Genomic DNA, 250,585 nt, shown 5'->3' on the forward strand with positions numbered 1-250,585 from the left:
ATAATCTATTGCGTTCCTTCTTCAGATTTAGGCTAATTCGGGACCTCACCATCCTGTGGTCAGTACATCGAACTTTCCCGATTACCTCTACATCCTGCACAATGGCGGGGGTTGAACACATTATGAAGTCGATTTCATTTTTAGTCTCTCCGTTAGGACTTTTCCATGTCCATTTTCGGTTCTTCCGTTTGCTGAAGAAGGTATTCATGATTCGTAAGTTATTGCGCTCTGCAAACTCAACTGTATATAAGAAATGCATGTATATAAGAAATGGGAACCGACAGCTTCTTTCTACATTCCTTGACAAAGGCCGGACCCCGGCTGAAACGTCGGAATAAAGTGTTGTTTTTTCTACCGTGTGTCACCTACTTTAAGTCTACGCCCTACCGGACCCATTCGAGCTTCAACCCCCTCCCTATATATATATATATATGTGTGTGTGTGTGTGTGTGTGTGTGTGTGTGTGTGTGTGTGTGTGTGTGTGTGTGTGTGTGTGTGTGTGTGTGTGTGTGTGTGTGTGTGTGTGTGTGTGTGTGTGTGTGTGTGTGTGTGTGTGTGTGTGTGTGTGTGTGTGTGTGGTTTTAATCTGTGTACCACCCCTGTTTCGTGCATCATGTGTGGCGGCGTCTGGAGCACTTTGAATGCTTTTACCCTTTGTGCTTTCGTCTTCACGCCGCGATGGACCACACCGGTGACGGGCCCGGCGGTGGCGCGGTAGCTCCATTGTCGCTCACAAATAGCGCATAGGTTCTTGCTTCTTTGTAGAATTCTGAACCTTCTCCACCCCCTCCTTTTCCTTTTTATCTTTTCCTTTCCTCCTTTTTGCACTTTTTGTTCTTTTTTAAGGGGAAACTCGCTACGCCGGGCGTTTCCCCTCTCTCCCCCTCTTCTAATGTGCGTGTGTATACTGTTTGTTGTCACCGCGGCAGGTAACATCTCTGCCTCACCCGTTTTCTTCCCCCTTTTCCCCCTCTCTGTGAAGGGTTTTAAGAAGATGCGCGTAACCTCCTGTACTTCATTCTTGACAAAAACCGAACCCCGGTGGAAACGTCGAAATAAATCCACTGTTATGTTTTTAACTCTTGGTGATTCACTTTACATTTACAAAACAGGTGTCATCAACTCTTTCTGATATATATATATCACGCTTTTGAAGTGGCCGCTCCAAAAACCTTCTTATCTCAGCATGCGGCCTTGGGAATTCACACTGTGCCTTGCTGTCAAACCGCTTTTGTGACCTTGCTTTTGGACAGACCTGCATATGAATGGAATGGAGTTAAGATGATGACATCCAAAAGCACTGCACGAGACAACCGCAGTTCAACACGATAGAGTTTCCGTGAGGTGATCAACGTTGGCGGTAATGGCGTAGCAGACTAATGCAGCGTAAGGCGTAAGGATCCGACAGGAGACATCGCCTAGTAAAGTTGGAGCACCTCTATGCTTCAGATATACCTTCTTCGCACCATGCCATCTCTTACGGAAATGCCATGTGGACTTATAAAAACAATGCAGATCAGGTATATTAAGAATTGGGCACATATGGTATATTAGGACAGAGCTGGACCAGATAAGGCATATCTGGTTGTATATGCCTGATCTGCCCAATTCCTGATTTCGAGTACAGGAAAAGGCATATCTGGCTGTATATGTCTGATCTGCCCAATTCCCGATTTCGAGTACCAGATAACGCATATCTGGTTAAAAATGCCTTATCTACCCAATTCCTGATTTAAAGATCTAGCCCGTATGACATGTAGGTTTTGGACTATAGATCTATATATCTGCATATAAACATGACAATTTATTACGCAAACACAAGACAATTTTAGTATTCCAGCTAAACATCCCACGCACTCAATCAAGTTTGCCAAGGGAAACCTGAATTTCCCTCTCATTTCAAACCTTACAGGAAAACAGCTATGAAACCACAAGTTTCCTTTTTTCCCTGCCTATATGGAATCGCTCAAAGACGGGCCTGAATTACGCGGGTACTGAGGGTCAAAGACATGCTCACCCATTAGTAAATATTGAGATCCTACTCATTTATGCGCGATACTATAACAAACTAATGAGGTACCTGAACAGAATAATGGACCTACCTGTCTACACGGGAAGCTAAAGTGAAAGACATTAACCAATTAAATTATATATTACTTTCTTAATCTACTCTTTTACGCACACAGCTTTAACCAGTAAATGCTTTTATTTTGGGCTGGTTTACTTGAGGAGCTAAAGAAAACAAATAGAGAACGGCTATTGAAATCGAACTAGACTATTGAAATCGAATTTAAATGTTTGTCTATACCTGGAAACGGTACCGCTAACCCGTAGGGCGATAAACCACACACTGTTGGGACTGCTGTTAATACCTAAACCTTACAAAGTACATATAGGCTGTCAGGAGTACTGGTGCTACCTTAAGCAGAGACTGTAGTGCATGAGCGAACGTACCTAACTCATGGTTGCTTTTGAAATTAAGAGAGAAACAAAAAAAAACAAGTTCGGTGGCATTTGTCATGACAGCGACAGCTCTGCCCTTAACCAAATCAAGCATAAAGCTACTTAGGTAGTGAAAATAATAATAAACAACAAAGAACCCTATCCACCCACTGAAATTTGTCAAAATTGCTGGAGCGAAAGACAAATTATCAACGAAATGTACGAAAAAAAAACTCTGGCAGTTACTATCCAATTTACTTATTGGAGAACTAATTTTCTATCAAATAATAAAGGGAACAATATGCTGAGGCTGGCAAACGCTAGTTCCCGACAAGAAGTCTCATGCTCACGGTTTTGGTGATCTGTCGTGAAGATGAGGCGACACAATGAGGGTGCGATTCGCTGGCAGTTTCTACACAATGGTGAAGATTTAGCCGCGGCCACCCAGGGCAGAAGCCCCGAAAAGCTCAAGCGACCATCAGGTTCGCTGCCAAGGCTGGAGAGGCAGCTTCCACCCGCAGTAAGGCACAGTCATTTCATCTGTGCCGGCGATCAGACTGAAGCTCGTGTTGGTTTGCTGTCGCATTTTTGTTACATGCACACAGCTAATAGCGAACAAGCGCGGGCACATACACATACACCAGCATACACAACATGCAGCACGCCCGCCAGCCGCACCGAACTGCGATGTCTGCCACCGAAAAGCAACGATCGAGACACCAAAAAGTGCTGTCGCGCACGGAGTTGAAAGGGGGAGGGGAAAGAAGCAAACACACTTAAAACGGAAAGCTCGCGGCCTCCATGGTAGAGCGTGGCAGCTGCGAGGAGAGATGAAATCCAAGCCCGCGGCGCAGCGACCGCCGCTGCCTGAGAGGGAAGAGGGGAACGCCGGAGAGGATGAGTCACTGTCTAGCCAGCGAGGCCCGCGACGCAGCGACCGCCAGCTGTGTTTGAGGATGAGTCACCGGCCAAACAGCGCGGAGGGGGCCGTATACTGAACTGCCATCATTTTCTTGATATTTTGAATCGCTCAAATTAACCGACCATGTTTTGTGCACCGGACAGCCGCCGCATTTTAGATGAAAATGCGAGTTACTAGGCGGAAAGAGGAGCATGTAGCCATAACTCAGCACTCTCCTGGATTAGCGAACGCAAGGTATGATAATTATAGTGCAGCGAAATATGCAGAATACTTGAAATATTAAGAGTCATATAGCTATTTTCTAAATTGGATACAATTATGTCAAAACTAAGCATGCAGGCCATGCTGAGTGTAGAAAAATTGAAGCTCGGTCACATAATGCCAATATTGGATATTTGCAGAAGGGAGACGAAAGCCATATATTGCTAATATACAGTGACTATGGCACCTACATATTTAAGGCCCCGATGAGGCTGTATAAAGACTGTTGATGCCAGGCATATATGACCCTGGTCTGTCTATATAAGGCCATGACGACGCCATATATGTCCTTTATCAGGCCACATAAGGTCGCGAGGATACCATATATGCCCCTGATCAAGCCACATAAGGACCCGTTAGCCGTTCAGATATGGATTATATGTTGCATGATATGGCCAAATCTGAGCCATATAAGGGGAACATTTTGCATATATATGACCTTATCTGTCCTGATTTTCAATTTTATTTGCCCAGATAAGGTCTTATTTGCTGCCTTATATTTGTATCTGGCAGCATATGTTCCATATCTGGAACAGATATGAAATTTCTGTAAGGGATTGGCTGTGGAACCTGAACCGGCCAGCTCGCTATGTTCGTAGTCCCCAGGTTCATACTGGCTCCTCGTGTATGAAAGTAGATCACTTTTTCACGGAAAACCGATCCTCTGAACGTCCCGGTCATGTACAAGGCTCGCTAAGCTTTATTATGGATTTCAGTAATTTCAGTAACCACGCCTGGCAATGGCGCGGTTGCCGCCGCTGCAACCTGCCACTTATGCATCTCCCGCCGAAGCGAACGTTTATGCCTCCGAATACCTTGATGCAAGTAACTGGACTAACCCCCTGAAAAGAGGCAAGTCAAAGATTCCGACGATGCTTTTCGCAACACTGATCGCTGTCGTAATCAGGACACCAAACATGTTCAATATAGCCCAGATGAGACCCTACGAAATTCCTTAGGCCACTGCCGCCGAAGAATACTTGTAAACACATGAACTCCCCCCTCCCTCGACGGGCTCTAACCCTTCAAATCAAGTACCACGAGAATGTTGTTCTTCTTAAGACCACCAATGAGTTCACTGCACGAAGGGTAGCAGCAGCTACCACGTGTTCAAACCCGAACTCATAACATTCAAGCTGAGAGCCCCCATGGTTTCGTGCTGGGGTGCAGATCATAAGACTGAAAAAGGCCTTTCCGAAGCTAAACTCGTAGAACATCTTGAATCGTGACACGCGAATATCCGGTCCGCTCAAACAATGAGGAAGACACAGTCAGTGATAATAACGTTCGTGGGCGCCAGTGTATCCCTACAAGTCCTTTTTCGCCGCGTCTTGAATAGATGCAATCTTGAGAGACTCGAGGACTTCGAGATAAGTAGGTTCCACGAATATGGACTCATCCCTCATCCTCCGAACTATTAGCGCTGCCCACCTGCTCAGCCCAGCTCAAACAGTGAGGTAAACTTGATGGTTGCCGCTACTATTGTTTCTCCTGCGGTGCCACCCACCGTGCATTTCACCGATCATGTTCCTGACAAATATCATCATCGTAATCATCAGCCGCCTGACTATACCCACTGCAGGGCGAAGGCCTCTCCCATATTTCTCCACTTAACCCGGTTCTGTGCTAGCTGCATCCACTTGACCCCTGCGAACTTCTTAATGTCATCCGCCCACCTAACTTTCGCCGCCCCCCTGCTACGCTTTCCTTCCCTTGGAATCCAGTTTGTTACCCTAAGCGACCATCGGTTATCCTCTCTTCGCACTACATGTCCTGCCCATGTCCATTTCTTCTTCTTAATTTCCACTAGAATGTCGGTAACTTGAGTTATTTCTCTGACCCACTCTGCACGCTTCCTATCTCTTAATGTTACCCCTACCATTTTTCGTTCCATAGCCCTCTGGGTTGTCCTCAACTTAACTAGAACTCTCTTGGTTAGCTTCCACGTTTCAGCGCCATAGGTGAGTACAGGTAAGATGCAACTGTTATATACTTTCCTCTTTAGCGATACCGGTAAGCTGTTAGACATAATCTGCGAGTGCTTGCCAAATGCGCTCCATCCCAATCTTATTCTTCTTGTTATTTCTTTTTCATGGTCCGGATCTGCGGTTACTACCTGTCCTAAGTAGACATATTCGCCTACTACTTCCAGTACTTCACTACCTAATGTAAACTGACAAATATATCAGGATCAAAATAGCCGTAAAGCCGTACACGACCGAAGGAAAAGTCACAGGGACCCGCTTAAATCTTCAGGACAAAAACAGAAAAGAGCATCTAATTTCCTGCAGTCCGCTAAAAAGTTGGTATAAACTTCGCTCTAAACGCCATCTGGTCACAACAGCAGGAATCATGTGCAACCCAATTATGTCCCAAGCCGTGATGACTTCCCTCGACTAGCCTCGGCAGAGCAGAGGACTGCAGGATGCCCATGGCATCGAGAATTTCATTATCAGCCAGCTACCCTCTATATGCTTCCCAAGTCATCTACGCTCCCACACCTGTGTTACCCAAGCCCGCCAATTCCCATAGGCCACCTCAAAACGTTCTGTTAAACATTCCCCGACCCCACACCAGTCATTGCATCTGAAGATAATACGCACCACGTTAATGATGATAATGACCTGCTAATGTGGTATCTCGCTGAAGATATTTGTGCTACACGCCAAGTTTTCGACCTCATACATAACATCCTTAGCAAACTCCTACATTATGATGAACGCGTGGAATTTTCAACGTGTTCTCTCAAACCGTCTTTTCCATCTACATTAACCGAAGCCCTGCTACAGCTTGTTTCGCGTGCCACGAAAACCGGGATAATGTAGCTTATAAGGCTAGGAAAAATAATGTTCACATTGTACCATGGAACAGCAGAAACCGGAAACTACCAAACGAGCCCTCTTTATACGATGGCTCCAGACTTCGCCCTCGAAGGCCCACGTCATTCTCAGCCAGTAAGCGCGAGCTCTGAAAGGTATAAAGGTATTCCGGGCTGCAGTGCTCTGCACGCTGTTCACGACACTGATTGTTTTTCCTTAGCCAGCGCATATATTCGTCGGAATCTTCAACTTGAGGCCATCGACGTCCCCTCCCGTCTTGAACGTCACCTCACTCCGTTTTCTCTATAACAAGAACGCTCACCGAGACCTTTTTCTCTTCTCAATTTTTATAACCCTCTACAGAAAAAAAATTTGGCAAGGGCTTAGCTCTGCTATTCCGGGATATACAAAGCGTGAGCTTGGTTTATCTTGGCTTGTCCAGGCTTTTCCTTGGTTTATTAGATTATCTTGAGTTTTCATGGTTTATCTTTGCTGGTCAAGACGCTTAAGCTACGCCGTTAAGAGTGGAACGCGACAGCGTTCTTCCCCTTCTTTCATTCATGCTACAAACGCCGATGTGCGAGCGCCGGTCTGCGAACACTAACGGTTTACGAACGCTGGTCTACAAATGCAGAGCTACGAACGCCGAACTACACTGTCATGGGCGCAGTTGCTCTCCCTTTCCCTTTCTTTCTCTCCCGACACATCTCTTTCACCTATTCCTCCCCCTCCTCCTCCTTAACTATACTGTCATCGGTGTGGTTGCACGGCATTTTCCTCTCTCTCGAACAACACATCCTTTCTCCTTTTCCTCCGCTGGGGTTGCGGCGGCGGCGGCGGCAGCTGTGTCCCTGTGACGTAGCGTCACTCTGGCGCGTGCGCAGTTTGGTCGGCGCAGAGGACGCGAACTCCTTCCAACCGGCGTAGTGTAGATCACGCTACAATGCGCACTTTTCCAGCCACTAATACATTTAGGTTCAAAATCTTTTCGAGACAGATTTTTTAATGGATGGGGACTTTAATGCACCGCAAGTTATTTGGGATTACTGAATGACCTGCTGACCCAGCCGCATACTTAATGACATTAAATAGAGCTTAACTAACTGCTCACAGTAACCCAATGCTATCGCTTGGGAGAGTTACAAACACCAGCCATTCCCCATGCCAGATCGCATGGTGGGCCGCGGACTGCGGGATAACACCTGGTAGGGCGACCGTTACATTATTCAAACCACTGTCTTTAGCTGTATCTGTTCGTGTAAACATGCAATTTCGCGCACCATTCGCGACACGTTGAATACGGCTGGCTGCTTTCAAAGTTGCAAAAAAGTACTCAAAGAGGCACAGAAGCCAGCCGTGCAGGAGGGTTCCACGTTAACTCGGACCATTACCTCGTCCGCATCTGGAAAAGGCGGAAGCCACGCCCGCGCATCCATCGCACTCAGGCCAACAGTTATCGCCTGGCCGAGCGCGCCAAAATGTACCGTATAAACTGGTTCAATACAAGCTGTACGTGCTATTCAAACGAGCCCTGCAGAACTGCAGGATGATCCGCACGCACGAAGCTCTTACCGAGCTACAACCACACACTGTCACACTAAGATGGATTCCTAGTAACGCTGAAATTTAAAGCAATGATGTAGTGCACCCCATCATTCGCGGTGCAATGCCTCATCGGGCGCCTGGGCATCCTTGGCCTTATTCACCTGCATGGAAAGCTACTCTTCAATAGAAAAAAAAAAAATCAATCTTCACAATGGCAACATTAGAGAAATGTTTCGTGTGATTCCTGTTCTAGACAAATACCTGACGATATATACCAAGCAACTACGCACTCTGAGACGCATACATCTAAATACAGTTCTTACTCCTCACCGATTTTTTTTTTCTACCGTACGAGACACTCTCCCGCGTGCCCGAATTGTCCTGACCCTTATGCCAATTTTGAACACTACACTTGCTACTGCTTCGTTGCAATTCAGTCCCTCATTTTCCACAACCTCCTCCCTCAACGTGGCCGGCTTCGCTACCCTCCGACCACCTGCCGGACCAGTTGGCCTTGTTGCCCTTCAGATAATGGCGCGCAAGACAGAACAACCGCCCTATCCCATTCAAGCAATAGAGTAGAAATAGAAATATTCGAGCACTTTGAAATCGAATCTGCATGGGCTGGCAAATGCATCACCAACTGCCGGCTTCGCTGTCAGAAAACAAAGTGGAACTGCTTAGGCGGTCAAGGTGAATTTGTTTTGTAGTGTGGGGCCTCCTTATGTATTTTTTGTATCATGCTACTTCGTCTGTTTTTTTTTCTTTTGCCTTTTTAACTTTATGACACTCTACCCACAGATGGTCCTTATGTTTCTCTAGGTAGAAAGTTATTCCGCCTCCAATAAAAAATCAATACATCCTGTGTGTTATGTCTTCCTTTCCGTTTTTCTCTCGTAATACGTTTAACGCAGCTCTTCAAGGTGTATCGCCAAATAGACTCAATTACCGCACGTTTGGTCAATCTGCAATAATGCCAGAGTGACTTCAGTGCCTCGCGGCCTCATGTGATGCCCATCTAACATTCGCTGGCGTGAGCTTGTGTTCTGCGCATGTGTGAAGGTAAGTGCATGAATTCCTGCACACGCCTCAGCATGGTCTGCAATTTTGGGTAGAAGCAATCACCGATTGAAACCAGAAATTGTTGCATTATACCGTCGCGCTTGCGCAGACCACGATCGTGTGCTGTCAAATGTTATGATGACCTTACTGCTTCATTGACAGTTCACTATCTCTTCCTGCTTTTATTAGGAAAGCACATTAAACACTAAAAAACGCATCGCGTGCTGCAAAATGAGCCTCTCTTTGTTATTAGAGCGTACGCTCTACCACTCCAGGGATAAAAACTCGCAAATCGACTTGCCATTCTTCTCTGACATCCAAGCCGATAAAGGTGAAATCTGTATTATGACTTTTCTTTCTTTTACTATATAAACCAACTGTAGATCCGAAAGTTATTTATAGTAAGGAACTGGAGTAGTATCTGTCATATTTCTCGGCGCACATTTCAACCGTGCCTAAAGGACGGGGCGGGAGTAAAAGAAGGTGGGCCGTAGTGGAAGGCTGTGTATTAATTTTGACCACCTCAGGATCCTTAATGGCACTACCATCGCTCTACACACAGACGCCTTTGGGCCTCGCCTCCCTAGTCGGGTTCGAACCCTGGTATTCCGCAAGACTAGCCGAGCAAATCTAAAAGATATAGTACAGTATATCACCGCATACCTACTGGCGAGAGCAAGGATAATATTGTTACGGAGAAGTGGCTGGCAAAACTAATTTATTTACAGGGTTTCGGGACATCGCGGAACGGTCAGCGAACAGTCAGCTTCTTAGCCGCGAGCCTCCGCTCCTTCATCTAAGTTGATCCCACTGCTTGTGAGGGTGGTGTATCACTTCCCCCGGTTCAGTCAAAGCTGATCCAGATCAATCACATTAGTCAGCAGGCCGACGGCAAGGTTTCAGGCGTGCGACATGGGCGACCTGGGTTTTGCGGCACCGGCGATGACTCAAATAAACTTTAGAGATGAAGTAATTTACACCACTGAGGCACTCTAGAATGCCGAAGGAGCCGCAGTACGTGAAAAGAAATTTCTGGTAATGGCCTGGCCGGCACAGAGGGGTCCAGAGCCAAACGCAGTCACCTGGAGAATACGTGACTGCGATGCAGCCTTTATTGTAGCATGCCTTAGTGTGACCGTGTGTGCGGAGGGTTCTCAGGAAAGCAACTCTGCGTGCTTCTTCTTCACGGTATAGTTCCGAAGCGAATGTATCAAATGTATAGGTAATAGCAAAATCGTGTCGAGAACGCTGCGTGGCGGACGGGCGTAGAGAAAAAATAACGATGAATATCCGGTGGTCTCATGCTGGGCAGTATTGTACGCGTAAGTGATAAAAAGCAGAACAGTGTCCCAGTTCGTAAGGTCAGTGTCAACGTACATCGCCAACATGCTCGTCGAAGTGCGATTTATGTGCTTTGTCAGGCCATTCATCTGTAAACAATAGAGTGCAAAGCGACGGTAATCACAGTGACATAGACAGAGTACCTCTTCCACGACATCGGCAATTAATTGACGACCACGGTCACTAATCATAACTCGAGGGGCGCCGTTTCGAAAAATGGCGGAGTGCAGCAAAAAGGGGGAAACGTCTCCTACTTTGCCAGACATGAGAGCAGCGATCTCTACGTATCGTGTACATTAGTCGACGCATGCAATAATCCAGCGGTGGCCGGTTGCTGATTTGGGAGGAAGAAATGGGACGAGTAAACCAACACACTTTACGTGGACGCAGCACGACCAAACAATGGAGTGACGACTGTAGTAGTCTCAACACTTTCAGGATCAGTAGTGAACTGCGCCTCGATAAAAATATCCAACCCCACTAACGCAGAGGAGACAGTTATTGCATTAGCTCTAGCATCTAACCCCAATGCCGTTGTCCTCAAGGCTTCACAGTATGCCTGTCGCAACTTCAATAACGGGTTGATTCACAGGTTATGGATGCCAATGCTGAAAAAGTATCCAACAAGCCAAGCCCCAGTCATCGGGTTTTCTGGTCACCTGGAAACATCAGGAGGAAGCAATGCCGCCCACAGGCATGCCCGAGCTCTTCTAAGCCGGGCATTTCTCCCAGATGACCATGGAGGGGGCTCTGACCTAGAAGCTTCAGCAGTGGGCTGACAACCTCGCACCATACACAAAAGCCAGGAAATTGTACCCAGCACCACATGAATCTCTTGACAAGTTAGAAGAGAACCACCCTTAGGAGACTAAAAACAAACACACACCCAATGACTGCTAGGTTAAACCAGTGGTACCCTACACTGTTTTAACTCAAATGCTTTTTCGTAATCAATGAATATTATGTATAAGGGCTGGTTATATTCTGAGCATTTTTCTATCATCTGATTGATGGTATGGATATGATCGATAGTAGAGTACCGTTTCCAAAAACCTGCTTGATCCTTTACTTGATTGCCGTCTAAGGCTGTCCTGATTATATTAGCGATTACCTCAGTAAATACCTAATACGGGGCTGAAACGTGTAGGCTAACGAAGAGAGTTCTACTTAAGTTGAGGAGGACAACCCAGAGGGCTACGGAACGAAAAATGGTAGGGGTAACTTTAAGAGATAGGAAGCGTGCAGAGTGGGTCAGAGAAATACTCAAGTTACCGACATTCTAGTGGAAATTAAGAAGAACAAATGGGCATGGGCAGGACATGTAGTGCGAAGAGAGGATAACCGATGGTCGCTTAGGGTAACAAACTGGATTCCAAGGGAAGGAATGCGTAGCAGGGGGCGACAGAAAGTTAGCTGGGCAGATGAGGTTAAGAAGTTCGCAGGGATCAAGTGGATGCAGCTAGCACAGAACCGGGTTAAGTGGAGAGATATGGGAGAGGCCTTCGCCCTGCAGTGGGTATAGTCAGGCTGATGATGATGATGATGATGATGACCCTACACTGTGTAGGGTACCACTGTGTAGCTAATCTCTACCACATGGTATTGGCATGCCAATTCAATCACATAGTAGACTTCATTCCAAACCCATCTGAAGAGCAGCGGGAGGCTATTTTGCTCAGCTACGATCCTGACCGTCAGGACTGACTGGTGGGGAGGGCCAGCGCGGCAGCAATATCCAGCGGACTACAGGACTAAGCGGCCCACCCATATAGTCTATAGAACGGTAAGGATATTTTCAATCCAATTTAAATGGAAACGGGATAAAGCGAGTCGATGCCAATTTTCTCAAATAGGGTATGCGGCTGGCTGCTTGGTTGTAGCAGTCCAAAACGTGGAGTATTGCGATGCTTGAACTGTTCGCACAGGACGCAGCAGGCAATGTACTGGCGTGCTGCCTTATATCATTGGGGCCAATAGAATCGTTGCCGTGTTCGATAGTATGTACGGGCAAAGCCCAAATGGCCGTATGCAATACCGTCATGCATGGCGTGAAGGATAGCGCCACGAAGGCTAGCAGGGACCACCAGAAACAGGCGGGCATCCTCAGCTGAATAGTTCTTAAAAAGCAAGCCATGAATGGCGAACGAATTCCTCTCAGGTGCAGACGTGCGGGCTTGGTCGAAGAATTGTTTAAGAGCAGGGCATCGTCGCTGCTCTTGCTCAATTGTCTAAGTACTAAAACATCCCACGGAGAGGGGAGAGAAACAGTATCGAGATGATCATTATTACTCGCTGCATCCAGTAGAGGAAAGCGTCACAAACAACAGTCCGCGTCAGAGTGGCGGCGTCCGCTTTTATTTGAGACAGTAAAGTCATATCGATGGGGCGCAAGATCCAACGAGCGAGTCGACCGGATGGCCAACAAGCCAACATAAAGAGCGGTGATCAGTAACAATGTTGAAATGGCGCCCATGTAGGTGTTTCATGCCTGATGAGAGTAAAACAGGTTAATTTGATGCGTTCACTGTCCACACGTGTGCTGTTCCTTCCTCTACTGCAGCAAGAGCTCTTGGCACCAGAACATTCTTTTCTGCGGCGTTTTGGAAGTCTGGTTCAACCAGCAAATAGGAAGTTCCCAGAGATTTTTAGAAGACCGAATAGAACAAATATTGCGGCTCTGGTTGGTAACACACTGAAGTCCAGTGTTACACATAATTCTCCATCGCGGTGTTCGGTTGAATTGTCCACAAAGGTAGCAATCATATTGTGGCGAAGGGAAATTACACCAGCACCGCAGTCCATTGTAGCCCCATATTCAAGTAAAACGTCAATACCTAATATGATATTGTAGGTTGCATGGAGTAATGCGTCAGACTTTGTCCGAAACTCTTCATCGGCAATAACGACTGATATGAAACGCATACCAACGGGGTGAAAATTTTCGCCTCCCGCACCAAGAAATCTAGCAGGCTTATTCCTCGTAAATTCAACGTTCCGTCTGAGGTGGTTTTTAAAGGCAAGACTTGACACAGATATAGCGGCACCAGTGTCTACCAACGCGCGAGTATTTATGCCACCAAAACACACAGACACTTTATTTTTTAACATAAGGACAGGAAGATGAATTGGTGAGGACGACCGTACCGCGACCTCACCTCTATCGGCTGCAGCAGTTAACTGTCTGGAAGCGGCGATACAGAGCGGCGGCGTGGCGACACTGACCGGTGTCGCTGGATAGGTGGTGTGGAACTGCGATCGGAAGCGGGGGAGCCATTTTGAAGTGTTTCGTATCGCAGCGGCCGGGAACGAGGTGGGTTGCAGGGCTCGTAGTCATAAAATGCCGCCGAAATTTGACCAGAAGGACTTACGTACAAATGTGGATGTGCCTCGTATTGCTCCCGACGCTGGCTGTACCGAGATATGTGCCCACGACAGTCACAATGGTACCACACCGGAGCCGGACGATGAGTTACTCAGGGGAAGTAATATTTGGCAAGGTATTAGCGGTGAGGGGCAGGAACGGCACAGTCATCTGAAGGGTGGTAGTAGCTTTGCGGCCCTGGTACTTGGTCTTCCACATAGTGACCTGAAAATGAGCCCAGGAGGGGGTCAGCTGCAGGATCGCTGCCAATACTACGTCGCGGATGATTGTAGCTCGGTCTAGCGCAGACGGGCGTTGATTCAATACGCTGTTGCCGGAGCGCACATTCTTGGTAGGTGTGGCCAGTTGGATGCTGGAATTTCTCGACCAGAAACATTCCGCCGGAATAAAGTCTCCGTGTGATTACGGTTACTCTGGACACTGGCAAAGGTGGGAACATTGGAAAGACGACCAAACGTCGGGGTGATACGCGAGTCTTTAACGCCTCAAACGCCTTTAACGCCTCAAGGATGGACGACGTCAGAAGTGGCAAGATTTTTTTTCGTAATGAGGAAATTGGTGGTATCTTCAGCAATTATTTTCAGAAAGTGGCCAACTTTATCTGCTGACAAGGCACGGTTAACAGTGCTGCCGAGCTTTAGCAGTTATATTTACTTACATGTTGCGCGTCTCACCTGGCCGCTGGGCTCGTTGGGCAAGGGTTTGTTCGGCCTTTTTATTGTGTACCAATTAGTTACCAAAGCACTTTCTCAGTTCTTTCGTGAAACTGTCCTAAGTAGTAAGGGAATCTTCGTGGTTTTCGAATCATAGGAGTACAGTGCCCGCCAGAGAGAAAACCACATTTGTCAGCTGCATGGTTGTGCCCCAGCGGTTATACTTGCTCACTCGTCGGTAATGTGAGAGTCACCCTTCCACATCTTCATCAGACCTTCCAGAAAACGTACGCTGCTTGCGCTGATGCGGCCACTAGATTATCTGTTCAGGGCAGTGTTGTTGGTGCCTCCCAGACGTCCCCGGAAGCTGGTCGTTTCCTATTGAGGTATTTATAGTGGGCATGATGACGGCAGCCCGGCCAGACGTCGGCTAGTTCGGGTGGCTGATCGGCCCAAGATCGAAACCGAATACCTCTACCAAATGTTACGAAGTAGCAGTTGGCAAAACTGATTTATTTACAGGAGTTGAGGACGTCGCGGAGCGGTCAGCGAATGCTCAGCTTCTCAGCCCGCGTGCCTCCGCTCTTCGCCCTCTTCACCTTTATCGCACTCCTTTTGAGTGGCAGGTATCAATAAGGTAGTTTCGTTCATTATATTAGCAGCATGATAGAAACTATAACCTTATAATTTTGTTTATATACTAAGTGTCATGATTATTACAATTAACTGAAGTAAAATATGACCATTTCTGTAACATTAATAGCTACTGATGGGCACATTACAGTTAAACCATTGCGTATATTCCACCATATTCCGCAACCAGAAATAAAGAAATGTGGATAGTTCCTACACCTAGAGCATATTATTCAGAACAATCTATCTCTTACACGCTGCCAGTGCAATTAAATGAATAAAACAAGGAAATGCTCTACCCTTTCCAGCATTCAAATACTGTTATTAAGAATTTTTTTTTGAACAAGTTTGTGTGATGTGACGCTGCATCAAATTTGTGTTGGTACTTTTTGCTTGTTTTTCCAAGGTGTGTTATCTTCTTTTGTGCTATAACGTATAGCGCAGAATTTATTGCCGCGTGTCTGATGCAATGCCTACGTGAAAAAAGGAGGCAGGACCTCTGTGGAACTTCCGAGCTTTTTAGTCCTGTCTCCTTCTCTAATATGGAGAAAATAAAAGGCTGAGAGTAATTGCATACTATGCAGTGCAGAGCTAGCGCTCGATAAACTAGGTTTGACCATTCCGACCTCCACCAAATTTTTTTCTGCTCTTGATTCGCGCAGAAAAAGGTTCTCTGTGCAGGCCACATAGCTATATTCATCTGAATCTCCCAACGTACAGCGTAATCTCCTGTTAGCTTATGGGCCTGCTAGCCCTAGATTATTACCGAGGACACTCATCAATACAGTGTCTCAAGTTTCCTTGGTTTTGCAAGATGTATTTTTATTAAAGCCTTCTTAGCCTCGTTAAGGGCGTGAGCAGGACGTGTAGGCAGAATGTGCGTATAGCAAGAAGCAACAAGAATATAACATGACTTTGAATTAAGATTGTCACGCAACCATTTTTTGTGCAGCATTTAAGGTGGTTTCATACCATTCAGCATTCCATTTAGCTCCTATCTGCTAGTCAAGTTTGGTGCTAGCTTGCTGTAGCAATTGGAACTGCCCACATATTGAGCTATTTCGGTGCTACTTTTATGGAGACCATTTCACTGTGGTGAGGGACCATAAGGCCCTGCGTTGGTTCGGCAACGTTTGTGATCCATCTGTTCGCCTGGCACGATGAGCCCTTCATTTGCCCGGAGTAGGGCTACACTGTTTCGTACACGAGTGGCCTTAAACACGCTGATGCAGACTGTTTTTCACAGCGCCTCCTTCCTACGGCCGATCTATCGTCTCCATCGTGCCCGAGTTTCCCGATGCCTCGACTCTGCGGACTGCGCAAGGGACCGACATAAGCCTCGAGCCACTACTTGCGGCGGCGCGGGAATCCATAGTTTCCAGCCCATTTTATCAGTGATAGCCTTCTGTACTAAAATGCTTACTGAAAAAACGGCACGAATTTTCTAGTCGTGGTTCCCTAGATCCACCGCTCAAGTATCCTGCCTTCCATGCATGATGACCCCGGGCTCTGCCCACGACCGGTTTTATTGACCGAATATGCGTCAGACGACTGAGCGATATGTGGCGAGCTGCACTGATTGCCAGCGGCTCAAACGCTCTACGTTGACGCCACAGGGCCTGCTGCATCATGCGACTCCACAACGTGCTGCATTCGAGAATTAGTGAAATGCCTAGTGCATTTAACACGGACAAATACATAAAAGAAGACAGGACGAGCGCTCGTCCTGTCTTATTCTATGTCTATGTCCTGGTTAAATGCGCTACTCTTTTTATTAATGATGTCCCACCAACTAGCCCAGCTTTCTGCCTTGACAGTATTCCAGGAAGTCGCAATCTACCTTATGGGTCTCTTCCCGAATTCTCCCAACGAAAATCGTTGGATCGTGGTTAGTGCCAACTACCTCACCCGCTAATGCGAAAAGGCCGCTCTTCCTTCATCCACCACTCAGTTCAGTTCAGTTCAGTTTATTACCTTAAGGACCCCCGTGGGGTTATTACATAAGGGGTGGATTATACAAAAAAAAATAAGTACAATGGTTGCCATGCGGGTTCAACATACAATATGATCTGTTAGTGCTTTGGAAAAGTTGGATGGGCAGGTGATAGCGGCGATGCTGTGGGAAAGGCCGTTCCAATCTAATGCTGCTCGGGGGAAGAAGGAGGCAGCGAACGTGGTCGTATGGGTCCGAGGCCGGGCAACTTGAAGAATGTGACCAGTGCGATGCGATATGCGAGCTGGTGATGTGATATAGCCTGCGTAACCTTGGGTGCTGTAAAAGAACTTATGAAACAGGTTTAGGCTGGCAATGCGGCGACGAATAACAAGGGTTGATAAGGCGGATTCTGCTTTTAAAGACGACACGCTGACTTGGTATGAATAGGTATTGTGGATGAATCTAATGGCACGGTTCTGGACGGATTCGAGGGCCTGAGGTTACTGGAATGTAATCAGAAAATTCGTTATTAACTATGACTAATTGGGCTCGATTTGTTAAAAATTCCTTAATCCAGTTTAGAATGCTAGGGTGAATGTTTAGGTAAGAGAGCTTAAGTAGTAATCTCTGGTGTGGTACTTTGTCAAAGGCTTTTGCGTAATCTAAAAAAATAGCATCAATCTGTTGGTTGCAGTCAAGGTTGGAATGTAAGTCATGAACAAATGTAGCCAGTTGTGTCTCACAGGAAAGGTTTTTACGGGAGCCTTTTTGTGATGAATGAAAGAAATTGTTGGAATCGAGAAAGTTCGTGCCTTGGGAATAAATTACATGCTCCATGATTTTACAAGGAATGCTTGTTAGGGAAATGGGTCGATAATTTAAGGGCGAGTTTTTGTTACCGGACTTGAAGATTGGGACGACCTTTCCCGCTTTCCAGTCATGCGGTATGTTACCTGAAGAGAGAGACTGAGAGTACAATAGTGATAAGTAGGCCGCGGAAATGTGCTTAGTATTTTTCAGAAATTTCGAGTTAATTTCATCGATCCCGGCTGATGACGTTAGCTTGATGTTTTCGATACGAGATGATATACCATCTGCGAAGAAAGAAACTGGATCCATGGTTGACGCTGTGAAGGAACTTATGAAGGCGTTAGCAGGTAAATCACACTCTTTCGCAAAAACAGTTGAAAAGGCTCTATTGAAAATGTCAGCACATTCACAATCGCTGATGGTTTGACCCATATCGTTAGTAAGAATAATTGTACGTGTATCCTTCGCGTTTACTACATGCCAGAATTTTTTAGGGTTGTGTATTAGCATTGTTGGCAAGTCAGAGTGGAAAAAGGTGTGTTTTGCGTTGCGGATAGCAGCAAGGTAATCAGCTTCGGCAGTGTAGTACTTTTCCCATGATGCTTGGCTTGGGTTCCGCTTTGCTGCCCGATAGTGACGCTTTTTCTTGTTTTCCAGGCGTTTCAGGGCCGTAGTAAACCACGGTTTTTGCTGGTTAGCACGGAAACTAGCTACCGGAATGTACTTGTTTGTTAGTTCGTGAACTTTGTCCCTGAAAATCGTCCAATTTTCGTTAAGAGACTTTGTGTGGAAATCGGTTTCATAAGTTGTAAAAAAAGTAGTTAGTTCTTCAATTATTTCTTGAAAATCACCTCTTTCATAAAGACGAAATGTTTTCCTGGAAACTTGACGAAGCATGGGTGTAAAACTGAAGGTAGCATGAATGACTTTATGATCACTTATTTCCCTTAGGTATGTAATACTTGTTGCGCTATCAGGGCTGTTGGTTAATATCAGATCTAGAGTGTTGGCGGAATTCTCGCAATGCGCGTTGGCTCTAATATTAGCTGGGTAAGGTTGAAGTTAAGACAGACCTCGACAAAATTTTTTGCTTCTGAAGAATTTGTCATGGAGGTGTAGTTACGCCAGTCAATAGTGGGAAAATTGAAATCACCAAAAAGAACAATATCTGCGTTAGGATACGATGATGTCAGTTCACTCAGCACATTGTTTAGTTTGTAGGAAAAGTCCGGATCATTTTGCGGTGGCCTGTAACAGACTCCTACCAGCACAGTTCAGGGGGCAGCGTGGCAGAGCAGCCATAGCAGCTCTAAGTTAGAATCTACATTGATTAGTATGCTGAAAACTGCTGATGTACGGCTATGAGCACGCCACTGCCACGGGCTATTTCCCGGTCTTTACGGTAAACTTTAAAGTTGGGCAGCGCAGCTAAAATTTCGGTATCACTGATATTGTCTGTTAACCACGTTTCTGTAAGAATGAGAAGGGTGCTGTTGGTTGATAAGACAAGACTAGATACGATTTCCCGTTTCGGTAAAAAGCTTCGTATGTTAGTAAATCTGCAGATAAGGTAAGATTAGTTCGGGGGGTGTGCTGTCGGGGAGTTGCTTTAGAGCGAGCAGAGTGTGATTGCTATGGCACTTCTTTTACCGTTTCCGTCAAGTCGTCGAATAGATACTGCTTGGGGCCTATGTACAGTGTTTTAAAGCGCAGTGCGTACTTATCAGATGTTTCTTTCGCGAAACGTAGTAAATGTTTGCGTGCCTTACGGACAGAATGTGAAAAGTCTTCTCCTATGCTGTAGTCGGTGTCTTTTAGTTTCCGGGCGTTTTTTAGGATGGATTCTTTTGTCTTATGGAAAGTGAATTTAACGATAATGGGTCGACATCGTTCACTTGAGTGACGGCCAAGACGATGTGCTCTTTCTATTTCTTTTGGGTCTATGGTGATGTCCAAATTTTCACTGGAAAGGCGGGTGACCAGTTTTTCAGACTCAGAGGACGTTTCCTTTGAGCTAGCATCAGGTAAGCCATAAAATAGCAGGTTGTTACGGCGCGACCGGTTTTCGGCATCGTCTACTCTGGATTCGAGGTTACTGATTTGGCTCGCCGACGTGGCGGCATCAGTCTTAATGGATTCAACTTCTGTTTTAAGTGATGCGAGGTCCTGATAGTGGGTTTCTAATTCGGTAATGCGCTTACTTAATTCGGTGATCGATTTGTCTGTCGCTACTAACCTGCTGCTGAGGTCTTTTACTTCGCTGATTAACGTGCTTTGGCCCGACGTTAGTTTATGTAGTTCTGCAAGTATGGCGGCAGTGTCAGGACCAGGGTTAGTTTCTATGTCACCGGATTGCATAAGCAACGAATGGACAACAGCAAAGCATTCAACGACAATACAAGTACAACACTGCGGGCTCACCACGTGTTCCTGTTATTGCTCCATTCTGACATCCTGCGCCATAGACCTCCGCAAGTGATCATCAGTGATTGAGGTCACCAGTTAATTGCAGATGTGGAAAAGCTTCACCGTTTGCGCACGTCGCATTTTCGACATTCTACACAGTATCACACTCAAACCAATGGCTTGACGGGGCGCAGACACCGCACACTCGTCAACATGCTGTCATGTACATCGCATCAAGCCACAAAACTTGGGATGCCATACTGCCGTTTATAACTTTTGCATTCAACACTGCAACACGTGAGACCACCGGCTACAGCCCGTTCTTTCTTCTATATGACCGTCATCCTCTGTAGTGTCTAGACACCGTTCTCCCTTACTCAGTCCATGACAAACTGTGCATCGCCGAAACTCGTTGCCGGGCCGTAAAAGCTCGCCGTCTCACACGTTTCCGAATTACCGCTTCGCAAGAGCGTCAGCTGGCATCACCATGTATATTACGCCTCTGGCAAATTCGTGTGGCTTTGGCGGCACGAAGTGGTAGCAGTTCCTATCATGCTCGTTTTTTTTTATATCTTAATGATTGTTCTAGATCAGTTAACTATACCATCACTCAATTTATTGAATTTTTGTTTCTACTTTCCTAACATTATGTTACTTTTCTGCTTTTAAGCCACAAATCTTCCAGTCGTTTTTTGCTGGCTTCCACCCCAGATTCATTCACACCGCCACTGATATCTTTAAACTCCACGGTCTCAGGAAGAGTGGCTGCGCCTGCATCGATTTCCGGATGGATACCATCAAACTCGAGTATAAGATGGTTAATTGTTTCTATAGATCTACCACATACAGCACATGCGTCATCTTCATAGTTAAATTTCTTTTTGTAGCTGCGTGTTCTAAGGCCCCTTGATCTAGCTTATAAAGTAGGGCACTGCATCTTGAATTGTGAAAGAAAGCTTTCTTTCTTTTCTGCCTTTTCCACTTTCTGTATAGTTTACACTCTGCTTCTTTTCCACCGAATTTATCCACATTTTCCCTTCTGTATTTTTCACCTGTTGCTTAACGATCCTCATTTCTTCGTCCTTGTGACCAGCATACCTTCTGGTTAGATTCTTAGTTCTTTTCCTCCGTTGTGAGTAAACGCTTTTTAAGTATAGATATTTACATACTTTATCTTCCCACTTGTTACTGTCAAATTTTCTCAGGCGTTCCTCATAAAATACTTTGCTCTGAGCTTCCAGTACTTCGAAAGATGCCCTGCCCATATCTCCCTGTTCCGCCTCATTTGTAATTTTGCCGTGGGCACCCAGGGCCGATTGTCCTACGGCTCTCTGATTTATTTCTAATGTAGACTATACCTCTGCTTTTAGGAACAAAACAGCATTTCCGGAAGTAAGCCCGGGCCCCATAATTCCTTTCCAAATACCCCTCAGCACCTGGTTCCTATTGTATCGCCACAATGTATTATCATTTATTATCCCAGAATTTCTTCACCCTTTTGCCCTAAGTGATTGTTCATGGTTTTCAATATATGCCAATCCTTCGTTTACCCATACCCTGAGATATTTATATTCTGCCGCTCTAGGTATTTCATGGCTTTGTATTTTAAGGCCTTGACATAGTTGAGCAGTTGAACATCATCAGACCCGACTTAACTGCGCTAAACCTGAAGCCTAGAGCGCCCCCTTCGTCTCCGCAAGACTTAACAAGAGTTTGCAGGTCTTCCTAGCTATCTGCTAACAGCACAATATCGTCTGTATACATTAAACCGTGGAGGCGCTGCTAATCTATATGACAGGGTAACACTTAGGTTACGTTCTTGTATCCTCTATTTTATATTTATCATATAAAGCATGAACAGCAGCGGTGATAGATGACAACCATGTGATAATCATTTATACCTCGACAGCTTCCGTACTTCTTATCCCTTCCCATGTAATTCCTACTTTTTCATCCCGGTATATTTCCTGTAAGAACTCTGTTATCTCATGACCGATACCTTCTTCTTTTAGTATGTTCCACAGACGTTCCCTGCTTACGTTGTCGTACGCCCCGTTTACGTCCAGGGAGGCCAAATACAAAGGTCTAGTTTTCACTCTAGATAGTTCGATGCATTTGGTAAGCACGAACTGGCTATCATCTAAGCGCCTACCATTTCTAAAGCCGTTCAGAAGTTCTCCAAGTATTTTACTTTCTACCAATGCTTGCATCTTTAATTTTCCCGCCTGCATGGCCAACCTGTATATAACCGATGTTAAGGTAATCGGCCTGTAGGATTTTATGTGCATCCTATCTCCTTTTTCTTTATAAATCGTATTCATTTTACTCCGCCGCCAGATGTCCGGAATTTGCTAATTCGTTATGGCTCTTTCCAAAGCTTTTAACATCATTTCCTTGCTTCTTGTACCAAATTCATTAATAAGCTTAATCGAAATTTCATCTATTCCTGTAGATATGCTTTTGGGAAAATTTTTCCCGCCTTTTTCCAGGATAGATTGGTCACTTCTAAGCTGCTTTCTATTCGGCTATCTTGTGTTGCTTTCTAATTTGCGGTAATTACCTTATCGTCGCTCTTAAATGACTCCACTACAACTGATGTAATGTAGTTCATAGCATTGTCGCCCTTTAAACAATTTCTCTCATTATCCTGAATCCGGTTCTGCTTTCTTTCATTCTTTTTACCTAGCCAGCTTATATGGTTCCAGAATTTTCTTGATCCTCCTTTAGTGGTATCGTGTATTTCAGCCATCCCGCGATAGGTGGAGTGCTTTATTAAACTTAGACGTGGGCCTGTACAACAAGTTTCTTTTGCCGATACAATTCCCATTTTTGGTCTATTTCTGCCTGAGATACCTGTGTTTCTTTGCCTCTCAGTGTGCCCTTAAAGGTGCCCTTTTTTGTTCAATGGTTTCCCTGATTTCCTTATTCCACCAGCTCCTTTGCTTCATCTTTCCTTCCAGTGGTATCGAGCGAGATTGAGCAGAGTCGCCACCTTGCGGCGCAGCGGCAAACCCTACTCAGTTTGGTTGCTTGTTCGCGTCGCGTGCCTGCCCGCAGTGATTTACAGGCGTGAGTGGGGTGTGTACAAGCGTGTTTTTGTTTGTTTCGCGCTTCCTGTGCGCTTTTCTTTACCTACGTGCCTCTTGCAAAAGATATGTGAACAGGCTATCGTCGCACGCACCATTAAAAAAAATTCGATGGTCTCTTAGATGTCACTTAAGAGTAGAATAGCGAAAGCCACCCATCCTTTCCTTTAATTTGCCTCCCATCATTAGCTTCTTGTCGACATTCGTTGCAGTGCTACATATAATTTTAATTGGTTTACAGGAAGTGAAAGGCGCAGTATCTATCACATTTACTCCCGCAAGTGTGAGTTTGGATGATACACCATCGCTCCTGTCGCGTGGCGTTCCTTGGCGCGCGTTCAAGTGTGGCATTGCAGATGGTAGGGACGCATCCCGCCTCAGCCAATCGGAACGCCGCAAAAGCGGGACACAATTTGTCCACGACAGCTTGAACACCATTGAAGGCTTTCGCCTGAATACTTGTCCATATCAAGTATGTCATGCTGGATAAGAACATCATCAGTCGCGGTCATCGGCGCTTGAAATTCTTTGACGCACGGCGTCTCAAACGAAGTTGTGCTGTCGCTGGACTTCGTCTCAAATCAAAACAGGTCGCTGCCTTCAAACAACTCAAGTGTGGCATTGCAGATGGTAGGGACGCATCCCGCCTCAGCCAATCGGAACGCCGCAAAAGCGGGACACAATTTGTCCACGACAGCTTGAACACCATTGAAGGCTTTCGCCTGAATACTTGTCCATATCAAGTATGTCATGCTGGATAAGAACATCATCAGTCGCGGTCATCGGCGCTTGAAATTCTTTGACGCACGGCGTCTCAAACGAAGTTGTGCTGTCGCTGGACTTCGTCTCAAATCAAAACAGGTCGCTGCCTTCAAACAACTTAATGCAAACGCTCAGAAATCGTATATTCTCTTTTCTGTTTGGAATACCTGTGCCACAGGTGCTGAAGCATGCAACCGCAGGCGTAGACTGCTGCATAACGGAATGCAGTTTGAAAAGGCCACTTTGTGCTTTCTTTATTCACGATCGAGTTTAGTAAGTTCTTATAAGACGAAAGCCTTTCTAGGCTCATGGAACGAAATCTTGTGAGCGAGAATTGTTCGCAAGATCTGTCATCTCCCGCGAGATTCCACGAGATTGGTTCTTGTCTAGCGTTCCTGCCATCTGCAATACCCCACTTGAACGCTCGCGCGCCAAGTTACGCCACGCGACAAGAGCGATGTTGTGCCGTGCAAACACACTTGCCGGAAAAATAAAAGACAGACTGCGCTTTCGCTCTCTTGTCAACCAATTATACTTACATGTACCCCTGCAACGAACGTCTATAAGAGGCAACCGATGAGAGACAAATGATAGGAGAGGATGGAAGGCTTTCGCCATTCTGCTCTTAAGAGACACCTTAGAGACCACAAATATCTTTTTTTTTTTATTGCATAAGCAATACTATGCCAGGTTTCAGCCATCGCGTAAACCCGGCCGTTAGCCACGTTTGACCTTTAGATCGACCGCAGATGGGGCCTCTCTTCAAGCCATCGGGTAAAACCGGTCGGTAGCCATGCCGCGCCGCAGAAGAAGAAGAAGAGGAAGAAGGAGAAAAAGAAGAAGAAAGAAAAGAAAGATAAGCTACGTCAGATTAAGATGGATTTATTGAAAGGAAAAGGCAGAGAGGCTGAACGGAATAATTCAAATCTGGCCTGCTACTGTGCACTGGGGAAGGGAAAGGAGAGAAGAAAGAAGATCATGATGAGTGACGATGTGGGAGAAGGCATATGAAATACATATACAGGCACAGTAGCTTGCTTTACAAGCGCGAATCAAGTCCGCTGGCGCACAAAAAACAGCAACTTTGCTTACGCAACCTACCGGGTTTAACTAAAGCTAAACCCCAGCAAATCTTTTGCGGTTAAATCTCCGTCGCTCTGTCTCAGTGGTAAGCCACTTAGCTGCTGAGTCAGAGAGCGGGGTGTTCAGTCACGGCTCTTTCGCAAGGCGCTCCAATCGCCGACATTAAGTTTTTGTTTTTGCTTTTGAAGGCTTCTGCACATCCGGAACAAGGGCAATGATTTCGAGCTTGAGATTCACTATTCAGAAACATATCTTACCGGCACGTAATTCTTGCGCTAGATATCACATAATATACCTAGATCAATGTACTTCGCTGAAAGCCCATTAGAATCCCTTTTCATCTAAGTTACTTCTTCTGAATGATATTCCCAAGTTTTGTGAAGCGAGTAAAACTTCTCTCACAAGATGAGAATGATTGGCACTGTAAAAAAATTATTAAACTGCTAATACAGCATTTATCAACATCACAAACATCAGAAATTCCTTATACTTTTCTCGCTTTCAGGAAATCTTTTAGAGTCATTGGCGCAGTGCTACACGGCTACACTCTCAGATTCTACGTTGATCGCCAGAAGCACTCGCCTTGTTGCGATCTCGGCAAACTCAGTCCAATCAGCACTCTACACGTGAACAGTCAGCTTTCCTGTGCGACGAGGTTTGTTGTACAGTGTCGGAGTAATCTCATTTTTGGGAAATACTTCTCCCTGGTTGCCTAGCCAAATTTGATGTGCACTCAGTCTACGGAAACCCACCGGATAGTACGCTATCAGTGCTACATTTAACGAGCCTAATTCTCAAGTCAAGCACGGTACAATGAACTGGGTTGTGTTTGGATTCATTCTAAAATAGTGCAGGTCACACCTACGTGGGCTTGCCACTAAATTTGCCTTTCTGACACTCGTATGAAGCACGCACACACTGTTGAATAGGCGATAAGAAAAACAAGGCTATTATTAGGCAAGTGGTGACTTCAAGCCCGAGTATCAGGCCCGTGAGCGCAGAACAACACAAAAACTCCCAAACTGACACAAGTAAACCTAAAGGAGGGCCTTGTTTCTTAACCTGCGCATTTTTTTTACTGATTTGGCGAAATGTTTTCTGCAACATGGAAACATTATAAACAGTAATAAACAGTATATTGCAGAAGGCACCTTTTCGTCAACAAAACCGTCATAAACTCGGAAACAGACTTACACCGCGTGCGTTTCTGCGAGCGCTGCCGGCTGCCGATTCACACTATCGGGGCGACGGTGGCGCCGCGTCTAGGTCGACCTCGATACAAATAGCGCAGAAAATGTTGGCGCATTACACCGACACTCACGTTGTGCTCGATCGCGTCACTAACGTGAACTACCGAATAGCACGTATAACCGCAAATGGTCGTCGCTCATCCAGAACAGAAGCCGCCCATGTCGCCCGGGTGAAGCCGTGTCATTCCCGTAGGAACGACTGCCTACCTCGCCCGGGGGCGCTTCCGCTGTCCAGGAGGAAAATGTAGCAGTCCTGAAGATGATGAAGATGATAGAAGAAGACAAGGACAAAGACGTTGGGGAAATTCAAGAGCCAATAACAACTCTGGTGCCGGTGCGTATTGCCGTTCCCGAAACCTCCACCAAAGGAATTGCCGGCTATGTCACTAAAAAGTACGCAAACTGAAATACATCGCAGTATGCAAACTGAAATGCTGTAATTATGAAATCATTTTCTGGATAGAAATTACTTACTGTAGAGAGCTTAATACCACGACCGGTCGAAGGAAGCTCACTAGGTGTGTCTTGTTGCGTCGCGCCGCCGTCACAGGCAAGCGCGTATTTGGAGAGTTTGCAATTGCACCCGCCATTTCTACTGAAGGCGCCACTGTTCGGTGAGATGTACACAATATGTAGGCTACCTCGGGAGGCGTCGCTGCCGGGGTCGCCGGTTCTGAGCGCGCTGTTTGCTTCCTTTCTGGACGCCTCCTGTCTTCGTGGGCAATGCAAACTTTATTGTGTGCGCGTATCCAAGCAGGTCAACGTCGGGACGCGTTTACGTTTTAAGGCAAAAGCCTTTTTACGCTCATGAAGTGAAAATCTGTGCGCTGATGTGTCAATCGCAGAAAGCGCACGTGTGAGGAGGGAGATCAACAAGCGAAATTATTGATGGGGATAGGGTAATGAATAAACGTTATAAATAGACATCTATAGAGGCAATGACAAATGCTAACGATAAATAATGATGATTAATAATGACTTGTAAGGACCAATATGTCGAACTATTACTTGTTAAGACCGCAAAATATTGTTGCCCTAAACAGTGTCACCTCGGTGGACGGCAGACCTTGGTGCTTAGATTTTTAGTGGATCGGGAAGGTATTCGGCCCGACGCCTAAAAGTTTGCTGCTGTGCGAGACTTTGCAAAAGCTCAAAACGTAAAACTTTTGAGAAGCTTTCTGGGGCTGTGTTCATATTTCCGCCGTTTCATTCAAGGATTCGCCCAAATTGCTCATTCGCTCATTACCCTCCTGCTGCGTTTTTTTGGTGCGCGGCATGCGAGTCACCGTTCCGACAGCTGAAGTTTCTGCTCACATCTCACCTTGCCGGCTTGCACGATAAAGTCCGAGCTTATTCCAGACTTAAACGGTATCTTTAGTAAGACCAGACATCTTTAAGACGACTCGAGTTCCGAACGCTTCGGCTCGGATTCACCAGAGTGGCTTCGCTGAACGGCCTCCACTTAGGGCATTTTACCTCGTGACACAATCTTAAGCCGCAAAAGCAATGACACAGATTTTACGCAGTACAAAACTGACAGAATGTTTACATCTTAAAGCAGGGACAGGGCCTGCGTATCCCCTCATTTGCCTAAATTCTCTATTTAGGTACATGACATCGTTGTGTCTTAACTAAGCGGGCACAAAAGTCGTAATCGTACAAGCGACCTATTCAGGTCAGGACTGAAGCCCGTGCACTCTCGACTCCAGTCTCAAACGGCCCTGCTAGCGGCCTATCCTTTAAACTCAGTTAAGTCTGGACTTAGCTGAGACTGTCTGAGATCGTTTTGTACAAGCGGGCCCTGTTTTACGCCATTTTGATTCACCTGCTACCACCGAGGTTCACACCAATACGAGTGGCGTGGGTGTCGGTGCAATTCTCATCCAGCTCCAGAACAGTGCCCAACATGTCATCGCATACGCAAACCGCACTTTAACGAAAGTAGAACGCCACTACACAGTGACAGCAATAAAATGTCTCGCCGTCATCTTCGCTGTTACTAAGTTCCGCCCATATTTGTACTGCGACACTTCAACGTAGTTACTGACCATCACTCCCTGTGTTGGTTTGTTGGCCTGCGTGACCCCTCCGATCGGTTAGCTCACTGGGCATTATGTCTACAGGAATATCACTTTTCTGTGTCCTTGAAGGGTGGTCGCCGCTACGCCACCGCCGACTGTTTGTCCCGATTTTCTCTTCCATGCACGGCAGTCGGTGAAGATGATCTAGAAGACTGCCTGGCGCTTGTGACCGACACATTACCAGACCATGTAAAGTTCCGGCAAGAGCAATGTCAAGACCATGAACTTACTGCGTTGTTTGATAAGGCGCAAAAGTCAGCACCTACATCTTTTGTTATTCGACATGGTCTACTCCTCAAAAAGATGGTGCCCGTCTGCTGCTTGTTGTCCCGGCTTCTCTTCGCAATGCCGTCCTACATGCTATGAATGACGACATCGCTTCAGGTCATCTTGCTCGAACTCTCGCGAGAATCTGACAAACATTTAATTGACTAGGGCTGTACACGACAAGGAAGCGGCGCTATGTAGCAAGTTGTGTCCCTTGCCAACGTCTGAAGTGAAACACCACGCCACCGGCTGGCCTTCTCAAGTCTGCCAAGCCCCCTAGGTCGCCTTTCGAGAAAATTGGGATTGATCTGATTGGTCTTTTCCCCAAATCGTCGGACGGCCGTCGCTGGATTATCGTAGCTATTGACCATTTGACCCGCTATGTGGATACGTCTGCACTCGTTTCTGCCAAAGCAACCGATGTGTCGAACTTTTTATTACACCAAATCGTCCTTCGCCACGTCGCGCCTCGAGTGTTCATCAGTAATCGTAGTCGACAGTTCACTGCAGATATCGTGGAAGAACGTTTGCTGCTCGATGGCTCCGAATACCGTCCTTCTACTCCCTACCATCCTGAAGGCCTCACCGAGCGTCTGAACCGGACTCTCATCATCAGTTGCTCGGACGCAGAGCTGTTGCTGATGAGACTCCGACATTTACGGGTGAGCCTCAAGCAAACTACTGTATACTGTACCACAGTGTATATATTTCTTTTATTTTTACCTACCCTTTTCTTTCTCCCTATCGCTCACCTATTTGATTTCCTCTACCTATTCCTCGCTATCCGTTTATTTTCGCCGCCCCAGTTCAGGTGCTTCAGATATCAGATAGCAGGTACCGGGGCTGGCAAACATATTTGCCTTCCTTTTGTATATACTATAAATAACCACAACACACACACACTCTCATCAACATGATGCCAATGTACGTAACATCAAATCACAAGAACTGGGATGCCATCTTGTCATTTCTAACTCACGCCTATAACACAGCTATACATGAAGTAACCGGATATTCTCAATTTTTTCCTTCTTTACGCGCGCTCACCATCAACCTTCCTGGACACCATTCTTCCATTCTGCGTGCACGATCACCCATCCGTGTCGGAACATTTCCGTCTTGCTGAAGAAGCGCGTCGTCTTGCTCGTTTGCGAACTATCGCCTCCCAAGACCGCACGAAGGTTCGGTATGATGCGGCTCATGCTGCAGAAACCTGCGAACCCGGAGATGTGGTCTGGCTTCGGACGCCATTGCGACGCCGCGGACTGTACCAAACGTTCTTGTGACAATATGCCGGACCCTTTGTTGTTGTAAGTCGTTTGAGTGAAGTAACTTACGTTATCGTGAAAGTAAATTCGACAAATCGCTGCTTGCGAAAGACTCAGGTGGCTCATGTGGTGCGAATGAAACGCTGCTATTCCAAATCAGGGGCCCTATTTTTGACACACATGGCCACCGTTCGTTGCCATGTTGTTTCTTTGATTGGTTGTCAGAGACGGCACGTGTTTCAAATTTCTGGCGCGACATTGTGGTCTGTAGAAACGGCTTTTTGCGGTTACGTAACGTGAAAGTTAAAATTAGCAGCGCTATTCATGATGTCTGGATGGTATTCATAAGTAATAGAGGCTTTACCAAAGCTAGCGCCATCTAGCGAAAGAACAGTGCACGGCGCCCAGGCTTTGTTCAGTCCGCCGCGACTCCCTCGAGCACGCTGTCAACGTGTGCCTTCCTGGAATCCGTGAATGCATCGCAAGGTGCATTGGAACGCTCACAAGCGATTATTTAAATTTTTAACATCGCAGCAGTCGCTGCTAGCACCAAGCTCTATTCGGAATGATGCCAGTATGTTGCTGCGTGCCCTTATGCGGCCAGCGCACCGTCGTAGACGCGCACGGAAACAAGGTATACGCGTGTATGCGACAGCTCGTTTACAATCCTAATCGGCTTTAGAAGCTCACTTGCATCATGTAAAGCATTACAGCACGCCCCTTTGACTGGTAAGTAGCTCACAGAATGTGCTGTCACCTAAAACAGCAAGGTTGTTTTACGTGCTACGGAGTCTTGTGATCTTGAAAGATAAGCTTATGCTGCGATGGAGGACCCGGGAGAAGGAGCAATGCATGTATAACGAACGCTATAGTGCAAATACGTTCTTTCAAACCTTTTCTACATAGGTTGCATTTACCATTGTGTACTTGATTTAAGACAAGTGTATGATTACCGAAACTACTTTTCACAGTCGTACGAAATGGTATACTGCTTGGTGCAGGGAGCAATACGGTTGTCTAGTGCGCCCGAGGTGCGTGGTTCATGCTGAAAAAAAAAAAAGCTGCCAAACACACGGCGTCTCGTAAAGCAGGAAAAGATGACATACCACCAGTGTGCTGTGACATGCTCACGTCCAGCAGGTGTTGACCTGTCCGCGTCCAGAGCACGCAGCTCAGGTTTGCATACCTGAGCTGAGCATACCATACCTGCCAGTGCGGCCGATAAAATAATGAAGCGTGCGCTTCAATTTTGTGTGTTTTGTCGATCACCCGATGGTTTGCTAATTTACAGCTACCTGAAATTCAGTTGATTTTGTAAATATGCCGATTTCTTGTTTGTTCCCTCTGTCAGATAGTTGACATTGGAAGCCGTAACCTCATAAGAAAGCGCTGACATGGAAAGCTTCGAGGAACTCGGATGAAGAGGAACTCGGCTGAAACGAAAAGAAATTTCAAAAATCAACTCACATTACTGCGAAGTGTTTGTGCCTGGTGCAACTGGCTGTGTTCGTAAAGTCAGATTTATATTATATCGTATCGTTATAAAAAAAACGGAGAACACTTCAGCTCCGTCGTTAAGGGTATGACGCGATAGCGTCTCTCTCTCTCTCTCTGACACACACACACGCACGCACGCACGATGTTTTCTTCATGTTTGATATTTTTAGTTATTTTATTTATATTGAATAAATCTATAATTTCTTTCTATATTTTTATTTTATTGGATGTTTTATATTTTTATACACCAATAATCATGCGTCAGCAAAAATTGGCTTTTCATTCTGAGCAATTTGAGACCTTTGAACACATTCTTCAATTATTCAATCACACATTCTAAATTTTCTACATTAGCATCACCAAGCACTGGTTTTTCATTCAGAGCATTTTGACACCTTTCAACCCTCAATTTCCAAGTTTTGCTTTTCTTTTGTTTTTTATTTCGATTCTTTAATTTCATCAATTGATCCATTATTAGAAAGATTTTATTCACTCGTCATCGCCTATCGTACACCAATCAATCTTCAATCACTGTCACATCACATCTGTGATGTAACTGTACTGTCTTCACCCATCCCTCGCTCAACCACAACCTTTATACCCACCTACCCCTCTCCCCCAGTGCAGGGTAGCAAACCAGTTCCTTCACCGGTTAACCTCCCTGCCTTTCCTCCTCATCTTCCTTCTCCTCCTTCTTCAATCACTGGAAGCACAAATCTGAATGGCACATTTTTTTTTTTTTTTTTTTTCACGCAGCTCCCGACTATTTTCGAGACTCGTGCCAACTACTGCGTCGATGGCATGGACAGGAAAGTGCTAAGCGCTATTCCAACTTACGTCAAATTACGCACGATTCTTTCATCCTAAAATAAAATGCATCTTCACTCATTTCACCACCCACGTATCTACCAGCGGGATGAGCGCCGGTGATTCGCAAACCAGGCAAAAAAAAACTCGCGATCACCTCTCATAGGCATTCAAGTAAACAGCAAAGGAGCACAGACAAAAAAACATTCACCATTACAAAACTCTGGATAATGTACCTGGATAGGGATGATGCTACAGGGATTGACTAGAGGCCTATGCACGGCTCGAACAGCGATATTTATCTACGCTCGGCAGCGCGGCCGATGGGCCCCGCCACGCCTCGGATGAGTCATATGCGTCATACATAGAGGCCATACTTGCACTTTGCCGGCGTATGAGTCCCACCATGCCGGAACCTTAACGAGTGCACCACATCTTGAAAGTAATCAATTTTATGGCTTATAACATCCTAGTTGACCAGAATCCTTCAAATGTTGATTCGATTATTACGACCTGCCAACGCCTCGACCAGGTGCAGTCATCCTGAATGCAGCCCGGCATCGCTACTGGCCCGACCTCTGCTGACCTCCATCTGCGGGCACCGATTCCAACCATCATCCCCGAGAAGCTCAAAGCCCACAAGCCTGTCTGCCAACACGGGTGCGATCATTCATCCGCACTTTCTAATGACGCCGTCCTCCAAAACATCATTAAAGAAGAGTTAGTAACCATAACCCAACCTATGGCATCCGAACCTCCTGCAACCCGCCCAGCGCAGACCTATGCACTCGAAGTTGCATCCCCCCCTCCTTTGGTTCCCCCTCCCCGAACGGCACCAACCTACAATCACGTCAGTGCAATGGAGACGGCTCAACCTGCATCGCATAATTACGCACCTTGACGCCCCTCTCGACCAGTTTGCTATTACTCTGGCATAGAGGACATATATCCGACTTCTGTCGTCGCCGCCTTCAGAACCAGCGCCGTGGTTACGACACCTTCGAGAGTGACATGCCTTTAACTTTATATTATCAACGCCCGTATATTCCAAGCCCACCTCGACGATCCTCCCAAAACCAGAATCCTTATCTGAGCCTCGTGGGAGCCATGTATCCCGACGCCGGCCCCCATTCAAATACCGTAGTTCAGTTTCCCCTCTCCTACACGCAACACTTCTCCCTGTCCGCCATTCGGAAAACTAAATGTTGCAGTTTTCGGAGGTCAAACTGTACTCTGCGAACTCACTAATAGTCCTCTTGATCGCCCGTAGAATGTGATTTCTGTTTTCGCTGAAGGATTACCGATCGAAGCTTTATTTGATACAGGGGCTGCAATTTCTGTCATTCACGCTGATTTGTGCTACGTTTGCGAAACGTGACGACGCCATACGATATGGGCCTGAGCTCCGTGAAGCCAGTGACTTCCCTTTACGCCCTTCAGCGAAGTACACCGTATCAGTTGTTATCAACGCATCAGCCTTCATGTGCAGTTTGCTGTGCTCTCATCTTGTGCGCATCTGATAATGTTTGGATGGTATATTTTGTCAACAGCTTCGGCGTTAATTTCTTGTGGCGACCGTGTTATTCATATGAGAGACATCGATTTTTCATCTGACTTTTCTGAACAACATCATCCCGTCGTTGCCGCCACTGATACTGTTTTGTCTCCTCAATGCGAAAAACTACTTACTGTTGTTTCTTACCACATCACTGATGAGAACGTACTCATCACACCATCTTAGTGTGATCTCACACACGGCATCGCCTTCCCGTTTAGTCTTGTCCGATTACTCAACGGCTCAGCGACAGTAGCGGCCACTAATAATTCACGTGAATTCTCTTGCTTTCAAAAGGAACTTCTCTCCCGTGCATGGTGGATGTTCAACCTTTGGCCTGATGGTGCTCACCGCCCCTCTGCCTCAGCACCGGGTTTCGTCAGACGTCTCTCTGCTCTCACAAAGACTATTAATCCTAAACTCGCGCGAAACCAACGCCAAGAACTGCTGACATTGCTTCGACACCACCAAGCTATTTTTATTGCCACTTCCCCACCACTGGGACGGACTAGTGTTGCGCACCATCGCATCATTATTGATGGTACCTCTATAGTTCGCCGATGGCCTTATCGGGTTTCCCTCTCTGAACGAAAAGTAATTGAACAAACTGTAAATGTCATGCTGCGTCGCAATATTATTCGCCCCTCAACAAGCCCATGGTCCTTCCCAGCGGTGTTATTTAAAAAAAAAGGACATATCGGTACGCTTTCGGGTTGATTACCCCCCCTCAACAAAATTACCCGCACAGATGTAAACCCGATGCCGCGAATTGATGACACCCTTGACTATCTCCAAGGCGCTGAATATTTTTCGATTATCGACGTCCTTTCAGGTTATTGGCAAATACCTATGCACGGGGACGACAAAGAAAAAACCGCTTTCGCAACTCCGGATGGCTTTTACGAATTTAGTGTTATGCCTTTCAGACTTTCTAATGCACCAGCGACATTTGAAATAATGATCGATACCGTACTTAGTGGCCTAAAATGGAGAACCTGTTTATGTTACTTGAACGACATTTTTATCTTTTCGTCAACTTTTAACGACTATCTCACGTGCCTGGCCTCAGTGGGCCTTCAGCTCAACACCAAGAAGTGCCATTTTGCACAGACGAAAATTAAAATATTGGGACATCTGGTCAGCCCTTATGGCATTCGTCCAGACCCTGAAAAAATCATCGCGGTCTTCAACTTTGCTCGTCCACAACACAATGCAGATTTGCGCGGTTTCCTTGGCATGGTGTCTTATTTCCGGTGTTTTATAAGGCATTTTGCAACTATTGCTGCTCCACTTCAAGAACTACTTAAAGCACGCCGCCGTTTTGTGTGACCTGAACAGTGCGAAACAGCTTTTAAAGACCTAATGCACGCTTTCACATCAGATCCTGTTCTTGGCCACTTCAGTGACAGCACTCCAACGATCCTGCACACTGATGCCAGTGGTCACGGTGCAGCGCGATGCAACTTAGCGAGAGAAAGTGATTGCCTTCGCCAGCCGGACTATAACTCCACCTGAAAAAACCTACACCATTACCGAGCAGGAGTGTCTTGCTTTTGTCTGGGCTGTCCAAAAATTTCCCCCTTACCGGCACATGACAGTTGTGACCGACCACCATGCTCTTTGCTGGTTGTCTTCGCTCAAATATTTGGCAGGCCGACTTGGCGGTTGGATGCTACGCCTGCAAGAATACGATTTCGACGTCACTTTTAAATCGGGTTGCCAACACCAAGACGCCGACGCTCTTTCTCGCTGTTCACTTTCGGAATCAGCTTGCTGTTTTACTTCCCAATGCATTTCCACCTTAAACCATAGCCGGCCATCTCTTTCCCCTACGTATATCACAGCAGTTTCTTTTGACGACTCTGACAACAAACACGCTCTCCGCTCACAGCAATTAGTTGATGCCTACAGCCGTCCCATCATCGACCGCCTTATTGGCGCTTCGAACCCACCCAATGGTCGGCTTCGCCGACAGCTTCGCAATTTCAAGCTCGAAGATCGCATCCTACGCCGCTATGTGAATTGCCCTGATGGAACACGCTGGAGCCCAGTAGTGCCGCGTGTGCTTCGCCCACGTATCTGGCGGCTCTCAACGATGACGCCACTGCAGGTCATCTTTCTTTTTACAACACCTATGAGCACGTGAAAAAACTGTTCTTTTGACCAGGCCTATCTTCCTGCGTAACCAAATAAGTCGCATCCTGCCTTCTGTGCCAACGTCGCAAACGGCCAACTTCTTCACCCGGTGGCCTTCTGCAACCTCTTCCCTGTCCCGTCATGCCATTCGGCGTAGTCGGCATCGACTTATCTGGTCCCCTACCGCTCTCCGATGGGGGTAACCATTGCATTATATCAGCTGTCGACCACCTTACACGCTACACTGAGACAGCACCTGTACCGACTGGTTCCGCTCAGGAAGTAGCAAAGTTCTTTTTGCGATCAATTGTATTGCGTCATGGCACTCCTCGGGTGCTCCTAAGTGACCACGGGACTGCCTTCGTATCGACAGTCGTTACCGAAGTTCTCCACGCGTCATCCAACCTTCATACTGTCACATTAGGCGGTGCATACGCATAAGGAAAGAAGAAGACTCTCGTGAGTTGGAGAGAAGACGACGTTCAACAGCGTCGGCTGGTGCCTACAGAGAACGTCTGTTTGAAAGCCTTGTCTTCGGTGTCCGACCTCTGCTACAAGCTGAACTACCCCGTAACAATACGACAACCTCAAGGCAGAGAAAAGGAACGGGGAGCCCAGTCAGAGATTGTACACAAGCCGGTGGCTGTTTCAAAAATAATCAGTGACCTGTATGCCTTAAAGGCGGTTGACTGGCGTGGCTACAGACCAAGCATCTTATCCGCCGCTAAAGGGCGAGGATCGAGGCGGTCCAGCGCACAACGCAGCTCATGCCTTTCACACACAGATGTATGGCATTCAAATAATATATGTTCGACTGTCTTTTCACGGTCAAAATTTACACAGGCAGGGCTATCGGCCGTTCCAATCCTGAAAGCATACCCTTTCGTGAACGCAACATCAAGCCATAAACGGCACAGCAACGTTGCTTCTCGACGAGCAATCTGAGGCGGAAGGCGGAGGCGCAGTTCAGGATTCAGTGCCCTGAGGCGGTGGTTGCAAAACTCCTCCGTGTTCCACGCTGAAATTGGGATCTTCACGGCCACACAGCGAAGGGCAAATGCGGCATCAACCCTCGATATGGGGATTTTAACTGGAATGCCATCACTGTGGGCAGAACGAGCACTCTCGTCCGCCTAGTGGTTTTCTTTGAGGTCGCAGTGTTCTGGCAGCCACTGAAAAATAATATTGCGAAATTTCAGAGCTGCGTCAACGGTACAGTAGGCGGATCTCTCAAACGACCTATTCATGCGAACGGCGGCGTAGTGCTTCTTGCAGGCCTTGAAGGGCTGCTTTAGAATCTGTAAACACTGTCCAGTAATATGGACGTTCTTTGTTAAAGAATTCAACTGCCACGCGTAGGGCAGCTAGTTCAGCACCAGTTGAAGATCTCAGGTATGCTATTTTAACCTTTATCTGAAGTGACTTGGCCGGTATGGCCACAGACCCCGCAGAACTGTGTAGATGGACGCGATTTCGATGTTTGAAGTGCAGATAGTCCAATGTCAATTGTCTAAGAGCAGGTGATGACATTCCGGCTCTCTTCGTAATTCCAGGAATTTTAATTTGTATCCTTAGTTCATGGTCAGAATATCCTAATTATATTCACTTATACACCGACGGATGTGTCAACAGAGGCACCCGCTGCAGCTGCGATCATACCAGTTCATAAAACGAGTCTACATTTCGTTTTGGGACATATTTCTACATCAACCGCTGCTGAACGTGTAGCCATTCGGGAATCTATTCGCTACTAATGTGGGGAACCACCTCAAAAATGGTGTATATTCACGGATTCAAAGACTGCATTGCAAATTTTGGAACATTTCTGACGCCACACTGCCTACCAGTCCCTTGCACTAAACATTATGGAGCTCCTCACATCTTCCCAACTGCAAGGCCACAGGATAATGGCTCAAGGATCTCTGCCCACTGCGGGCTCCATGGAAATGAATATGCCGATGTTGAAGCGAAAAGTACACTCAGCAATGGCCTCCAAACAGATGTTCCTTTTTGAAGAGCGGATACGACGTGCCTTCTTACGAAATGTATGAAGAATGCTACATCAGCTTACTGGGCTCAGCCAGACGCCGCCCGGAACATGTCTAAAAGGGCTCGAGCGAACATTGAAAATTTATTTTCCGCGTGATATTCTGCGTCATCATGCATGCTTGCTACATAGACTTCGTTTAAACATCGCTTTCACGCGCAGGTACTTACATTTAAGGTGGACTCGCCGGAATGCTCAACTTGTGGCATCCCAGAGACTGTGGACCATATATGATTGGCGTGCCCAGTGTATGCGTGCGACAGTAGTGTGCTAGCCACTTTCTTGAAGTGTGCTGGATGGTTGGAGTGCAGTCACTGAAGTGGCCAAAAACAGGATTTAATGTGAGGGCGTCCATTAGGTCGTTCAAAGCAGTTTCGCACGGTTCAGTTCATACAAAGCGGCTGCGTGCATAAGGTAGTTCCTGAAGGGGAGCAGCAATAATTGCAAAATATCTTATAAAACGCCAGAAATAAGATGCCATGCCAAGGAAACCGCGCAAATCTGCCGTCAGTTGTGGACGAGCAAAGTTGAAGACCGCAACGATTTTTTCAGGGTCTGGACTAATTCCGTCATGACTGACCAGATGTCCCAATATTTTAATTTTCTTCTCTGCAAAGTGGCACTTCTTGGTGTTCAGCTGAAGGCCCACTGATGCCAGGCACGTGAGATGGTAATTAAAAGTTGACGAAAAGATAAAAATGTCGTTCAAGTAACATAAACAGGTTCTCCATTTTAGGCCACTAAGTACGGTACCGATCATTCTTTCAAATGTCGCTGGTGCGTTAGAAAGTCTGAAAAGCATAACATTACATTCGTAAAAGCCATCGGGAGTTGCGATGGCGGTTTTTTCTTTGTCGTCCTCGTTCATACGTATTTGCCAATAACCTGAGCGGACGTCCAAAATCGAAAAATATTCGACTCCTTGAAGATAGTCAAGTGCGTCATGAATTCGCGGCATCGGGTATACATCTTTGCGGGTAATTTTGTTGAGGGGGGGTAATCAACCCAAAAGAGTACCTATCTGTCCTTTTTTTTAACTAGCACTACTGAGGAGGATCATGGGCTTCTTGAGGGACGAATAATATTGCGACGAAGCATGACATTTACAGTTTCTTCAATTACATTTCGTTCAGAGAGGGAAACCCGATAAGGCCGTCGGCGAATTATAGAGTTACGGTCAATAATAATGCGATGGTGCGCAACACTAGTCCGTCCCAGTGGTGGGGAAGTGGCATTAAAAATAGCTTGGTGGTGTCGAAGCAATGTCAGCAGTTCTTGGCGTTGGTTTCGCATGAGGTTCGGAATAATAGTCTTTGTGAGAGCAGAGAGACGTCTGACGAAATCCGGTGCTGAGGCAGAGGGGTGGTGAACACCATCAGGAGAAATGTTGAACATCCACCATGCACCGGAGAGAAGTTCCTTTTGAGAGCAAGAGGAATTCACATTAAGTGTTAGGGGCCGCTACTGTCGCTGAGCCGTTGAGGAATAGGACAAAACTAAACGGGAAGGCGATGCCGCGTGTGAGATCACAATAAGATGGTGCGATAAGTACGTCCTCGTCAGGGATGTGGTAAGAAACAGCAGTAAGTAGTTTTTCGCATTGAGGAGACAAAACAGTACAAGCGGCGGCAACGACGCGATGATGGCGTTCAGAAAGGTCAGATGAAAAATCGATGCCTGTCATATGAATAACACGGTCGCCAGATGAAATTAACGCCGAAGCGGTTGACAAAATATCCCATCCAAACATCATCAGATGCTCACAAGATGAGAGCACAGCAAACTGTACATGAAGGCGGATGCGTTGACAACATACGGTGTACTTCGCTGAAGGGCGCAAAGGGACGTCACGGCTGCACGGAGTTCCGACCCATATCGTATGGCGTCGTCACGTTTCGCAAACGTAGCACAAATCAGCGTGAATGACAGAAATTGCAGCCCCTGTATCAATTAAAGCTTCGATCGGTAATCCTTCAGAGAAAACAGAAATCACATTCTACGGGCGATCAGGAGGACTTTTTTGGTGAGTTCGCAAAGTGCAGTTTGACCTCCGGAAACTGCAACACTTAGTTTTCCGAATGGTGGACAGGGAGAGTTGTTGCGGGTCGGAGAGGGGAAACTGAACGGCGGTATTGGAATGGGGACCGGCGTCGGGATACATGGCTCCCACGACGCTCAGATAAGGATTCTGGTTTGGGGAGGATCGTCGAGGTGGGCTTGGAATATACCGGCGTTGATAATATAAAGTTAAAGGCATGTCACTCTCGAAGGTGTCGTAACCACGGCGCTGGTTCTGAAGGCGGCGACGACAGAAGTCGGATATATGTCCTCTATGCCAGAGTAATAGCAAACTGGTCGAGAGGGGCGTCAAGGTGCGTAATTATGCGATGCAGGTTGAGCCGTCTCCATTGCACTGACGTGATTGTAGGTTGGTGCCGTTCGGGGAGGGGGAACCAAAGGAGGGGGGGATGCAACTTCGAGTGCATAGGTCTGCGCTGGGCGGGTTGCAGGAGGTTCGGATGCCATAGGTTGGGTGATGGTTACTAACTCTTCTTTAATGATGTTTTGAAGGATGGCGTCATTAGAAGGTGCGGAAGAATGATCGCACCCGTGTTGACAGACAGGCTAGTGGGCTTTGAGCTCCTCGCGGATGATAGCTCGAATCGGTGCCCGCAGATCGAGGTCAGCAGAGGTCGGGCCAGTAGCGATGCCGGGCTGCAATCGGGAGGACTGCACCTGGTCGAGGCGTTGGCAGGTCGTAATAATGGAATCAGCAGTTGAAGGGATCTGGGCAACTATTGTGTTATAAGCCATAGAATTGATTCCTTACATGACGTGGTGTACTCGTTAAGGTTCCGGCATGGTGGGACTGATACGGCGGCAAATTGCAAGTATGGCTTCCAGGTAAGGCGCATATGACTAATCTCGACCTTGAAGGCGGGAAGCGAGCTTCTTCCTCGCGATCTCAGTCCGAAATACCGGGTCGGTGAAGTATTGGCGGAACAGCTGCTTGAATGTGGTCCAGTTAGTTGTGAGGGGTTCGCGATTAATAAACCAGTTTCTGGAAACCTCAGTGAGGTAGAAAGAAACAGTGTGAAATGTTAGAGCATCGTCCCACCGGTTGTAGGCACTGCAGCGTTCATAGGTGCAGAGGCAGTCATCGACATCTTCATCCCGACGACCAGCGAACAGCGGCGGGTCGCGCTGTCGTATGGGCACAGTCTTAGGGGGTAGTGCAGTCGGGGAAGAGGGTCCGGCCGGTTCGTGGGTACTCGCGGTAGACATAACGATGGTGGCAGTTGCCAAGCGGCGACCGGTACGTAGCTCCAACGAGAGGCAGGGCCCATGCAGCAAGGGGATCGAATTTCACCTCCACCACTTGTGAAAGATGGCTAGGTCGGGACGGCAAGGTCGAGACGGCAGGTCCTGATGACAAGGCCAGCGATGCCTTCTCTAGCGTTTTAAACCGACCACGAACGCAGGCGCGTGCCGGAGCCGGCGCCGCAGGACGATGACGATGGTATGTACAAATGAAAGAAGACCATATCATGTACAAATGAAAGAATATTCATGGAAGGCTCACACAATCTGCCCGGGGTGTCGGAAGCGGCCACCCTGGCCATTCCTAACTAACCGATGCACCGCAGCGCACAAATGGGTTCAAGAGAGAAACATGAACAATTGCTGTTCCACTGTGACGTCGATCGGCTGGGGGGATCGGGGGGGGGGGGGGGGGGGGCGGGTCGCGCTGTCGTATGGGCACAGTCGGAGGGGGTAGTGCAGTCGGAGAAGAGGGTCCGGCCGGTTCATGGGTACTCGCGGTAGACATAACGATGGTGGCAGTTGCCAAGCGGCGACCGGAACGTAGCTCCAACGAGTGGCAGGGCCCATGCAGCAAGGGGATCGAATTTCACCTCCACCACTTGTGAAAGATGGCTAGGTCGGGACGGCAAGGTCGAGACGGCAGGTCCTGACGACAAGGCCAGCGATGCCTTCTCTAGCGTTTTAAACCGACCACGAACCCAGGCGCGTGCCGGAGCCGGCGCCACAGGACGATGACGATGGTATGTACAAATGAAAGAAGATCATATCATGTACAAATGAAAGAATATCCATGGAAGGCTCACACAATCTGCCCGGGGTGTCGGAAGCGGCCACCCTGGCCACTCCTAACTAACCGATGCACCGCAGCGCACAAATGGGTTCAAGAGAGAAACATGAACAATTGCAGTTCCACTGTGACGTCGATCGGCTGGGGGATCAACAGGCGCGACTTTGTAGTTCACTGGGGAGGTTATACTGATGACCTCGTAGGGACCAAGTTAGGGTGGTGCATTTTTTCACTAAGGCCAGGGGTGCGCAGTGGTGTATAGAGCAGTACTTCGTCACCAGGACGAAAAGATACCACGCGATGAATAGAATCGTAGCGACATTTGCGGTCTTCCTGGCACTCCGCTGTGTTGAGGCGGGCAAGATGACGGCATCTGGCCTGACGAGATAAGAACTGGGTAGGTACTGACGTGTACTAGCCCGGCGTAGATAAGAAAGAAGTGTCGAGAATTGTAGTGGGAGGACGGCCATAAACTAGGTAAAATGGAGAGTAACCGGCAGTCAGCTGTACTGCTGTATTATAGGCGAATGTGACGAATGGTAGAATAGTGTCCCAAGTTCGATGATCTGGTGTGATGTAGATTGATATCATATCCGATAAGGTGCGATGAAATGGCTCGATCAGACCGTAGCTTGGTAGCTTGAGGCCTTCTTATGAAAGGTGGATGACGCGTGAATAACTTCGGCAACAACTGTCGATACGAATGCCGTCCCGCGGTTACTTAGGAGCACCAGAGGAGCGCCATGACGCAATACAGTTGATCGCAAAAAGAAATTTGCTACTTCTTGAGCGGAACCAGTCGGTACAGGTGCTGTCTCAGCGTAGCGTGTAAGGTGGTCAACAGCTGTTATACTCCAGTGGTAACCCCCTAAGGAGACAGGTAGGGGACCATATAAGTCTATGCCGACTACGTCGAATGGCGTGGAGGGCGAGGGAAGAGGTTGTAGAAGGCCAGCGGGAGAAGTCAGCCGTTTGCGACGTTGGCACAGCGGGCAGGATGCGACGTATTTGGAAGATAGGCCAGGCCAAAAGAATCGTTTTTTAACGTGGTCGTAGGTGTTGTCAAAACCAAGATGACCTGCAGTGGCGTAATCGTGGAGAGCCGTCAGTATACGTGGACGAAACGCACGCGCCACTACTGGGATCCAGCGAGTTCTATCAGGGCAATACACTTAGCGGCGTAGGATGCCATCTTCGAGCTTGAAATTGCGTAGCTATCGGCGAAGCCGAGCACTGGGTGGCTCTGAAGCGCCGATAAGGCGGTCGATGATGGGACGGCAGTAGGCATCGGCTAATTGCTGTGAGCTGAGAGCGTATTTGTTCTCAGAGTCGTCATAAGAAACTGTTGTGATATACGTAGGGAAAAGAGATGACCGGCTGTGGTCAGAGGTGAAAATGCACTGGGAACAAAAACAGCAAGCTGATTCCGAAAGTGGACAGCGAGAAAGAGCGTCGGCGTCTTGGTGTTGGCAGCCCGATATATAGGTGACATCGAATTGGTATTCTTGCCGGAGTAGAATCCAACGGCCAAGTCGGCCTGTCAAATTTTTGAGCGAGGAGAACCAGCAAAGTGCACGGTGGTCTATCACAACTGTGAAGTACCGACCGTATAGGTAAGGGTGAAATTTTTGGAAAGCCCAGATGACGCAAGGCACTCCTGCTCGATAATGGTGTAGTTTTTCTCAGCTGGAGTTATAGTCCGACTGGCGAAGGCAATTACTTTCTCACGCCAAGTTGCATCGCGCTGAAGAAGTACCGCGCCATGACCGTGACCACAGGCATCAGTGTTCAGGATGGTGGGAGTGCTGTCAATGAAGTGGCCAAGAACAGGATCTGATGTGAGGGCGTGAATTAGGTCGTTAAAAGCAGTTTCTTACTGTTCAATCCATACGAAAGGGCTGCGTGCTTTAAGTAGTTCATGAAGTGGAGCAGCAGTAGTTGCAAAATGCCCTATAAAACGCCGGAAATAAGACTCCAGGCCAAGGAAACTGCGCAAATCTGCAGTCCGTTGTGGACGAGGAAAGTTCAAGACCGCGATGATTTTTCAGGATCTTGACGAATGCCGTCATGGCTGACCAGATGTCCCAATATTTTCATTTCATTCTGTGAAACGTGGCACTTCTTGGTGTTGAACTGAAGGCCCACCGAAGCGAGGCACATGAGGACTTCATTCAGGCAGGTGAGATGGTCGATAAAAGTTGACGAAAAGATAAAAATGTCGTTAAAGTAACATAAACAGGTTTTTCATCTTAGGCCACGAAGTACGGTATCGATCATTTTTTCAAATGTCGCTGGTGCGTTACAAAGTTCAGAAAGGTATAACATTAAATTCGTAAAAGCCATCGGGAGTTGCGATGGCGGTTTTTTCTTTGTCGTCCTCGTTCATACGTATTTGCCAATAACCTGAGCGGACGTCCAAAATCGAAAAATATTCTACGCCTTGAAGATAGTCAAGTGCGTCATGAATTCGCGGCATCGGATATATATCTTTGCAGGTAATTTTGTTGAGTGCGCGGTAATCAACACAAAAGCGTACCGAGCCGTCCTTTTTTACCCTAGCACTACTGGGGAGCGGTGCAGCGGTGGCGTAGCGGTAAAACATCCGCCTCGCATGCAAGAGGACCGGTGTTCAAATCCCGGTGCCGCGCAATTCTCCACCGGATGAAAAAAAAAAAGTCCGCGTGTCGATGGAATTGCATAAACAGGTTTGGGGTGCGACATGATGCCGGTGAACACTTCCGGCAACGCACTCCCTCACTAGAACAGGAGTTGGCCACCCTGGTGCAGTAATTGGCCGCAACCTCCTGTGATAAGCTCCATAAAACCCCGGCCCTCAGTCACCAGCGGCTGCGGAACAACTGACCACGGCGGCGGTGGTCAGACCTGTGACGCAGCAGGGGGTGCTAAGAAAGCCTGGCTCCGCTGGACAGGCCGCCATTGGAAACTGACCCTGGCAACATTTAATGCTAGAATCCTAGCTAGTGATGCTAGTTTAGCAGTGCTGTTAGAGGAACTAGAGGGCATGAAATGGGATGTCATAGGGCTTAGTGAGGTTAGGAGGCCGAATGAGGCATATACTGTACTGAAGGATGGGCATGTACTGTGTTATCGAGGTTTACCAGAGAGGCGACAACTAGGAGTAGGTTTCCTTGTGAATAAGTATATAGCGGGTAATATAGATGAATTCTATAGTATTAATGAGAGGGTTGCAGGCATCGTAATTAGGCTTAATAAGCGGTATAAACTGAAGGTTGTACAGGCCTATGCACCTACATGTAGTTATGATGACCAGGCCGCTGAAAGCTTCTATGAAGATGTAGAATCGGCAATGCGAAAAGTAAAGACGCAGTATTCTGTACTAAGGGGCAACTTCAATGCCAAGGTAGGGAAAAAACAGGCAGGAGACTAGCAGTAGGCGACTATGGCATTGGCTCTAGGAATAGCAGAGGGGAGTTACTAGTTGAGTTTGCAGAGCGCAATCACTTACGAATCATGAATACCTTCTTCAGCAAACGGAAGAACCGGAAATGGACATGGAAAAGTCCTAACGGAGAGACTAAATATGAAATCGACTTCATAATTCGTTCAACCCCCGCCATTATGCAAGATGTAGAGGTAATCGGGAAAGTGCGATGCAGTGACCACAGGATGGTGAGGTCCTGACTTGGCCTAAATCTGAAGAAGGAACGCAACAGATTAGTAAGAAAGAAACCCATCAACGAATTAGCGCTGAGGGGGAGGGCAGAAGAGTTCAGGATCTCGCTACAGAATAGGTATTCAGCTCTAACTGAGGATGGCGACCTTACCCTAGAGGCTAGGAACAATAATTTCACAGATATCATTACTGAGTGCGCGGTAAAAGTAGGCGGTAGGGTAGTTAGAGAGGATACCGCTAAGCTGTCTAAGGAGACGAAAGATTTGATTAAGAAACGCCAGAGTATGCAAGCTTCCAATCCAACACACCAGATCGAATTGGCCGAGATATCATAGCTAATGAATAAGCGCAAGGTGGCCGATATAAGGAAGTATACCATGGAGAAAAGTGAGCATGCTGCAAAGAACGGGGGAAGCCTTAAAGCGGTAAAGAAGAAATTGGGCATAGGCAAAAACCAGATGCTTGCGATAAGGCACAAGGCGGGCAACGTCATCACTAATATGGAAAAAATAGTCAAAGTAGCCGAGGAGTTCTATACAGATCTCTACAGTAGCCAAAGTCAGGACCGTAATGAGATTGGCGGTAGGGAAAAACAGTCAGACGTTCCACCAGTGACGAAGGACGAGGTCAAGAGAGCCCTAGAAACTATGAAAAGGGGAAAATCAGGTGGATAGGATCAGATAACTACAGATTTGCTGAAGGACGGGGGGGGGGGGATATCGTGCTAGAAAAACTGGCCACCCTGTATACGCAGTGCCTGGTGTCATCGACGGCACCGGAACCATGGAAGAATGCAAACATTATCCTCATTCACAAGAGAGGGGACTGTAAGGACCTTAAAAATTACAGACCAATCAGCTTACTGTTTGTTACGTACAAGGTATTTACTAAGGTAATCGCTAATAGAACCAGGACAACCTTAGACTGCAATCAAGCAAAGGATCAAGCAGGATTTCGGAAACGGTACTCTACTATCGATCATATCCATACCATCAATCAGGTGATGGAAAAACGCTTGGAATATAACCAGCCCTTATACATAGCATTCATTGATTACGAAAAAGCATTTGACTCAGTTGAAACCTCGGCGGTGAAGCAGGCATTGCGAAATCAGGGGGTAGACGAGCTGTACGTGAAAGTGCTGGAAGATATATATAGTGGCTGCACAGCAACCATACTTCTGCATAAAGAAAGTAACAAAATTCCCATAAAGAAAGGTGTTAGGCAAGGAGACACAATCTCCCCAGTACTATTCACAGCTTGTTTAGAGGAAGTATTCAGACTTGGAATGGGAGCAGTTAGGGATAAGGGCAGATGGAGAATACCTTAGTAATCTCCGATTTGCTGATGACATTGCCTTGCTAAGCAACTCGGGGGATGAACTGCAAATAGTGATTGATGAACTAGACTGGAAATGTAAAAAGGTAGGCTTGAAAATCAATATGCAGAAGACTAAGTTAATGTTCAACAGCCTCGGGAAGGAACAGCAGTTTACATTAGGTACCAAAATACTGGAAGTATTAGGAGAATATGTCTACTTAGGACAGGTAGTAACCGCAGATCCGGACCATGAAAAGGAAATAACAAGAAGAATAAGAATGGGATGGGGCGCATTTGGCAAGCACTCGCAGATTATGACTAGCAGCTTACCGGTATCGCTCAAAAGGAAAGTATACAACAGTTGCATCTTGCCTGCACTCACCTACGAGGCTGAAACGTGGAGGCTAACCAAGAGAGTTCTACTTAAGTTGAGGACAACCCAGAGGTCTATGGAACGAAAAATGGCAGGGGTAACATTAAGAGATAGAAAGCGTGCAGAGTGGGTCAGAGAAATAACTCAAGTTACTGACATTCTAGTGGAAATTAAGAAGAAGAAATGGGCATGGGCAGGACATGTAGTGCGAAGAAAGGATAACCGATGGTCGCTGAGGGTAACAAACTGTATTCCAAGGGAAGGAAAGCGTAGCAGGGGGCGGTAGAAAGTTAGGTGGGCGGGTGAGATTAAGAAGTTCTCAGGGGTCAAGTGGATGCAGCTATCTAGAAATAACGGCTTGAGGGGATAGTTGGTGCTGCATCGTATTCAGAAATGTGGCGCAACAAACACAATCACAAGAGACGATACACAACACACGCGCTGTTGTGAGCGCGTGTGTTGTCTATCTTCTCTTGTGATTGTGTTTGTTGCGCCACATTTCTGAATTGGGTGCAGCTAGCACAGAACCGGGTTAAGTGGAGAAATATGGGAGAGGCCTTCGCCCTGCAGTGGGTATAATCAGGCTGGTGATGATGATGATGACTACTGGGGAGGCCCATGGGCTTGTTGAGGGGCGAATAATATTGCTGCGCAGGATGTGATTTACATTTTCTTGAATTACTTTTCGTTCAGAGAGGGAAACCCGATAAGGCCGTCGGGAAACGATAGAGTTACCGTCAATAATGATGCGATGGTGTGCAACACTGTTCCGTCCCAGTGGTAAGGAAGTGGCATCGTATATCGCTTGGCGGCGTCGAAGCAATGTCAGCAGTTCTTAGCGTTGGTTGGGAGTGAGGTTGAGATTATTAGTCTTTCTGCGAGCAGGAAGAGAGACGTCAGATGAAACTCGGTGCTGAGGCAGAGGGGCGGTGAGCACCATCAGGAGAAAGGTTGAACATCCACCATGAACGGGAGATAAGTTCTTTTTGGGAGCAAGAGGGGTTCACGCGGACTGCTAGTGGCCGCTACTGTCGCTGAGCCGTTGAGGAATCGGACAACCATAACGGGAAGACGATGACGCGTGTGAGATCACGATAAGATAGTACGATAGTACGTCCCCGTGAGTGATGTGGTAAGAAACAACTGTAAGTAGTTTTTCGCACTGAGGAGGCAAAACAGTATCAGCGGCGGCAACGAGGACATGATGTCCTTCAAAAACGTCAGATGAAAACTCGATGCCTGTCATATGAATAACACGGTCGTCACAAGAAATTAACGCCGAAGCGCTATCATTAGATGCGCACACGTTGAGAGCACAGAAAACTGCACATGACGGCGGATGCCGTCGGTAACAACTCACACGGTGCACTTCGCTGAAGGGCGCAAAGGGACGTCATTGGCTAAAACAGACGCTTGGTCAAGTTGGTAATCCATAAGGGTAAACATCGCAAACAAGACGAGGACGACTTCGTTCGTCCTCGTCTTTTTTGCGCTGTTTACCCTTATGGACGTCATTGGCTCCACGGAGTTTAGCCCCAGCATATGGTGCCGTCACTTTTCGCAAAAAGTAGCACAAATGAGCGTGAATGACATAAATTGCAGCCCCTGTATCAAATAAAGCTTCGACCGGTAATCCTTCAGTGAAAACAGAAATCACATTATACGGGCGATCAGGAGGACTTTGAGTGAGTCCGCGAAGTGCAGTTTGACCTCCGGAAACTGCAACACTTAGTTTTCCGAATGGCGGACAGGGAGAGTTGTTGCGGGTCGGAGAGGGGAAAATGAACGGCGGTATTGGAATGTTGACCGGCGTCGGGATACATGGCTCCCACGAGGCTCAGATAAGGATTCTGGTTTGGGGAGGATCGTCGAGGTGGGCTTGGAATATACCGGCGCTGATAATATAAAGTTGAAGGCATGTCACTCTCGAAGGTGTCGTAACCACTGCGCTGGTTTCGAAGGCGGCGACGGCAGAAGTCGGATATATGTCCTCTATGCCACAGTAATAGCAAACTGGTCGAGAGGGGCGTCAAGGTGCGTAATTATGCGATGCAGGTTGAGCCGTCTCCATTGCACTGACGTGATTATAGGTTGGTGCCGTTCGGGGAGGGGCAACCCAAGGAGGGGTGGATGGAGATACGTGTGCATAGGTCTGCGCTGGGCGGGTTGCAGGAGGTTCGGATGCCATAGGTTGGGTGATGGTTACTAACTCTTCTTTAATGATGTTTTGGAGGACGTCGTCATTAGCAGGTGCGGAAGAATGATCGCACCCGTGTTGACAGACAGGCTAGTGGGCTTTGAGCTCCTCGCGGATGATGGCTCGAATCAGTGCCCGCAGATCGAGGTCAGCAGAGGTCGGGCCAGTAGTGATGCCGGGCTGCTCTCGGGAGGACTGCACCTGGTCGAGGCTTTGGCAGGTCGTAATAATTGAATCAGCATTTGAAGGGATCTGGGCAACTATTGTGTTATAAGCCATAGAATTGATTCCTTACAAGACGTGGTGTACTCGTTAAGGTTCCGGCATGGTGGGACTAATACGGCGGCAAATTACAAGTATGGCTCCTATGTAAGACGCATATGACTAATCGGGACCTTGAAGGCGGGAAGCGAGCTTGTTCTTCGCGATTTCAGTCCGAAATACCGGGTCGGTGAAGTATTGGCGGAACAGCTGCTTGAATGTGGTCCAGTTAGTGGTGAGGGGTTCGCGATTAATAAACCAGTTTCTGGAAACCTCAGTGAGGTAGAAAGAAACACTGAGAAATTTTAAAGCATCGTCCCACCTGTTGTAGGCACTGCAGCGTTCATAGGTGCAGAGCCAGTCATCGACGTCTCCATCGCGACGACCAGCGAACAGCGGCGGGTCGCGCTTTAGTATGGGCACAGACGAAGGGGGTAGTGCAGTCGAGGCAGAGGGTCCGGCTGGTCCGTGGGTACTCTTGGTAGACATAAGGATGGTGGCAGTTGCCAAGCGGCCACCGTAACGTAGCTCCAGCGAGAGGCAGGGCCCATGCAGCAAGGGGCTCGAATTTCACCTCCACCACTTGTGAAAGATGGCTAGGTCGGGACGGCAAGGTCGAGACGGCAGGTCGTGACGACAAGGCCAGCGATGCCTTCTCTAGCGTTTTAATCCGACCACGAGCCCAGGCGCGTGCCGGAGCCGGCGCCGCGGGACGGTGACGATGGTATGTACGAATGAAAGAAGATCCATGGAAGGCTCACAATATTTCATATGTCTTCTCCCACATCGTCACTCATCATTACCCTCTTTCTTCTCCCCTTCCCCTTCGCCAGTGCACAGTGTCAGGCCAGATTTTAATCATTTCGCCAACCTATCTGCATTTCCTGTCAATAAATCCATCTACCTATCTTGGTTCATGTAGACTTGTTATGGGGAGCATGGTCTTAAAGCGGTGAGGCTGGGGGGAACTGCGAAGGAATATAGGCGCGATGGGCTTCCATAACTTTGGCGAATGCAGTGCTCGATCTAGGAATTGGAAGGGTTGCTAGATAATGACTAGGAAAACTGGTTTGGTGCCGAATATGCGTTCTCATTGTGTCAACAGCAGTATGTGTGGTAACAGGATGATCCCGGGCGGCATGAACAGTCGCTTCTGTTGAGACACATTTGCTAAGTCCAAGGCATATATGAAGAGCTTGACCTTGCAGACTTTGAAGGGTTTTGAGGTTCGTTTTTCTACTGGTAATAAATATAGTGAAGCTGTATCGCATGTAGCCCCGAAACATTGACCGGTATAGTTGGAGCATCGAGTGCACTGGTGTGCCCCAGGACTGTCCCCCGAGGAAGGAGAGAACTTGGACAATCGCTAAAAGTTTGCCCCTTATTTCTCTTAGATGAGGACTCCACGAAAGACTTCTGTCAATGTGAACTCCGCGGAATCGGTGGCTTGTTTCCTAGGGAATGAATTTACCATTGATGCATATAGGGTAACGTGACGTTGTCTTGCGAGTGAATGCCACAAGGGAACACTTCTCAGTCGAAATATCTAGGCCTTGCCTCTGGGTTTGGTAATAGACCTTAGGAAAGCATTTGATACTGTGCAACATGACATATTGATAGAAAAGCTAGAAAAGTGTGGGATCCGAGGTGTTGAGCTTGGGCTAAATGAGACATACTTAAAAGGCGGGTCCCAATATGTAATCATTAACAATATTATATAAAAAAAATGGAGATCCAACACGGAGTCCCTTAAGGATCAGTTTTGGGCCCTCTACTATTTTTGTATACATCAAAGACATAACTATGATACCAGAATCCCCTCAGCTAATCATGTATGCAGATGACACTAACATATCTTTTACTAGAGCAACAGAAGAATGTCTAGCAAAATGGTTATTGATTACTTATTAAAACTCCACGTGATTGCAAGCCAATTGTATAGACCTAAATGCAAAAAAAATCTAAATATGTAATCTTCAATCCCGTCAGTAAGCACTCAAGAATAACCTATTGTATATTAGTCTAGGGCACAACAATTGATCCCAAATACAAAAAAAAAATAATTACTTTACAAAAGCAGGTATTGCGTATATGTGAAAATTATCGTGATGAGAAAGAAAAACTAATAACTTACCAACTCTTTCTCAAGTACAGTATACTGAAGGCAGGCAAGGTTTACTACTTTAAGCTGCTCCAATGTAAACATAAGAATCGTTTACACAACACTCCTATAGACAGATTAAGCTTGTACGCAATCAGGAATCCTAAATTACAGATGCGAATAACCAGAACAAATTATATTCGGCAAACGCTATCCTTCCAAGTTAAAAAAATGCTCAATAGAAGAGTATCTACATCAATTGCTATTGTTGCAACTTGCGTTTTTTTTTTTTTGCACCTTCTAAATGTGCACTCTCCCTTTTCGTAAAAGTGTAAAAGTGTTCGCCTGACACTAAACAGGCGCCTTTCAGTAGTTTATAGCCGGCGACAGCTCCTCCCCGGCCACCCTCTGCGGGATGCCATGGGAGAGGGGCCAACGCCGGGACAAGCGGACCGCGGACTCCCTCCGACAGGAGGGGAAAGGAATGCGGGCAGAACGAACGGGGAGCCCCATCGATGAGCATGCCTCTTTCCGAGCTCTTGCTCCCTTTTAAAGAAGTTGTATTTGGTTCATAAATTGTTTCTTGTAAATAAACGAAGTCACTTAAAACGACAACAGCCTAATCGAAGTGAACCAGATACAACTATCAACCCTTTTCTGTATTTAAGAAATAATGTATGAGAGTTCTGTTGTGTAGTGATAATGCATGTTTTCAGTAATATTACTCCGCCCGCGCATGCTTTTGCTGATTTGTTGGTCAGTGTTTGTATGTTTCTTTGTTTGCTTACCAGTGCGTTATTTTACTTAAATTGTTTGTGCGGTAATAATCTGTAATTGATTGTGCTATTTGTTTACATGACCTATTGTTTAAAATGCAAAAGAACTCATCTCTCTGATATATGGTTTTCTACTGTGTAAATTTATTTACTTTTATTATTTTGTGCATGCCTGTTATACCGTAAAATTGTACTTGTTAAGTGTCCTCATCATATTCACATTGTACCTACATATATTTTTGTACACATTGCGCACAAATATCACTATTGTTTTGTTTCCTCCCTTTTATGTCCTGATCCAGGATACTGTTGTGTGCCAGCCTACCGTAATATTTTATTTTCGATTCTTACTGATCATGTAGCAGGAGGCTGAGGCCACGTCCGGCGACCGCGCCTTTAGCCTCAGCCTCCTTTTAGGCAAATGTCTAAGAAACAAATAACGAAGACACATACATACATACATACATACATACATACATACATACATACATACATACATACATACATACATACATACATACATACATACATACATACATACATACATACATACATACGTACATACATACATACATACATACATACATACATACATACATACGTACATACATACATACATCGTACGTACGTACGTACGTACATACATACATCGTACGTACGTACGTACGTACATACATACATACATACATACATACATACATACATACATACATACATACATACATACATACATACATACATACATACATACATACATACATACATACATACATACATACATACATACATACATACATACATACATACATACATACATACATACATACATGTGGTTACGGCGCTCGACTACTGTTCCCAAGGGTGCGGGATCGAATTCCTGCCTCGGCGGCCGCTTTTCGATGGAGGCGAAAAGCAAGGTGCCCGTGTGCTGTGCGATGTCAGTGCACGTTAAAGAACCCCAGGTGGTCGAAATTTCCGGAGTCCTCCACTACGGCGTCTCTCATAGCCTGAGTTGCTTTGGGACGTGTCGTGCACGCTGTGTTGCTCCAAGCACTGCGAGAATGAACGGTCGGCCTTTACGTGTTTGTGTATGCCGTGCGTCCCGCGAAGCGTTGGCGGACTAAACACATTCCCGAAACCAGAGCAGCGAAGCAGTGGTGGGGACTGGAGAACCGGCGCCGGGAGGATGGCAAGGAGGAAACATTTATGGGTTCCCGCAGGGCGCACTGCCCGTGTCATCCGAGCCGGCCGCTGCACGCGGCTGCGAGCGGGTGCCGGCGACGGCCGCCGGCTTCTGGGAAGTGTTCTAACCTCCCAGGAGTTGGAAGCTTGGGACTACGTGAAGACAGCCGTGGACCTGGCGAGGAGGGCTCTCGAAGGGAGACAGGAGTCGGAGGGGACCACGGTGGACGCAGGGACGAGAGACGACGGGTGGACAGGAGAGACTGAACTGGAGTGTCGTGCGGAGCGGCCGCGCTCCGAGTGCTACGTACGAAATGAGCGCAATTTTTAAATAAATTCTTAATAATCAGGAAATGCCAAGTGTGGTCGAGCTTCGTCGGAGAATGCCAGAGGGGCGGAGCAAGGGACCTGCCTGACTGGACGTTAAAGTCAACCAAAGAAATAGACGAATACATACGCACGTACGCACGTATGTACGTATGTACCGTCTTTGCCAAAAGTAACCAGGCTGTGTGTTGAGCTTCTCAGTCAGTTAGAAGAATATCCATACCACTTCTGAAGCTGTACATCTGTGCAACGACGAGCTCCTGTACTCACTTGTTAACAAGTTCTGATCATCTGGTATTCATAGTTCGCTTTAAAATACAAGCGAGAAGCAAACCATGCAGCCTGGTTACTTTTGGCAAGGATGGCACGTACGTATGTACTACACGTAATACAGTTCGTACAGATGCGGCGATAAGTAAACGTAGCACGCTTTTTCGTTGAAATTAAAATCGCGCATTATGCATTGTAAATAAAAAACAATATATGTTAAAGTAAAATTGCACTGGCGCCTTCTACCCGTTCGCACATACCACTACTGCTAATGTTAATTATGCAACACATGAAGAGTTTAGAAGCAAATAGCGTGCTGTGTTTACATTTTCTGCAGGGGTATACGTACGTAGTACGTACTGTAGTCCCTGTATGCGCTATTGTAAGACGAGGGCTGAAAACATCTAAAATGGCAGGGCACGAAACACGGAAATAATTCTAGCATGTTCAGACATATACTGCGCATAAAAAATGATAAAGATCATTAACTAACTAAAGCAACGCATAATGAACCCAACACAAATGATATAGATCATGTGGGCATCAATACCTTATAAAAATCAGTTCATTGCCAGAGACCATGGTGTAGTAAGAATGAGGTTCCAGTACACAACTGTTCAGGAAAAAACATCTGAAATTATTGGCACTAAATTAAGGCTATGATGACTACTGGTTGATCGAGGAATATCGGCGATAAGAATGCATTAGATTTAACGTGGTGAAGCGAACAAAACAATGCACTGCCGGTACTGCAACGACTCCAACTTGTGGGTCACCGACAGAGGTGGAGAGTTACATTCAAAAAGAGAAGGCACACGAAGGTGAAAGATTGCGATTACTCCACGATACAAAAACATGATTACTTTTCGTTGGGTATTCACGAGTTGGGTCTATTTCAATGTTTGTGAGGTTTCCAGACTCGTTTGAATTACCAGACAAATGGAATATTTATACATTAAGAGCTGAGTTTCTTTAAAATGATTAATAGATGTTTTTCACAGCACCTATACATAGCATGAATACATGACATGAATACATATATGAATACATAGCATTCATTGATTACGAAAAAGCATTGGACTCAGTTGAAACCTCGGCGGTCATGCAGGCATTGCGAAATCAGGGGGTAGACGAGCCGTACGTGAAAGTGCTGGAAGATATATATATAGTGGCTGCACAGCAACCATAGTTCTGCATAAAGAAAGTAACAAAATTCCCATAAAGAAAGGTGTTAGGCAAGGAGACACAATCTCCCCAGTACTATTCACAGCTTGCTTAGAGGAAGTATTCAGATACTTGGAATGGGAGCAGTTAAGGATAATGGTAGATGGAGAATACTTCAGTAATCTGCGATTTGCTGATGACATTGCCTTGTTAGGCAACTCGGGGGATGACCTGCAAATAATGATTGATGACCTAGACAGGAAAAGTAGAAAGGTAGGCTTGAAAATCAATATGCAGAAGACTAAGGTAATGTTCAACTGCCTCGGGAAGGAACAGCCGTTTACATTAGGTAGCGAAATACTGGAAGTAGTAGGAGAATATGTCTACTTAGGACAGGTAGTAACCGCAGATCCGGACCATGAAAAGGAAACAAGAAGAATAAGATTAGGATGGAGCGCATTTAGCAAGCACTCGCAGATTATGACTAGCAGCTTACCGGTATCGCTAAAGAGGAAAGCATATAACAGTTGCATCTTACCTGTACTCAGCTATGGCGCTGAAACGTGGAGGCTAACCAAGAGAGTTCTACTTAAGTTGAGGACAACCCAGAGGGCTATGGAGAGAAAAATGGAAAGGGTAACATTAAGAGATAGGAAGCGTGCAGAGTGGGTCTAAGAAATAACTCAAGTTGCTGACATTCTAGTGGACATTAAGAAGAAGAAATGGGCATGGGCAGGACATGTAGTGCGAATCGAAGATATCCGATGGTCGCTTAGGGTAACAAACTGGATTCCGAGGGAAGGAAAGCATAGCAGGGGGCGGCAGAAAGTTAGGTGGGCGGATGAGATGAAGAAGTTCGAAGGGGTCAAGTGGATGCAGCTAGCACAGAACCGGTTTAAGGGGAGAAATATGGGAGAGGCCTTCGCCCTGCAGTGGGCATAGTCAGGCTGATGATGATTTCACAGCACCCCAAGAGGTTTCGGGTTTTAATGCAAATAAAATTAATAAGCGTAGCCGAGGACATGTCAGTGGTAATAATACCGTTGGGATATCTAATTTAGAAATCCTGTGCAATGCGCAATCGTTAGCAGCATACCTAAAAAATGAAGAAAATCTGCTGTCAGCAAAAAACATCGGTACAATCTTAGTAAAATTTATTTTCATTTGCTAGGCGTTGATACGCATGGCGCACAATCTACTAAATGATTGAAATGGGTTAGTTTCAAGAGATTTATGTAGTATTAGTTACATAACTCAATACACAGATTTCTGAATAGGGGATATTTGTTTTGGGATCATCATCATCACCATCAGCCTGACTATACCCACTGCAGGGTGAAGGCCCCCATATTCCTCAAATTAACCCGGTCCTGTGCTAGCTGCATCCACTTCACCCTTGCGAACTTAACCTCATCCGCCCACCATACTTTCTGCCGCCCTCTACTACACTTTCCTTCCCTTGGAATCGAGTTTGTTACCCTAAGAGACCATCGGTCGCTACCGATACCGTACGGTTATAAGAAAGTGGGAGTCAAAGACTAAAAATTACTGACCGCTCAGCCTATTATCCACTTACAAGGTGCCTACTTATGTACTCACTGATATAATCAGGGCAGTTTTAGACTTCAATCGACCAAAGGGGCAAGCAAGCCTTGGTAAAGGCTACTCGGCATTGCCGAGCAGCTTATATAAAAACGCGCAGAATAGAGCCCAGCCCTATACACCGCATACACCTATTACAAGAAAGCATTTGCAAAGCCCTCATGCAGTCATGGCGGTGTCAAGAGGACGAGGAGTCATATGTTAAATAATGGGAAGGTATTAATAATGGCTGCAAAGGAAACTCAGCCCTGAGTAAAAAAAGCAATAATAGTTTCATAAGGGAAGCTGTCAGACAATGAGACATAATCACTCCACTACTACTCACGGCTTTCTTAAAGGAAGTATTCAGAAAATTCACAGATGACATGGCCTTGCTAAATAACTAACAGGATGAAATGCAAACAATAATTAATGACCGAGAGAGGCAATGCATAACGGTCGGCTAATATGTTTAATAATTAATATATAATAATAATATATATATGTAAAAGACTAATCAACAGCCGCGGAAAGGAACAGCAGTTCACGATAAGTAGTAGCGAGGCGCTAAACCTCGTAAGGGATTATATTAACCTGGAACAAGCAGTGGTCGATGATCCGGACGACGAAAGGAAATAACTAGGAAATTCAGATTGGGACGGAGCGCAAATGACAAGTGCTCTCAGACCGTTCATGACGTTTTACCAATGTCCCTCGCGAACAATGTGCACACTGATGCATGTTACCGCTACTCAGTCATGGACTAACGAAACGAACTTCACTTAAACTGACGGTAAAGCAGGGAGCTATTGAAGAAAAACTGTAGGTATAAAGTTAAGATACAGGAAACTTTTACAGCGGGTCAGGGAACAAAACAGAGTTAATGAGATTGTAGTAGAAATGAATAAAAAAAGAAATTAGCATGGTTTGGGCATCTAATGTTAAGGAAGGATTAAGGGAAGGAAAGCCTTTAAGGGGGGCAGCGTGTTGTGCGGATGATATTAGGAAGTTGTCGGGATCTAATGGATGCAGCTGGTACGGGACCCAACTAATTGGAGAGATACGGCTGATGCCTTTGCTGTGCTGTGGGTGTAGTTATGATAATTATGGTCACAGCGACGGTGATGATGATTCCTGGGTGAGCAAGGCCGCCGCTGTCTCTGCGTTCACGCCACAGCTACAAAATATGTAAGCTTCGAATTGCAAAAGAACTGTGAGTTGAGCTAGTTGGTGCATCATTTTTTTTTTAAATACACAGCGCAACAAACATAGGACAAGCGTTCCACCGTTCTTGTCGATTACCTGTCGTGTCACAACCCAGGCTCCTGTAAAGCCTTCAGTATAGACGTTCAAGACCTCTACTATTCGCTTCCGCATGAGCATCTTATGGTTTGTGTTCAAAATGTATAACGGATGACAATGACGAGCAAAACTTCATTCGCAATGTTGGAATTTCTGTGGCATCTTTTCTAGAACTGTTGTCGTTATACCTGCAATCCACCTTTTTTCAGTTTGAGGGCCAATTGTATTTACAGAAAACAGGCGTGTGCATTGGGTCGAGTGTGGCACCAGTTTTAAGTGAAATTTATCTAAGTTATGTTGACAAAGCCATCAATAATAAATTTCCTCCCTTTGTAAAAAAAGTGTTCAGATACGTGGACGATTACCTTCTGTTTGTAGAAGCGCACGGCCTTTCAATGTGCGTCGAAGACATTCTAAAAGTTTTTCAAGACTTCGGTAATGGCCTAAACTTCACATTCGAAACCCCGTCTTGTGATATTCTTCCCTTTCTTGATTTAAGGTTAAATTTAGGGCAAAATCACGTCTGCTGGGCGTTCGCACCAAAATCGAAAAAGCCTTTGCTCAACTATTAATCTGGCCATTCTAAATTAGTAAAGTGTGGTATAGCTGTGTCATGCATAGGGTCATCAATTGTAAAATCCTGCCACCATGCCATCAAGTATAGCTTCAAAGATCAGATAGACAGATTGAGATCAGCAGGCTTCCCCGATGACGTAATCTTGCTTGCTTGCAACAAGGTCCTGAAAAAAAGTAAAGGCCTCTAGAACACGACAGGATCCTGAGACACCCCGTAAAAAGAAAAACATTGCCGTCATGCCATATGTGCATGGAATTTCGCATCGCCTACGGCAAGTTGGACTTAGGTATGGAGTACAGGTCATGTTTTCTGCGCCCATAAAACTTTGCAGCATTTGCGCTAAAGTACACCTAAAAATAAATGACAAAAAACGACGTGCAGGCCGTGGGGGATGCCAGGTAAAACATAATGTAGCTTTTCTTCCGTGCACAGAAGGAGTGGTATACAGAGTGCCTTTTACTTGCGGAAAAGATTACATTGGTCAGTCAGGAAGGTGTCTTAACATAAGGCTAAGAGAACATGAAACCTCCCTAGAAAAAGCCCCGTCATCGAACCTGGCACTACACCACAAGGAATGTAGCCAAAAGCCCCCTTTGCACCCTCATTGCACTCCCCTGTTCAAAGAAACTACAGTGTTGTACAAGCACAGAGAGAAATTAACACAAGAATTAAAAGAGGCCTATCTCATTCACAAGAATTCTGACACATGCGTAAGCGCCCCATCTGTTATCATTCATCCCCGGGAAATCTCATATCTTGACGAAACTGGTTAAAGTGAAATGTTGATTTATCTACGAACATGCGCACTTGGTTGTCAGAGAATTTTTGTATATATTCGTGTTGTTTAAAAAAAAACATGCAGTTTAGAGTCAGCGCTGTTCCCGTCTACTCGCTTGTTCTATGTTTGTTGCGCTGTGTATTTTTAAAAAATGTAAGCTTCCTTTTATACCTCGGAAAAAGAAATAAATGCATCTTCTGTATGCAATGGCACCACCGCCTTCCATTTTAGGCACTGATATCAGTTTGGATTCGAAACTGGGGTGACGATGACGATAATTCAGCGTAATTCTTTCGACCAGCACACGTTTGTATTTTGGCCACTATCCACAGGAGCTCTGAAAAAACAAAAGAACACTAGTCACTGTCGTCGGCTCGTTCAAAGAACCTGCGACCACTGCAGAACAAGCGCATCTCTTATTCCTTAATTAATATTTGTGCACAGCTGTCGAATTACCACATGCTTAGGAATATCTTGCGCCCTACAAACCTCTTTTCAACCCCTGCTGCATCTAGTTTTTTTTTATATTTGCTAGGTTAGCCTAAATACCATCATTATCATGTCATATAATTTATGTTGAAGGTCACCTGAAGGTCAACTTAAGCTCCTATGACAAAGCCCCACATGGCGTACGTTGTTAAATTGAATTTTTTATCGTAAGGGGAGTGCTTGATTTGACCTTGGTCTGGTTTCAAGCTCATCGCTTTGGAGCCAAGTGAGGTTGTACATGCAGTAGTAGAGCTTTCCCCCTCAAATCTTGTTTGGCAAAGAACAAAAAACGAAGTGGCCACACATCGAGGGGGAGTGCGGTCATCAATGCTCCGACAAAAACTTCTCGTCTGCGTATTTCGTTTCAGTGTAACATCCTATTCCCACTTGACTTGAGAAATGAAGCCGAAGATAATCTGAACATAAAAATGTTATTGCGATTTTTTTAACTGCAAAAAAAGAACATAAAGAAACCTAACCTTCTTATTTGTCTCTATGTGAACGAAGATGCGCTTTAATTCGACCGCAATAAATAATGACCTATTTTCCTCCAAAATTTTGATGAAATTGCAAGAAAGTAGAGGCTTCCAGTTACATTTAAATAGCGCTAAAGTGTGCAGTCAGGTACCATGTACCTCTTCTATGAACGCATTAGGATGCAATCAAATTTTGTTTTATCAACACTCGCTGACGGTTGCTACAAGGAAACGTAAAATAAAAGTACAGAAGAAAACTCTACTTTTACTCTCCTTTACGAGATCAATAATCTCAGCGTATAAGTAACATCAGATGCGCATTTCGGTTTGTTAGTCGTTGTCGCAACCGCATTCGCTTCCCTCAGCAAGTTACCCAACATCCTCCGTCACTTTCCGCATACCCTCCTTCTGGTCGCTTTGCTTACGAGCAAGGTAAAAATGTCTCAGTCCTCAAAGGAAACAGCCAGCTTTCTTTCGCAAACGAGTTTTGTTTTAAATTCGAAGCTGAAGTTTAACACGTTTTCTCGAAGCAAAAAAGAAATAACTATTTATATTCAAAAGAGGAAAATGTCCGTTTCACTCACTTCAGCCCTTTAAATCCGCCGGTCTTGCATCACGGTTTATTCGCGCGACGCCGATGCGTGGTATGCACGACGCATGAAAGCCTCATTCTAATTAATAACATCTCCATCCAAGACATGCACTCATTCTTCATGAGGCACAGCAATTCGGCGTGCTACAATGGTGCTTAAGAGCCTTCCATTAGTCCGAAACTAAACTCCGCACGACAAATTCGATTGCCCTAATTGAGTGAGTTCCTTAACTTAACAAGGCCTTCGCGCTTCAGCTGCGCATCGTGAGGCATTTATCGATCATCGCAAACGGAATACGTAATGATGCCGTCTGTTCTCCAGACAGAAAAACGACGCGTTCGTCTAATAGAACACCGTGGAATCGTGCTTGGCCAAGTCTTGTTAATTGCGAACGGGTTTATCACGTTTCGAGCTAAAGTATCTGGCTGGTCACTCAGCTGAGCCCCGTGTTCAAATAGTCTTCTAAATGTATCGTTTTTTTTTCTTACAAGCCTCATTTGATATGCGCGACTAACTTATGCGCATAAATGTCCACACGTAACGGATGCCAGTGGAAATTGTATTGCACGCCATCCGTATGTGGCCTGTTCGTTAATTCGGAAACCTGCAGGACGGCTAAGTGGAGGCATCTGTTCTTGAACTGGAGTAAGTGTCCAGCCGCACACACCCGGATAAGCAGGTGTCGTTAAAAGTAGGCTAGTTTTCCCCTCCTTGATGATCACACATTTAAACGGTCTGTTCTTGTCTATTCGTTTTCTTTTACTACGCGGTCGGAAAGTACTCAATTCTCTTGCCATAGGCAGCTTTATTGCGAGCCTTTCTGGCTCACGAGGTAGCGTCCCGCAGCTGAAAGCGTGTGCTGCCTATCAAACGGGAAACAGGAGGAAAATACCCAGGCCTAGGTTTAACCTGGTGGAATTTTGGGAGAGGGTGTCGATATCATGTAACTGTCTACAGTGGCAGGATATGTGGCCTTTGAAAAGCGTTCCAGACGGCTCTTCAATCTAAAACCAAAAATATAGTATTCAAAACGTAAACGTCACATCCATGGAATCTCTAACACTTTACTGACATGGACAAATTCAGCACCGAGTCGTCGATAGTACAGTGTGATTTAGATGTCCCCCCCCCCCCCCCCCGCCTCAAATGGAAGTCAATGCTAACTTGGCAACGAACTCTCTTACGCAAATATTTGACCTCGCTTAAGAATCAGCGAAGTTACAAACGGCTGCACTGCTGCGAAGCAATATGCTTCACTAAGATCGGCCGTGGACAGGCACTGCACTGCAGGTCTCTGCATGGCCGCATTCTTAGGTTCTAGCCTAACCCAGGCCCGGAGGAACAACACACACTTTGCTACTCGGCAGACAAGAGAGACTGAGGTCACATTTTGCGGCCGGAGTAGCAACAGAGACTGAGTTCTCTCACATTATAAAGCCACTTGCCTGCTCCGTCTGATCACTGTCTAGCCTTATAATTCGGCATGCCGGTCAAGACAATATTGTATCGTACCTTTACAGAGGAAATGCAATCGGGGAGCGACGAACGTCACAGCCGGTCGTAGTTGTTGTGCCGTTGGTTAATGGCATGAACCAACGAGGAAGAACCACCGTTTCACTAATTCGCAGTCTTCCCCATCGCAAGTGTCCTTCTCCGCCGTCTTCTACGACGTGTGTCAATGTTTAAATGGTCATCACGATATTTACCAATATTGGTAATTAGTTTCACTACTTGCATGCATCAGCAATTTGCTACAGCCATCAGCTCTGCGGGGGACTGCTAAGATTGGCACGCTTGCAATTGTTCCAGAAGGCAATACAGAACACCTCGGCAGCAACTGATTATGTTCATGCAACTAATATTGTTAATGCAATTACAGTGCATTGCGCGACGTTGGGCATGTGAAAGAGAAAGGCGAGGTGAATGCGCGAGTATTTTAAATATGCTCAGTTCAATCATCGCTCTTATGTTAGCCCACTGCAGTAATGCACGCACTTGCATTTTATGAAACGTAGCGCAAAGAAGACAAGGACAAAATGAGGGATACACACACGAGCGCTCATGCGTGTATCCCTCATTTTGTCCTTGTGGTTTCCTAAAATGCAAATGCACCAACTAGCCCAATTCAGCATTCTTGTGCAATGCACGCACTCTCTTCATTGTCTTGTACACAGAACAAAGTTGTCACTACAGAAATATTTATGCAAAGTTGTTTTCGTTATGCCACATGGAAGCACCCAAATGGCAGCAGAAATGACCTGACGTGTAACAAATACATACTGATAAGCCTCTTTATTTTTATCGAAAAAGCGATACGACCCACATCATCGCAAAAAGCTCATAAGTATGCGTGTTTCCGAATCCGATCCGATATTTGCAAGCGCCGATGGAATAAAACCGTTTCTGTCGCCTTGTCTTCATTCATTTTTCCACGACTTGATCATGGCTTCAAATTTAAACGCGCAAAGTGTCATTTATCATCTTATGCCAATTCATTCATACATCGCACCATCATTGAATGGAATAACTTGCCATCGCACATCGCTAGAGAAACTAACATACAAAATTGCAAGAGCTACTTCGCTGTGACAGAAATGTGTAGAATATTTTGCTGTTGTTTTTGTTTCCTCTTTTGATGTTATATTTATTGTTTCTTATTGTAATTGTTGTTAATTGCATCGTGTTTTTTACAATTATGTCCCCCCCTTATGTAATACCCACCTTTTGAGGGCCTTTAGGGGTAACCTGAATAAATAAATAAATAAATCCTAATCTTCTCTGACAAAGTTGCACAGAGGGAGGGAGACTTTTGTTTTCAGGGAATGGGTGTCATCATCATCATCATCCTCAGCCTGACTATACCCATGCAGGGCGAAGGCCTCTCCCATAATCATCCAATTTAGCCGGTCCTGTGCCATACATGGCAGTAATTGAATTACAGTAATGGAATTACTGTAATGTAATTACTTTTCTCGGTAATTTGTAATGTAATGAATTCCTTTTTTCGGGTTGGTAATTTAGTAATGTAATGAATTACTTTTTGGCAGTAATTTCGCAGCAAAAGTAATTAATTCCTTTCGAAATTACTTTTACTAAAATGCGCCACTACGGCTTCAATAGACGACGAAGTAGAGTGCCGCGAAAGCAGGAACGGGGTGCGGCAAGCGAAGCCAGCGTAACGGATCGGCAAAGGGGGACAGAGTTATGCAGAACAGTGCGTCTGAGACCTCAACCATTCTCCAATCTGCAGGATACAAGGTGTCAAGGGAATGCTAGAGAGATGATGCAAGAAGGCTGCAGCTGAGAACTAGTTTGGAGCGCGGCGTACCGGCACTCCCTGTTGCGTCGGCTAGGGCACAGTGCATGGTGCCTGATTACACTCAACACCACGGGGTGAAGGAGGATTGGGGTTGGGGGAGATAGGCAGAAGGGTCCATGACGTGAGGCACCGTGGCTTGAGCATTACTGAGCAGTGAGCACAAATGGGCCGACATCTATTCTTGGGACTGCAGAAGCAGTAAATAACCTAGCTTCTCGGGCGCTTCAAATGGCGGAGACAGCTCCGGGCCAGCAAGACGCTGGGTTCGCCGGTCGTTCTGAACCGTTCGACCATGTTTTGTTTTTTTGCGGTAGTCTTGTTTTTGTAATCGTACGTACTGTAGGAGAGAAAGAAGTAGCTCTCTGGGACGGAATTTGGCGGGAGAACAAGTTGTTTTGCTTACTAGCTTTGCTTAGTTTCTGCATGGATGGAAACTATAAAGTAATATAAAAGTAATTTAATTACTCAGTAGAAGTAATTGTAATGTAATTTCATTACTTTTTGGGAGCAGTAATTAGTAATGTAATTTATTATTTTTCTGCGATTTTCATCAAAGTAATTAGTAATGTAATTTAATTCCTTTTGAAGAGTAATTCTGCCATGTATGTCCTGTGCTACCTGTATCCACTTGACCCCTGCGAACTTCTTAACCTCATCCGCCCTCCTAACTCCCTGCCGCCCCCTGTTACACTTTCCTTCCCTTGGAATCCAGTTTGTTACTCTAAGTGACCATCGGTTATCCTTTCTTCGTGCTACATGTCCTGCCCATGCCCATTTCTTCTTCTGGATTTACACTGGAATGTCAGTGACTTGAGTTATTTCTGTGACCCACTGTGCACGTTTCCTATCTCTTAACGTTATTCCTACCATTTTTCTTTCCATAGCCGTCTGCATTGTCCTCAACTTAAGTAGAATCCTCTTTGTTAGCCCCCACGTATCAGCCCCACAGGCAAGTACAGGTAAGATGAATGGGCGAAGTTTTACACTTTTTTTCCAAATGGTGCATAAAGGGGACGACGTGGGAATCTAAGGCATTTAGAGCCTTAGGATCACAAATTTGTTGGACACCAGCGTCGTCCACTCCATCGAGCAGCTTCAGTGCGGGGAGAAGGAAGGCCTGCTCTACATGATATAGACCTGCCCAAACAATGAACCTGAATACGCAAACTCAGTGGTAACTATTGAGAGATTGTAGTCTTCCCTGTCCAGCTCCGTACTCGAGGCCCAAAGGGCCCTTGTTACACGCTCACGGATAGCAAGGCAGCTGCTGGAGTCCTGGACAAGAGCCCCACCCCCACATCCCCCTTCCTTATATTCCAATAAAGTTTTTCTGTTATTGAGTGTTTAACGCACGAGTCTGCGCACCGAACGCCCGGCTATCCTGTAATATTCATGGTTGTATTGGACAAACCCAAGTCATAGCACAACCTACAAGTTAACAGGTTATTCATATGAGTTCTAAAGTTAGCATTCAGTCCAACGCAGGCTCGTTCTGTGTCTGTGACTGAATATTGCAGTGACCGACAAGAAAACAGCAGTGGACAATATAATGGCGGCTGCAGTGGAGTCTACGGATTTTAAGGTCCTGGCTCAGCAGACGAAATTAGTCCTCAACCAGGGCAAGAAGCGCTGCAAAATGTTATTCGGCGCTTTAAACTGAAGGCACCAGTCTAAAAACAAAATCAATATTGAGTGCGTGAAGCCCCTAATATTTATAGAAATAAAGGTTGTAGAAGTTCAACTATCCTTGAATCATGTTTAACAAGCAATTATTCGAGAAGATTTCCTTTTACGCTTTTCCTCCTTTGGCAGGGAGTATTTAAAACTGGCAGCGAAACCCGAAGGGCTGGGGCTTCATACACAGTCTGTAATTTGCTGCCTGGACGCCTATTGCTTCTCAGTGCCATTTTGTTTTGCTTTGATCTTTTATTGTTTGAATTGTTTTGATCATTTTTTCACCCCTTGCTCCCTCCTGCAATATCATCGAGGCTGCTGTACTCGTAAATAGAATGAATGCCAGAATAAAATGCTCTCAGGCAAATGTGTAACACTGTAGAATACGTTTTTGTGTGCATAATAATCTAACTTGTCTAAGCTTCCAACGCGGAGAGAAACATTGCTGATGAAGTTTGTCCCACGCTCACAACAAGTAATTAATGCTTTTAAATAACAAACCTGATGCCCTGCTTTTAATAATGTAAGATGCTTCTTTATTAACATATTAGTAGAGATAGCCTTCGCTTCTGGTGTGTAGCAGAATTTTACTCCTGAAGTTTGTCCTATGCTCCTAGAAAATTTGTCATACTTACATGAAGGATCGATGAAGCGAGTTTTTGAAGAAGAAGCTTGTTTAGAGAACCTTACATAATAATATCAGCGCAACACAGGACACACAAACACGAGGGCACACAAGCGCTTGTGTTCCCGCATGTGCTAGTCGTGCCTTTTGCACTGTTGGGCTGATATTAAGACATAATAGCACAGCAACTGGCCCGTACTCTTACCCTACTACTTAGGAGAGGTTAGCTGACATTATGAATATGATTGTAAATTTAAGAGATATATCAGAAAACTGCTCTCAAAGCTATTTTTTTGAAAATACTCAAATTCCAGCGCATGTGCCATTTGTCCTCAAGTATCTAGAACATCGACACTTAATACTGCGTTTCATTAAAGTTTCCGCTTTTCCCTCTTACTCCACCGTTATCGCATTGCTCTCTTGAGGTACCTTAGCGGTGCCAAAATTTTATATTGCTTTACAACTATGCTTGCCGGCCAGGGAGATACGAACGCTTACTCAACGCATGAAAGAATCCATCACGAAACACATTTTTCGCATTCCAAAAGCTGCAACATTTTCAACTGTTCTCTCGATTGTCATCTCCTGATGTTATTGTTCATTCACAAGCTCCCATCTGCTGTTTTTAGCGTGAATCTCTCCTGCACTCCTTGTTGTTTGCTCCATTCCGAATCAAGCAGTTTTTTTTAGTAAAGCTGTTCCTAATCATGCTACACTAATTACAAGCTGTCTATAGCAAGAAGAATTTGCATACGTTTCTACTATCCGCGTACCGGGTGAAAAGAAGGTAAAAAGGAGGCCGGCTATTGGGAGTATCCATTTCCTATGGCACTTGCCTTTTCTTGCAAGCTTTTTTATGCATCTATTTCAGCTCCCCTCTGCCAGCACGCGGTCATAATAGCGGTCCATGAAGCCCCGCCGCAGGACCCTCCTGCACTTTGCTGCCCTTTCTTCCTTCGTTCTCAATTGCATTGTCTGCTGGCGTTCGCAATAAGGGCCTCAAGTGCACAGACAGGTCGTTAGTTATCCTGACACTAAAGAGGCGTGAGTTCAATTCCCAGTCACATCTACATCTCTCCGTGTCGCGCGAATGTAGGACGGATAAAAATCAGTGGACAAAAAGAAGTCAAAATGCAGCCGTTCGATGCCTTTCAAAACACAAGTGCGACTTTAAACCATTCTGTGGTGGCAGTTCAGCTACCACTACAGGGCTTGCAATTCGCGTCAGGTAGATAGATATGCTTGTTGAACGGAAAGGCACAGATTTCGGCCGGAACGTTCAGCGTCTGGTCTGCTACTCCGCAGGAGGTAGGATGTAAAGGAGAAGAAAGAGAGTGGGGATGAGTGACGACGTGATGAGAAAACGTGTGCATAAATATACAGGCAATGTAATTTGTCTCATAAGCGCGACTCCAGCCGTGTATAGGACCAGAAATAGCAGAGAGTCCGCACTTCCTTTACAGGTTTCCACTTGTCCGGCCAAGCCCTAAGTAGCAAATCCTCCGAAAAAGGCCTGCTGTCCACACGCTTCAAGGAAGTAGCCATCATTATCCTTTCGCGCGTATACACTGGGCACACCACAAATATATGATCCACGGTCGCAGCGAGAAACCAGTTAGCAGCGCAGCGCAGTTAGCAGCAACAAGCCAGAAAAGGGCTTTAAAAGCTCCGCTTTCTACTCGGACAGAAGTAGCAGTAGTATAAGACTTTATTGAAGCGCAACACTTAGGCGCCTAATACATCGATGGCCTGCTGTACGAGCAGGTGTTTTTTCCTCACCTTTAGCACCAAGCCAGTCCACCCAGGTCCAGATAGTATGAGAGGGGTTGGGAGATAAACCCGACTGCAGTGTAGCCGGGCAGGAAAATAGGCTGCGGGAAAGGTTGGCTTAAGGGAAGGGTAGTTGGGTCATAAATGATCGCGGCGGAATTTGCACAGATATAGCCGTGCAGGGGTTATGAGCGTATTCAGCTGTATCTGCCGAAGGACATGAGCATCCCGTACCGAGAGATTGAGATGAGGGTCGGGATAGGGCTTGCGGATGTTGGCTCGAAGAGACGGTCTCGACCCACCCTCCAAGGACATGGGCCAGGTGTGAACGGTGTCCGCTTACGAGCTTCACGGGCGAGCTGGTTAACCAGCTCATTGCCGTCAATCCCCGAGTGTCCAGGAATCCATCGGAGGAAAACGGGGCAGGGCTGCAGCGCAACAAGTGTGGCCTCGAACTTCGTGGACAGCTGAGGTGTGAGGTTTTTCGAGTGAATGGCGTGGATAGCCGCATGGGAGTCAGTGTATAAACTATGCTGAGGCACAGGTGGGAGATAATGTAAACTTTGAATAACATGAACGATGGGGAGGACCTAAAGTGAGATAATATCCGGAAGGTGGAGAAAGGAGGCGCTAGTGTGAGTGACAGGGGTAGATAGACAACGATGAAAGAAATGTCTTCCGGACTCGCAAGGAGCCACATAAGAGGCATCCGTGTAAGCGACTCCATGGGTTTTGATGGGCGGACTTTGATGACTGGCGACATATTGGCTGGAAGAGGAAGCATACGGAGGTTAGTAGCCTCAGGCGAGGAAGGAATTGGCAGAGGGACTGACTATATGGGCGAAATATTAACCTGGTTGAGAAGCCAGCGTCCATGCACTGTGCCGGAAAGGCTAGCTACCTGTCGGTCGCGGTGTAAAGGAGACTGCGAAGAGGATGAAAGAGCCCGATAGCATAAAGCTTGTCGGTGGAAGTGGTTATGAGAAGAGGGAGAGCAGCTTTGTAAAGGCCATATTGAGCTGTTGCAAGTGTGTCTAGCTGGCTCTGGGTGAATTAAAGATATGGTATGAAGTAAAGGAATTTGTTAAGAGCCAGCGTGTGAGCCAGTCAGAGATTCACTCAGGCCTGAGGACCGTCTGTGAACTCGGCGAAGTGAATGGGTGATGACTTACGGGTAGAAATAGCCGCATAGAGAGCCCGGTCATTCTTTGTGGCAAGCAGAGGCATGCCAACAACGCGACATTTAGAAACTTTAGCGGTTGTGGAGCCGCCTAAGTTAAGGGAGATCAGTTGCTCGTTGATATGCAGAGTGAGTCAAAAGTAGGAGTCCTGACTTCTCGGGCGCGGGAGAAAGGCCTGCATGGTCAAGAAAGGAAGAAATGGTGTCCAATCCTTGCTGAAGGGTGTCTTGAGCATGGCCAGGCGATCCGCGCGAGCAGCACGGTGTGATATCGTCGGCGTAAAAAAAGTGATGATGCTCAGGAATAGACGATAGCTGAACCGTGCGAGGAGCCATGACGATATTGAAAATGATGGATGAAAGAACAGCACCCTGCGGGGTACCGCGCCTGAAGCGGTTGGGTGTAGAAGTAATGTCCAGTGCTCTCAAACGGGCCTGTCGATTAGAAAGAAAAGCTCGAACGTAATTATGCGGGAGACAAAGTCGGTGCTGGAAAGGCAGGTAAAAGTATGGTCATGGGAGACGAAATAGAATGCCTTGCAGACATCGAATGTGATTGGGCATGAAGCTGAGAGCTACCACAGGTGAATACAGTATGCGTAAGTGTGAGGAAATGGTCCTGTAAAGACACATAGGGACGAAAACCAATGAGGGTATGAGGAAGCGAGTTCGAAGCCCTCAAATGCCGACTAAGCCTAGTGAGCGCCATTCTTTCCATCGTCTTGCTGACACACGAGGTTAGAGAAATGGGCCGGATATTAGAAAGGGTTGGAGGCTTACCCGGTTTAGGAGGGGAAGAAATAAGGGGGGAAGCCCAGGACGGTAGCAGAGAACCTTCTTCCCAGGCGGTGTTATAGAGGTTGAGAAGGTGCTCTTTTGTGTTATCGTAAAGATTGCGAAGAGCAGAGTAAGTGATTCCATGTTCACCGGGAGCCGACCAAGTGGCCTAAGCAAGAAGTACAGCTTCAAGCTCGCGCAGTGTAAAAGAGGCATCGAGGTTATTGCCTGTGCAGCCTGCATATTTATGGTAAAAAGGGGACAGATGTGGTGGGACATAAAGATCGGGAAGGGTTGCAAACACCTCATCGGAAGACTGTGAATAGGGTTTTAGCGAGAGTCATGGCAGGGGCAGGGGTTGTACGAAGGAGATTTCGAAAAAGCTCCATGTAGATTGGTTTATGGAGCGGCGAGCCAAGATTGTTACATAGGGTATTCTATCGAGAATGATCAAGCGTAGCATAATATGCCACGATATCGTCTCGTCAATTTGAAAGGGAGGTCTACAATTGGAGGTTGCGGGTTAGCAGTCTGACAGTTCTAAGAAACTTTTTGCAACGCTTCCATGGCCTGATGAGACCGGGTCGGTGTTAGAAGTGGGATACGCAGCGGTTTCCGTGCGAGTAGAGGACTAAGTTGTTTGGAGGAAGGCATTAGTTCACTCCTCATAGGACGTGAAGCAGGCAGAGGAGAGAGCGATAGGCATGCCAGTCAATATGACGCAAGCGCTGCTTGCTTGTGGGGATCCGAAGAGGGACGGAGATGGAAATGATGTAGTGGTCACTAACAGGGGTATTGACAGTGACCGACTAGTACGTGAGGTCAGGGGCTGTGTGGCGTAGCGAGTATGTTCCCGCCCTAGTATGTACTCCGGGAGTGTTGATGAGAGTCAGATGAGCTTGCTGGGCCATGGCGTCAAGTAGGCGGCCGGCACGAAAGTGCGCATAACCCCACAGTATGTGTGCGAGGGGGAGGGGGGCTAATTTCTCCGCAGAGTAATACCGCTGTATGCGAGGGCAATGTGTCAAGAAATTAATCTAGGGCCGTGAAATGGTGTGGTGTGAGTGAGGAGGGGGGAGGGCCGGGGTTGTAAAAGAACAGTGCCACAGGTGAATAACAACCTGGACCGTTAATGACCCGCCAAATTACAGATGTGTTCAGTTTCCGCTCGCTCTGCAGGAAATGTTCATGGTCGCTAAATTTTCTCAATGTGTTATCAAAATTCAGTACACCTTCAGCAAACTATGGTAGAAATTACCTGCTGTCTGTGCAGAAGCTTCTTGTTTTTTGGTGAGACAGGAACCTGGTGGGCGCTTCATAGAAGGTGCGTGCGTAGCACTCAGAATTGGATCGGAGGGGTTTTTAAATGACCTGAGGCCGGATCACGCACCGCTCTCAAACAGATCGCTTTCAAAATCGCTCTCAAAGGCCTATGTCCTATTGGTCAGTTCTGAACTGCGGCCATATTGGTTTTCTGCGCCACCGGTGGACGTCATCAGACGTCACGAACACGAAAAAAACCATGACGTTGAGAACCTAAATGTGGCCGCCAATTGAGAGCGTTTTTTTAGAGCGGCCGAAGCAGTCTCAAACGAATCAGAGTGAAAATGGCGGCAGCGTACATTGCGATGCACCGCTGTGAGGATTTGTGTCGGCGATCCACGGCGAAGAATGAGTTTTTCCGGCTCTGTTCAACCCGGGAATAAGCAGAAAGTGGAGTGACTGCGACGATTGCCGCCGAACATCGATGAACGGAGGCTTGCGGACGTGTACGTCGTCACCGCGGCGGCAAGCGCACCGCATTTTTTTGCTACCGGAGGCTTCCAAACACAATTACACCGTGCTTCCAACGCACGTAGGGAATGTAAAATCGTTCGCATCACACAGCGCCGGTAGCGGAAGCCATCGGGCGGAACACTGATTACCGTCATTTCACCGCGGGGAGATACGGAAACAAGCCGCCAGGCAAGGGGTTCTACGTGCGTTTTGAACATCACAATAGTGAGCAGATTTTGTTTTTGACTGCGTGTGTTTGACTAAGAGTTCGGCAGGTCATAGTAAACTTGTATTGTGCCTGTTCTGACTCAGATCTGCGACGCGAACCTGCGCATATCGTGAACCTCGCTGCACCGCCGGACCAACGCCTCCTCCACGACGCGTTCGTCTAGCGGTAGTGTGCACCGAAAGCTGAACGAAGGTCTGCTCAACACCTGCGTCTTTTTCCTGGTTAAGCTCTAAAAAACCCGTTTTCGTCATCGAACGATCTTGATTATATGCATTTATGTGTGCAATCGACCACGTGTAAGTCTGCTTCTCTGCAAGGCTTTTTTTTTTCTACCAAAAGATCTCGTTCCCACTCGTGCATTGTTTGAAGAAACGCACAGAGGCAAGCTCTCTTTTCTTTTCAACAGTTGTCTTCAAGATGACCTAGCGAGAGCTGTCGGAAAGGTTCAATAGCTGTATACCTGCCTTTATATGTAAAGTAGAGGATGAAGGGACTATTGATTGTCCAGCGCGCCTTGCTCTCGGGCCATTTGTCGCGCTGTCTGCCGGCGACACATTCGCGACTTGAAAGTGAATGCGCCGTAAAAACACCTGCTTCTTTTCATTTCAGCAAAGACCGAGAGTGTTTTCTGATAAAAAGACCTTTTTTTTTTTTTTGGAAAAAAAGCTTTGCAGGGAGAGGCTGACTTAGATTTCGGTAAGAGATCCATTTCGTGAATATGTTGAAGCTTCATGAATGAAACGGGCTAGTTATGCCAAATAATGCACGTTGCAGTGAAACCTTGTTGTTATCATGGCAGAATCAACAGGAGACAAATATTTATAGTGTTTAAATTTATCTGCTGCCTAAGAAACCGGGGGGCTTGTGTTATTCAGGTAATCATCACACGTTATTTATATCACTACCAAGTTACAAGGCTGTCCTTACAATGCAGCTTGCCTAAACAGCATTGGCACGCGTTGTCAGCATTCCTGCGAATGTTTACGATTTAATCTTACCAAGATACTTTGTTGGGCGAGTTGGTACTTATTCATTATTAATATAAACAGCGCGAACACGAAGACAAGGGACAAGAAACAAGAAAGCCACAGTACATGCGCATGTACTGTGGCTTTCTTGTTTCTTGTCCCTTGTCTTCGTGTTCGCGCTGTTTATATTAATAATACGATTTAATCTGTGGGCTACTTGGTATCTATCTGCAACTGTATGCTAAAGCATACTCGAAAGCTGTTGAGATTTGCAAAGGGTGGGCCTAAGTAGATGTTATATTTTGTTTATGCAGGAGACGACAACTACACACAGAAGTCATGGCTGATTACACCAGTGCCAAGCCATCCCAGTCGCAGCTGGTTGTCTCTTGTCTGCTACCGTCTTGCAGCCTGGTACAGTTGGCCGTGATCACTAAGTGTGTTGTAAACATGCTTAAACTGAAACGTGCAGTATTACAGCAAGGCAGTAAATGTTCATGATGCTGATTGTAATCAGAAAATACTACCAACAAAGATCTTTTTACTGCCACTTATATTAGGTAGAAACACTTATTTTTTGGCAGCGACATTTCACTTGAGTTTTTTTGCTGCAAAAGAAGCAGCATATAGAGAAGCACATGTATCTTGATGTACATTGACCATACATCAATAACATGTACATTGCAGAATACATTATTTGGCTTAAAGAAGCCATACCCTTTCATATTGAAGCTACCTACACAAATAGGTATTGTATACATGGTGCAGTGTACAAAATGCTTATATATCAGATATAACAAAGCCAGCTTAATGGTAGACTATTAGAAGTCTTGCTCTCTGCTGTAGCAGCTGCTAGGAGAATAATGTACTTTACTAGGCTGCAGTGTCCAGAATGACTGCTGAATGACAAAACTCTTAATGATAATATATTAACTGTAAGCATAACAAATGCATTGCTAGGGTGATATGTGAACAAAGTTTATTTTACACTAATAAAACGTGCAACACTGTCAAGAAGAATGCTAAACAGCTTGAAGACAGTCGAGGAAGCTAAACTATAAGCATCCAAAAAGTGACTACGCCATAGACGTGTGATAGGTACACCTTTACACAGATGCTTTTGTCATTGGCATTTATTTTCTAAGTCTTTTCAACAAATAATAAAAAAAATCGTCTTCGGTTCAAACTGATATTTTAATAGAAAAGGCTTGTACATAATTCACACAATATTGAAAGAGAATTTGTAATGTGTATAAAATGAACATATTTTAAAACGCTACAGAAACTCCTTGATGGATATAAAGGCACTTGACAGTTAGTTGTCATATTGCGATCGCGGAAATTGAGCCGATTTCCAGCTCGCCTGCGGCATCAAATGCATGATACGCTTGCCTTTCCCGCCGACAGAGTGGATACCGTGCAACACGAACAGGTACTATGACACCGTCAGAGAGGCCTTGCAACAATGTGCGACCAACACCATCACTCTTACCACTGCGCGAAATGCAACATACTAGAAATCCCTGTTTAGGCTTACCTTTACGCCTCTAAACTGATGTCTGGTACAACAAACTCGTTCTCGCCTCGGTGACGGTAAAAAAAAAAGTGTTTTCTTTCTCTTGAACAAACCAAATAGAGCATAACATCAGTTTCAGTACCTTACACAGTCTGAACAACATCAGCGACTGAACATGAACGGAATGGAGCAGCAGCAGCATCAATCGCAATATCAATAACCGAGCCCAATGTGCCCGAAGTCAACTGGTTGCGAAGCACAGCAGCTAGTCACCGTGGCTTGCACGAGAAGTCAGCAATGGAGGGTTGTGCGCTTCGGATCTCGTTTCCCGCACTGCAGTCGCGACGTCGTGCATAGCGGCTGCCACCTACTTTACTAGTACTGCCAGCTTCCATCTGTCGGCAAAGTAATAGTGCAGCCTTCATTTTCCTCTTGTATGTTTTGAAAAAACGAAACACTAGATCACATGGCTCCCGCTCGTCGTTCTTGTCATCGCTGGTGAGCACTGATGGAAAGCACTGACTCTCTTCAGCAAGTCGATTTTCGTGGCGAACGCTTCCACCAAGCTGTTCACTGCAGGTTCGTAGTCTTCACTGCTTTCAGTCAGATTTTTCCGGCTACTAACGACATCCGCACAGGACCTCGGTTTTGAACGACGCGTAAAAAGCAACAACTAGACGGGAAATCAGCTGTTCCTTTGCAGGACGCCAAGTTCAGACCTCGCTTTCATCAGCGGACCCTAACGGCGAAAATAGTTACCTAGGAGCACATTTATTTCCAATACAAAAAAATGCTTCTACATTTAGTTGCCATTTTTTTGCTTTAAACAATGTTGCTTAGGTAAAAAGAACATTTATATTTTATTCACTGCATTTTCACGAGAAATGTTTGCACACGGCCCTCTTATCGTGCAAATAAACGTTTCCGGGGCGGGGCTCTGCTATTAAGCACCCTAGCCTTGCTTGTAATTGGCTAAAGCCGCGATGTTGTCACACATCCTTTGTCTGGGCCTCGTCATTTTGACGTCACGCTCTCAAACTTGTGAGCGATTTTGAGAGCGGTGCGTAATCCGGCCCCTGGATATTGTTCCAGTCCTGGAACAATATCCAGGGGCTTTTTTGAAGGTCTGGAATAAAGAGCCCATAAAGAGCGATAATAAGAGCGAAAATAAAGATCCCAGGCCCTACTTCAATCAAGCATTCAGCTCCCAAATCAGTCTGTCCTCGTTTACGTAGAGGAAATGAAAAGCCTTTTCCGCCGCGCTATCCCAACCATGACAGAGGAGCAGAAAGTGAAACGGTTAATGAAAGTGTGAAGGAATTGCTTTTTGCAGGCCTTGCTAAGAATCCACCGACAACAGTGGCCGACTTGGAAAAATAAGCATCGTCAATTGAGAGGCCTATTGAGGCCCGCATGCGCTAAGACAAGTCGATCACTTGAAGCGGTATATGCAAGTTGCTACGACGGATCACCTTCAGGCGCAGACAGCTTGCGAGACCTCATCCGCGAGGTTATTGGGGAAGAGCTGTGCCGGCTGGTTTTATCATTTGAACAACCGCAAGTAGCGACACTTGCAGGTGTCGCCGTGAAGCAGCAGGCGCTTGGGAATCTTACTTTGACGGATATAATGCAGGAACACGAAGCTGTGAACGCGACCCACCAAATCACCCTCGACGCGAGCAAGCTCCACCCGAACAGTGGAATATTTTTGCGGGCGAGATAAAAATGTTTTTTCGCGCAGTTTACATTTTATCCACCGAACCTCGGCCGCCAAGTGAGCCCCAGGAAATGCGATTCAATAGCCGACCACTATGCTTCCATGGGGATGGACATATCTTCCGTCCCTAGAGGCCTGCGTGGTTTCACCATCGATGCCCCACGACATCGTCCTGGAAATCGAAGACTTCCTTTTGAGGGGAGAGCACGCGTCGTCAAGACGTCTGTCACGCTCCTCATTACCGTACAACGCCCGATTTGCGGAGCCGGGCCACGGTTACTTGCGCGGAAGTTCCCCTAGCCCCCGTAGGGGAAGCTAAAAGCAGTTTCCTTGGAGGTGAGGTTGCTCGTTGGCGAAAAACCGAAGATCCGATGAAGATGACGAGTGACGTTACAAGCACGTCCAAGAAGATCACTCGTTTCAAGAATTTTCGCGCTACGTTATAGACAGAGACAGAAGAAAGCAGGAACCACGTACACAGGACAAGCGTGCCGGTTGTCCTGTGTAAGTGGTTCCTGCTTTCTTGTGTGTCTGTGTATAACGTAGCGCTATACAATATTTCAAATGGTAAACCAACTAGCCCCCATTGCTGCTTTGCTTACGATCCCTCGCCCAGACATCAAAGTGACACCGCCAAAGAGCGACATAACAGCAGCGCGTGCTCCAGCTACAACTTCGGCTCACGGCGAAGCCGAGATTGAGCACCAAAACCTACATGCAATACGAGAACAGAAACAAGTGACCTTGAAGTTGCTGTCGACAGTAGTGCGGTTACCGTCTTAGTTGGTGCCGGAGCGGACTATTCTGTCATCAGTGGAGCGTTCGCCCCCCAGCTCAAGGAAGTTACGGCAACATGGGATGGTGTGCTAATCCGCACCGCTAGTGGTCGCCTTATTACGCCGTCAGGTCGATGCAATGCACCACTGACAGTAAATGGACGCACGTACCCTACCAGCTTTGTGGTCCTGCAGCAGTGTTCTCGTGACGTGATTGTGGGCAAAGATTTTCTGAACCAAAATCGGGCTAACATCGGCCTCCGATCCAAGCTCATCAAGCTCTCGACGGACAAAGCCATCTGTTTTACGACGACTTCGACACAACACGTCCCTCTAAGCGTTCTCCTCAAAGAATTGAATGTGTCGCATCAGGTGTCGTAGCCTGCGTGGGTAGCAAAGACATCGAAACCGCCAAAGGCGTCAAGGAAGGAAACGCCCAGTTTCTCTTGGAACGAGGTATCGGTATCGCAACAGACATCGCCCACTTCTGGAGAGGACACGCTCAGGTGCTGGTCACAAACTTCACAGAACACAGGCATCTCAACAAGGTCCCGACGATCACTTTCCTCGATGAGCTAGCGAACAACCGAGATGTCTCCGCCCTCCCCAGCCAACCTGAAGACGGTGCACCCAACCGAGCCAAGCAGCCCACGTTCGACATCAACGCAGCACTCCCTCGAGACAGACAAGACCGGGTTCACACTCTTCTTGAAAGCTACAGCGAGTGCTTTTCTTCAGCGTAGAAGGTGCGGCAAACTCCGTTGGCAAAGCACAGCATCATCACTGACGAACACGCTCGACCGATTCGTCAAAGCCCCTACCGTGTATCGCCGCGATAACACAAGGCCATACGCAATCAAGTTGAGGAAATGCTTCGTGATGACGTGATTCAGCCATCGAAGAACCCCTGAGCGGTACCAGTCGTTTTGGTGAAGAAGACAGCACACTTCGCTTCTGCGTCGATTACTGCCGCTTGAACAACATTACGAAGAAATATGTCCACCCGCTCCCTCGCATCGACGACGCGCTAGACCGTCTTAACAATTCGCTAGGTGTTTCTGATCCATGTATTTGAAGACCGCATACTGGCAAATTGAGGTCAACGAAAAAAATCGTGAGAAGACGGCATTCATAACACCTGACGGCCTCTTCGAATTCAAGGTAATTCCATTTGGCCTATGCTCCGCGCCAGCCACGTTCTAACGAGTAATGGACACTGTCCTGGCTAGCTTAGACTACGTTGTTGTCTTCCCTTCCACTTTTAAAAACCACATGCAAAGGCTTCGGACAGTGCTTGACGCAATGAACTCGTCATCGCTAACGCTGAATGCAGATAAATGCAACTTTGCGTCTGAAGAGCTGTTGTTCCTGATACACATCGTAAGCAAGGATGGTGTTCAGCCAGACCTGAAGAAAACAGCAGCGATCGCACAGTTTCCACAGCCAGAGGACAAGAAAGCTGTGCGCCGATTCCTTCGACTGCGCATATTACCGACGATTCGACAAACACGTTGCGCGCCTCGCCAAACGTTCGCCGCTGCTTACAAAGGCAGACGTGCTATTTGAGTGGAAAGCACCGCAAGTAGAAGCCTTCAAGGAACTCAAACGCCGCTTACAGTCACCACATGTCCTCGGTAGTTTTGACGAAAACATTTAGACTGAAATTCATTCCAACGCAAGCAGCATGAGTATAGACGCCGTCCTCGTTCAGAAGAATGCCGGAGTAGAAAACGTTATCACCTACGCTAGCACGGCCCTCTCAAAAGCTGAAACCATTTACTCGACGAGTATAGAGCTCCTCGCAAGCTTTGACTATCTTGTCTCAAGAGATTCATTACAACATTGTCCGCGTTGTCCCTTAGCACAGACATCTGATTTTTGCCAACGCATAATTTCTTCCGCACAGCCTTGCCCGTTTTTTACAGCATGTTGATTTTTTTTCGTGGTCATCTTCATCATCATTACCATCGTTATCAGCATGACGATACTAACTACAGAGCGGGCCTCTCCCATATTCCTCTAATTAACTCGGTCCTGTGCAAGATGCATCCACTCAACCCATGCGAACTTATTAACCTCATTCACCCACCTAACTTTCTGCTGCCCCATTTTACGTTTTCCTTCCCTTGGAATTCAGTCTGTTACCCTAAGTTTCTCTGAAACACTCTGCACGCTTCCTGTCGCGTATATGTTATAATTTTACATTTATTCATTAGCTTTGATATCTCTGCCAGTTCTACGTGGTCTGTTTGGTTAGAAACTTTTATATTTTAGTGTTTCTTATTCAAATCTTTTGTCTCCATAGATAGCTTACCAGTATCCTGTCTAACTATCCTACCGCCTATTTCTACAGCGCACTCAGTGATGGCACCTCTTAAATTATTGTTCATTGCTTCTGGCCTAATATTATCAACCTCAATTAGAGCTGAATTTCTATTATGTAGCGCGATCCTGAACTTTTCTACAAGGTCAGTTGTTGGGCGAGTTGCTGACGATGTTCCATGTCTACAGCGCGATAAACGGGACAAGATAGAAAACAGCACTGGGTGTTGGTCCGTTTATCGCGCTGAGGATATTGAACTTTTCTGCCCTCCCCTTTGATGGACTTCTTTCTAACTAATCTTTTTCGTTCCCCACTTCAGATTTAGCCAAATTCACACTTCTCAATATTCACCTATTTGTTATTGCATGGGTTAAAGATTTTCACTGTTCCAGGTTTCAGTTTACCACTGTCGATAACCATAAATCGTCCCTCAGCCAAGTTTAATCCAGGGTTCCACAAGGAAGCGTGCTAGGCCCCTTGCTTTTCTTGATATTTATTAATTATTTACCTAACTCAGTCTCTTCTCGAATCAGACTTTTCGCTAACGATTGTGTGATGTATCGCAAAATTTATACTAGCGACGAACGCCTAGTCCTTCAATCAGATCTCGACACAGTAACAGCATGGTGCTCTACTTGGCTTATGCAACTTAAGCTTTCTAAAACAAAATTTGTGTTTTACTAACCCAATGTCCAGACTTCAAACAGCGCATTCTTTAAATAACACTCCAGTTGAGTTGGTAACCACGTATAAATATCTCGGCCTTCACCTTCTTTCAGATCTAACATGGAACCACCATATTAACCTTATTATTGCATCCTCTAATGGGCCTTTAGGTCTCGGTCTCTTAAAACATAACTTAAAGCATGCTTCCTCCCACCTACGATTACGTGCTACCCCACTCTTATTCGACCTAAAATTGGGGACCCTGAGCAAGCATATTTAATAAGTAACATCGAATCATTGCAGAATCGCGCAGTTCGTTTTATCTTCTCTGATTATTCACGTCATACCAGCATCACAGCCTTGAAGAAACGCGCCGATCTTCGGGATCTATGTCTCCGTCGCTAGCTTGCAAGTTTATTCCTTTTTCTTAAACTGTATAATCACTCAACGCTTCATAATGACTTTTTTTCTTCACCTTTTTCCATTTTCCACCGCCGCGACCATCAATTTAAAGTTAAGCGCTTGTCATGTCGTACATATAACTATGCACATTCATTCATACCACGTACGACAACAGTCTGGAACGCTCTGCCTTCACATGTTGCTACAGTCACTGATGCGGATAAATTTAATAGTCTATTGGCGGCCAATACCTCTGCTTAAACTTTTTGTGTTCATTGTTCACTTACCAGTGCATCAGATTTCTGTCTTTATTTCTGTTATTGATAATTCTCGTTTTATTTTCATGCCATTATTTGTGAGACATTGTATAACGTATATCAACGTTACTGCCAGCCGTTCTTTCACGGTTTTTTTTTTCTTTTAAACTTCAATCTTTAATTTTGTGTTTTTTATTTTCGCACATATTCATATGCTTTTATCTGTTTTGTTTTTCTTGTAATTGCAGTTTATTTGTTTAATTTTGATTACATGCCCATATCCCCCCTCCCCCTTTTAATACCTTGGAACTGAGGTCCTTTGGGGTCAGTTCAGTTCATTCAGTCGTGTCCGACTCTTCGTGACCCTATGGACCATGTCACGCCACGCTTTCCGATCTCTCACTATCTTCCTAACTTCACATACCTTCATCTGCAATGCCTCGAGAATGCCATCTAACCATCGCGTTCGCTGCCTACCCCTTCTCCGGCGACCCTCACCCTTTCCCAACATCAAATCTTTCTCCAGCGACTCCTCTCTTCTCATCAGATGACCTTTGCGGTATGTTGTAAAAATAAATAAATTAATTAATTCGAGACATTACCATCCTGAGGTCACTGCATCACACTTTCCCGATTACCTCTACATCCTGCATAATGGCGGGATTAGGTATTGTATTTATTAGTAATCATGCTTGGGTCGTCTTACCAAGGCCATGTAGCTATCTGTGCTTGTGTACTAATTAGTCGTGGTGCTTGATTTCATATGCCTCCCAATACTTTAGCTGCCTGTTATTGCGATGATTGTGCGGCTTACATGACTAACACGTGTTTTGTGCCCTGCTTCTGCCGATAGTACAGCTCAGTTCAAAGTGCACACGATGATTACAAGGAATACGATGGGCTTTCCACAAGATGGCAAGACGTCTTGCGTACCACGCTACAGCGCACGGCATGGCAGAACAAGCGGTGGTGGCCACCTCTCCCCATTTTGACACCTGCAGCCATGGCATTTTGCTCTTCCGCGTACCAAATACTCGGCTTTTATGCGTAGTGTTTGGTACATGGTCTGTAGTAGGCTTATATTGCTAGCTCATTAGTAATATTTCCGCGCTTACATGGGGTACATGGGTCTTCTGTGGCACACGTGAGCAGCAGCAGCATGCATATGAACATCACCACTGCAGGTAAAGAAAGCTACAGAAGAAACAGGCTGGATTCTTTCAGAGATGAAGCTTAAAGCACCAAGAGGGGTACACATGCGCGTTTTCATTCCTTAAGCTGCTGCAGTACTACATGATATTATTCGAGGCACCATCATGTTGTAGCTGCTCGCGGAAGTATTTTTACGTCTGCACATACGTGAGCGCTTTCACAATGCGCCGCGGCATTCATCGCATGCCCTGACGGTGCGGACACCCCGCTCTTGAAAGTCGCGTAATTTTGGCACAAAGCTTTTAGCAGCGAACGTTTGATGGAAAGGACGACGGAAGCTGGAAGCCAAAGGGAAGATCTTCTAGTCTTGATTCTATCAGAGGTGGCTCTCGTGAACGTCGCCCAAAATGTTCTGTAGCGTGCGCAGGCTATCAGCCCTCGTTATTTATTTATTTATTGATTTACACAAGACTGCTGACTTTATTGCAAAGCCTTAAGCAGGAGTGGGTGCAAAATACACTTTGACAAAAAGAAAACCTCCCTGAGGTACACGCAACTCAGCACAAAATACCGAAAGGAACAACATTATACAATATTAGACGACGCCTGGCGTCAAAATGAGCACTGGGAAAAAAAAATGAAAATGTTGAATGCTGCAAAATTGTTACAAATTCCTAAGCGACTCCGTAAATGACTGCACAGTAGAAGCCTCTACAATATTCGCTTTGAGGACATTCCATTCCCGCACAGTACGGGGGAAGAAAGAATTCTTGTATGTTTCAGTGCGGCATGAGTATTCCTTCACTTTTAAAGAATGGTAGGATCGTGTCGAACGACCCGGGACGAGCTCAATGTACTTGCTGCTGTTAATTCCTAATTTGTTGTGAACAATCATGAGGTAAGGCATTATGCAGCATGGCACACCAATCATGGCTTTTGGCAGAAATGCAATTCTATCTGCATTTATTTCCTCCGCTCCGGAAACTGCCTTATCCAAACTTCATGTGATATTGCTTCTATTGGCTCATTGGACTTTAATGCAAATTTAGTCGATGCGAAATTTCCTTTTCACCGCTTTGAGGCTGCCTCCATTCATAAGGACATGACCGTTTATATCCACATTAAGGTTTTTATTTTGCTAAATAAAAGTAAAATAAACATGTTCTTTCTCAAAAACAAACACATAAGAAACATTTCCTTGAGTGCGCACACTTCAGGGCGGACATAGTCTCCGCTATTGAGATAATTGTGCTAAAGAGCACTGTCCCCCGGCAGAGTCAACTGGTTTCCATGGTCACTTAAAGCATGCTGTTTCGTTCTTGAATTAAAGTATCACAAAGGAACTTCTGCTCATAGATTCACAGTCCGCGCGTGCTAGGGATAATAAAGTTAGAAGAAAAAGCTTCATTTCAAGAAATAAAACAGCCGTGTAAAAAACAAAAGCTTCAATCCGGTCATGTTCATTTAAATATGCGCGTGTCGCCTCATTGCTACTTATGTTCAAACCACTAACGCGCTTGGAACCCTTCCAACGCAATCGATAAATATTCAAGCGCAGTAAGAAAGACAACTGCAACATGTCTCCCATGGCAAAAGCACTTGTAGAACAAGGTAAAAGAAGATTGAGGAAGTCGGCCACGAGGTTCTGGAATACGCTGCTCGCTTTCATTATCCTTTCACGACTACAGTAATCATTTTACCTGTAAATGGTGATATATCTGCCACCAGACAAGAAGCTCCATAAAAGCAGGAGGTAACGTGGCGTCGTCTCCGTACGTGAGCTTTCTTTAATCCATCAAAACTCACGTACCCAATACAATACAAACCAACTTGCAAAAAAAAAGCGGCGAGATAGCCGGGTACTATCACATTCTATGTAGCTGCCGAGAGGCGCCGCCGTCGGCGGACCTACTACCACTCCCTTGTCTAGAGAGGTGCGAGGCTACACTGGCCACCTCAGACCCGCTTGACGCAAGTCTCGGCCACTGAGTGGGCTCGCAAGGATGCTGAGAGCCACGGACTCGAAGGCATCTAGTGTAGCACCTACATAGGGTTCAACGCCTAATGTTCTCTCCTGAAAGTTTTCCAATCCAATCTAATGCTCGCTAAGGTCTCTCCAATGTTGCGGCCACATTGGGAATATAATCTTTAATCTTTTGATTTGAGTTCTCGCTGCAGACGAATTCCAACTCGCAATGTCAAGTGGCGTCCCTCAGGGAAGCCTGTCCACTACTGTTTAACATATTTATAAATGCCATTGTAAATATAGACAACAGTGCCACCTTGTAATATATGCCGATGATAGCACTCCTCTTCCCTCCGGTTCGGAAGCGAATGACCTAATCTAAAAATGCAAAATTTAACTGGATATTTTACATAGTTGGTCGAATGAGAATGCGCTGAATATTCATCCACAAAAAACCAAAGCAATGCTTTTCCGAGCCAAAATAAAACTGTCAACCTAGCAAAACAGTTTCGTTACGCTAACCGGTATATTCAGATAGTAAGTCACCATAAAATTCATGGTGTCAAATTTTCTGAGCAAATTAGCTGGGATCAGCATGTCACCGACCTTTGCAACAAATTATCATCTGCAACTGGAGCTTTGACCCGATGCCGCGATTTGTTTCCAATAAAACTTAAGTTACAAATTTACAATGCGCTCTTCCTGTCTCATATAATTTATTGTAGCCTAGTGTGGGCAACTACTACGAAAGGTAACATCACCAAACTACAGAACCTGAAGAAATCAATTGTTAAAACGTGGCGAATATAGATTATTTTTCTTCAACAACTACTGCATCAAAAAAATACAACCTTATTAAACTTGAGTACTGGTATCATTTTCGAATCTTACGCTCATTTTATTTCTCCTCTGACAACTTTAAGTTTATAACAGCTATTGCATGTTTAGTATCAAACCATGCAGGACCGCGCACATACTCGAAGTACCCAGTTATGGTTTATTCCAGGGTTTCGCAATACCTATAACTTTAGACGTTGCAGTACAATTTGCCATATATCCTAAATAAATACCGTATGGCCCAAAATCCCACTCTAAGTTATGTCCGATCACTCTTTCTCAGTATAGAATAGGTTTTGTATTCACTTGGTTTCGTAGCTACGTTTTCGCGGCAATATTCATGAAAATTGTGTTCCAGATAATTTACACCATTTTATATTTGTCTCATGCATTGTAAATACTTTCATCTGCCAAACTGTTCGTTGTTGCGACTTTTTTCTTTTTTCTTTTTTTCTGTATGCACTGGTATGCCATTTCATTTCTGTTTTGCACAGTTGTTTGTACTTATTAACTCGATGATTGCTCCCAAATGCCATATGTTTGCTTCTGCCTTGCTGATGTCTATTATTTATTATTTATTAATAATTTATTATTAATTTATTTATGTATTTATTTATTTATTTATTTTATTTATTCAGGTCACTCCTAAAGCCCCTCCAAATAAGGGTGTTACGTAGGGGGGGAAGGATGATACAATTGTATTAAACACGATACAATTATCAACAACAATTAAAACAAGAAAAATTAACCAAGTATTAGGTATAGCATCAAAAAAGAGAAATAAAAACAACAGCAAAATATTCTACACATTTCTGTAACAGCGAAGTGCTCTTATGTCAGTTTCTGGTGCGATGTGCGATCCATTCAATGATATTTATAGAATTAATGAATTGTCATAAGATGATAAATGACACTTTGCGCGTTTAACTTTGAAGGCATGATAAAGTCGTGGAAATATGACAAGTGCGCCGCAGTGGGTGGTGATAAAGCTTATGAAAAAGCGTTAACCGAGCGTGTTCGAGACGATATGATGTCTTCCAGTTCAGCTCGCAGTTTTATTGTGCTGACGCTTGTGGAAGGGGAGTAGTCTGAAAATATAAAAAGCACAACATGGTCCTGCAAGGATTCGATGTTGGCGATAACATAGGCTTGATTAGGATTCCAAATAGGCACGGCATATTCAATTTTAGGGAATATTAGAGTGATATAAGCAAGTTTTTTAACATGGATAGGAGCGTTTTTGTGACTTCTACAGCATTGTCATTGAGCTTACGGGGAAAGTAAGCGCAAAAAAAGGAGAAAACACAAGAGAGGAGACAGGACAACGCGCTTCCCCGTACGATCATGAACCAACTAGCCCAACAACAAGTTCTACTTCAGTATTGTAATTGACATGTAAGTGATTGAAATTTTTTTTTTGTTTATTTCTCCTTCGGGCAACATACAGGTATTGCCCACGAGGCAAGACAAAAGGAGGTGCTAAACCTCCTGACTAGGTCTTGTCCTCGCCTGGGTACAGCAGCAGGAGCGGTATTGCATTGTACAACAACAAAAGGCTGTCTTTGCCATCGGTTACAAAACAGACGCATCATAAACAGTTCTTGTAAATATATACAGATAATAAAATAATAATACACACTAAATCATATATAAAAATGGTACAGTAATGCAATACATTAGGGTTGTTCGAACCGATACAGCATTCCAACAACCCCACAGACCATCCACCACAGAACACCGCACAATCTGCACGACACACCACCCCATCCGCACGGCATATCATACGAATTGTATGGCATATCATACAGACCGCTCGACATGCCACACAGACCGCACGACATCCTACTATGAACAATCTATGAGGCCACCGCACCACAGAACCCCCCCCCCCCCCCCCCCCCCAGCAGGGTTACATCAAACGGAACCAGAAGTAAGCATTTTGTTAGGACACAACGTTAGACAAAAAGAAAGACGAACAGATGCGTTTAAAACCCCTGGGCGTGGAACTATTTTTAGCTGCATCTATTACAAACGGATGAGAATTACACATCAACATGATCTGATGCTCAATTGATTGTGTTCCGTAGTTAGTACGAGGCCTATTTACCACAACAGAAGTTTGACGCAAGCTGTAACCAGTAGATCTGTTTAGGTACGTGTTAAAAAAATTAATGTAATTTGTTTTTATTTCGTTATAAATAAACACACATATTTTGAGTTCATACATGGTTTTCACAGGGATCATTCGAGACTGTGTATTTGCCGAGCAACTATTTGTGTTGTTTCCTGCAGGTAAAAGTAACCGAGCTGCACGCGACTGGAGGGCTGATATTTTTTCTAAGTCAGTTTTGTTACAAGTACCCCAGATAAGAAGACAATAACTGATGCGAGAATGGATAAGAGAGAAATACAACTGTCTTTTCAGCGAGCAAGGTATAAGATCTCGAAGCCGGGAAAGCATACCAATAGCTCTCGCTATCTTGACACGGGTGTGGTCTATGTGGTCGCTCCAGCCTAGGTTGCGATGGAATTTAACTCCTAGAAAGGAATGGGAGCTGACACGTTCAAGGTAGCAAGAGCCGTAGCGAAGCTTAAAATCGTAATCTATTGGTTTGTTTTTTGCACAGAAAAGCATAAATTTAGTTTTTTTCTCGTTGAGTTCAAGACTATTTAAGTTTAGCCATACACTAAGATTTAATAGCCACGTGTTAGCAGTGTTTTCAAGTTCATTAAGATTTGTTCCAGAGAAGAATACATTCGTATCGTCTGCATATAATACTATGTCATCAGTTTGAGGAATGTTAACTATATCGTTTATATAGATCAAGAAGAGCAAAGGGCCTAATATAGATCCTTGCGGTACACCATATTTTACAGTCCTTGGGTTTGATTTGTAGCCATGTAGGCATACGAACTGAAAACGCGACTCAAGGTAACTGCGCATGAGTTGAAGTGCTATGCCCCTAATTCCACATATTTCCAGTTTTCTTAGCAAAATATGATGTTTGATGGAATCGAAGGCTTTGCGAAAATCTAGAAATATTCCAACGGTGTACAGCTTATCCTCAATATTTTTAATTATTTTATTTTTTATTTGTACGAGAGCCATTTCAGTTGATCTTCCTTTCTGGAACCCGTACTGCTTTGTTGATATGATGTTTTTTGCAACAAAAAATTTGTTGAGGCGTTTGTGTATGACACGTTCAATCACTTTCGAAAAAAGAGGCAAAACTGAAATCGGCCTATAGTTGTTCAGGTCACTGTATTTTCCTCCCTTGTGAATGACGACGACACGAGCTATCTTCATTTTCTCAGGAAAGATTCCCGAAGCGAGTATGCGGTTGCAGATGTAAGCGAGTGGTTTTGAGATTAAGTGGGCAGTTTCTTTTATAGGTGCGGCTTTAATGTCGTCGTGGCCAGCTGCCGATCGGTTATCGAACGAGTTTATTATAAGGTTTATCTCATCCTCAGAAGTGGGCGTTAAAAATGCACTTTCAAGCAGCGCCTGCCCTATATATCTCTCCAGACTGCTGTGAGGCAATGAAAGAGATGAAAAGTTTCCAGCACCTGCGTTAGCTAGATGATCATTGATAAGGTTAACTAAGTTTTGCTCCGAATAAGTGGCTCCATTTATAACTAATTCAAATGGTATACCAGAAACGTGCGTGGCGTTTAGTTCATTGAATTGTTTCCATGTTTTTCGGGGGTTATCTGCGCACTTTTCGAACTTATGTTGATAGAATCTACACTTGGCTTTCTTTAAGTCAGAGCTAAGTTTGTTTCTGAACCGCTTGAATTCTTGCAGCTTTGCAATATCACGCGTCCGCAGAAACTGTTCGAACAGCTTATCCTTGTGTTTTATGCGCTTAAAAAGGTCATTCGTAATCCATTCTTTCCTTGCTTTCCTGTGCCGAACAATTGTTGTGAGGGGGAATGCAGCATCGTAACAAATTTGTAATTCGGACATAAAAATATCGTAGGATACAGATGGATCGGGTTCCTTATATACGTTCGCCCAGTTCAAGTTATCAACAAGTGAATGAAAGGTCTTTTTTCCGCCGTCATTGATGATACGGATAGTATTATTTGTGCATTGTGTACGTGTGGCGATCGGTAATGCTACAAAAATTGGTAGATGATCGCTCAGTCCTGAACAAAGTACACCGGAGCAACTAGCAGACTTAGAAAAATCTGTGAAACATAAGTCGATCAGAGTACTTGTATTCGATGTGACTCTCGTAGGCTGTTCAATGACGTTCTCACAACCATTTTGAAGCATAATTTCAAGAAGTTGAACTTTAGCAGGGTTATTAGAGTTAAGATCGATATTAAAGTCCCCTATGATCACTACATGCCTCTTCCAGGAATTGACAAAATCCATGAGTGATTCAATGTAGTTTAAAAAAATTGACAGCGTGCCCTGGGGCGGTCGGTAGACGCATACGATGGCAATGTTTTTGCACATGATGGCAACAGTTTCAAGGTCGTCACACATGCAGGTAAAGTCGTCTATGGTATCATAGTGAAAACAGTCGCGGATAAATAGGGACACACCTCCACCCCGTTTTTGCACACGATAAACAGAAACGTGACTGTACCCGGAAAAATTCGTAACATCAGTGACACTTGAGAACCATGTTTCTGAAAAAGCCAAGAAATCAAAGGAACACTGTAGTTGTGAGAGGTATGTACTAACGTCATCTTGTTTGTTCCTCAGACTCTGTGTACTTAAATGAAAAAAAGAAAGCCCCTTTTCACGAAAACACTTGTTACTTTTCACCAGATCATTGAACGAAGTAGTCGTGTGGTACGCCATCTTGATTTCTTGAAATCGAAATAGCCGTCGTCACTAACCTAAAGAATTTTGCTCAGGTCATTTTCGGTTGCAATCCTGATAGCACTTGCTTTTGCTTGTTTTCTTACAAACACTTTACCCTCAGAGGTCCACACGAATTTGTAGTCATATTCCTTTGCCCTTATCTTCGCCAGCCACAGCAATCGCCTGTTCATTGCTGTCAAGTTTTCATAGAAGCTGATGTTGGTCAACTTTTCTTGCGCACACTTGCGTGCTTCAAACCATTTGCGCCTGAGGGCTCGGTTGGAAAACCTTACAATCACCACAGGCCTTCTGTCCTTTTTGGGGGGCAAACGATGCACATGTTCAACGTTGCTATCGGATAAATCAGGGAGCTCCAATTTTCGGGCAATCTTGTTAATTTCAGCCATGAGGTCTTCATTTTCACTCAGCTCAAGCCCATGGATTTCAATGTTCTGGTGGCGGCTATACTGTTCGAGCTCATTTAATTCTTGTTTTAGTGTTTGGACAGTACTTTCACCGCTTCCACTCTCAACAGCCTCCACTCGACGCCGCAAGTCGCCTATTTCTTTGTCCTGTCGTTGTAGGTTCACTTTTATGTCATCATAAGTGTCAGACAGAAGCTGTACTGACCTCTCGATGTTCAACACAGTTTCCTGCATGTTCATTAGCTTGTCTAATTTGGTCTCCAGTACGAGCATGCCAGACAATTTTCTGTTTATTTCCGCTAGTTCTGCTTCGAAATTTTCCAAGACATTAGCTGAATCGGTCTGTCCATCTGCTTGCTTGCAAGCTGGGCATTTCAGCGCTTTGCTAGTGGTTTCTTTCATCATCCTAAACGATCGTTCGGTCACGCCGCTGCATTTTCCAATGTGGAAATTACAAGTGCAGTCGACGCACGTCATGAAAGTGTCACCATCGTCAAAATTTGCGTTGCAAGAGGAGCATGCGTCCTTCATGGTAAACAAAAGCAGAAACCAGCATTCAATAGGCAATAGCAGAAAAATGCAAAACAGCTAGATCAGCAGCAGGGGCGGTCGCGAAAAAAGGATGTGCTTAATAAATTGTCTATTACCAACCTGCAAGAATTCGATGACAGGTTTAAGCAGAGAACGTGGAACTGCGCCACCGCCACTGCTGCTGCATCGCTGAATGAAGACGGGGGTCGCTTGTCGCCGCTTTTATAGGAAGGTCCCGGCGCTTGGGTCCCCACGTGACGGCCAGAGTTGATATCAGCAGTGCGCTGATATGATGAACCAGGTTGTAGACGGCACCGTGCGAAAATTTCTGCAAGAATTCGATGACAGGTTTAAGCAGAGAACGTGGAACTGCGCCACCGCCACTGCTGCCGCACCGCTGAATGAAGACGGGGGTCGCTTGTCGCCGCTTTTATAGGAAGGTCCCGGCGCTTGGGTCCCCACGTGACGGCCAGAGTTGATATCAGCAGTGCGCTGATATGATGAACCAGGTTGTAGACGGCGCCGTGCGAAAATTTCAGCAAGAATTCGATGACAGGTTTAAGCAGAGAACGTGGAACTGCGCCACCGCCACTGCTGCTGCATCGCTGAAATGAGAGCTGTACGACGAATGAAAGATATCTGTTTTGTTTTAGAAACGTTTAAAGCCATTAACCAGGATGAACACCATGAGCTTACTGCGTCCAGGTCAGATAGTAGAAATTGGCAGTCACTGTCATTAATAATGTTACGGTAAATTACGCAGTCATATTCGAAAAGAGGAACTCTACGTGTTAAACAGGCAAGCCAATCAATAATATAGATTAGAAAAAGCAAAGGACCAAGAACGCTTTCTTGGGGTGCATCAGATGTCACATAAGTCAAAGAATAGTTAGAATTATTAACTGAGGGGAACTGAGATCTAGAAGAAAGTGCTTAATCCAGGCGAGTACATTAGGGTGGATGTTAAACTGTGCTAGTTATAGTATAAAGTCATTGAATAGGGACCCGATCGAATGCTTTTGAAAAATTCAGAAAAACTGCGTCGACCTGAAAGCCTGCGTTAAGTGATGATTGTAAGTCATTATCAAAGCCAGCTAGTTGAGTGTCAAATGAAAAACCCTTGCGAAAACCGTGCTGATATTTGAAAATGATGTTATGGTCTTCGAGGTAGTTAATGACTTGGCTATGAATGATATACTATAGAAGTTTGCAAAAGATGCTGGTTAACGAGGTGGGTCGATGGTTAAGTAGGGAGAAATGCTCACCTGATTTGAATAAAGGTATTACATTTGCTACACGCCAGTCATTAGGAATTAGTCAGTTCGATAATGACTGCGAGAACAAACAGGACAAGATCGCGGAGATGCTTCGCGGTGTATTTTTTAGTATCTTATCGTTAAAGCCAAGGTAATCAGAGCGACTTGTAATTTTAAGATTGTTTAATAAAGCTGAAATACCTGCTTTGTTAATAACTATGTCAGGCATGAGATGTATTTAAGACAAGAGATGAGTTAATGTCTTCTTTTGGTAAATACTGATGAGAAGGTAACGTTAAGAACCTGGGCACAATCGGATTCATTGGTTATGATGCCGTCACTGTCGGAAAGAAAAATGTCCGGACGAAAGCTAGGATTTATGATGCGCCAAAATTTACGAGGGTTGCTGGTTAACAGAGAGGACAAGTCATGATGGAAAAACTGATGTCGGGTGGACTTTAATAATGACTGGTATTCTTTGTCGCATTTCTTATACTTTTCCCACGTGCCTAAACTACCTTCTTTTTTCTTTGCCTCTCGGTAAAGTCGCTTTTGTTTTTGTTATTCATACGCCGCAGCTTCTTATTAAACCATGGTGTATTGCTGCTACATCTAAGCGAAAAAAAAGCCACAAAGTTAACGATAAGGTTAGTCAGGGTAGATTTGATTAAATTCCAATTTTCCACAACAGTGCGCAAAAAATATTGATTCTTGAACTGGGCAGCGAAATAAGCTAATTTAGTGTTAAATATTACATAATTAGCTCTGTTGTAACATATAACTTATTTAACGGTAGTTTTCTTTTCGCTAAATGAACCGATAATACGTCCTGCTATTACATAGGGATCCGAAATGCCATCGAAATGCAATTATGTCTGAACAAATATAAGAAATAATTTTTAGTAATAAATCAAGAATGTTGGCGGTACGTGCTCGATGTGCAACGTGGGGCATTGGTGATAAGTTCATGTAAAGCTTATTATGGCGCACTTTGAATTTACACTTTTGAGCGATACCAAATTCTACGAGTTTTTTCCGTGCCTGCCGAGTCATGGGAGAATAATCTTCGCTTACCTTAATGTCTTTATCTTTCAGTTTAGAACTTGACGAAAGAATTTTTTGCCTAGTTTTAAAAGATGAGAACTTCACAATAACCGGCCTGCTTTTATCCTCAGAAAAAGTACCAAGTCTATGAGCCCGCTCAATTGATAGTTCCGATGGTGTCAAGTTCAAGGCGGATGAAAGTACATTCAGAAGCTCTACTTCAGTGTCATCCCAGGACTCAGAATCGCTGTCAGAAAGGCCAAAAAACAGAAGATTATCACGGCGCTGCCTATCTTCGAGCTCTGCCTGACTAGCCCTCAGTTTCAAATTTTCGCAAGCTAGGTTATCAGCAAAACTTTGCAGTCGTTGACATTCCTTCTGCAAAGATTCACTAGCGGCAGCCTTGCCTTCAACTACAGTTAGCCTTCTGTCAATATCTGATAGATGATTCTGAATAGCCTCCTGGCTCTTCTTGATTTCATTTACAGTACTGATTAAGTCAACTTGGTCTTTCTCCATTTTGGCGGTTCGAGTATTCATGTCTTGTAGCAATGAAAACAGATCACTTAACTGTTTCTGCTGTGCATCATCATTAGCTGCTGGTTCTTGGGAACGCGTATTGCGTCCCGGTCCTGGGTTTTCTTCCACGTCACCAGACAGCAAAAGCAACTCTTTAACAACCATCACGCACTTGCGTAGCAAAGACAAAAGTATTCCCGGGCGTGGGAACAGCAACAAACAGGCATTGTCCGATTTACTAGCGTATAGACAAGAGTCGTTACTGACCTGGGCAAAAAAACGGACAAAATTGAAGAGCCGCATCACGTAGCTGCTCCCACGCCCACTGAACAGTTCCGGAGCACGGCAGCAGTTCTTATCGACGACGGGTGTTGATGGCATAGTCGATCCGGACGCATTGATCCACGGAGAGCTTATCCAGCAGAGTTGCCAGTGTTGGTCAAAATTTTCATCGTGAAGGCCGACAAAACGCACAGGCGCGTCACTGCAATTCCACGCATCCGAAGTACACTGGGCGCCAAGCTGTAGATAGGAAGTAACCTGGGCAAAAAAACGGACAAAATTGAAGAGCCGCATCACGTAGCTGCTCCCACGCCCACTGAACAGTTCCGGAGCACGCCAGCAGTTCTTATCGACGACGGGTGTTGATGGCATAGTCGATCCGGACTGATTGATCCACGGAGAGGTTATCCAGCAGGGTTGCCAGTGTTGGTCAAAATTTTCATCGTGAAGGCCGACGAAACGCACAGGCGCGTCACTGCAATTCCACGCATCCGAAGTACACTGGGCGCCAAGCTGTAGATAGGAAGTAACCTGGGCAAAAAAATGGACAAAATTGAAGAGCCGCATCACGTAGCTGCTCTCACGCCCACTGAACAGTTCCGGAGCACGCCAGCAGTTCTTATCGACGACGGGTGTTGATGGCATAGTCGATCCGGACTCATTGATCCACGGAGAGGTTATCCAGCAGGGTTGCCAGTGTTGGTCAAAATTTTCATCGTGAAGGCCGACGAAACGCACAGGCGCGTCACTGCAATTCCACGCATCCGAAGTACACTGGGCGCCAAGCTGTAGATAGGAAGTAACCTGGGCAAAAAAGCGGACAAAATTGAAGAGCCGCATCACGTAGCTGCTCCCACGCCCACTGAACAGTTCCGGAGCACGCCAGCAGTTCTTATCGACGACGGGTGTTGATGGCATAGTCGATCCGGACTCATTGATCCACGGAGAGGTTATCCAGCAGGGTTGCCAGTGTTGGTCAAAATTTTCATCGTGAAGGCCGACGAAACGCACAGGCGCGTCACTGCAATTCCACGCATCCGAAGTACACTGGGCGCCAAGCTGTAGATAGGAAGTAACGTGGGCAAAAAAACGGACAAAATTGAAGAGCCGCATCACGTAGCTGCTCCCACGCCCACTGAACAGTTCCGGAGCACGCCAGCACTTCTTATCGACGACGGGTGTTGATGGCATAGTCGATCCGGACTCATTGATCCACGGAGAGGTTATCCAGCAGGGTTGCCAGTGTTGGTCAAAATTTTCATCGTGAAGGCCGACGAAACGCACAGGCGCGTCACTGCAATTCCACGCATCCGAAGTACACTGGGCGCCAAGCTGTAGATAGGAAGTAACCTGGGCAAAAAAACGGACAAAATTGAAGAGCCGCATCACGTAGCTGCTCCCACGCTCACTGAACAGTTCCGGAGCACGCCAGCAGTTCCTATCGACGACGGGTGTTGATGGCATAGTCGATCCGGACTCATTGATCCACGGAGAGGTTATCCAGCAGGGTTGCCAGTGTTGGTCAAAATTTTCATCGTGAAGGCCGACGAAACGCACAGGCGCGTCACTGCAATTCCACGCATCCGAAGTACACTGGGCGCCAAGCTGTAGATAGGAAGTAACCTGGGCAAAAAAACGGACAAAATTGAAGAGCCGCATCACGTAGCTGCTCCCACGCCCACATTGTGAACGAAAGTAAAGAAAGCTTAAAATCCATTTAACTAAATGAGAATAATTTAGTCCAGCATTACATTTAGCTATAAGTTTATAGTGTAACAAGTGTCAAACGCTTTGGAGAAATCAATAAAAATTGCATTGACCTGGTTGTCGATATCAAGGTTAATTTAGATATTATGCGCGAACTGTGTTAATTGTGTGATTGGGCTAAAACCGTGCCTAAAGGCTTGTTGTATATTGGATAGTAAATTATTTGATTCCAAAAAGAGCATGATATGTTTATGAATGACATTTTCAAGCATTTTTTATGACTGGGATGTGAATGAAATTGGCCTATGTTGGACAAGCACTGCTTATCGCCGGATTTATAAAGTGTTAGAACCTTTGCTAACGTCCATGAAGATGGAACAGTAGAAGATGATAATGCGAAGAAGAAGATGGACCGCTTCCCTGGACGCTGATGAGAAAGACGAAGGTGTGGAATTGTCATCACGCAGATCGCGTTAGTCTTGATCGCCCAACTTCCCCGCCGACCTCGACGCCGTCCTGAACGTCCTTCTTCTACATTTGGTAGAGGTGCGGCCTGATATCCTTGTCTCACGCTGGAGCTTCGCACCCGCACGCTCCCGGTAACTCGTATGGCTAACAACACCCCCCCCCCCCCCCAGCCAGCCCGATGACCCCGCCGATTGTCTTCTCTGGCTCCTTACGCCAGCAAGACCCTGCGCTCTTCAGCGGGACTGACGACACTGACTGCGAAGACTGGCCTGCTTCGTAGAGCGAGTGAGTCCGTACAATAAGTGAGACGACGCCACGAAGTTAACAGACGTCATATTTTATTTGACCGGCATTGCCAACTTGTGGTATCGTAATCACGAAGCCGATATCACGATTTGGGACTCATTCAAGGCTAGTCTTACAAGCGTCTTTGGTCGTCCAGCAGTACGAAAGCTCCGCGCCGAACAACGTCTGCAAGATCGAACACAGCGGATCGGCGAGACATTTACAAGTTATATTGAAGATGTACTCTACCTGTACAGTCGCGTAAACGCTCAGATGTCCGAGCCACAGAAGATAAAGCACATCCTGAAGGGCATCGAACATGACGCCTTTCAGATAATAAACTCCCGGGATTTGACTACTGTGGCTCAAGTTATAAACCTCTGCCAGAGTTACGATGAGTTGCGCAAAACAGCGGATCCTCCCTCGTCAACCTTCCGCGCCTGCAGAGTCCCTTTCTGGCCTCTCCTCAACATCTGAGACCTCCTCGCTGCTGCAGCAGCTCAAAGACTTCATCCGCGAGGAAATTGCTCGCAAAATATCTCTGCTACCAACAAACTGCGAGCTGTCCCGCAATTTGGCGCCCCTTCGACAAGTCATCGCCGACCGCGTGGCGGAGGCCCTTCCATCTGCCCCTCCGCGAGCGCCCATGCCTCAGATCGCGCCGGCCGCGGAGCCCCTCGCATACACCGACGTCCCTGTCGCTCCACCATTGACATGCGCCCCCACTCCTGTCGCACCGCTGACGTATAGCTGCTGTCGCTTCACGACCACGGCCATCTAGCTACCCGGTGGTGTACGCTACGCCTCCAGTGCCTTTGCAAGAATTTCTTCAGGCACCACAGCCTTTGGTTCCACCACGTCCGCTGCGCTGCAATCTATGTCGAACCAGTGATAACCGTCCCCTCTGTTATTCCTGCGGATTTTCTGGCCATATTTCCCGCTACTGCCGAAATCGCACTCCCGATGATTTCTACCGCGCCAAATGTCAGCTTCCTGGCAGCCGCCCCAAGGTCAGTACGCCGCCGGCGATCCATCTGCAAGTTCCGTCGTGGATTACCGTACCACCTTTTCTCCTCGCCGATCAGCCTCGCCGCGTCGCCGTTCTCTATCCCTTCCGCGACGGCATTCCAATCTTGCGCAAGAGGAAAACTGAATGCCGCAGTTCCTGAGGAGAGAACTGCGCAACGAGCAAACTGTAAAAGGCCTCACGTATCTCCCGAAAATCTGCTTGAAGTTTCTGTTGACGGCGTTATAGTATTGGCTCTGGTAGACACCGGCGCTGCTGTTTCTGCCATGGCTGCAAGTCTTTGCCGTTCATTGCGCAAAGTGACGACACCAATTTCAGGATTCTCACTATGCACGGCAAATGCCCAGCCTACAGAGCCTATAGCGGTGTTCACAGCATGCGTCGTCACTCAGGAAGTTGTGTACGCAATAGAGTTCGTCGCTTTGACTTTCTGCTCGCATGATCTCATCTTGGGCTGGGATTTTCTATCGCGTCATAATGCGGTGATAAACTGTGCTCGTGCCGAACTGGAGATTTTTGCTCTAGGCGAACCATCGCCGGACGTTCCTTATCCCAAAGTCGTCGTTGCCGAAGATACTGATCTTCCTGCGTGCTCTTTCGTTCTTGTGCCCACCGCTTCTGCTTTTCCCCGCAGTACCGATGTACTTTTCACCCCATCAACTACCTTTCTAAACCGCAAAAGTCTCCCCCTTATGCCGTACTTTCTATATCAGCTGGCCTCACCGCGCTCTGGATTTCTAATCCGTTCTCATTTTCCGTATCCCGGCGTCGCGGTGAATGCCTCGGCACCATCCAGCTCATGGATTCTATTTTCACCGCTGACGAAACACCCTCTTTGCACTCACACCGCCTGTTCTTGCGCTGGACCAGTCTTCTGCCGACGTTTTTCTCCGCACCATCGAAGCCAGTCTTCCTGGCCCTCAACGCTCTGAACTCCTCGCACTGCTTCATCAGTTCCACTCTTCATTCGACTCTCATCAGCCTGCTTTGAGCCGCACATCAACTTTTGCCCACCACATTGACGTCGGTTTCCATGCTCCTCTGCGCCAGCGTCCCTATCGAGTGTCTGCAACCGGGCGCCGAGTTACTGAAGCCCAAGTTCATATTATGCTTGAGAATGGCGTTATTGAGCCGTCTAACACTCCGTGGTCCTCTCGTGCGGTCCTAGTGAGGAAGAAAGACGGTTCTATACGCTTGTGTGTCGACTACCGTCGCCTGAACAAAATCACGAGAAAAGACGCCTACCCTTCCGTGTACAGATGATGGATTGGACTGCTTACAAGGTGCTGAACTCTTTTCTTCGCTCGATTTACGATCAGCTGCTACTGGCAGAAACCCATGGCTGCGGAAGATCATCCTAAAACCGCATTTGTCACCCCGATGGCCTCTTTGAATATACCGTCATGCATTTCGGTCTCTGTAATGCCCCTGCTACATTCGAGCGTATGATGGATACTATACTGCGCGGCCTGAAGTGGAAGACGTGCCTCTGTTACATTGACGAGGTCTTAGTGTTCTCGCCGGACTTTGCGACCCACATCTCTCGCCTGAAGCAGGTCTTGGCATGCATTGCGAACGCCGGCCTGCAGATCAACTTGAAGAAGTGTCATTTCGGTGCTCGTGAGCTGACCATTTTAGGCCACGTTGTGTCCAAGGAGGGTATACGTCCTGATCCCGCCAAACTTCGAGCTGTGACCCAGTTTCCGAAGCCTACTACCATCAAGCAATTAAGAAGTTTTTTGGGCCTGTGCTCATACTTTCGGCGTTTTATACGAAACTTTGCTTCCATTGTCACCCCGCGTGACTCAGCTCCTCGGCTATACCTCAGATATTTCGCTGTGGTCACCACCATGCGAGGACGCCTACAACAGATTGCGCCACCTCCTCACAGCCCCACCCATCCTGCGCCATTTTGACCGTGAGGCGCCCACCGAAGTGCATGCAGACGCCACTGGTGTCGGCATTGGCGCTATGCTTGCTCAGCGCCCCCCCCCCCCCCCCGGCTTCGGTGAATACGTAGTTGCGTATGCCAGCTGTACTCTCACAAAAGCCGAAGCAATCTACTCTGTAACGGAAAAGGAGTGTTTGGCCATCGTGTGGGCCCTCACAAAGTTTCGCCCTTACCTTTACGGCCGTTCTTTTGATGTAGCCACGGACCATCATGCCCTCTACTGACTTTCATGGCTCAAGGATCCTTCCGGCCGCTTGGCACAGTGGGCTCTTCGTCTACAAGAATATCACATCTGTGTTATTTACCAATCTGGTCGCAAGCATACAGACGCCAACGCTTTGTCGCACTCACCGCTGCCAGCCGACCTTGCCAGCCTCTCCGTCTCGGACTCTGCGGTATCTTCCCTCGACATCAGTGACATGCCTGCTGAACAACGAAAGGATCCATGGGTCGCATCCCTTATTGACTACCTTTCCAACAATACAGCGATTACCCCTTCACGCGCACTTCGCCGTCAAGCTTCCCACTATGAGATTCGGGATCACCTCCTTTACCGGCGCAGCTACAACTCGAATAGCAGCTTGAGCATGTTGGTTATGCATGTTGAGGTAACAGCGCGCAACGTGGACGGGAGCACAAGATTACAGGACGACACAACGAGCGCTCGTTGTGTCGTCCTCTAGTCTTGTGCTCCCGTCCACGTTCCGCGCTGTTACCTCAAGATACAACTCGAGTGGACGGAAATGGCTCCTCGTGATTCCGCGCCATCTACGGACTCAAATATGTACAGCTTTTCACGCCGATCCGTAGTGCGGTCACGCCGGAGTTTTCAAGACCTACACTCGAATCCGTCTTCGCTACTATTGGCGCGGTATGTACAACTCGGTACTTAGGTACTTTCGGTCGTGCTTGACTTGCCAACGCCGCAAACCTGCTTCTCACCGTTCGGCTGGTGAGTTACAGCCTCTCACATGCCCGCTTAGACCCTTCAACCGAATTGGAATTGACTTTTATGGCCCTCTTCCGTACACAGCTGATGGCAATCGCTGGGTCATTGTCGCCGTCGACTACCTGACGCGATATGCCGAAACCGCCGCGCTCCCAGCTGCAACAGCCCGAGATGTGGCCGGTTTCTTATTGAAGAACTTCATTCTCCGTCACGGTGCTCCTTGTGAATTACTCAGCGACAGAGGCCGTGCTTTCTTATCTGACGTCATTCAAGCCCTGCAAAATCATTCACCGGACTTACACCGCCTACCACCCGCAAACAAACGGCCTTACTGAACGATTTAATCGCACCCTCGGTGACATGCTCGCGGAGTACGTCGGATCCAACCACACAAACTGGGACATTGTCCTTCCTTACATCACCTACGCGTACAACACTGCTACGCAATCCAGCACGGGTTTCTCTCCGTTCTTTTTGCTTTACGGTCGGCATCCATCTGCTCCCCTTGATACTGTCCTCCCCTACAACCCTGACGCATCAGAATGTACCTCAGTGGCCGAAGCTGCACAGCACGCAGAAGAATGCCGCCAGATTTCCACGGACATTCACAACCGACTCTCAGTGGCGCCAAAAATATCGCCATGAAACCATTCAGAAGAATGCACCACACTTCGAGCCCGGCTCACTCGTGTGGCTATGGGTTCCATCCGGCAGCCCCGGCCTCTCAACAAAACTGATCTCAAAGTATCATGGGCCCTACCGCGTCGTCGAGCGCACTTCACCAGTGAACTATGTTGTTGAGCCGCTTACGCCATCTTCTGATTTGCGAAGCCGTGGCCGTGAAACTGTTCATGTGCAGCGCCTTAAGCCGTTCTACAATCCCATTGTGTCTTCGTCCCCTTAAGTCGTCACGATGGCTCCTTTTTCCCTGGGGGGCATTGTGAAGAAAATGGACCCCTTCGCTGGACGCTGATGAGAAAGAAGAAGGTTTGTGGAATTGTCATCGCGCAGATCGTGTTGGTCTTGATCGCCCCGCTACCCCGTCGACCTCGACGCCGTCCTGAACGTCCTTTTTCTACAGTTTGTTTGTTTTTGCTTCCATAGTGCATGGGTTTTCTGTATTTTCTCTGCGAACCGCATCATTTGCCTAATTTATTGTGTACTAGATGTTTGTTCTTAGTTATGATGTTTCCCCCCTACAATAATGCCCCAGTGATGACGCTGCAGGTACTGTGTATAAATAAATTTCTGTTGTGCGGTGCACTTTTTTAGGTCTGTCACCGGTCCTGTCATACGTGAAGTGATAGTATTGCATGGGTGATGTATATTTGAGCTTCACATAAGCTACAACCAGTACTCTGTTGCAGTCATCTGTTAAATGCTTTGTAATATATTTCAGAATAAGGTATCTTCCATTCAAAAACTGAGTGCTAGTCAATTGGTCTTTATGCAGGCCTCCTGGTACTTGTCCCTGAGGAACAAATTCAAAACCATTCGAAAACGAATGCTTCCTGGCTGTCCAGAAGTGGACGCACAAAACTAGAAAGTCAAATTGAGGAAGCTCGCTGAAGACACTCAGTGTGAGAACTCAGTCCGCCGGGAGGTAATAAGTGCACAACAGCATGTTCAAACTTTTGGATGAATGAGCTGCTTTTTTCGTTCATTACTCTATACTCAAAATTGTTTGTCTGATTTTCAATCTGGCTTACACAGCTATGTATTTCAGGCATAATTTTTGTTGATTAAAACTAATTGTTGGACTAGTTTGTGCATAGTCATAGAAGATAGCGAGGCTTCTATCACCGGCATATCCTGGACACCTACCGGTATACCCGTTACGGAGTCCCTGTTGCAGAATATGAAGGAACACAAATGTATGAAAAAAAGACACCAAAAACGGGAAGATTGGCTTCAGACCTATTGTTGCCCCTTATATGCGTAAGGTGGCACATAATATTGTCACGTACACGGTGACTAAGGATCCCAACGATAGCAGGGGGTAGTCAAGACACAACACAGCAGCACAGACGCAAACGCGCAAGCGACACTTTGTCGTCCTTTTCAACTTCGTCCTCCTTTCACACCTCAGTCATGCGCCACCTGGCAACGCTAGGTGGCATTACCCCCCCCCCCTCTCTCTTCCGAAAAAAACAAATGAAGGCGGCCGGTAAAAACGGTGTGAAAAGCAAGAGAGTGGTCACAGCGGGTGGCCATACGCTATCGGTGGTAGTACGGCTTCAGTCGCACAATGTGCACAATGTCCGAGATGGGCTTTCGACGTTTTGGTTGTGTGGCACCGTCTGGAATAACTTCATAACTGAGGTCACTCACACGACGCAACACTTTGTACGGCCCGAAGTAGCGGGAAAGGAGTTTCTCTGACAAGCCTGGACGGCGAACTGGTGTCCATACCCAGACTTGGTCTCCAGGTTTGTAGTCAACCTGGCGGTGCCGGAGATTGTAACGGTGCGCGTCAGTGGTCTGCTGCCTCCCAATGTGCACACGGGCGAGCTGGCGGGCGTCCTCAGCGCGGATGGCATATTGCTGGGCACCTGAAGAAAGCTGGTCGTCATCTGGGTACGGGAGCATAGAATCGAGCATGCTCTGAACTTCGCCTCCGTAAACAAGTCGAAATGGTGTAAAGCGCGTTGTCTCTTATAAGGCTCCATTATACGCAAATATGACGTATGGCAGCACCTTGTCCCAGGTCTTGTGCTGCACATCGACGTACATTGACAACATATCCGCAATCTTCTTATTCAATCTTTCTGTAAGATCATTGCATTGTGGATGGTACGCTGTGGTCTTGCGATGGGTCGTGCAACTCAGCTCAAATAGGCGGTCGATCAGCTGTGAAGTAAAAGCTGTCTCTCTGTAGGTAATGATGTATGAAGAGGCGCCATGCCGCAAGACTATGTTGTGCATGAAAACTCTGCCACTTCGGAAGCTGTGGCATGAGGGATTGCCTTTGTCCCACCGTAGCGAGTCAGGTAGTCAGTAGCGACAACTATCCATTTGTTTCCCGCCTGCCACAAAGGGAAAGGGCCAAGGAGATCCATTCCAATTTGGTCGAACGGAATGCGGGGGGCTTTAACGGGCTTGAGACATTCGGCAGGCTTCTGGGGCGGTGCTTTACGGTGTTGGCATTCGCGACAGCTTCGTACATAGCGTTTCACAGCTGCGGAGAATCCTGGCCAGTAATACATGTTGCGTACTCGAGCAAGCGTTCGTGAGCAACCCAAATGACCAGACGTCGGTTCATCGTGGCAAGCAAGGAGAATATCCTCACGGAGCTTGCATGGCACTACCAGAAGGTAAGTTCTGTCTTGTCCCTGGGAGTTAATTATACAAGACGCCTTGCCGCATGCAGAAGGAACCAAGGTGCCGAGATAGGTGTCGAGGCTGGGTCATATCACACCCTTCCAGATAATCGGTGAGTGGTAAGATATCTGGATCAGCTCTTTCTCGACTCCTGAGCTCAGATGCGCTGAGGGCTTCTAGAAAACCGCTATCGTCATCGGCTGTAGTATCGCCAGTGTCAACGGCTGCTCGTGACAGAGTGTCAGCGTCTTCGTGTTTGCGGCCGGACTTATAACAATAGTTATGTCAAACTCCTGAAGCTGTAAACTCCAGCGTGCAAGTCGTCCATATCGGTATCGCAGATATGCCAGCCAGCGCAAACATACACAATCATACCCTGGCAACGTTTAGCGCTAGAACCCTAGCTAGTGAAGCTAGTTTAGCAGTGCTGTTAGAGGAACTAGAGTGTATGAAATGGAATATCATAGGGCTTAGTGAGGTTAGGAAGCCGAATGGGGCATATACTGTATTGAAGGATGGGCATGTACTGTTTTATCGAGGTTTACCAGAGAGGCGACAACTAGCAGTAGGTTTCCTTGTCAATAAGTATATAGCGGGGAATATAGATTAATTCTATAATATTAATGAGAGAGTTACAGGCATCGTAATTAGGCTTAATAGGCGGTATAAACTGAAGGTTGTACAGGCCTATGCACCTACATGTAGTTCTGATGACCAGACAGTTGAAAGCTTCTACGGAAATGTAGAATCGGAAATGCGAAAAATAAAGATGCAGTATACTGTACTAATGGGCTTCTTCAATGCTAAGGTAGGGATAAAGCAGGCAGGAGACCAGGCAGTAGGTGACTATGGCATTGGTTCTAGGAATAGCAGGGGGGTGTTACTAGTTGAGTTTGCAGAGCGCAATAACTTAAGAATCATGAATACCTTCTTCAGCAAACGGAAGAACTGGAAATGGACATGGAAACCCCGCCATTATGGGAGATGTAGAGGTAATCGGGAAAGTGAGATGCAGTGACCACAAGAGGGTGAGGTACCCGAATTAGCCTAAATCTGAAGAAGGAACGCAACAAATTAGTAAGAAAGAAACCCATAACGAATTAGCAGTGAGGGGGAGGGCAGAAGAGTTCAGGATCTCGCTACAGAATGGATATTCAGCTCTAAACGAGGATGGCGACATTACCCTAGAAGCAATGAACAATAATTGCAGAGATATCATTACTGAATGTGCGGTAGACGTAGGCGGTAGGATAGTTAGAGAGGATACCGGTAAGCTGTATAAGGAGACGAAAGATTTGATTGAGAAACGCCAGAGTATGAAAGCTTCCAATCCAACAGACCAGATTGAATTGGCCGAGATATCAAAGCTAATCAATAAGCGCAAGGTGGCCGATATAAGGAAGTATAACATGGAGAAATTTGAGCATGCTGTAAAGAACGGGGGAAGCTTTAAAGCGGTAAAGAAGAAATTGGGCATAGGCAAAAACCAGATGTATGCGATAAGGGACAAGGAGGGCGACGTCATCACGAATATGGACAAGATAGTCAAAGTAGCCGAGGAGTTCTATACAGATCTCTACAGTAGCCAAAGTAGTCAGGACCGTAAAGAGATTGGCGGTAGGGAAAAACAGTAAGACGTTCCACCAGTTACGAAGGACGAGGACAAGAAAGCATTAGAAACTATGAAAAGGGGGAAATCAGCTAGAGAGGATCAGATAACTACAGATTTGCTGAAGGACGGGGGGGATATCGTGTTAGAAAAGCTGGCCACCCTGTATACGCAGTGCCTGATGTCATCGACGGTACCGAAACCATGGAAGAATGCAAACATTATCCTCATTCACAAGAAAGGGGATTCTAAGGACCTTAAAAATTACAGACCAATCAGCTGTCTGTTACGTATCAGGTAGTTACTAAGGTAATCGCTAATAGAATCAGGACAATCTTAGACTGCAATCAAGCAAAGGATGAAGCAGGTTTTCAGAAACCGCACACTACTATCGATCATATCCATACCATCAATCAGGTGATAGAAAAATGCTGGGAATATAACCAGCCCTTATTCATAGCATTCATTAATTACGAAAAAGCTTTTGACTCAGTTGAAACCTCGGCGGTGATGCAGGCATTGCGAAATTAGGGGCTAGACGAGCAGTACGTGAAAGTGCTGGAAGATATATATATATATATATATATATATATATATAGTGGCTGCACAGCAACCATAGTTCAGCATAAAGAAAGTAACAAAATTCCCATAAAGAAAGGTGTTAGGCAAGGAGACACAATCTCCCCAGTACTACTCACAGCTTGCTTAGAGGAAGTATTCAGAGACCTGGAATGGGAGAAGTTAGGGATAAGGGTAGATGGAGAATACCTCAGTAATGTGCGATTTGCTGATGACATTGCCTTGCTAAGCAACTCGGGGGAGATGAACTGCAAATAATGATTGGTGACCTAGATAGGTATTGTGACTGGCCATAGGGTTTTCTTGGCAGGAAATACTGGAGTGGGTTGCCATTACCTTCTCCAGTGGACTGCCAGAAGATCAAATCAGTCAATATTGTCGACCATAAACCCTGACTGCTCATTGGAGGGTCAAATTCTAAAGTTAAAGCTCAGCTACTTTGGTCATCTGATGAGAAGAGAGGAGTCGCTGGAAAAAGATTTGATGTTGGGAAAGGTTGAGGGTCGCCGGAGAAGGGGTAGGCAGCGAACGCGATGGTTAGATGGCATCCTCGAGGCACTGCAGATGAAATTATGTGATGTTAGGAAGATAGTGAGAGACCGGAAAGCGTGGCGTGACATGGTCAATAGGGTCACGAAGAGTCGGACACGACTGAACGACTGAACTGAACTGACCTAGATAGGAAAAGTAAAAAGGTAGGCTTGAAAATCAATATGCAGAAGACTAAGGTAATGTTTAACAGCCTCGGAAAGGAACAGCAGTTTACATTAGGTACCGAAGCACTGGAAGTAGTAGGCGAATATGTCTACTTAGGACAGGTAGTAACCGCAGATCCGGACCATGAAAAGGAAATAAGAAGAATAAGATTGGATGGAGCGCATTTGGCAAGCACTCACAGATTATGACTAGCGGCTTACCGATATCGCTAAAGGGGAAAGTATATAACAGTTGCATCTTACCTGTACTCACCTATGGGGCTCAAACGTGGAGGCTAACCAAGGGAGTTCTACTTAAGTGAGGCCAACCCAGAGGGCTATAGAACGAAAAATGGTAGGGGCAACATTAAGAGATAGGAAGCGTGCAGAGTGGGTCAGAGAAATAACTCAGGTTACCGACATTCTAGTGGAAATTAAGAAGAAGAAATGGGTATGGGCAGGACATGTACTGCGAAGAGAGGATAACCTATGGTCGCTTAGGGTAACAAACTGGATTCCAAGAGAAGGAAAGCGTAGCAGGGGGCGGCAGAAAGTTAGGTGGGCGGATGAGGTTAAGAAGTTCGCAGGGGTCAAGTGGATGCAGCTGAACAGAACCGGGTTAAGTGGAGAAATATGGGAGAGGCCTTCACCCTGCAGTTTGTATGGTCACGCTGATGATGGTGATGATGATGACAAACAATGATGGTTCATGACAACTTTAAATGGTCCGCCGTAAAGATAGGAGCGAAACTTCATAGTAGCCCACACGACCGCCAAGTATTCCTCTTCTGAGGTGGAGAATTTCATTTCGGCCCGAGATAGAGTGCGGCTAGCATCGGCTAGCCGCACTCTATCATGGATCACTGCCTTGTCGTGGCGGAGGGGCTTGCGAAACTCAATGAAGTCGTGAGCTCTGCTGTGTAGGGCCACCCAAGATAGACAGGTCACGGCAGAGAGTTCTGACAAAATGTGATTCACTGTAGAAGGTAATGGCAACCCACTCCAGTATTTCCTGCCAAGAAAACCCTATGGCCAGTCACAATACCATTATCGATGTATAACCCGTGCTATGGTCTTTCCAGTTGTGATGTATGGATGCGAGAGTTGGACTGTGAAAAAGGCTGACCGCCGAAGGATTGACGCGTTTGAATTGTGGTGCTGGCGAAGACTCTTAAGAGTTCCTTGGACTGCCAGAAGATCAAATCAGTCGATATTGTCGACCATAAACCCTGACTGCTCATTGGAGGGTCAAATTCTAAAGTTAAAGCTCAGCTACTTTGGTCATCTGATGAGAAGAGAGGAGTCTCTGGAGAAAGATTTGATGTTGGGAAAGGTTGAGGGTCGCCGGAGAAGGGGTAGGCAGCGAACGCGATGGTTAGATGCCATTCTCGAGGCATTGCAGATGAAGCTATGTGATGTTAAGAAGATAGTGAGAGACCGGAAAGCGTGGCGTGACATGGTCCATAGGGTCACGAAGAGTCGGACACGACTGAACGCCTGAACTGAACTGAGTATCGGCTATTACTCGCTCAAACCCGTCTTGATGCTGAACAAGGACCGCGCCAAGACCGATACTACTGGCGTCAGTGTGCACCTCTGTGTCAGCCGCTTCATCGAAGTGCGCCAGAACCGAGGATGTTTGAAGGCGCTCACAAAGCAAAGAGAAGGCCATCTGCTGCTCAGAGTTCCACACAAAGGAGGTGTCCTTCCTTTTAAGGCGCGTCAGAGGTTCTGCGATCCGAGAAAAGTCCGCAGTGAAGCGCCGATAATATGCGCACAGACCGAGGAAGCGCTGAACAGCCCTCTTATTAGCTGGAACGGGAAACCGTGCGACGGCAGCAGTCTTATCGGGATCCGGGCACAACCCATCAGCGCTTACAACATGGCCGACGAACTTGAGTTCTGTATACCCGATATGGCATCTCTGGGGCTTCAGCGTGAGATCAGCAGAACGGAGGGCTTCCAGGACAGCTCGAAGGCGTTCGAGGTGTTGGTCAAATGTTTCGGAAAAAACAACTACGTCGTCCAAGTACACAAGACAGATCTGCTACTTGAGGCCAGTGAGGACGGTGTCCATCATCCTTTCTAATGTAGCTGGGGCAGAGCACAATCCAAATGGGAGTACATTGAATTCATATACGCCATCTGGAGTGACAAATGCGGTTTTTCTCGGTCTCTCTCGTCTACTTCGATTTGCCAATAGCCGCTTTTCAAATCAATAGATGAAAAATACTTAGCACGTCGCAATCTATCCAGTCAGTCATCGATGCGCGGCAACGGGTATACATCTTTATTTGTCCCATTATTCAATATTCGATAGTCGACGCAAAATTGGAGTGTGTCGTCCTTCTTCTTGACCAGGACTACTGGTGAAGACCATGGACTTTGCGAAGGCTGCACAACACCATTCGAAGGTACACACCTGGCCAAGTAGTGAGCACCTTCCTCAAAACAGTCGCCATGCGACCACTCAAAATTGAATAATCGGCACTGGTGTCCACTAATGCATTGACCGTAGTGCGGCCGTCTAAAATAACCAGAATGTCCAGAGAAACGCTTTTTGCTTCCCTAGGTCATGGTACCAGCAGCTCGCGGTCAGATCGAAGCGGCGACGACGGGAGGTCTTCAACGCAGCGACTACCAGCGGCCTCGCCCCCGAAGGTCGCTGTTTTCAGTTTTCCCGATGAGGGCTAGACGAGCGGCCTTGCTCCTCTCGCGAGGAACCACGGGTGAACATCGAGACGCGCCTTGGTGAAGGGGAGCGGGGCTGACGCTGCGAACGAGATGAAGAACGCTGCTCCGCCAGGTACTCCTCAATAACTCGGGGTCGTTGACCAAACCGGGGAGGAGGCGAGTCGATGCGGAAGCCGTGTAGACCGAGGCGTCAATACGGACAATCCCGGTAGAGATGTCCTGCTGCACCGCAGTGGAAGCAAAGCGGACGGCGGTCAGGCTTCCGCCAAATGTCGGCTTTGCGTCGGGGCAGCGGACGATTGTCGAAGTTCTGCACTGGCTGCACCGAGGGCAGCGGAACTATAGGTGGCACGAGAATGGGCGGTGGTGAAGGGGGAGCCTGACTTTGGAGACCTTCCGCATATGTGGGACGGTTGCCGGTCCCCGACAGCAATGGTGGGCTCGTTACTACGAGCGAAAGAGGGCTCTTGAGCGCCTGTCGCGCCTCCTCCCGCACTATAGCAGAAACGGATGCTGGTGATTGCTGCAGAGGGCTCCAGAACTTGCTTAGTTCTTTGCGCACGACGCTGCGAATCAGTTCGCGCAATGCATCGGGATGCCGCTCGGAAGATGCAAATGATTCTGTGATTGTGCCTGTATGAAAAGGTTGGTCATAAGCCACGGCACGTTGTTGTAGCACCCTTTCCATTGTGGTGGCCTCCGCAAGGAATCCGTTTACAGTCGACAGTGGATTTCGCACAAGGCCTGCGAGCAGCTGCTCTTTCAAACCCCGCATCAAGTGCCTGATCTTTTTGACCTCGGACATGGCGGGATCGGCTCGCCTGAAGAGGCGCGTCATGTCCTCGACGTACGCTTGGACACTCTCATTCGGCATTTGGATGCGAGAGTGAATGGCACGTTCTGCATGCTCGCGACGATCCGCGCTAGTGTAAGCCTCGAGCAGTTGACGATGGAATTCCCGCCATGATATTAACACTTGCTCTCGGTACTCGAACCAGACACGGGCGCCGTCCTCAAGGCTGAAGTAGAGTTTCCTTAGTTTGGCAGCATCGTCCCACTGGTTGAAAGCAGCGACACGTTCAAACTGAAAGAACCAGTCCTCCACATCCTCAAAGAGGTCCCCATGGAAAGACTTCAGTATCCGAGGGACCTGTAAGGTGTAGATACAGGTCGGTGCGACGACCGTTACGTGCTGAGCAGGAGAACTGGATGTCATGGCGGCTGCTAATGGCTGAAGCTCCGGAGACAGTCCCTGAAGCCGTCGACTGGCGCGATGCACTGGGGTGTCCAATGGCACAGGGCTTGCGCGACGTTTTGCAGATGGGGACTCTTGCATAGGCGATCGTTTTACCCAGCAGCTCCACCAGAATGTCACGTACACGGTGACTAAGGATACCAATGATAGCAGGGGGTAGCCCAGATACAACAACACAGCAGCACAGACGCAAACGTTGTTGTTGTTGTTGTTGTTGTTGTTGTTGTTGTTGTTGTTGTTGTTGTTGTTGTTGTTGTTGTTGTTGTTCTCCTCTAATGTGCAAGCGACACTTTGTCGTCCTTTTCAACTTCGTCCTCCTTTCACACCTCAGCCATGCGCCACCTGGCAACGCTAGGTGGCAATATGAAGAAGGTCGCCAACAAACACGATGTCAGGATAGTCTTCTCCGCCCTCAAAAAGTTGGCCAGCATGTGCGGACGAGTCATGGGTGATGCCGGTCGAAGACAAGGCACTAAGAAGCATGTCAAGCCCTATGTCAAATGCACCACAGGGGTTATTTACCAAATCCCCTTAACCTGTGGAAAGCTATACATCGGGCAAACTGGGCGATGTGTCAACGATAGGGCTCCAGAGCATGAGCGCTCTGTAAAAACCAATCAGTATTTATGTCTACCTGTTCATTGCAAATCGTGCGATTTCAAGACAAAATGTGACCCGAGTTTCAAAGAAGTTAGGATTTTAGGTAAGAGCAGGGATAATCTTGCCCGTGAGCTGCTAGAAGCCACGAATATAAAAATACTTCATTCAAAATATATTAGTGAATCATCTCTCTCGCTCTATAGTTGTGAAGGTCTGCTGTTAAATGTTGTTAGGTAGGGTAGACCTAAAATGCTATGCATATGTTGCTGACTTTGTGGGAGCATTTGGATGGTGAAGAAGTTTGTATGTAGGGTTCCGAGAAAGAAATTGGAGTCAGCGCCTGTCCTGTGTGTCTATTTGTGCCTATTTGTGAGTTTCTTTTTGTTGCGCTATTAAACTTTCCTTTATGCTTTTTGTTGCATGAAGCATGGGCCTCCACACTCATAGCATTGACTTCCACGCTCTTGTTGCAGCTTGAAGACTTTATTCTGAAATGCAGGAAAATTATTTGCATGCTGCAGAACTAGTGCTGGTCTCAGTATGCACATTTTCACTGGAGTACCTTTCTGTCTTTCGACAGACAATTACGCGACGCGTTGCATAATGATGCTTTTACTTTCAAACAGTGGTAGAACCCACATTTGAAATGAATCCCATTTTTGTGAATGAAACCGTAAACTTCATGAACAAAGAACTTCAGAATACAACGCCTATAATGGAATTGATAAAGGACGCCATGTATAGGACTGCGCCGGCAAAGCGCGGAGCCCTCGGAATTGAGAAAATGAACCTGAGTGACTTCTTGGAAGTGTATCTAGCGTTGAAGGTTGACAAAGAGGTGACGTTTCTAAGCCAGCAGTGCACGAATATTTTCAAGCAAAATGGGCAATTTTATGGCTCCTTTGTTAATTTTATATTTTAGAGCACAGGCTTCTGTATATATTTGTGGTTGATAAATACTACCATACTGTGCATATAGCCCTCCTTTTAAGGACTCCGTGAGCATTTTTGAGAACACTGTGTAGGATGAGGGGACAGTGCAAAAAATTGCAATGTGTTAATGGCATCAATGTGAATTTGAATTACCACGTTCGTATGGAAACACAAAAAATGGAAGTCAGCTGTGCTGAGGTGTCTGTTGCTGTACAGTGCAATGTAGTGAGGCTACACAATGTTTTGGTTTAAAATAAATGTATGCCTGTTAATTCAGCTAATGAGGGGGCTGTGGTAAGGAACCTCTTGCAGATTCAAGTTCTGAGTACAAGCTTTGCATTCAGATTTAGGTAATTTGCTGTGAATGTATTTTGCATAATGGAGAAAATATATTGGTATCATTTACACCTGAATGTCATTCATGAAATACACTGGGCACGTACTTTTTGGATCTGTTGACAGAATATGTCAATATGCAGCTGCTGAGCTGTACGTTTAGCTCTAACAAGAAACAGGATAGGTACAAGTGCATGAAATCACGGTGCAAATTTAAATATGAATAATAAAATTTCTTGTTCCTTAAGTGCGACTCTCATGTAACCAAGTTAGCCAGATCTTATTCAAGAGACTGTTTAATATGAATAAACCCCTGCTGTGTGCCATTGATCTTAACAATATTTTTCCATTTCTTCTAGATCTGCAATGAATGGCTATCGCCTCACGGGCATTTCTGTGTATGTGAAATTGCTGGAAGCACTGAGAGAACACAGTGATGGTATTTTTCATGCGGCAAGATGCAAATAGTCAGCATTCCCTGTATACTGCGACGTGATGTCTGAAGTCAGAAACGCCGAGAGGATTGCCAGGAACTGTAAGTAACAGCCTCATTATGGAACGAAAATGCAAGTAATGTTTTGTCATCGTGTGCAAAAACCGGAATGTCTAGCTTAAAAGTGCCTTTTTTGTATTTTGTATCAACATGCACTGACAAAGTGATACTAAGCGATATGCAGCTTTGAAACTACTGCTGTTATGCTCCAGAGGGTACAAGCGGTTGCAAGGGGGGTGTAAATGCACTTCTTTACAACAGAGTTGCAATTTGGGAGGATGGTGGCTTCAGCGAGAGATGTGAACACTAGTTTGTTCATGATGTAGCTTGTATGTAAAACAGAAAACTCTGCTAGTAAGTGTAACATTCGGACAGAGACAGAAAGGTGTGACAGACAACTAACACTAGCTCAAAACCCTTAAATAATTTTGTTTAAAAATTCAACAAATGCACTGGCTTTGTGATTCAAGCATTGCTCCATTATCTTATGCTTTATGGGTAGAAAATGCATGCACTATTGATGTCGATCTGTTCTTTTAATTTGCACAGCATATAAAGTTTTAAATTTAATTCTTAACTGCCATGTACAGTCATGGACAAAACTGTGCAGGATGCAGATTAGCAAAAAAATTATTTCTGCATTGCCTCGCTAGTCAGTCTGCTGATATTTTTTTTCTCTGACTGGAGCAAGCGTGTCCTTTTGTGATTCAGTTCCTTTTACTGGCCTGCTTCACCCGTCTGCACGGAAAAAAATTTTTATGGGAACCTGCATCGCGCAAAATTTTGGTAATGAGTGTACATGTTTGCAAGAGGACTACAAAGCTCTCCTTTGCCACTTTGCATGTTTAAAAAAAATACTAAACGTTTTGTATCTTTCTTTTCTAGATTAAAGTCTTTCTAGACACATGGGGAAGTTTGTGTTCGCGGAAGTGTCCTTGAGCCGGATGTGTTCGCCGCATGATGACAGATTAAAGAAAGGAAATGGGGATAGTGATTGGTAGAGGTTAATAATAATAACTGCCAACCAAGATCCGTATAACTCGTGCTATGGTTTTTCCAGTTGTGATGTATGGATGCGAGAGTTGGACTGTGAAGAAGGCTGACCGCCGAAGAATTGACGCGTTTGAATTGTGGTGCTCGCGGAGACTCTTTCGAGTTCCTTGGACGGCCAGAAGATCAAATCAGTCGATATTGTCGACCATAAACCCTGACTGCTCATTGGAGGGTCAAATTCTAAAGTTAAAAGTCAGCTACTTTGGTCATCTGATGAGGAGAGAGGAGTCGCTGGAGAAAGATTTGGTGTTGGGAAAGGTTGAGGGTCACCGGAGAAGGGGTAGGCAGCGAACGCGATCGTTAGATGGCATCCTCGAGGCGCTACCAGATGAAGTTATGTGAAGTTAGGAAGATAGTGAGAGACCGGAAAGCGTGGCGTGATATGGTCCATAGGGTCATGAAGAGTCGGACACGACTGAACGACTGAACTGAACTGAACTGAACTCAATAATCATTGATAGAGATTGATAGAGGTTAAGTGATTGATATCATATTGATTTATATTTATTATAATGATGGATGAAGGTTATGGTGATTTATATGTGATGATAGGGATTAATAATGATTGACAATAAAAATAAACTGATAGTGATTGATAAATGTTGATAGTGATAGTCAGTGACTGATAAAGGCTGATGATAGTTAGTGACTGATAAAAGTTTATAGTAATAGACAGTGACTGCTAAAGTTGATTGTGATGGTGGCTGATAGTGATGTATAAAGGTTGACAGTGATAGTGAATGATAGAGGTTGTCAGGGCCTTTAATGTCCAGATTGAAATGAGATGTCGAATGAATACACTGGATAGGCTTCCACTGTTCAGCTCTTAAGACTAGCTACGAACAATCCTGTAATTTTTTGTTTTTGTCACATTGGATTAGATTGGTAACCTTTGTGGCGCTGTGGGTTTCACAGCCAGTCTCTTTTTTTTTTCTTTTCATCTTTCTGCCTTGACCTCTTTTTTTTCTCCCATAGTGCACAGGTATTTCCAGGCCAATAACAATCTGCTTGTTCCTCGATTGCCTGTCTCATGTGCTGCCTTAAGTATAATAATAGGGCATTGAGCTCTGCATTGTTACGAACTTCATTCTCTGTTCTAGCTTTGATGTTCCCAGTTCTATTCCCCTCTGGTAACATGGATGCTTAATCGTTTGTCACCCGTTAATAATTTTAGGGTATTATTAACGATGCGCCCTTAACGGTGCGCACACTCCCAGACACCCTTAGAGTGAGTGGGGGTAGCTGTTCCGGTCGCAAAGGAGATGCCCTCGACCTGCGTGGCAAGCTCAGCCGGAATTCAACTACCTTGTAGTGACAGAAGGGGTGGTCGTTTGGTGCCCAGCTGTCGCCGGTTCAAGCCAGAGTAAGGTTCGGAGTCAGAAGTAACAAACAAAACAAACTTTATGCACAGCAAGAGACGATACAGAGGAACACAAACACTAAAATTGCACAGGCGAGAGGTTCACAGAAAAACAAACGCTAAGCGTGCAACTACAGAGGTATTCAATAACACAGATGCTTTACAACACAGATCAAACACGAGAGAGTCGCATAAACAAACACCATATTGTTCACCGGGCACTGTTGCAGTCCGACGCCTCGAGAGTCACGATCTGGCCGCCATGCAAGACGAGCGCCGCTCCCTCGCAGGTCCGTGGGCTTGACAGCAGCGGGTGATCCCCGGAAGTCCAGCCGAAGCACCAGCGAAAACATCGCACTGACTGAGTGACTGGCTACACAAGTGGCGCGGTCTCTTTAAATAGGGCGCGCCGCGTCTGTCTGTTAACCCGCGCCAAAGCTAGCGCGCACACACACTGAGTTTCGCTGGTTAGAGCGCTCTCTTCTCCTCCCGTCGAGCCGCGCGTTGTCATTGGCCACGACCCGTAGAAAATTCTGGAGTTTTCTGGCATATTCCTGTCTGATGAACCGCCGCCATCCCCGGGCAATGGAAAAGAGGGTGACGGCGACGCGTACAAAGCTACGCGCTCTCTCGCGCGGGGAAGGAGGCTTTTCTCGAGCTTTCCATGCGACGCCGCGCGAGCCTCGCGCCGTGCTGGCTTAATAAAAAAGTGCGCCGATTTTGTGACATCGTTTAACGACTGATTACTTTTTTATTGTCATTATAGTGTAATCATAGGCAAGGGTAGCTACAGCAAGCAACTTTTTAATTGTTTTAATCATGGTATATAAATGCAAGCATATCTTCTTTTTTTTTTTTCATTTGTGACGCCAGAGGAGTTGGTGCCCTCATTTTGCTGCCAGTTTTTTTGGAACGAACGAGAAAACCTATCCTCGACACTGGTAAGATTTACATAGTGTACTGTATCGGTTACCTGTAGACAGCTTACTAAGCCGGAGAATGTTTTCACATAACTTCATGCTATGCATAGTGCTATAAGTTCACGCGACCTCTATAATCTATAACTTCTTTGGTTTAAATATTATTTGTAAGTGCAGAGTTATGTAAAAAAATATCTGAAAATTTTTTTGTTACTTTTATGAAAAGAAAATGTACCTATATTTTTCCTTACACTAATGCCACAATAGGCAAAAATAAATGGAAAACTATATTTGGTGAAATATTGTGTAGGTATTTTGACAATTTGTTTTGCAGCATTTTCTTTCATTTCTTCTTTTTCAGTGTAAATATTCTTAAATAGTTGCACAGTAAATGGTCATGTTTCAGAAATATATCTAGCTGCCATAGGTACCATGACTAAAATGTACCACAAAGCATTTTCAGCTGTTTTGGAAACTAATGTGACAGAGTTAAGGGTTGGAAACTTAAATTGTCAAGTCTATTTACATGATGTGACCAGCAGATAAAGGTCACATTGTAGCTGCAGCATAAAGTATAACATGAGCATGATGTCATTAAATGCTCCTGATCAGATTACTCCTCCCAAGTAGAAATGTTGGCTAGCTATTTTTCAACATATGGTGAAGGCCTCTGGAGAATGCTGACATCAAGAGCAGTTTTTATATTGTAGCAATTTAGGGTGTGTAACGAGCTTACCTGGTGTGCGTGTACTGCATGTTCTGTTCATTCTTTTCACTTAATTTTTGTGCAAGAATGGGTGGCGCAAAAGGCACCAGCTTCACAAATTGATGTCAATGTGCATGAAAAACAATGTTTAACCATCTTTTTCTGCCTGACCCAATGCAATTTCACTGAGACTGTAATATATTTTCATTTGGAAGGTACCTGGCAAGCGGTGCCCGTACCCAACAGTGATATAAAATGGGAGTAGCCCGCTTACATCATAAGCAATGCACGTGGCGTTTGAAGACATTTGCATTGATGTCATTGACCTAACAGAGGGATTTTGTGTGGTTTTCTGTATGCACTGGGCATATAGCATTGAGTACGCGCCAGCATTGAAACACACATTCTGTGTGATAGAGCAACTGCTTGTAATAAAAAAAAAGCAGAGTTGGGTGCAAGAGCCCTTAAACTGCTAACAAAACTTAGAGCCCAAGCTGGCAAAAAGTAACAAGACTGTAATTTTTAGTGTGTTTTGCAGCTTTAATTCAAGTGCATTCATAAGTGCAGTGCGCATTTTAAGGGCCACCGGTTTGTTATTACACTCTCTAAGTGGCATGAATAATCCCAATCACTCCTTTACCTTTGTGAAGGTATTCTGCTTTCATGTGTTTTTTTTTTGTCTTATATGCTGTGTGTTAGACACAGTCAGTATGTATAATCATTTAATAAACCTGTAGTTTTTTACAGCTTTGTCTTTTGCAAAAATGTTCACCTAAGCATACACTGCATTATGCAGGGACTCACGGAACTGCCATACAGTTGAATGGGTGATTCTATTAGAGTGGATTGTAGAACCATTCTTTTAACTTCCTAGGGGCTTAGCAGAAGGCTCCGAATAAGGATTGCCTTTAGCAGTTTCACGTGAGCTATCCGACGCTCAGTGAATGCAATGTGCCTCCATATTGGGAGTCTTCTCACTCTAACAATAAGCGTCCCGCTGAACCTCTGGGAAGCAGCCAGTTGACCACCCTGAAGGAGCCAACAGAGCAACTGTCAAATGAGTCGGCGAATGCAATGTGACTCTCTAGCGAGAGTCTTCTCACTCTAAAAATAAGCGTCCTGCTGATTCTCTAAGAAGCAGCGAGGTGACCACTCTGAAAGAGTCAAGACAACAACTGTCAAAGGAGTCAACGAATGCAACCCGACTCTCAAGTGAGTCTTCTCACTCTAAAATGAGCGTCCTTCTGATCCTCTGAGAAGCAACCAGGTGACTACCCTGAAGGAGGCAACGCAGAAACTGTCAAAGGAGTCGACGACGGCAATGTGACTCCCTAGTGAGAGTCTTCTCACTCTAACAATGAGCGTCCTGCTGTATCCCTGAAAAGTGACCTGGTGACCTCACTAAAGGAGGCAATGCGACAATTTTCTACGGAGTCGCACTTACGCTGTTTCTGCCAGTGGAGGGTCATTGTGTTTTTTTTTTCTCGGAGGGAGTCATCGGTAAACCACAAAAAGGCATCACATATGTTTCAAAGTTTGACTACCCAAAAAAGGAGTCAATAAGAACTCCTTTCATTTTTAGAGTGTATGCCTCTGGTGGGAGGTACAGCTAGCAGGTGACATGGCGAGAAACGGATTGGTTGGAGGACTCTGTGACGTACGCGAAGACACCACATCTCATGGCCGAATTAGAAGAAGCTGCCAACATGGGCACCAATTTTTGACATGGCAGTTGAACTCATCGGCACCCTTGGCACTCTACTCCTAAGCCATTCATTGATGTTCACAGGCCGTGCTTATCGCGTGGGTTTTTTCTCCTTATGTCTGCTGTGGAGCGAATAATTTGCTCTCCTCTGTCCCGCGGAAAAACACTGAAGCTTTAAATTTTCCGATCTTTAATTAAATGAAGCCCAACACACTCGCTGTAATCCCAATTGGCCGCATATTGCCAGGCGGCCCACGCAAAAGATTGCAGCCTGCTCAGGCAAGCGCATGTTGGGGAAGACTTTTTTTTTCTCCTGCCTTTTATCACTGCAGTTGTGTGATCGCATTTCCTGCTCCTTGAGTGCTCGCCGTGATTCTAGGTCGTCATTTTGTCCACTTTCTGAAGGGGCGAACGTGAAGGGCATTCGCAAACTGCCGAAATTCCGCAAGTAAATGATGCTTCCTGCGTGAACGCCGCCCCACGCGTGCTATCATGAGTGATTCCACTACGGCTTGGCAAGGACAATCAGGACGGAACATGCGTGTTTTCCTACCTAGGCTCGACAACACCGACGCGTCTTCGCTTAATGGACCAACCTGTTCCAGTCACGTCGGCCCGCACAGCAACGGAAAGAGAAGCGGCCGACCCGCGACCGCAAACTACGCCGCCGCACGTGAGTGCCATCGACGTCCCCCCGACACTTCCGCGTAGCACCCACGAAGGCTTCTGCCACCGATGGCATCAAACCCATCTATTCAAGAAACACGGGCGCGGATCAGGCGTAAAACAACAGATGATATTTTTGCGCGTAACCGCTGTTTATTTTACAATCTGGTTTCGTCTATTGGTGTTTTTTTATTATGTATTTCAAGTATGCAAGGCCCTGACAAAAATCGGCCAGCTCGTTTGAAGCAAAGGGAACAGTTTAAACTCACTGTAGTTCTCTTTCACGAATGTAAAGCTGCGCAACTACTATTTCACTGCGAACGCAGTCCAGATACATGTCATTAATTCGGACGCAGAATCTAGCCAGCGCAAGAATAGAAAAGGTTAATACGAGTTAAACGCCCCTTCTAGGGAACAGTGCACAATGTATTTGTAAACTCAACATGCAGCAAAGTGTACGAATGACGTTTATTATTGTTGAGAGAACCAGTCTGACGTTTATAACAAAGGAAAAATTGAACAACTAAATATCAGAACCATCTGAGCCGCTTTTGTCGCATAATTTCGTTACAAAAAGGACACTCGCACCTGCAAACACTGCACATGTTCCTCAAAAGTTTTCGAAAGCGCATGAAGGAATGCGCAAGCAATATTTTTTGTAAATACTATCAGCGCCAAATATTAGATAGCAGGCAGTTAAGCCACTCCTTCGGCTAGTATTTGCTTCAATCTTTATTCATGCCAAACATAGTGATGAAAATAGGTGTATTTCCTTATTCCATTTGCGGAATTCGCGGAGTTGCGGGATGTAGAAGGCGCGTGCTTCAAGAATTTGTCACTCGGCCTCGGAGCTCAACCCTCTCCTTTTCAGCGCCGAAGCGAATACGAATTGCACGCCACATAACAAGAACGTTTGCGGGCGCTGACATCCGAACGCTTATCCATTCTATACCCCGCTCTGCAATGTTCGCACAAGCGCATTGATGGAATAACGATAGCTTTAAAGGCTGGTTGCGCACGACTGATACGAAATCAATCCTCGTTGGAATTTGTGTCCGATTATTCAGCCGTGAATTTTCTTGAATGGGAGTCTTAGGGAAATGGTAGCGAAAATTGAACCAGTTTTCGTGCATTTAATCTTCTGCTCGCATAGAACTCGGCCGCAAAGGAGGTCTTCCTCTGGCTACCCTTGATATAGTGCTGGGTTCATAGGCCAGAAATGATGTTCCCTCTTGTATCAGCAGGTATAAAAAGTATATCTACATCAACGTTACCAGAACCAGCATCAAACTCCCCGCCTCCGCTGTACATCGCGCACGGCGCCCAGACGCTATCCGGAGTAGGTGGCGCGGCGGTCGAAACCGACTCCTGACTGACGCCTTGCACTGGAGCGGCACGGAAAGCTGGGCGTTTGCATCGAGGCTCTTTACGGTGCGATGGGAAAAGGGCAGCATTTTCGAAGTAATAATTTGTCTGAAATAATATTGCGACCGTTTTTTGTTTTTGTTTTTTTTCGGTAGCTGCAGCCTTCATAGTCAGAAATCGCTTAGGAACTAATGTTAAAGGGATCATGACAGCTAGCAATTGAGCATAAACTAATTTCACTCCTCACGTGTTAAATTATAAATAGTCGAAATTTGAGCTCATTCCGTGCAGTAGATAGCTTTAAATTAATTTTTATTATTAATGTCGGAATCAGCTCTCTGGTCTGGCAACCATTGTCCGCTGACGTCACAACGTCAACCGCGACGTCTCCATATCGTCTGCTATTCGCGGTGCCGGCTGCACTCTAGCATGCACGTCGTGGATGGTGATCTCTGAATTTTTTTTCTTTAACAAAAATATTTTATTGAGATATTATCTTATCTTTGAGTAGCCTTCACTATGATATGCGACTTTATTGATCCTCGGGCTTGTTTCGGGCTTTGTCCAGAGATTGCTGAAAAGGCCGAAATCGACAGGCTCATGCTGTATGATTTAGGCATGAAATCAGAAGCGTATTATTCCTACGTTATGAGAGCTAGCTTCTTTTAGCAAAAACCGCTCCCTCATATAAAAAGGCACTTGTCCAATGTTTCCTTCGGCCGTGTACATGTGCCGCGAAAGTAGGGAGAGGATATCATTATGTTCCTGATTGCTGAGCTATTGCCGCGGCTCTTTGGGTCCAAAAACTAAGCGTAAATCTCAAACAGGCATAGCTTGACGCGAGAGCGCAACTTGCGACATTAGAGGAGCAGCCAAAACTTTTGAACGAATAGCTATACCTCGTGACATGCTGTTATATGTGCGTGTTAGTCAGACTTAATTATTTTCGGCTGGTAAAGTATTTTGCAAAACTATCTTAAGTCTGGCCACGGCCAGCGAACGAAAGAATGTGCCGCCGCCACTTCAGTCCGTCATCGCAAAACCCAACGCGATTCTATTGTTCACTGCACGCCCGCACCGAACAAGAGCTTCCCAGTCGCCGCCGTCTCCGTCTCGCCTCCCCCGCCGCCGCGCGCGCGATTGCGACGGACTCACGAGCATCACCATCTCCTGAGTGCTTCAACGTAAGCATACACCATTTAGTGTTTAGTTTGTGAGCCCTAAACTCCCAAAGGAATGCGCCGATTCGCTGATTACGACTGCGCCGCCAGCGTGTTTGTTTACATAGCATTTGCAATGACTGGATGTATGTTGCTTGTTCGCAGAGCATAAAGTGCAAGCTGAGCTAGCAATAACAAAGATATCCACTTCTTTTCGCATGAGTTGCAATTTTATTTGTTCACGAACTACAACTGCGCTGCAAGAAGCGCCGTGGATGCTACGTCCACTGCCTTCGCCGGGTATAAACACATGCGGCGCCGACAGCTGCCGGCTGCGCTCGCTAGATAGGGTTGCATATATCGACGCTTCCCGTTAAAAGTGCGCTCGCTTTGTGATGTAAGCAGTAGTCGATTTGGGGTCGCTACTGCCAGAACTACACTGGATGACCACATGCGACCGCTAAAGCTTGTGAATACGCGCTCCGTAATCGCCGAAACTCTACACCCGGACGCGCGTACTGTGAGATAACTTTCGAGCTTGGGTTCGACATTAGACAAAAGTGAAGAGACAACTACGTTTTTAGAGGAAAACAAAACAGATGACTATATTGCACACGAATACATGGCACGTCCGAAAGGGACGGGGTACAAAAAAGCTTCTGGCTTGCGTCGCCGACTTGAAACACTTGGCCGCCGTCTTCCTCCTTTCCCGGTCACTGCCGGCGCTCGCCTCCTCAGCTCCGACAGCCCTGCGCCGGCGCCGCGGTCTCACAATTTATGAGCGCGGCTGTTTACAGAGCGGCGTCGGTGAGTAGAGTAGCCTTCGTAGAAAGCGCTCCCGTTGCTCCCCACGACCGGGAACGCCCCTTTCATGTTCGACGCTTCCTGTCGGCTTCGCTTCTTCTGAGAAGGTCGCTGCTGGCTGGAAAGACGGAGGCCTGCAGCCGTTACATTTGTCTGTTTCACAACACACTCCCCCCCAAATGAGTATACTCATTTTACATTCGTCTCTAGAGGGTAAAGGAGTTGCACCGGTCGCCGTAGCTGCGTTCCCGATGGCATCTTTATGGCGCAAGAACGCACGTGGCCATCTCGACCTTTGAAAAGTTCCACGACGCGAGCGGTATGCCACATGTGCTTTGGTGCATTATCGTCGTGGACAATGACGATGTCACCTACTTGCAGGGTGTTGGCCGGACTTGTTGCTGCTGTGTGAGCCGACCGTAGTTGCAAGAGGTACTCTCTTCGCCATCGCTTCCAAAATGAGTTGACGATAGATTGTCGGTACTTAAAGCGACGACTAATGTCCGAAGCAGTGGCCGACGGAACACGGGCTGAGCGTGTTTCAGGGAGGGAAGTCAGCCTCCTGCCAGTCAACAAATGTGACGGCGTCAGAATAGATGGTTCACCCGGATCATTTGTCGTGTAAGTTAGCGGTCGGGAGTTTATGGTGGCTTCTACATCGGTCAGTACGGTAGCAAGCTCTTCGAAGGAGAGGCTCTGACGACCGAGGATTTTCCGTAGGGCGATTTTTACGGATTTAACCATCCGTTCCCACCAGCCTCCCCACCAGGCTGCTTTTTCAATTATGAATTTCCAGCTGATTTGACGTGAACTGCAGTAGTCCTGCGTTTCTCTACTGCGAGCAATGTTCCACAGTGTCTTGACGTCCTTTGATGCCTTCTTAAATGTCAATGCGTTGTCGCTATAAATGACCGATGGCATTCCTCTCCGAGCAACAAACCATCTCAAGGCCAGCAGAAAACACTCTGTAGTTAAATTGGAGACAAGCTCCAAATGAATGGCCCTCGTTGTAGCGCAGGTAAAAAGGGCAATGTAGCTTTTGGAGCTAACTTTCTTGGTCGTTGTGTATAACGGTCCTGCAAAGTCAATGCCAGTGACATCGAAAGCATGACCACCACTCACTCTATCACTTGGGAGAGGCGCTGTTGGAGCGGTCGCCGGCTTTATTCGGTCTCGGAGGCAAACAGGACGCCTGGCTATTATCTTCTTCGCTACTTGTCGGCAGCTTTGGATCCAAAACTTCTCGCGAAGTTCCGTCATCGTTGTCTGTAGCCCACCGTGGAGGGTCCGCAGGTGAGCTGCTTGTATGACAAGTTTTGTGATCGCATGGTCTCTTGGAAGAAGCACTGGGTGTTTGATATCTTCAGGAAATGGTGAAAACTGAAGTCTTCCAGTTACACGTATCAAACCGTCTGCGTCAAGGAAGGGCTTGAACTGTAGTATCCGCGATGATGTCGGTAGGTTCTCCCCAAGAGACAGAGCATTCATCTCTAACTGGAAACACTCCAGCTGAGCCAGCCTTATCCAATATTTTTCAGCGTCACGTATCTCTGCTGTTGTGAGGTATGCATGAGTGGTTTTGTTTTCAGTGCGGCAGTTTTTCACAAATCTCATCACCCATGCACTGACTTTCAGCAAGCGAGTGTAACTGCTGAAAGTGTCTGCCTGTAACAAAGGTGGCAGATGCGATGCCTCAATCAGGAGCTGGCTCGACTGCTTCTTTCTTTCGTCATCTACTAATACGTTGTCGCACTCGAGCAGACATTTCGATGGCCAGTTACCTGCAGATTTAGCGAGCCAATCAGGACCGTTCCACCAATATCTGCTTGTCAAGAGTGTCTCTGCTTTCATTCCTCGAGTGAGGCAGTCGGCTGGATTGTCCGCACCCGGGCAGTGGGTCCATTGTTCTGGCTGGCTGGCACTTTGTATTTCTTCAACTCGATTCCGCACGAAAGGCTTCCAGTTTTTGGCTGAGCTCTTGATCCAATGTAGACAAATTGTTGAATCAGACCAAAAATACGTTTCCACTTTCTGAGGGACTATATCTTGCAAATACGTTGCCATCCTTGTTCCAATCAAGGCTGCCATTAATTCGAGTCGAGGTAAAGACAGAGCTTTCAGAGGTGCTACTCTTGACTTTGCAAAAAGAAGGCTGACGCTCACCTTCCCATTGTCGTCCTGAATCCTCAAGTAGGCACAGGATCAGTAAGCCTGGGGGCTTGCATCGCAGAAAGTGTGCAACTGCCAAGAAATTCCATTATTGGGCACGATGCAGCGTGGGAAATGTAGTTGCTTGAGCTTCACGAGATCTGAACACTAATGTGTCCACTCAGCTTCCAAATCAAGGGGCAAAGGCTCGTCCCAACTTAACCCCTTTTCCCACATTCTCTGAAATAATATCTTCGCCCGGACGACAAATGGAGACACAAGACCCAATGGGTCAAACACTCTTGATGACGCCTGCAATACCGCACGTTTAGTTTTGTTGCCTGTGCTCACGTTAGTTAGCACGCTTGTGAGCGATATTGTCATGCTGTCATTCGCGGGCACCCAGTGAAGGCCAAGTACCTTATGTGTCTCGTCAGAGGCAGCGCAGTCCTCACTGCTCAGGGCACTTCGTACTGCGGCCGAATTTGAGGTCCACTTTCGCAGGCGCATTCCGGCATTCTTGATTATGTCTGCTGCTTCTGTTGCTATTTTTAGTGCCTCGCCGTCTGATTTCGTTCCCGTTACCAAGTCGTCTACATAGAATGACTCCTTCAGTATGTTTGCTGTTTCCTTCAGAGCGCCCGTTTCCTTCTCGAAGTGATGGAGAAGCGTGGCTGTGAGAAGGTAGGGGCTTGCTGTAGTGCCAAACGGCACTCTACACATTCTCCATTCTTCTACGTTGGGCAATGGTTCTCCGGCAATAGGTGGGCTGCTGTATCAAATGAATCTCAATGCATCTCGGTCTTCAGGTCGGACACTGATTTGCAGAAATGCCTTCTCTATATCGGCAACAAGTGCTACCTCATGCAGGCGGAATCGGACTAATATGCGCACCAAGTCACTGATCAGTTTCGGCCCTTTTTCTAGATGATCGTTCAGTGATTCTTTGCCGGGAGCGTGCGATGAGGCATCGAATACTACGCGCAGTTTGGTAGTGGTCGACTCATTTCTGAAAACTGGTTGGTGTGGCATATAATACACCTGGCCGGTCTTCGTTCCCTGATGAACTCTTTCCGCGTGTCCTGCTTCCATGTAACTTCTAATTGCTGAGTCGTACTTTTCCATCATTTCCTTGTTGCGACTAAGGCGCTTTTTCAAACTGCTTAGTCGATGCACCGCCATAACTTTGTTATCCGCCAGCTCGGCACAGTCTTCTTTCCATGGCAGCGCAACCTCGTAGCGGTCGCCTGTCGGTGCAATATCTAGAACTGACGGTTCACATGTTTGATTTTCAGGCTTGTCATTAATGCCGATTGCATCCAACTCCCAAAATTTCTGTAGTGTAATTTGGTCTGCGGATTCGATTCCAATTTTCAGCACACACACGTTGGTTACCAAAGTGAATGCGCTGGTGACGTTGAAAGGACTTTGGAAAGTCCACCCTAAGGTGGTGTTCACGGCAGTTAATCCTTCGTCCTCTTTGGAACGGCGAAGTTCTCCTGTTACGAATCTCCACAGATGGTCTGATCCGATTAGTATGCCAATGCCAGGCACTGCTGGCATGCCGGTGCATAGAAATTTGTCGGCTATCAATGCCCCATTTTCTCCATCTCTTGTACGAAGTTGTGCTCCACTGGGACCTGCATAACATCGCTGCATATAAATGGTACCTCGACAGCGTCCACCTTCGTTTCTTTTTGGTCATACTGTACCCGTAGGCGAAGCTCGACAACTCTGCATTTTCGGACATCTGTGTTCGCACCGCCAAATGTGTTTAGTTGGAAGTCCTTCTCTCCCAAGACTCTCAGTTTCAGCGTTCGTGAGTTGTCTTCTCGGATAAAGGTGCGCTGACTTCCTCCATCCAACACTGCGCGTACGTAGCCATGCATACTGTCCCCAACAGCCCATGCGCGGAACGTCTGCAGAGCCACTTCTTTATTCTCTTCTTTGCCAATAGCAGCGTGTACGTTGGCTGTGGTATGAGCAGGTGCCATATTTGTCTCTCCTGCTTTCGTTATGCTGCTTCCCGATATCCAATTGGGATTGCAAACTGACGACGCGTGCCGCTTTTTGCAGTCCATGCAACTAATCTGTCGTCGGCAGTCTTTAGCTTGGTGGCCCCACTTTGTACAGCGAAAGCATCGTCTTGCCTTGGCTAGTTTGTTCCTTTTTTCACCGATGGAGAGGGCTGATGGGCAGCCTTCTGTATTGTGCTCTTGAGATGAACAAAAGAAACAGTTTTCGGCCTTGGAAGAATTAGCATGCAGCACCGCGGCACTTGCAGTTGGGGAGAATTTCCGTACGCGGGTTTGGCGGTCGTCTTGGGTACTGCGCTTGGGTTTGTGACTTTCATGCACAACATTGGCATTTCCCATGCATCTCTCTCTGCTTTCTGTTTCCAATAGGAGAAATTCTAACACTTCTTTAAGTCTTTCCTCGCTTTTTTCGCTTGTCGTCACTGAGGAACCAGTGGCCAATTCGAGCTCGGCATTTTTCTTTGTCGCTCGGCTAGCCTGTCGATGAAATTCGACTACTAGCTCTCTCGGCAGAACCGACAGAATGATTTCAGTCAACATTGCCGCGTATGTTGATGGGCTGACTCCTAGTCCTTTTAGTCCGCTAACGTGAGCTTGCACGTGATCATGCAGACGGCGGAGCCCCCGTACATCACTTGATGACAAAACAGCTGGCAATGTTCTTAATCTTGAGAGATGCTCCTGCTCAATCCTGCTGTTGTCGCCGAACCTTCTTGCTAGTATTTCTACAGCATCGCTGTAGCATGCTTCTGTGGCCTGCAGACCCTTGATGGCTGCTAAGGCGGGTCCGGAGAGCAACGTTCTCAAATAGTGCATTTTCTCAGCTTTGGAGAGTCCCTCATTTTCATGCACAGCGCTCCTGTAGCATTCCCAAAATGGTTGCCAATTGGACAGCTCCCCGTTAAATGTCTGCAGTTGCAGCTTTGGAAGCTTGATCCCGGTTTGTGGCGGCGCTGATGTTATCGCTTGTGTCGTGGCCACGTCGCGCGATGAAGCCGTAGTCGTCTCCACTGCAGCTATTCTTCCTTTTAGCTGTCCGATGGCGTGAATCGCTCTGTCGTCGTATTGGATGGTCTCCATGCATTCCGACTCGAACGTCTCTTCTGGGATAGAAGCCTCTAACTCCTCGTTGATTTTTCGCAGTTCATTGTTATTGCATTCTAGTCGGTACAACAGAGTTGTCAGGGTCTCGACGCTGGCATCCCGGCTCTGGACTGCTGTTGCGACCTCCTTGATCAGGACTGTATTTTGTCCCCGCCGCGCTCTCCTCTTCACTTTAAGTTTCTCCATGGTTCTCGGTCACTTCACCGTTGTCTTCGTTGAGGCTTTTCTTAGGGGCAGCCGGTACGATGTCGTCCGCTCACACAGAATGATGAAATGCTCACAAGAAACTTTGATCTAATCCCGGGTTTCGGCACCAATATGTGAGATAACTTTTGAGCTTGGATTCGACATTAGACAAAAGTAAAGAGACAACTACGTTTTTAGAGGAAAACAAAACAGATGACTATATTGCACACGAATACATGGCACGTCCGAAAGGGACGGGGTACAAAAAAGCTTCTGGCTTGCGTCGCCGACTTGAAACACTTGGCCGCCGTCTTCCTCCTTTCCCGGTCACTGCCGGCGCTCGCCTCCTCAGCTCCGACAGCCCTGCGCCGGCGCCGCGGTCTCACAATTTATGAGCGCGGCTGTTTACAGAGCGGCGTTGGTGAGTAGAGTAGCCTTCGTAGAAAGCGCTCCCGTTGCTCCCCACGACCGGGAACGCCCCTTTCATGTTCGACGCTTCCTGTCGGCTTCGCTTCTTCTGAGAAGGTCGCTGCTGGCTGGAAAGACGGAGGCCTGCAGCCGTTACATTTGTCTGTTTCACAACACGTACTCGCTAGACCTACTCGTCGCTGAACGAACCGGCAGTTCGGCGCCGGCTGACATTTTTGGTCAAGGTCATTGCTGATGACAAGGGGGAACATATAAAGTGTAGCTTGTTGTTTTCCTTTTTCTAACTCGGTTGAGCTACAGACAAGCGCAGCTGTTCAGGCTGTTCACTCGAGTATCGGGTGTCAAGTTCTCGCTGGCCTCCAATCCGACCAAAACAGATCGTACGACCGTCCGCAGATCAGTTCCGCCGGCGTCGCGGGACCGAGAACCTCACGATAGCCTCCTTTATAGGAGGCTATGACCTGACACTACGGTGATAGGCGACCGTTGGCCGTGATGGCGTCGTCGCCGGTGTAATGCGAAAGATCATTGCGTCGATAAGCTAAGGAATCGTGCAGCCCACTAACTGTGAGCGTGCCTTATGCTGAAGAAAACATGCCTTACTCTATATCGCATCCGTGCGATAACATCTTCATCAAGCACTACTACATGAGAGACGACCACCGTGTCAATTCTCACAAGAAAAAAAAAGGCATCTCCTTTGATATTGCAGCCTACCTTGCAGACGACGCTCCACCGTGTATACGATGTGACGTCACACGAGCATTTGAATATGGCGGTCGCGCTCAGTGGGAGGAGCTTCCGAATTCCGATTTCTATTGCGTTGTTTTGTAATATGCGCCGCGCGCTAGGCACTAAAATTTTGCGAGTAGAATCACAGACCTGTATATTATTCACAGAAGCATAAAACGGCAATACGTCGAACGACCCTGTCATCGCCCCTTTAAACCTTGGCATGCAGCCATTCTTAAGGTGCAGCGGCCCGCGCACGGGATGTTTCTCTGGATTTCGTCAACAGGGAATCAAACACCACACGCCTGCTTTTGAGAAACTAGCTGTGTGCGCATGATTTAATTAAGACAAGTTGTCTATTTGTCAAAAATGTTCGAGAGGAGGCTTTGCAATTTTTTCCCTGCCGCACTTGACAATTGGAATAGTGAAGTATCAGAAAAACGGCATGAAGAACTGCCGGTCGTGCATTTTGACAGAATCGATAGGGACTGTTGCCATTGGTTGGCTATTGTTTATTAAGTAGTCTGAAATGAATTGAGCGTGCATGCGTATTGATGAATGGGATATTTTAATGCGTAGCTTTACTAATTTCTGCCCGCCGTGTAAGGAATATGTGTACATAATGTGTCCGCAGTGGCTGTGTAGCTTATGTTGATACGATTGCTCTCGACTGATTGTAATATGTCTGTTGCTACCCTTTATTTTAGTTATTCTGACTATATTAAACGCTACAACATTAGGTAATATATTGTTGGATTGCTTTGTAAAGTATACTTTCGCTGGACTAAGTGTAGGACTTATTTAGTTGTCATTAATTAGTTATCCGTGATTAAAATATATGACAAGCTGTCGGGCTAGTTGGTCTTCCATAGTTTTTGCAGCGCGTAGCCGGACAAGGACAAAGACGTTCCTACGACTTTGTCCTTGTCCGGCTACGCGCTGCAAAAACTATAAAATATATTACCAAGATACTTTGTTGGGCGAGTTGGTACACATTCATTATTAATTTAAACAGCTGTTTAAATTAATGATATAAAATATGTCTTCATGCTGCAGCATCAAATCCTACATAGTTAGATAGCTTATGACTTATATAACTGCACTTCTGTATTGATAATAGTAATTAGTGAATTGTGATAATGCGAACGTTACGCTACAGCCTCAAATGATATATTTTTGGACTGCTTGTATCGAGTACGATTCCACTACTGATTGCACAAACATGCTGTCAAGCAAGTTGCTGCATTTTGCTGTGAGCCGAGTGGCGTCACAGCCAAGGCCAGCTGCGCAGCCCCCTCGCCAAGCTCTGCCGGCGTTGCCTAGCAACGCTAAAGAGGTGTGCGACTCCTACTTATTAAAAAAAAAAATTAGTCTCTATCCGAGAACCGAACCCCATCCTTGGAAGCCGCAGCAGAGCTCTTTACCGCTGTGCCACGTCCCGGTTGTTTTTTTTTTTCTTTCTTTATTTATTTTCTGTTAACAATGATATTTACAGTGGGGCAAAGTCAAAGTATAATGCCGCAAAGCGCTCTAGCAAAAGTAAGGGTTCACAAAGTTTCAAAAACGCTTCAGGTTGGCCAGTTCATTCAATACTGGCATCCATTCAGGTTTCTCAATTTGGGTATTATAGATGGCGATCACGGTGTTGATACTCTCAATGAAATACTCCCTCGCTGAGCGAGCATCCACGTCCGCGTGTCGCACAGCCATTCTCGTTTTCCACATACTGTGGAGGCAAAGCAACATGAATAAGTCATATGACACACCCCCCTCATTATGGACCGGCAGGAACCGTATACCATAGGGAGTAATTGGCAAGTCCTTTTTTTTTAATCCTCTGAAAGATATTCCACAGAAAGACTCCATCCCAGCAGTCAAGAAAAATATGGTCTATGGTTTCCGGCTTATGGCAAATCAAGCAGTCCACCGACCACGGAACAAAGACACCTTTTTCCGTCAACCACGGTTTAACAGGTAATAGACGACTGTGTAATAGGAAGAAAAACCTTTTGCTGACGACCGTGCTGGCATCTTTTTAACTCTTTTTAGGACATCCTTACCTTCCCCTCCGCAGTGTAATGATCAATACAACGGCACTGGCATCATTACATCAAGTAGGTTATTATACAGTTGCTTTTGGGTTACAGCGCTTAGGTATTCCATTGAGAATCTCAATTTTAAAATGTTAAAGTAAGCGCCAACCTCTCGCAAAAAAAAATACTCAGTTTTCCGTGTTTGATGTTGCTAGAGGACGCCGAAAATTCGGGTAAGTCTTGGCTCAGTCTAACTTGAAAAACCGTATGCAGAAAAGGGTCGGTTTGTTTCCATGAGGACGTAAACCTGGATACTATTTGTCGTAAAAATAGATGGGCCAAACCAAGTCTTCCATTTTGTACCGAGCGAAACAAATTTGTACGACTTGTTCTCTCCCAAACTGAACCCCAGACGAAAACCGCCACCAATCGGTGAAATTTCTGGATGCTAACCCTTGACATGGACAATGCTTGCAAAACATACCAGACTTTCGCAACAATGAACAAATTGCCTACAAGCATGCAATAGGAGAGGAAAAAGGTACGCGATGAAGAATGAAATAAAAGAGATCCACAACAGCAATGGAGTCACAAGCGATAGGGTGGAGATGCAACAAGCGTTCGTAGAATATTTCCGCTCCTTGCTAGGCCACGCAAGGCGAGTGGAGGAAGGATTTGAAAACGACTTTTTGCCACCGATGCCAAGACTCGATGACACCGTGAAAGCAAGCTTGGAGAAGCCCATCAGCATGCGAGAGATAGAAATTGCTATAGATGACCTGACCGCTCGAAAATCGCCTGGTCCTGATGGATTGGGCGCAGCTTTCTATAAAGCTTTTAAGGGGGAAGTAGCGCAGGCATTGCATCGAGGTTTGAGCGAGGCATATGATAAAGAACAAACGCCACCGTCACTTAGAAGGGCGCACGTGGTGTTGACACCAAAGAGCGATGACCCCGTCAAATTGCTCTCAGTGAAGTCATACCGGCCTATACCACTTGCAATGTGGATTACAAAATCTTCATGAAGGTCCTAGCGAAATGGTTGCAGACCATAATTAAAGATATTGTTGGGCCACATCAAACACGTGGAATAAAAGGGAGAAGCCTATATACAAATCTTCACATAGCTAGAAGTATTTTGGAATGTTGTGACGGGGGGGGGTTGCAGATCAGGTTGCACTAGAAAGCTTTTGACCGGGTTAGTCACGAAATTTTATTTTCAATACTGGATTATGTAAATGTAGGCTCAGTCATATTAGATGGAGTTAAAATGGCATATGCAAATTGTTTCACTAGCATTATTGTAAATAAGGAAGTCACGGAAAGTTTTCAGGTAAGACCGTCCGTAAGACAAGGATGTCCACTTTCTCCTCTGTTAATTGCCATATATATAAAACCGTTTTGCTTAAAGGTTATTAAAAATGAAAGGGTGTGAGTATTTAGACTTATGGAAAGCGATGTAAAGATATAGTCATATGTGCCAAGCAGCGGATCGTGAAACGCTGTTCATAATTCCGCTTGTCTACCGTGATGATAGCTGGATTCCGCGAGTGACAGATACTGCGATTGGCAAAGACTAAAATAGTTAGGTCACTCAGTTAGGGTGACGTCAATGATGTGCCGTCACCCGTCTGCCGTCAGCTATGAGAACCAGGCGGGAACGAATGCGCTCCAACGCCGCCGGGCCGCGCTTCTTGCCTTCCGCGAGTGACAGATGTTGCGTCTTTCCTTTCCTGTAAACGAATTATAGAACGCCGGTGAACTTAGACGCCCTCGACATGGAAGCCAAGGAGAGTTTAGCTGCTGGCGAACGGCGCACAAGACTGGAGAAATTAACTTCTTCTGATCCCGAAGTAGTCACTGCTTTTCGCTACGTATATCCAGGCATATCAGAGCTAAGCCATCTTTCATTTTTTTCTCTTGAAGTTGTCGCGCTAAGTTATTCACACCGCGCACTGCTTGATTTTTTTTTTTTTTTTTCATTATTATGGGAATGTAACGGGCCCGGTCCGCGTGGGCGGTTCTTTGAGCGCGCGCTTTAGTCGTCCATTGACTGACTGTGCATAGTATCACGGAGAGGGACCATCAAGCACGAAAAGGACTCACGGACATCAGTTCAGTTCAGTCGTGTCCGACTCTTCGTGACCCTATGGACCATATCACGCCACGCTTTCCGGTCTCTCACTATGTTCCTAACATCCCAACTTCATCTGCAGCGCCTCGAGGATGCCATCAAACCATCGCGTTCGTTGCCTACCCCTTCTCCGGTGACCCTTAACCTTTTCCAACATCAACCCATTCCAGTATTTCCTGCCAAGAAAACCCTATGGCCAGTCATTCACGGACATACCCACGTTTTAAAAATGAACTTGTAGGCCTAATTAATAAAGTTGTTCGTTTTAGAGCACTACATGGGCTCGAGCCGGCTATGAAAATGGCTTTTTTGCTGGCCCGGCTAGGCTAGGGCTTTACGTTTCAGACCCAGACCAGGCTAGAGCTAGCTGTGTAGTCTTCTTTCGGAAATAAAGGAATCACGGCAACAATATTGTTCAAATGGTTTACGAGTAAACCACTAATGTGCATTCATTAGCGCTGTAAGGCCGCAGTGAAAAGCGGCTCGAGCGTGGAATCGAGCAGGCGGTCGAACCCCCCCCCCCCCCCCCCCGCGCCGAGGCCAAAGAGCCAGCGCTGTTGTTTCTTTTTTTTCTCCTTTTCTCCCCTCTACTTGGGCGCTGGCTGCGCCCCGCGGGGCGCGCGGGAGGCTTGGTTTGTTTCGTCCCTTCGCCCCGAGGCGTCGCGAGGAAGCGAACGGCAGACGCACCCTTAAAGGGTGCGTCTGCCACTGTCTAGGGAAGGCCCTTTTAAGCAAAGGAGCCCAGTGTTTCGATCAGATACCGGAGATAGTCTGTGCAAAATGCTACAGTGACACGCGCGCCGCAAAGCAACGAAAATACAAATCAAACTCTCTCATGCTCTCCTTCGGGAAGCCAGCTTCCCCGTTTCCTGAGCTGGTCCGTCGAGCCACAGTAATGACGTACTTCCCGTGAACGACGTACATTGGTCCGTCTCGCTGTCTACCCCGCCGGGGTGGCGCAGTGGTTACGGCGCTCGACTACTGTTCCCAAGGACGCGGGATCGAATCCCGGCCTCGGCGGCATCTTTTCGATGGAGGCGAAAAGCAAGGCGCCCGTGTGCTGTGCGATGTCAGTGCACGTTAAAGAACCCCAGGTGGTCGAAATTTCCGGAGTCCTCCACTACGGCGTCTCTCATAGCCTGAGTTGCTTTGGGACGTTAAACCCCACAAACCAACCAACCAACCAACCGTCTCGCTGTCTGAGGGTGAAGGATGGGTGTCTACCGCTCGCTGCGCGCTCTTCCCTCGCCACGGCCCGACAGAATCCAGAGGCGCGCGCTCCCTTTCTTTCTTTTCAAAAACATTTTGCGGCCTTGCGTTCTGGGGGCGAAGTCTCACAGTCACCGGGGAAGAAAATATTTTCGACCGGAGGATGGACAGTGGGCCTTTAAAGTGGGTTCAGACGGGAGGACCGGAGCCACAGACCGGAGCGCGGATCATTAGCGCGCGTCATCGCTCCCCGCGCCCCACGTGACGCCCACGTCACTGCTCTGAGCGACGGCGAAAGAGCGGCGTGGCCGTCCGGGCGAAGCGGACTGAATATGCCCAGCGCCTTTTTCAGTCCACGCGGAACGAGATTGTTTTGCTCTTTTTGCTTTATCGCTGCTACCTCCGCGTTGCTACGCCCGCGCTTTTCGTCTCGTATTCAGTTCGAGTGGCGTATTGTTTGTTGTGCATCATCACCGTGTCATGCCACCGTGTCATGCCGTGGTGTAAGAGGGTGTCATGCCGTGGTGTATGGGGAAGAAGAAGAAGGGCGTTCTGGGCGGCTGAGCCTGAAAATGTTGCTTGCTGGAAACAGCGCATCGGCCGTTGGCCGAGGTCTTTCGACTCCTCAGGATACTACCGAAACGTACAAAGTTGTCCTTCCACGCCTGCCCACCGGTAATGTTGTCCTTAATACCGTTTTCCTGCATGCCGACCTTAAGGGTCGCCCGTACCGAGCACCTGACTTTCGAGACGCACTTGCACAGATTTTGGACCTCTGGGAAATTTTGTGCATTGGTCAGTACCAAATGAGCCACGTGTGGATGGTTACCTGCGAGAGTAGTTCTTCAAAGCAGAAGCTAATTAACAAAGCAGAGTTCCCTGTGAAAGGACTTCGGTGCATGGTGTTCGACCCGGATACAAAGAATGTCAAGGTTAAGCTCCTTTGGCTTCCACGCTATATGGAGCACCGGAGGATTGTGGAAGCTTTCGAGCCTTATGGAACGATTCAATCTGTGGAGCGTGAAAAGTGGCGGTGCCCAGGGATGGAGCACATGGAAACGGCGAACCGTGAAATCTCCCTCACGCTCAAGGACGGAGTGTCAGCAACTACAATTCCTCACACTCTTAATGTTTATGGGGTGCAGGCATTAGTGCTTATCCCAGGGAGACCTCCACTGTGTCTTCGATGCAGCCGGGTAGGTCATGTACGGCGTCAGTGCCGAACGCCTCGATGCACCCAGTGCCGGCGCTTTGGCCATACTGTGGAGAACTGTGTATTAAGTTATGCCGGTAGACTGCGTCAAGGCCAGTGGTCACGAGAAGATGACGTCGCATGTGAACATATCATGGATGTGTCAGAGGTTGTTGATGTAACTGGTGAGTTAGGTCGTGAACATCAAATTGATGGGGACCAGAAGCCTTCTGCACTTCACACCAACTCAGAAGAATCTGCAGTGACTGGCCATCAAGAACCAGCGTCTCCAGAGCCAGAACCGCCGGACCCGGGCCCGCCTGTGAGTGCCACTCAGAGTGCTGCGCTTGCTGCCCAAGAACCACCTGTCATTGAAGGACGTCTGGATATGCCTCCTGTGGAATCAATGGGGAAGATACTGCCAGTGGATGCTCGCCTATCCTCCTTCGTCATTGATTCTCCTTCGTCGATGGAGGGTAATAGTGAGCCGTCTGTGGCGCCGATCTCAGGTGCGTCCGGTTCTCTGTCGGCTGTCAGTGTGGCAGCGAGCGATGTGCTCCAATCAGGTTCGTGGGCCGAAGCCTTGAGTGTCTCAGAGGAGGACATGGACAACACAGTGCCTTTGAAGCGTCCCGCAGATGATGAGGTGTGTATCGATGGTGCTGGCCAGGAGGCACACTGTGTAGAGGCCACAGGAAGGGTGACTTTAAAGAGGAGGGCGATGTCTGCCCGAAAGGCCGCCAATTTGCAGGCGGGCCACCCCATTCCAGGGGATGATGTTTAAAAGGACTAGTACCAAAAATGGCTACAGTCGCAGCATATCAAGTCGCTACCCTTAACGTCAGGGGTATGCGTAATCGTCGGAGACAGCAGCAGTTAAGACATCTGTTAAAGAAATGGAGTGTGTCTGTAGCAGCAATTCAGGAAACAAAGTTGTCCTCCGATGAAGAGACGGAAGCTGCTCTTGAGCCGTTTTTGCCGGAATATAACATCATTGTCAGCCACGGTAGAGGCTTGTCCGGAGGGTGTATGCTATTTCTGGCCAAAACACTAGAGATGACAGCCATGTCTTATTGCATAGATGGCGAGGGACGACTTATATGCTGTGACCTCACAATCTCAGGTGTGCAGTGGCGAATTATTTGTGTTTACGCCCCTGTAAAACAGCGAGACAGAAGGCATTTTTTTCTTTCATTAGTTAATCATTTGCGCACAGATCGCAAAATTATGTTGTTGGGAGATTTTAATTGTGTTTGTAGGGATGAGGACCGATCAGCAATATGTAAGAGATATGACCCTAGTGCTGCATTACTTAACGATTTGGCTTGTGAATATAACCTTGTGGATGTGGGGCAGGAAAAAGGCGACAGTATTCATTTCACTCATTTTCAGTTCTCCTCTAATGCCCGCCTTGACAGAATTTATGTTTCTGCAGACATGTTAGCAAATTTGTTTGGTTACTGGGTGCGGCCCATCTTCTTCAGTGACCATTGTATGGTGTCTCTTCAGGTAGGGAGGTACAGTCGGCAGATACTTCACCCTCGGTGGGAACTGTGGAAAATGAATAACTGTCTGCTCTCAGATGAAATCTTTAAGCGTGCTGTACCTACTTGTTTGAAAGACATATGGTCATGCCATGATCTGTCAGTTTTTCAAAAATGGGACTTGTTCAAACAGGAAACCAAAAACTTAGCAATTGAAGCCTCTGCAAGAATCGCGTTCCTAAAGAGACACCACCTTCGTGAGCTTGGGCGCACTCTAACTGAGCTACATGAGCTAGAGAGGGTTAGCCCGGGTGCCTATGTTGAAGAAATTAATAACGTAAAGGCAGAGCTTCAACAAATTGCGACGGAAAGATACAAGGGGGCCCTAATAAGATCTAGGACTCGAAGGTTTCTTGACGAGCAACCTTCACGTCGGGCCCTCAGTGATGAAAGAGAGAATGCTCTTACGAAGGAAATATTGAAAATTCAGTATGGTGGTTGCACATATAATGATGCTCCTAGTATTCTTGCTGCTTTCTATGATTATTATCGAAAGCTGTTCGGCAGTGGTGAAGATCCAAATCAGGGTTCCGATTATAAATTCTTACTTGAGAACTTTCCTCGACTAGACGATGAGAAATGTGCTGTAGTAGAGGGACCCATCACTTTGGAAGAAATTAAATCAGCCATTTCAGACCTTCAGAACCAGAAATCTCCTGGCCCAGATGGTATTACTAGCGAATTTTATAAAACATTTTCGCCCTGCCTAACGCCTGTTTTGATGGAAGTATTCCAAGCATCTTATGATATGGGTTTCCTGCCTCCCACTTTCTATTCAGGCCACACAATATTAATACCCAAAAGCAAAGATATTAATCGGTTGAAAACTGTTGAAGGATATCGTCCAATTTCCCTCTGTAATGTTGATTACAAAATTTTTGCCAAGGTCCTTTGTTCTCGTTTGCAGCTGGTTATCATGGAATTGATAGGTTCGCATCAGGTATGTGGTATCAGAGGGCGCAGTATTCAAACACACATCCATATTGCACGTTCAGTAATCGAGACAGTATCAGATGAGACAGGCCAAGTAGCTCTGATTCAAATTGACCTGGCGAAGGCGTTTGATAAAGTTCGGCACAATTTCTTGTTCGCGGTCTTGGAGAATGCAAACATTGGTGACGTTTTGCTGAAAGGCATAAGGCTGTGCTATATGAACTCGTATACAAGACTAATTGTTAATCAGGAGCTAACGAAACCAATACCACTGGAATCATCTGTTCGTCAAGGATGTCCACTGTCTCCACTGTTGTTTGGCTTATATCTGGAACCCCTCTGTCTCAGTATAATTAACAGTGCAGCCATCCGTGGTTTCTCTCTGGCTCAATGTGAAGTTAAGATTTTAGCTTACGCGGACGATATCGGCCTTTTTTGTTCTGACAAAAAGAGTGTACCTGAGGCTTTACACTTGACTGAACAGTTCTGCGATGTATCAGGCGCGGCCCTTAATTTAGATAAATCCAAAGGGTTTTGGTTGGGACACTGGGGCACTAGACCAAGCCAGTTTGGAGGCATATGCTGGGACTGTAGTCCTCTTCAGTACCTAGGGGTTCCGCTGCACCAAGTTCGTAACAGCGCAGCCTACTGGGATTCACAAATCGTACCTATGCGGCGACAAACGCAGGCTTGGATGGGTAGGGAACTCTCAGTGTTTGCTAGGGCACAGGTCTGTAACATATTTTTGTTTGCAAAGCTTGCGTATGTCCTTCAAGTCCTGCATTGTGCGAGGAGCAAAGTACAAGTTATACACAGAATATTTGCAACATTTGTGTGGCGCTCTCAATGGGAGCCCATGCGGCGTGACAACTTGTTTCTTCCCTTAGAGTCTGGTGGAGTGGGCCTTGTTCACTTGTTTGTGCATCAACTTGTCTCCCGTTTTTTTTTTTTTTTCAAATCGGCAAACCATCCGTTTCTTGTAACTGTGCTCATTAGGCGTCTTAGTCCACATTTGCCTTACTTATTCGCACCAACTGGGCAGACTCGTGAGGGGCGTTTATGGGGATTCCTTAAGGAGGTTGCTGACACTTTCAATTTTCTCACTGTGCGTTTCTCTGTAGATTACCTGTATAGCCTCTCGAGAAAGCAGATGACCCAGGCTCTCACTGAGTCTTTGTTCCCTACACCGTTGTATCGGCAGCCTTATCTGGGGTTTTTGGACACCACTGTTCTAAAGCGTGTTAAGCAAATGTGCATTCAGGCAGCTGCAAAAACGTTCTTTTTCAAATTACATACAGCGACGTTGCCTGTCAAGACATTTCTTCACAATAAGGAGATGTTCGTGCCCTGGTCGGTAAATTGTCGTCTCTGTAACGTGCCTGAGACAATTGATCATTGCTTTATTCTGTGCCGTGATGCTATGTTCTTTTGGGACATACTACAAAGAACTCTTAAAAAGGACATTGAAATTACGCCTTATACAATTAGATTTTTGCCTCCTGACAAAAACTCTGTCGTGCCTTACGATCTATTTGTATTGATGGGACTGTGCAGCCTTTGGAAAAGCCGCATGATCGACAGGCATGCACAGCCACCAAGATCGTCGAAAACCGTGTTTCGGGAGCAGTGTGCTTTGGTGAGAAGTGTATATGCTGCACGTGAAGAACCTCCAAACTGGATGCCGTATCTAGACGCATGTGTATGTCTCCCAGACTTTTGATGTTCTGATGATTGTGCATTGTCGGGCTGAGGATATGACGGGCTCGTATTAAGCAGCCCGGTAACTTTAGACATGGACATGTTTAAGTAAGTGGAGTTGTTCCTTTTTACGGAAGTTTTTCCATGCAATAAAGAAAAAAAAAAGTCATGCCGTGGTGTAGTGGTAAAAGTGCGTGCTTGCTGGCTGAAAAGACGGAAGTTCGAATCACATGTAAAATTCCCTTTTCTATTTTTTTTTTCTTTTCTTTTTTTTCTTTTTCAAATGTAGTGGTGTTATGTATTGTTCAGCCTGTATCAATTAACCAGAAACCGGACGAACGCGTCATTTCTGGAACTGATACCGGGCAGAGTATTCCGCTTCTGAACAGAAGCCGGGCCGATCGACGAAGCTCAACCAGAATGACCATGCCGGACAAGCCAGCGCACTAAATAAGCATGATACCGAACATATTATACTACTGTTCTGTATATAAAGGGCACGCTTCGTTTCCTAAATACCTCGAAAATGCGAAGCCGTCGAAGTGTGCGCGAGCAAGCATATACGCGCGTCGCGTCGCTTTTTCGCGTACAACAGTCGCTGCAGCTCGTACGATCTTGCGGTGCGTCTTCATATCTGCGACTGAAGATCTGCCGCCTACAACACGAAAGTAGAAGCACAAACCTATCGTTTCGCTAGCGATGACAAAAAACTGTTCGAGAAAAAATAAACAAACATCGCTGACCATCGAAAGATGCGCAGATAGCCGCACACCGGGCGACGCGTTCTCGAATGTTTACATATTGAAACCGATCAGTCGGAAGTTTATTCATTGACATCGATGCTCCGCTGGTAGCACGTGAAGCTAAAACGCCCAGTATTACAAGTATTAGTGCACCGGATATCTCTGTATGTAGGAAAACTTACAAGCGTTCGTAGACGATGAAAAACACATCAGCACTAGTAAATTGTGATATCTTGAGTTTTGCCTTCAATAAAGCGACGCATTATGAAGATACGGCACATTTGTGAACCCTCGTGATAGCCTGCAAAGATATCCAGCGTGTTTAAAGGGCGATCGATGAATTACGGCCACAAATTCTGCAGCCAAGGGAAATATACAAAGTACGAAAGAGCAAAAGTGTCTACATATACTGAATAATAACCACTGTAACAATAACCCGCCGTAGAGTAGTCTCCCTCCCGCCTTACCGTGGAGGCCCAGGGCAGAATATTTTAAAACGAGTGAGCAGGATGCCAGTTCGACCGGCTGCCAAAACGTTCTTTTTTAAGTTGCACTCGAACACTCTACCCGTCAAAACCTGGCTTCACGAAAAAGGAATCTATGTCCCTTGGACGATAAACTGCCAGCTTTGCAGAAGCCAGAGACAATCGAACACATATTCTTAGACTGCTGGGATGCAGTATTTCTTTGCGACGTGCTACAAAGAACAATTAAAAAAGAGCTGCCACTAAACCCTTATGGCATCCGGTTTTACCGGTGGAGAACGAAGACGTACCCTATGATTTAATAATGCTTCTAGGCCTCCACAGCTTGTGGAAACCACGAATGCAAGTAAGGCATGAAGATATTAACATTCGCAGTGTACGTGAAAATTTTGTTGAAAGTGCTGTCTATCTACGGGAATGTATCTGCGCGCTCCCTGACCCACCACAGTGGGCAGAAGTTCTGGATGACCTGGTAAAATTGAAGAAATTTTAACCTCACGCGCGTCAGCTCAAGGGCAGCTGAAGTGTTTTATTAAGTATGACCATTTGTTGTTCACGTTTACTTCGGAAATAAACAAAGCAAAAAACCGTAGAGTAGTCGATAAGGTGCCCGTCTCAAAACCATGAGGACCGAGGTTCGATTCTTGCTTGGTAGTAAAACTTTTTTATTTATTATTTTATGAAAATGTAGTCAATTTATTTTATATTGTTCCATGTTTTTTCCGCCCTAGCGACACGTTTCTTTCCGGAAACGAGGGCCATCAACCATACAGGCCATTCCGGTATCAGAGCTCCGCGCGGTTTCATTCGGGACTTTCAAGGGTTAGTACAGGAATTTACTGAAATAGCCCCCAATCCTGTATCGCAGATCCTGTACAGTAAACCTGTATACGATTTCCTTGGCCGGTGCGCTGAAAGTCAGTTTCTTGATGCGCAGAGCACCGCTGGCTCGGTCCGTTGGCCGTAATGCGTGGTGTCTTTCGCTGGTGCGCGGCTCGCACCTTACGCGCACTTTTGGCTCAGTCCGTTGGCCACCATGCTGGGCGTCTTTCGATGCTGCGCCGCTAGCTCCTTAGCTTCAGTTTCGGTCCGTCGATCTGAAGCGATGGCTCGATCCGTCGGCCACAATGTTGCTGTCTTCTCGTGCTGCCATCTTTCGACGGAGACCTCCTCCTCAGGCGCTGTCCATTGGCCCGGAAGTCTTCCTGCTGAACAAGTTGTTTTGTGATCGCCGAAGGCTGACGGGAGACGGTGATCCTGTCGGCTGAGCCTGTAAACTTCTTTTGTATGGTTTCTTGAAATTCCTTTTTTTCTTCTTCTTCTTCTTGTTGACGGTCCAGTCTCCTTGCTTCGCCGAAAGAATTGCAATGGGCCGAATTAAATTAACAAACTGATTTAATTAAAATAATAGGTGGGATGGATGAACAAACACAGCACAGTCGAAAGAAAGAACAAATAAGACACTGAGTTGGGTCGCCCTTCGGCTTAGGACAGTCCGTCGTCCCAAGCGAGCGTACAGGAGAACGTCCGTCTTCTCCCTCGCTCGGGCCGCCACTCCCGGGCTACCCATCGCACCTCGTCGCTTTCGCGCGGTCCCCCGTCTCCTTGAAAACGTCCTTGGGGTCCCCCCTGTTCACACAGATTCGTGGAAAATCGTAGCCGAGGTCCAGTTCGCAGAAGCGTCCCAGCCACGGCCTTTCCACCACTGGCATTCCACTCTCGAGGACGCGCACGAGATTTACGGCTGCCTGTTACACATACCAAAGAAAAAAACAACTCCCAACGGGCGCTCGATGGGGTCCGCCGAGGGCGTTCGGAGCCTCGCGCGCTAACCACCAGGCCAAACACAGAATTGCCGAGCGCCTTTCAATGCGCGAGACCACCCCGCCCCTCAAGAAAGACCTAAAACAGACAACGCGCACACGCAGGGACACTTCCCACTGTAAACAAAAACAAGAAAAAGGTTCCCCCTCACTGGGTACGGGCGCCGCTCCACCCGCGCGCCTCGCGGGCCGGCTCTCCGAAACGGGAGGAAACACACAAACACACACAAAAGGAAAACCCGAGTAAACATGGACTATAGGGAACCCAAGCTCAAGTTTCGCCGCTCGATGGCAGCGCCGTATTCCTGGCATGGTGGCGAAATGTGAAACGATGGGACGTCGCCGGAGCAGACGCTCCGCTAGCTCCCTGTACACGCGCGGCGATCGCGTTGCGCCTGGCGGTTATTTGGCGATACAAAAACGCTTCCGCTGATGCGAAACGGATGTACTAAGTAGCATTGTGTCATGGGCAACCACAATAGTAGGCGAAGCGCCAAAAGACGAGGCTCATATGTGAAACTTTGCAGATTCCTTTGGAAGCGTTTCCACAAGACCTGTTTTCCACCGCGTGACAGCGTTCTAAGAAGTGTCGCGTTCTTTGTGGAAACGAAAAGAGCTAATTTCCTCCTTCTCCATAAACTCAGAAATGTCGACAGTTGACAAAGACGGCTTGGAGAGGCATCGAAAGAGTACAGTGGTTTAACACCATGCATACAAAGCGAAGGGGGTGGAGGAATATCCAGCTCTTCGCTAACCGCGTGTCTTGCTTTGCCGATTTTCTGTGCTCTCTCCCTGCTTTGCGAGTGCTCTGAAAGCAACCAAATCAACAGATATCCAGCGAGCGACGTCCACAATCGACAATGTTGTGTGAATGTACCCTAAGACCAAGAAAATATCTAGGAACGAGACCTTTTTTTTTTTCTTAAAAAAAGGGGGGGGGGGACATGCCTTGCTGAGCTGAGACTCTTTTACAGATTTCCGCAAATTAGCCAATAAATGAACCAACATTAATATTATTCGTAACGAAAATATGTCGGAAGTGCAAAACAAAAGCGATCCTAGTTATGGCTCGATTGACAATACTCGCGCGGAGCACCCTATTCGCGTCACAGGTTTCGTTAATGCAATCCAAATAGAAATGAAGCACCACCATTTAATAAGAACCGAAATAAAACACGATTGTAGTACAAGCTTGGATTTCCTCTGCCTTCCGAGCCAGCGAGCCGGTTATGTCGCGTGCAGCGCGTGGAGCCCACATATGCTTTTGAGACTGCTAGCGTTCGTGCCTTTGAAGAAACACCTCCTTCGGACTATAACTTATTCTTCTACTGCAAAATTTGCGTTAGTAACGTCGTTATAATAAAAACAAAACCGTATACATATCTCATATGCTACAGGCCAAAACGATGATCAACGAGCGAGCCGCTTTATTTTAGAGTACTAATAATACTTTTGCAGTTTTTAAACATATTATATACAATAATATAATTACATAGGAGACTTACCTCGAAATACACTTCCTACGTTTTCGCTAACGTGGGGAACGCATTCACAATCAGTATTTACTCATCGCCGTCTGTCGTCTGCTGTGCAGTACAAACGTGAATAAAAATTTTCTCGCCTATAATTACGCTTCCTCCATGGAAATACGCGGCAGGTTGTCCAATAATCAAGACGGAATGCAGGCGGCATGTCGCGATGCGCCTGCGGGGGTGCGTCAGGGCGCGTGCTCGTGCGAGAGAAAGCGCGCGGCGCTTGCCGCGAAGGCAGCGAGCCAAGCCGGCGGCGCCCCACTGTGTATTTTTCTGCCACAGATGGCGCTGCCTATCAGGAGCCGCAGCGCCGCCCAGCGATGCTTTGGGAGCCTATTGACGACCTTACACTCGGTTAAAGACGCAAACCGAGGTCGCCAAGCTCGGTTCGCGATAACCGCGGTTAGTGGCCTAACCATGGTTTGGTCCGCCGTGTAGCATGGGATAACCACGGGTTCACAGTTACACTAACCGTCGCTGCGCGAACTGGCGAACTCCTCAGGCGTGAGCGAGCGAAATTAGGGGGAGAAATATGGGAGAGGCCTTCGCCCTGCAGTGGGTATAGTCAGGCTGATGATGATGATGATGATGATGATGGTGATGATGACATCATGCAGTCTTTTAGAAATATTTTCTTTTTCGTGCTTGGAATTTTTCTAGCGCGTTATCTGGAATGTTGACTATTTTATGTACTGTTGCATGTAAATGATGACTAAACTATTTATGGTGGAATCAAAAAGCGTTAAGCATTTCGTTTTTCGCAATAACTATACATATTTAAGAAGCCTTTTCAGACTGACTGCTGGGCCTGAGCAAGGCCGAGACTTGATAGAGCGGGCCCGGCTCGTGTCCGCTTCATTTCAGCGTGGGCCATGGCCGAGCCAAGGCGTCGACCAATAAGCACGGGCTGTGCTGGGTCTTCAAACTATTGGCCCGGGTCGGAAAATCAGACCTGCGCTGTGCTCTAGTTTGTTTCCTACCATTCTCGCTACCGTTATTAGGGACAGAGGCAACTTAGCACACCACGCCGCCTACATGAATGAAATCTATTGCTCAACTTAACGAACTATGAAAAAATATTCAAGGAAATAGGAATACTTAATCAACCATATTTCCGGAACCGCTACGCTCCGTAGCATCAAGCCAGCGCTTTGAACTCGCGAGCGCATGTATGAAACGCCTGCAGCGCAGGCAAACACGGCGCAATGAAACTTGGTTCGACTGCAGCGTCACTCGCCGCGTAAGGCAGCGGCGACGCCGCCGGCGCTCAGGAATTCTTAAACGAAAGCTGGTTCTAGTAACGTTGGTCTACATATCATGACTTCGAAGCTAATACTCTAGTTACTTGTTACAGTCTTCTTTTTTTTTTGTCTGAACTGCGTTCACCAGGGTTCCCCACGCTTTTCCTGTATTTGGAATACTTGACGCCATGTTTTCGTAATTTACGCCATTTTCTACCTCCATGACTGGTCATGGACACCTCCACACGTCGTTTGCATTACCTGGAGGAAATCGGGAAGCAAGTTTGAAAATAATTAGCTTGACAGAAAGAGTTGCTGAAGCAATGAAAGTCTTTTCTTTTATTTCCTACTAGCTCTGATTTCTTTTTGTTTCGTGAGTACGGTTCCTATAGATATTTGCTTCATTCTGACTGATGGGACGTTACCTTTAATTACGATGTACATAGCGTACTCGTAGCTTTTTTTTCTCAGACTTCGCTGCCCCGAGCACTTTTTTTCTATTAAGAAGAATATGGAATACTAAGTGTTACAAATAGGGTGCGTTTTAATGCCAGCTACCGAAAGCAGAAAATTATATTTGTCTTTTTTCTTTCGCAGACATATTTTTCCATCAACAGTACGAAGATTATTTTTCTGAAATTCTTACGGCATACCTATCAAGAAAATCGCACGCACCTTAAGACGACACATTTTCAACCTTACAATTTTAGTGTTGCATTTATAAGTATTTTGGCAGCTTGTTGGATATTTGCATATGCGGATAAAAATAGGCCGTCTGTGTTGCGCTACAAAAATAGGCTGCTTACTTAAGGCCTAAATCTTGTGCGGCCCCTTTTGCCGTTTTGAAACCATGCGCGCTTTTTCTTATTTGTGTTGGTGTTTGCTCAGGCAGGGCGAGTGCGCATGAGCGAACTGCCCACTCGAGGGGGCGACATGTTATCTCAGCGGAGGCGAGTGTAGATAAGCGCATCGGAAGCATGGTCGGAATCAAGGCACTCGGCTTTTGCCCGACTGCAGGCCAGCGAGGGGCATCACGGGCCACCGGGATGTACTACACAGAGGACAGAATGAAGACTTGCCAGACGAAGAGAGAAGCACTGCCTGCAGGAATGGCGTAGTATACTTGCGTGAGTTGTTTCCATGCGAGGAGCAATGTTTCTTGCACCGCCATTAGCTCCTATCGCTCGCCCTATTCGAGCCCTGTGTGTTTTGTCTTGCCGCGGACCCCCGTTTTGTTATATTCGTGGTGATTCATCGTCACGCTCCTCGACAGCATGTTTCCAGCGCAGTGACATTCGATGTTCTCTCTTTTTATCGAATGCTTTCTTTACTTTATCCGGAACAAGGCGGTAGTTTTAAGAAAGGTGTGATTTGTCACTCGTCGGGTGAGGTCATGGCTCGCGGACCCGTTTTCTTGAAAGCGAAGACTTCAGTCTACACTTTATAGGGAAGAATATATTGCCGCGAACCATTAAAACATTTACTTGTTCTACCGCCGCCGGTATAAGGCATTATCACTGCTATTTCAGCGCACGAATCGCTTCTGTATTCTTTGTTTTGTTCATTCCTTTTGTCGCGAGAAGTAGCCTTATCATTTTCTTCGTCGCGCCAGATGCGCCGAGATATATCTCGAAGAGACCGGTCATTCGCTGGTTTTTCTAAATGTTCTAGGGTATGCTAGTCGCCGGTTGCCGTTTTATCTCGATCTTTCTTCGTGGCCTTTAATCGAGCGCCGATGCGTGAAACAGGCATTCGTAGAACGACAATCGCCGAGCACGTTTGTTGCTATCACCGCCGCCGATTGCCTAGTTCTTTTTAAGTCAGCCTAATAAAGAGTTGTTTTCAGTGCGATTACGCCTGTCCTCTTTTGGTACCTACAGCCTTGTCACCACCACGTGACAATATTTGTAGGTGAAATTTCACTTCAAAAGATTCCTTCAGAGTCTTGTTTCTGCCTTAGCTTTTTTTTTCTAGCCGAACGAAGCACATAAGAACTATCTTTGACATTCTTCTTCCGTCCTTAAGACACGTCGCATCGAACAGTGCGAAAATCACGGAGACAAAAAGAGAGGACGACTCTGAACTGTATTCGCCATGGTACGCTATACTCGTTGTGTATACGTACAGGCGCCCAAATCTTTAACTGGCGTGCGCGAGCGGCGACTTTTCTGTGCGTCAGCGCCATATGACGGAGCGAAGTTGGAAACAGGATGAGGCTAAGCGCATGCTCACAAAGCACGCTCAGCTGGACGGAACAGCCTGGCAGACGACGCGTCCAGCTGAGCGTGCTTTGTGAGCATGCGCTTAGCCTCATCCTGTTTCCAACTTCGCTCCGTCATATGGCGCTGACGCACAGAAAAGTCGCCGCTCGCGCACGCCAGTTAAAGATTTGGGCTAAGGATGAACGGACGGAACAGCCTGGCAGACGACGCGTCCAGCTGAGCGTGCTTTGTGAGCATGCGCTTAGCCTCATCCTGTTTCCAACTTCGCTCCGTCATAGGGCGCTGACACACAGAAAAGTCGCCGCTCGCGCAGGCCAGTTAAAGATTTGGGCGCCTGTACAACGACAACTCGACATCTCTTCCTGTCGCGCCATCTCTCCAGAGTCAAGTGAGCTAACATGACTTCACCACGGCCGGTCTCGAGGGAGAGCGCGCGCTTTTTCTTACGGCCTTCTCAATCGCCGAGGGAACAATGCATAGAGTTAATACAAAGACTCTACAGGTAAAGCTGTGCAGGGAAACGAGCTTCCCACTGGTTCGTCGCCATCATAAAATTCGTCATTGTGGCCAGCACAGTTTCTGCTCACTGCGTAAAAAATGAATAAATGTTTGAACAAAAGTTTTAAAAACCGCTGCAGGTAACACAACTGTAGAAAATTTCTATACATTGTTTTCAAGTTTCAGGCACATTATATGATCTTTCAGGCACCTTCTTGGTCGTAAAGGAATGATGTAGAACGATTGGAAACCATGTTTGCGAGCAGACGTAGCAGACGCCCTTTGAGATTCGGTTTCAAATTTCAATTTTCGAGCGCCTCGAGGTCAGACACTCGAAACAACGAGAAGTTTATAGTAAACAGGTGCTTGCTCTTTCATGCATCGCGATGGTGCCTTCCTGCGTTGTATGCAAGGCAACAGCTATAAAAGGATCCGGCATATCGCTTCACGTGTGAGTAGACGTGATTTATATTTGGAAATTTCATAATAGGTGTTCATAATAATACCTTCTACTAGGAGAAGTATACGTGAAAGTCGAAAGTATGGTCTGCAAGGCGTGTACGTGAACAAAAACTTTCCTTTCTTTGAACTGTTTCTTAAAGGCAATTAAATGACACTAGGCGAGCTGAACATTTTTATTTGCAGCTTTCTTCACAGGAATAAGGAACAGCTGGACAGGATATACTTACATGATCTCGTTTAATGCTACATGGCTGTGAAATTGCATACTATGAGATGACTAAAATGCCCAGTCCCTAACTTCGGGCTGCAACTCGAATAAAAGGTCTTCAGTGATATGCCTTACCGCTGTGTGCATGTCTTGCCATGAGATGCACAAAAACTATTATGATCCTGTTTACTTTTAAGTATATTCAGCTTCCTTATCGCCATTTCCCCAGCATGCTAGGGGACACATTATGCTAATTTTAAAAGGTGAATGATCGAGTGTTTTCAGTGGCATGTAAATTTGTTTTAGAGCAATGTTTTGTGTCGCTAATGCATGCGGTAGTAAAGACGATATTATTTAGCGCATTTCTGATTTCTCATAACTGCTACTCCGTATACTGAAGAACAAACAGCTGTTAAAATGGCTGGAGATGATGCTGTGGTGAGATACACAAGGCAAATCAACCGTAAACACACGCGAACGCCCTTTGACATTTACTGTATGCAGCACTAGCCACTGACGAATTCCACAGCAACGGCCCTTCTTGGTCTATCTGGGACTCCCGGATAGACCAAGAAGGGCCGTTGCTGTGGAATTCGTCACTTTTTTTTTTTTTAATATACTGTGGTCGCCGTCTTGCGCCAAAGCAAATTTCTGACGTGTTTTCAGGTGATCGGGCACTGAGGAGATGCGTGTGTCCTCGACAGACGAAATGCATGCGAAGTGCGTAACAATGGCAGGGATAGCCCGCCTTACGATAACAACTCAGAAGAGGCAGGACACCTATGCGATGTTACAGTAGGTACGCGACCCAACATACCACCAGAAATGCTCCAGACTCGACGATTCTGCCGTTGTTTACAGCACCTACTCTACAGTAACACAGCAGCCGCCAGCTAACTGCACGCCGCCATCTTCCCACGATCTACGTTGCCAGCTTCAAACCATCTTCATGTGCCCGATTTAGCAAGTAAAAATCATCTGGCAACCATTAAGCAGTGTGATGATGGCGGCAATCACGCGGTCACCACTCGAATGTATTGGCTGAATGGACAGTTTTCCCTCTAGAGTCTTTGTATTAACTCTATGGAACAATGGGAACGTTTCTCCTTAAGTTACGCTCTCCGCCGCCGCAAGGGGCGCGACCTGCTCACTGTTCGCTGGAACGGAGGATACAAGACAGTAACCTAGGTTTTAACCTGTCATATAGATTAGGTGGAAAGGCGGTAGAGCAGCGCCTCCCCGGTTTGATGTATGCAGACGATATTGTGCTGCTAGCTGAGAGTCTGGAAGAATTGCAAACTCTAGTTAAGTATTGCGGAGACGAAGGGGGCGTTCTAGGCTTCAGTTTCAGCGCAGTTAAGTCGGGTCTGATGATTTTCGACGGCTCAACTGATCAGGATCTTAAAATACAAGTCCTTGAAATACCTAGAGTAGCAGAATATAAATATCTGGGGGTATGGGTAAACGAAGGATTGGCATACATTGGAAAGCATGAGCAATCACTTAAGGCCAAAGGGCGAAGGAATGCCGGGATAATGAAGCATAAGGCATTGTGGGGATACAATAGGTATGAGGTTTTGAGGGGTATTTGGAAAGGAATTATGGTGCCCGGACTTACTTTCGGAAATGCGGTTTTGTGCCTAAAATCAGAGCTACAGTCGACATTAGAAACAAATCGGAGATCCATTGGACGATTAGCACTAGGTGCCCACGGCAAAACTACAAATGAGGTGGTACAGGGAGATATGGGCTCGGCATCTTTCGAAGTACGGGAAGCTCAGAGTAAAATATTATATGAGGAACGCCTGAGGAAATTGGACAGTAACAGATGGGCAGCTAAAGTATTTAAATACCTGTACCTAAAAAGCGTTGACTCACAATGGAGGAAAAGAACTAGGAAACTAACTAGTAAGTATGCTAGTAACAACGACGGAGAAATAAAGAGCATTAAGCAACAGGTGAAAAACACAGAAGGTAAAAATTGGATAAATTCGATGGAAAAGAAACGGAGTGTGGAATTATACCGAAAGTGGAAAATGCAGGTCAGGAAGGATTTCTTTGATAACTCAAGAGGCAGTGCCCTACTTTTTGAAGCTAGATCAGGGTGCCTTAGAACACGCAGCTACAAAAAGAAATTTAACAATGGAGATGACGCATGTGCTGTATGTGGAAACTCCAGTGAAACAATTGCCCATATTATACTCGAATGTAATGGTATCCATCCGGAAGTTGGTGCTGGCGCAATCACTGTTCCTGAAGCTCTGGGGTTTAGAGATAACAGTGGCCGGGTGAATAAACCGCCAGTAGAAACTAGCAAAAAACGACTGGAAGATTGGTGGCTTAAAAGCAGAGAAGTGACATAATGTTAGTAATGTAGGAACAAAACTTAATAAATAGAATGCTGGTTTAGTTAATCAATCTAAATCAATAATTAAGATATAGGGAGAAAAATGAGCATGATAGCTATGCTACCACCCCGTTTCAAAGGGGACGCTCCTATATTCCATCCATCCATCCATCGCTCCGCGTCTGCTTCAGCGGCGGCTGGTGGGTTTTGCCTGGTTTCGCGCTGTCGCTCGCGAGTTTCGTGGTGAGTGCAGCCCCGAAATGAAAGAACACAGAAGGTAGATGCTGCAGCGGCATGTCGTCAACGTACTACACACGTGAACGGATATAAAAAACACTGTCGTTCAGCAAACATTCGACAAGCATGACATACATTGCGGCATGGTAGCTACTTTTCTCCATTTTAATCCGAATTTTTCCCAAGCCTATAAAAGAATAGGAACAAAAAAAAGAACTGAATGAGCAGTGATCACATTGAAACTTCTTCAAGGCTAACATGACAGCATCTCGTCTGCTACAGCAAAAGCGTCTTTCAGCGCTAGATGCGAAACCATCCATGTAGCACCGAAGATGAAAATAATTTCATAAAAATGTAATGTAAATTGCAAAATGCTTGCATGGTATAAAGTATTAATATAACAGTCAAAGTAAACGTTGTAGGGTTGAGGTTTAAAGGTTATTCCAATTCATATATTAGCCAATGTGTGGTACTTTTTTGGAAAACTTTGAAAGAGCGCAAACACACACGACCTTAGTGGACGTGTGTGTTTGCGCTCTTTCAAAGTTTTCCAAAAATGAACCAACTCGCCCAAAAAGAAGTGTTAATGAATGTGTGGTACTATAAACATTATTTTAATTTTGCAAATAAACATTGTTTCAATTAAATTTTCACATGATATTAAGCTTATTATTGAAACAATCAAAAATGGTTTCATATTCATGACACCACTTGTGCTCGAAGTGGTAAAAAAGGCATCGATGCAGTGACTTACAAATCAGTTCACCTGCTATATCGAAAGTATGCAAGAAACTTTTGAAGCGTTAAAGAAGGACACTCTCACTGGAGACCAATTTCAAGCCCTATATAGCGACCCATTGAGGCTCTCTTCGGGAAAGAAAGGTTAATGTGCGGAAGGGAACGACATATGCTAGATGCGAGGGCCGTAAGAGCCAGCGGCGCATGACTACGTTGTCAAGACGGACGTTTCATCTGAGAGCAAAATCAAGGCACTGAAGTAAGTGATGGCTTCCTACCATCCCATTTCCCACTGTCAGGTATTCCGGTTTACCCTCCTTGGGTTTACCTTACGTCGCTGGATATATCGTTTAGTTAATCAACTTCGGGTGTGATGCTTGCGCTATGCTTCTTGAAACTAGCGAAAGAAGCAGCCCCATGTAGTACACTCTTCTACGAGGACAATATTCTAGTGGACTGCATTATCCGAAACCAGAGCTTGTTGCCCTATTGGACAAGCTTCTTTTTTTTTCGAAAAAGCTGCCGTGCACCTACTACACAGAAATCTTCTCGAAGTACTTAAGATCCTGATTCAGTCAGCATTTGAGAATCCAACACTGAGTTTCCCGAAAGGAATTGACAACAGCTATGTTATTAGGTCCGCTTCTTTGATGTTTGAAAAATTTCTCAGAATTCTTCTCAATTAATTATACCAGGAAAGTGACAGAGAAGACCAACAGGTCAACTCCTTATGTGCACAAGCCGTGCAGGAAGATTTTGAGACTGAACGCAGGTCGCATTTTGATGAACGGATGAATATGTAGTGCAATGTTTAACTTTGAAGGAGAATTTTTTTTATTGTTTGCCTCTCTTTTCGATTCTGCTTAACTGTTTATGCCCATTTCCTTGAATAAAAGTAGTTGCGAGACTACATATACATCTTCGGTCTTTTAACCGACTGATATGTCTTGAACGAAGCTAGAACAGCCCACCCTACCAGACAAGAGAAATTTTTACTATATGAGTAAATTTTTGTTTTTTACTCTGAATCTGAGACGCGCCATGAATTTTTGCCATTGCCTCTTCTGACCTAAACAAAAACGGTAGCAGTTGACAGAATCTCCATCAAACAGTTCAGCATGCACTCACGTCAGGTCGCGCTACACCTGCTTACAACATTGCAAAGCGCATTGCATAGCCCGGTAAATTTATTTTTGTACAAAACTTCGGGGCAAAAAATGTTGAAGTGTACCCGAAGCTTCGTTCGACCGTGCACGGCCGCACTGACGAAGGCGCGCGCGCGTGAGCGGATTGTTGACTGTATTTTATTCCTCGTACACGATAAATGTTCGATGCTGATTACGGCCTTTGTATAAACCATAAGGGGCGAAATGTCAGGACCTGCCGGTTGCAACTGACGCGGGCGAAGCTAAAAGCGAGCGCGCGTATCTCTTGCGCGTGAACGGCTGTAGCGGAGGAGCAGCACTTAAAATCCCTTGATAATTTGAAAGTAGCGACTTTCTGTGAACTATGCCGCCACGCCGCGAACCCTCGCCGATCCTCCTCTCTCACCTCTACCATCGGACGGTGATTGGCTCCGCGGGCGGTTTTTGGAAAAAGCGCGCGATAAGTTCGCTCTTTTTGTGTTTTCATTTTTCGTCGGCGACATTTTTTGGGCAGCCGCCGCTGCTACGACCGAGCTCCCTGACCTTGCGCGCTTGCATTTCGCGTTATTCGCGCTCCTTTAGTGCAGCACTATGCCCAGTTTCTGCGCATTTCAGTGCACAATCCGGCGTGAAAAAGGCTTTGTTTTTTTCGCGATTCCGAGCGACAAGAAAGACACCTTTAGAAGAAAAAACTGGCCGCACAACATCGGCCGCCAGAACTTTATGCCGACAAAGACTGCCCATCTCTGCGAAGTACTGTGCATTTCTTCCAATCGACTGTGCATACTGAAACTGCATGCTAGCGCATCACTAATCTTACAATCTCACTTAATTCGCTGATCATTTTACGTCGTTATGCGTGTTATTGTTTTCACTTCTTGGTTTCGCTCAACGTGCTATAATAGCGACGGCTGATGCAGGCAATGCGCATACATTCGCATACAATATCCGCTTTAATTTCTGAACCTAGGTCTCGCTTTTCAACGATAGCGCGTGCAATGAGGGAGATTATTAAGCATTAATAGGCTTATGCCGCTGGAAAGCGTGTAGAGAACTCGCCCACAGTACGTGTCCGCAAAACTATATATCCGCACATCAAAAATTTCTCTTTAAACCCTTAAAATTTGACCTTGTCCGAATCTGGCGAAAATTGGTGTCTAACCTAACCTGAATATGGCGAATTCAGTGGTTACGTCCAAATTTCGGCACCTCCCGCAAAGTGCAGCCCCAAGAACCCTCTGAATTTGACCTCATCCGAATGTGGCCCAAATCGGTGTCTAACCTATAATTTGGGTATGGCGAATTCAGTGAAGTCAAATCCAAATTTCGGTGGTCGAGAGGGCCAAATTTTGGGGTGCGGACACTTTCCTTGGATGACGGGAAATCGGTGCGCAGATCTTTAGCTTTCGGTTTCGGCTAGACATCACCTTAAGGTCGCCGACAGCGGGAGCTAAAGGCGTTTCATGCTTAATAGAGAAAAGTTCATATTCGTTTTCAAACCGCCGCGAAAATTCTCAACTACAAAAACGATTAAGCCGTTACATGTGCACTACGTTGTGCCAAACTCAGACTGAGCCTTAATGAAAATTTTCAGGACGCCTATCAAAGCAAATGTCCAGCTTGTTCCCAGCAAACATCGCACTACTAAAACTCCACTCGTGAGCAACTTCATAAACTGTACTTCCGCGAAAATTAGTTCGAGGTGAATCTAAATTTAACTAACAATTGGTATGCTGAAAATAGTCTGCAATGTTCAAATATATTGTAAATATTAAGCTTCATATACTAATCCGTGTTGAGACAGACGGTATTGAAAAGTCAAAAGGAATGTGAGATGCATGCAGCAAGTGGTTTTGTTCGTGCCGCAAGCGTTCTCAATTGGCGCTTTCATTGCGCGTACGAGACTTTAATTTATGTGGCTCGTGGTAGTCAAGCGTGTTCCATGTCTTACTCGTGATTTTATTCAATAACAGAGTGTGGAAAAAGTGCGAACTTAAGAGTGCGCTCATGTGCCAGCCAACTGCCCGGACGGCGAGCGAGCGATGCCCAAAAAAGCGTGCCGTGTGCAGCGCGCGCAGCCGACGGGCGAGGATATTCGAGGAGGAAAACACCGGAGTGGAGGAGAGTGTCGCTACTTTCAAATTATCGAGGGACTTTAGCAGCACTGGGGCAGTGGCGACCCCACCGAGGCGCGGCGGGCGGTGGAAACAGACCCCATTGGTGAGGCCGTAAAAGAAGAGAAGCGCGCTCTCCCTCGAGACCGGCCGTGACTTCACAGCCACCGCCGCCTAAGTACCAGCAATCCAAGCCCAATGCTGAATAAATCTCAGTTCCTTTTCTGTTCTCAACTGGGCTGGTCCCTGTCATCTGTCCGACTACAACCAAACATAACAATACTTATACGCATAAGCGAAATAAATCACAGAAAAATGGTTATAAGCACGCAAAACGTATTCGACGTACATGAAAATTAGACCACCTTTTTTGTCATCGTGTCCCTCGATATGCAACTTCAGTGCCTGTTATTAAATGTTAGGTTTGCTGATGCACGTGTCACAATATTTTGTAATGTGAAAAGATGCAATCACCGCTCCCGTTGCTTTATCGAAGTATCGATAAAATACTCTTGTAGTGCGGAACCATGGTGATCACCCTTTGAGCTTGTGGCAGTAGGCTGCGACACATTATTTTTTGTCTGTTTCTGACAATGTTGCTTTGCACTTGAAGGCGTGCCTACTGTGCCAACTGCACAGGGCACACAGGACGATGTCTCAGCCTTCAAGAGCAAAGACACATTCTTGCGGTGGGTAGGAGGAGTGAGAAAACGCGATAAAACAGAGTGGAGCAAAATAACAGCCACTGTTTTTGTTGATGTAAAATGCAACGTAATCAAATAGAATTCATTACGTAAAATACTACAAGTGATCTTGCAAGATGGAGACCAAGGCAGACACGGTAAAAAATTAACATGTTCGAGATAAATGTCTTCATAAGCCAGATGAAACTGAGGTAGGCGATGCCTGGTTTGAAGAAAACAACACATCTACTTACAACGGAGATAAAGGCCACTGAAATTGTGCGGCATGCTGCTTTGATAACGATACCAATAAATACAAAAAAAATGAATGAGAATGAAATAAATGTTCACAAACGAAAACCACTGTGAGCACGACAGGGAACGATCATGTAATTTTAGAACGATCTCTACCGTAGGCTGCTGAAATATAAAATCCAAAGAAACGACACGAGCCTCGCAGTAAACGTTTATAGAGAAAAAAATAAGACAACCACGGCAAAGGCGTAATACTTGCTGTTCGCTCAGGAGCACAGATAAAAAATTGTAGGCAGCGCAGCCAGTAAACAGTGCGCAATCGAATCCAAGCATAGGGCGAGCATAAAGTTTTCATGTAATAACAAGAGCAGATCTTCTCATCTCAAACCTCATGTAGCTTATCCGAAGTAGCAGACCCAAGGCGCTCTCCCCATTATGGTTGATATGTTCAATATGAGGTAGCCAACTCATTGAAGAATCTTATAAAATGCTCAAATACCTAATAGTAACAATACCTAGGCTCTTAATTGTATGAGAGAGAGGCGCAGTCTGATCGACCGGAAAGGCTAGAAGCTTTTACTGACATTCAGAATAAGCGAAAGTGAATCTGACCAGGAACTCAAGTTCGGTTGGGTACGTCTGCAGGGTAAAATATGAAGAATGGATATTGCTGCAAACCGTTCAAATCTTTATTTGTTCTTTTTTCGATAGCCGCCGGCACACGGCCTTATCACTCATATTCTGGCACGCGGATCAGTTCTGTAATAATGGTTTGTTCATGCTCGATGCCGAAAGGCGCAGCTTTGTCAGTTTCTTTGTCGCGCAAGATGCTCCGAGATGCCGCTCGAAGATACCGACCACTCGCTTATACTTATGTAATATTCTAGGTTGGTCTAGTTAGCGTTTGCGGTTTTATCTCAATCTTTCTTCGCAGCCTTTAAATCGAGCGCTGACGCATAAAACCGGCATTCTTTTTTCGACGATCGACGAGCACATTTGTTCTTTCTGCTGTCGCTATCGAGCTACCGCCTGCCCGTCAGCCAGCTTGCCCTGGGCCCGTGCCATTCGCCGTCGGGTACCGGGAGCGGCCAGCGATGGGCACTCGAGCCCCCCAAACTGCCCCACCGACGCCTCCCAAGGCGCACTGTTTCTTCATAGTGGCTCCGGAAGGAGCTTCGAGTCACGACGTCGTCATTGACGCCGTCGAGGAAGTAACTGGTGCTGACGGTATCTGCAGCACCTCGGCGGCCTCAAGTACCTCGTGTGCGTGCGGTCCTCAGCACACGCCACGAAGTTGCCTGCATCTGGAGCTGTACACCTCGGGAATCAACGTGTGCCGGTAGAACCTGTGGGCTCACAGGTTGTCTTCGTCAGTCTATAGACTGCACCCTTACGTGTCCGACGATGTCCTGATTGCAGCTCTGGCGCCGTACGGAAAACCCCGCGGTGTTCAACACGTGCATTTTCAGGACACTTCAAGCAAGTTCACGGGCACAAGGGTGGTTCGGTTAGAAATGCTCACCCCGGTACCGAACTTCATGACTATCCAAGGCCGCGAAGTTATGCTCGAGTACCGTGGTATGAAGCGGGTTTGCGCGAAATGCAATTTGGCGAGCCACATGGCGGCGGCTTGCAAGACACCGAGATGTGAGCGCTGCACCTTCTTCGGACACATGACTGAGGGCTGCACAGCGCAATGCCAACAATGCGGTGGGCGACATGCTACCGTCGACTGCACCCAGCGCAGGACATATTTAGCGGCGATACAAGAACTACGAGCGGTTCGGGACGAACGCACCATTATAAATGAGCCCAGCAGCGTTTACATAGCTGACGCCACCCGGGCACTACAAAGAGCCGAAGCACCCAGTATTACTTGCTACAACCCACCAGTGGTTCCTGAAATCAACGAACCGGCGGAAGATTCATCCCCGGAAAAGCTGGCGGCGGCATCAGCCCCCGAGCGCGCATCACAAGCCGAAGCAAAAGGGCAGCGACAAGAAAAGTCATTGCAAGTTTTGCCGGCTCGAATGGGCGAGGCACGCACCGATAAAAGCATCGCAACTAACCCCGGCAACGATCCGGTACAGAGTGAAATAACTGATAACGTTTCACGCTCTTCAGATTTCATGGTTGCTTCGCCGGCTGAGTCTGCAGCTGCGGAAAACGGGTCAACGAGTCCTGCGAGCATACCGACTCCGGGAAAGTGGGCGGATCAGGTGGATAGCGAAGACTCTTGTCCAAACTCCCCAAGCAGCGCGTCCTACGACACAGGGTCTCCCGAGACGGACAGTTCATCCTCCTCAGTGTTCACGGACAGCCAGCCTACTTGCAGCCAACGCCAGCGGCCGCACCCCTCATCAGCAAGTGATAATGATGCGTCTAGGACATTTCGGACTCCAAAAAAAGCTCGTGTAAACTCGCCCGAACGGGTCACTGCTGAGGGTGAGTTCTCCGACGAGATGTACTTTTAAATTTCTGGTGTGCAAGATGGCTACGCTCATCCTTCTTAAATTTATGTTCCTTAACACACTCACGCTGAACGTCCAACGTTTTCGGAACCCGGACAAACAGCGTGAGTTTGTTCACTTTGCACGATCCCAGAAAATTGACTTACTTTTCCTACAGGAGTGTAATTTGCGTAACCAACGTGAAGTGCATGAGTATAATGACCGATTTTCTGTTAAGAGTTTCTTTTCATTTAGTTATTCCCAATGTCGTGGTGTGGGGGTGGTCATTTTCAGGCGCAGTGTGCTGCATGGTAGTCATTGTGTCTTCGATACAGAAGGCAGAGTCATCGCGTTTGAATTTTTCTACGGCCAGCGGAAGATTCGTGTCATTAACCTGTACGCGCCTGTGCACCACTCACAATCGAACCACTTCTACGCATCTCTTTCAACTTTTCTTTTGGAGAGTCACCCATTCTTGCTTATCGGAGATTTTAATTGTGTTCTGGACCTGGACAGAGACATACGCTCACTAAGACAAGTCCGACGGACAATAACGCACATTGTAGAGTTGCAGCGCATTTTATCACAGTTTGACTTGCATGACGTGTGGTGTCATTTACATGGAGATTCTTTTGGCTTTACTCGGAAAGGCAGGCTAAGCTGCAGCAGACTTGATCGGGTGTATGTTCCTGGCGAGCTTTTAACTGCAGTGGTTCAACGTCGCGTACTAGACATTCCAGCAGATGCCGGTTACGTTTCAGACCACGGCCCAGATTCTGCGGCGCTTTACCTACCCCGTCGTCCGGGAGAACGTAGCGATATCTGGCGTCTTGATGTTTCAGTTCTGTGAGATCTGGAGGCTTCACATGAGGTTAGAGACGCGATCACGGCGTCGCTGGCAAAACCTGGACTAGGACCGCGTGACTGGGACACGCTCAAGGAGGAATGGCGTGACGCGTGCGTTAGGGCGGGTCGTCACAAACGCGAACGCGAAGCGGTTGTTCTCAAAGACTGTTTAAGGCGCATCCGCATGATTAAGTTAGGCAGCTCTAGGACTCCAGAGGCCCAGACCTACTTGCAGTTCCAGCGTGATCGGTACTCGCGTCTGCTGTACCTACATACACGCACCGCAGAACGCATGGCACTCAAAAGCGACCCATCTCCGATCCTGAAGTATTGCGCCTAGCACGGGACGCGAACGCGAACGCGACCGGAAAGTTGCCGACATACGTTGCTAGCGTATACGTAGAGAATGGCCAAGAGAGCACTCAATGGCGTGACATTGAGCGCATGTTTTGGAATATCTTTTCTGATCTGTTCACTTCCGAGCTACACACTACAAACAACACGCGTTCCAACCAGTTTGGCTCCATCTTTCCGCGACTTAATGAGGAAGAATCGGCCTCTCTCATGCGTCCGACCACTACAGGCGAGGTGCTATCCGTTCTGCAGGGCATGAACACGGGTACATCTCCAGGCACTGATGGCATACCTATTGAATTATACCGCACTTTCTAGGCAGAAATGCTAATCATATGCTAATCAAGACTCTGAACGACGCACTTTCTCGGGACTTCATTCCGCGTTCATTCCGAAAGGGTCAGATCGTGTTACTCCCTAAACCGGACAGGGACGGGCGACAGCCATCCAGCTGGCGCTCCATTACGTTGCTAAATACTGATTACAAAATCCTGACAGCTATCCTTGTTAAGCGCATTAACCCTCTTCTTTCTCAGCTAATTAGCCCCCAGCATCTTGCTTGGTTCCTGGACGTAGTATTTTCACATCATTAACACTTGTTCGGGACATCATTGAGTTTCCTCATTCACGTGAAGCTAGCGGGATTTTAGTTAGCCTCGATCAGGAAAAGGCGTCCCATCATCTAGAACCCTCGTACCTAAATGGGATCATACGCTGTTACAATTTCCCGGAAGCCTTCGCTGAACTCATTCAACTGCTATACAGTAACATGACTTCTGATGTACTTTTGAATGGAGTTGCTACACCGCCCTTTGCTGTAACCCGCGGCGTTAGGCAGGGTTGCCCGCTATCGCCGGTGCTCTTCGTGCTCGCTAGAGACCCTCTGTTGCGACGTGTGGAGAGTTCGGCTTCAGTGCGTGACCTGGCCCTGCCTGGCGTCTCAAGGGTGAAGGTTACGGCATACGCGGATGACGTAACTTTGTTCTTGCATGACTCAGACAGCCTGGGGAGCTTTTCTCGACTGTACACTGAGCACGCCTCTCTCTCTGGTGGAGAGTTCAATGAAAGTAGAAGTCAGGTGCTATGTCTGGGGCGTTCTGCTGATACTGTTCCGGACATGCTAACACGCTCCAAGCATGTCACAATCTTAGGAGTGACATTTTGTGCGAGCGGAGTCTCTCCACGCACGTGGCAGAAGATTGTCACAGCAATACAGAAGCATGTGGCTGCGTCGCCGCTTCCCCCTTGCCCATGAGAGAGAGGGCATATTTTGTGAAAAACGTGTTTTGGAGTAAGCTATGGTTTGTTGCATGCGTCGCGTTTCCTCCTTCTTCCGTAGTGCGCGAACTACACACTTTGTTGTTTGGCTGGTTCTGGGAGGACAAAACTGAACTAATCTCGCGAGCCCAGCTTCGTTTTGCGCGCGACTGCGGTGGGAGGAGCATGCCATACTTGGTAACGTTCTGCAGGGAAATATGGGCTAAATGGGTGAAGAGTCTTGTAGGCGAAGCAGATTATGTAGGAAGGCATTTGCTCCTGTAGTGGCTTGTGAGCCATCGCCGTTCCTTGGTGCCCCGCGCCCTAGGAAACAGTGCGCCATCAGCAGCCACACCTTTGCCATACTATGCAGCGGCAGCGCGCATGTGCACACACCTAGAGGAAGCGTTTGCTGGTGAGGAATGGACTGAAATGGCCACCACGCGATTGTGTGAGACATTGTGTCTTTTTAGGGCTGCCACTGGGTACTGCACCAAGCACAATGCGCGACCCTAAATGGAAGGACGCTCACTGCCCCCACCTACCCGATACCGTAAGTGATTTCCGCTGGCGAGTCGAGTGGAGAGTCTTGCCGACGAAAGAACGGCTTCTCCGGTTTGGGATTATGCCAGACAACAAGTGTGTCAATTGCGCTCACATAGAAAAACAGCCGCATGCATTAAACTACTGCGTATTGGCACGCACATTTCGCCGGTTAGCGACTCGTGCATTTTCTAACCCAGTCTCGCGCACAAGACGACCACGCGGAGCATTTGAGCGACTAGTTGTGAAGTCAATTGACTTCATACTATGAAAAAACCTAAATGCAGCCACCTGATATAGGCGACCGCATCGACAAATGTACCCCATCTTTAAACGACTGACAGTGTTGCTGTGGAACTTTATAGATACTGAGCTTTTCATGCTGGGTGAGCAGGCTTTCCTGCGGGATTGGTCCTCTCGCCACATACATGTATTCAACGGGAGGGTGGTATTTGAAGTTGTATTATCTTAACAACATGCGCCCAGAAGTGCACTTGGACCTTTTCTTGAGCCCTTTCTCACCAACACCCCCTCCTCCTTTTTGTTTCCCCCTCCCCACCCTTGTTTTCTCTTTCCTTCGCACAAGTGACTGCGGTTGTCATTGTTCCTACGGTGTAAAAGGCCAGCGAACCACCTCCCAGCCGACTCTGTTAATGAAGAATAGCTGGAGATCCCTGGGGCGCTACATGGGCTAGCCTAAACACACTTTAAAACAGTATGTGCATATAAGCGTAGCACTGAGCCCTAACAACGCGTTGTGCCACATAGTTTTACAAAGAGAAAAGTGTTGGGAGGAAAATCCATTGCATAGCAATTGACTTGAAGTTGATATTATTTCTGGTTTTTATTATGTGTTGGAGAGCATCCCTGTTTGTGAAGTATGCATTCGAACAGTATGTATTTGACAGGAAAGCTTGTCTCCCTTAATATGTTGTTTGTGTACATTCAGTTTTAAATAAATGTTTCTTTGTTTCTATCGCCGCTGACGCTTGCTTAATTCTTTCGCGGGTGCAAGTCAGCCCAATAAAGAGTTAATTCCAGTGCGATTACGTCTGTCTTCTCATTTGGTATCTACGGCCTTGTCGCCACCACGTGACATCTGGTGGAGGTAATGCCCTTGATCCTTGATGCGAAGACCTCAGCATTGTTCTTGTTGCACTGGGGGATCAGTCTACAGGTGAACCCGAACACAATCTGCTGCCTGACCCCGCTCGACCCCGGAAGGCATCAACTTTGGAAATGACCTAGTCAACAGCACCGGTTGTCTTCATGCAGGCCCGGGGGCCCCCCTCTTCCAAGGACAGCCCACTGAAAATGCTGAAGACTGGATGGACCGTTTCAACCATGTGACAGAATTCAACGGCTGGAACAACGCTGCGAAACTCAGAAAAGTCTACTTTGCTCTTGCAGGACATGCCCGGATTTGGTTCGAGAATCATGAGACTTTGAAAGATCGGGAGACGTTCAAAGCGAAGGTTTTGATGTCCTTTGCAAGCTCCCTCCGAAATGAAAGAGCTCAGGCCTCCATTAATGAAGAATTCAGCTCCCATAAAAGCCTGTTGTTGTACACGTTCAGGAGAGGAAGCGTCTATTCGGCCACGCAGATCCCGGCATGACAGAGAAGACAAAGGTGAACCTGTTGATGCCTGGTGTGAAGGATCAGCTATTTGCAGGTCTAATTCGCCAGCTGCCAAAGACTGTTGTCGAATTCTTCCAGAAAACAAAGAACATCGAAAAGACCTTAGAACCAAGGACGCGACTCTACAACCGACCTCTTGAAACGCTCTCAGCAAGTCACTACGAGCCCGCACCTACAAGCGCAGATAACCTCCATGTGATGATTCGTCAAGTAGTTTGTGAAGAACCGCGCCGACTCCTGCCGTCGGGAGCGCAACCGCAGGTTGCGTCGCTCACCGACGTCATCCGTGAGGAAGTCCACCAAGCATTCGGCATTCCTCAGGCGACGGCTCTAACAGCTCCAACGCCGAACTACCAGACGTGAATTATGCTGCTGTATTACGTCGTCCTGCGCCCCAACGTGACCTTCCAAGCCCTCGCCGCTACTGCCCTATTCCCGAAAGCCACCCCTTTGCCCCCGTCCGCCAAGCCTACCAGCGAACTCCAGGCCGCAGGAAATACGACGCCTGGAGGGCGTCTAATAACCGACCACTGTGCTTCCATTGTGGTGAGGCTGGACACGTCCTCCATCACTACCCATACAGGCGGGTTGGCCTCCGTGGTTTCGTCGTCGACACCCCGCGGCTGCGTCCTAGCGAGCGACCACAGGAAATCGACGAGTTCCTGCGCAGGGAAAAGCATGTGTCACTATGACGCCTCTCACGCGCTCCCCATCGCCATGCAATGACCGATTTGCGTGGCCGGGCCGCGGATATGTGGAAAGAGTGTCCAAGAGAGGAACCTAACGGCGGCAACCTTTGGAGGTGAGGTTGCTAAACGGCAGACTCACGAAGATCCTCCACCGCCGACACAAGTGACTATGCTTCAACCAATATTACGCCGCTACGCACGAGGATATCGGCGACCACGCGAACGCAATTTGAACTAACATCACCGCCCAGTGAAGTGACAACAGTGCTCTCTGGCCGCGACCTGAGTAAACGGCGAAGTACAAACCAAACACCGAAGTCAACATGCAATACGAGGGTTGGAACAAGTGACCTGGCCGTTGCTGTCGACGGTCGCACGGTTATTGCCCTAGTAAACACCGTAGCCGACTATTCTGTCATCAGTAGAGCTTTCGCCGCCCAGCTCAAGAAAGTGACGACTACTTCGAACGGCCCGCTAATCCGCATCTCTGGTGGTAACCTTATTACGCTGTCGGGGCGATGCACCGAAAGGGTGACAGTAAATGGACGTACTTACCCCACCAGCTTCGTCGTCCTACAGCAGTGTTACCGCGACGTGATTCTGGGCATGGAATGTCTGAATGAATATAGACCGATCATCGACCTCCAAGCGAAGCTCATCAAGCTCTCGACGGACAAAGCCATGGAGGAAGAAAAAAACTAGGAGGGAGCGCCGCGGCGGAAAAGTGAAGCCTAGTCATAAAAAATATAACGGAAAGAATCATGGGAAATTAGCCGTCACGTGATACGGCAAGCGGTAGCCAGTAGCTGGTTTCGGCTGCGGTTTCGCACACTTCGCTCTGAAGGAAAGCCTTCACGTGGCCTTCGCTACGCGACGCCTGCACTAGAAACCTGAGGCGCGCGCTGCGAGCAGGTGGTGGATAGAACTTTGGACTTTTAGACAGGCTGATCCCGTTGGGGCTGCCGCCGCCGCGCAGTGCACCCGTGTATTTCACGAAGTATGGCTGTGTCCCCTAAGCTGCGCCATATGAAATGCTTGCGGGGCTCGTCGCACAAAGACGAAGCACGCGAGAACAAGAAGGACGAGGCGCTGATCATCGCTTCCTCCTGTCGTCCGTTGTGTTCTTGTGCTCTGTCTTCGTGCGCTGAGTCCCGCAAGCATGGACTCAAACCAACTAGCCCAACAAAAAGTACTGCCATATGAAATGCTGCGTGCCGGGATGCAAGAACTACACGGATATACCTCTCGGGGCTGTAGCTTCAACTGTGAGTATCCTGTTATGCGCACTCCACGAGAAACGAGACGTTTGTTTGTCAGGGCATGTGCATGCATTGTTCGAGATGAAAATCGTTGGATTCCTTTAGGAAAGGCAGACCTCAAATACACGTTGTTACGCTGAAGCCAGTTCCCCAGGCATGCAATGTTATCTCGAATTCGTAGTCTCCCTGACGAAACTAAAGATGAAAAGGCCACCTGCAGTTCTCACTAGTGTGGCTAAAAACACGGAGTACAATGCAACAATTGTAAACAAAGTACTTATGTGTTACGACGAGACGCGCAACTTTCGGCAAACCACTCCGGTAGGCTTTCCGCGGGGACATCCAAAGTCACTAAAAAATACCATGTACCCTGCTGCTTTTGAGTCTGGTAACTATGGTGGCTAAATTCCCAAGAATCATTGCGCACAAGAGAGAGAACGGAGCGGCGTCAGAGGAGGTTGGCTTGCGGAGGCTGCGCGCGCTCCCTCCTAGTTTTTTTCTTCCTCCAGGGACAAAGCCATACCCTCTACGACGACTTCACGCAATAAGTCGCTGTGAACGTCCTCGACAGAGAATTGACCATGCCGCCCCGATCATGCATCGTATTCTGCGTGGATAGCGCAGACATCTAAACCGCCGAATGAAACACCCGGTTGTTACTGGACAGAAGACTTGGCATCGCAAGACGCATCATCCATTTCCGTCATGGACAAGTTCAGGCACTGGTCACAAACCTCACTAAAGGATACCGGCACCTGAACAAGGGCATGACGATAGCTTCTCTCGGCGAATTATTGAACATCCGAGATGCATTCGCCCTCCTCGACCTACCCCTGGAAGACGCACCTGACAAATTTCATCAGACTGCGTTTGACATCAACCCGGAATTACCCCACAACAGAACAGACCAGATTCGCAGTCTTCTTCGAACCTACAGTAAGTGCTTCTCGTCATCATCTGAGGTGCAACAAACACCACTTGCCAAGCACCACATTATAACGGACGAGCACGCCCGACATCTGCGCCAAAGCCCCTACCGCGTATCACCGGGAGAACGCCAAGCCATCCGCGAGTAGGTCGACGAAATGCTTCGTGACGACGTTATCTAGCGATCAAAGAGCACATGGGCGGCGCCAGTCATTATGGGGAAGAATACACACGGGACACTTAGTTTCTGCGTCGATTACAGCCGCCCAAACAACATAACGAAGAAAGGTGTTTACCCTCTTCCTCGCATCTACGACACGCTCGATTGGCTATGCAATGCAAGATACTTCTTATCGATGGACCTGAAGAGCGGCTATTGGCAAATTGAGGTCGACGAAAGATATCGCGAGAAGACCGCGTTCATCACACCGGACGGCCTTTTCGAGTTCAAGGCGTGCCATTTTGCTTCGGCACCGTACCAGTGACGTTTCAACGAGTAGCGGAAACTGTGCTGGTAGGCTTGAAGTGGCAGATTTGTCTGGTATACTTAGATGATGCTGTTGTCTTCTCCTCGAGCTTTGAAGACCACCTGAAAAGGCTTCAGACTGTGCTAGAAGCTATCTAGTCATCAGGGCTAACTTTGAAAGCAGAGAAGTACTACTTTTCCTACGAAGAACTGCGGCTCCAAGGCACCATAGTTAGCACGGATGGTGTTCGCCCAGACCCAGAGAAAACAGCTGCGATCGCAATTTCCACCGCCCGATAGCAAAAAAAACGTGCGCAGGTTCCTAGGGCTGTGCGCTTACTATCGTCATTTGTGAGCTTTTCGCACATCGCCGACCCATTGAAGCAGCTTACAATGGCTGACGTAGCTTTGCGATGAGAACCGCAGCAAAAAGTCTTCGGTGAAATTAAGAGCCGCCTACAGTCCCCTCCTGTCCTAGGCCACTTTGATGAAAACACCGAGAGAGAAATTCACAGCGACGCAAGCAGTTTGGGCCTAGACGCTGTTCTCGTTCAGAAGAATGCCGGACAGCAGAAAGTTATCGCCTACGCTAACCGTTCCCTTTCAACAGCTGCAGCCAATTATTCGACGACGGAGAAAGAATGTCTTGCTATCATTTGGGGCACATCAAAATTTCACCCCTATTTCTACGGACGACCATTCAGGGTTGTAAGCGATCACTATACTCTGTGCTGGCTCGCCAACTTAAAAGATCCCTCCGGATGCCTTGCGCGATGGAGCCTGCGTCTTCAAGTATTCGGCATCACAGTCGTCTATAAGTCTGGCCGCAAGCACTCCGATGTAAACTGCTTTCACGAGCCTCCGTTGATGCACCGCCGGAAGAAGACGACGAAGACGCCTCTTAGCGACTGGAAAGGCCAGCAGCTTCGCAAAGCAGCAGCGCTTAGACCCTAAGTTGAAAGACCTGGCTGATTATCTCGAAGGAAAGATCGCTTCCCCTCCCGCTATGTTCCGGCGTCATTTATCGTCATTTGCCTTGAACAATTACGTCGTCGTGATAAAGAACTTCGCAGCCGACAGAAACGCACAGCTTCTTGTTGTGCCCAAAATCTCAGACACGAGGTTTCGCAGGCGCTGCGCGATGAGCACACAGCAGGGCATCTACGGTTTGCCCGCACGTTGCACAGGACACAAGATAACTATTACTGGTCACGGTTGCCCACCGAAATTGCTCCTTATGTAAGAACATTCCGTGAGTGCCAACGATGCAAGACACCCCCGACGAGACCTGCTGGTCTGCTGAGCCCAATACTGCCGCCAATCAAGCCTTTTCAACAAATTGGGATGGGCCTCCTCGGTCCATTCCCAACTTCATCACCGGGGAACAAATGGATCATCGTGGCAACCGGTTACATGGCACGCTACGCCGAAGCCAAAGTCCTGCCCTAACTCTCCTGCGACACGGCTATCCTGAAGTGCTCATCACGAAGAGAACTGCATTTACGGCCGAGCTCACGCTGGCCATCTAGCTCTGCAGTCAAAAGAGCTCCGTAGGACAACTGCCTACTATCCTCAGACCAACGGACTTACGAAGCATCTCCGCAAAACAATCGCAGACATGATCGCCATGTACGTGCACGCCGACACAAGACCTAGGACGCCATCCTGCCGTACATGATCTTCGCGTATAACATGGCCGTCCAAGAGACAATCAGGGCGACCCCGTTCAAGCTTGTGTACGACAGGGAGCCCACGACAACTCTCGACGCAATGCTGCTGCACGTGACCAACGAGGAAACCTGGACGTCGCCGCCTACCTTCAGCGGGCAGAGGAAGCCCGACGGCTTGCCCAGCTGCGCATAAAGAACCAGCAACACAATGATGCCCGGCGATATAACGCGACTAGGCGACGCAGAGTACTGACCAAAGTCCTTCGATGCATCGGACAGCTCGACTACGAGGTTGTCCCCGACGGCCCGACCACATGCCAAAGGCGTCGGGCTCTCATGTTGTGCGCCTCGAGCCTTATTACGCGCGCTAAAGCTAATATCTCGCGTTTTGTTTTTCTTTCTGTGTTTATTTTGTAAGCATCGGGTCAACGCCGTTTCAGGGGGAGTAATTCCTGCAAACCATTCAAATCAATATTTGTTCTATTTTTGATGGCCGCCGGCATACGGCCTTATCACTCTGATTCCGGCACACGGATCAGTTCTGTATTTTTTGTTCATGGTAGTGGTCGCGAGGTGCAGCTTTATGAGTTTCTTTGTCGCGCAAGATGCGCCAAGATGTTTCTCGAAGATTGCGTATATTTCTGCAATGTTCTAGGTTGGTCTAGTTACCGCTTGCGGTTTTATCTCCATCTTTCTTTGCAGCCCTTAAATAAAGTGCTGATGTGTGAAGGAGGAGAAAAAATTTAATTAAGATGATATGATTTGGAACGGGAAGTGCATTTTGTCGTGGAGCTGAATGGCAGACCCTATTCCGGGACGCCATTGGCCAGCGCCGCTACCCGAGCTCTCTGGACCAAGACATACTGGGCCTCCAGGTCCGAGCTGGACAGGGCCGCCTCCCAGCCCTCCCTAGTTGGCTGTTCTATAGCTTTTATTTTTGTATTTTGCTGGCAGGCCCACACCATGTGGTATAGGTCAGCATACTGCCCGCAGAATTTGCACCTACCCGTGAATGTCGGGTCCATGTGTTTTAGTACGGCGAGATTTACAAAACGCCCGGTTTGGAGCCGCCTAAGGTGGCACTCCTCAGATCTGTCGAGACCTTTGGCGGGTCCCCGGAGTGCCCTCCTGCAGAGGCGTAATAATTTGTAATGTCCGCATAACTTATGAGCGGGATTGGTACGGTTGCCTCGGTAGAACCGGAGGATTGAGCGGAACCCCGGAGGAGGAACGCACGGGCAGCCGCGTGAGCGGTCTCTTTCCCCCCAACCCCCTGGGGCCTGGGAACCCATATAACCTGTTTTTTACTAGTAGCCAGCATTCTTTGTTTGACCACCGCTGTGCACGTTTGTTGCTATCGCCGCTGCCGATTGCTTAGTTCTTTTGCGGGCGCAAGCCAGACCAATAAAGAGTTATTTCCAGTGCGATTACGCCTGTCTTCTTTTTTGGCGTTTACGGCCTTATCACCACCACGTAACAACAACGGTGAACAAACATTGTCTGCGTAGACGTAGAGGTGAACCCGGTCTCTCAGTGGTATTCAAGAAAAAAACATTGAATAAAAGAGGCTACCACAGGACTGAACTTAGAGGAACTCCTCTAGATTTCGTATACCTCCGCAATGAAGGACCGCCCTGATAACAGTAAAACGATATTCCTGACAGAAATTCTTGCATCCAAGAAATTGTGTAGTCTGGAATTTGGCAGTTTATCAAACTAGAGATAAGAAGCTTGGTCAAGAGTGGCATATCTTTTGAAGTATCTAAGGTAAGTGGAGCGTAAATTTCATCGCCAAACAAATTCGGCTTTAGAATTTGCAATTTGGTTTTCTGACCCAACTGAAGTAAATTTGAGCTGACTGTTCAGTCTCCCATAAAAGAAAAAACAGTCGCTGCCCTCATTTTTTTTTCTATACAGACAATAGTAAAAACGATTCATTTGTCTTTTTTTTCTGTCTCGACCTCTTTACATTCTATACGCCTAAGTTTGACTTTTTCTTATGAAAGATGTGATGATCAAGAAGTAAACCTATGTAAAAATAAAAACAGCTCCCATTTCGCATGGTTCAATCTGTGCTTCTTTAGCTTTCGCCACTGTCTGCATTGCGCTTGACCAGAAACAAATGAAGCGTGAACAGAGATGAAGACGAAAGCATAAAGACGCTAGCTTCTTAGTGCAACGTGCAAGCGAAGTTGATTACCCCTTCTGGAGGACAGTCTTCGCACCTTCGAAGTGAGGCCACCCTAATGAGCTTTTTTTCCGCCAAGGTCTTAATTCTTTATCAGTTGTGTTGCTCACGTTTCAGTTGTTGCTAATTAAACCAACCAGCCGAGACGTCGATCTTATCAAGTGTGTTGAGCGTTCTAAAAGTTCGAGGCGAAATAAGTTGCTACAATTATCACGACGGCACTTGCTGATGAACCTGCTTGGCGCATTGTGCCGGGAATTTTGGTGGTGGAGCTCGCCGTGCAGCGAGAGTTGCATGCGTTAAAGAAAATGACCGAAGAGCAGCCGTCTAGGAAGTTCTAACACAGGACAGGGACGCCCTTATTAACATACATAATCATCATTTCGGTTTCCTATACAAGGTCTGCGTTAATGGGGCAAGCATCGCGGGTCATGAAATCAAGAGAGGTCGGTAGTCATCAAATGGCTGCTTCTGCAACTGCTTCTGAAATTAGTCGGCTACCAATTTAGAGTATTTCCGCTGGTGCAGTTTTTCCTTAAATAAGAGAAAATTAGGTGTTTCCACATTCGCATGTTCGGGGTGAAAATATCGAGTAAAATGCGGTTTTAACCGAAAACGAACAAGCCTATCCATGTGCCGCAAAATAATTTTACGCTTCAAGTAATGGCATTTGAACTGACTGAATTGGTCAACGCCTCTTGTTGGCAGTAGGCCGTTGCACTTGAACCGAAAGACGTTCACATGTAAAAGATGCAAAAAGGGAAAACATTTGTTGTGCTCTAATCTGAACTTATTCACTCTCTGCAGACAAAGCAGCGACGTGTAGACGCATTCTAGCCCGCTTTTTTTTATTAAAGCTGTATTCTTCCTAAAAGGAAAGCGTTTGATCAACTGCGTAATAATTACACCTCAGACAATTTTCAGCAGCTGCTCGAATTGAGCCGTGCTTACACCGTTTATCAGGAGAGCGCTGGAAGTAAGTTTTGTCCAGCAGGGAACGACGCAATCCTTGCGATGATGAAAATTGTTATTGTTACTAGTTATATACGGTAATACAAGGACCTGCATCAACTGACAGGAAGGAAAAAGAATGCGAGCTTTCTTCCTAGTATATTTAACAAGGAAAGGAAACGAAAATATCTACATTCCTCGGTGGTAGCGCAAACTATGTACAAGCTAACAGAATATGGCAGCGTCAGAATCTAGGGAAACGATCTATTTCTTTAAGTGAGCAAGTAACGACTACATTACACCTTCTCCTCTCGGAACAATGCAAACTACGTTACATCCATCCCTTCCATTATATATGTTGCTATGAACGGTGAACTAACATGTCCGTTTTGTCGAAAATGGGCTCATTCCTTGCTTGTTCGACAGTTATCACAGGGAGCAACGCCAACATGCATGCTAAATTGCAAACTACAGTTTCTGCGCTCTCACACAGGTACGAATTCCGCACAAGATCTCCTTCCAGTTAGGGACATAGCACACTGGTGAAGAAGGATGCTGCTGGACCATTCCCATCCGGGAGCTTGAAACCAAATCGGTCAACTTTATATATTTTAGTGGCTAATTGTTTCATCACTTCTACCGTAAGCTGTAAATAGGAAACAACGCGCCCAATGCATGCTCCGTAGTTTTTCAAAGGCTTCCAGACTCCTTCTATTGATTTACTTTCAGCGTGGCATTTTTTTCTGGTATCCCACTGCGGAACAACGGATCATCCCTATGCGGTCACCATTCCGACTGCATCGACGTGCATCAGCCACACTGCACTCAACTGCAGGCGACCATATTGCGAGTATCGAGTGCCTTCGACGCGAGAACGAAGGTCGGCTCATTAAGTCCGCAGTCACGTCCGCTGACACCGGATTGTTCCGGCGCTGTCGGATTGCACAGACTCCGTCTCCTTAATCGAGTCATCCCAGCTTGAGTACCAACTCCCGACACTTCTTGCGCCGCTTTATCGGACATGAGTTGGTTTGGCACTTCTTCTCTGAACTGAGTGCACTTCGCGGAACACAGGCGAAATATAGTCGTAACCAAGGCCAATTATCCGATACAAACAAGTCAGGCCTCGTGCCAGCCGCAGAAATAAGTGGTTGTTCGGCCTCAGCCAGCCTATACCGAGAGTATTTCCTCGTTTACTTCGGGGCGCTTCCCTGGCAACCCCCTCTCCCTCAGCACTTTCGCAGAAGCCTGGCAAGTCATCGGTTTTAATTCGGCGTAACAATAAGACTGCCACTAGCCATTTTATTACACAAGACCGGTTTCGAGATGTACGAGATATTCTGGACGCCTAAACGCCGACTTGCTGTGGCTTCGGTGCATTACTGTGTCGGGCTCCGCAGCCCCTTTTAATGTTTCAAACCGCGCGCGCTATTTCCTATTGGCATTAGTGGTTGCGCGGGCAGCGATGAGCGAGCTGCCAATCTTGGGGGTGGAATTTGCAAAGGTTTGCCCTTTGGCATTTGCAAGCCACACTATCACATCACCAGAGCGAAACTACGCGGTAAAAGAAAAAGAGTGCTTGGAAATTGTATTTGCACTCAAAAACTTTGATATGTATTTGGATGGCGCTGAGTTTACAATTCAGACGACCATCATGCGCTGTCGTGGTTGTCCAAGCTGCAAAACCCTGTTGGCCGTCTAGCCCGCTGGGCGCTTGCTCTTCAGAAGTATAATTACAGAGTGGAATATAAGAAAAATGGAGAATACTTCAGTACTCTGCGATTTGCTGATGACATTGCCTGGCTAAGTAACTCGGGGGGTGAACTTCCAATAATGTGATCAACCCAGAGGGCTATGGAACGAAAAATGGTAGGGGTAACATTAAGAGATAGGAAGCGGGCAGAGTGGGTCAGAGAAATAACTCAGGCTACCGACATTCTAGTGGAAATTAAGAAGAAGAAATGGGCATGGGCAGGACATGTAGTCCGAAGAAAGGATAACCGATGGTCGCTTAGGGTATCAAACTGGATTCCAAGGGAAGGAAAGCGTAGCAGGGGGCGGCAGAAAGTTAGGTGGGTGGATGAGATTAAGAAGATCGCAGGGGTCAAGTGGACGCAGCTAGCACAGAACCGAGTTAATTGGAGAAACATGGGAGATACCTTCGCCCTGTAGTAGGTATAGTCAGGCTGATGATGGTGATGATGATGATGATGATGATTATACATGAAAGGCACATTTAACAAGGCGGCCGACATCCTGTCCCGAGCCCTGCTATCTGCTGATGACGAGCACGCGCCACAAGTCATGGTTGTGTCAGACGCCGCAGATGCCTGGGGCACATTGGTCTCGCGTCAACAGCTGCTCGACGCTCAGAAGCGATCACCAGTGTATCCAGATGAGGAAAAGTCTGGACTGCACTAACCTTGCAGGAAGCACAGCGCCTACCGGCCGCTACAACGGACGGCGGTGAGTCTCTATTTCGTATTATACCGAAGAGCCTTCGCAAGCACTTTTTAGAGTACTTTCACAACACAAGCCCCGCAGGGTTTTACATGCCAGACAACGAAGCCGAGAGGAGGGAAACCATCGGGCTTCTTGTAACCCATGGAGAGGTGTTACCCGTGGGAAATTGTTGCCTGTGACGTAATGGGCCCTTATCCTAGATCAGTTAAAGGAAACCGCTACTTGCTAGTAGTCACTGACCACTTCTCTAAATGGGTGGGATTATATCCGCTGCATAAACTGGACTCGAAGGTAGACTAGGATAAGCTCCAGATGGATTCACCCGGTTTGGCCTCCCGGCGCAGCCGATTACTGACAATGCGACGTATTTTACAGGCACGATATTTGCTGACACCAGCAAAGCTCGTGGCGAGCACACAAAGACTACGCCCTACCATCCTCAGGCCACCATCACAGAACGGACCAACAGAAACCTGAAAAACATGCTCGTGGCTTTCAAGACTGGGATTCGGATGTGCAGATGGCCTTCAACACAAGGACTGCGGTAAACTGGTGAACGGGCTTGACACCGGCGGCTGTTCTCCTCGGGCGTGAGCTGCGTTTTCCTATTGAGCATGAATTTGCACATGCCTCTGAATTACAGGCTCCCAGTTATTTCAGGTTCACTTAGGATCTCTCCAATCGTCTCGCTAGAACCCTCAAAGAGGCCAGGGAAAACTTGGACCTCGCCCGCCTGGAGCACTGCGGCCAGTGCAACAAGGGCAAGCGTCCTTTGCAGTTCGAGGTTAGGGATAAAGTAATCCGCCGCTCGCACATGTCGCAAATGGGTTTGCCGCCTCTCTCGCTCCTCGGTGGACTGGCCCTTTCGTAGTAATAAAGCGTCTTTCGCGGCTCGCCTACATGCTTAGTCATGTGCAGGGTGGTTGGGAGACCGGACCATTCAACGTCGCCATCCTCAGAAAGTACTACGAGCAGGCAGAAAGTACGTAGAAGCACTCGGTCTACCAGATGTGGGCCACCTGGACCATCGTCTGATGAATGTCTTCAATCCAACGGATGGGGCCTTCAAGCGGACACCTCGTCAACAGCAGCATTGTTTTTGCACTTCTCCCCGTCGCCTTCGTTTTGTTGTTTGACGTCTCGGGAGGTGTCCAATCTTGAGAGAGGGGTAGTGTGGGGCTCCGCAGACCCTTTTAGGGTTTCAAACCGCGCGCACGTTTTCGTATTTGTATTGGTGTTTGCGCGGGCAGCGCGATTCCGCATGAGCGAGCTACAAATCTTGGGGGCGGCACGTTAGCGGAAAAAATACGATGGTAAATAAGCTTGTTGGAAGCAAGGCTCGGAGTCTTTTTTACCCAGTGGGAGGCTAGCGGGGCTGGACAGGGCGATCGGGGTGATGAGAAGTCTTCCGTTCTTGACAGGCGGTACAAGAGCGACTGTAGCGACGTAGGAAATCGTACATTCTCCGCCAGTAATACCTCTGACGAATTCGATCATAGCTTTTCAGGACTCCGACATGAGCGCTTTGCGGATCAGTATGATGGTGGGCACAAACATCGGAGTGGAGGTGGTACAGAATGACAAGAAGCTATTTTTCTGCCATCTGAGCTGTAGTTACGTCTGTAGAGGAGACCGTCCCGAATGGTGAAATGGGAGGCTTTTAGGCGGAGTGCCCGTAGATGTGTAGCCGCGGAAGTGGTGTCAATGATATCTAGCAGGTCAGAAACCTAATAATCTCGTCGTTGCTCAGAAGGCATATCCACAATGGTGAGGGCTGTCAAGGAAGGAGTAAGGAGGGGACGACGAGTCAGGCGAGCATACCGATGACCGGGAAAGAGCGTCGGAGTCAGAGTGCTTGTGGCGAGAGCGGTACACTACACGTATGTCGTATCCTGAAGCCTGAGAACCCAGCTGCCAAGATGGCCAGACGGATCCTTGAGAGGCGCGAGCCAGCAGAGAGCATGATGATCTGTAACTACCTTGAATAAGTGGTCGTATAAGCACGGAACTTCGTTATAGCCCACACGGTATCTAAACACTCATTTTCGGTAACGGAGTAATTTGACTCGGCTTTGGTAAGAGCATGGCTTGAGTAGGCGACAACGTATTCGGAGAAGCCAGGCTTGCGCTGGGAGAGGACAGCGCAGAGGCCAACACCACTGGCATCGATGTGAAGTTCTGTAGGGGCAGTAGGGTCGTAATGACGAAAGATTCGCGGTGACGTCAGAACATGGCGCAGAATCGCGAATGCATCATCGCAGGCAGAGGACCAAGATGAGAGGTTAAGGGTGCCATTCGGGAGCTGTGTAAGGGGGGCTATGATGGGTCCGAAATTCCGAACCCGATGAAAGTGCGAGCAGAGGCCTACGAAGGTTCGCAGTTGTTCCAAACAAGTCGGTTTCTGGAAGTCAGCAACGGCGCGAAGCCTCTCGGGATCAGGCAGAACTCCTTTGCACTCAACGTGTCCGAATATTGTGCGCTGGTGGGCACTGAAGCGGCACTTTTTGGGTTCAGGAAGGCCAGCGCGTGTGAGGCAGGTGAAGACCTGGCGAAGTCGAGTCAGGTGGGTGAGAAATTCAGTTGAAAAGATGACGATATCATCCAGGTAGAAAACAGATGTCCCATTTCAGGCCGCGCAATACGGTATCCATCATTCTTTCAAATGCGGCTGGGGCGTTACGGAGTCCGAATGGCACAACGTTAAATTCGTGTAGTCCGTATGCGTAATAAAGGCGGTCATCGCACAAACCGCGCTGCCATTGAAACCTGCCAAAACCCGGAGCGCAAATCTAGGAAGGAAAATAATTCTGAGCCTTGTAAGCAATCTAGGGCATCATCGATTCGTGAGAGGGGGTACACATCTCGACTAGTAATTTCGTTGAGGCGGTGATAATCAACAACAAATTGTATTGAGCCATCCTTCTTAACTGGGACCACAGCAGACGACTAAAACTACAAACAACTACGAACTAGGGCTACAGGATTCTCTAATTGCTCAGCGTGGCAGCATGTCCTCAACTTGTTCGGCAATAACACGGCGCTTAGTCGGGTCACATGATACGGCCGCTGATGGAGAGGTGAAGGGTGAGCGCCAGTGTCGATGAGGAGGGAAACGATCATCGTGCAGTCCAAGGAAGATTGCAGGATGTCGAAATAGTAGCGGAATTGGTGTAGAAGGTCAAAACGTTGCTCACGGCAGCGCGGCTTTAGAACGCTGTCCACATAATGGTCAAAAAGGTTCCGCTGCAGCGGATCGGAAGCCACACGGGTTGGAGTCAAAGCGCCAACTTGGCAAACGGTGAATGGCACATCATCAAAGGCGAATAGAAGGTCCACAGGCTCGAAGCGGCCGAGGCACTCCCCTTTGATCAATATAGCGGAAAATGCAAGAGGATTGGCTACCAGAAGTGTGCAGGCGCCGTTGTTCATGTCAAGGGCGGCAACCGGCAACGGTAAGTGGCGGCGGCGGCAGACAACGTTAGATGGCACAAAGAGGACTGTGGCGGCGGTGGCAGAAGAGGCAGTGAAGGGAACCAGAAGAGCACGGTTGGAATGTCTGTGAGTTTGTAAGCAGAACGAGGACACGGCTCGTGGAGCAGAGCATCAGATGGTGCATGACTTGGTTCATTGAGCTCTAATTAAGGACCGGCGCAGTCAATGATAGCATGATGCTGGGACAGAAAATCTCAGCCTAGAATGACGACATGAGAGCATGTGGGGAGAACGGCGAATTCGATTATGTCCAAGGCACCAGTAATGACGACACGAGTAGTGCAGACTGCTGTCGGCTGTATACTGTGAGCGGATGCAGTACGAAGCGATACTCCCACGTGCACACTTGCGGAGGAAACGGCATAGACAGATAGAGTGGCACCAGTGTCAACGAGCGCGAGACTGCGAACACCTTCAACGATGGCAGCAATACCATTAGCGGGAGGAAGACGAGTTCTTTGAAATTCTGCTGAATACACCGTTCGTGCCTCGGGAAATGCGGTGGTTAGCTTTCCGGCTGGGTAGCGGGTCGGCGGCGCATTGGCGAAATGGAGCGACGACGTGTTGAAGGCGAACAACGAGGGAGGAAGTCCGGAGGATCCAAAGACCCGATGGGACTGGGAACTGGGGGCCAAATAAGTTGGCGTAGGCTCTGCAGGAAAGGCCATATATAAGCGGCGCCGGCAGTAGCGTGCAGTGTGGCCAGGGATGCCGCGGTGATACCAAATAGGTCTGTTATCTTAAGTGCTCCATGGAGATGATGTCTGAGGCAAAAGCTGTTGCTGCCGAGCGCACATGGGGCGAATCATAGGCATATGCTGGCGCAGAAGGTGAACTTGAAGCAACTTCGGCATACGTGCTACTCAGTACCTGAGCAGGAGCCGGCGCAAATACTGGAGCCTAACTAACTTAGCGGAGCAACGCTAGAAGATGGAATTGTAGGCGCAGAGAACGGAAGTGATGTTGCGACCGGAGCTGGTTGAGGACCGGAATTAGGGACGACTTCTGAGACGTGTTGCTGGATTGCACGACGAAGCTCCGGAGCAAGGTAACATGGTGACTCCTTAACAGATGACTGCAAAGACAGTTGTCGAGCGACCTCCTCACGTATATAAGCCTTGATGTCTTCGGATAGGCTAGATGACTCCCTTTCCGCGGCTAGTCCAGCAAGCGAAGCATCAGGCGGGGGGCGAATAAAGCAGGTTCCTTGCGGAGCTCGTCATAGCTTCGGCGAAGGTCGTAGACTTTTTTTTGATGTAGTGGGGCCCTTGGCGATGAGCATATTGAAAGCGCCGTCATAGATTCCCGTGAGGAAATGACGTGTTTTATCGGCCTCAGTCATGGTCGGGCTAACGCGGCGACACAAATCAACAATGTCCTCAATGTACCTGGTGAACGTTTCACCGGTCAGCTGCGCTCGCGATCGAAGACGCTGTTACGCGCGAAGTTTGCGGATGGTGGGGAGTCCGAAGACCTCAGAAAATTTGGTTTTGAAGTTACCCCATGTGGTAACGTCCGACTCGTGGTTTCTAAACCACAGATTAACTACATCGCTCAAGTAAAAGGTGATTTGTTAATTGTCCCAGCTTAGCAAGGGCTTCACCGATCGCGGGTTGTATTCCCGAAGCAGTTAACTATCGGTTACAGTTTTTAGATTTATTGATTCAGTTCGGTGAGGATCATGTTTGTTGGGAATACAACTCGGGATCGGTGATGCCCTTGCTAAGCTCCAATTCAGGCATTCCAAATTAATGAAGAATGGGATGATCAACACATGCTTGTTAAATGCGTTGAAGAAATCTTGCTACCATGGCATGGGCAAGAGTTTTGAAAGACAAGGGACAAGAATTGCAAAAACCGGTTATCGGGAGTCGATTATTAATGAGGCCAGTTGCCGGGTACTGAAGAGCCCTGAAGGAACGCTCAGACAGAAATCCCTGCTCAGCATGGGTGAGAAGAAGAGGAAGGTTGCGGTGGTACCATATGTGCACAGAATTTCACATGGCCTCAAAAATGTAGACAAGAGGTATGGTGTTGACGTCGCATTGACCGCCCCGCTCAAGATGAAGAGGATTTGCCCGGCTATTCAAAGAGAAAGAGAATCGAAGAAGCACGAAAGGGGGGGGGGGGGGGGAACATACAGACCCATTTGTTGGATGCAAGACTGGTGTTATGTACAGCCTCGTCCACTTCTAGCTAGAACACGGTCACTGCTTTTAAGGTGTCATTGCATCCGACCCGGCCACGCAGTAATCTAAAGTGGCTGGCCATGTGAAGCAGCACATCCGTGTCTCTGTGTGCTTGCATCGCTTTGCATCGATATCTGCCTGCGTCAGATACAATGTTGCTTTAAAACAGTGACCGTGTTCTAGCTAGAAGTGGACGACCCTGTACATGCTTCCACTCTCTTGTGGAGCCTGTTATATAGGACAAACAGGACACAGTATTAACAAGAGACTACTGGAACACCGGAACAACTTGGAAAGAGGCAAGGACAAAACTTATTTGGTCTCGCATTGCCATTCATGGGAAACAATGAAGAAGGAGAAGAAGTGTACCCCTATGTTAGACCAGGTTAGGACTTTGTATCGCCACAAAGAAAAGATGACGAGAGAGATAGTTGAGTCACATTTTATTCCAACGGACAATAAGTGTGTCAGCAAGATTCCTCTTGCTCTTTAAAGCAAAGAGATGTCTTTTTTGAGTGACTTTTTGTGCAACAGGTGACCCCAGGGGTTGTTTCACGTGATTGTTTCGTTTTCGTTATATTTATTTTTATCTGGGCCTTGAAGTAAAGGCTTAGGCATAGTTGTGAGTCAGCACTTTTATTGTGGCTTCCTTTTATCTTGTCCTGTGTCTTCTTGTTCGCGCTGTTTAAATTAACAATGGATGTTTATCAACTCGCCCAACAAAGTATCTTGGCCAGCCAGGTAGATGTAAAATTTTTAGATTTAAGGAAAGCATTTGTCCCTTTTTCACACTCCAAATTGACTGAAAAGCTTCTATTAATTAACTTCCTTGTTTCATTGTTAATTGGGTTTAAGCATACCTCACTAACCCAAAACGGTTTGTTAGTATCGATACTTACCATTCCAATGAACTTCCAGTTACCTCATGTGTCCCTCGGGGTAGTGTTTTAGGGCCTTTATATTCTTAATTTATATTAATGACATTGCCAGCGTTGTCACAGAACCAGTTCAAATAAAACTGCTCGTTGATGATTGTGTATTGTTCACTGAGGTAAATAGTTGCAGTGATAAGATAACCCTAAACAATAAACTTCAAAACCTTCTTTCTTGGTGTAATCGTTGGAACATGGAGGTAAATGCTAACGAAACAGTTTGCATCAAGATAACTAAAAAAATAAATAGCCTAACTTTTCCTTACACCCTTCTATCTGAACCACTAACCGAGGTTACGGAATACAACTATCTTGACGTCACAATAACTCATAACCTGGACTGGAACATTCACATTTCTAACGTATGTGACCCAGCCTTTCATAAACTCTGTCGTCTACGTCATAAACTAAAACAAGCTCCCGCTGAAACTAAACTTTTAGCCTATACACATCAATAATAAGACCCAAACTGGAGTATGCCTGCATAGTGTGGGATACTTACACAAAAATGAACATTGCTGCACAACAAAGAATACAGCGTAAACCAATCAGATTTATTTTCTCGAAGTACCATAATTGATTCCCCGACAGCAATAATGAGGCAACATGGCATACAAACATTGGAAATAAGAAGAAAAATACAACGGCTGAAATTTCTTTTTTTCTTCTTAAAAATAATCTCGCCATCCCTCCTAAGCTTTCTGTAACGCCAATAGCAGCACACCGAGCACGTCATCGTCATTCTGACTCTCTGACTCCCTATAATGCCAGAACTAAAATTCTTAAGTATTATTTTTTCCCACGCACTATAACTGATTGAAATAATTTACCTCAGTCGCTACTAAACAGTACTGATCCCATTGGCCGTATAAACTACTGATTTCATTTTCTTGTGAATTAGTAATTACTCAAATTGATATTTGTGTTATATTCCTTCTCATTGCCTAAACTATACTCATGGTCGATTCGTACATTTCTTCTCCGCTTTTTTGTTTCGGGAATTGTTTTGTTACTGAGCGAGTGTTCCTTTTACCCATTTTGTTCTCGCAGCTGGTATCCTGCATTGGTATTGTGTACACTAATAATTTGGTCCTTTTTTTTTCTTACGTCGGCTAATGTAATTACTCTGTACTTTGTATGCCCCTACTGCCTGGGCCGCAATGAGGCCTGCAGTCCCTCGGTCCCTGTATGCGCGTGTCAGCGCGCACAGAAACACGCGTGAAGAAGGCACGTCCTCAAATGCAGAAGGGAACGCATCATAAATAAAAATAAACTGCTCTCTGAATAACACATACGGTTTGTCCTAGATGTTCAGGATCGCCTATGCTAACCTCCAGTATGTTTATCGTTCACTAGTTGGTTGATTAGTAAATACAAATTATTTATTTATTTTTTAAATATTGGCCTGAGAGAAAAAGTGTCACTGCAAAAGTTATAGAAGTCGAAAAACAGACAGCTACGTTGTTTCCCTCCTTCTAGATCACTGCCTTGTCGTGGCGGAGAGGCTTGCGAAACTCGATGAAGTCGTGAGCTCTGCTGTGTAGGGCCACTCAAGATAGACAGGTCACGGCAGAGAGTTCTGACAAAATGTGATTCACTGCAGAAGGAAATGGCAACCCACTCCAGTATTTTCTGCCAAGAAAACCATATGGCCAGTACCATTAGTGATATGGCGCCGGAAGTTGAGCCCCCCAGGTTGGAAGGCGTCCCACATTTTACTGGGGATGAACAAAGGGTGATTCCTAGTAGCGCCAGGACGAATGAAGCGGCTGGGCTAAAGCCAAAAGGACGCTCAGTTGTGGATGTGTCGGGAAGCGACGGGAAAGTCCGATGTTGCAAGGAGATATATCACATAGCAACATGGAATGTAAGATCTATGACGCAAGGAAAACTGGATGTCGTCAAGCGAGAAATGAACAGATTGAACATTGATATCTTAGGTACCAGCGAGCTCAAGTGGACCGGAATGGGAGAATTTAACTCCGGCGACCATTATGTCTTTTACTGTGGGCACGAGTCCAAGAGAAGGAATGGGGTCGCTCTCATAGTAAACTGAAGAATGGGCAAAGCAGTGCTAGGGTACAACCCTGTCGCGTTCGGTCCCTTGCCGGACGCCGAGCGCGGCCGGGCAGCGAGCAGGAGGAACTGAGACTTGCCCCGATCCCGAGACGATAACAACAACCCTTTATTTCACGCAAACAGCATCTTTATATAGCAAGCACACATGTGACCAGTGACGTCACGGACAGACAATGTTTCAGACGCGGCACAGGCGCTATCAGCACATCTCCCCTTTTCTCTGAAAAGATACACTGGCATTTGCAACAAACTTAGCACTGCCACCAACAAAGGATGAACACTTTTTAATGGATGCAACCAATGCTCAAAACAAAATAACAGTCAGTCATTGAACCCATATCGGTCTGGCGGTCGGACATGACGGCCACATCGTGTTCTATATCCAGGAGGGCTAGTTTGTGGCAAGGGGGTATTGATGGATCGGCAGGTGGCTTCGGTTTAGATGGATTAGTTTCCTGTTCCATTTCCACCCGGCTATCATATGCCCGCGGAAACTCATAGCTATTTCCTTCTTCCTCGCAGTCATTCTGCTGGGAAACAAAGCGAACCAGGAATTTCCTGTTTCTTTCTAGAACTACACCCGTAGAAGTTCTAACTACATACGACCTCGGACGTTGTGCAGGACGTAAAACTCGCGCTTTCACTTTGCAGTCTGTCACCCATACTTCCGCTCCTGGTTTGAGGACTGGCAGTGGAAGAGCCCTATGACGACTATTGAAGTACCTACGCTGCCGCTGTCGGATGTTTACATCGCGATCTCTGAATTTTTTCAGGCTCACCTTCTGGGGCAGAAGGCTCTTGGGAGGGACAGGGACTGTTGTGCGTAGCCGCCTGCCCATCAGAAGCTCTGCAGGGCTTTTTCCCAGTGGCCCTGGGGTGTCCCTGTGCGCTAGCAGCGAAAGATAGGGGTCCTTAGCTTTTATAATCAGCCGTTTAATTGTTTGGACCATCCTTTCTACTTCCCCATTTGCCTGAGGGTATCTGGGGCTCGTCGTCACAGTGCGGAAGCCATAGTCGCGAGCAAGAGACTGGAATTCCTGAGATACAAATTGTGTTCCATTATCCGAGATGACAACCTTTGGTATGCCACGTCTTGCAAAGAAACTTTTGAGGTGCATAATGACAGCGACACTTTTTGTCGAAGATAGCAAGGCTACCTCTGGGTATCTAGAAAAATAATCTACTACCACCAAATACCATTTTCCCTCAATATGGCAGAGATCAGCACCTAGCTTTTGCCAAGGACGCTGTGGAGTGGTTGTCGGAATCATTGGTTCCGACTTTTGTTGCCTGTGTTCCGCGCACACTGGGCAATCAGTTACCAACGCTCTCAGCTGGCAACTCAATCCAGGCCACCATACGGACTCTTTGGCTCGAGCTCTGCATTTCTCGATTCCTTGGTGACTCTCGTGCAAGCGCCTCAAGACCTCTGCGCGTAATTTTTGTGGAATCACCAGCCGCACACCTTTGAGTAGCACGCCTTCAGCGACTTTCAGCGTTGCTCTTTCCTGCCAGTATGGACGCAAGACCATCGACAGCGATGAGAACTTGGGCCAGCCTTCCAGGCTGAATTTTGTGAAAGCTTGACAGACTTCATCGGCTGCTTGTTCAGCTTTGACTCGTTCAAAAAGGTTAGCCTCGACGGCATTTGTCAAACAGCCCGAAACGAATTTCGCGACTTCGCCAACACTCAGCGCATGAGCATCAATTTGGTTTCCCTGAATCGGGGCTCTAGACAATACATCTGCAGTAACGAGGCTCTTACTCGGGACATGCACAACCGTGAAGCTGAACCGCATAAGTCTCATGCGAAAGCGCTGAATACGAGGAGGCAAAACATCTAAAGGTGATTTTCCCAACAACGTTACAAGTGGTTTGTGGTCGGTTTCAAACAAAATTTCAAGACCTTTGATGTACCCTTCGAATCGTTCTGCCGCCCAAGTCATTGCCAACGCTTCCTTCTCAATCTGAGAGTATCTGGTTTCGGCAGGCGTCAACGAGCGTGACGCAAATGCAACAGGTCTTTTTTCATTGTTTGGTTGAACTTGTATCAATACGGCCCCCAAACCGAATGACGACGCGTCAGCGGAAAGAATCGTAGGGTACTTTACATCATAGTTAACCATGACGCGCTTCGAAGAGATAACGTCTTTGACGTACGACAGCGCTTGCTCTTGGGCTGGTCCCCACGTCCATTCGGAACCCTTCAAAAGCAAGTGACGTAAAGGCGCCGTTTTCGAAGCCAAACCTGGTATGAATCTTGCCAGATGATTAGCCATACCGAGCAGCCGTCGAACGTCAGACACGTTAGCTGGCGTCGCCAGTTCTTTGATAGCACGAACTTTTTCAGGATCCGGCTTGATGCCATCTTTACTAAGCACACAGCCAAGAAATTTTATCTCAGTTACCCCAAAGGCACACTTTTCTTTGTTTAGCGTAACACCAGCACTGGCGAGACGATCTAAAGTTAGACGCAGGCGTTCGTCATGTTGAGCCTTGTCGTTACCAAAAAATGAGCACATCATCCATTAGGTTTATCACGCCTGGGATTCCTTCAAGTATCTCCGACATTTTCCTCTGAAAGATCTCGGGTGCCGACGTTATTCCAAACGGCAGTCTTTGAAAACAGTATCGCCCAACTGGCGTTATGAACGTAGTTAACAACTGGCATTCGGGCGACAACTTAATCTGAAAAAAGCCAGAGTTGGCGTCCAACTTCGAAAACACAGACGCACCACCTAAAAGACCGAGGCTATCATCCACAGTCGGCATGACATAGCGTTCGCGAAGTACACTTTTGTTTAATTGAGTCAAGTCAACGCAAATACGAACCATTCCAGATGGTTTGAGTACTGGCACAATTCCTGCACACCATTCTGTTGGTTCTTCTACTTTGCGGATCACGCCATCTCGCTCCATACGCTCGAGCTCTTGCTTAACTCGGTCACGCAAGGGTAAGGCTATGCGACGCGCAACATGAATTGCAAAAGGTGTCGAGTTCGGCTTTAGTCTAATTTTGTATTCTCCTTTTATCGCTCCTAGACCACTGAAAAGCTGCGGGTAGGAAGCTTCGACGGCTGTTGCGCTACTGACCGAGTCCGCAAATTTAATAACTTCCAGAGCCTCAAGCGCTGGGAGACCCAAAAGTACGGAGCGTAATGGTGAGACCACGTACACAATTTGCTGTACAGCGTTTTGTTTCCACTCGATAGTGGCATGAAACTTTCCCAAAACATTCAGTGGCTCATTCGACGGGCCTGTTAGGATTAGGTCGCACTTTTCTAGCCTGGTAGGTAAACCGGGAAACGTCGAGGGCACAACAGAAACTTCGGCACCGGAATCAACTTTAGCGAACGCCGGAGTGCCGTTAATGACGACCTGTACATACCGAGAATTAGAGTACTCCCCGTTCACTACGCCAACGAAGAACGCCGCCTTGTCCATATGGAGAGAAGAGAGCTGTACTTTCTTTAAATCACGTGCAGCCTTTTTTCGACATACAGCTGCGAAGTGTCCGGAACAACCACAGTAGTTGCATTTGGCTGCTTTTGCCGGGCACGAGGCTCTGGGGTGCGTTCCTTGACCGCAGTTGGGGCATGACCCGGGGGTGCCTGGTCGGTAGCACTGGACTCTGGGACGCGGACCTTGTATTCCAGATGATAGTTCTTTGACGAGCTGTCCGAGTGCTCTCCTGAAGAATACTTTCTGGGCTGTCCTTGGTTGCTGACCGGGTCAAGATTGCCGGTCGCCGTTACCAAGGGTTCGTCGCCGGTTTCTCGCAGTTGCAGCTGCTGTCGTCGGACGGTCTCCTTTAAACGCGCTTTTGCCAAAGCGCTAGGGAGAGTCAAATTCGCATCCATTTGAAGCGACTCAGAGAGCTTAGCGTCCCTGATGCCGACCACGAACCTCTCGCGAATCATGCGTTCCTTTTTCTTGTAGTCGCACCGGTCCGCCATCGTGTGCAACGCGGTAACGAATTGGTCGACGGACTCTCCAGGTTCTTGAGTGCGACGGTGAAAGCACGCGCTCTCATAAACAAGGTTCCTTGCGGCGACGAAGTGCTCGTCGAACTTCTTTTTGACGACTTCGTATTGCTTCTGTTCTTCTTCGGGTAATGAAAAAGTAGAGAAGATTTCTCTTGCTTGCCTGCCCATCGTATAAAGTAGCGTCCGGACCTGCGCTTCTTCGTTCCGCTCATTTAGACCCGAGGCGAAGCGGTAGTCATCAAAGAGTTGTATCCAAGAAGGCCATTCGGACGTCCGGTCGAAGTCAAACCTTGGTGGAGCTGGAACCGCGAACATTCCGTGGGAGGGCTTGGCTGTGTTGTCCTCTGACATGGCGCCCGTTGAGAAGTTAAGGCAACGCCTCTCAAGCGCCAGAGGATCCCACTTCTGACACCATGTCGCGTTTGGCCCCTTGCCGGACGCCGAGCGCGGCCGGGCAGCGGGCAGCAAGGAGCTGAGACTTGCCCCGATCCCGGCGCGATAACAACAACCCTTTATTTCACGCGAACAGCATCTTATATAGCAAGCACACATGTGACCAGTGACGTCACGGACAGACAATGTTTCAGACGCGGCACAGGCGCTATCAGCACAAACCCCATAAACGACCGAATGATTTCACTTCGGATCCAAGGTCACCCTTTCAACATAACAGTTATCCAAGTCTATGCACCGACCACTACTGCCGAAGAAGCCGACGTCGAGAGATTTTATGCGGACCTACAATGCCTTTTAGACCGCACCCCATCATCAGACGTCGTTTTTTTCATAGGAGACTGGGATGCTAAGGTCGTGAGACAAGAAATATCCGGAATTACAGGCAAGTTCGGTCTTGGTAAACCAAATGAAGCTGGGCAGAGGCTAGTAGAGTTTTGTCAAGAAAACAACCTGACCATAGCGAATACTAATTTTCAACAGCACAAGAGGCGCCTGTACACATGGACTTCACCGGACGGACTGTACAGGAATCAGATCGATTATATTCTTTACCGGCAGAGATGGAGAAGCGCTATACAAGCAGTAAAAACAAGGCCTGGGGCCGATTGTGGCACTGATAATCAGCTTCTTGTTGCCAAAATTAAGCTTCGATTGAGGAAAACACAGAAAACTAGAAGGCCTTTCAGGTATGATCTGGATCAAATTCCATTAGAATATGCTGTGGAAGTGAGGAATCGATTTCAAGAATTAGATCTAGAAGACAAAGAGCCCGAAGAGATGTGGACTGATGTTCGTGATATAATACAAGAAGTTGCTACTAAGGTAGTTCCAAATCAAAAGAACTGCAAGAAAGCAAACTGGTTATCTGAAGAGGCTTTGCAAATAGCTGAGGAAAGGAGGATGGCAAACGTTATGGGGGAAAGAGAAAGATACAAGGTTCTCAATGCTGATTTTCAGAAAATAGCAAGGAGAGATAAGAATGCCTTCCTGAACATACAGTGCCAAGCAGCTGAGGACAACCGCCAATTGAGGAACACAAGAGCTCTGTCTAAGACAAAGATATCAAAGAAAGCTTCTGTGCTAAGCTGGGCGTGATAAAGGACAAACGAGGCAAGGACCTCACTGAAGCCTCAGAGATAAAGAAGAGGTGGCAGGAATACACAGAAAAACTGTACAAGAAGGACCCGAATGTGCAAACCCAACATAAGATGGTTGTGATTACTGATCTCGAGCCGGGCATCCTGAAGAGTGAAGTTGAAGGGGCCTTAGCCAGCCTTGCTAAGAACAAAGCTAGCGGAATTGATGGCATTCCAGCTGAGTTGCTTCAGAACCTCAACCATGACGCTGTTAACATTCTGCATTTGGAAGAAGATTTGGACAACCCTACAGTGGCCACAGGATTGGAGGAGATCAGTTTGCATCCCCATTCCAAAGAAAGGCAATGCCAAAGATTGTTCCAACTACTGCACGATCGCGCTTATTTCGCATGTTAGCAATGTGATGTTGAAAATCTTCCAAGGTAGGCTGCAGCAGTATGTGGATCGGGAGCTTCCGGACGTGCAAGCTGGGTTTCGCAAGGGCAGAGGAACTAGAGACTAAATTGCCAACCTTCGCTGGATCATGGAAAAAGCAAGAGAGTTCCAGAAACCCATCTACTTCTACTTTATTGATTATGCGAAAGCGTTTGACTGCGTAGATCACAGCAGATTGTGGCAAGCTCTCGAAGGGATGGGAGTTCCAATTCACCTCATCTGTCTCCTCAGGAACCTGTATGAAGGGCAAGAGGCCACAGTTAGAACTAGGCATTGTCTTACTGGTTGGTTTCCGATTGAGAAAGGAGTGAGGCAAGGCTGCATACTGTCGCCCTGCCTATTTAACCTATATGCAGAGTGCATCATGAGGAAGGCCGGTCTGGACGAGTCTTCAGCTGGAGTCAAGATTGCTGGAAAACGTATCAACAACCTTAGATATGCGGATGATACCACTTTAATGGCAGAAAGTGAAGTGGAACTCAAGAGACTTCTGATACGCGTACAAGAAAAGAGTGAGAAGTTCGGGGTTAAACTGAACATTAGAAAGACAAATATCATGGCGTCTTGCCCTATCAAGTCCAGGAGCATCAAGGGACAAGACGTCGAAGCTGTGACAGATTTTCTCTTCTTGAGCTCCAAGATTACCTCGGAAGGAGACTGCAGCCATGAAATTAGGAGACGCCTGCTTCTGGGAAAGAGAGCAATGGTTAGCCTTGACCGCCTAGTAAAGAGCAGAGACATTGGTCTGCCAACCAAGATCCGTATAACGCGTGCTATGGTCTTTCCAGTTGTGATGTATGGATGCGAGAGTTGGACTGTGAAAAAGGCTGACCGCCGAAGAATTGACGCGTTTGAATTGTGGTGCTGGCGAAGACTCTTGAGAGTTCCCTGGACTGCCAGAAGATCAAATCAGTCGATATTGTCGACCATAAACCCTGACTGCGCATTGGAGGCTCAAATTCTAAAGCTAAAGCTCAGCTACTTTGGACATCTGATGAGAAGAGAGGAGTCGCTGGAGAAATATTTGATGTTGGGAAAGGTTGAGGGTCGCCGGAGAAGGGGTAGGCAGCGAACGCGGTGGTTAGATGGCATCCTCGAGGCACTGCAGATGAAGTTATGTGATATTAGGAAGATAGTGAGAGACCGAAAAGCGTGGCGTGACATGGTCCATAGGGTCACGAAGAGTCGGACAAGACTGAACGACTGAACTGACGTTGTTTCCATCAAGCTGCGACTTACGCCGCCCTATTTATACCTTCACAAATGCTATCACGTGGCCAGCTGTTATTTTAAATCATTCTCCAAGTGCGTACAACCAGCTTTATCGTTGAGAGCACGGCCCAGAAAAGCACGTTTTGTAATTTCTGACATGTTTCAAGGTTTTAAAGTGACGCCGCAGTGCAAGGAAGTTTGCTTTTCTTTATTGCGCCAGATGCCGTTTTCGGCTGGTAAAAATATCACTTTACGTAACGCTAGTTTGATGGAAACAACATAGCTTTCCGTTTCTCGAGATCAACTCTTGCCTTGACACTCTTTCTCTCAGGCTAATAGCAAAAGAAACGGCTAATTAGTCTTTACTAATTAATCGTAGTGAACGAAAAAATACAGGAGGTTAGCATAGGATCTCTGAATTTATTTCACTGGGCTAGGGCAAACCGTAATTTTTAAAAACTTGGTCCAAGTTAGCTTTCTACACCATGCCCTGGAGGTATCTCCTTTTTGGAATGTTCTCGCGGCGGATGGAGTCCACTCAAGTTTTAGGGGCGTGTCAATCATTGCTTGGCACATTTATGGCCTCATCTTCAACTGCCTGCGACACGAGCTGATACAATATCAAGACCACCTGTGCTCGCAGGATAGTTTCACCCGGTCCTCCGAGGAGCACCACACCCGAGTAGCTTCCAGCTACTCGGAGGTTTTACATAGCAACCATGAAGAGGCTTCGCTACTCGGCACCCCATCATTCCCCACAATCGCAGAATCGCACCGCCCAACGGAGCGGGCTCGAATAAATGACCTCCAGGGTTGCCGTAGTAAAGAATACACAGCGGCTTCAAACGAGAGAGAAGTCGACGGGTTTCCCGCAACCCCACGCCGTGTTCTACTACCAACACCAGCGCGGGGTCTTTCCATTAAGGACCTTAACGCTGCTCCCATCACCACGAAACTGCCTGGAAACGCAACACGAGACGCTATCTCGAAACGCACCAAGAGCCCCGAGAGCCTACCGACTGAAATGCATCGGCGGGCAACTTCAGCTGAGGATGGCCACTCGGATACCCCCACCATCACCTGCACGACACCGACACCCAGGTATGATCTCATACGACGCTGCGGCTCTGCCCAGATGGTGAAACAGGATTTACAGGCCGGCCATACGTCCCCACCTTCTACCTCCCCTTCAGCAGAGGCCACGTACTGTCACAAAACATTTTTAACTCTAACAAAAACAATTGATAAACGAATTAGACATGAGCTCCACATACAATCCCTCAATATTTATCTCAGAGCAAATGTTGTCCCTAAGGGACTCTCCATATCTCATACCCCTTCCATGCTTGATCTCTCTAATACACATAGGCAAGCATGGAACGCAGATCTGCATAGCGCATCATTAAAACTGCTCCAAATAACTATTAGACACTGTGAAGAAACGCTGGCATCGCTGAAACACGAGGAGAAGTGTGCGCGTGAGGGTATAACACTTTCCGCGTCTGAGGCCGAGGAACTTAAAATCTTCGAATCTAAAAAATTAGCTGAGATCTGGGCCATTATGTCGGATCAGGGGCGTGTCAGTAGACGGCTGTTTTGTTACCCTGATCTGGTTTTTGTCCGTTTTTGTCCCCGACACATTACCGCCCGGAATGACGAAGTCATTTGTTAGTCGGAGAGTTCCAGAGGGTAGAGCAACTGAATTAGATGGCGAAGTCTGGTCCCCCCTGGCAGTCGGAATTCAAAAGCTCTTGTTCGGTTGTCTCTTCCCGTGAATGCCCTTTCGATTATTCCCAGCTTCCACATTTGCCGCGGCTTTAGGGCTTCTTTCAGGAGGACCACGTCTCCAATTCATTAAATTCCATAAATTTTCACGAGATAACATCCCCTCTGAGGCAATATACTACTCTGCCGGACCAAAGTTCAAGAACCAACAAGTCACACTCGGGGACACCAACGAGTGCTACAACACTTACCTTACCCCCATAATCAAGGATTAGACAACGCTAATCGAAAAGATAACATACTTAATCATCATCAACATCATCATCATCATCATCACCAGCCTGATTATACCCACTGCAGGATGAAGGCCTCTCCCATATTTCGCCACTTAACCCGGTTCTGTGCTAGCTGCATCCATTTGACCCCTGCGAACCTATTAATCTCATCTGCCCACCTAACTTTCTGCCGCCCCCTGCTACACTTTCCTTCCCTTGGAATCCAGTTTGTTACCCTCAGCGACCATCGGTTATCCTCTCTTCGCACTACATGTCCTGCCCATGTCAATTTCTTCTTCTTAATTTCCACTAGAATGTCGGTACCTTGAGTTATTTCTCTGACCCACTCTGCACGCTTTCTATCTCTTAATGTTACCCGTACCATTTCTCGTTCCATAGCCCTCTGGGTTGTCCTCAACTTAAGTAGAACTCTCTTGGTTAGCCTCCACGTTTCAGCCCCATGGGTGAGTACAGACAAGATGCAACTGTTGTATACTTTCCTCTTGAGCGATACCGGTAAGCTGCTAGTTATAATCTGGGAGTGCTTGCCAAATGCGCTCCATCCCAATCTTATTCTTCTTGTTATTTCCTTTTCATGGTCCGGATCTGCGGTTACTACCTGTCCTAAGTAGACATATTCGCCTACTACTTCCAGTATTTCGCTACCTAATGTAAACTGCTGTTCCTTCCCGAGGCTGTTGAACATTACCTTAGTCTTCTGCATATTGATTTTCAAGCCTACCTTTCTACTTTTCCTGTCTAGGTCATCAATCATTATTTGCAGTTCATCCCCCGAGTTACTTAGCAAGGCTATGTCATCAGCAAATCGCAGATTACTGAGGTATTCTACATCTACCCTTATCCCTAACTGCTCTCATTCCAAGTCTCTGAATACTTAACCTCTCTAAAGCATCACTGACAAAGGACGAGGTATCGGTTCTTTCCCGGGGTCTAAACTTTTGCTCAAGCAGAAGCCGCCACAACGAATACGAACTAATAAAAGACCTGGATAACTTCTCTCGTAAACTCCAATTACAAGAATATTTCTTTGGTAAACAAAGGTCCGCTAGCTGCCTTCCACCAGCTCAAGATCAATGGACACCCTCACCCGGAAGAGATAAACATCGTGACATATATATAGATATATTTCACGCTTTCGCAGAACAACCGGCCGGATCACCAAACCTCTCAAAAAACAAACGTGATGCTTTCGATGCTTTGAAAAAACAAAACGATTTCACTATCAAGCCCACAGACAAAGCAGCGGGAATAGTAATTTTGGATACAGAAAAATACATACAGGAAGGAAACCGCCAACTTAATAATACCGAATTTTACAAATCCCTTCTTGCAGACCCCACCGCCGAACATCAAAATAATATAACGAATACTCTGAACCAAATAACCCAGGAAGGAGAAATAGCACCTTGAACAAACAAGGTATGCACTTACAGTAGCCAACCCGTCTCCAGGCCGGTTCTACATGCTCCCAAAAGTCCATAAAGAAAACAACCCAGGTAGACTAATAATTGCCGGCATCGGCACGCTCACGGAACCAATCTCCGCTTACACACACTCACTAATCAAACACATACCCCTCACTCACCCGTCCTACGTATATGAAACTAGCAACTTTCTCGAAGAACTAAAGTAAAAGTTCCCAAAGGCGCGCTACTTGTAACCTTAGGTGTGCTTTCCCTCTACACTAAAATTCCACACGCTTATGGCATGTAGGCCCTAGTCACAGCCTACATAAAACTCAGCAGCAAAGATTCCCCTAGCCCTACAGCAATTACGACACTCACCAAGTTAGTATTGGAACTAAACTCATTCGAATTTAATTATAGCTATTACCTCCAAATGAACGGCTCGGCCATGGGACCTAAAATTGCACCAAATTACGCCAATATATTGCCGCGTGCCTCTCTAAAAAAAGGACAAAGAAGAACAGAGGACAAAGAGGACGAAACTGAGTGTAGCGCGTGGGACTGTTCCGATCAGTAATCGCTGCCTTGTACTCGTTTTATTTTCTGGTGGAGGAGCCGGGTACGATTTCCCTTTTTGCTGAGTTCAACCCCTCAAGGGCAACCGAGAGCCACCACGGATTTGACACCGGTCCATCGCAGTTGCAGCCGCCGCCTTTGAGGTCAGTCGCCAGAGTTCGGGCCTCTTTCCTGCACGCCTGTGGCCAACATGCATAGATACAACACGAACATTGCGGCTAACGGAGAGTCTTCACCCCAGTTCGTCGTCCTCCAGTCTCGAAAGCCACCGTCCTTCCATGGCGACCTTTATGAGGACGCTGAAGACTGGCTGGACTAATTCGAACAGGTCGCCAATTACAACGGCTGGGATGAGCAAAGGAAGCTCTATAATGTCTACTTTCCTGTGGAAGATTCAGCGCGGACGTGGTTCGTGAACCACGAACCGACACTATCAACATGGGACCTCTTTCGTCGCCAGCTGTTGGCAACCTACACCGCCAACGACTGAAGAGAGCGTGCGGAGTCGGCGCTGAAATCTCGTATCCAAGCCCCAAACGAGAGCATTGAAATGTACTACGAGGACATGATTCGCCTTTTTAGGCGTTCTGATCCAAATATGTCAGAGGAGAACAAAGTGCGCGCCACCTAATTCGCGGGGTGAAGCAAGAAATATTTGCTGGGCTTGTGCGTAATCCACCTGGCACGGCATCAGATTTTCTAACGGAGGCTACCACGATAGAACAAACACTTCGACACAGGGCTCAGCACTATAACCGTAAAGTGTCCGCCATGTCACCGGTCGTCTATGGTTCCGGCTTCAACGGTTCAAATGATGCCTTCAGGGAGCTTATTCGATCTGTGGTCAGAGAAGAGCTGAGACACATTCAGCTACAGGGTCTAACGTCGTCGTCGAGGCTTCCATCACTCGTGGAGGTCGTTCGCGAAGAAGTGAGGCAAACCGTCCCGGAACCATCTGTGCCTGGTGTGCAGCCACCGCCACCGAGTGTGCCAGCGTACGCGGCCGTGCTTCAGCAGCATCACCTCTGTGATCCTCCAAGAGGGAACCCCACTGTGCCGCATCCAAACCAGCACCATAGCGGGTACGACTCTCCCAGAGCCAGAGTGAACCCCCCTACTCTTGATCCAAGCCCACGCCATCCTCCTCTTCTAGCCGAGGCACGATTTCAAATGACTGACGTCTGGCGTGCCCGTGACAATCGGCCCCTTTGTTACCACTGTGGTGAGGCCGGTCACATGTTAAGGTTCTGTCCGTACCGCCGCGCCGGACTTCATGGCTTCCATCCGCGTGCACGATGTCCTCGGAGTGGTGAACGACCACCCGAAATCGAGGAGTACCTGTCGACGCATACGAATCCTCCGGACGTCCCACAATACGGGTCCCACGTCATTACCTCTTCCCGTTATCGTTCTCCAAGTCCACGGCCTTCTACACACCGCACTAGCCGCTCGACGAGCCCCCGCTCCCCGAGGCTTCGGGAAAACTAGGAACAGCGACCTGCGGAGGTGAGGCCGCTGACGAGCGAAGTGCTGAGCATCCTCCATCAAGTTTAGTACAAGATAACGGCTATCAGACGGCGTCATGTAACGAAGAACCTGAGTGCGCAGTTTCGGACATACCGGTTTCTATCGACGATTTTCTCATTACAGCTTTAGTTGATACGGGGGCGGACTATTCAGTTACGAGCAGTGGGTTAGCCAGGAAATTGAAGAAAGTTTTAACCAAGTGGACTCGGCCTCAGATCCGCACTGCAGGGGGACACCTTATTACCCCGGCCGGAAGATGCGTTGCGAGAGTTGCAATTGACGGATTTGTTTATGTTTGCGACTTCGTTGTACTTACGCACTGTTCGCGAGACGTCATACTCGGCTTGGACTCTTACAGGCTAATGGTGCAATTAATTTGCAAGAATCACGAGTGACATTTTTGCCGAGCCAAGCCATTGCGAAATCTAGCGTCGACGGTTCATCAATGCCCGCCTTACATATTATAGCTGCTGACGTTATGGTCCCGCCACGGTGCAGCATTATGGTCTTGGTAGAAAGCGACTCACCATGCGACCGAGACGTACTGGCAGAGACGAACGTGGACCTGCTTCTTGAGAAAGGGATCTGCGCTGCAAGAGGACTTGCTCGCTTGCGGGAGAGTTGTGCGAAGCTCTGGATTTCGAATTTCGGGACAAAGTTTCAGCACATTGCGAAAGGAACGGCCATCGCATATGTTGCCGACTTTATTGAGCCAGGGAACATCTGTACTCTGGCGCCGCCGTCGCCAGCCAGATGTAATGCACCCGACATTCTATCAACTGTGGACATTAATCCCAATCTGTCGGTGGTTGAGCGGCGGCGACTCCTAGACCTCCTTCAGGAATTTGCTGGATGCTTTGCAACGTCTTCGAAAGTTGGACGTAGCCCTGTAGTCAAGCACCGCATTATGGTTGACGCGAAGACCAAGCCAATTTCCCAACACCCATACCGAGTGTCGTCAACGGAACGAGAGGCTTTTCGAAGCCAGGTGCAGGAAATGCTTACCGACGACGTGGTACAGCCGTCTACCAGCCCCTGGGTTTCTCCTGCAGTGTTAGTGAAAAAAAAGACAACACCTTGCCCTTTTGCGTCGATTATCGTAAGTTAAATCAGGTAGCGAAACGGGACGTATACCCGCTCCCACGCATCGACGACGCATTGGACCGGTTACGCAATGCCAAATATTTCTCGTCGCTTGACCTCAAGAATGGCTACTGGCAGATAGAAGTGGACGAAACGGACAGAAAGAAAACAGCGTTCGTCACCCCCGACGGCCTTTTAAAGTGCTTCCTTTCGGTCTCTGTTCTGCACCAGCAGCCTTCCAGCGAATGATGGACACCGTTCTCTCTGGACTGAAGTGGCAAGCGTGCCCATTGTATCTCGACGATCTCGTCATTTTCGCGGCTAGTTTTGAGGAGCACCTTGACCGACTGCGAATGGTACTACAGGCACTGCGTTCAGCACAACTGACGATAAAACCACAGAAATGCCATTTCGGATTCCAGGAGCTCCGCTTTCTTGGCCATGTTATTAGTTCTGAGGGCGTGAAATTAGATCCCGACAAGACTGCTGCTGTGAAAACTTTTCCGCGCCCAACCGACAAAAAGCCCGTTAGAAGGTTTTTGGAGCTTTGTGCCTATTACAGGCGTTTCGTAGAGAATTTTTCAGTGATTGCCGAGCCTCTTACGCGTCTTACCCGAGACAATGTTCCTTTTGCGTGGCAAGATGATCAAGAGGATGCTTTCAACGAGTTGCGCCGGTGACTGCAGGCCGCCCCGATACTTGCCCATTTTGACGAAAACGCCGCTACGGATATCCATACCGATGCCAGTAATTTCGGACTCGGGGCCGTTCTGATTCAGTGGCAAAATGGCACTGAGAAAGTTATCGCTTACGCAAGTCGCTCTCTTTCAAAAGCAGAGACAAACTACTCAACCACGCAAAAGGAATGTCTCGCGGTAGTTTGGGCCATAACTAAGTTCCGACCCTATATTTACGGCCGACATTTTAGGGCTATGAGCGACCACCATTCGTTATGTTGGCTAGCCAACCTCACGGCTTGCAAGGTGGAGCCTCCGTCTCCAAGAATACGACATTACGGTTGTATACAAGAGCGGCCGTAGGCACAGCGATGCTGATTGCTGGTCTCGTGCACCAGTTGATGGCCCCTCCCAACCGAGAAGGCGAGGACTTCCCGTTTCTTGCTGTCGTCACGACCACCGACATGGCCCAGCGTCAACGGGCTGACCCCAGTTTACGCCCGTTTATTGAGCATCTCGAAGGTCTTGATGTAGCTGTCCCACGTGCTTTCGCACGGGGTTTATCCTCCTACAGCATTCACAAACGCGTCCTATATAAGAGAAACTTTCAGCACAACAGGGAAACCTTTCTTCTCGTTGTGCCGTCCGACCTCCGGCCTTAAATCTTGCACGCATGCCACGATGAGCCTTCGGCTGGTCATTTCAGAGTCGACAAAAGTACTATTGGCCTAAGTTGCTGCCTTCAGTCCAGCCCTATGTGAGAACATGCCGAGATTGCCAGCGTCGAAAGACACCTCCGCTGAAGCCTGCAGGGCTCCTTCAGCCGATACCTCCGCCAACCTTTCCCTTTCCAGCAAGTGGGTATGGATCTTCTGGGCCCTTTCGCAACGTCCGCATCAGTGCACAGATGGATATTAGTGGCGACGGACTACTTAACGCGATATGCCGAGACACAGGCACTTTCCCGTGCAACAGCTCCAGAAGTAGCCCAGTTTTTTCTTAAGACCATCGTACTGCGCCACGGTGCCCCATCGGTTATTACCACTGACTGCGGTACAGCCTTCACGGTTGAACTAATGCAGGCTCTCTTCAGTCTTACCCACACAAGTCATCGTAAGACTACTGCTTACCATCCGCAAACAAACGGACTTACTGAACCCCTCAATAGAACGCTTGCAGACATGATTTCTATGTACGTCGACGTTGAGCATCACACGTGGGATGAAGTCCTTCCGTATGCAACTTTTGCATACAATACGGCTGAACAGGAGACGACGCATCTTGCGCCATTCCAGCTAGTCTACGGTCGTCCTGTCACCACAATGTTGGACGCTATGCTACCCATAAGTCATGGCGACGATGTCACCAACGCCTATGCAGACGTCGACATATTTCTGCAGCGGGCCGAAGAAGCGCGCCAGCTCGCACGGTGCCGTATTCAACATCAACAACACCGCGATGCCAGTCGGTACAACCTCCGACACCGAGACGTTCACTACCAGCTTGGCGATCTTGTATGGGTGTGGACACCAGTGCGCCGTCGAGGACTCTCTGAGAAGCTACTTCGCCGTTACTTTGGGCCATATGAGGTGATTCGACGTCTTAGAAGCGTGACCTATGAAGTTGTTCCTCAGGGCCAACGACCTTCAACACGGCGGCGCTCAAGTGCTGAAACTGTTCATGTAGTGCGGATGAAACCGTATTATGAGAGGCAGTGATCTTTCGCGCGTGTACAGCTTTGTGTTCCCTGCTTCTCCTGTCTGCATAATCTGAGGACACTCCCAGCGTCGAGTCGCCGCTTTCGAAGAGGAGAAGGGGGGGGGGGGGGGGGGGTAATGCCGCGTGCCTCTCTGAAAAGAGGACAAAGAAGAACAGAGGACGAAACTGAGTGTAGCGCGTGGGACTGTTCTGATCAGTGATCGCTGCCTTGTACCCGTTACAATATTTATGCATCATATTGAATCAAATGTCCTTCCCTGAAATCCGTTTATTTATTTATTTATTTATTTATTTATTTATTTATTTATTTATTTATTTATTTATTTATTTATTTATTTATTTATTTATTTATTTGTGCAACAAACCCCTAAAGGCCCTCAGGTCGAGGGTATTACATAAGGGGGGGGGGGGATACAGGCATGTAATCAAAAGTAAACAAATAAACCACAATTACAAGAAACAACAAAACAGATAAAAGCATCTAAATATTTGCAAAAATACAAAACACAAATAAAAATTAACGCTTAAAAGTAAAATAAAAACATGAACAAAGCGGCAGACCGTAACGTTCATATAAGTTATACAATGTCTCACAAATAAATGGCATGAAAATGAAACGAGCATTAATAAATACATCCAAAAAAACAGCGCGAACAAACGGGGACGACAGGAAGAAACAACAGGAACAAGGCATGTGTTCCTGTTGTTTCTTCCTGTCGTCCCCGTTTATTCGCGCTGTTTTTTTGGATGATGTATCACCAACTCGCCCGCTTAACTATCCTGTTAATAAATACAGAAACATGATGCACTGGTAAGTGAACAATGAGCACAAAAAGTTTAAGCAGAGGTATTGGCCGCCAATAGATTAATAAATTTATCCGCATCAGTGACTGTAGCAACATGTGAAGGCAGAGCGTTCCAGACAGTTGTCGTACGTGGTATGAATGAATGTGCATAAATAGATGTACGACATGACAAGCGCTTAACTTTAAATGGATGGTCGCGGCGGTGGAAAATGAAAAAAGGCAAAGAAAAAAAGTCATTATGAAGCGTTGAGTGATGATACAGTTTAAGAAAAAGGGATAAACTTGCAAGCTAACGACGGAGACATAGATCCCGAAGATCGGCACGTTTCTTCAAGGCTGTGATGCTGGTATGACGTGCATAATCAGAGAAGATAAAACAAACTGCGCGATTCTGCAATGATTAGATGTTACTTATTAAGTATGCTTGCTGAGGGTCCCCAATAGCCGAAGCATATTCAATTTTAGGTCGAATAAGAGTGGGGTAGCACGTAATCGTAGGTGGGAGGGAGCATGCTTTAAGTTATGTTTTAAGTGACCGAGACCTAAAGGCCGATTAGCGGATGCAAGAATAAGGTTAATATGGTGGTTCCATGTTAGATCTGAAAGAAGGTGAAGGCCGAGATATTTATACGTGGTTACCAACTCAACTGGAGTGTTATTTAAAGAATGCGCTGTTTGAAGTCTGGACATTTGGTTAGTAAAACACAAATTTTGTTTTAGAAAGGTTAAGTTGCATAAGCCAAGTAGAGCACCATGCTGTTACTGTGTCGAGATCTGATTGAAGGGCTAGGCGTTCGTCGCTAGTATAAATTTTGCGATACATCACACAATCGTTAGCGAAAAGTCTGATTCGAGAAGAGACTGAGTTAGGTAAATAATTAATAAATATCAAGGAAAGCAAGGGGCCTAGCACGCTTCCTTGTGGAACCCCGGATTAAACTTGGCTGAGGGACGATTTAAGGTTATCGACAGTGGTAAACTGAAACCTGGAACAGTGAAAATCTTTAATATGGAATATTAAATTTGGTGAATATTGAGAAGTGTTAATTTGGCTAGTCACTGGTTGTTACGTACCCAATCAAATGCTTTGTAAAAATCAAGAAATATTGAGTGAACTTGAATACCAGCATCAACAGATGAATGAAGATCATGGATGAAACCAACAAGAAGCGTTTCGCACAAGTAGGCTTTGCGAAAGCCGTGTTGATATTTAAAGATGATGTTGTGTTGATCTAAAACATTAAATACCTGCGAATGAATCGCGTGTTCAGTGAGTTTCCAAATTGTGCTAATTGATGAAGTTGGTCGATAATTTAGTGCTAAAGAACGATCACCGGACTAGAAAATGGGCACAACCTTGGCAAGGCACCAGTCATGTGGAATAAAACGGAGAGTTGAGCTAGTTGGTACATAGTTGGTCCTCAAACAAATTTTTTTGAGGTTAGTGGACACGGCCTTACATTCACCTTTGAGAAGCTTAATAGGAATGAGCTGCAATTTTTGGATATTAGACTGGAAATGAAGCCGGATCATGTGTGCTGGTCTTCTCTCCAGAAAAGCCTTTACTTAGTTACTATTCCGCGCATTCCAAGATTGTAGAATGTGGTATAGCTGTTCCTTGCTTAGGTGCCGCTATTTATAAATCATGTGTACATGCTATCAGTGGCAGTTTTAATCGACAGGTTGAGAGACTAAGAACAGCGGGGTTTCCGGATGATATCATAGTTCTTGCATGGAGCAGGATACTGATAAGGATAAAATCGTGCGGTACACAACAGTCACCACAGCATTCCGAAAAACAGAAAAATAAAACTGCAATCCTGCCATGTATTCACCAAATGTCTCACCGTTTGAAGCAAGTAGGTAGCAGATATGGATGTTCTTTTTTTCTGCACCCAAAAAGGTGGGGAAAATATGCGCCATGGTTAAGGCAAAAACACGGGAAAATGAAAAGAAACGAAGAAAAACGAAAACAGGGTGCCAGATAAAGCATGCCTTCAGGTTTGTCTGTCGTGCAGAGGGAGTTGTGAATGAAGTGCCTTTCACATGCGGGAAGACCTACATAGGCCAAACATCATCATCATCATCATCAGCCTGAATATACCCACTGCAGGGCGAAGGCCTCTCCCATATTTCTCCACTTAACCCGCTTCTGTGCTACTGCATCCACTTGACCCCTGCGAACTTCTTAATCTCATCCGCCCACCTAACTTTCTGCCGCCCCCTGCTACGCTTTCCTTCCCTTGGAATCCACTTTGTTACCCTCAGCGAGCATCGGTTATCCTCTCTTCGCACTACATGTCCTGCCCATGTCCATTTCTTCTTAATTTCTACTAGAATGTCGGTAACTTGAATTATTTCTCTGACCCACTCTGCACGCTTTCTATCGCTCAATGTTACTACTACCATTTTTCGTTCCATAGCCCTCTGGGTTGTCCTCAACTTAAGTAGAACTCTCTTGGTTAGCCTCCACGTTTCAGCCCCATAGGTGAGTACAGGTAAGATGCAACTGTTATATACTTTCTTCTTTAGCGATACCGGTAAGCTGCTAGACATAATCTGCGAGTGCTTGCCAAATGCGCTCCATCCCAATCTTATTCTTCTTGTTATTTCCTTTTCATGGTCCGGATCTGCGGTCACTACCTGTCCTAAGTAGACATATTCGCCTACTACTTCCAGTACTTCGCTGCCTAATGTAAACTGCTGTTCCTTCCCGAGGCTGTTGAACATTACCTTAGTCTTCTGCATATTGATTTTCAAGCCTACCTTTCTACTTTTCCTGTCTAGGTCATCAATCATTATTTGTAGTTCATCTCCCGAGTTGCTTAGCAAGGCAATGTCATCAGCAAATCGCAGATTACTGAGGTATTCTCCATCTACCCTTATCCCTAACTGCTCCCATTCCAAGTCTCTGAATACTTCCTCCAAGCAAGCTGTGAATAGTACTGGGGAGATTGTGTCTCCTTGCCTAACACCTTTCTTTATGGGAATTTTGTTACTTTCTTTATGGTGAACTATGGTTGCTGAGCAGCCACTGTATATATCTTCCAGCACTTTCACGTACGGCTCGTCTACCCCCTGATTTCGCAATGCCTGCATCACCGCCGAGGTTTCAACTGAGTCAAATGCTTTTTCGTAATCAATGAATGCTATGTATAAGGGCTGGTTATATTCCGAGCATTTTTCTATCACCTGATTGATGGTATGGATATGATCGATAGTAGAGTACCGTTTCCGAAACCCTGCTTGATCCTTTGCTTGATTGAAGTCTAAGGTTGTCCTGATTCTATTAGCGATTACCTGAGTAAATACCTTATACGTAACAGACAGTAAGCTGACTGGTCTGTAATTTTTAAGGTCATTAGAGTGCCCTTTCTTATGAATGAGGATAATGTTTGCATTCTTCAATGGTTCCGGTACCGTCCATGACACCAGGCACTGCGTATACAAGGTGGCCAGTTTTCCTAACACGATATCCCTCCCGTCCTTCAGCAAATCCGTAGTTATCTGATCCTCTCCAGCTTATTTCCCCCTTTTCATAGTTTCTAATGCTTTCTTGACCTCGTCCTTAGTCACAGGTGGAACGTCTGAATGTTTTTCCCTACCGCCAATCTCATTGCGGTCCTGACTGCTTTGGCTACTGTAGAGATTTGTATAGAACTCCTCGGCTACTTTGACTATCTTATCCATAATCGTGATGACGTTGCCCGCCTTGTCCCTTATCGCATACATCTGGTTTACGCCTATGCCCAATTTCTTCTTTACCGCTTGAAAGCGTCCCCCGTTCTTTACAGCATGCTCAATTTTCTCCATTTTATACTTCCTTATATCGGCCACCTTGCGCGTATTGATTAGCTTTGATATCTGGGCCAATTCGATCCGGTCTGTTGGATTGGAAGCTCTCATTCTCTGGCATTTCTTAATCAAATCTTTCGTCTCCTTAGACAGCTTACCGGTATTCTCTCTAACTGTCCTACCGCCCAATTCTACCGCGCACTCAGTAATGATATCTCTGAAATTATTGTTCCTTGCTTCTTGGGTAATGTCGCCATCCTCGGTTAGAGCTGAATACATATTCTGTAGCGAGATCCTGAATTCTTCTGCCCTCCCCCTCACCGCTAATTCGTTGATGGGTTTCTTTCTTACTAATCTGTTGCCTTCCTTCTTCAGATTTAGGCTACTTCGGGACCTCACCATCCTGTGGTCACTGCATCGCACTTTCCCGATTACCTCTACATCTTGCATAATGGCGGGGGTTGAACACATTATGAAGTCGATTTCATTTTTAGTCTCCCCGTTCGGACTTTTCCATGTCCATTTCCGGTTCTTCCGTTTGTTGAAGAAGGTATTCATGATTCGTAAGTTATTGCGCTCTGCAAACTCAACTAGTAACTCCTCCCTGCTATTCCTAGAACCAATGCCATAGTCACCTACTGCCTTGTCTCCTGCCTGCTTTTTCCCTACCTTGGCACTGAAGTCGCCCATTAGCACAGTATACTGCGTCTTTACTTTTCGCATTGCCAATTCTACATCTTCGTGGAAGGTTTCAACTGCCTGGTCATCATAACTACATGTAGGTGCATAGGCCTGTACAACCTTCAGTTTATACCGCTTATTAAGCCTAATTACGATGCCTGCCACCCTCTCATTAATATTATAGAATTCATCGATATTACCCTCTATATAGTTATTGACAAGGAAACCTACTCCTAGTTCTCGCCTCTCCGGTAAACCTCGATAACACAGTACATGCCCATCCTTCAGTACAGTATATGCCTCATTTGGCAGGAAGGTGCCTAAATACCCGCATACGGGACCACAACACTTCATTGAAGGGCGCGCCATCCTCAAATCTCGCTCCATTACAGAAACTGTCCGCTTAACAAGCAACTGAATTGGTCCGAAAAGTCATGTGTTTTCCTTTTTAATGAAACCAAAATTCTGTACAAACACAAAGATAAACTAACAAGAAAAATCAGTGAAGCGTTTCATATTCATAAAAATCATGACTAGTGTGTAAGCACCTCTTCTGTATCTGTTCATGAGTGTGAATTATTATATCTTGATTCACAAAACTGAGTTATCTATTTGGCGGTTGGAGTTGCACATGCACTCTTGGTTGTGAAAAAGAGTATATTTTGCTTGTTTCTTTCTAATAAACTGCCATTGATAGTTTGCGCACGTGTTGTCTTCTTCCTTGTCCTTCGTCTCCACGCAGTTATTCCTAATTCTTGTGGAACCAAACCCAATGAAAGGAACTGCGAAAAAATAGCGGACAAGATGCGATGGATACCTTGAGATGAAGTCTTGAGTATTGTGTTATTGAAACCAAGGTGATCGGACGCCGATTTCGTTTTATGCTTATTTAGTGTAGATAGAATTCCAATTTCACTAATATATATTTCGGACATTGAGAAATTAGAATTATTTGTAGTCAGTTGAAACCTCGGCGGTGATGCAGGCATTGCGAAATCAGGGGGTAGAAGACCCGTACGTGAAAGTGCTGGAAGATATATATAGTGGCTGCACAGCAACCATAATTCTGCATAAAGAAAGTAACAAAATTCCCATAAAGAAAGGTGTTAGGCAAGGAGACACAATCTCCCCAGTACTATTCACAGCTTGTTTAGTGGAAGTATTCACAGACTTGGAATGGGAGCAGTTAGGGATAAGGGTAGATGGAGAATACCTCAGTAATCTGCGATTTGCTGATGACATTGCCTTGCTAAGCAACTCGGGGGATGAACTGCAAATAATGAGGGATGACCTAGACAGAAAAAGTAGAAAGGTAGGCTTGAAAATCAATATGCAGAAGACTAAGGTAATGTTCAACAGCCTCGGGAAGGAACAGCAGTTTACATTAGGTAGCGAAGTACTGGAAGTAGTTGGCGAATATGTCTACTTAGGACAGGTAGTAACCGCAGATCCGGACCATGAAAAAGAAATAACAAGAAGAATAAGATTGGGATGGTGTGCATTTGGCCAGCACTCGCAGATTATGACTAGCAGCTTACCGGTATCGCTCAAGAGGAAAGTATACAACAGTTGCATCTTGCCTGTACTCACCAATGGGGCTGAAACGTGGAGGCTAACCAAGAGAGTTCTACTTAAGTTGAGGACAACCCAGAGGGCTATGGAACGAAAAATGGTAGGGGTAACATTAAGAGATAGAAAGCGTGCAGAGTGGGTCAGAGAAATAACTCAAGTTACCGACATTCTAGTGGAAATTAAGAAGAAGAAATGGACATGGGCAGGACAAGTAGTGCGAAGAGAGGATAACCGATGGTCACTGAGGGTAACAAACTGGATTCCAAGGGAAGGAAAGCGTAGCAGGGGGCGGCAGAAAGTTAGGTGGGCGGATGAGATTAAGAAGTTCGCAGGGGTCAAGTGGATGCAGCTAGCACAGAACCGGGTTAAGTGGAGAAATATGGGAGAGGCCTTCGCCCTGCAGTGGGTATAATCAGGCTGATGATGATGATTATGATGATGTAGTAGGAGGGGCTAAATAAATCCCTTCTCAGGTAAACACTGACGTGAATGCATCATTGAGACCGTGTGCGCGTTCGGGTTCGGGAACACTGCCTCCCTCGGCATTGGTTAGAGATATATCAGGATGACTCGAAGGGTTAATTGTCTGCCAGAACTTACGAGGGCTATTATTTAACATTGATAGTAAATCATGGGTGAAGAAATGGCGACGAGTAGATTTAAGCTCAGTCTGATATTCCTTATCGCATACTTTGTAGCGTTGCCAGGAAGAGTAGAGCCTATTTTGGTCAGCCTTTCTGTAAACATGATAGAAAAACAGCGCAAAAGACGTGCACGGAGGAGAAGAACGGACAGGACGAGCGCTGAACTCACAACTGAAGTTTATTGAAAAAAAACACAGATATATAGCCCAGCCAAGCAGCACCAAACCGCACATTAAACAAGAGAATCATGATAACCCCCCACACACACCATGTTCAAGAAATTCAACCTCATTATCTTTCAAAGCGATTGACGGTTCACTAACGCAATTTGCACCCAATCGTATGATATGCCTGGCCTCAATGATTTCCCGGTTAATCTGTGCCGTTAATCTGTTAATCTGTTAATCTGTGTTAATCTGTGTTCTTCTCCTCCGTGCACGTCTTTTGCGCTGTTTTTCTATCATGTCACCATACCAACTCGCCCAGATGTCTCTTCTTTTACTTTCTGTAAAGACGCTTCTTCTTATTGTTCATGCCCTGTAGGTGGCTATTAAACCAAGGAGCGGTGTTAGTGTGACGTATAGTGATAACAGGTATGAATCGGACGATAAGCGCAGCAAGTTTGTCTTTGAAAAGGTTCCAGTTTTCCGCAACTGAACGTGTTGCAAAATCCAGAAGAAAGAGATCAGCAAGAACTGACAACTCAGCGTTTATTTCCCCGAAGTAAGCTCAATTGTAGCACCTGATTTGCTTCTTGCGAGTTGTTTTTATATGGGGTGTGAAGTTAAGCTTATCGCTAATATTGGAATGATTCGAAAGGCCTTCTAAGAACGCAATATTAGAACGAGGGTAAGGATTATTTGTGAGGACAAGATCCAGAACATTTGCAGAAATGGCGGAAGAACGCTTAGGTTCAGAAATAAGTTGTTGCAATGAGAAGTCAAGGCAAGACTGGAGGAAAGCCTGAGCTTCAGGATCATTCGTTAGAGCAAATAAAGAGGACCAATTAATTGCCGGAAAGTTGAAATCACCTAGAAATAGGAAACTTGAATTTGGAAACCGGGCTGCAAGTTCGCTTAAGATTCGACCAAATTCACTTGAGAATAAAGTGTTCATATCAGGAGGACGGTAGATTACACCAACAATGATATCAGAAGGGACACGTTTGAAACGAACCCACACTGACTGCAGGCACGTCGCGACTTCAATAAGCTCAGCTGTGATCTCTTTCTTAATGGCTAGAAATACACAACCACCCCCACGGTCCACGCGGTCACGACGAAATATGTTAAAATCGGGATCGCAGACGAAAGGAACATTGTCAGGAATCATGTCATTTAGCCAAGTCTCGGTAAGCGCGATGATCGAAGAAAAGCACGAATCGGTGAGAGAAGAAAGAGCCACATTTTTAGAAAGAAGATTTCTTATGTTGGTGTAAAAGAAATTAGTACCTAAAATAGTCCAGTGACGTGCCAGTGACCTTGAGGGTGGTTTAATTGAAACTTTTTGAGGAGTCTGTGTCACTCTTGGGACACGTGTCCAAACCGGCCTTTTACAAGGGATTCCTTGACGACATATTCATGGACAGACACAGAAAAACTTAAACAGATTATTAACAGCATTCAACAACGCCCATCAAACTATATCTTTCACACACGCCTACTCCGCGCACCAAATAAACTTTCTGGACCTCACGATCCAAGTAGAAGTGGGCACACTACTCACTAGCGTCTACAAAAAACCCACTGACAGACAACAATACCTTCATTTTAAGAGCTGCCATCCACGACACTGCAAAACATCTATCTCCTACTCCCAAGCCCTTCGATTTAAGCGCATTTGCTCGCACCCTGAGAACATTGAGGAAAATGCCAACCACCTACGAACGGTCCTTAAGAACCAACACTATCCGGCTCCCATCATTAACGACGCTATTAATAAGGTTACCAAACTAAGTCGTGAGAATATTGTCAGGAAGCGTCAAAATGTGCCTCCGAATCCTCACCCCTCGAACCTGATTCTAACTTTCACAAATAATGCCCTAACATCAATAAAATTTTGAAGAAGCACTTTAATATTATTGAGCCGAGTGACCGGCTCTCCAAAATTTTCTCAAATCCTCCACGGGTAACTTACAGACGGCCAAAAAATATACAAAATTACGCAGTTCACACTAAAGTAACCAAACCACCTCCCGCAGGTTGCCTACCTTGTGGCAAATGTGAATGCCAGTTGTGCAAACACAATCAGACAACAAAGTAGGATAACAGCACGCATTCAGCTTTCAAACATGACAATAAAGAAAACCTTAGCTGCGACTCGGGCAACGTTGTATACTTACTGGAATGTGGCCACTGCCAGATGCAATATATAGGTCAAACCCAAAACCGTTCAAAATCAGATTCAATAACCACCGCGCACACACCAAGCCATTATCTAACCTTGCCCTATAAAAACACACTAATCAAATAGGTTATGCATTCGAAAAATAAAAGTTACTCTACTACAAACCAGCTTCAGAACTAATCGTGAGCGTGAGCAACGTAAGCCGTATTTTATTCACAAATTTAATACAGTGAATTGCGGCATAAATGAACATCCGGGAATCCTTTCGGCCCTTCAGGGTCACTAATCCATCGAAGCATTCCAAGTAACACTCACTGTGAAGATAACCTTGGCCCTGTGCACCTGCATTTAGCCGACTGCCTTCACGAAGAGAAACAACCGGCGGCGTCGTCTGAGACCATACCGAAAGTGTTTTGTCAATTTTCTCCCCATTGCACCCAACTCGCTTTTCATCTCCCCCCCCACCCCTCTGTTTTTTCTCTGCTAATATGCGCGCCCCCTCTTTCCTGGGCTTCGGAATTTTCACGCTCCCCGCGTTTTATTGGTTTGGCCGCCCGCTCGTACTCATGTTTTGTCTTTTCCCTCTTTCCTCACATTCAAGAGATCCCCCATGGCCGCCTTTCTCCTTTTTTTTTTTTTTGTCGTTCTCCTTTCCGGCGTCTGTATACTTTTCAAACCTTTAAAACTGAAACTCAAGCAATGTAACCCCAGTCTTGAGAACGACCGGACCCCGGTTGAAACGTCTACGAAGAATAAATGAAGTGTTAATGATCTTCGCTATTTGTTTCCTCTGCAGACAATAACGTCTTTTTCGCAAATAAAACTTTTTAACGGCTGCCAGAAATCCAAGGAAACACTTCGAAATCTGTCTTTTGGAAATTCCCTCGCCAACGTGGTGACTCGCAAACAAAACAGCCGTTCAACAGTTTACGATGCCTTCATCCTGGAACGAGGCTGCAAAAGTAACCGTGCGGACACGTGGACGAGAAACCTGGGCAGGATGACAGGTGCGATGAGCTATGCGGGTTGGCGGGCACTATGTAAGGCGCACAGGAAGTGAACTGTGATAAAATTTGTAGAATAAGCAAAGGCTGGCGATGCGACGATGAACTGAGAGGAGTGATAACCCTGATTTATCTTTCAATCCTGACACACTGATGTCGTAGGAATATAAAGAATGAATGAACCTGGCTGCTCTGTTTTGCACTGCTTCAAGTGCGGTGATAGGTAAGCATGATGCGGGCTCCAAATAGGTGAGGCTAATTTTGATCTGGCAAGTGTTTTGTATGCTAGCGGTTTTACATGATTGGGGGTAAGGCGAAGATGACGTCGTAAGAAACCTAGTGTTCTATTAGCAGTTGAGATAATATTTGTGATGTGTGCACTCCAGAACAAGTCGTTACACAAGGTGACACCTAAATACTTATGTGATAGACAAGACTGTACAGAGACGTTGCTAATTACGTATGGGAAATCAAGCGGATTATGGCGGCGGTGAAAAGACATGCGTTTACATTTATGTGGGTTAAATTACATCAACCAAACGTCACACCATTCCTGAATGCGGTTAAGGTCGTCCTGCAGAGAAGTTTGGTCAATAATAGTAACTGAGTGGTAAATGACGCAGTCATCTGCCAACATGCGAATTTTAGAATTGATGTCTGGTTAGTCATTAATATAAATTGAAAAGAGAAGGGGGCCGAGTACAGAGCCTTGAGGGACACCAAGGCCCGCTTGCACGATAAATTCCGAGCTATGTAGAGACTTAAACAGTGTCTTTAGTAAGACCAGACTTTTTCAAGACCGGAGTTATTCAGGGCTGTCTTAACATACCCATACAGACAGTGGATACCTAGTTTGAGGACAGCGGGACATGGGAAATCTTGGCCCCTGCTTAGGGAACGCGCAGTGGCACCTAACGGTGCTTTCTTTCTGTCACGGCGTGCTGAGGGTCAAAAACTTTATTGAAGAAAAAAAAGAAGAGAGTGCAGGTCAAGGGTCCTTTGCATGAGTGGAATGCCTAGTTTGGGAGGCCACTGGACAAAGCTATCACCATTGCCCGTTGGCCAGTTGGGACGCTAGCGATGAGCAGCTAAGCGAGACCGCCTCCAAAGTCTAATTTTCATGCATGTCTAATTTCTTAGTGGGCACAATGCGAGCGCACGTTAAAGCGTGCTGCCTAAAACAGAGCTCAACTTCGCATATGACGCGACGTCTTAAGCAGCAGAAACCACAGCCATCGTGCGAGCTTCATTGGCAATGAGAATGAAAATGTAAAGCCGCGTAGTTTTCGCAAACATTTGCCTCATTTTGTTGAATTACCCCGTCTTTGCTGTGGTAATTTTTGTTCATAAAATTCCTGCACGAACGCGCCACGCCATCGCACGCTTTCGGGATGACTTCAAAAAGCCTCATAGGGCAGCGGTTATATGCATTTGGGTAAGCAGCGTGCGCGCGTACTGGTGCTGGTGTGTGAGGTGTGTGGAGGGGGGGGCAGACAGGCCACGAATATCTGACTTGTAGGTAGCAGTGCTGTTAGGGAGCTTTAATTAACTGCAGTCCTCAAAAACAAGTATTGTGCTGACGTCAGTGTCGGTTGAATCGCTACTGAGGCATATTATAGGAATCGACCAGTTACATTTAGACGCTGTCCTAACAGCTATCAAAAGCTGAGAGTTGTCCCCGACAATTTTAGAGCACTCTACGCACTGCAGCTACAATTGAGGTTATGTGCGCCGCAAATGTGACCTAAAATCAGGTTGTGACAAAAGATGCCGTATTGGAAGGCTCACAGAATTTCGACCTCTTCTCTAAAGGTCGCCCATTCACGGATCGTGCGTTTTATCTCGACGCTAGATTCACCAATCTTGACGCGAGACTGTCGGGTCGCTCATTCACCAATATCATTCCAATACTGAATATCATTCCGTTTTTAGAAAACGCCTCACAAGCTGCCACGCTCACCGTCACCAGAACCTTTCTTCGGCACGGTTTCCTTACCCACTGCTGGCACAGGCCCGTCGCTCCGAACGTTGCCTGTAGACCTATTTACCAGCGGTATACAAAGCGGACAGCCATAGCACTAAAAAAATAACTTGCGCTTAGCAGCGGCACAGGTTAGTGCACATGCCTGCAACACCCCTGAATAGAAAACGGAGACGTATTGACGAATTTTAAGATATGCTGTTTTCGTTTTAGAGGGGCTTCGCAAAAAAATCTATACGATTGAAATATGCTTGTTAATCTATCAGTCTTCCGAAAAGTTCATTTGAATTGGTGACTGTAAAAATACCAAATATACCGTTAATTTCTCAATCACTTTACTTTGAATGCTTCCATGCTTCACCTGGACCATGCAGTGAAGTATTCTCAAAACGTGACGGGGCTGTTTTGTAAAGAGGGCCTTTGCGGCGGTGTGCCCAGTAAAGCGCTTTACGAAACCCGATAATAACGTCGTTCTCAATACGCTTTCAATCAAAAAGCAGACAAAATCGCGCAAGTGCACGTCAGGTACAAATGGTTTCTGTCAATTTATTTCGGCCCCTTAAATAAACAATGCTTTCTTATATAGCGCAAATTTTTTCTGGATCCTTAAAGGCTGATATAGGTATATGGAAGTTTACTGCAATCTGCCACGATATGACAGCTTCCACTAGTTTTATGCAAGGCCTTATTGAAAAAAAAAAATTGTATGTCCAAAGCTTTGTAACATTTGTAATGTACTTTTAGTTCTGGTGTATGCCTATGCACAATATCAGTCAAGTGCAAATGTTAGGCAGAAATGACATACAAAATGTTTTTTTATTAATTTTTATTATTTTTGCACCGGTTTGTAGAACATTTATTCTAATGCATTCTTCCCCACGAATGTACTCAATTTGTATATCAAAATGTCAGTACTCCACACCCCAATTTCTGAAACACAAATGAACACAAATATGTTACAGTATTGTTGACAAATGCAGCTGTTCATATGACTACAGCAGTTGCCCCCATGACAGTAATGTGGTATACTTGTGCAACCACAGAATTTGCTCTCACCGTTTTTTCCTGCAGATAAACAAAACGACCAGGTACTTTTCTTTCAGTCATATAATTCTGGCCTGTTCTAGGTGTTGTATGTGCACAGGTTTCGAGTGGTATTGCAACCATATACTGATATGCAAGATCAGTAGCCGTTGAGGTGATTTAATGCAAGCATGTGATCAGCACCAGCACGACATTGAGCAAAATCATTTGCACATACTGTTCTCGCAGCATACAATTGAGGAAATGGTGGCCCACATTGGCAAGAAATATTATCATACAAGCAAAACAACATATACTTGAGAAAAGTACAAAATGACAGTTGTAGATGCCTTACACACACACCAGATATGCTGATATTTGTTCTGCAGGCCACGCTACATAGTGAGCAGCAGAGAATAAATAACAAACAACAGTTTGTAAGAGTTACAGGTATTGGTCTCAAAGGGTAGAATTATTAATTTTGAAGCACTTGCAACAGTATAAAGCAGAAAAGCTTAGTTGACATAAAAACTGGACACAACAAAACATGCACATGATTTGAATCACGGTGGGTGAGGAGTGCTACAAAAGGCTATAAACATTCCAATACAAGGTTAACCAAAATGCTGGTGAATATTGTACCTGCAAATAATAAGACAGTTTTCTGTGGCCCTATATACTCTTCAGTTGTCACAACTGTAATTGCAATGTAAGCACTGCCAATAATACAGGTGTGATCACTGAAAGTTTATGGCAAAATTACTCGTTACACTTTGAGCAGGTAAGTTGCATTTTACTTTTAAGCCACATGGCTCGTCCGAGCATTGCTGCCATGGATGCCATACAACAAGACAATTTATACAAAGCCTGGGGCTGTGAACTCCTACCACAATATGGTAGCCCGGACTTGTGCTTTTGTACACATTCACTAAGTCTCCCACAGTTTACCATTGCACTCTGATACCATGCAAGTATTTGACAAAATGGCAATCTTTGAGTGATGGAAAAACATATTGCATGCTTAACAATTTACTGCACAGACTCTAACAAAATATATATTGTAGGTATTAAAATAACAAATTCACATCTTAAAAACATATCTGTAATCTGTTAAGAACCATACTTTACCACATTGAACCAACTCTTGGTGTAACCGGTGTTAAGGTTACGCTTGGTTTCATTTATTGGGCTTAACATCCCACAGTGACTCAAGCTACGAGAGATGCAGTAGTGGAGAGGTAGGCAAATTTCGAACCCCTCGGATCTTTTAACAATCACTGACATTGCACAGCAGACGGGCGCCTATGTTTTTGCCTCCATCGAAATGTGGCCACAATGGCCAGGATTCAATCCTTCATCTTCGGGTGCAGTAGTCCCTATCCACTGTAACTCCACTGCAGGTAGACAGTAGCTTAGTGTTCAAATATAATCTCCTGTTTACATGTCTCGAATCGGATGTTACAACCAAAATGAAGTAAAAAGATGCTTATGCTCCATCTGTTATTCTCTACATGTACTTCAAAGATAAACAGCTCAACAGCAAATACTTCAATGTACACTGTTGCGTAGGCTTCAGGATGTCAATACAAGACTGACGTAGCACAAAATGAAATAAGCACATTTGCATAGTTATCCGATCATGAGAGGTCACTCCGTGAAAACATTAACTCAGTGGCTAGCACAGGCATAATTTATTTCACGTAACTGTACTTAAAGCTGGAGAAATCGTGCTGCACCATGCCTTTGCGCAGCATAAATCTATAACCCCAGTGAGGATAAGCATGTACAGACACTTCATCTTTCACTTCCATGTGCTTGCCTATGCTGCATGCATACTCCTGGGACACGTTGTGGAGTTAGCACCTCATCTTGATGCTGGTCCACACATGGCCCAGTGACATGTACTGCTGATCATGTAGGGAATGGAAGCAGCGTTTCAGCTGCCCTATTGTCCTACAAAAAATAAAAAAAAATCATGGTGAGTGGGCTATGCACTGCCACTATAAAGTTGGTGACGCGCGTAACGCAAGTTGCTGCAGTCAAAGTGAATGCATATGCAGAATAATAAACATTTTCTCTCCATCATGATGCATTTCAAATAAAGCCACATCTCCTCTGAGTAACCTGTGGTTTATGGAACTGACAGCTTCGTAATATGCTGTACATGCAATTTATGCTTTGAGCACTTGTTCTTCCAGGCTATCACACAACCTGTAAACGTGTCCGGTGCAATGTAATGAGTAAATACCCTTGCACCATTAATGAATGGAAATATTTTGATATCTTCATTTAAGAAAATATATATCATGCTCAAATGACAAAATAATGCTATGATTTTTGAACAAATCGAATTGCTAAGTAAATATTGATATGTGTCATTCAACAAATATAGCGTGACTGACACCCAACCATAATTTGTTTGTTTGTTGAAAAGCTCCCCCCCCCCCCCACAGGCTTGGCCAAAGTTATTTGACTGCAGTGTTATTTCACTAGTAAACAAATGCGACATCAAAGTCAATTTCTTTCAGCATACATTGTTCGCTCAACAACGCTTGCAACTGTACCAAGCTGTTCGAACAACACGAACATCCACAACCGGTCAGTGTCCGGGATACTATGCAATCCAATATTTAGAATGTGCTACCTACCTTTCAATCACTGCTCAGGTGGTGCCGTGAGCTGCGCTGTATCGCTTTTTGCCGCACATGTCCGCATTCTGGAGCCAAAGTCTGCATGGATAGCCACTGCAGCAGGATGCCGGTGTAAGTGCCCGGTTTGAAGAGCTGAGCTTTCGGCGCTGTGTGTGAGCACTCGTGCGTCATATGTGCCACCGGGCCAATTTGCGACCACATCAAGGATCTGGCACTTGCTGTCTACCACAAGCTGCACGAATATGGAGTGGTAGAAATGCCTATTTATATGTACGCCTCCTCATACAGCTCATGAGCCTGGATCTTGACATGAGTGGCATCGATGGCGCCCACGCTGCCAGGGAAACCTCCAGCAGCACAGAAGTCGCGCATGCAGCCCGGCAGCTCATCCTGGGATGGCCAGCTGTAAAGCAGGAAGCCTCTATCACTTCTGGTGCGCATATTCATCGCTTACAGTTGCAGGCAATCATGTGGCGGCACAAAACCGAGATTAAATTCCACGCTGATGCTATAGCGCAGCAAGACTTGTCGTCCCTTACTCCATCAGTGACGTGCCGATGGGGCTCTGAAGAGGATGCAGTGCAGAGCACATGCCCTAAGTGTCCAAGGCCAGCTGCCGAGATGGATCTTCGCCACATTTTATGGACATGCCCAGGAATGCAGCCGTCAAGAATAAGACGACTACAAGACGTTGGATCGACTGTCGGCTACAAAGGAGGAACATTTACACTCGTGGCTAATGGACAAATTAAGAGCCGGAGCTTGCTCCGACTCCTTGAAGAAAATAGACTGCATGATTCCCTTTAAGTTAAAAGACATTCTCATTCTATGCCACCATGGCAAGCCTTCCAAAAAAAAAACTTGTCGTAGACCCTGTATGATGCAAACCCCGTCAAGGTGCGCAATCGGTACTATAAACCTGACTTAGTCAACGGCTGTGCTCGATCAAGACAATAAACACTTACGACCGTAATAAGTGAAAAAAATAAACGTTCCTGAAAATGCTGCTTCGCTGTCGCTAACGTCCGCTATGGGCCCTGTATATCACAACAACCGTTAATAAAGGTATACGATTTAAAACACATTCTTCTATTTCTTCCTGCCTTGACTCTACTCGTCAAGAAACATCACAATAGGCAAAATGGGTGAAATGACAACGGCGGCTCTTACCGTGTCCAGGCTGCGGCATCCCGTTCAGTGCGACAACGACTCTTCTTACTGTCCGGCTTGCCGTCGACTCGTCCACGCCGACCGGTTCACTAGCCTTTATGAGAAAGCCGCCGGTAGCGAAAACTTCAACGCCAGAAGCACCAGGCAGTATGAAGTTAACGCATGACTGCGATGAGTCGGGCTCGGTTAACGGATGCTGACCCTGCCGAAGCGAGATCGAAGCTGCAGCTCCTACTCGCACACATATTTCCTATCCCTGAAAGCACGTTCACGACCCAAGTGGAGATCTGCAACGGGCAGCACGCGATACTGACGCTCCGCAGGCATTTGACGAACGAGAAAACGTGAGCGAACGCACACCACGCCGATCAACACACAACGAGTGCCCATATGTTTAGTTTTACGGCCTCCCAAAACATGACGACGGGATTTAATGCAGTTTCAGTTATTTTGTAAAGCTGCCGAGAAGAGGCGCGCACATCCTTATTTGACAAAACAAAGCAAGAAAGACAAGGGGTTAAAGCAAAAACAAAAACGCGTATATGAGCATCAAGCCAAGCCGCTACTTCTATGGCATTGCCACCTCTCGGTGAAATATTGCGGCAAACGTCGTGACTGCCCAGCTCGTTCGTACGCTTTGTGCAGGCATCAAGTCTATCTCGGTTGGCTCTGGATGTCCCTACAGCCAGCGTTCTTAGCTTATGGCGATTTCCACTGGTCGATCGGAGCTGGGGGCCCGAGCCGACCTAAAGCGCTACAGAGCGAATCAGCCTTGGTCGACCAGCGGAACGTGTAGAGCGCGCGGCGGAAGTAACGCGGAGCCGCTTTCGAAAGTTGTAGCCGCATCCCAGCGCCAAAATGTTTGCGGTTGATAAATAGGCAGGAGTGCGGCACTCAACAACTTGCTTTCTCATTTTTTAACGCTGCAGACGTTTTTCGATAGACGTACTTCGACATAATCGCGCAAAAAACGGTGATGCCCAGTGTCCTCAGCCGATGTCGCTGAAACGGTCAAAAACAGCCAAGAGAATCCAGCAGCATCCGCAAGTGACCGCGTCAGCGACTAGGACTTCCGGCGAGATCCGACTTCGTTCGGCGGATCGAGCTGGAGCGTCCCGAGCTGCCCCAAGCGATCAGCGGAATACGCGCAACCTATCGTGGTCGACCAGTGGAATTCGAAATCGTCGTCCCGGAGCCAGAAAACGTGCTCCGTAGCGACCAGTGGGAATCGCCATTAGATATCCCTACGGCTTAAGTCACTTGCACAAAGCGTTCTGTGCGCGTTTAAGACTGCGGTTAAGACGGAGCCTAAAGACAGCTTTCAGGCAGTCTTAACTGCAAACTTTATTAAGATTCAAAATGGCTGCAGTGCGGCTGCTACGTCTGGATGCACATGATAGACCCCTTCGAGCGTGGAAAACGTGCAACTAAGTTTTTCTGTACCCCTTCGTGTTGATGCAGAGGTGACAGGCGTCCTCTCGGAGTTGTTTAGTGACTGGGAACTTGTGTCGACGTTCTTCCGTTGCTCTTTGGACTGCCATGCGAGTCGCGCTGGCTTCGTCGGCTTGAGGTCAGCTTGAACATTTTCGCCATTCTTTTGCGCGGGTGCTTTGCTATGATACGTCTCTCGTGTATTAAACGGTGAATGCAGTAAAAGAAAAATAATAATAGTACGCGGAACGTAGTGATGCTCTTCATCACCGTTTTGTTTGTGCTATGATACCGGGCGATGCAGAATAATTCATGGTGTGTTTCCGAAGCCATTTCTTGGTTGCCGTATTTGTCGTCGTAGTTGTTGCGACGCACATATTCACATATTTTTTTTTTCCGTTTTCCCTGTTGTGTGTACTGGCACCGTATATCTCACGGGGGCCTTTAGTGGTGTGACTACGTCTAAACGCGGCACGAGCTGCCGGTTTCAAACCTCGCAGGAGTCTCGCTTGCTAATCACTTGTTTCTTACCGCTCAGTGTGTAAAATGGGGCGTGCAGCTCAAACATGCGTTCGTACCGCTACATGTAGGTTTCAAACCAAGAGCAATTTAAACATGTGTCACGAGTGAAACAAATGAAACGTACGTCTTCTTTCCAGCCGTCATTCTTTGGAGGATGGGCCTGGCGTGAATACATCAAAGCTTTGGGAGGCTTCCAACGCGTCGTGGGCGCCATCCACTGTACTCTCTTCAAGAACCTAGTGCTGGGCTGCATCTGAGAGCGTGCACAAACCAACTAATCATCTTCGCATTAGTGCTTCAGTGATTTTGCGCTGTTCAAACAGTGCTTGTTCTGCCATCTGAGGTAGCAGCTCGCAAGTAGCCCGTTGATATCAACGGGCTACTTGCGAGCTGCTACCTCCCTTACAAAAATGCATGTAGGGTTTCTATAGAAATTCGAAAGCGTTGTGTCAATACACGCTGTTGAAAGTCTGTCGATAATCGGCAACATCTTGGATGATGCAGTATTGACCTCTTGTTGAGCGCTTATGAAATAGTGGCCCATGTGTTTCTTAAGAGCGCTTTTGGAATTCGCGCAACTGAAATTCTGTTGATTTCAGGCTCAACTGCTTCAGAAACTCTGCAAGTGACGCTTTTTGATTTTCTGCTACCTTTCCACTCCTGAACAACAGAAAATAGTACACGACCATCGGTTTGCCAGGAGCAGACACGGGGTGATTTTCATTAATGCAAAAGTAGTACAGTACATCTCCTAGCTGCGATAAGTCACCACATTCTATGTTCTGCCCGACCAATCAACAATCCTGTCTGATCAGGGCTGGTTAATGATAAGCATAGTGAGGCATAAAAGAACAAAACAGATCTTGATCTTTTAAGCCCCATTATACTTACTCACTCATTAACCTACACTAAACTGACTAAATTGTTGATTGGTCGAGCAGAACAAATGTGTTGACTGACTGCAGCAAGGATATGTGCTGTGCTACTTTTGGATTAATGTGAACCACCTCGTGCCTGCTCCTGGCTAACCGTTGATCACGCAGCATTTTCTGTTAATCCGCAGCGGAAAGGGAACACAGAATAAAAAATGCGCGTTAATGAGAAAGAAAAAATATGCATCTTTGGTGAACCCATAACATCAGCTGGGTTGTTTATTTGCTTTATTTCAATTCATGTGCAAGGTATGACGCCAGGCTGTTCTTTGCGTAAAACGCTGATACGTCCGGGAACTCCTCGCATGTGATGCTGAAATAAACAATATAAATCATAATTAAGCTGCGGTATATACTAACCTAAATATAGAGCAAAGGCATTTGTGCGCTGCTCCACGTCATAGCTTGTCTAAAATGAGTTGTCACTGTCTTTCACTGCTTAGACGGCATCGACCGCCGCCTCCACAGCTCGGCAGCACTACCACATCGTTCATTTCTCCCTGATAAACAATATATGCTGCCGTCAAAGATCCCATTGTGAATATAAATAGCAAAGCGCAAGTCACAAGCATTACTACCCAGAAAACTTGAAGCAAAATTACCAACTATAGGCACTAAAATGAGTGGAAACAAAAACAAATACTGCAAAAATGGTGGAGCTGCACAGATTCAATAATCCACAATGTGTGACAGAGGCATATTATGATCTCGATAATGTGTCCGTCTCAGCGCCAAAAACGGTCACCGGTTAAAAAAAAAAGAAAGAAAATGTCGCCATTCCAGCTGGCGTTCCATCGGCCCCAGCGTCCGCGTAGAGACAAGCCTCGTTCTCTCTCTCTCTCCCCCTCCTTTTTTTTCCGATGAGGCTGGTTTGCCTGCTAGAAATATTTACATGCGTGCTTCACCTCATAGCACACACTGTAGAAGACTGGCACAAACACGAATAGGAAAAAGTAAAACACTCACCAAAGTGCAGACGCTCCCTCCGCCCGCGCCGGCTTTCGCCTAGAATCCAAAACGCCTGCGACTGTTGAACTTCTTAAACACGTCCTCCTTGCGCAGAAGCTGCCACCCAAGAGCGGATTCCTCCGAAGACTTAAATGCGGACGTTCGCGCTCCAATTTGAACAAAACGATCTTCGTGATAATCACCAGCGAAAAACCTACATACGGTGCTTCGCTCACAGTGCAAGATGCGACCACGGTGGCGGGAAAACGCCAACTGAACTGGCACATCGCCGCACTCAGCGTACCCGCGTCTGCGTCTAAAGAAAACGGGGCGCAGAAGAACAGCTTCGGTGAAAAGGGGGAGCCGCCGCCCCCGCTGCGCGACTCCAGCTATGCTGCAGCCAAGGTCATCTCCGTGAAGACAAACCACGGAGAAGGCAGAAAGCAGAGACCCAGAGGGAGCAACCCCTCCCCCCCCCCCTTTCCGCCCCCCGGCCGACAGGAAGTATCGCTCGACCCCTCCGGACATGCTGGCGCCGTTCGCGGGCACGGGGGAAAGATGGGTGTGGACAGGAGCAAGGCAGTGGCCGAATGCTTCTTTGAAAAGACGAGTCGCCGATAGAAGACGCCTGCAATCCTGTTTTTTTTTATTTCATACGCGAATGTTTTTGCTATGCGTGTTAACTCTATAGTATGCGTGGGATCAATCCGTCATTATTAGAACCCCTAAATGTTTAAAGTGACTTCATTTTAGCATGGTGTCCACTTTAAGAAAGGAAGGAAAAGAAAAAAATAACAGTAAAATTCTCCAAAGACATACAGCGGTGGAGGATTCCAATACAGACTGCACCTCATTTTGCGGCAAAAGCTACGGGCAAAAATACCTAGGCTTGGGCAGAATGTCAGACCCTGAAGCATATATATAGTGAACTTTGCAACTGGTTTAAAAAAGCTCTGTCCTGCCCTACATGGTAGGTTCAATCTAGGATCCTGTTTGTTAGTATGATGACTCACTGAACTTGTTTTATGATAAATATAAAATATGTCCTACCACTAAAGTTACCTTCTGCGACATACAGAAGCTGATTCATTACGGATTCTGATTGACATTCAACAATGTATTTGCATTATTAGTGGTGGCTTTGCCATCATGAAGTTTTTAGGGCATATTTTCACTGTGTTGCGAAGCTTGAGCTAAGTGTGCACCGTTAATATGTACTTTTATATAACATGAACGAGCACGCAACTGCATGCTGCTCTTATATTTCCCTTTGCAGAATGTGGCCAATAGTTGATTACAAGTTAGAGCAAAAATTCATAACGAAATTGTCACATCATGTTCTTATCATTTGTGCCTAAAACTACTTAAAAACATGGGTCAGCATGAACACTACACGCTAATTGTTCGTGAACGTTGAAAACTGACAACAAAAAGCACATAGAAAAAATAGCACAAAAAGTCTATTGGGTAGAACACAATGAAAATTCTGTTGGCCCTGTAAAGATTGCACTCAGCTGGGGTTGAATGTCTATCGAAATTCAATAAATTCAAAAGGCGGTCAATAGTCCAACAATAGAGTTTCAAAACTCATTTTTGTAAGGGATGGTTGGATGTTATACGTCCCCGCTGCTTTTGGTGTCAACGCTGCGTGTTTATTGTGTGGAGCCGGGACGTTCACAGCGTCACCAGAAGTGAGACTAGCTGCAGATTGTTTTGATTGCTCATGTGTGCTTGGTGTCAGAACTATGTGTTCAGTGTGTGCTACTTGGATATTCACAGTGCCGCTAGAGAAGTGAGACCCGTTGCACTTGTGCTGTTGGTGTTAGCCTTGTCAGCTTTGTGTGGTGCCGAAACGTTCAGTGTCAACACATGTGAAGCTGCAGCTGCCAATGTTGGACTTCTAACATGTCTAGCAAACCTTAAAGGCTGCTGTATCAGGCTTCAGCATATTTAAGCATTCACTTTTGTGGAGACAATTGGCGGAGTCCTGACCGGCCTGCTTTTAAAGTGCGATTCACAAGAATGCAGATGTTTGCAAAGTGTTTATGCAATTAAAAAGGCAATTGCATTCATTTATAGCTAAGTATCAATATACTGTTTAAAATGTATTAATGCATTTTCAACTTTTGGAACCCTTTCATTATCCCGCAGAGTTCACACACTCCTACTCCTGTATCCAATGTGAGCAATGCGTTTTGAATACTGATACTACCGGTTGCTGCAAGCAGGTACGTTATGTGTTTGCCAAGAATGTGAGAGATGTTTCCAACTCCCTTGAATATTCTGTCCAATATCTTGAAGACCTTTTTCTCAGGCTGCATTACCACGATAAAAATGTGCTGTAGCAAAATCCAGCTCTGAACCATGGCTTCTCCTTTATGTATTATTTATTTATGTATTACGTTACTGTGAAAGCTACTGTGGTAATCAGCAAAAGACTATAAAGACGCAGGCGCAAAAGTTATACTTATCCGTGACAAACTGACAGTAAATGGTCTAGCCTATACCTGGAACATGAAACCTAACAGTCGTGTTAAGCTGAGCAGCACTCGCGGCAGCTCATCCGATAAAGACCATTGACAAATATTCAATAAGGAACTCAGTCTGCTAAATGTTAATGCCCGCAGTATTGTTAATAAGCCTGAACTATTCGAATTTTCGTCAGTGTTGCACGAACCGCACTTAATTGCTGGCACAAAAACTTGATTGCACGACGACGTACAGGACGATGAATTTTTTCCACCCTACTATCATGTCCTCAGGAAAGACCCAAAAACAAGAGGTGGTGGCGTCGCCTTGTTAATTAAGAAAAGTTTAACCTACAAACATCTTCCCATAGATGACCATGAAAGTGTATGGTGCACGTTATTTCTTAAGGATACCGCATTGATAATTGGCGTATTCTACAGGAAAGCGTAGCAGGGGGCGGCAGAAAGTTAGGTGGGCGGATGAGATTAAGAAGTTCGCAGGGGTCAAGTGGTTGCAGCTAGCACAGGACCGGGTTAAGTGGAGAAATATGGGAGAGGCCTTCGCCCTGCAGTGGGTATAGTTAGGCTGATGATGATGATGATGATGATGATGATGATGATGATGATGATGATGATGATGACAGTCCCCTGGTAGCTCTGTTGAACTTTTTCAGAAGACGGATGATTTATTGCCAATAAGCGTAGCAGAATAGTACTTTTGGGTGACTTCAACCTGCCAGGTGTAGACTGGGAATTTTGAATCCCAGGAACAGTAGAAAAATTGCATGCCGATTACACGTTAGAAATAATGGCTAAGCATGGTCTAATGAGGTGGTTCTAATCCAGCAACTCGAATGCAAGGGCAGAGCAGCGGAATACTGGACTTCAGACGGTATTTTCCAGTACGACGTAACTGTAGAGGACAGAATATCTGATCACAGTTGTGGCGAACATTTGGTTGGATAACAAAATTACAAGCAACAAAAGGGTAACTGCTTATAACTTTAATCAGGCTGACGATACCGCAATACTTGACAATTTAGAGTTTGCACTCGACCGAATCCCCAATACTAGAGATGTAGGCACTTTATGGACATGTTTTAAAACTGTTGTTCATGACTGTATGGTTCAATTTACACCCACTAAAATCCGACGAGTAGAAAGATCCTGTCCATGGACAACGCGTAACATAATTCACTTAAAACAAAAACTACGGCGTGCACGGCAAAAAGTTCCAATAGTCCCGGTCCTTATTGCTAAGTTTAGTATGCCGGTGTGAGAACAGCTACACAAAGCTAGAAGATTGTATTTTTTTACCACATTACAAGCATATTTGAAAAGTTCTCATAAGTTCTGGCGTTACCTATCCGGCTCTAAACCTGATTTGAATGGTGTTGAGGTGAATGGAAATATCTGATTTACTCCATCCATAATTGCTAATGCGTTTAACGCTTTCTTCAGCTCTGTCTTTGTCCCAAGGCTTGACGACAGTACAACGGTAGCAATGTATAAGGCCAACACTGATTGTAATAAAGATCAAAACATTGTTATCTCGAAAGAAGGAGTGTTGTCTTTGTTACTAAAGATGGACCCGAAAAAGCCGTCAGGTCCCGATATGATACCTAATGAATTCCTCAGGCATTATTGCGAATGGCTCTCAGAGTTCTTGGTGAAGGTTTTTACTGTATCTCTGCGTGAATGTTCTGTTCAGAGTGACTGGCTGCTTGGAAGGTTACTCCAGTTCATAAATCGGGTAAAATTACCCTTTTATATCTATTATATCTACTTCGTGCAAACTACTCAATCATGTTATAGCTAAAAATTTAATGGACTTTCTCGAAAATAACAATCTGTTTTAGCCCGGGCAACATGGTTTTCGACGTCGCTTATCGACAGTAACTCTACTTATTGAATCTGTTCGTACCTTCGCAGCAAAGAAACAGATAGATGTTATTGCATTAGACCTACGTAAAGCATTTGACAAAGTGTGTCATTATAAACTGCTTAAATAAATGCATGCAGATCGCATTCATTTGCAGATTATTAATTGTGTACGCGCTTGCCTTTCCGACGGGACACAATTTGTCGAAATAGCCGGCAAACATTCATCCACCTCTCATGTATCATCCGGTGTACCACAAGGTTCTGTTTTAGGTCCGGTGTTATTTTTAATATACATAACGACATTTCTGAAGATATAGACTGTCATGTGGAAGTGCGGCTGTTCACACACGATTAGTCTTGTTTTGCCCCGTAAGAACTGATGATGATCAAATGTTACTGAATTAGTCTTTGAAAAACGTTTATGATTGGTGCATGAAATGAGATATGCAAATCAACCCAATAAAACCTGTTGCCATAACCAGCAAGAAATCTCCCCTACTGTTTACCTATACTGTTAACAACAAATTAACATACTTAGGTGTCACAATTACTGAAACTTTAAATTGAGGCATACACATTGAGGAGATATTTGGTTCAGCTCAACGAAACCTTGGTTTCTTAAAACGTAAACTGAAACACCCAACACCTGATGTTAAACTTCAAGCATTTAAAAGTATGGTCCGACCTAAGTTAGAGTATGCAAGTCAATAACTGCAAGTCAATAAACTCGCAGATCAATAAACTCGAGAGGATGCAACGATTAGCCTTAAGATCTATAATTTCCGCTTACCAAAAAACACAGTCAGTGACTGCTCTACGCATCCAAGCTTAACTACCTGAACTAGTCACATGTAGAAAAAATAGCGGGCGTCAAGTTTCTTTACACGCTCCGTGAAAATAAGTTTAACTTAGACTCTACTTTGTATATCCAAACCCCAGGAAGATTATCAGCCCGTATTAATCACTCATTTGCCATCATGCCGTACACACCTAGAATTGGCCTGTTTAGGCACTCGTTCCTTCCGAAAACCGTTACTGAATTTAACAACCTGAACCCCCAACATTTTTTATAACACTAGCTCAGCTGAGGCTTTCGAGTAAAAACTAGAATTGTATTTCTTGTAGTAATGTTCGTGCCTTTCTTCTGTGTTTTCTCTTTATTTCCAACCCTGTAACAGCCCGTAAGGACTTACAGTGTTGTAAATAAATAAATAAATAAAAATAAATGTCAGTCAATTGGCCAAGAAAGTGTAGGAAAATGAGTGGCTTGTAATGCACACACATGGTCGGTTTGCTTCGTGGGGTTTTGTGTCCCACAGTGACTAAAGCTATGAGAGACGTAGTGAAGGCCTCCAGAAATTTCGACCACCTGGGGTTCTTAAGCATCCACTGACGTAGCACAACACACAGGCAGTATTTGACACTTTTGGCAAGTGGTACTCTTCCTCACCCCCTTCATGGATCACTGCCTTGTCGTGGCGGAGCTTGCGAAACTCGAAGTCGTGAGCTCTGCTGTGTAGGGCCACCCAAGATAGACAGGTCATGGCAGAGAGTTCTGACAAAATGTGATTCACTGGAGAAGGTAATGGCAACCCACTCCGGTATTCCCTGCCAAGAAAACCCTATGACCAGTCACAGCCAGAAGATCAAATCAGTCGATATTGTCGACCATAAACCCTGACTGCTCATTGGAGGGTCAAATTCTAAAGTTAAAGCTTAGCTACCCTGGTCATCTGATTAGAAGAGAGGAGTCGCTGGAGAAAGATTTGATGTTTGGAAAGGTTGAGGGTCACCGGAGAAGGGCTAGGCAGCGAACGCGATGGTTAGATGGCATCCTCGAGGCGCTGCAGATGAAGTAATGTGATGTTAGGAAGATAGTGAGAGACTGGAAAGCGTGGCGTGATATGGTCCATAGGGTCACGAAGAGCCGGACATGACTGAACGACTGAACTGAACTGAACTCTCCCTCATAGGGGAGACACAGGACAATTACCTAATGGAATGTGAACATTCAACAAGGTTGACGACTGGGCACGTTGGTAGGTTGGTTGGTTGGTCAATAAATATTCAGTTGATAGTCCAGCCTTGTCCTGTCCTCTTCTTTCCTGTGTCTCGTCCTTTGGCTGGTTAAGTATGAATGTGAACACAGTGTGAGAATGGGAGCTATGCAAGAACCCCTCTATGATAACATCAAGACAATCAGTATAGCAGGGTAGCTAAATCACTCTTACAATTCCATAATAATCAACAATTCATTGCTATACAGATTGGACATAACAGTTACAAAGTTTTGCATGGGTATTCATTCTGATGAAGGAATCGATTATCAAAAGTATGAGTTGTGCTCACACCACAGAAGTGAAGAAAAGCTCTTCAATCACAATACATAAGGTAACATATTTCATTTCCACTATCATCGCCCTCTCAAAATGGTGCTTCATAAGGTGCTACCGTACATTGCATTGGGGGCTTTGCTTTTCGGTTGCATTTTTTTTATTAAAGCAATTGTTTTTATGCAAGGTGCTGTTACTACCCATGACTTCAGAAAACTCGCGCTCGGCCTGTGCCATATACAGAACGCTAAAAACCGTCTCATCTTTATTTGCCGTTGGCTCAGGCTTTTTCAGATAGTAGCATCACAATATTTTACATGACAAACTACAATCCTTCAACATTCAACCCTTTAAGGCTCATGATCTTTTTAAATTGCTTAGTTTTTCTTTAGGTTATTGAGCAGGCTGAGTGCATGGAAACAATGTGCACAACAGGCTATTTTGCTAAGATTCTGTATCATGATATATTAATTGTTTGTACACATTTCCTTGTGGTTGTGCTATGCCGCACTTCACTTCCAAATGGTCATCATTGCAATATTTGTGTGAATCACAAAAGGCCAACGATTGAATCTAATGATTGCAATATGCCAAGTTTGAAAGCATTTTGTTCCCTCACATTCCTGCTTACAGAAATTTAAATATTTCGGCAGAAAAATAGCTCGATTGTGGTACAGCAAAACAAAATTGCATACTGTTCGTCACGTCAGCTCTATAAATGCAGTATGGTTACTTGTCTAGCATCTTAATGTTTGCTTTTGCCGTTAAGTGAAAGCCTCCAACAAAGCCTCCAGGCATGAGGTTTTCAGTGCTGTCAATACCTTTAATGATTACAGCAGGCAAAGTAGGTCACCGTCACAACACCCAGCACCAATAAATGGTTGTTGACGTATTTATGCACTCTCCTTCGTACCTGATTTAATTAGGGACTTAAATATCGTTAATGAAAGTATTGTAGGATGGGGGCTTGCGGCCATCTGCGCAGTAGTTGCGGCGGTAGAGAAGGTTATCACTAATTGCAAAGTGGGAAGCATGGCGGCGGAGAGCACGTGATGGAGAAGCAGCTGTAGGATTGGAGATAAAATTGAGGAGAGAATTTATCCAAGGATCTTGCCGGTTGCACTGACGGCATGTCATTGATGTGAAGCGATGGCGGGGAATCTTCGGAAGAGGAAAGGTTGGAGACTTCAGCTATAAGGGGGCAGCGGGAAAGTGCGTCGGCGTCGTGATGCTTGCGGCCGGAGCGGTAAACAACGCGGACATCATATTCCTGAAGGCGAAGAGCCCATCTTGCTAGTGTGCCGGACGGGTCTTTCAGTGAGGAAAGCCAGCAAAGCCCATGGTGGTCCGTCGCTACGTCAAATGGGCGTCTATAGAGGTAAGGACGGAATTTAGTAAGAGCCCAAATAATCGCTAAGCACTCTTTTTCAGTGACAGAGTAATTGGATTCAGCCTTCGTGAGTGTACGGCTAGCATAGGCGACCACGTATTCAGTATAACCTGATTTGCGCTGAGCGAGCACAGCGCCGAGACCAATACCACTGGCATCCGTGTGGACTTCAGTAGGCGCTGTGGGGTCGAAGTGACGTAGGACAGGCGGTACCGGGAGAATGCGGCGTAAAGCATTGAAGGCATCGTCGAACGTTGACGACCACGACGAAAGGTCGGAACTGCTGGACAGAAGGTCTGCCAAGGGAGCAGCAATTGAAGCAAAATTTATAATAAAGGGGCGAACGTAAGAGCACAGCCCGAGGAAGCTACGTAGATCTTTGATGGAAGTCGGTTTGGGAAAGGCTGCTACGGCACGAAGTTTGGCAGGGTCTGGGGATACACCTTCTTTGGAGACAGCGTGGCCGAGAATGGTGAGCTGGTGGGCGGCAAAACGACATTGTTTTAAATTCAGCTGCAGTCCGGCATCAGATACGCAGGTCAAAACGTGCTTCAGACGGTAGAGGTGTGTGTCCAAGTCAGCAGAAAAGACGACAATGTCGTCGAGGTAGCAGAGGCACGTCTTCCACTTTAGGTCACGCAAAATGGTGTCCATCATCCGCTCAAATGTTGCCGGAGCATTACAAAGGCCAAACGGCATAACTGTAAATTCGTACAAGCCGTCGGGAGTTACAAAGGCAGTTTTGGGGCGATCAGCCGCTTCCAGGGGAGCTTGCCAGTACCCGGAACGTAAGCCTAGCGAAGAAAATAGCTGGGCGCCTTGCAAACAATCGAGAGCATCGTCGATGCGTGGAATAGGGTAGACGTTTTTTCGCGTAATCTTATTAAGGCGGCGATAATCGACACAGAAGCGGATAGAACCATCTTTCTTTTTTACGAGGACAACAGGTGACGCCCAAGGGCTGCTTGAGGGCTGAATCACGCCATTCTTAATCATTCGGTCGACTTGCTCTTCAATAGCCTGGCGTTCGGTTGCAGACACACGATAGGGGCGCTGTTGCAGTGGTGCGTGGGTGCCGGTGTCGATGCGATGAGTGACTGTAGAAGTTTGACCCAAAGAACTTTGATTAGAGTCGAAGGAGGAGCGAAAGTGATGTAGTAGGTTCAAAAGCTGAGTACGCTGCGCTGGAGGAAGATCGGCGTCGATGGAACGGAGGAACAAGTCTGTAGAGGGGGAAGCGGGTGCAGGTGAAGGGGGCTGAGCGCATTCACGGCAGAGTGCGGCGCATCGTCAGGTTCCTCAGAGATCAGAAGAGATGCGATTGGCTGGATACTGCCGAGGCATTCACCATGGCGCAATGCAGCCGGGGAGTTAAATGGGTTAGAGACCCATAACGTTGAAAGAATAGCGGAAATAGCGAGCACAGCGTAGGGCAATGGTAGGCACTTGCGGCGCAGGAAAGTATGGGCTGGTGTGAAGAGAACGGTGTCATCGCTAACAGAGGCACAAGCGACGCGAACAAGCACAGAAGAGCAGGGAGGAAGGTCGATATCTTTGGCGACGAGGGCTTTAGCACAGGAATTTGGTAGATCAGCGTCTGGTAAGGCATCGGGCAAAGTCGAGAACCCCACTTCAGTTCGAGCGCAATCGATAATAGCAGCGTGACGCGATAGGAAATCCCAGCCTAAAATTACAGCGTGTGAACAACTTGGCAGCACGACGAACTCAATTGTATAAAGGCAATTCTGGATAACCTCTCGAGCGGTGCACCCTGCTAAAGGCTTGATATTCTGCGCGCTGGCCGTTCGCAACGAAAGTCCCGCAATTGGCGTTTTCACTTTCTTTAAAGAGCTACATAGTTTTGCGTCCATAAGCGAAAGCGCAGCACCAGTGTCAATTAGAGCCATGACAGCAACACCCTCGACGAAAACTTCAATAAGGTTTGCCGGCGACAGATGAAGGCTTGGGAAGTTCGACGGGGTCGCAGTTCTCACCTCTGAAACTGCGGCCTCTAGTTTTCCTCAAGTGAAGCGTTCTGTCGACGTCGCATTGAAGAGATAGACCGGCGTCGCGGCGACGGTAAACGGCGGTCGGACATGGCTGAACGGTCTGGGGAGAAATGGCGGCTGGCTGGAGGCTCAGTAGGCGCGGAACACTGAGGCGTCGAAGACCAGTACCTAGGGCCATGAGTAGGTGGTGCCGACACTGGGAGACGGTTTCGACAATAACGAGAAATATGTCCAGCCAGCCTACAAGTGTAACAAATTGGCCGGTTATCTGTCGTGCGCCAGGGATTGTATGGTCGTGGAGCCGGTCGAGAAAACTGCGCAGGTTCTCGAGCAGGATTAGGAGGCGGCTGAACGTAAGCAGATTGCGGCGGATCATACGTATAGGTTGTGGTCGGGCCGCAACAGCCGCATAGGTCAACGGGGCTGCGACAGGCATGGATTGAGGGGCTGGAGGAAGGGATTCAGCTACCTGTTCTTGAATGATCTGGCGCAAACTGGGAGCGAGGTGCGCGGAAGGCCCTTCATGGCAGGACATAAGGGAGAGCTGTCGAGCAACTTCTTCCCGAATGAAGCTCTTGATTTGTGGCAGGAGCACAGAATGTTCAGCTGCATCTGTCAGGCCAGCAAGCGACTCAGAATGCATGGTGTTCGCGCGAGTTATGGCCCTTTGTTTGCGCAGTTCATCATAACTTTGACGCAGTGTGACCACTTCTGCGACGGTGCGGATATCTCGAGCATCTGGAAGGCGTCGTCATCAATGCCTTGCAGAATGTACTTAATCTTGTCGGCCTCTGACATAGAAGCATTCACGCGCTTGCACAAGTCGACGACGTCCTCGATATAACTCGTGAAATTTTCGCCTAAGCAGCTTAACATGGCAGCTAAACATGGGTAAAGTAACATCTTTGTATACCTACAGGCTTTTGTTAAGCAGCTAAACATGGGTAAAGTAACATCTTTGTATACCTACAGGCTTTTGTTATTATATAAACAAGACATCAATAAAAAGGACAACACACTAACACTCATAGCAGCGCTTCAAGACAACATAAACACATACGACACCCGTAACCCGGAGCATTGGCACGTTACAGCATGCCGGACGAACTATGTCAAGCAGATGCTTCGCTTCAGGCTTCCTACCATATTAAATCAGTAATTTCCTTATAGTCGTCAACATTTTTTCCTTCCTCTCATTAAATTAATCCACAAAATGTTTCTATGAACACATATTTTTAAATTAAGAGTTCTATCTTGCAGCATGTCTCTGTATTATTTTCAAGTATTTTTCCTAATTTACCTTGTGCTTTTTTGTAATCTAATTATTTCTCCATTCATTATTTATTCATTGTGTAAGCGTGACTTCTCTGCTGTTAAAAGCCGTCACATACAGGGGAAGCCGCCCCGTCAAGCTGCTCTTCGAAGCAGCTTTTTAGCGGCTGCTCCTTTCCTTTCCTTGTGTTAAAGGAAAAGTAAAGTATATTATATTATATTATTAAATTGCTGTTTTCTATTTCACAATGTGATGCATAGTACAGAAGGGTAGATACTTGGGCTTGTTCGTACATGATCGAAAGGAACAAAATGTAGCGCACCAAGACAAGGACAGAGAAAGAAGACACACACAGCGCTAACTTCCAACTAATGTTTATTCAAGGAAGAAAGCATGGTTTTATATCACCGCTTATCACATGCGCCAAAAGAACATGCGCTAGCAAGTCATATCAGCCAGATACGCAATCTCCTTTGGCAACAACGCGACAGAAGGGTTACTTATACAATCATCTTTCAAAAGAGTAATCCATTCAGCTTCAACTATTTCACGCGTTAACCGGTTTTTGTGCACTTTTAAAACCATACTTTTTTTGAGGAGAGGAATACAATTGCAAACACGGCAATGAGCCGACAAACCTTTACCACACCTGTTACTGACATCCCGGCCATGCTCACGAAGCCTATCATTGAGGCATCTGCCCGTTTGACCAATATATTGCTTGCCACAGGATAGGGGTATTTGATAGACTACATTTTGGATGCAGTTAACCAATTTTTCTTTAAGTTTCTTTGTGCAGTCTATCACCTTCTTGGCTTCTGACGAAGTTTTAGTGCATAGCTGACTCAACTTATTCACTTATTCAGAGCCGAGAAAGCCACTCTAACTCCCGATCGCTGCGCAACTTTTTGAGATTATGGGACAGCCTATGAATGTAAGGGATGACGGCAATTTTTTCTTTCTTACACGGGGCCTGTTGACTGGCATCCACTTTTTCTGGCATACTTTCTTCAAAACACCTTCGGCCACGCACACAAGAAGATGGGAAGAGTACCCGGCACATTCTAGACGCTTACACTGTTGTGAAAAACTGTCATACATGAGGTGCGGGCAAGATTTCTTCAGAGAATTAACAAACGAAAGGCGAGCAAGGGAACGTTTCACAAGTTTACAGTGCGATGAATTGAAAGGTAACAATGGTTCTTCGCCACGAGGTTTAAACATCCAGCACGTCCGATCATGATGAAGTATGAAGTTAATATCTAGGAATTGAATACCACCTGTTTCAGGTCATTCAAATGTTAATTCTAGAGGTTTGAAATGGTTACGAAACAGCGCGAGGACATTAAAAGCGTCATCCATGAAGGAACCGTCATTTCTGTTAAGTACAATGAGGTAGTCGTCAACGTATCTAAAAATCCTAATAACATTGGTATCAGTTACTGTATCAGCGAAAGACCTGTCCAGCTGGGCTAAAAATAAATCGCTTAGAATGGGGGCTATGCACGACCCAATGCAGATGCCTTGTTTCTGAAGGTATGATTTTCCATCCAAAATTATGAAAGTCGAAGTCAGGTAAAACAGTAATAATTCTAAAAATCCATTCACTGAAATACCACAAGCATTTTGAAAGGCAATCGGCCCATACTGATCAATGCTATCTTCAATACAGGATAGGAGAGCGTCATGCGGAATGGAATAGTACAAGTCTTTTACATCAACAGAGAAAGCAAAAACGCCTTGATCTGCATGTGAATTAACAAAATCTAACACCTGCTCAGAGTTACGGACAAGGAAGGGATCTTGAACAGAAAGCAGTTTGTTTTTCTTGTAACCACAGGGCCACAGATTTTCGCCATGTGCCATTCTCAGATACAATAGCACGGAACGGTACATCAGTTTTATGGGTCTTTGCACTGAAGAAAACCTGAAGGAACTCTTTTTTACACCCTGTAATCTTTTTGAGCACAGACCTAATGTCCAATTTCTTGCATAGTTTCTTTGCTTCAGCTTTAAGTTTTGACATATTAAGTTTTGGATGACAGTTGAACGCGGAGGACACAGCTTCACATGCTTTTTTATGAAAAAGAGCAGACGGCAGTACAGCAAACCCCCCTTCTTTGTCTGCGGGAAGAAGACACAACGAATGCTGCTCAAGATAGGGCATAACTCGATTTACAGGAAGTCTAGAAGGCTGCAACTTACATCGTTGTAAGATGTCTACACCTGCAGAAACACAGTGGTCGGACTCTTGTTCGGGTAGGATCCTAGAAATCTGGTGTACGAACGTGAGCCGCTCCACTGAAGACGGTTTTGGATCCAGGGCGAACTTAGGTCCCAGCGACAAAACAGATTTCACATGCTCAGGTAGAACCAATTCTTGAGGTGCGTGGATGACGCACTCAGGTTTAGGAGCCTTGTTCCTATGCTGTCTTCTGAGGTGGTCCAGTTGTCGCTGCCAAATGAATTCTGTGTGTGCCTTCTTTCTCTGTCCTTGTCTTGGTGCGCTACATTTTGTTCCCTTTGATGCATAGTGCACTGAATCTTTCAAGAGGTACCTGTGTAACATTTAGAATATTGCAATGCAATTTTTATTAAGTACTCTAGTATAAAATTACATAAACATGCAACATTCCTATTCAGTGGTCCTTGTTTCGAAATGCTGGCAGTTATTATTAAGACTCCATGTGTTCGCTGAGTTCAGTCTACAGCATGTTTCTTTTTTCAGCCATTCTATGAACATCTTTGCCCATGTCATTGTGCCAGTGCATGCAAACTGTTTTCAGCCAGCAGCAAGAGGCTCATGCTAGTTGGTCACTGTCTAATAAGGCCAGTGCCCAGCAAGCATTTGCATGCCTGTTGCTTTTGTTGTTGTTTTTTTCAAGAATAATTTTTCTCAGTAATTTCCTCTTGCAAAATAAACTGTTTCCTTCGTTAGTTGCCTTGTTTTCAGCCTCCATAATTTCTCATTACCAAGCCTTTGTGTTGTTCCTAGGCCCAAAATTACATCATTCACATCACAACTTGCAGCTCGGCGGCCTGTGGGTACTCATGTTGTCTGAGCACAACGCACTGGCTCAGTTTATGGAACTTGACTGTTAGATTTGGAGAACCCTACTTCGATTCTGGCCTTGGTGTCTGCGTTTAGATGATGACTAAACACAAAGCTGGCAATGCACTGTGCAATCTCAGTGTATGTTAAAAAAAAGACGCAGTAAGCTTGTGCACATCCCGACTATGACATTGCTTAAAACTTGACGTGCTAAATCCTGTAAACAAAAAAAAATCATGTTCTCAAAACGTATGGGCAGACAGCACTAAATGGGTGCTTGAATGAAGACATAGTCGGTTTGTAAATTTTCAGTAGGTGAGCGGCGGACCCGTCACCGGGACGTGTCTGTCATATGAGAACAGGTGACAGGAAAAATGATAGTGATATTGATTATTAGAGATTATGACTTTTGATGACCCACATGTGTACCGACGACCTGTGATTTAAATTGAATAGAAATGACTAAAATGACTTGTAATGACCAAATGCCTAACAATGACTTTTTACGACTACAATTGATCCACGAGTGCTTGGTATTCCAGCCAAGCGGCAACAAGTCCTGTCATTGACACCTCTCTTTAAGAGTCGCTTAAGCACTTCATGTTTTATGTGTATGCGCTGTTATGTGTACGCATGTGTATGCCCTGCTCATAAATGTGGAGCACCACCAAATCGTCTGACAGCTGTTCAAATTTTTGAAGACATGTGCCACAAAAAAGTCCTGTCCGTCAAGCTTACTATTTTTAATCAACATCAAGCAACGCAGGTAATGAATATACCCCTTGTTAGCTATCAAACTAGACTGTTTTCTACAGTGCAACACAGCATACCGCAATTCCTGTTATGTCAAAAGGTAAAAATACGGCCAACAGGAACAAAGACAATAGCAAGGTTGAAGTCTTTCCCAATCTTCATACAAAGGACATATCTGTACTAAAGCGGGGGAAAAAACTGGTAGCACGTCTGTGGCGCACATTGCAAAAATAAAGGAGTAAAATAAAATGCTGCAGCAACTAGTGAAAACGTGGTCTGTGCGTGTCTCTTTCTGCTTTTTCCTCACATCCAACTTCATAAAACCTTTCTTGCGTTAATTGCAGCGCGAATATTATTGCAATTCATGCCCAAATGCTCTGTGAACACAAACATGACCCAAGGACGGAATTTTGTGCTGATCACGGGTCGTTTACAGTACGGAGACAGTAAAATGGAGGCATGTAGAGAGCACAGCATTGCATTAAAGCCACCGACGACCACAGACGTGACACAGGCATGATCACGCGCACCACTCCACCACGAGACGTATGCACACGGTGCACAGCGCGCAAACATAAGCGCGCGCACATACACACACGCACACACACACATACGTCGAATAACATTATACATTACAACATGCGCGTTGGACGCGGAAGCTCTTCGGCCATCACCGGAGACGCACTTAGTCACAAGGACGATTTTATCGCACGTTCTATTTTTTTTTTTTTTTTTCACTGAACGCTCACTGATTCACGATGTGCTTGGCTGCCTTAGTGCGCCGCGAAAGGGGCCCAAATGCTTCGTACGCTTGCAGCCGGGTGCCGAAACGCAGAACCAGTGATTTCAACAGTTGCAGAGAATTACACTGCTGGAGAACGAATGCTGACAGAGGAAAAAACGTACTAGTGAGCGCACAGGCCACACAGCAAAACAGCCGACTGCAATCTTTGTTGCTCACTTCGGCTCGGCCCGTGTTCACCAGAGTGGCTTCCATGAACACCCTCAGCAACCACGGTGGTCATTTTACCTCATGACACAATCTTAAGCCGCAAAAAAGCAACGGCACGGATCTAGCACAACGCAAGAATGACAATGTTTACATCTCAAAGCTGGGACGGGGCCAGCACGTTCCTGCTTTCCCCTGTTTCGCTACTTAGGTACCTGCCGTCCTTGTGTCTTAGCTAAGACGGCACTAGAGTCGTAATCTTGCAAGCGACCTATTCAAGTCAAGACTGAAGCCCAGTCTTAAGCAGCCATGCTAGCTGCCTATCCTTAAGACTCCAGTTAAGTCTGGACTTAATTAAGACAGTCTTAAGATCGTTTGTGCAAGCGGATGTTACAAGAATGGGGTTAGAATTGTGATCGTTAATAGTGACAAACTGCGTGCGATTAGTGAGAAATTCTTCTATCCATTTTAAAATATCGGTAGGCAAGTTCAAGTATGACAGTTTTAGTAGTAATCGTTTGTGTGGTACCTTGTCGAACGCTTTTGCATAATCTAGGAAGATGCATCGGTCTGCAGGTTAGTGTCAAGATTACCATGCAAATCAAGAAGAAAAATAGCAAGCTGGGTTTCACATGAGTGGCCTTTTCTAAAACCATGTGTGACGGATGAAAAAAGTTGTTAGAGTCGGGGAAGCTCATGATATTTGTGTAAATGACGTGTTCCAAGAGTTTGCAGGGTATGCTTGTAAGAGAAATGGGTCGGTAATTTACCGGTGAATTTTTTTGCCTGATGTTAAGACTGGAACGGCCTTACCAATTTTCCAGTCGTCTAGCATTCGCCCCGAGAGAATGACTGCAAGAAAAGTTAGCATAAAAATTTGTTAGAAATATCCCTGGTATTCTTTAGGAGCTTCGAGTTAATATTGTCACGTAGGGGTGACAAGGTCGATGACACAAATGAAGGGTCGATGGTTGCACTGAAGAAACTCTTTATTGGGCTGACTTGCGTCCGCAAAAAAACTAAGCAACTCGGCGGCGGTGATAGCAACAAACGTGCTCGTCGGTCGTCGGACAAAGAATGCTCGTCACACTCGGCAACGCTCAATTTAAAGGCTGCATAGAATAATCTAGATAACGTCGCAAACAGCTACCAGCACGGGCTGGAACATTGTGGAAAGACACCCGAGTGGCCGGAACCTTCGAGACAGATCTCGGTGCATCTTGCGCTACAACAAAACTGATAAAGGTGTGACTCGCGACATCGAGCATTAACAAACAAAGATTACGAAACTGATACTCGGTTCAGAATCAGAGTGATAAGCCTGTATGCCGGCGGCTGTTAAAAAAACAACAAATACGGTTTTGAAGGTTTCGCGGCAATATTGTCAATTCATAGTTTCTATTAAGGACGAAATATTTGATGACAAGAAAATGAGTGGTGGCATGGCACAACCTGTTTGTGAATGTAGCATCAAAAAAGGCATTTCAGTCTCGTTAGTAAATACAGATGCGAAGGCAGCATTGAAGATGGTGGCGCACTCGGCTTCAGTGAAGACTGCACCTGACTCATCTGAGAGCGTTATCTCGGTTGCATGATGTGGGTTTATGACTTGCCAAACTTTTCTCGGGTTACTTTTAAACAGAGTGGGTAAGTCTGAGTAGAAGAACGTGTGTTTGGCTAACGAATAGCGGAGAGATATGATTTTTCGGCTTCGTGACATTTTTCCCATGCGCAATTCGTATCGTGAAACCTGACTGAACGGTAAAGACGGTTCTTCTTGTTTTCTAAACGGTTAGGGGTTTTATTAAACCACGGCTTATGGGAATTCTCCTGAAAGCTGAAGAAAGGAATGAACTGATTGGTTAGAATTTCTAGTTTATTATTGAACAACGATCAATTTTCTTGAATAGACTGGGAATGAAAACGTGACGCAAAAACTGGAAAAAAACGCATTGAGTTCATTATTAATCATGTCATAATTTCCTTTGTCAATAAGGCGAATAGTTTTATTGAGTTTCCGTCGGCGCGTTGATTTGAGGACAATGTTAGCATGAATAACTTTGTGATCGCTGATTTCAGGCAGATAAGTAATGGGCTGAACACTGTCTGGATGATTTGTTAATAAGAGATCTAGAATATTCGCGCAATTATCAGTTACGCGGGTAGGTTCCAGTATAACTTGAGTGAGGTTCATGTTATTGAAGAAATCTAAGAATTCCCTTTGCTGCGCTATTATTAGCTATGGGTGTGGTATGGTTTTGCCAATCAATATTCGGAAAATTAAAATCGCCAAAGAGGAAGACGTGCGAATTAGGGTGCTTTGTGATCAGTCGACTTAGTGTGTTATTAATTTGGCGGGAAAAATCAGGGATGCTGTGAGGTGGCCTGTAACAAACACCGAGTAGGGCTGTGTTAGGTGCAGCGTGACAGTGTAGCCATAACATTTCTAAATCAGAAGAATCATCTATTAGTGAACATATAAAGTCCTGGCTGACAGCTATAAGCCCGCCCCCTCCGCGTGCTTCGCTGCGGTCTTTACGAAAAAGTTGAAAATTTGGCAACTCAGATAGTACTTCATTATCTGAGACGTCACCGTTCAGCCAGGTTTCAGTTAGTATCAGTAGATTACTACTTGATGAGACTATAAACAAGCACCCGCTTGGAAAGAAAACTGCGAATATTAGTGTATATAACGGAAAACAAGATGCTAGATACGGAACGATTATTGAAACGGGTGTTCGGCGGGTGTTCGGTGGAAACGGGTGCATGGCAGGATGATTGCTAATCTGACTGAGACTGGGTGGCAGCTGCTGACTGAGAAAGGGCGGCAGCTATTTCCTGTACTGTTTCCGAGCTTTCGTCACACATGCAGCGCCTAGAACCGATGTGCAAAGTCGTGTAGTTTAAAACGGATTTCGCAGAGTTTTCATTAGCAAACGCAATTAGCTGCTTTCGAGCCTGCCGGACTTTCTTTGAGAAATCTTCACCGACGCTAATGTCGGTGTCTTTAAATTTAAGGCCATTCGAGAGTATTGTGCTTTTAATTTTGTGTGAATTAAACTTGACAATGATTCGACGAGTGTGTTTAGGTGAGTAACGCTCAAGGCGATGAGTGCGTTCAATGCTCTCTGGACTGACTGTCAAGCTCATGTTCGCGAGGCAATGTTGGATAACTTTTTCTTCGGAGTCTGCGTAATTTTCGGACGGGTTACTATCGGGAATACCATAAAATATGAGGTTATTACGACGTGAGCGATTTTCTGCGTCATCGATCCGTGCCTCCAAGAGGTCAATCTTGGAGGCCATTGCATCATTTTCAGCTTTAATTGCGTTCAATTTACTCTGCAACGCCGAAAAGGCCCTCCAGATGGGCTATGCGCTTAGACAGACTAGGTATAAAATTGTCAGTTGAGATGATCTGGTTCGTCCAGTACTTCGCAATTTAGAGTAGTCTGATCGCCGGATAGATTTGTTAAAGGGACACTAAAGACAGCCAAAGGTGGTATCAAAATCTAATAAACTACATTTGGTGACACTGTCGCCGCATATCCGGCAGCAAAAAATCGAATAATTGCTGAGATATTGCGATAAGAAGTTGAGGTTTTTTCTTGTTCCCGCCGGTCGAATTCAAACTGTGCCCTCCGACTACGTAGTCAGAGTTGAGTGACGCACACTATGGCGTAAGCGGAGACTCGGGGATAGCTAGCGAGCCGGCGCGGCCCGCGGCGTCGCATCCCTCAAGGGCCAACATGGCAACAGCGTACTCGCAATGACGGCCACAGCCGAAATAAATAAAACGATGAAGAGAGTAATTTACCGAGCGATGGGCCCATAAAGGCAGAAAAAAACATAGAGCGCTTGTAATGCACAATACTTTACATGTTGATAAGCTTTCGCGCTCCTTCTTGCACTGTGTATAAACAAACCGAGCCTTCGGTCATCGCAATGCTTCCTGACATGTTTACATACAAATAAGATTTGGTTACCAGCAAAATAGTGTCCTCGCTGCTGCGCTTGTCAGTTTTGAAGCTTCGTCGCACATTTTTCCTTCAAAGTTTGTGCTACAGCTTCGTGTTCAGCGAAAATTACGTCCACGGTAGCAGCACATAACCGAAGTGCCGGCGCCACTACATTTGCCAGCGCTGTGAAATTCCACATGTTAAAATGGATCCAGTGCACAATATAGTGCGCATAGGCATCCAGAACATTAGTTGCAAGACGTGAGAGCAGGCAGCATGCGCCGATGATCAAGAAGTTGTAATTTTTAGACCGGCAGCAGAAACACTTTATTGTAAATGGGGCCATGACATAAAAACTAGAAATATTTCCAAGGTTCCTGTGGCGTGGCGTCGATCCATATGGAATAAGATTCTTGCCGATAGAAACATCACCGGATATACCATATGATTTGATTATGCTTCTGGGCCTGCACTCAATATGGAAAACGAGGATGCAATTTGAACTTGCTGATCTTGTCGTGCGTCCTGTTCGCGAGCATTTTGTTGAAAGTGTCGTTTCACTAAGAGAGTGTTACCGAGCACTCCCTGATCCACCAGAATGGATTACCTTGCTTGATGTTTTGGTGTCGCTGCGAAAATTTTAATCCGTGTTTGCCGAAGCCTGGCTTACGCGTTTTATGCACTGTATTTCTGATTTCACTTTCAAATGTCAAAGTCGGCAATAAAGAAAAAAAAAAGTGGCGTAGCAAAGCGGTTAGCGCCGAACGTTACGAAGCAAGGTAGCGAGTTCGAGTCTTACCGCTACTGGCGGTCTTTTTTTTTTTTTTTACTAATCGATTTTTTTTTTAACCTTTTGTAATGTATTTCTGGTGCTTCGTTATTTTTAGTTTTTACTTTTTACCCGAGGCCCTTTTTTTCGCCGGGCGACGAGCGCAATATATCGACGCTCTCCTTGGTATGAGCGGCAAGTATGCCCCCTTTGTTTACGACGCCTGCAAATAGCACGTTGAAGGTCTTGTTGACGCAGTATATGTTGGTCAGATGTGCCATGATTTAGTGAAAAATTGAATGATAATGCGTTTTTCCTTCGGTACTTAGCATATGTATGCTTTTCGTGGCGTACGTAGCAGCAGCCAAGCGGTCAGGTCGCAGTCGAAGCGGCAACGGCGACGATATGTTGGCGCAGAAGTGTGAACGAAGGAGCGTGTCGGCGGTAGCGGATTTCGCTCGCTCGTGCCTCCGAATGCTCAAATGGGAACCATCAAGGCGCATCTGTTGCTCCAAGCTCGTAATTCAGGCGCTGCAGGTTCAAACAAATTATCCGAGTGCGCACGAAATGCCTGAGCCGAAACATAACCAAAACTGAAGTGGGTGCCTGTAGCGCCTCCAAGTATATTTTTGTATTTGCCTTGCAACGGTTACGTTGTCTTTTCGCCGTCGTTTACGTATGATAAAAGCGTGTTATCATGTTTGAGAAAAAACGTACTACCGCATTCAAACATGCAACGTAATTCGCATTTGTCAGCCTCCGGGATCCCTAGCGCGTCACATGATTTGTAGTTGCGAGCCTCGGCTGTTTGGCTGTGGTGGCGATACCTGTATTTCTGTTATTCTTCTTTACAACCTTATAACAGCTCTGTTTTCAGTAAGAGTGGTCTTTTTGTAATCAGGAACTGGTATTCTATCGATGCAAACCCACTTCCTTTCTCTCTTTAGTGTCCCTTTAACTCGGCAAGCACCGCTTCGCTGATGTTATGACCTGGATTAGATTCAATGTCGCCTGCTAAAAGTAGCAAGGCGCGCACAACATTACAGCACACAACAACAATGGAAACGCAACAATGTGGGCTCGGCAGCTGAATAAGGAAGTAGTTACTAGATCTTTTTGTTAGCAAAGAATACTGGACACCAACCTGCATGATGAATGCGAATGGGTTAGTGAACTGCACGGGAGCGTAGCCACCGAGCCCACAGAGAAGCACAGAAGGTTGATCCTCTTTTATATCGGCTGCTCATGTCTGTGGTGATGAGGCTTTCCAGTTGTCGTCCGGAAAACGGCATTCTGGCACGGGCTCCGTCGGACATGACGTAGCTTCGTTTCCGGGTGGATAAGAGGACAGGGCGGCATAATCGCTGTAGCACGAGGCCACAGGCTGAGCAGTAGCTGGAGAGAGGGCTAGCAGTGCGACGAACAGCGCGCTGGCAGTGAACGTGAACACCTGCATGATGAATGCGAATGGGTTAGTGAACTGCGCGGGAGTGTAGCCACCGAGCCTATCGAGAAAGAAAGAAATACACGTCAGTTCAAAAGTCCATGGGCCACTGCAATCCTCTCGGCCCGCTCGATTAGCCGGCATTGTTCGGTCAGCTCCGTGTGGGACAAGGCATCTTCCCAAGTTGAGAGGGTGTGGTGAGTTATTGGTGGAATGCCGCCGGGTGGCTTTGGGCAGGCCAAAGCAGAATGATATAGTGTAAGTCGGTGTTGTTGGCAGGTGGGGCATTTTTCTGGGTAGCGGGTGGGGAAGAACAAATGTTTGTGGTACAGATTTGTATACGTGTGAGTCTGCAGTTGTCGTCATGCCAAAGCTTCGGCCTTGGTGAGTGTTGGGTGCGGCGGTGGCAGTGTTCTTCTTTGTGTACTTTAATATAGTGTAATGTGGGTGTAAGACTCTAGAACTGTGCTGGCGTTTTCTGTGTCTGCTTCCCCCTCCGCTTCCGTCGACAGTACCCGGAAGGTTACTGCTCGGGCGAGTGCGTGCGCACTTTCGTTGCCAGGAAGGGAGGAGTGACCAGGAGCCGAAACAATTTTAACAGTGGGAAATGTATCAAAGTTTATAGGTGGGAGCACGCGTGAAGCATCGAAAGATAATGTGTTCTTCGCGAAGGCGCAACACGCAGCTTGTGAATCTGTGATTATTGTATATGTCGGATTGGTGAGATGTTTGTCATGTGTGCACATGCTGTGTATGAAGGCGAGTGCTACCACTACGGCGGTCTCCTCAGCCGTCGTGCTCGAGTTCCTGCCACGAACGGAGCCCGTAATCTTGATTGAGCCGTTGGCGTCCGTAACAGCTAGTGCCATAGCGTCTGTGCCCGTTCTATCAGCTCTTCTGTGGTGTTGTAGAGGCCAAGCTGAAGCAGGCGATGCGTCGACGTGTACGGGGGAAGTCCGAGGGTTGTCTTTACTGCCGATCGTAGAACGACGTTCAGATGATTGAGTTCAGTTCGATTGAACTTGTGATAAGGAGCGTGAAACGTCATACGGCGGCTGATTAATAACGCCTGCACGATTCGCATGGTAACCCTTTGCTTACGCCCCCACGTCTGTTGGAAATACGGCGGACCAAGTTCGCCACCTGCGCGAATCGCTTCTTCAGCAGCTGTATAGTGTAGATCGCTCGGCCGTTGTTCTGCAGATACAAGCCCAGCACCCCTAGTCGATCCGCTCTAGGGATGGGAATTCCTTCGAGATGCAAGTCGATTGCCCGGTCGGCTACTTGGGTCCTCACTCGCGCACAAATCACGAGCCGTTCTGGTTTTACAGGCGCGCATGTAAGCCCGCGCTCAGTTGCGTAGTGCTGTGTTATCTCAATTGCTTCTTGAAGGTTGTCTTTAATGTAGCCGTCAGAGCCTTTGGTGATCCATAACGTGATTTCGTCTGCATAGAGCGCATGATGCAGACCAGGAATTCTAGACAGCAGCGGAGGAAGGCCTGCCATCTCCATGTTGAACAATGTGGGCGACAACACCGAACCCTGTGGGGTGCCTCCACCAGTGAGACGTATCGGTTCAGAGCGTACGTCTCCAATACCCAGGGTAGCAGTTCGATTCATGAGGAAAGCCCTCACGTAATCATAAGTTCGTTGACCACAATGTGATCTCGCTAGGCCCGCCAAGATGGCATCGCGCGACACGTTGTCAAAGGCCCTCTTCAGGTCTAAGGCCAGGACAGCACGGACCTGAGTCCTGCCGGGATGATCTGTCACAGCCTCTTTAAGCTGAAGGTGAACATCTTGAGTAGAGAGATGCGACCGGAACCCGAACATGGTGTCAAGGAAGAAGATATTGGCTTCCAAGTGTGGGTGCAGCCGGCTAAGCACTACATGCTCCGTCAGTTTCCCAAGACATGACGTCAGGGATATGGGTCGAAGATTATGGAGGGAGAGCTGCTTGACTGGTTTCGGAATTAAATTTCTGTCAGCATGGTGTCATTCTTGCGGGAGTGTACCGGTCCTCCATACGTCATTATAATAACTGGTCAAGGCAGTTATTGATTCGTCGTCAAAGTTCTGGAGCATCTTATAAGTAATACTGTCCACCCCAGGGGCAGTGCTCCTTCTCAGGCTCGCGAGTACTGCTCGAACCTCTGATTCCGTGATGTCGTCGTCCAGGGGTGAATACTCATTTTGATGGGGGTAGTCCCTATGCTGCGGTCTGGGTCCCGTCAGTATATAGCGCGCCTTCAGGGCATGCAGCAGTGCAGTGCTATCTTTCACTTTCTTATGGCGGAGCTTGGCAACCGCTTTAGAGGTTTCCTGTTTGGTCTTGGACGGGTCGAGAAGGCCTCGGAGGAGCGACCACGTTTTGGCCGTTCCGAGTGTTACCTGCAGCCTTGCGCAGAGCCTGTGCCAGTTGGAACTCGTGAGCTCTTCCGCATAGCACTCTGCCGCAATAGTAAGTTCCGCTATACGTTTTCGTAGCTTGCGATTGTGTCGCTGCTTCTGACATCTTCGGAAAGTCCTCTTCGAGCTTCCCACAGATGGAGGAGGTGTGGTCGATCTCAGGTGCCTTTTCTGGGGCCTTCACTACGGAGGTGACGTTCTTTAAATCCGTCTGAAGCTGTCTCACCCATTCAGCCAAAGAGAGCCGCTAGCCATCTTTCAAAGCAAGTCTTTGTTTTCTGAAGGTGTCCCAGTCCATGAGGCGCAGCTGACGACCAGACACGCGGCCCCTCACTTGCATCGCCGCCTCAAGGATAAAATGGTCGCTGCCCAGAGACTCTTCTAGGTTGGTCCACGTGCACGGATGTTGCGTGCGAACTAGCGTCAGGTCCGGTCTAGTGTCGCGGTTCACGCTGTTGCCCATACCGGTGGGATGGTCAGTCAAAAGAGTCAGTTGGATGTAGGCAATAGCCAGGGCCAACTTACGGCCCTTGGAAGTTTCGGTTCTCTATCCCCACGAAGGGTAGGACGCGTTGAAATCACCCATAATTAGTAGAGAGTTCTCACGTGGCTTGACAATCTTGAAGGCGTCGTGAAAGAACTCTTCAAATACGTCCCTCTCGCCCTTTTCGGGAGGACTGTAAACATTCAACACAAATACACTGCCATGGCCTCTTTCTCGAGGCAGGAGCTCGAGCAAAACGTGTGAAATGTGTGAGCGTTGTGTCATTGAGCAATCAATCGCCCTGGAGGTTTTTCCTTTGTCGAATGCTCTCGCGGCGGATAGAGTCTACCTCCTCCTCCCCATTCCCCATTCCACCCCCCACTCGCCTTTTTTCTCCCCCTTCGGAATCTTCACGCTCCCAGCATTTTCTTGGTTTGGCTGCCCGCCTGTACGCATGTTTTCTCTTCTCCCTCTTTCCTCGCATTCAAGAGATCCCCTATGGCCGTCTTTCTTCATTTTTTCCTTTTCTTTTTTTTTCTTTCTTTTTTAGTGGTCCTTTTTTTCTGCGTCTCTACAATTTTCACACCTTTAAAACTGAAACTCAAACAATGTAACCACAGTCTTGAGAGAGACCGGACCCCGGTCGAAACGTCCACGAAGAATAAATGAAGTGTTAATCATCTTGGCTATTTATTTCGTCTGCAACCAAGAACGTCCTTCTCGCAAGGATATATATATATATATATATATATATATATATATATATATATATATATATATATATATATATATATATATATATATATATATGAAGGAAAGAAGCCAACAGTCGGCGAGGCCAAGGAAAGCGTTGGGGATGGTACATTGTCTTTTTTTTTTTTTAATGTTTACTTGGATAAGCACAGAAATTAGTAATGTAATCTGTTTAGGGCACAGATAATTAAACGTAAAGTAGAAGAAAAAACAACGTGCCGATGGTGGGAACCGAACCCACGACCTCCGAATATCGCGTCCGGTGCTCTACCAACTGAGCTACATCGGCCGCTGTCCCCCCTGCTACTTGCTTGGGTATTTATGTTGTCTGTATACGAACCTTGAGAGTGTTCACCAGCTCCACTCTCAGCCAAAGCGGCGGGCGTAGAACGTCCTTTGTTACCGCCAGCGTCACGTAGAACGTGATCAAGAGCGAGGGGAAAGCTGTGCTAGAACCCTCTTACGCTACCTATGGCTTCAAGACTGCCAGAACCGAGACCCCCGTAAGCTACAAGCAGATCAATTAAGGGGAAATGAGGGTACTCGTTATAATACATGAAGGAAAGGAGCCAACAGTCGGCGAGGCCAAGGAAAGCGTTGGGGATGGTACATTGTCTTTTTTTTTTAATGTTTACTTGGATAAGCACAGAAATTAGTAATGTAATCTGTTTAGGGGACAGATAATTAAACATAAAGTAGAAGAAAAAACAACGTGCCGATGGTGGGAACCGAACCCACGACCTCCGAATATCGCGTCCGGTGCTCTACCAACTGAGCTACATCGGCCGCTGTCCCCCCTGCTACTTGCTTGGGTATTTATGTTGTCTGTATACGAACCTTGAGAGTGTTCACCAGCTCCACTCTCAGCCAAAGCGGCGGGCGTAGAACGTCCTTTGTTACCGCCAGTATATATATATATATATATATATATATATATATATATTGGGAAGGAGAGGCTTTGGGAAAGGCTGCTCGAAGTTTGGCAGGGTCTGGAGATACATCTTCTTTGGAAATAACGTGGCCGAGAATGGTGAGCTGGAGGGCGGCAAAATGACATTTTATCAAATTCAGCTGCAGTCGGGCATCAGATAGACAGGTCAAAACGTACTTCAGAGGGTAGAGGTATGTTACCAAGTCAGGAGAAAAGACGACAATGTCGTCGAGATAGCAGAGGCAGGTCTTCCACTTTAGGCCACGCAAAATGATGTCCATTATCCGCTCAAATGTTGCCGGAGCATTGCAAAGGCCAAAAGGCATAACTGTAAATTCGTACAAGCCGTCGGAAGTTACAAAGGCAGTTTTGGGGCGATCAGCCGCTTCCAAGGGAACTTGCCAGTACCCGGAACGTAAATCTAGGGAAGAAAAGAGCTCGGCGTCTTGCAAACAATCGAGAACGTCGTCGATGCGTGGGAGAGGATAGACGTCCTTTTGCGTAATCTTATTCTGGCGGCGATAATCGACACAGAAGCGGATAGAACCATCTTTCTTTTTTACGAGGACAACAGGAGACGCCCAAGGGCTGCTTGAGGGCTGAATCAGATTGCGTAGTAGAATTCCTGCTCCAGCGTGGAGAAAGACTTTCTTGCATCGGCAGGCCCTGAGTTTTGCCTGCCCCGGTGGCTGACTGGTACAGCGATTGACTGCTTAGCCCGAGAGGGTGGCTTCGGTCTTTGTTGTGACAGTGATGTATTGATGGAGTGAAAAGGCTGCCAGTGGAAGTCCATGGCATTCTGACAATACGCTCCCTGAAGATTTCTTTAATCTCTGTCCCAATAAGGACCACGACTTCATCAGGCTGCCACAGCGGCGCATGTGAAGCTTCGAGCATCGTCGGAATTTTTGTGCACTAAAAGGCTTAGTATTTTCTCATAAGCCACCAGGGGTCATTAAAGGCAGTCTTTGGGAGACATGTAACTTCAGCTTGCATGACGTAATCCTTGTGTTTCGAGCATTATTCTATATTCAGAATATTCAGTATACTTCGCTGTACGAAGCTAACTACATTTTACAAGGATCCGAGATGTCCGGAGTATGTGCAGGAAAGTGCCAACTGCTCGTATGCCCACTAACACGATTTCACAGCTCCAGGATTCTTTGGCCCTGCACTTTCTTTTGTTAGTACACCAGCTATTTAGAATTATGCCTAACTAACGGCAGATTTCTCTTCCAAGGTGTCTGCGCCACACAACTTTAAGCGCGACGAAACGGGAAAGTTGACCTAGTATGAGGCTTGCCATAGTCGCTTCTCCTCTCTATATAAAGGCTCTGGCCAATCGCCACTCCCCGCCACGCAACGCAACGCACGCTGGCTACAGCAGCAGGGCTGCACCAAGTCCACCATCTCTGCAAGGCACGCATGTCATAGAAAAAAGTCAACGCTTGCAGGCGATATTGTACTCGGCATGCCGTCAGAATGCTCCTTCAAGACTAATAGTTTCGTCTGTCGAGCAACCTTCATTAGCAAGTAGTAAGCTTATTTCCCAGGTCCTTTCGAAAACATCTACACTTTCCGAGATGCACTAATATAGGCTTTCTTTGTGAGGGAGGCGGAAAAGTTTTCTAGAAAAGGAGGGTTTTTGAGTCGGCTCAACATACGGCTCATGGGCAAACTTCCGACCCTAGGTAGTTTCCAGTACTTCTCAGTAGCCCAAGATGACAGCCTTTCCTGGCTCGGCAGAATCTTTCTGCTTGGCAAAGTGGGTCGAGCTGTATTCCACAGGACCTCATTTGTGGTGCACCACTCTGAGAAATACCGCTGCCTACCCGCGATCGTGCGTGTACCTTGTCACCGTCATGTGTTATTGATTTCGTCTTTTACTTTCGATATTTCTCTGGAAAGGAAAGCGCTGAAAGACTGTTTTCTTCGAGTCGCGAGCCAGCGCTTGTGTCTTTTTTATTTGTCCCGTTTTCCCGCGCTGTTATTCACTATGAACCATTACCAACTTGCTCAAATCGCAGCCTTAATTGACGTTAGTTGCCCACGAAGGCAAACAAGACGCAGGAATATTATTTTAGAAGGTTAATGGGGGGGGGGGGGGGGGCATTGTGGGGGCGCGGTTACTTGGAGACTGGTCTGTCTGTCTGCACACCTCGATACTCGGGACACGACTTTGTAAGCAGCACACATTACGATAGTAATAGATGACCATCAAGATGTGGTGCAGCATGCAGTACAGGCGGACACAAGGCACTAAAATGTTTCAACAGACGATGGTGCAGATTGTGAGGAGCGTGGTAGTCTGCAAGCAAAACGCAGTCAACAGCCAGGAATCACTATTCGGACGGAAAACGAAACTTTGGAAGTGCCACGTAGATCTCATCGGCAACGGATCATGCCCACGTGGTAGCCGGACTATGAAACTCAAATTAGCTAGTTGTGTGTTCTGTTACCTCTTCCTTGCATGCATACTGAATTGACA

At 46.5% G+C, this 250,585-nt stretch overlaps 1 protein-coding gene across 1 annotated transcript; it reads right to left on the reverse strand.

Moving 5' to 3' along the window:
- Positions 1–19,438: 19,438 nt before the first annotated feature.
- LOC146187496 (uncharacterized) lies at positions 19,439–243,532 on the reverse strand. Its single transcript, XM_084608220.1, has 3 exons — positions 243,391–243,532; positions 243,143–243,315; positions 19,439–20,215 (listed from the first exon to the last, which is right to left on the reverse strand). Exons 1-3 carry the CDS (start codon positions 243,530–243,532, stop codon positions 19,439–19,441), a joined length of 1,092 nt encoding a protein of 363 aa, XP_084464346.1.
- Positions 243,533–250,585: the final 7,053 nt, after the last annotated feature.

This window comes from Amblyomma maculatum, chromosome 6, assembly GCF_055883805.1.
Source record: "Amblyomma maculatum isolate TAMU_Amacu chromosome 6, ASM5588380v1, whole genome shotgun sequence".
In the NCBI taxonomy this organism is placed as follows: domain Eukaryota; kingdom Metazoa; phylum Arthropoda; class Arachnida; order Ixodida; family Ixodidae; genus Amblyomma; species Amblyomma maculatum.

What these genes read in the sequence shown, in the direction of transcription:
- LOC146187496 (XM_084608220.1), bottom strand. Translation starts at nt 243,532, where the DNA reads ATGCAGGTGTTCACGTTCACTGCCAGCGCGCTGTTCGTCGCACTGCTA. An exon ending in CGGAAACGAAGCTACGTCAT is followed by an intron (nt 243,316 to 243,390) that starts GTCCGACGGAGC and finishes AGACATGAGCAG; the next exon opens with CCGATATAAAAGAGGATCAA. An exon ending in TGCCGAGCCCACATTGTTGC is followed by an intron (nt 20,216 to 243,142) that starts GTTTCCATTGTT and finishes GTGAGCCCGCAG; the next exon opens with TGTTGTACTTGTATTGTCGT.